Genomic DNA, 286,323 nt, shown 5'->3' with positions numbered 1-286,323 from the left:
GCGGATGATGAAATTTACATCTTCCAGCGAAGCAGGCATGGAAAGCAGAATTTACTGCTTTACTGCTTACTTTGCAGTCTGACATTTCACAAATAAGACACAAGTTAAAAATATCTCAAAGTGGACTGCATTTGTAAACCACACTTAGCCAAAGCACTTCATAATGTGCCTCTCATTCACACACACTCATGTTAACTCAGGACTGCTGCTCCAGTACACTTCAGCACGTGGAGGAACTGGGAATCAAACCATCAGTCCTGTCATTAATGGACAGTTTGCCCTTCCTCCTGGACCACTGACACCCTAATTCTCTCTGTCTTTTGTCTTTCTGTAAATCACTACACTTTCCTTATTCCAATCCCACAAAGTCTCAGAGAGCAGTGCTTCTCAAATGAGTGCTCGTCTTTAAAACGTCCTTTTTCCTTTGGCTTTACCTTCATTTTACAACTTTATATTTTTCAGTGGCACCGAAATCTATTCTGCTACTCTACTTTCATTTCTTCATGGAAAACGCTCCTGGAGTTTATTATTTCTTTTTAGTGGAATTTTGAAAGTTAGATTTTTCTTGTAGGAGGTTTTTCTTTCTGCTTCTACTGATCCACCACCTGAATGCAGGACACCTGACGTCCAGTTTAAGGATGACACACGGAAAAAGAGAGAGAGGCTGATGTGGCGCATATCCACCTGTTGCCCCTCGCAGCGCCTTTGCAGCATCTCACATTTTGTGTGCCAACAGGAGAGGTGGCTGAAATAGCAGCAACGGTGACCTCCCTGTGGGAGGAAGGAGCAGGACAGATGGAGGGAGAGTGAGAGGAAGCAGCCGAGCATGTCGGCACAAATCATCCTCAGGCCAGAGGCTACCTGACAGGTGACTGCAGCACATTTCTCAGGCCTTGGGGTCCGCCGGAGGATAAACGGCCGGTGAGAAGGTGCAGCAGGGAGCGTCAATGTGACAGGCAGACTGGAAGGGGTTCGAGTTCAAGTGTCACTTGGGAGAATCTGAGTTACCAAAGGAAAACTATGCTGCCAAAGATGACTTAAGAAAGGCACCTAATCACTGGAGGATATGGACTCTGCTCTAGTCAAACGATTTGTACCTGTGGGATGTTGCTTCCATGTACTCAAATATTGGCAGCGTGGAATTAAGTCTTGTCATGGTCTCCACATCTTTGCTACGCAGGACTTAAACTACAGCTGGCCTCAAAATAACAAAAAAAAAACTGTGAAATTGTTTAAGTCTTGATTTCAAAAATCAGAAATAGTACATTTTAACAGTTTTTTGTAGTGAAGCAACAGAGATTCAGCCAGGAAATATGTTCCCTGAAGGTTCCGCTTAAAACGTGAGTCAGAAAATCCAAACAGAACATTTTTTATATTTTTATAGAATCTATAAAAAAAAAAATCTAGGATGAACCAATAATTCTGGCAACCATTAATCGTTAGTCGTGCCTGTGAACATGTCAACGTGTTCATTACTGAATGTGATCAGCTGCAAAGTTGTCAGGTATCCAACGCCCTGTTTGTTTTTGGGTCTGAACCCAAAATCCTGGCATGCTGAGGGAAGCTGGGTTTTCAATGTACCCACTTTTTCCCCCCTTTTCTAACAAAGTCACTTAATCTTTTGCTCCACGTGTCAGAAGATGTGAAATTCAGCTCGACTACAGCTACAGCTGCTCATTTTTTTGTTTTGCATCACTTGCCAGGAAATACAAACAGTGCTGTAAGTTGTAGTCGTGAAGTCGCTTTACTTACAGAAATACCAACTACAGTTGAATTCACAGCCCTGTCTTTCTTTCTTGCCATACATTATTTCCAATAAGCATCAATATGGGACAAAGTGTCTTGATATGTGACAACCTGCCAGGTCTGCTTTGGTCTGCACCAGGACACCTCTGAATGTATTAAACCACAGCCACTTTCCAAAGTGAAACATAATATATAATCAAATCAAAGTAACCTTCTCATTTCAATCTTGACCTTGGAAATATTTTGACAAAGGAATCTTTTGACAAAGGAAAGCAAATGTGCTTTGATCAAGAATAATGGCTTTACTGTTACCAGGTCTTGTACAGTTTTAACAGACATCTGCCAGCCAATCAGAAACAAGAATATTCCATGCCAGTGGCATAAAAAGCACTTACGACTCCTCAGCCCTGAAGCAGATCAGTCTCCAGGATGAACTAACAGGCCAAACAGCCTCAGGCTTTTTTGTCTATTCTTATCCACATTGATGCACTCACTGTTGTCCCTCGAGGAAATGCCTCCCACCACTCCAGATGGCCAGGAGGCCCCTGGCTGCCAGATATGACTGTCTCTAACTGACTTTAAGTGTCAGTGTGAAGCAGAGCTTATGTGTTCTGCAAATCTGTGAAACAAAGGTTAAAAATCTTCTCCATCTGGCACCACTCAGGACAAACTCAGGGCATCCCTGCCAAGCACCCAGCTGCTGCAGCCCTCAACTCATCCACATCAGTGAAGGGCAAAACTTCACTGGAAGTTAACCTGTCGATTGAGGAAACAGCTGCACTTCTAGCACTTTTGGGAAGTGATTAAATGCTGAGGAGAAGCCCATTAGCTGTGCAGAAGGTGAGCACTCAAAGAACATATTCGACTACGTAAGGGGCTTGCATGGTCTTGATTTTGGCCAAACACATTAGCCCACAGTGAAATACAAAAACAACCAGGATGTGTTAGACATGTCTGTTTGGACCACAGCCAGACTGATCTGTCTGATGCTACAGGAAGAAAAAAGTAAAGGAAAAAGGCAGAAAGAAAATCCGAAGTTGAATTAGGCTCCTTTGCTCTCGTTGAAGTGTACTTGGATAAGAAATGAAATGTACAGTCAGTGCAGGAAATGCTGGCTCAAAATCACTGATCCTTCCAGACCTTGTGTTCCAAATAAGATCCACATTAGATGAAAAGAAAAACTGTGCTCACAGTTATTATTAAAGTTGTGTGACTCATCTATAGACCTGAGCTAAAATATCTGGCAAGTGCCAGTGATACACTGAAGGTCACCAGATTGAACCCTAACAAGCATGTTTTCTTCACAGTATGAATTTAGTACACGATAACACGGCCTTCCAGTGGCAGCTATGCAGCTTGAAAGTTTACTATCTTAGATATAATCATGTGACCAAAAAAGCTGCATTAGTTGTTTTCTTTTTTTTCTGCTGACAGACACATAACTCTGACATGTAATCAACTTAAAACGTCCTACGGTGAACGTTAGCAAACTGTTGCCAATCTGCACATCATCGTGTTTTGTTTGTGTCCAGCTGATGAATGTAAGTGCAATAATTCCTCCTTTTTTAACTCTGCTTTGGTCTCCACCAACTCCTGAGACAAACATCTGGCTGTGTAGCTGTTAGATGTTCCACTTTCTTCACCAGCTGGTCAGTAAATGGGCAAAAGCTACTTAACAACTCTGTCTGAGGCTCTGTCACTGCGAGCGACCTCTTTCACATTGTGCAAAATCATTTGCTTCATGGGTCATTTAGAAACATCCTTGAAATGAAATCAAAACTATTTACTGACAAGTGCTTAATCATTTAACTCATTTGCAAGCTAATGTGACAAATATTGTCTGGTACCAGCTTGTAAAATGTCCAAATTTGGTGCTTTTCTTTGTTTCATGTATGTTTCATATATAATAAATTAATATATTTGAGATTTGAGCGTCGGTCAAAGAAAACAAGCAGTTTACAAACTCTGTGAAATTATGCATTTCCAGTTTGTTTTGTTTTTTGATAATTTATAAACAGAACAATGAGTCTACTAATTCCATTAATATTGGTCAGTACAGTTTGAAGTGGAAATTTGTCTGCTGAAACACTGAGGAACACATTTTGTATAACAGCACCTTTCCAAAATTCACATTACCCATTTTAGATAAAAGCTTTTCTATCTTAAATACAAACACCATCTGAACAAAACCTAATTAACTGAGTGCCGGACTGCAATTCTGCCAATAATTATATAACAACTCCACGCTGTAATTACTGCTTGATTTCAGTTTCCATTCTGCTTCCTCTGACATACTGACTCGGTGACGAGCTCTGCATCATTGAGCGTCAGCAGCAGCACATCTCTGGTTTTACGTAAAGAACCAAAATCAAAGCTTGGTCACTGATATGAGCTCAGACAGGACCGTGTTTGCACAAATCCCCCCCCCCCCTGCTTTCTCCCTCTGCTCCAATCCTCCCCTCTCTGCGCTGGAGGGAGAGAAGGATGGTGGTGGTGGTGGTGGTGGTGAATGAACTCCAAAGACGAGGCTGTGTTGTGGGTGTAAACAACAAAGTGAATTCCTTCTGTCGATCAGTGCAAGTTCAAAGCCTCCTCACAAAGCCGGAGCCTTGCGGATCAGCCACCCTTGAATTTCATTATACAGCTGTGCGTGTGTGCAGGCAGGGAGGGAAGGTGTGTGGAGGTGTTGTTGGAGCTGATGTAGGCACTGCATCCCCCTTAAAGAAGCTGCAGGTTGGCTCTGACTTCCAGGAGCAGGCCGACACTGTAAACCTCTTACAGGGACAGCGGAGTTACTCTAAAGCCAAAAGGGGAACAAATGAGGCTGGACAAAAGCGTGTTTTTGGAGGCAGTCTGGTCGCTTTGGAAGCACTGGGAGGACTCAGGGAGGACAAAGGCCTCATTCATGGCCTCTGCTCTTCGCCAGCCAGGTTTTTGGTCTGAGCTCATCCGCGAACATCCCTTTGTCCTCCCAAGTGTGCAATGAATACAAGGTGAAATGAAAGCGCGTTTTCTTCGATCTTGTCTTCTCTGATGTTGCTAATTCTTCAGACAGAAGAGAGGCTGGTGCTTGGATCAGAGCCGAGGCTGCGTGACTGTCATCTTGAGGAAAATAAGTGTTAACGACACACAAGGCTCTTTGGACAGAGCTGTTTATTTCCCCGGTGAAAGTGACAGTCAGCTAGGCATACTGCGAGACTGTAACACAGCGGAGGAGGAAGGAGAAGTCCGAATAATACACTATCAAGATATTCCATTCAAAATTCCAATTTTACTGACATGCAAGCAAATATCAGCAATACAGTGTATGTAAGTATCCAAACTGGAACGAAAGAATGAGGAACAAAAAATGGAAGATTGAATGAAGAACAGAAGGTTCAAGGAGAAACGAGAAGACAGAACTGAACAAAAGTAGGCAGAAAAGAAAAGAAAAGCAGAGGAATGAAAGAACACAAAAGCTCAGAAAAGAAGGGGAGGAAAAGGAAAAAATACGAAAGACAGGAAAGAAAGATTATTTTTCAAGACAGAACATAGAAAATGAAAGGAGGGAGAAAAGAAATGAGGAAAAGGAGGAGGAAAAGACAACAAGTTAAGGAAAAAACGCAAATAAGGAAATAAATGCGAAGTAAAGAAGAAAAATGAAAGAAAAAAAGGAAAATGTGAAGGAAAGAATGTGAAAAGAGGGTAAGAGGAAATATGTAATATAAAAAGGAAAAGAATGAAAAGGAAAGAGGAGAACAGAGGGGAAGGAAAAAGGAAGGACAGAAACACGCCAAAAGATCCGAAAAAAGAAAAATTAAATTTGAAATTTTGAAGTAATGAAGGAAAGAACATAAAAGGAGAAAAAACTGAATGAAGAAAGGAAATATTTTTGCTGTATGTGAGGATCTTATCTCATGTTGAACAAGCCCAGTCTCAGCCCGCCAATCCACGGGAGGAGAGTGTGTCAGGGTGACCGTCTGCCTCAGCAATGCGTGAAAAAGCGTGTGTATGAAGGTGAAGGACCAGCAGGGGGCCATAATGACGAGGGTGACAAGGTCCTCTTGGGGTTGAAGGTCAGCTTCGAGGATCACACGCACGACTTTCACACAGGAGCACCAGGCGTTGATTCCTGTATGAAACCAGTCGTCTATGCTGACTGTTTTGAGGAAGTACCTATTTTAATCCAAACGTGATCTTTTCCCAAACCTAGCCAAGGAGTTTAGAGCTTAAACCTCAACAAACTCTGACCGTCAGCTGAAAAGTGTCCATCGCTCAAAGTGGAACCAAACGTGGTATATTTATTACTGATGACGTGACCACAGAGTAGGAAGGTGTACTTTCCACGCGTAGGTGAGGTAAAACACGGCACTGGCACGCTGGACTGGCAGGTCTATGACAGGGCTCGGCTTGGTTTGGACACTGGGTTGGCTGGACATGAAGTCCACAGCTTGAGATTTAAGGCTTCGGTGAACGATGACTTTGACTTCTACTATATTTAGTTCACTATCTGTACCCTTCATCTGAAGTTGTCACAGAGTTATTTTGGGTCATATTTCCGCAGGCTGTTTTTGACTTCTGTCCTCAGAAAGCTGCATCCTTGGTGCTGCAGTCGATCCATCTGGCCCTCAACACAGACAAACTGTAGATTTCTGTCCGCTGACTTTCACCATCCTCCCCCGCCTCCTGCTCCTCTCTGACACTCTGTTGATGTACAGCACTGATGGAGCTCCATTGTTTCAAACTGACGTGGTTTGTGAAGGTCACTATGGAGTTATTCAAGAGCTCTGACAGTTATAGCTGCGAGTCGTCGTCAGACAGAGCTCAGCCTGCGGAGAGACGGTGGCATTGAGACAAAAAGACAAAAAAAAAAAGCTCTGCAGGGTTGTGCTCTGCAGTCCTTATGGTAGAAACTACTCCTGAACAGTTTCAAAGACTGTCAGCAAAAACATTTTCTGTTCATTGTACTACAGTCCAACCACAGAGCCGAGGCTTCATATCCGTCCTCTGCTACAAGTCACTGGGACACGTCTTTATCGGAACAGTACAGGCACTTTATTTGTCTCTGTCTTTCCATGCTACTTCCTTCCTCATTTCCTTCTGTTCCTGTCAATTTCTTCTTTCCTTATTTCTTTTTTCCTCCATCTCTTCCCATCCTTTCCATTTTTCTCTTTCTTCTTTACTAAATTTCCTTCTCCCCTTTTCCCTTTCTTCTGTCCGTCTGTCTCCCCTTTACTTCCTTCTTCCCTTCCTTCTTCTTTCCTTGTATCTCCTCTTTTCTCTCTTCCTCTCATTTCCTTACTTACCAGTTTCTCTCCTCTTTCTTTTCCTTATCTAATTTCTTCTTTTTCAATGTCCTCTCTTTTATTTTTGCATTCTTTCTTTCTCTTTCCTTCTTTCTTCCTGTTCTATTTCGGCTTCTCTCCCTCCTATTTTCCTTCTTTCATTCTTCCTTATTTTATTGTTATTTCTTCTCTTTCTCCCTCTGCTATTCTTCTTGACTTCTTTTGCTCCTGATTTCATTCCTATTTTTCTCTTTTCTTCTATTCATTACCAGTAATTTGGGGGGAAAAATACTTGAATCTATTTCATTAGAGCAACATTGTGAATGCAGGACATTTACTTCATCTCACACACTGTCACAACACAAACTACACGACAACCCTCTGCCTTTATGTTTTTTAAAGCAACAACCTCCCATTGACAAGAAAAAGAGCGGCATTAGAAAAAGGCAACCTCAGGTAATACACGGAGGGGAAGCAGAATCTTGTCTGACACGGACAAAAGGACGCAGTCTTTCGTTCGGCAGCATCTTCCCTCTCAGCTCCTGTTGTCACACACAACTCGAGCACAGAGAGAAAAGGGTCTCCTGCCTCATTCACTTGACTTTCGACACACAGAAAGTAGTGCTGAAGGCCCGAGCTGCAACAACCCCCTTTCCTCCTCCCAGCGTTCCTCTCCAGGTCTCCTGGTGGTGCTTTGGCCTGGTTGACTTCCCTAATCCTTCCCCTCTCTGCAGGGGCTTCAGAGGGAGGAGAGCCGATGAAGTGCTACCTTTAGTTTTAGATATGGTTGAAGTCAATGGCTCGCCTGCTTTCCTTCTTTCTTTCTTTCTTAGTTCCTTTTGTGTTTCTTTGCTTATTTCTTTCTTTCCTCCCTCACCTTCAGCTGACAGCATGAAATTTCCCAAATCTGAAGGATTGCACTCGTCACTTAATATTTGTACATTTTGCTGTACTATTACCGAGTTTCCTGTATCCTTCCATTACTGTTCACCTCTTATTTTTATAAATGATGTGAAAGCATGAAAATCACAAGAACTGGAGAAACTTTCTACACTGAAAGTGTAGCTATAACTACCACAGATAAACTATAAAATCAGGCTGCATGACTTTCACTTGTGAGTGAATATGTCACATTGTCCCATTTTCACTTTTTTAGATGTCAGTGCTTCTCACCAGTGCTGAGGAAAAAGGGAAGCCAATGATGTGCTACATTTATCTTTAGTCACAGTTCAGTGTTACAGAGATTAAGAGCCAAATGAAATCAAGGGGTTTTTTTGTCCTTCTTACTGTGGAGTCTTTCGGCTGAGGCCTCAGGCACCTGTGTGCTCATTAATGTCCCATTGTCATCAAGTGCTGTGGGGAAGGGACGCTCCGACTGCTCGGGCCTCTTAAGGCTAATTTACAAGAGAAGCGGCAGCCTCGGGGTCATGACTGACTCATCAGAGTCAGAGAGTGGTCTCTGCCTTCTGCTTGAAATCTTCCTGCCCTCCAGTGCTTTGATTCCCATCAGAGCGCAGGCCTGAGAGCGGGTACTGTGTAATTAAACAGCTGAAGAGAAAATACCCCATGAGGATCAGCCATCATAAAGTACACTTAACGTGCTGACTTCATCCTGGTCAAACACGTGAAAGCTAATTTAACAGACATTTACTGATCTTCAAGAGGGTCGATTGATCTTCACAAGAATCCTATAAAGAGAGTATAGGTTTTAAAGAGCTTTGTACAGTGAAATTAAAGACTGGCCAAATCTGAATCAAAGTGATATAATAAGACTAAAGGGGGGGGGGGGGGGACCATACACTTTGTCAGTTTTCCAAACTCAGTTTTGAGCGAAACATGAATAATTCATAAACACAGTCCTGCATTTCCATATACTGCAGCGCTACAAAGATGAAGCCTTTTCTTTTTAAATCTTTCACATTTACATTTGAAGCATTCAGCTGATAGATACTCATGCTCAGGGTGACTTGAAGCGTGTGAGCGAAGAGAGCTTCAGCTGAGCGTAAACATGTTTTTTCTACAATCGCCCATCTCCTCTTAAAGTTGACTTAAGACGATAAATCAAACAGAAATGCTCCTCGCATGCATCGGTGTTTAGTTTTGTCTGAACACAAACATACATACAAGAATGTTTGCGCTAATTTATCAAGAAAAAATAGAGTGAAATCAAGTTCAAGATAAAGAATCTGGCCAAAGCATTTGTTATACTGAAACTGTAAGAGAAGGGACGTTTCACTGCTTCAGTCCTTTCCCGTCACACACACTGACTCACTGACGTACAGCAACCTTTGTTCCTGCAAAAACAATCCATCTCCGTTGCCTCCTGTAACTAAGTCATAAAAGGCGACCCTTCCTTCTTCAGATGGGAAGTAAACACAGGTTGTGCACACTCGTGCCTGATGGCCGCCTGCAAACCGGCTCATCTGCTCTGCACAGCATTATGATGAGACTGCAGACCTTTATGATGCAAAAGCAGCCGTGAACACAAGTTTTAGCTTCTGTGTAAAATGTAAACTCTTCATATCTTTTACAAACTATTGATGAGATTTGAATTCAATTTCAAACATATATATTCTCTTGTGGAAAATCTATTTACCCACAGAATAATGCAAACGAAACAGGTTTATCCCCTTCAATATATCATAATAATAATGATATCTCCAGCTGATACCGGAGGAGCTCAACAATCAATATTTGGTGGAATAACAGTGATTCTTCATGACAGCCTTGATATGTCCTCCTGGCACGCTCCATCCTGATCAATACCTTATTAAGCTGAATCAGACGTGCTGCTGGCAGGCGTTAACAAACACAGACAGCTGCAGAGAGAACAGGTTTGGGGAGAACTTGCAAAGACAAATGCGACAAAACAACAGGTGATCTCGCAAATTTTTTCAAACGCTTTAGGTATTTTTTTCCAGGTGTACATCCAAAAGTCCTTGGAGAAGCTGCTCAGTGGATTAAGATTGGTCCAAACCACCCAAATACCTGATTCACAATGAAAGAAATTAGAGAACAGCAGCAAAATTCCTCACATTTGAGAACCTAAAACCAAAGAACATTTGGCATTATAGCTTCATACATTACTTAAATGATGAACTAATTATCTGCATCGCTGACTATTACTCTTCTTTTGGTAAAATAAGCAATTAATGTTCTAATTGTTTCACCACGGCATCAGACTGCACTTAACAAACAATTATTTTCATCATAGAAAGGGCGGAAAGATGTTCAACTAACCGATTCTAGATTTGGTCTAAAACAATGTCAGAAAATTGGCTTTTGAATTTTCCTAAAGCCCCAGATGTCATCACATTAAAGGAGAAAACATCACCACAGGAACCAGAAACTGTTTGCTTAAATGCTGAGTCTTTTCATATCAACATTTATGTTATTATCAACAAATTCCATGAGAAGACCAAAACAGCCATGTGTTAGTCTGTCTCTCAGTACTTTCTGACTTCCTGTCTGTGGCTCTAAGCTCCAAGCCCATTGGCTCCTACTGAAGACATAAGTCTATAGCCAACCATACTCAAACAGGAGGAAACAATGCATTTGTTATGGACTGTTTTCAGCGGTGGATTAATCCAGATTTGGTGCTCTAGTGAGTATTTGGGGCAGCAGGATGGTGTATGTGTGACTGAATTAAAATGAACTACAGTGTGTGCGTTCATGGTAATGGATGAACTCAGTGTAAGAGTGTGGCTCCTTGATGATGTTTTTAATAGATTTTGGACAACAATGGAGCTCTGTGGCACAGAGGAAGAAGAATTATCAGGCTTTGGATAAACACACAATCATTTTACTGGGTTTGGTCTTTTCATAGAATTTGTTCAAAATTAGCAAAATATAGAATATTACCAGACTGATCCAGTCGGCAGCATTTCTAAATGTGACTACAGAGTTCGCTCTAACGGATTAAACTGCAGCCTCTCTTTCTCTCTGCCCTTCACCCGCCCCAAATTACCATCGGTATGGCCGAATACGTGACAAACTGCAGCACTTCCCCTCTTAAGAGGCTTTGGGCCACAGGTTGGACATCCTAATCTGACAGTTAAAGCATTACTGCCATCTAACAAGACCACAGTCCCGTGAAAAGAAAACAACAAGTGGCCTCCTCCTCCTCCTCCTCCTCCTCCTCCTCCTCCCCCTCCTCCTGCCTGTCTCTGGCTGCACTCAATAAAACCCAAAGCTGCCCCATTTTCACCTGTTCCATTCAACCGGTCTTTTGTGTGAGCCGAACTGTGTCAACGCTGGCCTTTCCGGAGGTCACGGAGGGCACTTTCTTAATGCAGGGTGGACGTTTCAAAGCCCTGAGCTGAGAGCTTTGGAGCACAGCTGAAACGTGCCGCGAGAACAGAGCGAGAAATTGATTCTGCCAAACTTTCTGTGAGGAAATCTGTCGAGACAGGCATCTAAACTAATTCCTGTGTACAAATTTTATTAATGATGTGTGCCTCCTGCATTTCTTTTCTGCTTACTCTACAGTTAAAGACTAATCCCGGATCAGAATATCTGTGTTCATCAATGCCGCACGCAAGCACACTAATACTAATAAGGATAAACCTCATTTGTGGTGAACTTTGTAGGAGCAAAGCTTCGCAGGCAGTAAAACAAAAATGAGTAAAAACTCAAAAGATAAGCAATAAAATAAAAGTCAGGAATTGATTTTTATTGCTTATCTTGCAGGGATGTCAAGAAGTAAAACTGACAATCCAGCACTCAGAATAAAACAGGTAAAAACACATTAAATCCGTTCTAAAGATGAGTTTCACGGGGGTGATTCAAACGGTGAAACTGAAGGATGTATTACTTCACATCACCTCTTCTTATTCTCTTTTCTGTCATTTAGGACCATCACATGTGAATTCCTCTCCTCAGCTCCCTCAGAAGAAATGAAGACATCAACATAAGATTATATAACCGCATCTGCGGCGTTCAAAGTGTTCAATGCCACTGATATTTCTCCTGCAAATGGATACACTGGCAGACTGCGGATAGATTTCTGAGATGTTTCGCCTTAACGATCCAGTTGAGACTTATAAAAAGAATGAGTGCATATTAGGAAGGAAATAAAAAGCAAAGTAAGAAGCGTGATACACCAGAGAGAGAGACGATCTATGGGTTTGTTTCTCAGGGACAAATTTTCAGCAAAACTTTGCACAACTTCTGAAGACTTCAAGAAGTAAATGAGGAGCAGGTGGTATTTAATGCTTCTGTGCAGAGGTAAGTCCCACCATTTGACAGTCTCAACTGAAGCTCATACCACAGACTGCATGTGAGCACAATAGTCAAGATGTAGAAATCCAAGGTGGGAAAATCACAGCGCTCTGCTTTTCTGTTTTAACTTTTACAGAAGCGAATGTAACACCTTCCTTTAAGTTTCTATCAACTTAATGAGGAAATATCAATAAATGTATCTGCCAAGTCACAAAAACTTTGACACTAATGGCAAAAAAAAATCCTTTTTAAGCTTAGTTTAACCCTGAAAAGCAAACAGCCTGACGAAGACCTTGTAGGTGGAAACACTGCATTAATAAAACCTCTCAGGAGTTTGCACATTTCAGAGTGCAGACGACCTTTCCTCCTCCTTTGCGGCTGCTTTTCGGCTGGACAAGCACTCTTTCCATGTTTCTATGTTTAGGCACTCACAGCACTTGGTTCAGGTTATGGAAAGACTGTGGTTTCTTTACACTAGCAGCAGCACAAAAGTGTCAATAATCCGTGTCGATAAACATCATTTCTATGAGACGTGCTTGTTCCTAAAGAGCTGATGAGTCAATGCTGGGAAATAGGACAGTGACACATCCTGACAAGCTAACGCACGGGGTGTCAAAATGCCACCAGTGTGTGTGTGGTCTGGCATAGAAAACAGCAAGCAGCAGTGTGTGTGTGTGTGTGTGTGTGTGTAGCTTTTTTGGACAGCAAGTCTGTTATTTTATTTAGCCATTCAAATCTAAATGTGACTTCATATTTGGTCCAATATGGCTTAAACCGCACAAAACTGTTGTCAGTCGTGCCTGGTTTTGGAGTAATCATGACCTTCTGTGTTCTATTCCTGTCTGACAAAAGGCTTTCAGAAAGGTGAACTAAAAACTGTTTTAGAAGTACACATTTCATTCCCCTTATATGACGTGTTGCTACATGTGTTTCCATTAGCTGCCGTTTGAAATCAGCTGATCAAAGTCACACTGGGTTCCTGACCTCACAAAGGAGATGATGAAGTGACTCTGCAGCCCCAGTCTTGTCTCATCAGGAGTAAATAACATTTAATTGCATTTTAATTTCAGTGCGTGCATGCATATGAAAAATCTGGACTTGGTGTGCAAACTCCACGGCTCCACCTCTGTCTGCTCTTTCATGTGGCATATGGCATCACCTTCGAACCAACAGGGTCTTGAACAGACCTGTAAGACGTCTTCTTTCAACTTTCAAACGATGTCCTCTGCTTGGCTGTGCAGTGAAGACAGATACATTTGCGAAGGCTCAGAACGGGCCCCTGCTGACAGAACAGCAGCCATGTAAGTGGCTTTCTCCATCCACTGCATCATAATAATGATATCCATGAGAAGCTTTTATTTCTGCTCTTCATCGGCAGTCTCCAAAGTCAACATGAGGACACCCCTGCCACCATGGATGCTCTTCATTAAGACCTGAATCATCCTGTAAAAGGCCTCTCATACAGACTATTATGAGCAGGATCAATACCTCTCTGGCATTGATCGCAGCTCTTCCAACGATACATGTGAGAACATACGTACAGCAGAAAGCTGGCCTCTCAGGTCCCTGTGGCCTACTTGCCCTTGGTTTTCCACTCTTTTTTTGCGCTCCCACCTCCTCTATGCATAGGCTTAGCCCTTTCCCACCAGTGTTTCAGACATCTCCCAGGCTCTCCAGGATACTGCCGACCTGTATTTTTCACCCACACATGCCAGAGAGATGAATGGCTCGGCCGACTAATGACAGATAACGAAAAGCCCAACCTCTTGTGTTTTTCCAGGCCGTGCACCTCACCTTGTTTTTACTGCCGTTCCCTCACAAATTACAGTGGAGTCGACTTCAGCAGCGCACAGGTCCAGATGTTGCGCGGCAGCATCAGCAACGACTGCAGCTCCGCTGCGGCACTAATTGCAACATTGAGAGTCAAAGTACCTGTTTGCAGAGCAGCTCTCCCCTTGGTATGTGTCCAGTGCTTTTTAGGGCCCAGAGGGTTGTGTTGTGCTTTAAGCATTGTCACAGAGGAATATTTTACATTGTGAAATTAGTTGGAGTGAGGGCAGTACTTTACCAGACCCCTAAGACCCACAAAGGATGGAACAGATACTTTTAAATTTATTTCATTTACTTTAGTCTTGAGCTGAATCAGCTGATTAATGATCTGAATCATTGACTTGATAATCGATTCATCATTCATGTGCTAAAAGTTCTGAAGAGACACGGAGCAGCAGGAATGCAGGAGAAGGAGGAGGACAAGAAGGACACGGTGAGACGCTGCAGCTCCTGAACCGAACTTGCCGGTCGATGCTGTGGTGCTGTTTACGCTCTAGATTAATGATTGCTGGGCCTCTGTGTCCGGCAGGGTTGGTAGGTGGCAGAGATGAGGCGATGGGGAGCTGCGAGGCCGTGTTTACCTTTTCACACCCATCGCTGGCAGAGGCTGCAGGGTCTGCTGAGGCCGAACGGCGAGCAAGAGGCGCGGCGAGCACTGTGCTATTTCCAGTGGACAAGATAAAGGATGCCCACGTTGCTGTGCTCAGACGTGGGAGGCACGGGGTGCTGGGTAGCAGTAATTGCCTGCTATTATTGTCCCTCCGGGCTTATTGGTGGCATTTTAACCCTGTTGAGACGAGAATAGTGTCTCCCTCGATTTTTTCGCTCAGACTTCAGCATCCAACTTTTAACTCCAAAGGTCACCACAGCTTTTCCGTGCATAATGTACCATATAATCAGCACCAGAGCTCGTGTAAAGAGTGGACACTTAATTAATGGTTCAGTGGAAAGCAAAACTGTTGTTAAATGGTTTCTCCACTTTATGATGTTACAGAGGCAGAGCCAATAAAATTTACAAGATGCCTATTGACAAGGAAATATTTTTACAGTGCAGGTGATACAAGTGTGGAAGATTTAACTGTTCAGCTGTTATTGCTATCATGAGCTGACTACAAGTTAAGCCATGATTCATTATTGTAGAGACAGTTAATGCATTTCCCCCCTTGTGAGGCTTGTTTCAGGCTTTCTGTGTGGCTGCAGATGTGCCCTGATACCTATTCATATGGTGCCCATGCACCTGCAAACCACAGCACTTTATCGTCACTGTGGGAAAATTCAACCCTCCATATTCCTTCATAAAAAATAAAAAAAAACACATTAATTTCTGCATGAAGTAGCGACAAAGTGGGTCCCAAACTGAGCACCAAGGACCCTCAGGAGTCCTTGAGGCACTTCTAAAAAGTCTCAGTCAGAGGAAAAGTTTCATTTCACCACTATTCAGGCCTCATTATCTAATTCTTTTCTACCAAAAAATCCATGAGATTATCTGGTTTCTGCATATGAATGTCAGACCAAAAAACATTCATTCAAAGTTAACCATTTCCTGATATTCAAAGTTCAGTTTAACCCTTGGAAGCAGCAGTTGAAACAACCTAACCACATGGTGCATTTAGTAGCTGTTCTGGAGCTTTCTGATCATTACATTCGCTTCAACATTCATCTTCGTCCATTTTTGCAGGGCACTTTAAGGATTTCCCTGGGAGGAAAACTCCACCTGCTGATAAAATGCATGAAAAAATGTGAATGGATTTCCCAAACTCCCAAAAGTATGTAATGTTGCTGTTCTCTTGGCAATATTCAGTAGATGTCTTCATGAATGAATTACTTTTCTGATGTCTCCCTTTTAGGAAAAAAGAGTTAAAAAAGCTTCTCAAGCGAACCTCTATGAAACGACAATTATGTCAGCTGCCATTCTTAAACCATCTTCCTGGGGTGTCATGAAATTAATACCTTGATGCACCAGGTCACTGAATAAGCATTCACTAACTCTGAAGCCTAATTCCTGACCCCCTCCTCCAGTCAAGGCTTTGTTTGCATGTCTCTGTGCCACTAAAAATGACGGACACCCCACCGAGAAGCAGCATGGGGGGAGGTAGAAACCCTCAATAAAAGCCTAACATCCCACCAGAGACAGAGCTGTCAAACGCCCAGAGGGTGTCACCGAGCAGGACAGCTGACTCAGCCGAGGCAACAAAGCAGGAAAAATGGGACATGTAAATGTAATTTTCCCCTATTACATAAATGCTGCGATAAGAGCGGCGCAGATTCACGCCACGGTCTAATTGCAATGAAATCATTTGATGTTCCGTCCGCAAATCAGAGCAAACAAATTACAGCGTCCGCCTCGTGCAAAGCAGCTCATCAAAGATTCATCCCACGTTCTGCTCTGAGACAAATGCTCATGCCTCCCCTCCTGCTTCACAGAGTACACTGTCATCACATTTAAGCAAACACCTGTGAGACAGGCATTCCTATTGTTTTACACACTGTACTCAAGTGAAAGGGATGAACTACATGTTGACACCGCAGACTCCCCAAACGACGCTCAGAGAACTTCTCCGTTTGGAAGGAATTTAAAAAATGTCTTGTTTGTCGCAGTGGCCATCACACGAATCTCACGGTCTTTACAGCCCGAAATAATGCCCGAGACAAAAGAGGAACTTCGCCCGGACAAAGAGGCGACTGTTAAAATAAACATTTAACGTCCTCATTCAGTCCCACAGTTCGTTCTCTCACGCTGACAATGAAACGGGTGGTCGGGGTCAAACACAGTGTTAGCTTTTGTTCTCTCAGAAAATTGTAGATCATATTGTCACTAACTGTTGTCAGAAGTCACTATATTATGATGCATATGACACACAAAAAAGTTGGCACTGAACTTTAAATTCATCTTTAAACATCTTGTTTACCCGCCTTTGAACCAGCAGGTAATCAAAGCACTTTAAAAGGCTCAAGGCCTCAAATTATGTTAAATTCTGTCAACTCATTTCCTCTCACAGGCAAAACAAAGACACAGGAGCTTTTCGTCTTTACCTCACACCAGCCTGGAACAAAGCGAGTCGAGGCATGTTCCTTCTCTAACTGGAGGGCAAAGATCATTCAAACAGGGTGCAGAGACCAGCTAAGACACATCAAGTGTCTTTTTATGAACATGAGAAAAGGCCAATGGATTATAGGCTATCAACTGACAAACAGTGCTGCTTTGAAAAGATAAGGTCCAGTGAGGAAAAGTCCTGAAAAAGGTATTCTGAACGTCTGTGGTGTTCAAGCAGAGCTGATTTACAAACACCACCAACATGTCTAAAATTCATTCAAATAAAATAAGAGTACTCATCCCAGGTGTGAGTGGAAAATGGTTTTGACGACAAAGTCATTAAAATGGCTTTACATAACATGTACAAATGACACTTTTCAGACAAATTTCTTCCCAGTTTTTATCCAGACATCTTTTGGCCTGCAAATCCTTACAATCATGCTAACTGAGCTGGTTAGGCAGTTGGGCCTTTAGTCAACAGTAAGATACATCAACAACTACTGACCACATTTCTGTTCAATTCAGTGTTGAACCCCTGGCCGAACTTTCCTTCCTCTGATTCCCAGAAAATGAGAAAATTTAGACATCATGTATACTGCTCACAAAAAATCCCTCAATGATGTGAAAATGTCACGTCAACACATCTATGCACGCTACTTTTTGCTAACAATCTCGCAATGCTGTGAAATTAGAGCTGACACTGGAGCCGTCAGCGGTGTGAACTGATTTCTAAGTGCCAGACGTCTCCTGTTACAGCTGAGTATAGGGTGAACTATTACACAGGGAAGAGTGAATGAGTAAATGAGTGAGTGATTTCTGGTTGCACTACTCTGCGGAGATGAAAACAAGTCTCCATGCCAAGTCCATCTCTCTTGAACAAATAAAAGGTTTTTGTTTCAAAATCTCAACTCTTAAACAACTCTGACTGTGAGAGGAGGGGTGGGAAATGCAAATCCTGCCACTGTGACCTGTTAAAGTCAATACTCTCAGTCTATGAGAGGACGTCAACACAATGTCAGGCCAGGACACATGAAGTCACATTTACATTCCAATCATGAATAAACACACATCTCATCTACGCCTTCAAATAACAGCTAGGAAGCGAAAGCGATCAATCCCCTCCTTGACAATCCAGGAGTCTTTATTTTTCCTTCCTTTCTTATTAGTCAGGCAGGGAGCCAAGATTTGTGCGCTGGAGTAATCCCAGCATGCTGTGGGGTCGAGTGGGAGCGGGCTTTGTTTTCTGCTGAGGGAGGCAGCATCGTTCAGGTAAGGAGGGGAAATGAAGTCATCGACAGGTCGAGTCTGGCTTCCAACATGTTACCCCGAGGCAAACATCCACCTCAAACTGTCATCATCAGCTTTATCTTAGGGGCTGCGATTCCACCGGGCTCCTTTCAGTAAAAGGTTAACAGTGCAGAGACACAAAGATAATCATGCCGCACTCATAAAACGCTCTTTGACAGACTCAGGCGCAATTATACGGCTTAGCTTTAAATCTCACAGTTGTGGATTTGGATATTTGTGCCGATCAAAAGTGTATGAGATGAGAATTCAGGCATACATCTGATTATCTATTGACATTAGGAAGAGCAGGGGTGGTTTCCTTGTGAATGAGTGCCCATTTTTGTACTCACTTGCACTCGCACCAAAAACATCTGATTGACTGGTGGTCACTTCAAGTTGCTGTCCACAGGTTTAGAAAAAAGAGTCAGACTTCACTAGATATAGAAATACTGTAAACACCCAATGAAAGGGGGCTTAAACTCTCAGTTATACAGACTGCCACAGAGATGACTCACATAGGCTGAACGTCAATTAGCAGCTGTTGTCAGCTTTAGAACAGTTGCGGCAAGTATCACTTTGATGTTTGAGGTTATAAAGACAGCCACAGTAACAAAGGTTGATGTCTGGATGTCAAGAAAATCATTTCATGTGTGAAGAGGAGCAGTTTGAACAACCACAGCAAATGTGAGAAACAAAGAAAGGCCTCGACATGGAAGAGCAGGAGTCCAAAATTAGCAACCATCCTCATTGAATATTACATTTTAATCAATTAATCTGTTAGTTACTCAACAAAAATTCTGGGGACTGTTCTCCAACCCTACTGCCACACACAACACCTCCTCATACCTAAACAGCTGAACAGGTTGACTGCCAATGATTGCCAAAACGACTGTTGGGGAGTACCAGTGACAGGCGTATCAGACCTTTGTCGTCATGTGGTTAACTTTGAGAAACAGCCACTGTTTGTTTTGGCCGAGGTAACAAAACTACTTGGTTAGGAAAAGATCATGATTTGGGTTAAAATAACTACATTACAATCTTTTCCTATCTCTAACCAAGGTGGGTTTGTTGCCTAAGACCAACTTATTTCTAACCATGGCTATGAGCTTTCCCTAACTTTAACAAAGTAGTTCTGGCTGGCTTAACTTCACCAGACCTGAACCACAGAGGTGGCAGATAAGAAAACACTCACATGTCTGCCATTAACTGCCACATGGATTCAGAAGGGGCTGCCAAACCACCTATTCTGTCCTTCATGAGTACGTGCAATCAATCAACAGTTTGAGTCACTGTGAAGTGAGTATCTTTGGGTTCTTGACCGCTGCTCATCTTGGGTTTTAGGAAATTGTGACCGGCACTCTTTTGACATTCTAAAGATAAAACAATTAATCAATGAAAGGAAGCAAATCCATTATGAAAATAATCAGTAGCTGCAGCCCTAAACCTAAAATAAGACTGCCCTTCGCAGCTGTGACTTCGGTTTTGCTTCACCTGCTTCACCAATAAGACAGACACAGTGGAAAATGTGGTTGACCAAAGATTGACTTTGTAGGAGGAAAAAAAACTTCCTGTGGGAGGAGGGGGAGGAGGGGGAGGAGGAGGAGGAGGAGGGTAGGACTGATCATGAATCACTGCAATTGGTGGCAGATGATGACTCTCACCCAAAAGCAGAGGGTGGAGGAAGGACAGGGCAAACGTGATGAAGAGGGTATGTCCACCTCTTCCAGAACCACGTTCTCGATGTGAATCCTGCCAGCACTGTTAGCTGTTAATGAACCATGGGTGGTGTTTGAAGGGACATGGAGAACTTCACATGAAATCAAAGCACGATTAAGTCAGTGCTGGTTCTCACCCTGCAGCTCAGAGTTCCCAGGGGGCCACAAGGAAATGATTTTGGGGTAGGGAGGGGTTGGAGCATAATTGTGGAATTTAAAAAAGAGGCTGCTGACATGATTGTCAGACATTTTGCTGCATATTCTCGCTCTTTTAGTGCTCACTTCACTGAAGTAGACTGATTTACGGCCTTGCTAAAGACCACAATTCACTTCCACCAACTGCATTTTACAAATGCTTTTAAGGGAAAGCGTCTACGACTGTACTGCCATTTACTTTTTTAATCATGAATAGATTTTAGAAAATATATAATAGAACATGGTCTGTCTTGTATATTTTCGGCCTCTATTTGAGACTTTCTTCTTTCAACCTTTCTTTCAGAAATGTAAAAATTTGCAATTCTAAGCGTAATTTCTGTTGGAAATGTTTTAAAACCCAGACCTTGAAGCCAGCAGGCCAGATAACACAGTACAAAGTACAAAGTACACTGTAAGAACTTCAAAGTCTTTCTGGTATGAACATTGAGGGTTACTGTCAGGTTTTATGCCCATGTGCATGAAGACTAATTCACATGTTAGAGTGATGTTAATGTAGCTTTCAATTATTTTTTACTTTCATTTTGCAGAGGAGCTACAGGCCTGATTGGAATATCTCATCTTCCAGATGATGAGGAAACCTGGTAGAAACTTTGTGCATTCATTAATTTGTGAACTTTAAATTCTCATGGTGCTTCTTAACAAATACACAAGAGACTGATGTTGTGGCCTTGCAGAATGTTGGAGTCTTTGTAAGAAATAATTCAGTTACTCAAGAGAATCAGCAAATATCTCCAAAATATGAAAATCTCCCTTGTGTGCTCTCATTCTTCATAGCCATAGAATTCCTTCAGTCCCTTCTTACAGACAAAAGAATACATTTTTCAAGCAGTTGTCCCAGAAGATGTTCTCCTTCCTCCTCCTGTATTCAGGACAGAAAACAGGAGGGAAACCCAGGGACAAAGCTGAAAATATGAGCCCTGTGGGTAGCAGGTTTGTGATCTGCAGCGTGTGTGAACACGGCCGTCGGAGCCGATGGGGACAAAGACTTGGCTCAGTTTAAGGCTTCTCTGTATAAACACTTGTAGCTCCAAGAGCCTGCAGGCACAGACAGAGGGGAAAGTAGAGCAAGAAAGACAAACCAGGGCTCAGGGGCTGCATGCTGGTATTTACAGATAAGAGGCAAACTGGCTTGAATGGCGAGCTGGGAATCAAACACTCTGAATGAAGTGAGAAGACAAAAGGCCGACGACCTCCCAGACCTTCGGCGATGAAACTGTCAAAGCCACCACCGGATGGCCTGCAGGGCTGGGGGGGTCAGAGGTGGGGGGTGGTTGATGAGAAAGGGGAGCAGCTAGCTTGTTTGTTTGCCCATTAGCCCAGCAACTGGGTGTTTGCCAAAGGTTGCAACACTTCACTCCAGTCCTCCACAGCTCTGCATGTCTGCAGAGAGCTGGTGGGGGAAAAAAGGCTTAGTTCCAGTCGAGGGAGCATGGCGAGCACTCATTTAGCCCTGGCAGCACTGCTGAGGCGTGGGACAGTAGTGTCAAATTGAGGGCCTCTGTGGGGTCGTTACATGAAAGATGGAAAAAAAAAAATATACAAACTCCTGATTAATGTTTTTAATCATATAAAGCCTCCTTGCATCTCATAAACCCATCCTTTTTCTTTTTTCTTTCGTCTTAGCTTTCCCTTTTTATCTCTACATATATCCGTCTTTATCCAAGGCAACATGAGCACCGTCCTAGTAAAATAGCCTCCTCAATCATTTCAGTGTGCCACAGCAGGGGTCCAAACAAAGAGGGCTCTGGTAAAAAAACAAAACTGAACCTGGCTCAACTTTTGCTGCAACGCAACTCAACCCTCCCCTCAACACACTGCAATGGCCTAACAAAGACATGTGAGTGTACACATTTCTGCTAGATTACTCTGAAGCATGAACTACAGTAAGTCTTTACAGACTGGTAAATGAGGTGTGAAATCCTGCCTCATAGTACTACACACCCCTGTGCAGGGTTTTTGTATGTAATAAGCCTTCATACTAATGGATGCATTTCTCAAACTGGACTTCCTGGATCATATTTTATCTTCTCACCTCTACCTGTAGCAACACGTCCACACCAACAAAGCCTGTTGGATTTTTTTACCATTCAGGCTTCAGTTTTGTGCAGCTCTGCCATCTCTCCACCCTTCTCCAGGTACCAGCTTCTCACAAGCTCAGATGACACAACACCATCTTCCTGGCCTCATTACCCATAAACCCAATCCAGTGACCTGCTCACCAGATTACAGCGTCTACAATCACTCACACACAGGTCTGATCAAGGCTTTGTTTTTCATTTCGCTCCGAACCGAGCAAATGTTGCTTTAGAGTGCATGGAAGGCTGAAGAGAACAGGTAGTGGTGTTCATGTTTATCTACAGTAGAAGTGCCATTTGCATGTCCAGATTGTAATGCTTTCATAGTAAGCCATCAGGTTTTAAGATGTTTAGAATTTTAACTTGTTGCGCCTAACTGAGTACGTCTCAAGGTGTCTTGAAACTTCAATGCTTCTACGCAATCTAAACTAACCTCAGTGATGGACATGAAAATAAAACAACACTGTTTCTATACTGCACTTCATGCGTTTCTCCCTTGAGCAAAACAAATGGGAAACTGCTGCTCTGGCCCAAAAGTACAGAGGAATTCAAGATGCAGTTTAGCTTTAAAAGCATCTTGAAGAGAGCAGCCAGTGTAGGCACTTCACAGCCTCGGGCCACTTAATAATTCAGATGTGGTAGAGCCACAAATGGCAAGTCCTCAAACGATCTATTTCTGTGTGTCCTGGTCCACCGTGCTTCTGAACAGCCCCTATTCTCCTGATAGCAGCGCGGCCTGCGCTCACTTCATTATGTAGGGAGCTTCACACATCACAGCAGCAGGGAAAACCTCTCAAAGGGATAAACAGGGAGGAACAGGGTGTGCTGGGTTTGGAGCAGGAGTTAATTTGGAGAAATCAGGATTTGGAATCTAACAAATAAAACTACTCAATAAGCCTGACTGAGTTAAAAAAAAAAAAAAAAAAAGTCTGCAGCTCAAAACAAGCCTTTATCTGTGACCTGACTTGAACAGTGGCAGCGGTTGAAGATGCAGCACCGCATGTTCAACGCTGAACTTCATTGTGTGTTTGAAGTTGTTTTTTGATGTCATGTTAATGCTGAGCACCAAACACAACCAACCAACAGCCTCCAACTGAGTCAAAAGGTTAAAGTGAGACCACAGTATCTGAGGCGCTGATAGATAACATGTGGGACGCGTCAACATCATCAACACTTTTCACCAAATACAAGTCTCTCTTGCACTGAACACACATAGTATAGATCATTTTAACTCAATCCCACATGGCCTGCTGTCCCATATACACAGAGCAACAAATGTGGATTAATCCACTGCTGAAAATAGTCCCCCAAAAAATGACAGTGGGCTTGGAGCTGAGAGCCACAGGCAGGAAGTAAGAAAGCGCTGAGAGACGGAATAACACATTGTTGGTTTTGGTCTTCTCATGAGTTTTGTTGACAGTCAGAAAAATTCAGAATAACACCACCAGCTTTAGGCTGTTAAACAAGATAAAATTCTATCACTCATCAGTATTAAGAAAATGGCCATTGATACTCTGAACTTCACCCTTAACCCTCATCACACTTGAAGCTTGTAAGTAAATAAGGATTCAGTAGAAGCGTGGCCTGAACAGGTAAATAGTCACATTTTGAAGTCGAAGTTCATCGTTAAAAACCTCCTCGTTTTAATGCAGTGAGTCAGAAGTACTGCACTCTTCATACAGCTTAGTTTGTGGCTGACGTTCTCCCCTCCTCTCCTGTCAGGTGACCCTACCTGTCCGGAATTTCTTATCAGGCTGAAAGAAGAAAATGCTGACACAGCCTTTATGTCTCATACGACTGAGGTGAAGTCGGGTCCCTGCTGTCAGACATAATCCCTCCTGCCTTTATTGTGTCCCAGGCTGTCATGCCTCACATGATGTTTTTCCTTAACCCCCCCTTTCTGTTTTGCCTCCTTTGCCCTTCAGTGTTTTCTTGCAGTTTCTATATTTTGCTGTTTATTTCCTCCTGTCTCCCTCCTGCAGCCTTGAAGTGTGCCTGCAGTGCATGTCTCAACCCTCAGGGGGGACATGAGGTCCAATATGGTTTTCCCCAGATCACATGAGTGGTTTCGAGCCCTGCGGGGGGGGGGGGGGCAGCAGCAGGAACACCAGTCAGCGGCGACCCGGTCGTCACAGAGGAATTATCACTACAGCTTGAGCGTTAATCCACTAACGGGCCTTGAAAAAGGCAGTTTCCACTAATATACATATTCTGTCCAACAGCAGTCAGATCCTATTAGTGCTTTTAATATCATACTTCACTGCCTAACCCCAATGGGCACAATGTCGATGGATATGAATACCCGTGCTGAGGATATTACCCCTCGGCACACTGAAGTCACAGATAGTCTCTTTTGAAAGAGCTCACTGTATTTGCCTTCACTGTACTTTTAATTTGAGTTTGAGCTTTTTTTTTTCCAGTAAGCATCATCAGACTCATGTTGTGAAGCGTGTCAGGCAGCAGCAGCAATCAGATGCCGCTGAGATTGTTTTTCTGACGGTGGCTAGAAGTGTTCTGCAAAACTGCTTTCCTGAGAGTTCAAGTTGCTGCACTGCAACCACACTGAGGCTAGGCTCAGGCACAGAAAATTGTACATAGAGGTTTATTCAAGAATGGGGCTACTATGATAAAAGTGATCAAGGCTGCGCTAATTAATAAGAAGAACATTAATAATAAAGATATCAATATCAGATATGAAAATGAACCATCAACTGCTTTGCTGAATTTCTTCTCTGTCAAAAGTGTCAAAAGTGAAAAGTAAAAGAACATGGTCGTTTCTGATTGGCTGATAGGTTAAACTGTTTATCAGGACACCTCATGCAGGGGGTCAGTCAATTACTTTCCCACTGTTCTACATCAGCGCTCCAGGTATGCTAATGCTGTTATAGCAACAGTGCTGAGGCTTCACACTACGTTAACAGTTAACTCTCACTAATGAAACTAAACTAATCATGCGTTAAACTGACTACAAACACACTGGGGTGTAATGGTCATGGTTTAAGGGGTCGAGTTACGCTTGAACAGAACATGCTGTCGGACCACGTCAGGGCATTAAAAGTGTTTATAGTTGATTCGAGCAGCCACAATCAAAGGTGGAGTGAAAAGCCAGCCATCATGGCAAGCATTTTTGGGCAGTTTATCCTTGATTGATTGATTGATTGATAGGAGGATATGAGAAATGGGGGATGCATGGCCAGGGCCTTAAACTCAGAGGTCACCATGACTGCCCTTGGCCATTACTTTTATGAACAGCACCTCTTCATATACTATCATTTACATTTCCAACACTTGAGTGCGCCATGATTTTTTGGGATGGAGGTGATCTTATTTTGTGTCGTCTACTTCAGACTGTTAAAGTGCACAGTAACTGGGAGGAATATGCATGTTTGCATGAATTTAGAGAAAATCATCAACGGCAAATGTGAATGAGCGTTAGCTTCCAGCCACTACCGTTATGTAATCACTAGCAGTTGGTTCTTGGAGATGAGCAGCAGGTGGCTGCAATTCTCCAGTTGGAAAACCATCACAGAAGAGGGCGCAACAAGATGATGTAATTCAAAAAGATCGCCAGTCAAATCTCAAACGGTGCAGAAAACATGATATTTCTTTTTGTTGTGTGTATTAATGTGAGGAAGGTTCCATCTCCCAGTACGCTCCCTCACTCTTTTTTCAAATTTTGCCTTTTCTAATGCGATACATCAAAATGCGCATAAATAAACAAAAAAAAAGCTACTGAGTGGAATCCAAAATCATTTCTCTAAAAAATGCTATTTCTTCTGTGTTTAGAGACAATTCAGAACTGGTAAAAGGCATTTCTTTGGGCTTGAGCTTGTCAGTGCTCATCGTGGGAGAAAAATAAATCATTACTGAAACTGAATGAGGAGTAAAACAGGCAGGATTGGGAGGAGTAATAAACTAGGACTAGTCAGAACAGGAAGAAACTTAAACCTCTCCAACTATGTAGCCTGTACTTCTAACCACCCTGAATGACACACTTGGCATCAACAAATTAGCTCATATTGTAATGAGTGAACTCCAGAGAGCCGGTGTGATCGAGGGGTTTGGTCTGGTGCCCACGCATAAAACTACAAACCCTTCAGAGTTTGTAGCGTTCCAGCCCTGTTCAGGATCATGCTTTGTTAAATCCCAGCTCTGCCTCGGAGTTCCTGTCTGGAACTCCGTCCTGGTGGTGCTATTCTTGAGGTGCCCTATATTTTGATTCCTACAGAAATGGCAACTTGCAATGCCAGGAATTCAAGCCTTGAGGGGCAGGTGATATATTTGGACATGGTGCTGCATGTTGCCAAGCCCTGCTGTCCTTCACTGCGGGCTATATGCTGCATTTCAGCAGCATGTCAGGCCTGGTGGCACACTGCACCTCTGCAATAAGCCTTGAGCCGTCTGAATCTGTCAGTATGCATCTAGAACGCGTTACCCACAATCCCCTCAGCTTCATGATGTGCATCAGTGGGTAAAAACAATGGGCAGTACTTCAGTACATGTTTGAGGTATTGGTACTTTGTACTTTTCTATCACTTCATTCTGGAGAGAGCTTTTGCACTTTCTATTCTTTTTATCTGATGACTGATTACTAAACAGGTTAAGATTTGACAAAAACATGACATGGAAAGTACTGCCGACTTTTCCTCCACATTTTAGTTTGATGACAACTGTTAGACCTCATCCAGAGAGGTTTACAGCCCTCACACAGGTGACCATCAGCCAGTGGATGTGCCACTTTCTAAAAATTCCAAGATGAGACCATTCCTATTTGTCCAACACCTGCTCTCTAAGTGAAGAACCTGAGCGCTTCCTTCTCCACTGGCAGCCATGTTTTCGTACATGATGCAAGCATCCTCGCTGACGAGGTTGGGATGTTTGGGATAGCCTGAGGGTGATGTCACTTAAGACTTCTGTTTATACCCAGAAGACACACGCTCCTCTGCGCACAACCATCTGAGGGTTTGATCTGGTCCATCGGGTTGCAGGGCTGGAGCTGGTAGCTGACTGGTGAATGATTTAGAGTGCATGTGTAAGAGCAGTCAAGCACCGTCTCCCCTTGCCTCTGCTAGTTGTCAGTAGGAACAGAACTGGTGAGAAGGTCTGATCAATCCAAACCACTTCAGCCGTGGGAACTAGTCTCTTCTCTGGGAAAATGTGCTCTTCAGTGTTTGTATCTCACTCCTTTTAATCCATCTCGCACATTGTACCACATGTAAAAACTGCTTTGATCAATATGGACCTTTGAACACCAGAACAAGAGGTTTTTTGTTTCATAAATTCCAAAAACTGACAAGCATAACCCTCTCGCTGATGCAGAAACAAACATCCATTAAAACCCACATTGATGAAAATCATGGGTGATTAGCAGCTTTTTAAAAGAATACAAACCTTTGATTGAGTTTTTTCTTTTTATCTCCATGCAGTCATGCTCAGGGCCTCCATCAGTACAGTATAAAAAGCGAACACTGTATGAATATTAAGAAATTCCACCAAACTGGCTGAAGTGTTGTTCTGTTTTAGGATACCACAACACCGGATTAATTGCCTGAACATTTAAAGACCTGGCTGTTGGACGATCAGATTTTTTGGCATATCTGAATTTTTTTTTTTTTTTTTGGGGGGATTTTGATTGGCTGCCTCAGAGTTTGAGCAGTTCCCTGATCAGACTTCCCATATGGCTGCTGTCAAAAGATCTATTATCAACTTCCTTGCCTTAGCATCATTCAAGTACAAAGCTATGTTTGTGTATGCACCTGCAGTCTTGACAGAGACTGTGCTCTGATATAAACAAACCTCAACTTTGCTGCAAAACAGACAGACCATACTGTCCACATCTTTCCAGCCATATGTGAGTCCATATTTTCTTTTCTTGTCAATCACTGTAACCAGCTTACTCAGAGAAACAAGGTTACACATGTAATCGGAGAATGTGTTTACAGGCACTGGAGTGACCTGGTTCCTGTAAATCTGCATATACATACAGCAGGTCAGTAATCAGCTTTTGTTTTGAGAGCATGGCTTAGTGATTTTAGCTGTGTTACAGATGGAAGACCTGTGTCGGTCTTGACCAAACCAGCTCCAGAGTCACTCTCTGTGCCTGAAGTCTTTGTCATGGACATGTGTAATGTAAAAAGCCAATTAGATAACTGTTTACCAGTACACATGGCCAAGAAATCAGCGTTCTCCAGGAGAAATCTATCCGGGGATATTAAGTTTCTCTAATCCTACATAAACCAGGATTCTCTTTTATATGATGTTTAAGAATACAGCTTACTGGAAAACTGTGACCTGGTTGATGAAGTGCATGTACATTCACTGTCTGAGCAAAATGGATCAGAGTCTCCTTGTCTGCATTCAGTGCACAGGGTTCCTGCACACTACAGAAAAGTGTGCAGATGCATGAAAGAGCAATTTGGTTGTTTTCAGGTCTGGAACCGTTTGAAAAGTATGGGCATATTAGGGCAGTGAAACAGTAATCATCTCACATATATAATTGTGCCTTTATGTCTTTTTCAATTTAGCTCTGTAAAATGATCAGAATGATCTTTGTTGGTGGATTGACAGAGTTATTAGTCACATAAATCAAGCTGAACACCAAGTCTAATTAAATAAAGAAATGAAAGTCTGGAAAAAGAAGAAGGAGGAAACTGATCATGTGCGAGAAGGCTGTTTTGCTCTTATGGTTATTTTCAGCGCAGACCTAAACCTCACGGAGAGGCCTGGGGGCTTCTGCAGAGGCCTGCACTTTAATCTGCCTGGTTCTTTATTTTCCATTTGTTCCTATCTGCCCTCCACTCCAGGTGTTGGGGGGGGGGGGGGGAGTTCTTCACTTTGAACTACAGCAGGGCCTTTTCCTGACTGTGTTCAAACATGCTGGGACGTCCCACCTGTCTCCTTGCCCTCTCCTTTTTCCCACAATCCCCCTCCTTTCCCTTCTTCTCCAGCACCACTCCTCCTCCTCCTCTTCCCTCCTGAAACACCAACTTAACCATTTCTGTCTTTACATCCTTGCTCCAACAATTATCCCACTTCAAAGCCGGGGGAAAAGTAACACGGAGAGGCAGGATGTGTTCTTGTGCATTTACAGGATTGAAGGTAGTCAAGGTATGTTACTGCTCACTCGTTTTAAGCCTTACTATAATTACAGCAGGAACGAAGCAGGAGATTGTCATTATTCAGCCTGGGAACCACAACTCTACCACGGAGAACCATGTTTAAGGCTTTTTAGGAGAGATTACCAGTTGTTGCGAGACACAAGTGGTGTTTTTCTAAAGTGCACAGCAGAAAATGTCATTCCTTCTCACTTGGGTTGGAGCTGATAAAAGGAGACAGGAGATACCTTACAGCTGAATCACCTTAAAGTACAACCTGTGCTGGTGTTCAATGTCTCAAACTGCTCTGTGCTTCATCTTTTATTCTCCTTAGGGTGCAAAATCTTCTGAAACAGCATCTGGAAACATCACAGGATACAAAGACCCTCCACTTACTGCAAGCAATATGTAAACTGTGGCAGTGAGATGGGAAACGTCACAGGTTCTTTGAGTCTGTCCACGCTCTGCATATGTTCTCTGTAAGAAAGTTATCTTAAATACTCACTGGAATAATATATTGACTACCATCTGTGTCTCAAACTTTTTACAGCTTAAACCTATAGTTAAAGTGCTGGAAGGTGTGATGGTGGTTCAGCCTTGGCCTCCCGCACAGAGGAACAAGGCGACTTCTCATCTGTGATGCCTAAAGCCAAACATGATAACTTTAAACATTAAAATAAGTTGCAAGCCAGGATATGAGGATCCTGCAGCAGGGTTTAAAGGAGTATGAAACAAAAGCACATCTCACAGCAAAGCCCTGAATGATCGCGAATACACAGCAGAACTGCTGGAATAAAGCTCATCACAAACTTCCATCTAACTTTGAAAAGAGCCTAACCTTCAATCGGCGGAACAGCGGGAGTCGGCTGCTCTTCTTTTAGCAGCCGGGCCCGCCACCGAGCTGCATCATGCTCTCTCGTCGCCATTATCATCCACAAAGTCAGGATGAGGCATGCATTATAGATGAGACACATCTTCTCGGCTACATCGCAGACAACAGAGGATGTGCAGCAGTCCCTTCTGATATACACCTTTTACCACCTATCTCTGCATGTACACACTTAACAGCTTCAGCCGTCAGTCATGCTAACCTGGTAATGTCCCCTGTGAATAATACATGAGCAAATACACATTAGACTTTGCAAACGGACACAAGATCCTAGTTCTGTGAGCAAACCAGTGATACTAGAGAGATAAAATAGGATAAGAGTGGGTGCACCTACCGCATGCAGAGATCCCTCGTAGATACAAGCTCCTACGATGACAGACAGATAAAGGTCAGGGGAAAGACAGAAAGATATCATTAGCATTAGATTCCAGTCATGATCACACCTTTAGTATTGATATATCATGAAGCTGTTTTTTGTCAAGGATTATGTAAATCTGTGATTAGAATTCCGACAGACGCTCTGGTCAAACAAAAGATCAGCTTCATGAAAACGAGGAATCAATTCCCTTCAAACTCTGGGATGTGAGTTCCTGTAAGCCCTTTATGTCAAGTGTGTCACTGTGCACTGTCAAACTCTGAAAGTGGTCAATACATCTCCGCAAAACAGAAACATGTGGGGTGAATAAACAGATTCTGAATCCCAGTGGGAGACTAATCCAGGAGCAAATATCTAAAATCTCCCTGACTTGAAGCTAAGCCATGAAATTACAGCACTTTAAAAGGTCTCACGTTCCTGGAATTCAGATGTCACTATTACAGTGAGCCATATATGTACAGCACAATGCTCAGTGAAAGTGTTGTTAACATTTGATTTAGTTGGACAGTTCAGTTTGAATGCACTTTCAATGTGTCAATCAATTTGGGATCCCATTTGCTATTTTGTTCTTAAACGGATGACATAATATAACACATGCATGAGTTAACATAGTTTACAGAGCATGCAAGGATGCTCATAATAACAATATCTGAAGCTTTAAAATACCAAAATCACCTACATGATAAGGTAGATATAGTTATATGTGCCTAATTTTGGGTATGAGCCTTCCAGGACATCTCACACTCAGCTTGTCAAGCTCAGCTGCACATTACCATATTTAGTTAGTTTAAGTTAAGCCATACTGTGCTACCCTTAGCTCAACATGCATTAACATCAGCTGAGTCCACATACAGCTGAAGCGAAGACTGACAATGTGTAACAGAAGAGTCTAAGATGGACTAAAATGGCCACCACAGTCTTGACTTTTCATCTAGCTGAGAAGCAGGTATAGTATTGCGGGTATCAGGCTCTAACAAGAAAAGACATTAGGCCCTTTCATGCAGTCTGTTCAAAGCGGAAATGTTGTGCTGTTATCTGCCTTGCCGTTCAGTATAAAACACACAATCACGGAGTTGTTCCGCCGTTAAGAAGATGTAACAGAGCCAAATTGACTTTGTATGGGGCAGTCATACATTGGGGCAGTATTATTATTATTAGCATTACTAACAGTATTGTTTGGTTCTGCATATAAAAGCAAAGCCGGCATAATGCAATCTCTGTTTAAAAAGGGCTCATGTCAATCCCTACATTAACCCACCTTTGAACTTCTACACGTGCACACTTTGTCTGAATTCTACATCCATTCAGACACTCGGCTGATTGATCGGGTCACATCCACATTGTAACTGCTCAGGCTGAGCTAAGTTCTGCTATCTCAACTAGCCTGACTGGCATTTTCAGTTGAATGCCAGGGCCTGCTCAGGATGCCCTGCCAACTTCAACGTTTCGCATAAATCCATCCATAACATCAGGGAGACTTCACATGTAGCCCAAAACACTCCCCATACGCTGAGACTGAAGACAGAAGAATCAGCTCCTTACACGTAATGTAAGCCAGGAAGTTGAGTGTACATGTGTGCAGGTAAATCTTAGGGGTTATCAGATCAGGTTCAACAGTGTGTTTAATTTACCAGAACTAATTGCCTCTTTAGTTAGACAAACACAGTCAACACCGCCACCTAAAGCTAAAGCTACACAGCAGTGTCTGGCTAACACAAGTCTCAGAGGCCTTTGCTGGTTGCTTATGACGGCCAACTCTACCACCCAACAAGACAAAAGCAGGCACATTCAAAGAAAGCAGCATGCTAATCACGACTGCGCTAACAATGCTAAGTAGCAGTTGGCACAACTATGCAAGGCAGATGTTACCACGAAATTAATCTAAACCCACTAAGATTAGAGATCACAATAAGGACACACACGCAAACACACACACTAGAGTCAATCCTACCTACACAGACACACACACACACACACACACTCAACACTGCCCGCTAAAGCTCAAACTAGCGAGCACTGTTTGGATAACTAAAGCCTCTGAAAGTAGGTGAGTGAGTCACTTGGAAAAAAGGGGGCTTTGCTAAAGCAAAGCCCTCAAGTCTCACGCATTTCAACCTGTTCACATGCTCACATGCCACACCTTGTATTTCTCACGCAGAGAAATTACCAGGATAACGCCCACCAAGCTACACCGCTATTTTTTATAACAGTGGAACAGGTAGAGGAATTAGTGATGTGTCCGTCGCGAACGAAACGGCTCTTAGAACAATCAGAGCCGGCTCCTGCCTGGGAACCGGAGCGGGAGCCACTTTGTTTTATGTTTTTTTGGTTTTTTTTCTCCCCCTTTTTTCTGTTCAAGCCACAAATGATCGGTCAACTACATGATCTGTGGTGGGCTCTGTGTGTACGCACTCAGCAGGAGGGGGAGGGGTTACAGACACAGCGCACACACACACACCTGCACTAAGAAATGCTGAATTGAAGAAATATTTTTATTTGTATGAATGTATGTGCCATTTATCAGATCAGACCCCATCCCAACCCCCACCCCCGCCGCATCCACCTAAATCTCACTCTGAACTCAGTTCAAAACTTGAGACCCCTGCTAAAGGTAACCCAACTTTACCATGAAAGGACAAGAGAACATGTTCAAAGAAACCAATCTCCACCAGGCTGTTCACCTATCAATGCTAACTAGCATTCTGTTAATGCTAGCACACATCTGAGGCAAATGAGCTCACAAAACAACCAACAGGCCTAATTTATCAACAAGCGCTAACATTAACTAATGCCTTTCATAATGAAGACACGTGAACTGTATCCTTAACCTAAAGCTGTCTTAAGGGAATAAAAAAAAAACACCTGTGTTTCTTTCACTTCTGGTACTTCAGTAAACTGAGCATTTAGCCACGTGTACACTCAGTACATATGAGCAGTTACCTCTGGAGCTTCTTGAAATTTAAAAGTCGGGGACTATGCAACCTTCAGTCTGAAATGGCAGGGTGCTGATGATTATCTCTGCTCAACTTGAAGGCTAAATGTTAAGAAAACACAGACAGAAGCACAGACGGACGGGTGGACATGAGGCTCATCCTAGCCTGAGGTCTGAGCCTCACGAAACCAGACTGGAGAAATCTGAGAGCCCTCAGGGGAAAGTTCAGCCAGAGGTAAACATTTACCATAATGATCTACGTCCACAAAACAAGAGCGGGGCCTACAGTTAAGTCTGTTCATGTTGCTGCTTCATGCCGTTGACTCTTTATGTCTCTGTATGGGAGAAAGAGTGCACTGCAAAATAGAATGTGGCATTTTAATCAGTTTGTGGCAGATATACAGACGTGGCTTCACTCTGCAGATCTGCTGCTCAAGATAACGGTTGCCAAAAAACAATTAAACAGGCATCATGTCTAACACTCTGTGTGGTGTTAGTCAACACATCAAAGGTGAGTGAGCCTGTCATTTTATCTATTTTAAGAGAATGAATTCAGTGGGACCCACGCCGCAGATTTTAAGGTAATCATTTTGAGGTCATTTTCTGTACATAAACTACCGTAGTTAAAGAGAACAAATCTTAATTCCACACACATATTTTGAACAGTTACTATGGAGCGACTCTGAAGGAGGCCAGAGGCACTGTTGCAGTTTCAAACTTTCAGTGTTACTTTAAAACCACCGTCAGTGAGTAATACCGCAAGCCTGAAACTGCAACAATGCCTGTCCCATTTTTAAAATAAGTCTTCTCTTATTCCTTCATGTTTTGGATATGACACAGTTTAAGGGAGGAAAGGACTTCCAGAAGACTCAAGACATGTAGAAACTCTGAATGGAGGTTTGGTATATGGTGGAGGATCACAGAGGATGACTGAAACCTGAGATAAGACATGCTGCTCGTATCGAAATTTTAAAACCCATTTTCACAAGGCGACTCCTAATTTAAAGAATTTGGAGATATCAAACGCTGTTTTCGTGTGATTAAGCCTTAAATGACTCATCAGCTTGGGACGATCATGGTCTAAATGAGTTTCATCACAGAGTTGTTCCTCTCATCCTTGAAAGAAAGAGGCATCAAAGGACATCATAAAAAATGAGAAAATACACAGGCCTATCTAGTTTACCACTATTTCTATTTCAAGAAATCAGATAATGAAGTTGTGATGACAGTATCTCAAGACTGCACGATTTTAAGATGACGTGCCACATGAAATTATGAGCAACCATGTCAACACTCAGCTTCTGTAGAGAGACAGAACAGAACACTTGCACTTTTGGCAAACCTGAACCTTTTCTCTACAATCGCTCCTGAATGCTGCCTTAAGATCACACAAACATTCATTTCATAGAGGTTTTAAATGACTGCCCTCCACCACAGAGGATTTTTGCTTCAATTATATATCATCAAGCATTTAACTGCTTATGATGCTGGGAAAGCAGCACCTGTCCTCAAAATAACCACACTCATCCTCTTCTTGTGTTTGTAACCCAGCAAGCACTGATTTGGTGATTTACAGGTGAAAGCACATCCAAACCTAAAGCTGAGCTAAATTTTGTCGAAGAGTGAACCTTTTTTTTTTTTTATGGTTGTTTCAGCCATTATATTTGAACTCAGAGGGAGGACATGTTTTACATTGAAATATAATCATTTAAATGTTGTTGTAAAAACAGTTTTATGTGTGCTAGACATTTAAATTGCTTATTTAATCCATATTTAACTGGAAGTCTTGACATCTTTGGACCTGCAAATCGCAAAAATCAATGCTGCATGGAATAGAAGTGCAGTCTAACTTTAAAGTGGACCCATGCTGGAATAAATTCAGTTACTTCCCTCAAATATACAGTATCTGGGCTGTCATCATCAACCAAACCCAATCTCCTACGTGAGTGAGACTATAATCTGGTTTGGTTAGGAATAATAATTCTGACAGATGCTCACAGCCAAGTTCAACAATCTAAAGAAATCTGAATTGAAAAGCAGCATGTGAGCTAAACCCGCTTTGACTCCAAAGTTTTGTCCAGAGAGTCCTCTCTTCATCAAATCATCCACCCAATCCACCGGGCAGAGCTTAATGTCGATAACATTTCAACTTTTATAACGATCCCGCTCCGCTTGCCGGTGCCAACGCGCTCTCTTCTCAGTGGATGGGGGCGAAGGAGTATCTTGCTTTATAAAAGTTTGAATCTTATTGAAGCAAGTGCTGCCAAGCAGATTGGATGCATGCCGAGACAAGGAGAGGATGCTAATGATTTGGTAGAAAAAAGAAAGTCTGGAGCCAAATTCTGCTGCTGCATGCAAGTGGAGAAACTTTCCCCCTCCAGATTTCAACATGCAGCCTGCTCCTTCCCAGCAGGTAGCGGGGCTGTGATATTAACAAGCCCGAGTTTGATATGAGGGATGATGTGAAACCTTGAATGGGTCAGTTCAGTATAACAGCTGCACAGACCTGCTTTACATTCTGCTCCTGCCAGTCTTCTGCATTATAACTCATCTGATGGGAATACTGGAGCTGTGCATGTGCAAATCTTTTAGATGTGATGCGGAGTTATGAATATTTAAATGGCACAGAGATCACGAGCAGGATCAGATTCAGAGACATGCGTGAGGATAATAAAGAAAGTGAAAATGCACAACAACTCAGGCAACAGGTTTTACTTCAGCTTCCTCAACTTATTCCAGCCTGGATGTTCTTTGAGTTAGACTTTCTCCAACTGACAACTTTAAAGTTTGTCGTCACTGCTGTCTCACTAAGAAATGTTTTGGTGATTTGCAGATCATGAGATGTGAAGACTTCTTTGGGCTAAATAAGGTATTTAATACATCAAGGATATATGCTTCTGCTGTTTCAATGTATCAATATCAAGCAGGTTTTAACTATGTTGAAATATAGCCTCTGAAATGCTGTTTAAACAACATGTGGAAACTTAAACCAGATGCAGTTTCAACACGTTTAGATGTCTTTTCACCTGCAAATGGCCAAATCTGGGTTTTCAGGGGATGGAAACACAATTAAGGGACAAATTTGCCTGATCTGACTATGGGTGCTGCTTGCTCAGCATCATAAATAGTTAAATCTCCACTTAATGATCCGGGGTCCAGGGTGCTCATTAAGAAATCCTATCAAATGATGTCTGTGTGATATGAAAGAGCTTACTTTAAATTCATTACTTTTGAATTGGGCAAATCCTGAAGTTACAATCAATGTCACTGGGAAACAACAACCTGTTCAAGGTCGTGGTCCCTTCCAGGACTTGAGGGGTCAGTTACATTCAGTGTTGTCTGGATTAATGGAGAAGGAAAAATGACAATTCTGGCCAGAACTTTCAGTCCATTGTAAGGTGCAGCCTGGATGGACTAAAAGCAAAAGCAGCCTATCAGGAACTAAATCTGATCAAATTTGGGGTCTGTGGCTCGAACGTGAGTGTGCCTGGTGGTCCCTGATAACCCCTGACCCACATAATAACATGAACAACTGCTCTGGTGAAAAGAGACCAAGAATACCAACCATGTATCCCACGGGGGACGGTGAGGATTCCAGCCAGAGCGCCAACAAACATCCACCATCCACCCATGGTCGCAGCCAAAAAGGGCATTAAATCCAAGTCCAGTCGGAGGAGACGCGCGATGTGTTTGTGTTTCTGTCTCTAGCTCAAATGACGGCAGTTCTCACTGTGCATTATTGATGGCCCGATGTACACTGAAACAACCAGGAGAGCTCCAGGAATCTTTAAGAGGAGCGGGAGCGGCGCGGAGAGACGGCGCGCACCGGGTCCGACTCCTGAGCGCTGCGCTCCGGGCTGGAATGCAGCGCAGTCCCGAAACCTGGACAAGTATCCACCTCCTCCTCCTTCTCCGCCTGCTCACTGCTCTGCCGGTCGGACGGGCACAAAACTCTGCCAAAAAAAAAAGATCACCAGATGCAAGGTGATTTGTCCTCTCCCCAGCAGCAGAAGCAGCAGCCGGGACGCTTTTAAAAGCCGAGGCGCATGACGACGAGAGACGGAGAAGCGGTCAGACTTTCAGCGCTCCTGCAGCGAATGTTGCGCGGTGTTTGAAGTCACTTCTTGCGGTGCAGCGTTCTTCTTGTGCTCCCCGAGCCCCCCCTCTCCACTCCCTCTTCTTCTTCTTCTTCTCTTTCTTGTTCGTCCTCCCCTCCTCTCTCCAGGAGGACGTCCCACCTCTCCTCTGCTGCTGCCCCCCCTCCACCTCCACCACCCACCTCGCTCATAATCTCACATTAAGGGGACTCTGCTCCTTGGGGATTAAAGCATGAGGGGACAATTCGTTTATTAGAGGAGAATGTTGGTGATGAATGAATGAATGAAAGATCATCAGAGGGATTCATCATTGAAATCATTTTACAGCTGAAAATCTGAGGTTTTCCCAAAATAAATAACGCCACAGTACTGTTTCACTTCAGCACACTTGAATACAATTTCGTCACCTGTGGCATCTAATATTCCCTTTTACGACGTGGAAAGCTTTACGGACCTCTAGTCTTCTAACTTTTCCAGGTTTTTATGGTAAGTTTATAGGGACCTTAAGTTACTTGTGTGTTTTTATCTCCTGTTAAATCATTATTAGTCTCCTCCTGTAGGGAACTTCTGGTGACTTTATCTCACCTAATGGCATTTTAGCCGCAATAATGTGCTTTATTCTACTCTTGTTTTATTCCTACATATGTTTCTAAATGACGAATGAGTTTGGGATAATGGTATTGCACTCTATGGCACTTTAGGTGTCATATATTATTCAAAATTATTCAAATTATAAGGTAGTGGTTCCAAATCAGGGGTCGGGACCCTTCCAGGTGAAAGTAAAGGCTTCCAGGATAATTTAAAGGGTTGAAAAACAGAATTGTTCACACTTTGCAGTCATTTCTTCTTTCTCATGAAACACTGGACAGTTTCATTTCTCTGGGCCTCTGAAATGTTGCCAGCTCTTCAGCTCATAGACATGTGCAGCTTGCAGGTTTTTTGAGTGGTATTTTTATTTCATGAAGTGTGTTTAAGCTTCTCTGAAGAATTCATTTTCTGGATGTGTAAAAGTTAAAGCTGAGAAGAAAGTGAACTGAGAAACTGGTGAAAAATGAAGCTTTAACAGTGACTTTCTTATACATAAGCCTATTTTTGTTATGTATTTTGTCATTAAAACATTATATTTTGTGTCATTTGAACTTTTAGATGTGGCTGATGTGCTCCATTTTTCACTTTCTTCTTCTCTCTATATTATTTATTATTATTATTATTATTATTATTTTTAACTTTAACGCTTTTATTCCCTTTGCATCACTATCGCACCTCCTGTGGCAGCTGAAGGTTACTTTTTCTTACTTCTCAATATTTCTTTTATCAATCATGGTTACCATTGGCAACATGTTTTCATGAAACATTGTGTTTTTACAACTATAATAACCCCTGCAGCTCTTCGTGGAGCTTCTCCAGTGAACTTGTTGTATATTAATAGCTCATTGCCTTCATAAAGTATTACAGATTAATTTCTGGCAGACTTATTTGTCATCCATTGTAGCTGCAAGGTGTTCACTTCAGCTGATATCTGCATAATGTCTCTCTAAAGTGTAGAGTAGGACGTCTGCAGCTCTCTGTCTGTGAGTGTAATGTTTAATCAGAGGGAGTGTAACACTGAGATTCCTCAGTGTCACATGGCAGTAACCTGATCTCCACTCAGCCCTTTTGTCCTCTGCCAAAAAGGGATCAGAATCAGTTTTGCCTTTGAACAAGCTTTCTTTCTTCTGCTTTAATGCTGCTGCTGCTGCTGTCTGCACCCTGCAGCTATTTATAACGAGGACCCTGTGACGCAGTGGAAGATTTAAAAATTTGGGTAAACCTTGACCTGACAACATGACCTGAAATTAGTCTGAATAATTAATGTTTTCCATATTAGGAGCTCTTTAACCGTCATCATTTTGACACTTCATGTGGAGTCTGCTCTTCCTTGAACTCACACATACTTTATTCTCACTTTGAGGTCAGATTTAATAAGCAGGGCAAACTGAGGTAAGGTGGGTTCACCCTCATGTAGCTCTGGTTAGGACCACAGAGACATTTTCATGCTAATAAGAAAAAGATAAATAACATAAAGTAGATATTGTTATTAAGGTATTCATGGTTGGTTCAAGGGCTCATCAACCAGAGAGAGGACACTTCATCTGCACTGTTTTCCTTTTTTATCATTCACTGGGCTTTTTAATTAGTGTGATTGAAAGCTGTGCTGACTGAGATTATTACTCTGAAACGTGTGTTGCTCAGACGCTGCTAACTTTGGGAAAGATTGTGCAAAGAAGGGAAGGGAACATTTGTAAATAAGGTGGAAAAAAATCAGCAAAATAATCTATTGATGTATTGCAACTAACAAATCACTTTCAGTATTGACTGATCAAACTATAATTTGATTATCGTTTGATTGACATCTTTAAATGTCTTGTTTTGTCAGACCAACAGTCCAAAACCCAAAAGCATTCAATTTCCACTGATTTAAAACAGAGAAAATTGTCATGCTGGAGAAGCTGAAACAAGCAAATGTTTTGGCATTTTGGTTTGAAAAACGGCTCAAATGATTAATTGATTATCAAAAGGTTGCCGGCTAATTTTGTGTCGCTCATCTTATCAATTAATCAACCAAATGTTTTCAGAGACAGAGACCAGAAAGCATCGATTAAAACTCGGTGACTGAACATAATGTGACATTTCTTTGGGGGTCAAAGTTCAAATGCATCAGCTACATTTCAACAACATTACCTCCCAGCTGTGTCCGAATGAACCATGGCACCACCGTGAACATTACATGAGCGTCTGTACAGCGTCTACCTTCAGAGCAACAGAAGAGGTCAACATCTTCCAGGACAGATCAAAACAACAAGAATCAGAACGAGAGCTTCATAGATAGACTGCAAACATATATGAGGAATACAGGCTCATAAGAGTCCAAATAGCAACACAACAAACAACTTTTATGAAGCTCCTGCTTGTTAACAAGACACTCGCTGAAGGCAATTTCATCATTTTTACTATTTTCTCCACTGCCAAATCCTATCACATTAGCTGCTGCAACAGCCTGATTTCCCCACAGGGACCAATAAAGTTGCAACTTATCTCAGTCTTACACTGAATATCAACCTGCACAGCATCAGAGGATGTGTGGGTAATTGGCTGCACTAATTCAACGCACACACACAGTTTGAGACAAACTCTTGCTGTTGGGACATCAAATGTGGTGTGTTACCTTCCCAAAGACATGCTGCATGTTGTCAGCAGCTCATGCCAACATCTGAGGCTGCGTTGGAACCGCAGTGAGTGCAGAGATAATGTGTCTGGGGGGTTTTGTTAGAGCAAATCTTAAGATAACAAGTTGGGCAGACAGCGACAAGAATATGAAGGTGATAAAAGCTAAAAGTAAGGTTTGATTCACTGGTTTAACGTCAATCTTAAACATGAATTCATAAAGATTTCATTCAGTTCAGCTGCAGGAGTTTTAACTGAAGGACTAAAACCGACCTAAACTTAGCATTTTCTGCTGTTAAGACATCACACAGGTGTGAGATTCATTCCTAAAGAAATTGCCCAGTGAAATCCCTTCAGACCTGCTGCTATATCAACATTAATCTCCATCACTGCGTTTCTCCTTCAAGATATGAATGTTGACTCAGAGTGCCGGCAGACTGATGAACAGATGAGAACTTTTCAAGGCCATTAAGCCATCTTCAGCAACTTTTAAGGCCTCAGAAAAGCCTTTAAGATTTCTTTTTTTTAATCAGCCTCCCAGCAGGAGCCACTGAGCACACACATATACTGCAATGAAGGTCACAAGATGGTTTATATATTATGAATGAGTACATCAAGTGTTGGTGTCCCCTCATGCCTTTATGAATTATTGAGTGAAATATTCTGAGAGAGAAAAAATCTAAGTACTCCTCTGGTGACAATGTTCATATTTCCGATTAATTCAGCAGCAACAGGTTACAGGAGGCCCTCAATGTACTTCTATGAGGGGTCAGCAGCAGCAGCACAGGCTATATCAACACTGCCTCCTGGTGTTTAGATGCAGTACTACACCAGGGTTATCCTGATAGCTGTAGTCATTACCAAACCAAGGCCAATTAACCTGCTACTGCAACAGCCTCCACTCTTCTGGTTTCAGGTTTTCCACCACATTTTATGACCTGGCTGCAGGGATTTGCTCCCATTCAACCAGGAGGGCGTCAGAGAGGTCCAGCACTGATGTGGGGTGATAAGGTCTAGCCCAGTCACTGTTACAGATCATCCCAAAGGTGTTGGATGAACACTTTGCAGACCAGTCAAGTTCTTACACACCAAACTGAGGAGAACATCTCTTTATGGAGCTGGTTTTGCGCACAGAGGCAGAGACACAGAGACAAACACAAACCACTGACACAAAGCTAGAAGCAGATTATTGTCTAAAACATAATTTCATGGTGTTGCAACACTTCCCTTCGTTGGAACTTACGAGCTCAAACCAGTAAAACAGTACCAGGCCTTTTCTTATTAGATCAGGTTTTAGCGAGCAAAATTAAAGACCGGCCAAGATGAAGATATATCAGGCTTAATGTGGAGGAACGGATTTAAAAACCATGAGGTCAAACTGTGCTTAGTAAATAAAAACATGCCCAAACTTGCTCTGTATGAGGATAAAGAGCTGGATTTGAAATCCTTCTGTAAGTATTAACTCAGATAACACACTGAAACCTTTCTCTGTTATCCAGATGTCCTGTAAAACAACAACCGTACCACTGATTTATGGGCTGTCGAGGGTGATTACGAACACAGGTCCCTTTTCTTTCCTGCTCACCTCGTATGTTTTGTCCTCTTTTTACTCTCCAGGGATTTTTTAAACAATAGGTAACGGCACTCAGGAGCCAAAGTCAGAACAAAACAAATACTTTATTTAATACAGAGTCTATACACAATGTGAAAGCGGTCATTCCTCCGCATCCTCCTCTGCTGGTTTTGGTAAAACGTCTTCGCTCTTGAACCACAGAGCCTCACTGGTCTGACTGGCGATGATGGCCCGCTCGATGAAGGGTCCTGAGAGGAGGAAGAGGACAAGAAAAAATGTCATCATTAAGAGACTGTTTTAATGTGATGAGACAAGAATAACAAAATGGAAGACATGATGCATCAGACCGAAAATGAAATGTAAAATAAATAAATAAATAAATAAAAATAATAGTTTAAAGTCAGTTTAAATTCTCACATCTGAAAAGCTGAAATCAGTGAAATTTTGTGGTTTTTGCCACTAAAATCATCCTTTGTTCGATACCTTGATGAGCAATTGAAACTTATGCAACTTACACAAGTGTGACATGGAAACTTGAAGCCTCCACTGCACACACAGAGCGCACGCAGAGCACACACAGAGCATGGACATGCAGCTTGTCCAGCAGTTAAATGTTCAAACCGAACACGGTTTGCATATTGTGGATTTCTGAATGAGGGAGATCATTTTAAGATTTTTGAAATAAATAATTGATTATTTTTGGTTGAAAAGGGATATCAGAGAAATTATTATTTAAAGATGTATCTCCAAACATATCTGGAAGGGATCTTTAAACATTTAAAATCAAAAAAATCAGATCTGAAGTGAACAAATCCAGGCCACTGTAATGCTGGTGAACCGGTCTACACCCTGCATGGAGCTGTTCCTCAGATAAAAACAGTTCGAGTCTCACTGGATGACAAAGCTAAAAAAAGGCAAATCAATCAGGAGCTTGAAAACTACATACGAGGCTGAGCATCAGGTTGCATGAGATCATGTTATCAGCTGCTTTCAGTCCCTCTCACCAGCTCATCCTCTGTCTCTTTTATTTGAAAACATGCACCAGTTCCCCACAGTCTTTTCTTCCTCTCACAGATTTACTTAGGAATAGTTATTTCAGCATTATTTTCCCTGTTGTCTCCTATTTCCTGCATTCAGGTCTATATTTAGCAGCATGAGCTTGTGCCCTTTGGGATTTTTCTTTCCCTCACCCACATGTTGCATTTCTGCGCTCTTTTCTGAGTTTGAAGCATTTATGTGTGAAGTTTCTTGTTTCTGCCCACACTGCAGCCCCTGGCTTCTGTCCAAATGACTCCTAAAGACATTATGGAAAATAAAGCTGTTCACACTGCTAATTCTGCTCAACAGTATGCATTCTGTGTGTTCACATCTTCTGGTCCTTGATTTCTGGGTGCGGAGGTAATTAAATTCTGCCCCGGGTCCTTGTGCGCCTCTTGTCAGGACGTTGAACTGCTGCATAATGTCTGCTGGCACAAACTCAAAGAGGGCTCTCCGCTGACAGAGTTCAGAAAGGCCCGGACGGCTCGGCTCCTCGTACCGCCTTCATCGCCAAATGTCGCTCTGAGTTGAAAATTGCAGAGCCGGGACGAGGCGCTGAGTGAGACGTCTCACTCGGCTGTTGTGGCGCAGGGCGTGCTTTCTGCAGCCGGGCGGGTGCAGCAGAGCGTTAACGCTTCCCGGGTGAGCGGTGAAGAGTCCCACAGGGATCGTCCCGGAGAAAACTGCACAAATCCATGATTACTGTGAGCGAAGCATCTGCTGTGAGCGCAGACACACACACACACACACACACACACACACACACACACACACACACACACACACACACACACCTGCTGCTCGTTCTCTTTGGTGTGAAGCAGAGTGAAAAAGTTTAATGGCTTCTGCAAAGGAAGTTTTCTTTCTGCTCCCGACTGATTTGTTTGTTTGATAATTAGCACGTCGTCCCATCGGCCGTGAGCCAGGAAGCAAGCAGTCTCTTTTTTTGGATTGACTCCAGGAAATCCTGAGGGTTTTCTTAATATTGGGACATTTCTTCTTTTCAGCATTTTACTTTTTTTCTCTTCAACTGCTGCCCTGACTTGACTAAGGCTCGTGTATCTGGATCCAGATTAAACATCCTATTATCAAAATAAGGATTTGAGAATGATCAGCCTTGGTGGAGAAAGGCTCTGAGTGCTCTACAGCTTCAGTTCTTGTAATTTTGTTTATATTTAGGGTCTTAAAATCCAATTAAAAGTGATTCAGGGCCTGTTGACAAAAATTACAATGTGCAAGCAGCTCTTTTAATGGGCAGAGGAGAACATAAGGAGGAGGCTGTCGCTATGGATTTGTCTACTGTTTGTCCACGCTGCATGATTTTACATTCAAAAGCCCAACTATCACTTCTCCCCAAAGCCTTTTCCACAGTTTGTGCTTCTTTAAGTGCAGAAGAGACAATCATGAAAACCAGAACTGTTGTAGTCACACGGGCCAGTCGGAGGTAAGGCAGCACATATCAACATGCTTTCACACACAAGGTTTCATCTAAATTTGGGGGCAGTTTGACTAAAAATGTGATGATTTGAAGGTGTTTCCAAATATGATCGAAGCAACTGTACTCGAGTCAACCTGAACTAATTTCCTACAAACTGGGCCATTCAGAGAGAGATGAGAGCAGTACAATCCTCGAGCCCTGATGAACAGCCACTAGCTTTAGCTTCTTGGCTGCCTTTAACAGATGGTCCTGCTCCCCTCAGCCATGACTCAGTCCCTCTGGCCACCCAAACACTGGACCGCACAATTTTCCTGCATATACATCAAAATGGAGGCCAAGTGTATTTCCTGGAAGCAAATGTAAACAGAAAGGACTAAAGAACAAAACATCACTAACTACAATAGTGGCAGCATGGTCCTCAAGAGAGAGCTCCAAGAAAAACTGACATGGAGCTTCAGGTCACACGGGGCCTCCCATTTAAGCGCGTCTTCACTCAGCATTTGTGAAGGCTCTGCAGCGTACTGCAGTTGGGACACTGTTAATGATGTTTTATTTAGCAAGCTCAAAATCAATTATACTGTAGATCATTTAAGCCTCTCCCTCTAACGACAGCCCATTAGCTGATGATTACACTCTGCATCTTATTATCGAACGGAGAGTGAAGTAAATGTACAGAAGATCGGAAATGAATGAACTCCAACAGGCTGAATTTCTAATTCCGCTCTGCTCGGTTTATACTGTGAGGGCGGCCTCCACAGGGCTATCTGGTCATCTGCTTTCAGTGTTTCAAAGCTTTCTTCAAGTTTTAGTTTTCACGTCTTCCTGGACTACCCATCATGTGCATTTCACATTTTGGCTAACCATCCTCAACAGATTCAGATTCTTCCTCTTATTCGTCCATTAGTTTCCATCCATTGCTGCACACAGAGGAAATCAATTAGAAACAGGTTGATGGGAAACCTCATAATACTTTCACGAGAATGAATGCAGACTTTATGTTGATTTTTGTTTTTCATAGTGTTCAGAAATGAATGGAAACGTATCCCTTCTTTCCAGCAAAATCTGGATTAAAAACACGAGTTGTTTTCCAATAAGTCGAGTGAAGAACAGTTCACCTCTGGATCCACAGGACGCCCGGCTGGCTGTGGGTGCTTCCGACAGTTTCGCTGATGTGTTTTTGCCTCAATACAGTCGAACTACAGGGAACGTGAATCAACTACTCGCTTTCATTTTTGAGGTGAAAAAGTTGAAATCACAGTGAAGCCTGGATCACTCACGCAGAGCACCTGGCTGACATGTCGCTGACCTCCTCCCTGTTGTCTGCATCAGTCTGGCTACAGCACAGAAACTGAACCGAGCAGGGAAATCAAAACCAGCCAGCAGATAAGAGCTGGCACTTTTTAAAAGCTTTTTCTCTCCAACAACCATTTTAGCAAATAAAAATCAATCAGCAAGGTGTCATTCTGTCTATAGGGGCTGTCAGAACGAGTACATCTGCCGCCGCTGACAGAAGAGGAGCAGCCCTGAGGGAACGTTACGTCAGCGGTTGAACTCGTGTGTTGTGACGATCGCTCAGTGTTGGTGGTCATACCCATACTGGCTGGTCGGTGGGAGCAAACATCAATCAGGATCGCTTGCAGGTTGGCAAAGATGTGTTCTCTGGGCATGTCGAGCTGTGCAGAGGAGAGAAATGAAAGTGTTAAATGAAACACTCTTTGAGTAAATGCAAGCACAGTCATGACATTCTGCCTTCAAGAGGTGCTTTTAGGCTGTATTTTCAACATGGCATCTCAACTGGGATCAGTCCTGGGAGCTCCATAGGCAACCTACAACAAATACAGACGTGCTCAATTTTGTGTTTTCTGCATTTCAAGGCCACACAGATGGTCCAGAACATAAGACTGAGATCAGAAAAAGACTGAAGCGCTCACACAGGAACAAAAGACGACGCTAAAGCTGATTTAGTATTTCATGCCCAGTACACCCCGACATTCCCCACACTGCTCCTCAGGGTGCACAGATTTTCTGCTCCAGTTTCCTGTGAGGAATACAAACTTATACTTATTTCATCAGAATTTCTGTCTTAACTTTGACCACTTTAACTTGCAAGATTCAAAATGTAAAAATGCCTCCTCCCTCGACGTTGAAAGCCTCCACTTTTCTGTTGTCCTTGACAGAAATGCGTGCATCCTCACATATCTTTACTTAAATACAGTGAAAACGTACGGTGGCTATCTGGGTCCTGACGTAGCAGTCGTCCTCCACCATGTAGTCATGACCTGTTCTAAACAACTCCAACATCTTGGGAATGTGGATGCTGACGGTGCCTGAGAGAGAGAGAGAGAGAGAGAGAGAGAGAGAGAGAGAGAGAGAGAGAGAGAGAGAGAGAGAGAGGATTGATCAGTCCTGATGTCCTCCATAGTCATGAATAGATTTACACTTTCGACAATTAGTTGTCTTTGTTATCTTGAAAGGCTGTGAGTGCTACTGCAGTAAAACCATCAGCTGCTGAATGAGCCGTAATAAGATCAACGAATGTCAATGAAGCCGCGGCAACGCTGCGGTCCAACAAAGAGAGAAACTGTCCTTGTTTTCACATACTGATAAAAAAACCGATTTTACTTTAGTGAATACGAGCAGGTTTTTAATCCCAATACTTCTTCACATTAGGGCTGGTAAAACTGGCCAAAGATGACGCTCAAATGTTCCCTCTAAATAAATAAATAAATAAATAGAGAAATTTTAGCATCATAAAACACACTTCATTCACACTCAACAACCTGATGAACCACCAGCTCTGGATAGCCCTACGTCACATGAGTTCAACAGTCCAGCACATTTAGCCCTGACCTCACCTCTCTTGCTCTTTGGAAACTTCTTCCTCAGTTTGTTTTTCAGTGGTAGAATCTTGGGCAGGATATCTGGCACGGCCACGTAGAAGTCTGCTGAAATCTGGTCGTCTAAGATCTGGAAGTGAATAAAATCAGGTTAGATTTCAGTTAAAAGGCTCCTGCAGGGAGTCTAAGTGACATTTAGATACAACTGCAGACAGAGTCTGAACGGCACACGATGAACGATGATTTCGAGTTTGAAGCGGACGTGTAAGGTGCACAGCCTGTGTCACAGTTTAATTTGTCCCCCCCGTTTGATTTTCTGACAAAAGCTAAGATCAGGTGAATGACTTTAGCAGCCAATAAATAACAGAACATGGCAGCTTTCTGGCTTCTTCGTACCTATTTTAGTTTCCCACACATAAAAAACTTAAAGATGATACCTACAAGTAAGACATCGATTAAATAAAATAATGACAGAGGAACTAAGAAGTGACAACCTGAAGGTTTTTGTTTCAACTTAGAAATCTGGGAGTGGATGTAAAATAATATCTAGATTATACAAAAGTTTCCAAGATTCTTTAAACTCACACACCCTGCATATTAAATGCAAATGGGAAAGGGAGGGAGATCCGGTTATACCTGAGGATGAATGGGAAAGCATCTGTAAATTACAATGGAAAACCACAGCTTCACACAGTTGGCGTGAGTTCGGTTGGAAAAACATTATCAGATTGTTTATTCGCCTGCCCAGAAGAGACATCAAGGTGGTGGAACAAACTGTTGGAGGATGTGCGGCTCAGATTTAGCTAATCATTATCATGTATTTCGGGATTGTCCGAAACTTTTGTCCTACTGGTCTGATATTCATGATTGTCTGGAACACATGTTTCAAATTACTGTTCCATTGGATATCTGCTCAATGTATTTTGGTACCATGGCACTGCATACCCAATCAATAGCAGACAATTATTTAACGAAGATATTATTGATTGGAGGGAAGAAAGCTGTGACAAGGAAGTGGCTACAACCCAACGCACCAACACTGGAAGACTGGCAAAGAACTGCTCATGAATTCTATATTATGGAGAGAATGACATTCGCTTTAAAACAACAATCGGAGAAATGTAAGAAATGGGGGTCGAAATGGATTAGATGTATAAGACCAAGGAGACCTGGACTACTTTGAGTATGTTTGTTACAAGGTTTGAAGTACCAGACTGCTAAATATTGGGATGACTGAAAATCGCTTTGAGTAGATTTTCATGGAAGAATGAGGAAGTGTGACACGCGTTGTTCAGATGTTCTTATTTTGCACATTGTAAAATGAAAGGGAGAGTAATAGATGGGAGGATGTATTTTGGTGTAGTTGTGGTGTGTGTGCCACATGTTATTGTACATGTTTTTTTGTGTGTGTAAATATACTGAAAGGATTTTGTATGTTCCTCCCTGATAAAAATAAAATTAAAAAAAATAAAAACAACTTAAAGATGATACAGGCTGCCAGTGTTGTAGCTGTATGTGCTAACACGCCTTCTACCTTCTTAAATATAATTCACAGCAGATGCAGGTGAACCATTAGCTGAAGGTGACTCAAAGACAACGTTAACGAGACATTTACTCATCAAGAAAACAAACGACAGCCTATTACATGTTATCAGCTTCACCAAATTAGTTAATTGCAGCTACTGTGATGTAAGACGATCCAACTATTTTGTGTGCCTTCTGTTCAATCCACAGCCAACAGCGCTATTTATAAGCTCTGACCAGGACAATAAAGCAAAATCTCTACCAGTAAAAATCTTTTATATTGTTTATGAATTGTTTTCACTTGTGAAGTCTATATGATGTGTTCACGTGCTTGTGATTTACTGCTGTGTAACCAACTGCCCTTTGAGAATAAATGAAGTGACTGATTGATTGGTTCATTTGAGTGCTCTCTGAAACAAACACAGGGAAGAAAATGGAACAAGACACTTTCTCCTCTGCCTCAGAAGCTCCCAGGACGATGCCGTCCCCCTTGTGTACAGCGACCCTGTACTGAAAGCAGCGTGTCAGCAGAACAACAGCAGCAGCTGCAGTCCTCTGTCACTGTCAACAATGGCTCTATCCAGCCACAGTCTGGTGAGGACATGACTTAGATCAAGGCATTACAACCTCCTCTGCCCTGGTGACCGCTAGTTTTACTGCACAGCTCAGGGGTCACGTGTGTTTAACTGCGTCCATTTGAAAAAGAGTGTTAACTCTTCAAAAATGTAGTAACAAGGGCAACACAACCAGATGATGTGGCTGAAATCAATATCACAATATTCATATGTTTCTAATGTACATGGTTCCTTTATCTATAAATCTGCCATACAGGCAGGTTGTACAATGACATGCAAGTTGAAGTCCCTTTATGGTGCTAACAAAACAAAAATTATATAATTAGCAATTATATTGTATTGATATTTATCACAACAAAGCAGCTGCGGTAACTAGTCCTAACCCTAAGGACAGAAATGTCATTGTTATCAATGCTTCAGACAAAAGTCTTAAAATGTCATGTCAATCATGCTGTTACCAAAAATCCAGAGGAAGATGACCGTTTCCTCTTGAAGAAAAAACGATCTGAACTTCCAGCATGTGATGTTCAACCAACTCACCGGCTGAATGAGCTCTGTTCCTCCAACACGCACAGCTCCGTTCTCCTGCGCCACTTTAGCTTGATTAGCATCCTGCAGAGAAAAATAGAGACAACATTAGCCACTTCAATCTGATTCGGGTGTGTCAGAGTGTGGCAGACCCCACCGGTGTCATTCATTACGGTCGTTAACATGCGCATCCAAGTTACAACCCACAACCTGCGCGGCTCGACAGGAATATTAATCAGCTCCTGCTTGTAGGTTTCTGTGATCTAACTGGCCTCTACACAAGCCCATTCATTACAGACAAACGAGGTGACAAATGAAAGGTGCTGCTGCTGCGCATCTGAATCATGTTCAAACAATATTAAAGCAATTCATCAGCAGCAGGCGATCAATTGGCTATGAAATTAAGATTTAGTGAGGCTAAAGGGGGAGAAAAAATAAATAAATACAAGTTTTTACCTCGGTAAAAACTAAAACTTTGTTGAGCTCAGTCTTGAAGCGGTGCGGTAACTGAACCGTGCTGACAAAGGGGTCCACTTTTCTCTGTGAGGGAGGAAAAGAAGATCCAACTGTTACAGTTTTCAACACTCGGCATGCTCAAGCAAATAACAGATTTGGGGGAAAACATAAGAAAAAAGGCCATAGACCAAGCTTCGATAATCAAGTATTAAATCTTTTCTGCCACCACTTGAATTTTTCATTTCTCTGGAGTGTTCCTAATTCATTATGTATAGGAACACTGGTTGTGCATAGTTCTGCGGAGACAGACCAATGAGAGTGAGGCTTTAAGCAGTGAATACGTCTGTGTCATGTGGACATCAAAGCAGCTCTGCAGTCCTGTGATGTGGAAACAAGCTCGTGAGGTTTTTATTCCTCTGTGTCACGCTGTTGCTGATGCTGATTAACCAAAACTGCTCATGTTGCAAAGGCTGATGCAGGAAATATCACTCAGATCCGTGTAAGTGAGGCATAACAGTAACAGGCAGCGTGGGAAAGCACCAGAAATAAAATAAATAAAAAGACAGTTGAGGCTGCCAAGTCTGAGCGCTAAAACTGGTCTCAGACATTTTGGCATGTGATCAGCTGATGAAAAAGAATCAGCAGCGACTAAAAACTGAAGCCTGTATCCAAATGTCCACACTTCCCCACGGATTCATCGAAAGAGCAGTACAGTTCAAGAGCACCACAAACTGACAAGGCTTCATGAAGGACTACTGCATGACCGTTTTACTAGATTGCATTAATTTTAGCTAGGTGTACCTGATATACTGGCAAAGGAGTGTACATCAGCATGGCCAATTTATCGGTCAAAATCTGTAGTTAGGCAGGCAAATGTTTACAAAATGCATCCTAACAAGAATAAAATCTGACCACCTACAAATGTGATGATTTGATGTGAGAATGATGCAATAATGTGTGAATCCTGAAAAAAATGACCTATGTTGGAGGATTGGAGGAGCTGTTTCTGACAACTTCCTGAACTTCTAGATTATTCTAGAATTCTGTTCAGCAAGCATGTATAAAGAACAGTGCAGTGTTGTTGCCATTACCTTTTTTTCCAGTTTCATGATGAGCCTCAGATCGATGTAAACGGGCTGCTTGTGGGGAGTGAAGTCCAACGCTTGAAAGTTCTTCAGCATGTCGATGGCATCTGCTGCGCCATAGACCGTCCTGGGGTAGTACCTCATAATGTACACGTCATCCATCGGCACCCAGGCCGTCTTGCTGAAGGGCTTATGCCTGTCTTTGTCATCAATTACCCTCTTTTCCTTCACCTTTGTGTCCTCGTTCTTGTCTTTCTTTTGTGCCCTGACAAACAACAGAGAAGATGTTAAACAGAGAAATATTTGGGTCATCAGGCCTAACTATATCTTCTCTCAATTTTATGGTTCACATGAAGAAAGTGGTTCTAGTGGACAGCTCCATCGGCTAAATGTGCCAAAGTGCTGGTGGCTAAAGCAGAATGATGTTGAAAAATGGCTCCAAAATTAAACAATCCTCTCTGGAAGAAGATCTTCAAAGCTGGTTTTAGAAAACACAAGGTTTGTAAACTCACCTGACAGCAGCAAAAGTCCTGACAGGTAGATTCCTCGGTGCAGTCAGTGAGGCGCCTGTGTAGGCGGGACCCCCGGCTCTCAGCAGCTGCCTCTGACATCCTGCTAAAACTGAGAACGACAAAAAAGCTGCGTAAGAAATGAAAGCAGACACAGGGCACAGATGATGACCTCCAGTTCCACACACACACACATGCTGCTCTCTGTCTGTGTGACACTACACTGAACTGCATACCAGAGTTTGAGATGTTTCCTGTGACATTACAAAACACACTTTAATCTCACATAAACCAAGTGCACCGAGAAGCATCTGTTTATTTCTATCAGAGGCCGCCATGCAAGCAGATGGCAAGCATAACAAAGTCAAACAAACTCAGCTTGGTGTATTGGATATGGCTCAAATTATGCAGAGAAATACTTTAAAAAAAAAATCTTAAACAAATTTCTATTTTAAGAAATGATAGAAAAACTTAAAAATAAACATTACAACATTTGACGTGAGTGTATGTCCTATGCAAAGCATATGCATCAGGGCTGATCTCTACCAAACCGAAGCAGACCAATGTAAGTGTTATTTGCATGAAACTGGAATTATTTGCTAATATTTGCATGTGAAAAATCTGCCTGGGACAATGTTGTTTTATCAAGGTGACAGCAAGCTCGGTGATGTGCAGAACAAATTAAAGCTTGTGTGGACAATGGGCACTAGTTAACATGGCCCCAGTGGTACCTCTACGCTCACCTTCGTCAATGGGAAAATTTTAATCTTTCTGTCAATTATAAGTGATAAATCTCGGGGTGCCTGCAGGGATGCGTGCTCGGAAAAGCTGTCTCTGGTGTGGTTGTACATCTGTTTCTGTTACAGCTTCGCTGACTGTGTGCAGGATGCAAAACAAATGAAGTAAGTCACGTTTTAACTTGAAAATAGAAGTTCTGCGGTTTGCCCTGGGGAGGCAGAGACAGATGATATGTGTGCAAAGTTTGAATGTAACCAATGCGAAGACAGTTTTCTTCATTACTTCTCTTTGGTTCGTTAAATTTTACTAACACTGAACCTGCGTCCAGAAACCTGATGGTTAAATAGGCCCTTTCTTAAGTAAAGACTCGTAACCAAAATAACATTATTTAAAATCTTGATTGAATCACTTATGCAAACTCTTACATTCGGCATACATATGATTCACCAAGAAACAAATTAATTGAACAAATGTCGACTTTAAGAACTCGTTGGCGCTCCCCGTCAACGCCCACCAGGACGTATATTAGTTCAAGGACTCAAGAGCGAACACCGATGAATCCACCGAAGAAAACGTTCAATTCATTTTACTAAAAGCTGCCTTGTAAATTAGATTCATGCCGAATTAAATGGAAACTCTCCGTAATTCGGATATAATCTTCCATAATATTGTGCGATGTGTTAAATTCTTCAAAACACAGAAGGGCAGAGAAATGGCACATATTTGGGAGGTGTTTTGCAGTCTGTACTCGAAATGTTTAGGAGCGAGCAGGACTGCACGCTAGCTAGCTAACTATAATGACTGGTTTGCTGTTTCAACGAGAATCCGCGGAGGAAAGTCTAGAAGAAATGGCACTTCTCTTAATGAATACAAGACCTGTTATTTTACTGACAGTTAGACTAAAGTAAATTACACAAAATCAACTGACCTTTCCACATAGTCCGCGTGCAAGTTGCCATGTTTGTGAATGCGGCTGGTCCGTGTGAAAACAACGATACGAGTAGAACAGTTCCACCTGGGAAGTAAAACCGTATCTCACATACAGTAAATCTAAAATCAGCTTACCGATTGGAAAATACATCAAAACCTACACAAAATACTAAGTAATTATATAGACTTATTTGGATCCTCTTCCAAATTCGGCATCCAAATCTTTAGCGACTTTAGTACATCTTTGATGTATAGGAACATTTAGTCATTTTCAGAATCCACATAGAAATTGGTAATACAAGAATTTGATTCAACAAGAAAATGTTCTTGCTCCATGAACTACATGCCGAATTTTCCAGTGGCTCCTTGATATTCTAAAAAATATGATTCGATCCTCTGCAATCTTTGTATCTACATAATATTAAAGTGAGAAATTGAATTTAGTGACACCTGAAACTAATACCTACTGGTGAAAATGCTATATTCACATGAGGATTCCCTCTAAGTCAGGACAGTAACCTGCAGCTCTCTCATACCGTCCTGTGTTTTATTCTACTCTAAAAGTTAAATCTCAGCTTAGAAACACGTTTCGATGACTTTAAGATGAACGAGAGAGAAATGACGGCGACGCATGCTGTGTGCGGACGGGTACGAGCGGAAGTCGCGTTTGTTGTTCTTCCTTCTGTTTCCGAGACGTTCAGGGTCTAAACGGGTTCAACATCGGTCTGCATGTCTCTACCAATTCCTTCTATAAATCGTCTTCTACCGCCCCCGAATGAAGGTAATGTCAATTCTGACTTTGTTCTTATGCTGCAGACACTTTGACCAGACTGTCCCGGGTTAAATTTCACACTTAAATCCTCTTCCATTTGTACTAAGTCCGTCTCCCCCGCAGTTTACTCGGTGAGCCCGGGCGGCGTGCGCCCTGCAGCCGCCAGCCAAACAAATCCAGCGCCGTGCTTTAAGCTCGCTGGTCGGTTAATCTGTTCACACTCTGTTTCGACGACATATTACTAGTTTTAACACTTTGAAATGTAGAAGTGGACGTGAGCAGAGGACGTGTTTACCTCGTTGTCAGGTGTGACAGCTGGTGAGCGCTGGGCCGAACTTCTCCTGAACGGGCCCGTCCATGTAGCGCTAACTTGCGTGTTTGTCACTTTTGACATTAGAGCTATGTTTGGACACTCGCCTCTCAGCTGTTGGCGCAGTTGCCTTCGCCACATTTTTTCCGTTTACAAACGACTCTCGCCTTGTTAAAATAATAAATCCCCAGTCTCCAAAGCAACAGATTCGGGGCTTGCCATAATATTTAGGCTGTGTGTGACAGCCCAACGGGTCTTATATGTTGATGTCATCTCAGGCATGCATGTGATGGAAAAAGTCGCCCTTGCAACTTCAGTTTCGTGCCTGTCCCCGTATGGCTGTGAGATGATCCAAGGCCAGCAGGCCATATATCTGTCCGCAACCGCTGTTGCCGCTTGCTTGTGACCCAGTCGTGTGTAAACAGGTTATGTAAGTCTTCTCCAAACTTGTGCGCCTCAGCCAACCTCACGGCGGCAGGGTGCATAATGTCACTCACCCTCTTATCCCTTTGCATACTTCGTCTGCTGATATGCGTGGTTTCAGAAGACAATGGCCAGTAACAAAATCATGCATTATTACGCGTTTCTTACACGTGCCCCTGAGCCATGCGCGAGCAGCAGGCTGTCAGCAGGGGACTTTGAATAACCTGCAAGCTCCTGCTGCAAGCTGGCGGCTCTGCAGCCTCCAAACGAAAAGACTGCATGGTTTGTTAATACAGCACATGTGATATTCAAGACATTAGGATTCTTTATGTCTTTGATCGAGTACCTGTGGTATTTGCACGTGAACAGTGCTTTCAAGCAGTAGTCATGGTGTCTTAGAAAGAGCCGGTAAAGTTGATGAGCGGTCAGAAAGAGACGTATTTTCATCAGGAGGAGCATTCAGAGCAGAACACTTTGTCACTTACACTACACTGTAACTTTTATCCTTGTAAGTTATGGCATTAATCAGACTCCGAGGTGGTGTCTTGTCTCAAACCATGACATAGGTATTATACAAATAGATCTCATTTTAGTCGCATATTCTTATGTTTTAATGCGTCCTTTATCTTCTCAATGTACACATTCTGGACAAACAGTGTTTATAACAGCAATATATATTGTTATAATGACATAAGCATTGAGTAGTAAGACAAGAATGTGAATGTACTAACATACATACAAGACTGTGGACAAGTTCACATCTGTTGAGTCCAATTTAGATTAAAGACCAGTTAAGTCAAAGTTGAGGCTAAAATAAAAGCCAGTCAGGTTCTGCTGTACATGCTTTGGTGGTGCTGATTTATTTCTGCGCTCTGCCCTTCAAAGTCTACCATCTGTGACACACAGCCTGAAGTCTTTAAATGGGTTTTGTGTCTGGTGGAGCTGGACCATATTGTTTAAACCTGCGTCACAAAACTAATAATAATGTGTCTCTTGTTTTGATGGATATCACGATTTGGCAAAGTCACATTTAAAATGATCAAACTGATGTTCAATGCAATGAACTGTGTCCCACTGTTATACATCATATGAGCCTGTACTCCTCACACATGGAAAAGAAAAAGAGTAATACATAATTTTGTTAGTTGATATTTGTTAATTTAGTTTATTGTTACAGTGTGTTGCCACACTGCATTTCCCTCTGATTAACTGAGTATCCATCTGTCTGCTTGAAGTCATTAGTTTACACAAGAGAATTTTGCAAAACGATAACATCATTCAGTCATCATCATGTAATTTCACTCAAAGTCCGAATAAAGATAACATTGACTTTTCCCAGCCTTACATTCTGGGAGACGGATCAACCGTGCATGAGTAAAATAACCACTGTTTGAATGTTGACGTAACCAAGAAAAAGTCTGAAAAGTCAACTGAAAGTCTGAGAAGTGGAGTGATCCATAGATTGTAGCACTTCTCACTTCAAGGTCTCCTTTTTTGTCCGATGATCACTGCGAAGATGCTTTCAGAAAGGAGTCCTTTAAAAGAACCCTTCATAACCTTTATTTCAAAAATACTTTGCTCATGAGTCAGTGTAGAGGTGAGATCGCACGAGGGCAGGACTGATGTCAAACTGTGTTGGCTGTCGAGTGTGACTCTTATTTGCGACTGTGGTGGGTGAGCTGCTGTTGGGGTGGAGGTCTGTAATCTGCACTAAAGTTCCAGCTGTTTGGTTCTATTGAAAATGTTGGCATCTTTTTTTATTTTGCCGATCTCACAGAATTTGTTCTCCATCACGATTTATCTTGGACAGTCAAAATGAACTCCTTAAATCATGCGCCGAACAGCGTCACACTGATAATCAAATGATCTACAACTATGACATCAGCGTCTCAGCTCTTTATGTGGATGCCAGTTTTTGTTCCAGCGTGTCGTAACTGTCCTCCAGGTGCTTCCTCTGTGGTTTCTGGGTTTGGCTCAGGTTTGGTGGAGGCTTTGAGGTGGAAAATCACCTCCATCCATCCAGCAGCCGTGTGCTGGTAATGGCTGTCCAGGGTTGCTGAGGTCGCTGACTCCACCAGCCGCTTCAAAAGGCAGACAGTCATTGATTTGGTTTTCTGATGTGTTTAAATATCTGAATTGGTGGGAAATACTTTGCAAGTGGCTGCAGAATTCAGGGAGCTTGCCATTTACTGAGCATTGGAGGAAAACATGGACATCTTTGTCACAACCGAACTGAGTCTTCAAGGTGCTTCAAGTTTTGCTGTTGAGCAAAGCACAGATTTGTCTGCAGTGAGGACGGGAAGCTTTGAGTGTGTTTGTTGTCGAGTTGAAAATGAGATGATTGCTCATTTAGTTAGCGGACAGACAATTAATCAGCAACAATTCGTTAATTAATTTAGAATTAAAGCCATTTATCAGGCAAAAACTCCAAACAGTCTCTGGTTGGCATCTCCAGTGAGAGGAGCTGCTTTTCTGCTTTGTCTGTTTTTGACTGTTGGCCGGCCAAAACAGTCATTTTAAGATGTTACTTCGCATTGTGGGCAACTATGATGGGAATTTTTATTACAACTGTATGACATGTTACAGAAAAAATCATTTATCAGCACAATAACTAAGAAATAATTGGAAAATTCAATCAATTATTAGTTGCAGCCCTAGTTTGTTGAAAATATGGCTGCCACTTTTAATATGTGAACAACAAAATACATATATATAAAAATATTGTAATACAGAACCAGAAAGTATTTTTTATTCTTGCCAAAATGAAAAAAAAAGTGTTTTTTTATCACTGTTCTCAGTCTAAAGGTCCACAGGGAACCTTTGACTGTAAGAACTGTCAAGCTTTTCATCACAAAAATGTTCTTGTTATTATTATTATCAGTGTTGGTGATAGTCGCAGGAGGAAAAGCTGCCACCTCAGTGCCAGCGAATGAGTGTTTCCTGATCTCAGAACTGAACCTCTGTCTGTGCTCTTGCTTTGTTTTTCAGATTAACAGGTATGCCAAAGGAAAAATATGATCCTCCAGATCCCCGTAGATGTTACACCATCATGTCTGCCGAGGAGGCGGCCAATGGGAAGAAGTCTTACTGGGCCGAGCTCGAGATATCTGGTCAGTCTAACTCGCCCCCTCTGGGTCCGCCTCCATGAAAACGTCCAAACCGAGGCCTCGAAGCTCAGGTGTAAATCTGTACCTCAACAGATAGAAGTGAAAACCAGCAGAGCCCTGAATATCACTACCATACATTTTTTGCAATGTGAAAAGCAGGAAGGCGTCCTCCTCACACTGCTCTCCTGCCTGTCCAGTCTCCTAAGAGTCCATTGGTCCCCGTGCTTAAAGAGCAAACACTGAAAAATGTCTGAAAGTCAGATGAAGCACGATATCAAGCAAGTTTCATCATTTCATCAAGTTTCCAGTGTTTTTTTCTCCGTATGTGCTTTTTTTTCATTTCCTGAGTCTCTAATTTCTGGTGTTGCTGAATCGAGCACCAGAAAGTGGAGCTGAGACGTTATTTGACAGAAAATGCCAATTTTGATAATCGATTTCTAAGCAAAATACTTTGGGTTTTGGGACACAAAGGTGGGCATTTTTCAATATTGCTAGACATTTTATAAACTAAACAGCTAATTGATCAAACAAGAAAATATTCAGCACATGGATCAATAATGAAAAAAAATCTTAAACTTCAGCCAAGAGAGAAAAAGAGGCCAAGTTGAAAAATCTGGAAAGCACATACCTGAAACTCCTTTGACCCCAAAGCCCCGAGTAAAAGTGAAAAAAGAGCCAACAAACTGTCCCTGCGTGGTTAGAAGTTGATAAGAAACTGACTGATAATAAATCACTGAGCTCTGAAATGAAGGAGGTTTCTTCCTGACTGAATCTACAGAGGAACAATTCAGAAATTCATTAATCTTTTTCCTTCCATCAGGTTTAATTCCTTTATTAAAGTGCAGTCATTTTCCCCACAGTTCTCTACCACTGATGGCTCATCCAGTCTGGTTTTAGTGTCACATGACGGTCTAAATGCTGTTTTGTGTGGTTTTCCTCCCTCAGAAGAATTGTGTACTGTCTGAAACACTGAATATAGCTCTTGTTTTGGCATGAAAAGGATTAAAGCGGTTTGAAAGGAAACGGACGTTTGCCTCAAAACAAAAACATTAATATTGATATCAGTTTTCAGTAGAAGTCTTGTTCCCCGGTTCAACTGATTCCAAGGCTCAAATATAGATCTGTGTTTTTCTCACGAGAAATCCCATGACGACCGATGTTTATGTTGACGCAGGACGAGTGAGGAGTCTGAGCAGCTCACTATGGACGCTCACCCACCTGACGGCGCTGCACATCAACGACAACAACCTGACCCGCATCCCGCCGGACATCGCCAAGCTGCCCAACCTGGTCTACCTGAACCTGTCGTCCAATAAGCTCCGCAGCCTGCCCGCCGAACTGGGCAACATGGTCTCTCTCAGGTAGGCCGTCGGCGTGCTTGGTCCTGTTCAGGAGAGCTCGGGGACATGATTGACATCAGTGCACAGTGCAGGGAAAACATGACACGGCTCAGTTCACAGCAGCAGCCTGTATTAAAACCCAGTGTCATCGTCCTGTCGCTGTGTCTCACTGTGTACCGTCATGCTTTGTCACAGAGCCTCAGATGAGAGGCTTGGATAAAAGTATACAGCATCTCAAGTGGATATCTTCTAAAGTTAGTCTTTTTTAGTGCAATTTAAAGTGTAATTACTGACTTTTGGAGCAGATGTGAACTTCAGATGCAATGAATAATAATGAATGAGGGGCACCGTCTCTGCTTTGGTGTTTAGGGTACTTGTTGATTTCAACATGGACGCACACACACGCTGCTCCTGGTTTGCTGTCCACTTGTTAGAAGCTCGAACAAGGATTGAGTCTTGTGCATTTCTTCATCCTTCGTCTTCATTCATTTCCTCAGTGTGTATTTTGTTCTGAAAAAGAAAAGAGTGTTTGGATTCATTCACGTGGTTCCATGCCAAACGGTCCCGAAGCAGAGAAGAAAAGTGATCAAAAACACGATGATTAAGAGGCACTGATCACACACTGGGGAGAAAGAGGAGGATTATGAAATGTGTGGGTGAGAACAGATATCCTGCGGGGCTCAGACAAACACACAAAAGCGAAGATGACAAGCAAAGACACATTTTGACTGGAAGACACAATTGAAGTGACAACAAAGGACCACGTGATAAACGATGTTTTGACACCAGTCAGAGTTTACATTGTTAGAGAAAGTTTGTGAAAGAAAGAAAAGACAGAGACAAAACGCTGATGTGTTTGTGCCGTTCGTTGCAGGGAATTGCTTTTAAACAACAATCTTTTACGAGTTCTGCCTTATGAACTTGGGAGGCTTTTCCAGTTACAAACCCTCGGGCTGAAAGGTGAGTCTTTTCTTAAATTATCACCATTATTTTCATATATTCATTCATATATATTTTTTAATTTTTGTTATCTGCCAAATGCAAGTGAATTCTGGCTGCACCCAGTCATCATTTCTGAATACCTTCCAAGAAACTAATGGTGAAAGTGAGTTAATACAAAGTGTTCCCTGCTTTGCATTATAGATAGTTTATATTTGTGACATGGTCGCTTTGCAGGAAACCCTTTGTCCCAGGACATCCTCAATCTGTACCAGGAGCCGGACGGAACCAGAAAGCTTTTGAACTACATGCTCGACAATCTAGCAGGTAAATGGCTCGCTCGCTTCAGCTTACCACACGACCGTTTAGTGGAACTCATGCATATTTAACAGGCAGCAGCGGCGGTATATCATAGCAGGTATACTATTGTGTTTGTCACAGACAAGTGAGCGCTTAACCCTAATTTCCCCCTGCCCTACTCTGTTTCCAGTGCACCCAGAACAGCTCCCCCAAAGACCTTGGATCACTCTGAAAGAGCGAGACCAAATGATTCCCACAGGTGAGTTCGACGGGGTCAAAGTTATCGCATGTTAAACCCTCAACTTCCTGTTGGAGTAGCGATCATTCATAATACTCTATGTCTGTCTCATTTTATACATGAAAAAACATTTTTATCATCTTAAGTTACCAACTATGGCTCATGACTCATATCACCACCTACTGAGACTGTGGTCACCGATTTGTTCACTGACATGAAATTTCATTGTGAATTTTCGGCTAAAGATGAGATGAGATAAAGCGTAACTGATCCCACGCCTGGGAAATGTACTTGTTCCAGAGTATAAAAAGCATTGAAAAGAAAAGCAGTGGTTCTCATCCTTACATCCTGGCGGACAGGGGGTCAAGGGGTCTGAAGATGAGCCTGAGGCATCTTGAGACAAGGGATAAAAGAAGATGTTTACAGCTCTTATCAAATACCCGTCTGTCAGATGGATCGTCCATAGCAATATTAAAAAGACCGCTAAACTAATAATGTCACCGTTCAGTTGAGTGGAGGACAGCACAGGATCGTCCTGTCTTAAGGTCACTGCCATCACCTTCCTGGATTTTTTTGCTTTGGAAATCTTTGTGTCAAAACAGAACAATAGCACTTACAGGCTTGGTGGAGCAGTGAGGTAAGAGGGTGTAGAGTTTCATTTAGCTGCCAATTAGGATGTAACTCACTCATAACCTCATTCCTTATTTATAGAGCACATTTAAAGTCCAAAATATAAATATGGCTCCTGTGTGTGAGGAATACAATTAAAACTACATGCATCTCAGCAATAATGGTTCAGTATTTTTCACACTCTGTTTATGTATTTCACGTCTCCTCTCCGTCCTCTCCTGCAGCCGTGTTCACGGTCATGTGCTACAATGTGCTGTGTGACAAGTACGCCACGCGACAGCTGTACGGCTACTGTCCGTCCTGGGCCCTCAACTGGGAGTACCGGAAGAAAGGCATCATGGAGGAAATCACCAACTGTGACGCCGACATCATCAGCCTGCAGGTTAGTGAGGGGCCCCTCAGCCTTTATGTTTCACTTGGTACATTTCTGACTGGAGGCTGACTTTTTCCAGGGAAAAGGAAACAAGTCACCCTGCGTCATGTCGTTTCATGTTCTGAATTTACTCAGGTAGACAGCTACAGTGTAAACCAGTCTATGAGTCTCCAGTCAACAGTGCTTTGAACTAAATGCTAATGTCAGCATGCTAACATGCTCACAAACACAATGCTGAAATGCTGATGTTAAGCAAGTGTAATGTCTGCCAAGTTCACCATCTTAGTTTTGAATGTTAGCATGCTAACATTAGCTAATGAGCACTAAACACAAAGTGCAGATGGGGCTGATGGGAATGTCCCTAATTTTACAGTTATTTCATCAAAAACCAAAGTATTGGGCCAATGGCACAAGAGGAAAAGTCAGGAGATCTAAACTGATTCATGCAGATTTTTCAGTCTGGACTAAAGTGGTGGGTGGGCCAACTAACCAGGATCTGAAATAAAGAGTAACTTTAATAAGCACCGCTGAGATGCACCTGCTTTTCACTGGCTGTGAGCGTAGCAGTTCACTGTCTTGCGTGAGCTCACTTGTGACCATTAATACAGAGTCTCCACCCACCATCTGTCCATCCGCTGACTTTGACTGACAGAGGGAGGAGGCTTCACTCAGCACAGTGTCAGTTTTAGTAGAGCATTAAACTGATTTATTGCGTCTCTCAGTCTCTGTGCAGCTGCACACCTGATTTCAGCTCCTCAGATCAATCCACACTGTCCGACCGAATGCACCAGTCGCTTGTCTTAAGAGCTACCCGCACAGTCAAGGACATCTGGGAAGATTTTTGAATTTGACTGTGAAGGTCAGAAAATCAGGAATGAGACATTTACAAAGAATGATTTTAACTTGATTTTCAGTATGATGTAATAATGAGGTATTTCTGGGCCTGGTGCATTGGAAATCCCATTAAAAACAATATCAAAATGCAAAGTTCTTCACAGCTAAATCTGACTTGGTAGGCAGAGAGGCAACAAAACCCCAAATCTAACTTTGAAATGGAAAGTAATTTTGGATTATTCCATCAAAATGAATGACGGGAACCTGCTTTTTAATGTGGAATGCTCAAAAGAGAAAGATGGAGTTGATAGACCTGACAAGTGGAAATGAAACGTTCAGCCAGTCCTGGACTGTGATTAATGTGTGAAAAATCTCTGTTGGTGCTGGTTAGTTTTTCCTATCACATTTTTTTTTTAATAACTTTTATGGAAAGGCATCTTCTGACAGAGCAACCTCATCTGGATCATAGAAATTGGGGAAATTATATTTGCCATTTAAAAAGAAAGAAGAGAAAAGAAAGGAAAGTTATTTTAATGTAAAAAAGTTGATGACACTTGTTGCCGTGTGTGTCTGCAGGAGGTGGAGACAGAGCAGTACTACGCTTTGTTTCTGGAAACGCTAAAGGAGCGCGGCTACGACGGCTACTTCTGTCCAAAGTCTCGTGCCAAACTGGTCTCTGAACAGGAGAGGAAACACGTGGACGGCTGTGCTGTGTTCTTCAAGACTGAGAAGTGAGTGTAATGCTGCCTCAGACTACACAAACCCAGGCATTGTCCAGCGGCAATCAGGCGTCTGTACCTTGTAGCTTGACATGCTAAACGATCTGCCGTGCAGTAGTGTCAGACAGCTGTGTCTTGACACGTCCAGTGTAACACGGTGTGTCCCTTAGTGTTGACCAATCACATGCACTCTCCATAGCGCAGTCAGATACAAGCATTGTACAGAGGAGGAGGAGTTTGTTGCCCATTCCGTCCCCTCCGCTCCACCCAGGAGCGCAACCACAGCTGCTTTTTCTGTCTTTGAACTTTCTTTGACACAAGACCGCCAGCATCACACACAACGCTTCTGCATCACATACAGCTGCTTCCCCCGCCTCCCTGATGACCTCTGAACTCGCACGTGCTCGTGAAATAAGACGTGATTGATTGGGGTCAGACGTGTTGGTTTGCCAGTCACCCAACCAAGACACAGCAAGACTTCATGGCACTGTGATCGTTAGATCTGATAGACTGGTGACCACAGTCAAAGATAAAAATATCACGTAGTCTGATCCCGGCATAAGAGCGTAACTTTTTATACTTTACAGAACATGACGTGTTGAATACATTAGTGTATATGTGGGCTTGTAGGCTTATGGTTGGGGTTTCTGTTCATATTTAGAGAGGTAGAGCTTTACGGAAGTTGATCTGAAACCGACTCTGACCACATTGTGATCGTGACTGATTGTGCTGCAGGCAGGGTCACCGCAAGTCATGTGTGTAGTAAAGCAGAGACATTTTTATGCCTGAAATTTAAGCATTCGTTTTCAAAGTGCTTACGCTGCTCTGTGAATGTTTCTGCAGGTTTACTCTGGTCCAGAAACACACTGTGGAGTTCAACCAGGTGGCCATGGCCAACTCTGAGGGCTCAGAGGTCATGCTGAACAGAGTGATGACCAAAGACAACATCGGAGTGGCTGTTCTGCTCGAGGTCAACAAGGACATGTTCTCCGGTGGTAAGAACAGACAGAGTCAGCCTGTGATCCGTCTGCAGACCTTCACCCAAAACAGAGGATGTCATGTTACCATCTCTTGTCTTTTTGTGCTGTTATAAGTGACACTTTTCAGGCTTCCAAGTATTCCAGCTTCCCTGAAACATACCCAGTTTTGCACAGTCCAACAATGTGGTCCGGTGTTGTAAAAAACAATATAACAGACTGTGGGAGCAACTCAGTAAGCTTTTCATTTGGCAATTAACCTGTCAATTAATTAATTAGTCTATAACATGTGAGAAACGAGTGGAAAAGGTCTGTCGCAAGTTCACAGAGCTCAAAGTGATGTCTTCATCGCTTGTTTTGACCGATCAGCAGTCCACTACCCAAAGACGTTCAATTTACAATGATGTAACAGAGACAAAAAAGCAGCCAATCCTCACATTCATCATAGTTTCCGTTGAACAATTAAGCAACAGATCCAGCACGAGAATATTTACTGTCCATGAGAACTGACACCCACACTTCTGTAACTTAAACAGTCAGAGAGACCACATGTCGTGCTGTTATTAATATATAACATATACATGGATCCAAGATTGTAGCTGAATTATGGCAAACAATAGTCAATAATGTAGCAGACAGCTTGCAAGCCAAAAACTGGTCCGTTTGCCAAGAAGTTAAAAGTCAGACAGGAAAAATCTGTAGTAACATCTCGGTGCTACAAGGTGTCACTAGTGACTTTGAGTAGAAATCAACAGAATCCACATCCTGCATCGTCAGAGTGATACGGGGTCAAAGAGAGGTCTGTTATAGTTAAAGGATGGCATCCAATTCCTAAATCTGTCCAGCTGTGAACAAATCGTATAATCAGTGTTTATCAGTTCATTCATTAAAGTTTGCAGTGAGTGATGGAGGAGTTGAGCTCCATGTAATGTTACGGTGATGTGTACGTACAATATAACTTCCCTGTTTGTGGTTGATTTATTTATGTTCACTCGTGTTCTGTAAATCCCTCTCTTCCTTTTAATGATTTTATTTTTCTGTCTCAGCATTTCTTTATTTCCTGAAGTTGCACCAGAGCTCTGTGCTTTTCTCGGCAGAGTTTATTTGGCAGGTTTTGGGGGATTTATTAAGTGTTTTTTTTACTCTCCTGAAAACATTTTTTCTTTTTAGAATTTTCTAACATTTGTATGATCCCGTTTAGATTTCTTTCAGTTTGTGTTGTTTTTGGGGCCTTAAACATTTGAACCTCTTCTTTCAGTGTGCAGTTATAATGGATCTGATTTAAGTTGTCACTCCTTCGCTGTCTACGTATCTGTGGCATAATCCAGTTTTTCTTCTTCTCTGTTTTCAGGCATGAAGCCACCACAGGAGAGGCAGCTGATCCTGGTGGCCAACGCTCACATGCACTGGGACCCCGAGTACTCTGACGTCAAGTTGATCCAAACCATGATGTTCCTGTCGGAGCTGAAGAGCATTGCTGAGAGGGCCTCGGGCTCCGTGGCGACCGGTTCGCCGACCTCCGACCCGTCCTCCATCCCCATCGTCCTGTGTGCTGACCTCAATTCCCTGCCCGACTCCGGTAGGACTGTCTCACTTTTCAGTGAGCTCAGTTAGCGTTTGAGTCTCACACTCATGTTGATGCACTTCTATCAAATGATGTTATTTGCGCACTGTGACTGCCCTACATTAATACACTGTTTAGTCTCTGCATTACACTTATTGATTTCAGTTTCCCTCTCAGCCAATAGATGATGCAGTGGGACACGACATCTCCTAGATAAACACACAATAGATTTTGGGGCCATTCCTAGGACTTTGTAAAAATAAGAGGGATGTTATGTGGTGCAGCTTTACAATCATATTTTACTTGTGTGTGTGATCCAGGTGTGGTGGAATACCTGAGCAACGGAGGAGTGGCCGAGAACCACAAGGACTTCAAGGAGCTACGCTATAATGAATGTCTGACCAACTTCAGCTGCAACGGCAAGAACGGCAACTCAGACGGAAGCATCACACACAGCTTCCAGCTGAAGAGCGCCTACGACAGCAATCTGATGCCTTACACCAACTACACATATGACTTCAAGGTAGACACCTCCTCTGTGTGTGTCAGTGTCTGTTTGTTTCCAAGGTAACATGGTTAACTTTAGACTTTTGGATGTATTTGATCTCCCGTTGCAGGCTGCCACTGGTCTTCATTCATTTCTGCAAGGCAGCAAGTCAACCAGCAAACTCTTGAAACTTGTATGACTTAATTAAATTACACAACTCAAGCCGGTTTCAGAAGCCTGCTCGTAGATTTTCAGGTTGCACAAAAATGAACAGAAACCAATGGATGCCTGGAACAACTGAAGAAATGCCTTCAAATTGGTAAAGCAGCGTGAATTCCAGAATGGTTTAGCAACAATGAAAAGAATGTGCTTTGCAGTAATTGAGCCAAAACATGGAAAACCACTGGTACAGTTATTTAAGGCCTTGAAGTCAAGTTTGGTGAACAGGCAAACGTTGACTGTGCCTGTTAGCTCCTGACCATTACTTTTGTTCGAGATGTAGGATAATGTAGGTGGAGGTTCCGAAAACAGAAAAACTGAATTTGCTTATTGAAAAATGGACTCAGGTACACAGCATATAGAAATAAATACACTGCAACTCCTGTTCTGTGAGCATGCCGAGCATCAGCTGCATTTCTCAACCAAAGTCTTAAATAAAAGGAAAAGATAATGCTTTGCCACAAAATCAAATTATCTTTCAGTCTGTCTGAATCAGGCTGATGCAGTGTCTATTCTAGTATGCAGTTGGCAAAAGTTGGTACTGTTCAACTTCACATTTGACTGGAATATAGATATATTTGGCTGCTTTTGCTGTCAGAGATCCCATTGGGAATGGAAAACCTGATTAACCCTTTACAGTGCTACAAAATACCATCACACAACCTGTCTGTGAGTGCACTTGCCCTTAGATTGTCTTGCGGTTTCTTTGTTTCAGGTCCTAATGAGTCATTCAGGCATTTGTCACACAGATATGGTTTTCTCTTCTTCTGGTTACATCAGCATGAATGGACTTCCCGTTAGTGGGTTTGTGCTTCAGTCAGCAATAATATCAGTGGGCGTAGATTAAAATTACGCAGCCAGCAGCAAGGGGATGAGGTTTAGGTTTCAGAAGTTTCTTCCTTCATGCAAGCATCAACATGAAGCGTTCCTGTACCGGATGGACAAACACAAACATTCATTTTTCATTTTGCCTCCATTACACTGGTTGTTGTTGTTCACAAAAAATGTTGTCAGACTTGTCAAACTGTCCATTTTGGATAAATATGCAGCTGCTGAAAATAGATTGGTGTGAGATTGACAGCTCCAAATCTAAATTATTTCCTTATTTGACTAAAAAGTCCAGCATCCAGCTGCTGCAAACCACAGCATTTTATCAAAGGTGTCCTTCCTCAGGTCTGTCTACATTTCATTTTTGGAACACAAACCTTTCCTCACTATTTGTCCTATGGTGGATTTTCTGACATGCCTGTCAAGAATTTTCCAAGAGTACAAAAACACATCTTTATACAGTGTGTTTTTCTCTGGTAATCTGCTAATACAAACATAGCACGGGGCAGAACTGAAGCTTCTGTGCCCACTGCAATCTCAGATTTTGGAATAGCTCTTCGGCCACTAGGAAATACCTGATCTGATGATGAACGTGACAAAGTATTCAGCGCCAGTTGTCAACACTCACTGATTCGAACACATTTCCGTCACGGCTCAGAGGGCGTTAAGGTCTGACGCCCAGCCCTGAGTTAATGTCACATGATGTCTTTGTGTCCGCAGGGTGTGATCGACTACATCTTCTTCTCCAAGACCCACATGAGTGTCCTGGGCCTGCTGGGACCGCTGGACAGCCAGTGGCTCATCGACAACAACATCACCGGCTGCCCCCACCCCCACATCCCCTCGGACCACTTCTCCCTGCTGGCCCAGCTGGAGCTGCAGCCTCCCCTGCCCCACCCACTGAACCCCCTCAACGGGCTGCACCTGCCAGTCCACAGGTAGTGCAGCCCGAGAGAGCCCCGCCCGCCCTTCTCACTCCACATTCAAACACTGTCCCCCCCCCTCCAGCTTTATACAGGACCCTGTACAGTTCACTGTTCATGTTAAAACTCAGACACCATCCGCCCCTTCCAACCGTAAGACACACCCACCCAAAAGGAGTGAAGTATTCGCCCGTTTGTTGCTCCTTTTTGTGTTTTTGCACACTGTAAATGTTTTACTTTTTCTGTCTCCCCTTGAAAAGGCTTGATACCAAATGTTGGGTGTGGGATGAAGTTGCTTTGGTAACCCCCCAATTTCAATTTTTATTTTAAACTTTTTCTTTTTTTTTTTTTTTTTGCCTTAGATACGATGATGACTGCTTGTAGATCCTGCTCCTACAACAACAAACCTTAACCAATACTATCGAGGTTTTAAAGATAAATCTACCACACAGATGTCAGCAGAGGAGCTGAATTTTGTTTGCGTTTTTCTTATTTCACACAGCTGTGAAATAATCCTTTTTAGAGCAAAAACATGACATGATATTAATGCTGCAGCACAACGTGTATGTCGTGTTAATGTCAGTCTGTAGAACTGGTACCTGCTGTCACTCTCAAATTAGGTATTTTAACAAAAGGAGTAACAGGTCAAACAACTGAAGTTGGGATTGTTGTACGAGGATGTGAAAGGTTTGCTTACTTCAGTCCGTTTTGTAAACACAGGTCCATAATTTCAATTCTAATCAGCAGAGAAACACCAAATATTTATTAGGTACTTGTGAATAAAGACCTGCAGTTTTTAAGGTTAAAAAGTACTGATTGGGTGTTTTTAAAAGTTAAGTAATGCCAGTGTAACACTAAGTGGTGTATTTCATTTCATGGGAAGTATAGTGTGAAATCATGTCACAGCTGCAGGTCTTGCGAGTCTTAAAAAAAGCACTAATAATATTGATGACAGCCTGTTTTCGGAGGCTTTCAGGTTGAGATTTGTCTTGTGGAAATAATGGATAGTATCCTCTCTACTTGTCTGTCAGTTCACATTTCCACATCGTCTGGGACTACGTTGCTTGGCCCAGTTTTAAAAGCCTGAAAAGGATGCCACCTGACTCACCTCTGTAGCAAATCTTAAACTGAAAGCTGCCTCACGGTGCTGCGCAGATGTTAACGAGCTGCTGCATTCACCTCTGTGAATATCTTCTTCTTCAGTATGGGCTTGTACCTTTCTTTGACCAGTGCAGAGGTGTCGTGTTCATGTCGACAGATTCATGCTCAGTGGAGTTCAAAAGATGCAACTCGTGAGATTTCTGCAGCACAATGAAGTCATAAAACAATCAGTTCAGGTCAAATGAGCACTCAAATCATCCCACATTTTTGGAAGCGTCGACACTAAATAAGTCCCCTACTCTTTGATTTGCTTTTGACACCTGATTTGAAGACATGAAATATAATTGTAACACAATCCCGACATTGACTGACAATGTGCTTTAGACTTTCAGCTTTTCAAGTCTTGCTTTGAACACCTACAGTCTTAAAAGAGAATCGTCTGTGTCCAATCACCTGACCGGCTATAGAGTCTCCCCAGGATCAATGACTTATGCTCTGTCGATAATTAGATAATATTTATTTATTTATTGTTGCCAGAGGAAAAAAAAACTTCCTGAGAAGAATCTGCTAATGATTCATGACCAGGAGCCGAATGTATTTACCAAAGGCTCATTATGAAATTGGTTGCTGGAGTCTCTTAATACCGGATTCCTGTGGACTCTAAACTGTATATTTGTGTCAGATGATTAGAACTAATAGCCCTTTATGTAAGTTGTAACTCAGGGCTATGCTATGCATCCAGCAGTACCTCTCAAACGAAAGACGCAGAGTCGCATCGTATGAGCAAAACCAAACAGGAAGCTACTGTTCTGAGAATCCTTTATAAGCACAGGTAATGTATGTACTTACATACATATATGTTATTGTAGACGTCCCATGTCTTTGTGCATTAAAACTGCTGCTGCACTTTTGCTCCACTCACAAAAAGAGTAACTCGGGAAGTTCAAAGTTATCTAACGTTTGAGCCGCCAGAGGTGCAAAAATCGTTCAGATAAATTTGGTTTAGAGACACAGAGTTTTACAACATCGTCATTTGGTTTTGTTTTATGGCTTTTATCGATGTGGGATCGACAGAATAAATAAATGCAGGGGTTGGACTGGGTTTCAATACTTGCGCCAGTACGCCAATATGATACAATACCTGAGTTTCAGTACCAATACAAACCAATACAAAAATTCTATCATAATTTTATTTTTAAAAATTCTGAACAAAATTGAAAAAATAAACATATTTCTCTAATGCCCCCCCTTCCATGTACAAAATGGCCCAGACCTCTGAGATGTTTAATGTTGTCTGAAGCAGTGGCTCCAAACCTTGAGGTTGAGATACACATAAGGGGTGATACGAGATCAATAACAGGACAGTGAACAAGAAAAATCTGAACTACATTGATTCTGGGGTCTTTTGTCCAGGTTCAGACGTACAGCGGCCACACAGGGACATGGCCTGATACGGGGGTATTGAGGGGTGACAAGCAGAAGAGGTTGGGAACCACTGGTCTAACCACAATCAATCCAAAATCCGTCTAAAATTGCGAATAGTTTGATTTAAATCAGGAACAATCTGATTAGAAGAAGAATGAATTAAAAAGATTGTCTTCAGCTTTCAGTACATTTTTCGATAACTTGGCACAACAGACCGATGCAAAAAAAAAAACATTGCGGTGTGACACCCAGCGCTCTGTCTCTGCAGGAGGGCTCTAGAACAGCTGCCTGCACGTGCACTCACAGTGTTTAACACATCAGGCACTTCTCCCACTGCAGTGTCTGGTACAACCTGATTTTTATATATATATATTGAATTAGTTAAATTAGTCAAAGCATTTGCTCTTTTCGCTATTTGAAAAAGAAAAGCCATAATTTTGGGATAAACGGTGTCAGCACAACCGGCACCCTGTAACCTCAGCTTTAAGCCGCAGTCAGATCAGTTTTACCAGCCTGGACGGGCAGTACCGGCTTTACGTCATTTGCACATGATTTGACACTAACACGAATGGGTCCAGCTCCAGTTTTGGTGGAGTTGAGGAAGTCTGTCTTTGTGAGCATATTGAGGCCTATACTTCACTCCTAAACTCACCTCACTGAGTTTTGTGATTCTGTACAACAGCTGTACATAAAGTAAGTTATGACAGGGCGTCCGTCACATCTTTGAGGGGAATGTACCATTCTCCGATAAAGGGGAGAATATTTTTTCTCACAAATCGAAGATGTACTTGTACTTTTTTCTTTGCCCGGTGCACTAAGATCTCATGTGAATACAACCTCCACCTGTCTCTGATACTCATGTGGAGACAAGAAGTCTCTGTCCAACATTGTTTTTGAACTACGGGCATTTTCTGTCTCTAACCACCATGCAGTCTTTCAATTGGTACTTTGTACAATTCAGTATTTCCAAGTTTTTGAGAAAAAAAGATAAATGTTCTAGGTTTAAAAGCAGTTTGTCTTGATGGCTTTTATTTCTCCAGTGCTCCTCTAAGTGTCCACTCAAAGCTTTTCACGCTCTGAGGTGACGCTTAAGCAAAATGATTTTGGTTTCTTCCTCTTTCTACTTGATAGTCCCCCTCTGAGTTTTCCCAAATACGGTTTTCCAGAGCCCTTTCACATCCCCCTCACACTCCTCATCCAACATCCACAGCCACTTTTTTCACAATGATATCCAGCTGTCATTACCTATAAGCATTTAACCTGTTAATTTTGTCTCTGTAGAGCGCACCTCACATACTTTTTCTACAAACAACGTGCCTAGTTTGTACAATTTCTCCGACAGCAGCACTGCCCATGAGACCAAGACGCTCAGAGATTAATCCAGCGCCATCATCCAGCCATCTGTCCATCCATGCTTTCATCCCTCCAGTCCTTCCTGAACCAACTTTTGGGGATGAGATCATGAAGAATTGAAACTGAGGAATCATCGCTCGCCTCAGACTGGTTTCTGTTTTTTTTAAATCAGACAGCTTTTTTGTATACATAACATCAAGGACAAATCACTCATTTTGACCAGATACCTGAAACGCACACTCACATGTTAGCGGTTTCCCTGGTGAGCTGTATCTTACACAGGATTATCATGACCATCATCATATGCAATTTCTGAATGTAAAAATCATGTTGTTCAATCTCTGGCCCAGTTTGTTTTTGTTTGTTTGTTTGTTTGTTTTCTTCCATTGTTATCTTTATTCAGGCTGATTTTACGACAGTGCAGTCAAGGTTACTAGTCTTGAGCGGCCAATAAAATGTCCAGCCATGTTCACTGGGGAAAAGTAGGATTATCTGACACAGCATTTAGCATTTGGATGAAGGGTTTGTTGTCGTTAGTTTGCTTTTACATGTTGAATTTGACGGCCTCCAACTAGGCTACGCATCCAAACCAGGAAAGGTGAAGTAAAAGGATGCTGCATGAATGTTTTCTTCCCAGTGTATTAACCTGATAATAATAACAATAATAATAATATGGAAAAAGAATTCAAAAACACAGCGACACCAAAAATGTGTTCATTTACAATACTGACCAAAGTTTAATGCACCGGGATGAGGCCATTATAAAATAAACGCAAACCATATGATTTGGACCACAAAGAGGAAAGGCAGCAGCTTCAGTGTCAAAGTCTTACACGAGTTGGTTTGACAGTTGAAAAACAACTCTGAGCTCCTCGTCTTTCTTTCAAAATTGTAATTCAGAGTGACAAGAACAAGGAATCCCAGGCTGTTATTCCTGGAAACGAAGAACTTCCATGGAGCATTTCTACAAAGAGTCTTTTAAAGTCACTGCCTTTGAGTGACTTTCAGCAGTTTTGTTTTATTCATGTGTAGTAAGTGAAGTCAAACTGGGTGAGGATGATCAGCCACCAGCAGTCACCAACAAAGGTGCTACATTATTTCTCAAGAGGATTTTAAAGGACTGCACTTAAAACTGTTATATGTAACGACTGGTGTTCAGTTTCTGTTATCATATTCCAGACGAGCAGCTCTTCACCACATCGGTTTTTCAAACCAACCACAGACAGAAGGAAGCAGCCGCTGAGCGTTTGGTTGGAAGCAAAACTGTGGTGGAGTGCTGCTAAAATTACACAAAGCAGGTTTTGTATTGTGGGAGCCGAAGTGTGCATCATGTCTGGCAATTAAATGTCAACAAGGTGCAGAACTGCAGCTACACAAGTTACTGTTCGCCTGCGAGTACGCGTGGAAGTTTGTCTAACGTAGGTGGCATTGCTGACTTTGTTTTTTTCCTCTCACAGAAAAAAATACAGATCTATCCTTTGTAGATATCCTGTTTACTTGTCTTATGAAAACTGAGTGACAGCTGCTCATGACAGACATCATCAGGGCCTGCCCAAGCACATATGAATGAACAGACTAATGAAAAGTCAGTGAAAGGCACCGAGTTACCTCGTTAGTTTCTCTTCAAACTTTACAAAAAACTGGGTGGCATAGATACAGAACTTCTACACTACAGGACTTTTCTTCAGTGTTGGATGATGACCACCTGCTCAAAATGTGGGAATGTTCATGCTTTCATATAAGTTGAAAGATTGCATACTCCTCTGTGAATTTCGAAAGCTTTCATAATAAGTCAGTTTTTACACATCAGGTTCAGTTCACTCGTCAGGATACGACTCAGCCTGTACACACAGCTGTATAATGTCGTCTTTGGCTCTGGATGGAGCTTTCTAAAGTTTCAAACAATAACCCTGATTATGCAATAGTTATCTCAGCTTGTGCTTAGAAACTTAAAAATGTTAACAGGAGGCCTGCATGACAAACTGTTGGGAACAAGCAGGCATTTCAAAGCAGGGGGTCAAATGAAAGATGCTACTGAGCTGCATTATGGGAATTGTGGGACTTTTTGCAGCTTGACCCCTTCTAGGGACTGAAGGTTAGAGTAACTCAGCCTCTCCTGCTGAGATTTTGACCTGTTTGTAATCTGTCTCTTGTGAGTCCCCAAACTTTAGAGAAGTCAGTTACTAAATCAGTGGAGAACACGTTTAATAAAGTTGTATACAAGGAAAAGGAAAACAAAAAATAAAATTGAAGGCAAATGGAAATAAAAATAGACACTTTTAGGGGATAAATAAAATCCCCCTGGCCAATATTTGGGGTTGGAGGTTTTCATCCAAAGAAGTGATTTGGTTGAACTCTTGGGAGCCTCAGTGGTTCCAGGAGGCCCTGAGAAGCTGCTCATGTGCCTGATGCCTTGGGCCGGCTCTGGCACAAACACCACTCTTGTATGTACTGAGAGAATTTCTTGTTGTATTGAAGCAGTGCTATTTACACAACTGAATGGAGGACTTCTACAAAGGCTACAGCTGTATTTAATATGTGAGCAGTTACACCTCAGTTGAAACCAAACATGCTGAACAGCACTTGTATCATCTCTCCACACAAAGCCCCGACTCTCTCCACCTCCTGTAGGCAATAAACGTCATTTTTTGAAGTCTTTTTGTCTCTACTTTTATTCTTAATGACAAGTCATTGATACAACACAAGCATGTCAAAGGTTACAGCACCATCCAAAAGATTTTATTCACATTCACAGGAAAGCCTTCTCTATTTTGTGCGCTGTGTGGTTGGTACCTTAATGAAAACAATCACCGATTTTAGTCCACAGAGCAGATCTGTGGTTTATGACAATAAAATGTCAACATACACATTTAAAATGTTTCAATAATATAATATGCCCTTTTTTCTTTTTTTCTTCTTCAATATCACATTACACACTTAAAACAACACAGTATAAATGTTTAAATGTCAGTACCTCAAGCATATCAGGAAGCGCTACGAGTATAATTGTGTACTTACAAGCATTTCCAAAAGCATTGCACCAGAAAGGCCAATCGATAAGAGAAAACTGTCGATTGAAGGTGTTAAACAGTATAGAGGTTTTTAAAGCTGGACAGCAGCTCAGCCCTCCTACACTAAAGTCAGAGCTTAATAAACTAAAATGAAGCCATTGTTGAGTCAAATGTCACGAAATGTGATCAGTAGTTGACTGTGGAAGCAGTGGAGGGAACTGTGGTTGAGCTGGAGGTCGCATTGATTCTGTAATGAAAACAGAAAAAGATGGGAAAAATTATTAAAAGACTGGGGTGAATAACAATGATTCAGAAAGATTTAGTGTGGTAGGTTATCAGGGATGACATGATAACCTGATTAGAAATATATAATACAGTTCTAGGAAAGGTTTTATTACCATTATTGCAAAAAATGTTGACCAACACAAGAGGAGACCCTTCCTCTGATACAGCCCGTCCTTCAGACACAACAGAATACCAGTAAATACACTTTGCTGTGGCACTGGTAATGGTTGCTTTTGCCTCTCATTTTTTCTGTTTGTAAAACAAACTTTTCCATGACAAATAAGACCTGGTCAAATTCAAAAAACTAAAAAATAACAAGGCCTCCAAAGTACAAACTTTCTCTGTTGGCATTTTAAAGTTTAACACAAGTCATACTGTGGTTTGTAAAACATGGAATTTAGGTATTTTAAGGTTGTGCATAGCTGCTCCAACCTGCAACCTAATCGAACATCTGAAAAAAGTGCAGACAAAAAAACTGAAAAAAAACTGGAAAAAAAAAAAAAAAAAAACTTCATGAAGTTTCTCCATGACCACCATTTTTCATGTAGGGCAGCAAGTAACAATTATTTTTATTATGGATTATTCTGTCTATTATTATTATTATTATTATTATTATTATTATTATTATTATTACTATTGTTGTTGTTGTTGTTATTTATTTTTATTTATTTATTTTTTGCCTAATCGTTTAGTCTATATAATGTCAGATAAAAGTCCATTTCAATTTAAAAAGAGTCAAATGTTACTGCTTCAAATTGCTTTTGTCCGACCAACAGTCCAAAAGATGTTCAGTTTACAGTGATATGAAATCCTCACATCTGAGACGTTGGAACCACAAGATCTTCGTCACACATCAGTGACATAAATAACCTTTTAGCCAACTGTCTGAAAGAAGAATACACTCAATGTTAAATATTAGAACGAGTCGTTACCTTTGCAAATTGCTGAGCAGTTCCTTGACCCACACTGCCTTCGGGTTGACACAAATTTTGGAGCCGTTCTTTCTGGTGATTCTGTGGAGACAGAGAGGGATTACATTTATCATATAACACTGGAGAAAGTCTCACAGTGGACTCAACATTGGAGTGAAGCTGTGTGACAGATGAGAGACAGCAATGTGCAGACATTCACAGTTAGCATTCAGATGCTGCTCCCATTTAAAGGCACTGACAGCAAGAGTTACAGTCAAAGGCATTTCAGTTTAGCAGAGGACATTTGAGATAATAGTTAATAACTTGTGTTTCGCCATTTTGTGCATAGTTGTTGTTTAGCACTACTGCTTTCACTTTTACTCTGTGAGTAGAAGTACATTTGGTTTATGAAGATCTGCCTGTGTGCTAATGGGACACTTCCAAGTTTACTGAAATACTGTTCTACATTTTAGGAACTAAGTTTCTTTGCTTTCTTTCCAAGAGTGAGATGATCAGTTTGATATCATCTTTGCCTGCAGAGCTAGAGCCAGGTCATGATTAGATTAGCTTAGCATGAGCTAGCCTGACTCTCTCCAAAGTTAAGAAATACTAATTGAGATACAACATGCTAATTAATGAGCTGTAGAGGTGCTAGTAGGTGTATTTGTGAACTGTGGAGGGAGTAAGGTTAGCTTTCCCCCTGCTTTCAGTCCTAATGCTAAGTTAGCTCCACAGCTAGTGCACAGACATGAGGAGATATGGATGACACGACAGCAAATTAAGCACAATTTTCTGGCATGTGTAGTTCCATTTGCCATTTTGTAGCTTCATTTTTTTTCTACATTGTACTTAACTACATTTCACAGGGAAATGGTGTACTTTTTACTCTACTAGGAAAATATCTGAGCTGAAAAAATAAGATGCATTTCATAGATAAAACAGTGACAGTAGGTAAAACTGTTCCACCTCAAGCAGCTACCTAATATAGCACACTAACAGGGGCATGCTGCTATATGTTCACTTAAATGATACGTTGAGTACTGTATGTTTTGCTGATGATACTTACTTGAGGTACTTATACTTAGGTCAAATTTTTAACAAAACAGTCCAGGAATCTTTGAATTAATCATAATGACTCACATGATTTCAGTGCGGCGACAGCGTCCTGAAATGGGACGGACCTCAATTTTCTCAATGACCCGAAGAGCGACGGGATTTGAGGTCGTCCGTATGCAGAGACAGCCCGCCATGGGAACAGCTGTGAAAATTTGACATTTAAAAAGCAGTTGAATTATTATCCCAGTCTGTGGTGATGTTACTTGTACTGAATAAAGTCTCAGAAGAATAAAACCCCTGAGAAGCCCCTGAAAGTCAAAGTAAACTTTGACAAAAAAAAAAAAAACTTTACTCAAGGTCCTGTCAGTAGCTGGTTCTGAGGCTTTTAACCACATCTCATGGTCTTCCGGAGTGGACAGAGTTTGTTAGGTTATCACAGAAAAAGCATATATGAGGCAAGTATGGAACTTGGCTCATGTAGTAACAGGTGGTCTTACATGAGCAAACCCCATAGACTGAGAAAGACTGAAAGATGTAACTGAAAGCTCAGAAAAAGCAAGTAAGTGGACCTTGAGATCTGATTTTTGTTTCTTAGGTCAAGAAGACACTCAACAGATCATAACTGTTTACTTTCAACTGTAAAACTTTAAAAAGTTTTATATAAATCCATGCATACATGTAGCAGTGCTTTTAAATTAATCAATTCTGATGTGTTAATAGAACAACATTAAAGAATTCAACATAAAATAGCAGGAACAATAACTTTGAACACAATGACAGAGTACTGCAAGATATCAAAAGAGCAACATAAACGTAAAAAACTTAAAATAGTGGAAGACAACATGCCTAAAATATTTAAGCACTTTATGTTGTCCAGCAATAGCAAAATGTCTTTATATGCAGTTGACACCTTATTGTTTATTAACTTCAGTTCTACAAATTACAAAAATACTAAACTTTAAGGAAGCAAACTGACTAACTATATTACTGAGTTAAGAAAATGCGCTGATATTTAAAATAACTACCCAAGTATGCCATTAACTGTGAATATAACAGAAAAATGTCTCACCATGCAGAGTGGCAATGCAGCAGCAGAGAGTCAGAGCAACCAGGAGGAGCAGTGGTTTAGTCATCATCTTGGCGGTTTCTTTTGATCTTTCAGCACCAGTGAGGATGTGAGAGTGATGTGACAGTGAAAGGAGTCTGGGTTTATAAAGCATCAAATAAGGAAGTGTGTGTCGGAAACTTTTCCTGTCTTGACACATCAGAATGTAAAAAGTGTGGCTTGAATTTTGGGGGGTTTCTGATGAATGAGCAAAATGTGCGTTCCCTTCCGAGGGTCTATTTTTACACATCCATTCTGATCTAGCAGTCTGATCAATTCACCACTTGTCTGCTCACACTGACTGAATAGTTGTCTCGCACTGACTTATGGTAATATGAAAGACAATGATAGCACCTGAGGGTAAAAGAGAAATGTCTAGAATTGAGGCACCCAGATACAGTAGCTCACCTGGTAGAGCACAGTTCCCATGTGATAAACCTGTGTCCCAACCACAGTGGCCCAGTCCAACCCCTGTTGCATGCCATCCTGACATGGAGAGAAAATTTTTAACTTTTATATAATGCAAGCAACTTGTCCTCCAACTTAAATAACAAATTAAGTTGGTCATCATTCCGTTCCAAAACAACCCATTTGAGTGTTTTCTAATGTGAAGCTCCTCTCTGCAGGACAATGTTGTGTGTCTGTGCCTTAAAAAAGCATAGGACTGTTACAAAAATGATACTAACTGGTTAATATTAGCAAAAGGTCATGGCCATGGTTCAACGAAGCCAACACTGACTGCTGGTAGGAAATGAGATGCCAAGTATATGGATTTTATAGCAGTTCTGGCACAAAATTATCCTGATGACACAACACAGAAGATGCTAGATAGACCAAATATTCTCACTGTTCTGTTTGGCAAGAACACCACATCAATATAACAGCACATACACAGAGCAGAATGAGCAAGATGAGCAATTGCACCTGCTTTTATATTTTACTGAATAGATGACAGAAAGGGGATTTTTGGGTCTGATTGTGTTCAGTATATTAGTGTCCAACAATCTGCAAGTCTAATATTTATAATAACTGATTCCCCTGACTGAATGTGAGAATTACTTATAGATGCAGAAAGTTGAAGCTGCACATTTTGCTGGAGGGTTGCTAAACTGAACTGCTGCTACATTTTACCTCCAGCTGTTCAGCTAAGAGTTTCACAAACAGCTTGAGAAGCACTAATTCTACAGCATCATGTTTAAGAGAGAGAAAGAAAGTCTGACCATTTCATTTTGTCTAGACACAACATCAGCACATGGGAGGAGAACTCTAAAAACTGCAACTACAAGCAACAAGAACTATACGACTGTACTTCTGTATTTGCCTTGGAGGTCCCTGACCAATAACCACATCCTTTTCTGGTAATTAATCAATTGAGGCCTTTCTCATCTCCCCCAAAATTAGACTCTAGTTCCCGTTTATGAAAATAATATGTATATTCTCAGATTAAATTTAGATAAGCTCAGTCATGTACAGTAAACACTCAACTCTGCTGGGATCAGTTGGAGACCAAGGTCTAGTAGGTCAAAAGAGGACACCAAAGTTCAAGGTACATACATGCATACATTTATTAAGTAATTACAGTATATCTCCAGTTAATTAGGCGTAAGAACGGATGTGTCCATGTTCTAAATTTGAGACCTACCTGTGATATCTTTTAAGAATCTTTAAAGCTGTATTTTTGCAGATTTCTAGTAATTAATAATAATTGACACTAGATGCCAAAAAGAAATATGGGGACAGAGAGGAGACACGTGCAACAAAGGCAAAAAGGGCCTATGAAGGAAAAATGAACACACTCCGGCACAGACTGATACTGTAAGTGGTGCCCAAGGGGACATGTAAAGGCATGAAATGCATTTGATGCCAAACACTTTATTCCTCATGTCGCTTCAGTTATCCCTGACTTCATCCAAATGTGGCTCAAACAGGTTTGGTGGCAGGGGAAATGTATCATAGATCTTTCCCTTTAATCGTGCACAACATACTTATTTTGTCGCCTGCATTTAGTCAGTTTGGCCACTGAATTACTTAAATCATCCCCTAGAGTTGCCAAAGTTATTTTGAATTAATTTACGATCAATTACTTTCCCCCTGTGAGCCTCCTAGATTTCACAAAATTTGATTTTTTTTGTATTTTTAATTTTGGTCTCAGATACATGGATATATTTTGGGTTTTGGCTGTTCAGCACAACATTGTGTTATCTTGGAAATCCCTTGGTGAAAGTGTATTGCTGGCCCCCTCAAGACAGAAGGACAGGGGGAAGTTTGAAACAGCGACAGTGTGGCTGGGATTGTTTTCATGAGTCTGTGTGTCATCATGGCAAAATGTGGCCCAGGAGCCTGTACTGCATTGTCTGTGGACACTTGTAATGTAGTCAAGACTACTGAGTAGTCATCTAATAATGTAGTAATGACTACTTGCATAATAATGAGGAGCGATTTTTCAGCTGAACTTAAAGTTTTGCTGCTACTGAGGCAGCAGATATAACAACCACCACGTCACTCGACTCTAGAAACTAATGAAAACAGACAAAAGTATGGAGGCATGCAACCCCCTTGTTAGCGGTCGAGTCGAAATCGGTACCGAAGTGCTCTGGGATGATTGTTGTTTTGTTTTTTCATGTGTACGAAGCTTTTATTTTCCTGTGGATTAACTGAGCAACAAACTTTCAGCGCGGCGGTGATGAATGTTGACATTTACATTTCGGTTGTTTGCTACGCTAACCACTCGCAAAGGTTGCTAAACAAGGCAGGGTACGTTATTTACATTTACCTGTTTTCAGTGAAACTGTTAGGGCCTATTTAATGTGGAGTGACCTAGCAGCAAACTTTCAGCGCTGCGGTGCAGAATGATGTGGAAATGAAAAATATCTGGCTCAAAATTAAATTAGAGATTAAAATTGGCTTTAGGTTGCACTTGGATGAATAATAAAGACTGGGTTTTTTTTCTCATCACGTTTCCATCATGTCCTCATCAAGGTTGCGTCAACATTTTTATAAATTGCCAATGAAGAAGTCAAGGTTCAGTGGGCACTGTGACCTGACAGTAGCGGAAAGGAAAGACGTGGGTAAACTGTACTGTATTAATTGTTTCCTGAGTTATTCACACGTATAAGCATTTCCCAGAATCGATACATCACACCAACTCAGTACAAACAGGAAACCCTGCTTTAGTGCATAAAGTGTGTGAAACCTGATAAAGCCTTGATACTGTTCATCCTGAAACTGATGCAGGGTTACTGACATATCTAATAATCAGTGTGAGAAAGATTTCCTCTTCTGAAGGAAACGTACAGTACAGCTTCATAACAGAGCAGGTCAGAGGAACTGAATATGGAAGAGTGAATCTCTGAAAGAGATCTCCAAAACTCGGCCTGAATGGAGAAATTAAATCCCAGCAGTGAAACTAGTGGCTTATTTCACAAAGATAGATGTTGACTTTGGCTTAGACTCAGATTTCAGACAGATGTTTAAACTCATCACTTGCACAAAGCTGTCTGGTCCTTGACTATCCTCAGTAGAGCTACTTTGTCATGCTGAGTGAGTAAATCCAGACTTTCCATCTAAAAAACATGGTTGACTGAGCAAACGGCTGGGTTTACTGCATTCTCTAAAAACTATTTCCCTTCTCACCGCTCGCTCCAAAACACTGTTAGCGAACCACAAATTCTAAGCCGTGTTTTTTTGGTTGATTTTGTGCCACTGGTCAGCAGGTGTCAGCGATTGTTTTAAGTCCATCTATATTGTTGTGAATCAGTCTAACTTGTGTGGGATTCAAATGTGGGAGCAAAACTAAGATTGGGCCAATACTACCAATCAGTCTGACGAATCTTACAAAAAGAACATTTCTAAACAACTTTTCTAAAGAAATACAGAGCCAGGCATAGACTGTCTTTGCTTTGTTTCTCCTCATTTTGAAGAGCAGATGAAACTTAAAGGATTTCTGCAGCAAAAGCAAAAGTAAAGGATTGAGCTGAGGAGGAAAGAAATCAACCGCATCAGCACACGCTTCCTCATGACGGGCACTGCAGCCTTTATCAAATACACCGACTGCATTCTATAATTGGCATGCTGAGGCTACTATACTAACCACCTAAAGTGAAAACCCATCTGTGTACCAGCAAGGGAAACCACTGAATTTCAATTTCCCGACTTTCTTCATGAGAACAGAAAGGTCAGCCCTCCCACTGAGATAATGCTGAGTAAAGAGCGCATTCAAAACCTGCCTGCTCAGTTCCGCATCCTTTGAAGTCTGTTCAGAGGTTGGAATCAGTGTGCCGTTTAATAATCTGTTGCGACTTATGAACAGTCTGTTTCGTTTTGTTGTTCGTACATAATTCATTAGCAATCAAAATACTATGGATTAGACGGGGGTTAACGTAGACGATTTGATTGTTAGTACACTACTTTCTGCTGATGATATAATTTGACTCACAGAACAGACACAGATGTACAGAAAATGCTTAATAATGTGGCTAAATGATGATGGAAGTAGAGACTAAATATCATGACGCTCTGTGCAAATTGTTCGTAGTGTGTAAGGAATGATGGCCTGTTGATGTTTGGTGCAAACTTTAATTCTAAACATATTGTCTGCTGAACTGCAGCGTAGAGCCTGATATGAAGCAGAATTTAGCCAAAAGTCCAAAATGTCTTGATGAACACTAACATTCAGGTACATTACCATCAGCTATAGAAAAATTCAGGTTTACTTGTCTCCCTGTAGAGTCTTTATTTGTTATGTGATTTAGGTGAGACTGACGAATGATTTCATGTTTTATTTATCCATATAATGATGATAACTCTATTTAGTAAAATAAGTTATTGAATGAACGATTATAAGATGCTGTCTTTTAAGAGGGGGGCATTTCTGTGTGGCTGATTTTATTTGTAAAGTTTAGGACAGTTCCAAGTTCTTTGTTTGCAATATGATGTAAGATTTTATGTTCATGTCTGACAAATGCAGCTGTACTGTATCATGCACTGACGTACAGTATGTGCTTGGTACAACTAACTAACTACAGCGATGGTCTGTAAGCAACAAGCATTCTCAGCTAGATTTTCCAACAACTTCTTATTCCTAAATGACAGAATCTCTTGGGTGTGCTTTCCAAACTGGCACATAATTACAATTACAATTACAATTTGTCATTTGGCAGATGCTTGAATGCAAAGCGACGTACATATGAGATTTTCATACAACACAAGCCAGGTTCTAGATGGGAGAGAACAACAAGAATAAGTTCTGGTCCAACTGGACATAGGTGCTACAAGACATCTGATCCTAATCAGAAATGTTTGTTTATTCCAATGGTTTCACACTATCTGACTGAGCTACAGGTGGTGGTACTGCAGTATCAAACAGAGCGACGTGTCGAGAAAAAAACATGAATTTAAATTATACTAGTTTCAAACTTGTAAGAAAAATGGATTTGCAAATGTTTCATTAGGAGGAAATGCATTCAACACGTTGATAACCAAAAGTGTTTCAGTGAAGTACTCAATGTAAATATATCTCCACAAGACATCTTTAGGACTTACATATGACAAATGTCATGAGTTGTTAGATCGTGGAAGTGAATTTACTTCAGAATTGTTTCGGCCACACACCACAGAGGAACCCCTCCAATCACTGTACTGATACTGAAACTGCTCTCCACATGCCCACACGTCCCTGGTAACTCCATGACCTGCTTTTTCGTAGTTCATTCAATGCACTGGAATGTTGTGTATATTTAGGCTGACTGAAGGCCTCACTACATGACAAACATCCCATCTTGACAGTTAAATCTCGCACTTCTTTAGGTTCCACTAGGAAACAAATAAATCTCTTTCTTTGTTATTTCATGTGAGGAAACTTTCAACCACAAACTGTCGTGCTCCATAAAAGGGCGCCTGAGTGATTTCACTGTAACTGACAGTTACAGTTGCCTATAGATGGAACACGTAGGATTTTTGACTCATGAGATACAGGAAAGCTCCTATACTTTAACGCTGCATAGACCGGAGCTGTCACGAATGAGGTTATAAGGTGTCAACCACAAGTCTGTTATACAACAACAGCAAATGGCTGTCTGGACTGAAACAAAAGCAAAACTTTGAGGCCTTGTTTTGCTGACTGTTATGCCAGGCAGCCCACTACATTATTCCATGCGCCATGCTTTGGAGCCAGGCTAACTGTTTCCCCCTGCTTTCCGTCTTTATGCTAAGCTATGCTAACCATATCCTGACTTACATACTTAAAGCAATAGTTCAGGGGGGCCGACCAAGATGAGCAGTCCTCCAAATTAGTATAAATCTGCAACAATCACTATTTTTACACTAACAGTTAAAAATGACTGTGCTCTACATGGCATTTTGTGATCTTAGGTTTGGTTTCATGACACATTTACTGCTTTGTTCAGTCTCATCACTTTCATCAACCACATTTTCAGCAGATGTTTTCCACTAAACAGCTCTGATAAACCCGTAGTACACTACCTGCCCAGCACCCAGCAGCAGACAAAGGTAATGACTGGCTTATGAAGAAAATGGAACATCTAGCTGCTGATGAGCCAGATATTTACCCGAGGAGTTATTTATTGGACTTACGTGAATCATGACTTCAAATGAATGCTTATGTGGCTCTGCTGGATGTGTAACACAAACAGTTTGATGACGTTAGCCATATCAACTCTATCAGGAGATATAATGTCGGTGTTGTGTTTGCGGTTTGCTGCTCTACTTCAATTCATGCAGGATTCAATTTGAGATTTTCTCACCGCTGTCAAGCACTGTACCTCAAAGCGTTATTGCCTAATGAAGCACACACCGGATGGAGTCAGAATGAGACACGCATATCTTGCAATCTCCACAAAACAAATTACACCAAAACTGTATCTCCATCCCAGCAAACCTAAAAAGATGCAGCCTGAAACCAGCGGTTTCACAGTGTTGAGCGGTTGCAGACAAAGCATTGAATGTCAAATACTTAGAATTTGATAAGCTCCTTCAGCCAGCCTTTCTCAGACACTAGAGTTTTAAATGTCCCACTTCCTCTTCTCTTACCTCCTGCCTTCTGTCACAGATTCACCCTGAAGAGTCCAAACGCAGAGTGCCTCCATTCCCCATGGTTTGTTGCTCAATGTCAATTCCTGATTATCACAGCCTCCTTAATGGACAGACAAAACTATTATATATATGAAAAGGCAACCTTTGAAGACCTCTGCTCAGGTTAAAGTGGAGCAGAGCTATGGTGGTACCACTTTATGTACTAACAGGCAGACGTTTTCATTTGTTGTACTCTGAAACTATTAACATTATTGATGTGTCTGTTACAATTAAATTTCTCAGTATGTCAGAATCTCACTGTGCCTGCAAACACAATACCAGGGCCCAGGAACTGGATCAGCTACATCGAATGAAGCCATGATTAATTAGTCTGTTACACCTTTGCTTTTCCTGCCATGACTCTGGATAAATTCTGTTTGTAACCAATCTTTTTTTTTCTGTTTTCAGCTTAAATTAAATTGATAGCCTTTAATTTACCCCCTAAGAAAAGCCTTGTGTTCATCCCAAAGAATCGGTGGGGGCACGTCACCATTATCATTTTCCTCAAAATAACCTTTCACATCCATCCTTATCTGCTACCTCATTTGGTTTTGAATCCCTGTGTTTAGCCTCCCGATTGTGTTCTGCTCTTCAGAACCTAATATTAAATCCATAGAAATTGGGGAGTCATCAGAGAAGTCTATGGTCCCAATTTTGTAATTTATTACCCTATATAAATCTCTTTGAAACATAAAATAGTCAAGCCAAGAATCAACAGAATGAGCAACTGAGATTTATAATTTAAATATTATTATTTGCCATTAGAAGGAGCATAAACTAAAACATAACTAAAAACACCCTGCAGACATACCCCTGGACCAGGACAAACCTCTTCTCACGATCTTTTTTTAATATGTGCAGCCAAAGTTTCATTTAGTAGAAATTAAAGTCCCCTCTGAGATCCCTGATGACAGCAAGACAAATACTGATTAAATCTCTTCAGTTTTTCATGTTCAGTTACGGTAAATGAGTTTCTTCTTCTACTCGCTCCATCTTTAGCTTTCGGATTGGATTTCCCACACCATTTACAGTAGATGTAGTTACTTTAATTGACTTAGTACTTTGCATTGTGTGTCCTTGAGCAAAATTTAAGGCCCTGCAAGCCTATATAAATCATATCCTACACCTCGAGTGCTACAAGGAGCTGGAACACCAACATCATCATTAACCAGAATGTAGTGATGAAATAATGAACCCTATCACAAGAAGCACTGACTTAGTGTTAAGACCCCTAATGTCCCAAAGAAATGTCCTGACCCCAAATCTATCCTCCATTAGCCCTCAGATAGGCCTATCTTTGCCACTGAGGTCAGTGGATCGAGCTGAAAGTGCGACACTGACCTACTGGAAACTTAAAATCGATAGGTCATTGTGTTAGCAAACAGTTGCCTTTTGACACATTCAGCAGGCACAAACCAAAACTAGGATTTATTTAGAGTCATGCCTCTGGCCATCTGGCAAATGTAAGCCTAATATTCACATTTATTTTAGCTCTGGTTTGGTTTCCACTAAATCCTGTGGAAAAATATGTGTAGAGGCTAAATGCTCCACTGTGTCCACCAGCTAACCGCTAACCTCACCAATAAAACGCTAAACTAGTGGGCTTTAAAACCATAACAGTGAGCAGAAGAGAATAAAACACAAAATAACTGCTACTGCCCTGGACTATCAATAAAACCCAACAGTGTTTAGACAAACTTAGCTCGCTGGCTAAACACAGCCAAATGTTTGTAATTAACATTAAGCTAATGCTAAGTTTCACCACTGCTAGTGTTTATTAGCATGCATGCCATAAATTCAGTGAATATGGAGTTACATCCAGTTACCACCACCAGAAACCAGAAACAACTATAAATTATTAAGCCCTCTACTTTAAATACAGAAGACACAACTCACATATTCATAGACTTCTGTACAGCCGACTACCATCACAATGAATCAATTCAGGGACTAAAAGAAGAGCAAAATGACGGGAAGATTTTGATAGGACACATGGTCTAATCAGGCAGGTTAAGTCAAAACACCTGGGTGGGTGAACCATGGTTGGGCAGTACACCACTATCTAATCATCACAACGAAGGCAGGAGTCAATGAATGCTAAAAATCTCTTGCTTCTCTATCTACTAACCATATTAAATGTTTGGTTTTGAGGTTTAACTCAATGGCTGAGATCATTCCTGCATCTGAAGCAGTTTTGCCACAGAGAAATGTTTGTGGGATTAAGTCTAAAATATGAGAAACAAACGATCACAATGTGTGTTCCCTTATGGCCCTCATCTGCTCTTAGTGAAGTCTGAGGCAAGATGCCACCGTCGACGGAGCATCTCTGCATTGGTAATAAGGTTGTGCGCAGCGCCCTCTTCTGCTGGAGGAAGGGAATCACAAATATCAAGTTTGATCACGTGGGACACATTCATACAGCTTCTGAAACATTCACCCTCATACATTTGTTTTCTTTTCAGGCTGAGAGCTGAACTTCAATGTTAAATACAGTCCTGTAGGTTTACGGGATGTCTGTTTTTTAGAGTTTCTTGGTTGCTTTTTGTTTAAATGTGAACTACAGTGGCTCTCTGTACAGATCAAATGTAATTCCTTCATGGTTTCAACGATCCTGTGTTCGATTCCTTCCATGCAGTTCATTCTCACTTTTCACACAGACACGCATTTGTTCTTCTGGACTTGTGAGGACTCTTGTTGACATTAAACAGCACTTTGAAGAAATGAGGTCTGTCCTCACCTCTGGTCTCATGAACAGGACTGTACACTGCTCACAGTACATACTGGTGCATCGGTGTCAGTCACAGCATGAAAGAAATACTTATCCTCTAATATTTTAAGTACATTTAGCTGCTAATACTTCTGTACTTTCACTGGAATTTGTCATGCAGGACATTTACCTATAATAGACTCTTTTTCCATCGCTGCATATTGTGTATACACACACACACACACACACACACACACACACACACACACAGTGTCATGTCACAACAGCCACAATGACGCAGAGAGTTAGATTAGCTTTTTATTGTCATTTCTGCAGAAATACCACAAAAAAAAGTCGTAGTAACTACGTGGTAATCGGAAGAACCGTTCCAACAGGATTCTCTATAAATTTAGGTTATACTAGCTTTGTTACAATAGAATAATTTGTTAGAATTACTAATAGAAAAAAGCTCAACGAGGTGAGTTGTGTGCATAGCTTATAACCAACCTCCAGGCAAAAAAAAAAAAAAGAATTAAGAACAAAAATATATAAATAAATGCTTTAAAAGAATACTAAAGGCTGTGGTGATGTAAACCCAAATTCAGACTATAACAACAGTGGTTCATCCCCAAATGTGAGAATAATGTGATTAATAAACATACAGCTGCAAAATACAAACAGGGTGGGTAGTGTGAAGTCATTTGACTCGTATAATGAGCTGGACTCAACCAGCGTAGTGTGATGAAGATGTGAAGCCACGAGCCGCAAAACTGCAGCTTCACTGGAAAAATAAATGTTTACGGATAAAGAGTCTTAAAAGCAGATTCTTATTGTAAATGAGGGAAAATATTTTGCCAAAAGGATCATTTAATCTGTCTCTGTTGCAACTAATTAGGGTCGAAACGAGTACTTGATTAGTTGTTCAACAGAAAATCAATATCATTGATTAATCTGTTGCTTGTTAGGGGTCGTTTGCTGGTTCCAGATTGTCAGCTGTGAGGGTTTGCTGCTTTTCTCAGTTTAATTTTAAACTAAATTTAAACTGAATATGTTTTGATTTGGGGCAAAACAAGGTATTGAGACGTTTCTTTAACGTTTTACTGTGTAAACGATTAATCAAAAGAATGATTCATCAAGCAAATTAGCGCCAGATTAAATCGAAAAAGAACATCAGCATTAGTTGCAACCTTGGAACACAGCCTCCATGTTACTTATCTTAATTCAAGAGACCAATGAAACAAAAATGACCTGCATCTGAGAAAAGGAGCATTAATTCTCAGACTGACGACTTTTTTCACCATTTTTTTACAAACGAAAAACATGATTTTAAGACTCAGCACATGCTTCGATCTTCTTGTTCCGTCCTGAAGTGGAAAAGTTTGCAGAGTTTAAACTCCAAACAGAAAACTTACTTCTAAAATTTAAAAAAAAAAAAAAAGTGCCAACCAGCCAGCTGGTTGGCCACATTTCTTGTTCTGTATCTGTCAGAGCTTCAGAAACTCGTCCTTTTTTGTGCCTCTTTGGTGTTTGTTCACTCCAGTTATCATCCTTATAAGCGCCAAACGCTCATGCAAAAACCTGACAGCAGGCCGTTGCTCCACCAGGGGGCAACAAAGACTTTTACAGTCAGCCGCTGCAGGAATCCCTCTTCAATCCCCTTCAACTGGACACAGTGAAACCAGAACAGTTTGTACCACAGAACGAGTATTTTCAGCTGACCTCACATTTTGTTTTTAACGTCAGACGTCTGAGGAGAGAGGAGAACTAAAATTTCATACAATGAATCCTTCATGGCGATGGAGCAACAGGGCAGCAGTAGTATACAAGCAGTGAGTAACAGGGATTTCCAAAATGGCTTCACCTGCAAGTTACAACATGACTGACACAAAGAGAAAACAGAACAAAGAAACAAAAACAGGACACAACAGTTCTCTCCTCACCATCACTAGCACTCTGTTATCACAGATACCGCGGTGCTTTCGGGTCATTCAAGAGAAACTTCACAGGCACAAAGTGGTTCTACTGCGTTTCCCTGATCAACAGAGAGCGGCAACGACTTCAAACAACAGAAAACAACTGAGGCGCTTCAGAGTTCCTGCATCTTCACGGCTGCTCAGTGGTTTTCGAAACTCTTGGTCACATTCAGCGTTGGATGTGCTGCCTGTCAGCGGAAGTTAATGCACTTCAAATGTCGGGCTTTTTGTCATGTAGTGCAGGTGTAAACTGCACACAGCGTTATTGGCTGTTGGGCCTCAGTTTAGAAGTTTTAAAGGTGGAAAGTTTTCCCTCCTAATTCGCATCACATTTATCTCACCACATATGAGCCACTTACAGACTTTCAAGCAGTTTGTAGTAACAAAAATGTTTCAGATTAATTTTCAACAAGCAGTGAGGTGAAAAAAAAACATGTTACAGACATGTTAAAAAGTAATCAACAGAATCCAGTGAATGAATATCTGTGACGTCTCAACTTGTGGCCAAATTAAAGTTACTGTAACATCAGCTTAGAGAACGAGGCCTCAAGTACACAACAAAAGGACTGTTGGTACAGACGAACTGATCGTACTGCAGGAGGTGTGGGTAAATGGTATTAGAGGAATAAGTCGAGTTTATAATAAACTTGCCGGTTTGTAACCACGTACAGCTTTATCATCCATGCATCCCCAGTACACGATGAAGTAACTTCAGCCTGCAGCACAGCTGAGCCTCAGTAACTTCCCGTCTCTGACAGTGTTGATAGCCATTAGGAATTTCTCCCAGTCTCTAACTGGTTTTAATGTAGTGTCATTGCTCACACACAAGAAGTTCTCCACAGATGGTCTCTGAAATTCACTCGAAAATTCAGTCTCAGTCAGCAGAGATCACTCTTCTTGTTTCCTCTGAGGCGCTGATTCATTCATTCAGTTGGTGTATTTGATGTTCAATTTGAGAAGAAATATGAAGCAGATTTCTGAAGGTAGGATATAAAAATGTTCCTGAGAAGAAACAGATCTGGTGTAAAAATAATAAATGAAAATTGAACTGCACTGAAAATGAAATTGCTCACTTAAACATCTGGCTTAAATGTGCTTTATAGACTGAAGTTAGAGAACTCAGACCAGGTGGATTACACTGTAGTCTTTCCTGAGCAGTGAAAGTATATCAGACAGTCAGTGAAGCAACAATCAACTCCTATAGATATTCATTAAATCTGTCCCTAACAGGACCCTGCTGTGCTCCATGCTAACACTTGCTAGCACACACAGCTGTATTAAATACGTATTCTGAGCAGGTTTTAAGTGTGTGGTGAGTTTACGCTGCTACAAGGGAGGCGAGGGAAAGGAGGAGCTGCTCACAGCTGGAAAGAAGTTAAATAAGCTGGAGGTGGTAGTGAGACAGACAGAGAGATCTAAACAAAAAATACTACATTTAAATTGCCAGTGGCATTCAAGCACCGCAGATTCAATGATGTCTGGGTTGTTGTTGTTGTTGTTGTTGTTGTTGTTGTTGTTGTTGGTTTTTTTTTTGGTATTCTACCTGCAAACTGAGGACACATGGATGATTTTGGTGAACAGGTGAGGTTGTGAATCAGTGTGATCTCCTGAAATCTCTAGACTTCTTTAAATCCCCCTCCAAAATGTTGTTCCTGCAACACAGAGGCAGGTGAACACACCACAGGGCAGTGTCAGAAACGGATTGTGCTTTCACTCTGAGTCGCTCTCAGCATCACAAAACATCTGAACGGAGTGCAGACTGCCACAAACTTCACATAAAGTGCAAACGGACGAGGCCTTCCCCTCACAGCATCAGACCGGCTGAAGCTCCAGGAAAGCCAGTGAGACAGAAGAGGAGATGATGCACAGGTCAGCGCGTCGCCTCTCCTGCAGGTCTCGGTTTAATGGCTCTCTATCACCACAGGCTCGTACCCACCTGCAGACACCCTGCGAGGACCCAAACATACAGGGACAACACTCAGACTGTGCGTGTGAACAAGTTAAGATGAAATGAATTGTTCTTTAAGGCTTTTGGCAAATGGGTTTTATGTGGGTTGTGGATGATGGTGTGAGTTTTGTAAAGAGAAAACTGAAGTCTGTTGATGCGGATGATCACTGACAAATGATGTCATATAAGACATTTATAACTATAATTTATAGTAATATTTAACTAATTAAGCCAAATGTGTGTTTAATATTGTTTAAAGCAAAGCAACTGTATCCAGAACCTTCCTACCCAGAAATTATGACTTTAATCAGGATCTATCTAATCAAAGAATAAGTAAACAACTCGAAGTCTGATTTACTGTTTTAGAGGCACAAATGGGATTATTTCTGAATTCAGAGCAGAACTGTTTCTATAGCTAAAACTCCAATTCGTAGAAGGTTCAGTGGAAGTGACAAATGGAAAAGAGGAAGAGAGAGTGACACACAGACAGTAGAAATCAGTAGAGAAACACAGAGAAGGAAGTACCAGAGAGTCAGACTTCTCACCTGTTTCCAAGCCTGATGCCGCTGAGCGCAGTGGTTCCATCTCTGCTGACAAACAGACGCAGGTTGCTGTCTGAAAGCCACAAACACAGAAATCCAGTAAGCAGCCGCTGACGGGAACCAGAAGGCATCAACACACAGACAATAAAAGATGACAAAGCACAGAGCTGGAGGACTGCAGGACAGCTGAGTCCAAAGATGGTGCAGTACGTTACAGATGCTGTGTTGACCACATGCAGTCACGTTTACTGTAAAACCTCCACATGAAGAGATTCACTGTAAACACAGGAGACCGTGTTGAAGAGTGAAGCCTCCATCCCACACAGTGATATCATCACTGCTGGTGGTTCAAGGTTAAGACTACATTTCCCACCGTCTTTCTCTGACCATTTCTGTGACTTTCAAAAATGCCAATCTGACAGTCGCACTCGTTACAGATTCAAACCAATGCCGAATGTTGCACTGAGCTACTGAAGTTATGACAAGGTTTGACACCTCTTAAAGGGGCAATCTGCATTTTCCCACACATTTAAACTACAACAAAGCAGACAGAGCTTCTAGTGTGGCATTTGTGATGAAGGTCGAGTTTCAGGATATAATAATTTGTGCCTCTTTTCTTATACTTTTCTTATACTCTGTAAACTGTTATAAATACTGTTGTGGAGCTTTTTGGTCCTCTTTATAACTCACCAGAAAACTTGACAGAGACAGAAAATGCTGACCTGGAGCTGTACTACTGATGGCAGAGCGTTATGCAATCTTATTATTCTGCTGTGATCCACACTCCCACTGTACCTTCAGCGTTGTTGATATCTGCAAAGTTCTGGCTTTGGACAATTTTCTCCACAATGTCATCAGCATCCATGCGAGTGTCGTTTACCCACGAGGGGTGACTCTCCACCGAGTCCTGCTTCCTCCTGAAATACAATGAATAGAAGAAGAAGAAAACTGTTGTTATAATGTTGTGCTTTTATCTTATTATGCAAATCTCAACCAGGATGAGTGTAAACCTATGACCAAAGCACTGAGAAACACTGTACTCTGTAGTGATCTCTGTACCTGGGGGGCCTGTTAGGAGGTAACACAGGCCGCGGGGGTCGAGGGGGTCTTTCAGGACGTCCAGCGTCCTTGTCGCCCTCCGTAGGTGTGTCAGCAGTGAAGCCCAAGCCCCCAGAGGTGCTGCTTCCTGTGGAGGTGTTCCTGCGATGCGTGAGGTCTGACAGGCTGGAGGAGCAGGAGTGCTCAGTGCTGTAGCCTGCAGAACAGCAGGGACATGAGAGGGCATCAGAGGAGACATCTGAAGATATCAGAGGTTAGAAGAACAGCTGTGTGCCACTAATACTATGACACCAATATCTGAAATGCTACAAAAAGCATTCATCTGTTCAGGGGACAAAAGTTTTAAACAGTCTGAGAAATCTGTAGGAAGAATGATGCCGTTTGTAGAATCCAAGAAGCTCATGGTAAAACTGGTGACTTTACAGACTGTTGTACATACAGAAAAAAGATCTGTGTCATATAAATGTTAACCTGCCTCTGGGGTCAGTGTTAATGTCAGCACTAGCCTAAAGCCTAAAAAACAGAGGGGGGGGGGTTAAATGGGAGCTGATCTCCTCCATGAAACAGATGAGTGATTGTTTAAAACACTGCAGAAATGCCTCAGAAACGTTTGCCTCTTTTTTCTGGCCCCTGACCTGGAACCAGTTTGCCTTAGGAATCATGACCTGGTGCCCCCGACAACACAGCTCCCAGGGTTACAAGGGACACAAACCCCCCACCATAATAAGGTGGTGATTTTCAGAGGGGCTATTATAGTTTACAAATGCCTATTACTGGCTAATAATTAGCTCTATCTCCCCTATAATTGGTGCCAATTTAAAAAGTTCTTTCTAGGAAAATTCCGATAAAATTATTGTGAAATTACAGGACTCATAAAATAAAGCATTGAATTCAGAGCGACACTTCTCTGACGTTCAAAAAGTCATCACACTGAAGGCTGGGTGGAACAACTGTTGGTGAATGTTGTACCTGAGATTTTGCTGTGCTGGCTGGCGTAGCTGGAGTTACGAGAGTGTCCGGACTGGAAGACCTCCGCGGGACCGGGCAGGTTCACTTCTGATTCTTCAAGAAGACCTGAAGGCACCACAACTGTTAGTGCCACATATTTATTTATTTTGAGTCAAAATTCCTCTGCAGGATCAGAAGTCAAACAGTCTGTGTTGACTTCCACAGCAGAGATGCATGCTGTCATTGACAACCATGTGCTGTGTGTTCCTGTGAATTTAAAACGTCCAACCAATGAGTCCTAGTATCTGATTTTGTAAACTAACTTTTGCATGTAATGAAACCTTGAACACTCTTTGCCATTTACAGCTTGTGGCTGAGAATTAGCACTTTTCCCCAAGTGGAAACTTCCTGAGCCAGATGCTCGGCTGCTGTGATGAAGCCCCGCCTGTTTTCCATGTGGAACAAAATCACGTTTCATTTCTCATTTTAATTCAAACTGAACAAATTGTGAACACTGCCAGCTAGGTTTCCATGCAAGGAAAAACTTTTCACTAAGATTTTGTTCAGAACTTCATCCAGGAAGTTTTGGCCTGGAATGAAACACATCTGGGTTGAGGCAGGTTGGGCTAAGATAGAAAAAATGCTGGAGTCCAGTCTCAAGACCACCTTATCTGGTGTTTCACAATTATGTCTCATGTTTTGTTGACATAATTTCACGAGATTTATTTTTCATATCATTTCTAAAATCAGGTGAACTGTTTCATAGTTCTAAAATTTATTTTGTTGGATGCTGAAGAATGCAGTAGTTTACTTCATTAGTCAGGCAGAATTAACATGAATAAGGCAAATTGGACATTATCTGATGTGTCCTCAGTCTAAACTTTGTCTCAGATCTCTTTGGACCTCAAACTTCATTGTACTTGGAAAAAGGGCTGCGATTCAATACCATTTTATTGATTCTGAATCCAGACGCAAATCTGCTTCTAAAATTAAAATCCTTTCAAATCCCTCATCCTGTACATTCAGGTTGAGCTATAACTCAAAGACAGACATTCAGATACCCAGGATAAACTGGGTTTCCAGATACAGTACACTCCCCTTGGTTATTGTTGTTTATTGAAATTTTAACCCCCTGTTTCAGAGGTTTGTTCTGTGTCCAGTTGACACAATTGCATTGCTTTTGTATTATTTAAAGAGAAAATTTAACAAAAAGTAAACTAAAAAAAGAAAGACAAAATAAAATGTCTGAGATGACGGGAAGCCAAAAACAATTCATGCCCCCTGTGCAGAATCTGAACCAATAACAGTTTAATGCACAAATGAGAAGTGCAAGTTGAAACAGTTAGAAGTTGCACAACCCATCTGTCCCACAGTGCAGAGAGAACATGACATGATAAGAGTAATGAGTTCACTCAGTGAGCATCACCTGCTTTTCTTTCTGTCAAAATAAATCTTGCAAGCCTTGAAAGCCTAGCAAGCGTCAAAGACACTTGTTTGTTTTTTGTTCCTTCATGAAACACATTATTTCAACTTCACATGTGCTCCACATTTCCCCTCGTCATGCACACCTCCACGCGTTGGCTCTGCACAGCCCCGAGGGGGCACACCCCTCAGTTTGGGAGCCAGTGGCTTAACGTAATAATCTCCAAATTGTTCATTTAAATAAACATGTTCAGTCACTGTCTATTGCTGAATGAGGTAACGCAATGGTGACTGAGCCAACTGATGAAAGTACTGCAATATTTATATATTTGCAGTATTACTAACTGGGTGTCAGTGTTGACATTCCTGGGAAATGTACTAAGTTTCTGCTGCAGCTTCAAATTGAAAGCCTTTAACTGGTGAAACAGGAGTCGACTTTTATTACAAAGTAGTTACAGGGAATGTAAAGTGTTAGTCAGTGAACGTTGCACTGACCGTTCTCATTCATCAAAAATGCACCTACAAACTAAACAACGGTCACAACGGCATTTTTTGACAGCGGATCAGGGAGTAGTGGAACGAGAAGGAGCAGCCACAGTGAGCTGTTCGATGAAGAGCTGCAGGCTGCACACCTCCAGCTTCTCAGCAGGTAACAAACTCCTCTCACTGCGCCCTGCTGTCTGCGGATTCAAGCAGTGAGCAGCAGAAAATCATGGTTGCTCACAGGATGATGGAAAAGGCCAATTATTTATTACTCTTACCACCAGTAACTACAGGACTGAAATCTGTAAGATTGCATTGGCCAGCTCGGAGCCAGATCCAAAATGTGCCTCCTCACAGAGTACAACCCCAACTAAAAGAGCCCTTTTCAAGTCTTGACTTCAGTCCAAATCTCTCTGCCCAGACATGAGTCGTACCTGAGCTGATGATGGAGGGTCGAGGCTTGGCGGCTCGGCCCAGAGAAACCCCTCCAGCCGGCCCAGGCTCGGCCGTCCCCTCCCCCTTACAGTCCAGCTGCAGGGTGTGTTCTCGTCCTGGGATGGAGATGGACTTTGCTGTGCTGGGAGGCCTGCAGGAAAAAAAAACACCACTTATCAGTCTGGAACAGATTAAACGAGCACGGAGCTGCAGTTCTGCTTAGCTTGGCACGTTCAGACGAGATTCATTTTATTGACCACGGGGAAACTGAGTCACTGCAGCAACAGAGGACACGGAGCACAATTAGAAGTGTTTAAGAATCTGGTTAAAAGGTTAAAAATGTTCAAAAAATACTAAAGACGCCGGTAAATATCTGTGAGGTACACATAATACAGAAATCTCAACAAATGTGCCAGCTTGTTTTGACAAACCCTCAAATATTTAGGACACTGGTGAGATGTGTTGTTTTCTCCAAAGTTTTTTTTGTCCATATAGAAGGTCAACCCGGTTTTAAGGCCAGAAATTCACTGTTTATGCCTTTAACGTTGCTAAAAAACAAAATACCATAACATTACAGGAAAAAGTGAAGTCAGGTTTAACAAGGTGAGACAAAAACCCCCGTAAGGGTATAAAAACATGTGTGATTTAGAAATTACTGTCTAAAACTTGCACTCTGACTCGCAAACAACACATCAGTTTAAACAGACAGTAAGTCCGAGTTGAATCTTCGTCAGGTCAAAATGTTTAAAAATGGTCTCAGCATTTATTCAGAAATCAGCTAAATGTCACAACTTGAACGACTCACGTTTTAAAACACGGATCTCCAGACAGGAGGGTCATCCCGATGATCACCTTTAGAAGAAACAGAAAAACACATTTTATCACACAACATCTGTTTTTCTGCCCAGAAGTGCTCTGAAAAGAGGTTGACTCTCCTCCCTTTGTCACGCTTATCTCTGATCTAACATTAACAAAATGCTGAAATATTTTCCAGAGCTGTGACACTGTTGCCTTTTTCCTTTGTAGTACAACTTCTTTCCCTTTCCTGTACACCTGATTGCATCCCTGCACAGCACTTAATCGGCATACTGTGTATCACAGCACTATTTCTGTCTCCATCACAGGGGAATAATAACAGACTGTTGACTGCTGAAGCAACAATAAACATTAACTGAAGAAGCTGGGAGTGAATTCCCAGTAAGCTCACTGACGTACGGGTGGTATGAGTTACGCACAGCAACACAGCACGAAGCCTTTCAGGGGAACCAGATGACAAATCTACTCGTGACCATCTTGGCTTTGTGTCACAGAGTAGTTTGTGTTGATGATCTCTGGGTGGCGCAGCAGAGCTCCTCGGCTCCTCAGGCAATAACCCAGGACCTCCTCGACCCACAAAGACGTTTAACTGCCTCAGCCTTCAGCACTGATGAGTAAAGAGTGATTTTTGGGCCGCAATGAACAATTGTTTTCGTTATCACCCACTCTGTAGATTATTTTCTCAATCAATCAATAAATGCTTTGGTTTACAAAACTCACGTAGATTAATCTACACTGGAGAATCATTAGTTGCAGCTCTATTGAGATTTACAGTTTTTTTGTACCTGCTTTCATTGTAAACTGCGCCGGAAAACTCAATGTTTCATTACAGGATAACCCCAAAACATTCAGGTTATTATCACCTGAGACAGAGAAAATCACCAAATCCACACAATTAACAGAGTGGAACTCTACAATTACAAAAACAAAAAATCAATATCCATAGATTGACAGATTGGTTAATCGACAACTCGAAAAACCAAAGCAGTTAAGCAAAAGTCCTTCACCTTCCCAATCTGGACGCTTCTGACAAAATTTGTTGAGTGGAAGCAATCAATGAAAAGGTCAAATGTCAAAGGTCCAAGAGTCAGAGTTAATGATCGAGCTTGCCTCCACCTCTAAGATTTATGACACATTCAAAGTCTTGTTTATACCATGAGGACACAGACTTCTCTGGTATTAACACTGGCCAAGATCAATTCTCCAAATGATCACATGATTGAGGAAACATGCACAAACAGCTCATTTCGTTTGTCCTTCAGACATCGATCGTCCTCCTTGCCTTCAGTATGGAGTTGTCCTGCCGCGTGTTCTTGGTGTCGTATCCCTCCAGCAGACAGCAGCGCACAGTGGAGCCAGAACCCGCAAACTCCGCCATGTTGAGGTCTGTGAAGCCCAGCTGAGGGCGAAGAAGAGAGCACGAGTTAATTCTAGATTCACTAATGGATGGGTTCGCTGGCCTTTATTTCTGGCATGTGTTTAGAACAGCGCGATTCCTGCAACACCCACCATTTAGCACACCGAGCAATTTCACGTCGTTAACGTCACGAGCGTCAGAAGTTTTCAACGTACGGCAGGGTGCAAAAACCACATGCCACACATCAGACCAGTTTAAAGTGGATGAAGGCAAAAAGCTTATGCAGGCAGAGCTTAACTTTGACATTTCACATTTGAAAGAGTTAGCAGATAACAATGTCAGGAGCTACAGAGTGAGCAGGTGTACAGTTAGCATATGGTGGTGTGGTGAGAGCCAGACTAATGTTGGTCTCCCATTCAGGAGTGACTCTCTGGCACACCTAACAGGTGAAATTATCCTTCTCACACCCCCTCAGTGCTGGACAGGGAGTAAGACAGGGGGTCTCCATTGAAGGGAGGTCACGTCTCTGTGCACTATTCAGCACGCTTCCATTCAGCGGCCATCTCTCCATCTATCTTCCCAAGCAGGGCCGTGCGATATGCCCATAAAATATTGTGTGACGATAGAAAAACGTCTATTGTTTCATATTAGACTCTTTTGTTTATTTTGTCCTGTCGCAAATCACACTCCTGAGAGCAATATTTTTCAGCGCTCGGACGAGGCTTCGCGTTCTTCTGCACGACACGGATGCAGGCAGGAAATTTGCATGAAGGCAACACAAGCGGACACGGAGGACAGTGAAGGTGACACAGAATGAGGTCACTCCAAACAGGAGAAGGACTTCAAGCAGCCAAGGCAAAACAAAAGGGGCTCGTATCTAAAAAGGGGCTCGTATCTAAAAGAGCGGCTAATTCTGTGGCACTGGACGTGGTTTAGTTATGAGGAGTCTGACACGGACCTAATCCAAAGCCTCACCACCTCACTGGGACATGAGCAAGAGAAGATAATGACTGAGGGGGAGAGAGAGAGAGAGCTTGGCCAGAAAAAAGGCAAAAAATGCAAAACTAAGTGGAAACAAACAACTTTAATTGGTCTGTATTGCATTGCAGATACTTATTAAACAATAAAGAAAGCAGAGTGGGAGGGAGGGAGAGAACATAGATGGGAGCATGAATACAAAACTAAACGGCAAACTAAAAACATTACTTCACCTGGATTTCACTGTGACTAATGACTGAAAAATCTGACCACATAATCAACAGCAACACTCAGGTGGAGGCACAGAGCAGAATGGTGCTCTGCTGGTGCTGAAATGACTCCTGGGGATTATTCTCTCACGCCATGAACGCACCCTTCTGCATCTAAAATATGACCTACACCTACACTGTGGAGGCCGCCTTTGTCTGAACCGCATCGGTGATGTTTTTTTAAATAAACTCTGCAGCTCTCTCAAGCTAAAGGTTCCCATTCTTCATTCTCCAGGTTTCCCTTTCTTTAGGAGCTTCTGTTTTCATAGGTGTGTATTTAAGGAAGCCAGCTTCTAAGGAGGGAAGCGAGGTATATTTAACCAAAGGAAATCTAAATGGAGAGTGGGTAAAAACACAGGAAGCAGTTCCTGTCAGGCAACAACGACCGCGGATCAAGAAAAGTTTATCGCCATGAGGGGTTTGACCTTGTAATTTCATTCACGAGACATGACTCATTTGTCAGGAGCTCTCACGGTTACGGTTAGAGAGGTGTCGGCAGGATGTTTTGCAGATTCCGGAGACACGCGACCGTAAAGTTTTTGATTTCTACTCACGCCCTGCTAGTGGCATGTTGGTCCAAGTGCTGTGAGAAATGCTAATATTTACATGATACGGCATTAAGGTTTACAGAGGCCGACAGAGGCTCATATGTAACTGTCTGAGGAGACAGGGACACAGGTTCTTACCTTCGTATATGCTTTTCCTCCTTTGAGTTCCTGCAGGGAAAACAGGAAGACAGTAATGAACCCAGTGATCAGACTGATCCAACTTTATATTACAGAGGCCTCCAATTACAGGGATGCAGCGGGACAGTTGAAATTACAGGCTGAGACCACACTCGTGGCTCCTCGGAGCATGGCACTGAGGCGGCGTTCACATGGGAGATCCAGCGTGAAGTCTGCACTCAAATATCCAGGATACACTGTTGTGAGAACCTCCTGATACAGTCTGTACATTTTTGGGGTTTGTTGTTTCATGCATTATGGCTTATTTATTGCCCAAGTGCTAAAATCCTCAAATATGGCCAACAGAGGGTCTGACAACTGGCAGTCAGGAGTGTAGTTTGTACTTTTTAAGCAGACATGGCATTGACATAGCTGAACTCCTGGCTTGAGGGGGACACTTTGAGACTCGTACCTTCCTGACTGACACCCTGCAGACAGAAGGATCCAGGACTCCGGTGTGGGGGTTGGCACTCATTTTAGACACAAAGGTAAACCTCTTCCTCCAGCGAACACAGTTCTCTTGAACCTCCTCTCTGTACGGAGAAAAGAAAAGCAGGAGCACATGCTGTAAATCTCTGGGATGAACACTTTGGTATTTGGCATTCTGAAGGACATTGAGTTAAGTGGGCTTCAACATAAAGAACATATTGATACAAACAACAGGACTAAACAGGAACTTTCCCCAAACTTACCCTGACATTCAGGTCAAACCCAAATGTTCCCAAGACTTGGCAACTTATAAGTTTGATATTATCTGTATTCTGAGAATATGACTCAGAACAGCACAGTTTTTCCAGTTATGTCATCCCTCTCTCACAGCCTCATGACCAGTGGATCCACTGAGGATCACATTTATCCGAGCAATACTGACAAATCATGTTGTGAGCAAGTTTTTCCAAAAGTAAGTGAATTACAGAGCTGATTCCCATGGCTTCTGACACTGACTGCACTTTAAGTTCAATTTAGCTGATCGTTCTTAATGCTTTTCTAAGTAGATGCTGGTGACATTCAGTCAACAAGAGAGAATCCGACCTCACAGCCATTGATGGAACGACGTTACCGACACATGAATGGGTTTGTCCCTCCAGCTTTAGAAGACAGCCTGTCAAGGAAACAGCGTACAATGGCCACCAGACCTCTGTAAAAACAGTTTGCCTTGTCAGAAATGCCAATGGAAAACCTTTAAGTGTCCATACATCCTGGCTGACGAGAGGGGAACACAGCGGTAGGTGTACAAACGGACGGGGTCACTGATGTGTTTGCTTCTGAAAACAAAAGCTGATGTGAGTGAGCGCGATTTGTTGACGTGACTTCAACAAATTCCAGAGAAATGCCCCAGAAACAGTTCAGCGTGCAGAGAAAGAACGTGGGTTTGTCTTGAATGTGCTGAAAGAGACTTGTTTGTTTAATATGGCATTTGTGACACGTATTGTGTTGCCAAAACAAGATTCCAATGAAGATGTGATTTTCTGCAGCCCTTCCTGTCCTCTGTGGAATAAGGAAACACTGAAACTCTTCTGATCACTGTTAAATCTTTTGAATTTATTTTTCCAGAAAAACCGCCAAACATTACCCAACTCCAGCTTCCCAACTGGGGGACATCAATGTGTTCACCAAATGTTCATCCAATAGCTATCCCAGCATCTCACCCAGAATCACAGATGTCAAACGTCACAGGAACAGCCAGCAGATCAACAAAGGCATTGGAAATAATCTTCTGGGAACCAGTGATGTCTGTGCCAAATTTAATGGCAACTGATTGAGTACTTCTTGAAATACTTCAGTCCCGACCGAAGTGGTGAGCACTGAGCCACACCGCTAACGTGGCTAAAAATGCATGTTCTACTGTGAGCAGAAGTAATTCTGCTGTGTTATTTATAGTTAATTATGAATGTCTCTGGTGCTAAAACAGGGAGACGTCCAAAAAAACAAAGTCAGGATGTTTGAAGTTGTACGTGCCCATTATGTGGGGAAAAAATGTCTACAAAGTCCTTACAGGTCTGTAGTGCTAACTGATGAGAGTCTACACTGTACTGTGAATGCCCATTGCTTTATCAACACAACTTTATCAACTCCATCCTGTTAAAGAGCATTATATGAGTAAATGCTCTGTCAGCCAGCAGAGACAGCAAAACAGTCCTGTTTCTCGCTGCTTAAATGGCAAACAGCTCATTTAGGAACTTTCACTGGATTCTGTCCAACAGCACGCTGAGGAGCAGTACATTAACTGAGCAGCCAAGTGTTTCTGCAGTCACTTTAACTGCATGACGCCTCCTTAATACCACCACATATAAATCACAGACACGGTGCTTCATGGTGGGACTCCATTTCAAATTGAAAGTGGAAGAAAAAAATGCAAGTGCTAATCTGTTTTTATTGAAGCAACTCTGGAACATCAAGTACAAGCACAGCCTCGATGCTCCCTGACCGTCTCACTCAGTACGCTCTGAACGTGTCAGGAGATGCACATTTTGAATATTTGATCAACTTGGTGTTTCCACTGGACAATAAGGCGGGTGAGACACATGAAAAAGGTCCTCTAATACAGTAACAGTGGCAGCAGACGCCAAGGAAACATGGAAAGGAACGACTTTACAGACCTATAACAATGCAGATGGCTTTGAAGCTAACTTCAAACAGTTGCAGAAAATATTAATGAAGAATTTTCCACAATCAACGTCGTCTTTCACTTGGCAGTGAACGAGGACACTGTGTACAAATAGTAATTTCAGCCTGACGGCAGTGCCGGAGGCCAGTGCATCCTCTGGAGAACACGAACAGACAGAGACTTTAATGGTAAAGCTGTTGAGATGTCAACAAGAAGAGATCAATCATCTGACCGAGCGATCCTTGAGTCTATTGGTGGGTCAACAGAAAAAAATTGAGCTGACACAAGAGGTGATTAGTAATGAGCCAGCTGGTGAGTTTGAATCAGTTATTTTCATGTCTTTCATTTCAATAAGTTTCATTTCACTTGCTTTATATTCATCAGTGTACACGAGGTAGTTTGAGTCTCATGAGACAGAAGGTGCAAATGCACATGTACAACACACACACACTCTCTCTCTCTCTCTCTCTCTCTCACACACACACACACACACACACACACACACACAATAGTAAAAACTCGTAGCAGCTGCTCCTCACACTTCCCCTCCCCCATCATCTTATTCACGATTCACATTGTGAAGAGTTGGCGTGTGATTTTTACCACTTCAGTCATTCTCTCTGCATCTTTAACCTCTTTTAATGGTTTCATGCAGCGTTCAGAGCAAACACCTTTAATAAGGAATATTAGCCAAAGCTGAGCTACTCCCAGTTTTCCGTTTCTTTGGTTATGCAGGGACAAAGCTGAGCAGCCTCAGTAAAACTAAGAGGTTTTACAATCAAAATCTTGCATACTTATGATTTTCACATACAATGAAACATCTTTTATTGAGGACACGTTGGTTATTTATTATCAGGTTTTGTATTAAATGTAATTTCAGCCTGTTGAAGACGATGAATGCAGAATACTGATGGAGCACAGTGTTGTTTTAGGTGTTTTCCTAAAGACTTAATTAACTGATTGATGGCAATTCCTAAACATTTGCTGGGTACGACCTCCCAAATGAACATATACTGCTTTTCTCCATTTAATATCATAACAAACAGAATATTTGGGTTTTTTGATTTTGACTAAGATGAAAGCAACCTGAAAAATTCACTTTGAGCCTTGTGAACTTATGACATGTAAATGTTATGATTTTTGATATTTAAAAACTAAATGACCAATCGAATACTTGAAAAAAGAGCTGACATCGCCGACAAAGCCGAAGAAGAAGAAAACTGCAGGCGAGTAAACGTGGATATAAACAATCCCGATTTAAATACTTTGACCAAAAATTGGCCTTGCAAATTCTTTATGAGGGAGTAAACACACTCAACATGTTTGTTAGGATACACACAGAATATTTTGGTGAGCAACACTGAATGTAAACATGAGCTTTATTTGTTTACAAGAAAACTCCACAGGGCCCCTTTAAGACTGAAAGTCTACGAATATTAAGTCATCAAAACAACATGGGGTGATGGGCTGGGCTTGCTAAACCATAAATGGTGACACATGCAAGAAAAGTACTGGAGATTCACAGCAAAGTGATTAAAACCACTAAAAACAAACAACAAAACAAAACAAGGCGTGTTGGAAATCTTCTTTAACCCAAAACCTAAAATCTAATCCTAAACTAATCCTCAGAAGAAGTGAAGAGAGGTGAAAATGTCCTCACTCAGAGGATTCTCCCTCATCCGTCGATCCCAGGAAACAAGCGAGGTTCTCAGAAGAGAGGGAACAGGCGCACACACACACACACACACACACACACACACACACACACACACACACACAGCTCTTATCAGGACCCCCACGCTATTGGTCCTCCAGTGTGTAATGGGGAGCGTTCCCAAACCACATTCCTCACTCCAGATGGCTTTGTTCAGACTCCATGGAAACCTCACACTCCTCAAATCCACCACGCTCTGCCAGCAGCTCAGAGGAGGAGGAGACGCTCGCAGCAACACTCTCTCTTTGGCCTCAAGCGTTTTTAAAAGCCCTCCACCATTTGTTTTCAATCTCACCTGCAACCTTTCGGTCTCTTCTGCTTGCTCTTTTTATTCCCCTGTGTTGTACTTTTGGAGCAGACGGAGGCTTTGGTGTAACATTGAACAGAAACCTGTTCCTCTGGATCCTTCAGATGTTTGATCTGTAGCGTGCAAGAACCTTTTGCTACAACAAGCAGCCTTAGTAGAAGTACACTTTTTCGAGCTGCATAACTTGGATGTTTTGGACATCCTTTGAGAATTTAACCCCGTGTAAAGACACATCCGAAAATAAAAGGCGAGCTACGAGCAGCACCTCAGCGCGGTGCTGTGAACGCAGCCCAGCAGCGGCCACTCAGTTAAAGCAGGCCACTGTGACAGCAGACAGACCGGGGCTGCTCTCCAGCTCTCCAGCTGAGCGCAGCTCACATAAACAGAGGACAGAAGGCCGACATGATAACGGACGCAAAGAAAAAGTTACACACAGGCCGCCATTGTGCGTGTCCTCCTCCACGCATCCATCCTGCAGGCAATATTTTCATCATGTTCTACGACTGAATCAAATTACTGTATTTCCAACAGAAAACTGCTGTGTGCCTCGACTAAATATAATTTCCCACAGCTGAAAATAGAGGAAAACCCGATGTTTCCTCACACGCGTCACCCTGAAGATGGAGAAGCAGCAGCTGAGGAAAAAGAGCGTCTACATTTAAGTCACTGTCACCACCGTTACATGTTCACTAAAAAAAAAGAATCAGGAGGGACGCTCATTTTAAAAAACAATCCTCAAAAGAGACGGCATCCAAAAATGAGCTCAGAGCCTCAAACCAAACCAAAAACGCAGATCATAAAAAGGCAGACAGACGAGCAGAAGTCTGCAGATCCACTCCAGCTTGAAGAGTAATGCAATCTATTTACATTTACAGACTCTCAGGGAAGGCAAAAGCAGAACAGGCTCAACTTCCTACATTACCGACAGCTACACACAAATTAAAGTCAGGAGGCCGAGAGTCAAAGGCAACAAGATGGAACAAAATATTCCTGTGACTGTGTGCTATCCAGACTAGATTAGGAAGCGGGGGGAAAGCAAATAAGAGCTGGGAAGCTGAGGAAGAGAGGATTTATGACTTCAAAGTACCTCAGAGAGGCAAACACACGCCGAGGGGGAAGAGCTGGAAGACGAGGATTTGACTGGGATGAGGAGGAAAGGATATGAAGCACTTCTTCAGATTAGCTTTTGTGGTGATACAGACAGGAAGAGAAAGAGGGGTCTGACATACAACAGCGGTACCCACAAGGAATCAAAACAGGGACTCTGAGGTTTTATGGTGTGCAACGCAACCACAAGGCCACCAGGGCTCCCCGGGCATGTGGTACTCGGCAAAGAAACAAGTTCTCATAAACTCTGTGTGCTTTCTCCTCTGGCTGCTGGGATGTCATTACATTACTGGTCTACAGTTTTACTTTCCTTAAGCTGCCTTTTAAGGTTATTTCCAAGTTGCTATCTGTAAGTAATTCTTATTTTACTCCTGGCTTCACAATCCCATTTTGTTTAAATATGATGTTGTGAGATATTTCCTGTCATTTGTTACATGTTGCATCTGTAACTCCTTCGCATCTGTTCGCATATAGACTCAGACTGACATCTACTAATCAGCTGTTCCTGCTGCTCGGAAAAACCTTACATAATGAAGTCAAGGAAATCTATCATGCTGAGCTGAAGTTACAGGAACTGGAATCAGATTTGTTTTGACCTTCTCCCTGCTGCCAAAAATCTGCAATCTGGCAAGATGACAGGTTATTAAAACTCTGTCCAGTCATCCAGCGCTTTCCATGTTACTTCTGTTTATAAGTCTTGGTTGGCTCGTTGAAAACGGGCCCTAAATGATGCAAAAACGACAAATGCAACAATGAGGAAAGCTTCTCCAGCATGCTGAGGACCGAAGAAGTGATCGCAGCCTTAAAGACATCACAAAGCTTCAATGTAAACATGACGTCCCTGATTGGAGTTGCCCCCAACAGGACCCCAGCATGTGATGACTGAACACGTCAGCAATGCAGCAGCATGGGATCCTTATCTCCTACACAGGCTGCGTGGCTCCTGGGGGCCCCGGTCACTGTTTGTGTTTCTGCTGTGGCCGGGGGTCGCATCGAGGGCTCAGATAAACAGGCCCAGAGCAGAGTGCTGAGGAAGCAGACAGATCCTGCTGTGGGGGGGGGGGGCACAGTGACGTAAGGACGGACCAGCAGGCAGCAGGAGGGGACAAGGAGTCACAGAGGATGTTCCTGTACCCAAAAGGTCACAGGGTCGATGCTCGCTGACGCTCACAACCTTTAAACAACCACGTGTTCAATGGAAGAGCCCCCGACCCGTCCACTCAGTATTTGATTTATTTCGTTGATCACGTCCCAGTCACAGTGCCAGTGTTGGCCAAGAGGCTTGTTTCCAACAGCTGTCCCTTGGCCAGATGTTAAATTAGCCATTAAAACAGCAATAAAACCAGCAACATGTTGGACCTTCACCTTTAGATTTGTGACTTCTATGGAATAAACTGCAGAAATATTTAAAGGGGAAGTCCACCACAGGAAGGACAGTTTACTGGTGGGGGGGCAGCAAAGGTCTATTGCCAGAACCAAACGCTGGATGCTGCCGTTATATGGTTTGTGGTATATTATCTTATCTTATCCTGTCTTATCTTATCTTACGCTGTGCTCCAACAGACTGCCATAATTTACTGAGTTTCCAAAAACAGACAGTCATCATGGCCCTGCTGACAGCGGCCATTATATCTGACAAAGACACAGTTTGACTTGCACATAGACATTAAATGTTGTTGGTCATTGTTGCCTTTTATACATACTGTACACATATATTCCACCTACTTGTAGCAAACATGCTCAAGACTATTGTACTAGCTCACCATTTCTCTCGATTTTGGAGGAATGAATTACATAAAGTAAACCGTGAAGGTGCTTACAACTTCAGCTTGCACTGGTTCGTTTCATTCATTTCAGTTAATGCAATTCAATTATGTCACAGGACAGCATTTTCTTCACTTTGAGGCAAATCAGAACTTCATAAGAACGTCAAGATACAAAGGTCGACCTTAGAAAGAGAAGCTCCGGCAATCAATTTCACGGGAATTCCCCTGAATGGAGGAGAAATTTTGATTACCTGGCCAGATACCAGAGGAATAATGTCCAAAACACCCCCGCATACACACACACACACACACACACACACACACACACACACACCTCCCCTCACACCCCACCAAAACGCTAACGGCTGGAAAAGTGAGATGAAAACAGGAAACAGCTTGTGAAGCGGCTCGTCCCAGTCAATTCCCAACTCTCCTCACACGCTCCTCTCTGGACTTCTTCCTTCCTTTTCTCTTCACTTCTCTCACACGCCAAATGTCCGATCTCGCTGAAGAGTTTCGCCCGGGTGAAAAAAGTCACACTTTCTCTCACAGGAACACAAACGCACTGCAGGTATATTAGCTTGATAAGAAGCAACCTCCAGGAGAGAAAAAGAAGCCATGGAGGAAGTGCCAAAAACTGCAAATCCTCAAATGGCCACTGGAGGCTGACTCCAAAAGCGAGTCATTCCCCATAGACCCCCATATTAAAATGCAGAACTCTGCACTGTCAACACAGGTAATTTGTAAAAAGTGGAAGTTGAGCAATGCGTCCGTGTTCTTAAAAGATTGTTTTCAACAGACTTGTTTGTCAGGCTGGTTCAGAGCTGATCCCATGAGAACACGGCACTTAAAAACAAAGCAGGGCAGAGCCGAGAGATTAGCGCCAGCCGCCCACACGGTTGCATAGACCTGAGGAAGCAGGTAAACAGGCGGGTGCTTTGTGTCATCACCGCATGGGATCCAAAACTACAACTCACGCCGCTCCACACACAGCCCCTGCAGGGAAACAGACGACACACATGAGCGGCACGTGACGCACATCAGTGCTCCTGCCTGCTGTTTTTTACAGCAGGTGAGCTCTAATGCTGCGTCAGTGCAGACCGCTGAGCTGTAACACACTATCTGCTGTCCTATTAGAGACTGACACACCTGGACGACTGCACCTAGACCACCGCTTCTGTCTGTATGGTGCATCTGGTGTTTCCTCTGGGGGTTGAATCACCGCTGCATGTCATCACCCCTTCTCTACTCATGCTGTCTACTGTCTCTCCTGCCATACTATGAAAAGAGTCAAATGTAATGAATAAAAGATGAGATGAGAGGAGAGCAACACAGAAGAGGAATCCTTAAAAAAAACTTCCACGAGGCCGTTTACAACAATTCAAACCAGTCAAGTGCTGGTGACGCCGGGCGGCACACACACAGTCAGGAAGCTCTGCCAACTCCACCCAAAAGTTCCTGGTAGTTTTGAGGGTCCTAGGAACTGCATCCTGGACATTCCTGCTGGGAAACGCACCCTGTGAACACAGTCTGACAACACGTCACGATGTTGGACAGCGCCGGAATCAGTGTCGGATCTCAGTTACGTACAAAGACGTCCAAATTCAGGACTGAATTTACCAAATAAAGACGCTCTCCATGAAGTAGTCCTGAGTACTTTTAGCCATGTTAAAGGGACATCCCACTGTTTTACAACCTGGCATGTAATTATCTGTGGCTTAAAAGACAAGTTTATGAAGGTCAGGAGGAAGACTGTGATTGATCGGAGGAGAGGATCTTGTGGTGAGACCATTTTGACGAGTAGTGTTTTCAGTGGAAATTATTAATTTGAGGCATTAAAATTGATAGGAAAAATGCATATTAGGACAGTTTGGAGTGTCACGAGTACCTGCCTCAAGAGCTAAAGTCTGTATCCATACAAAACATGTTCTTCATGAAGAATCACCTGCAGAGTTTTTTAGTTGTGGAAAAAAAATGACAAAAAACAGAACAGATTTCAGTCAACTTTGGACTTCACTGTAACACCCACACTGTGTGTGTGTACACGTGTGACAGTGTGTGTTTGAAGCCTCGCACTGAACTGTGTGTTCCTGCATCTGAACAGGAAATGAACACAATCTGTCCACGTTGCCACATCAGAAACACTCGCTGCAGCCTCTCAGAGCTCGACGTTTCACTCAGACTTCACCTCTTCTTCTCTGCCTTCACCTGAACACTGTGAGGAAAGCTGAACAGCCACATCCATGTACTCAATCACACCTTCTACTCTGGTGTCTTTAGCCCGCACCCGCTCCAACATTCCTGTTTTTTCTTGACCTTTAAATACAAAAATCCGCTCTATCTTCGCCCCACTTAGCTCTTCTTTCCGCTCCTGGCACTCTTCTATCGGACGTGATTACCACAGTGTCGGTGAAGTGTTTCATCACACCTTGTGTCAGGCGTGTTTCTTATCACGGTTTAGCTCTGGAGCTCTGGAAATGTCAGGAACAGCGGGGAGAAAACCATCAGCTAAATGTCCAAAGTGTAAACTTGAAAGGAAAAATGAGACACAGCTGATAAAGCCCGAGCTGATGCACCACTGACGCTTTCCTGCCAAATCAGGATGGAGACCATATGGTGTCTAAAGCTGCACCAAGTGAAAAAAACAGCATCTGACTGGCTGCACACACTGTAAAGCTGGCTGGATTTAGTGGACCGCTCCTGGAACTTGAAATTCAAAACCCAATGATGTTTCCCAGTGATGCTTTTCTGCTTATCTTGACTTGTTGAGTGAAACCTCTCGTCTGTTTTCTGGGTGCAAAGCGCCACAAACAAGGGAAGGACGCTTACAATCATCCCGAAGCCTGAAGAAAGTCACAACTGACAGCAAAAAACTGATGTAGTTTCAGTGAGATTTTGCATGTTTCAGTACATTTGCAGCTGTTTTGAAGGGTGGGGAGATGATGAGGGTCTGGCAATTACAGGTTTCTAGAGACTGACGGCACTTTGCTGTTTGGGATTGTTACATGAGAGCAGGATGGGCGCTGACTGAGGGAAAGGTTGCACTTAAACGACCTTCAAGCTTTTCCATTTAAAATGAGATGTAGGTCGAATCTTAAGCACTGAGCATTTGTTGAAAATAAAAAGGGTTTTGCAATTTAAAAAACGCCTTATTAAGATCAAAGTACACACAGAGATATTAAGACAGCAAGAAAAACCTGTTTGCTCTCAAATGTTCTAAAAAACGATCCTATTTTTGTTCCAACTCAGTCATTTTTGTTCTCCTTTCATCCAAATTCAGAGAAGAAAGCCGAACCTGTGTGAGGGCTCTTATGTGAGGCGTGCTTTGCCGTCGGCTACTCTTTGTGTTTGCCGAGTGCTCTGCATGCACAGCACTGTTTTACAGTACGCTCTATCACTAAAACTGTAAAACCACAGGTTGAAACAAGGGGACAAAACACAAAAAGCCTTCTGTCTGCTGGGACACACATATCTGTACATGCATGCTGATTATACGTGCCCTTTCCTCTGGTTTAAATTCTGACAAGGATTCATTGTTTGAGTCGTTTACTGAGGAAAACATTTGGTTATCTGCTTCCCAAATTTGAGGATTTGCCACTTTTCAGGATCACAGAGCAGATCGGACAAAACAAGACATTAAAAACCATCTTCACTGACAGAAGCTGGTCTGCTACTGACCTCACGTCACATCCTCATACATATCATGTCCCCTCTGTGCTTGACTGCGTCTTGCGTTCTTGTACGTGTGAGGCTGCTGTCGTGCACAACAATTTAAAGTTTAACGCGAGCACATCAGCCGCCGATACGAGCAGCAGCCCTGTGAGGTCATGACCCACAACATCCATATGATGAGAGGAACACTGGAGAGCGTGACAGACAGTGAGCACCACAACCGACGAGACAAAAAACCCTTAATGTGTTTTCAGTGTTTTTCTGCAGCAGCTGAACCTCCGCTCACATCACAGGTGGATGACAGATATCAGACAGAAACCGAATCGGTCAGAGCTGGACGCTCACATTCGCAGCATGTGGCCCTCTGGGCTTCCAGTCGGCCTTGGAGCCAACAGGGACTCAGGGAGGGGTTTCATGTGGTGCATCGCGCTCCACTGGGTGAGCTCGCCGTTAATTCCCCCACTGTTCCTGACCCACAACAAGGCGAGGCCCTGTACAAAGACCGGGTTTGTCAGATCTGTGACATAACGCTAATCTTTGGCCACTGCAGAGGGAGCCTCCCTGTGCCGTCGCCTCCTCCTCTGAGAGGGCCTTGTTTTCAGTCACAGAGATGATAAGTGAGATGGGAGGGAGGGAGGGAATCTGGGCTGTTATATAACCTCCAGAGAGGAGAATGACCTCTGAGGCCTCGGACATCGCAGTCCTCGCTGCTGAGGACGGGAGCGGAGAGGGACGGAGGGAGGTTTCAGTTTGACAAACAAGCATTTTTATGCAGCACAACATTTCTTGGAATTACTGCTCGTCTGCGTGGTCCGTCGTCAGACTGCCTTTCATCTGAACACGAAGACGAGAGCAGAGATTAAACAGCCATGCTAGCTGCTCTGGACGGCTGTGCTAATCAAATGAAAGCTAATACCAGCATGGCAATGTGCTTATGATAACAACGCTAGCATGCAATAACAGTAAGATTCATCCTCTGGGGACCCTGAGCATCTGTGCCAAATTTCATGGCAATCCATCCAATGGTTGTGGCACCTAATCTATAGACCTGAACACATGTTGCTCTGCCCACTGGGCTCTCACTCAACCAGTGAGATTATCTCTGCCTCCCACAAGTGTTTGTGCGACTCAATCTCCCAATCTGCTCTTTGGTCACTGATGAAAGGAAAGAAGATGGAAACATCCGCGGATGAGAAACCCGATCAAGACGCTCGCAATCTGTGAGTGTGTTTACGCTGCCTTCTCAAAAGACCCTCAACACACACTCGCACTCTGCTCCAGGACGATGCTACGTGACGGCGGGGGGGGTCGAGCGTATACAGAGAGAAAACGCTCTCCCATCAGTCAGCTCGGCGCTTTGAACAGGCCTGTTTGAACACGAGATACAAACAAGGAAAAGTCTCAATAAAAGGGAGAAAAAAGGCGTCCGCTGAGGCACTGACGCCAACCACAAACTGCTTCTCCCTCCTGTTTTAGCACAGACCCTGAGTCCGCTGAATGTGGGGCATCCTTTACTTTACAAGCACAGACCAGAAACCGGTCCTGGCAAATCGGGTCCAAAATGGGGGGAACAGCAGTTCAGAGGCTGCCAATAAAACACTTAGCCGGCTAACAGCATAACGCCTCATGTCGTTTTACAAGCTGAGGTTAGTTTGATTGGTCAGAGCGCAGCGACGATGGAGAGCAGCGAGGCAGTCTTTGTGCTTCAGGTTGGGCTTGAAACAAAGGAGGGTGAAAAAATGTACAAGAGTTTAAAAAAAAAAAAAGTTATCTGAGATGTTTGTTCACTTCTTTTGCTCATGTAGGACACAGTGAGCACCGGAGTCTCTCTGACACGTGTACACCTGACATGGAAAGAGAAAGATCCACCCAAACAAGCTCCACTGTCAGCCTCCATCAAAGAGGGTGAAACATGACACATTAACATGTAACACAAACTGTCTGGAACATTTGGGAAACTGTCACAGCTCGTCAAGCCGACAACTCATGAGGTAACGATGGTCAGACGGCCTCCACGCGCTCGCCGTGTCCGTCTTTAACCAGAGGGAAACGCTGCAACAGACCTCTGACTGCACTATCGTCGCACCCAGGGCATCAAAGACGGGTTTAGAGACAGCAGACGGGATGATTTGAGCAGTGTGAACTGGTCTGAAAGATTCTGTTGTGTTTAGTCTGGGAGTCCGGTTGAGGTGCCAGTGCAGATACACAGAGAGGCCACTTCACATGGCAACACCCTGTGTTTAAATGTGACTCAGAGAAAAGTAGTGTTTCATTAACCAGCCTGAGCTGAGCTGCAAAAACTGCTGCAGGCACAGCAGCAACGGCTTTAAAAACCCCAAAGAAATAACTTTCAAAGGCAGATTTTAGAGGAAATCCTACAAAGATGCAACAGCAAAGCATTTGGTTTGAATTATGTTACTGATGAATGGGGGAAAGCAAACCCAAAGCAATCACCTAAAACATACTAAATCATCCCCAGTCACTGCAAAATCAATATATTTAATGAAGCAAACTCAACACAAACGAGCTTGGAAACATATATTACAGGCATCCTATTAAGGTGAAAAACCCCATTGAGTATAAAACAAAGTCAAAACATTCACCGCATCGATCCATAAACGCACCACGAGCTTCTATAAGTGCATTTAAGTGACTTTGACAAAGGAAGAACGTGTTCCATATTGCATTAAATGACTTTAAAACGCCTCTCATAGAGGTTTAGCCTGTATGAAGTGATATTTGAAGGTGTTCTCGTGTGATTTTCGGTGTTTTCACCTGGAAGAAGTGGCGACAAAGTCTCCATCCAGCAGCCGCAGCTTGCAGAACAACACTCCGTTGACAAAAGGCACCGCGGTCAGCTCCTCCAGGGTCAGGTGGGTCTGAAACTTGAATTTCTTCTTTTTCACGAAGAAAGCCATTGCTTAAGTGTCTCCGCTCGCATAAAACGGAGCTGAAGCTGACGAAATAACAACAAAAAATACTATTAAAACTAGCTACGCTAAGTGAAATGTTCCTACTACTGTTGGTGTTTCAGTCTGTTTTCATGCGAACTCCGTTTCTTCAGAGATGATTCAGCACAGAAATCTGAAAACAAATCAAGAACTCCTGTTAATAACGCGTTTAAACGTGAAGAAAACGCTGACATTTGTAATGTAACAGCAGAAAAACACTTACCTGGACACATTTCGGATACCGAGAGCTTCGTCAGCGGTGGTCCGACAACATAAAATGACAGAAAAGGACGTTTCTCTTCTTGCTCCTCTCGGTACCGACAGGAGGAACTTTTGGCGTCAAGACACTCGAGAATACAGCATGTCACTTCCGGTTGGCACCTTTCGGAATAAAAGCTGTATAAAGTCACAAATCTACATACGTTCAAATGTGTCAACAAATAGACAATGGTGAACACAAACTACCGGAAATACATTTACTCAAATACTTAAGTACACTTTTAAGTACTTGTACTTTACTTGGGTATTTCTATTTCATGTTACTTATACTGCACTTCAGCACTACTTTTTAGTCTGCTACATTTGCTTTGTCACTTCACACATCTATATTGTCTTAGTGTTATCAATAGATGAAATGTGACATATTTTATAGATGAAGCTCCCCAGCAGTATGTTAAGTAATTAAAATTAGCTCCACCTTAACCAGCCGCTATATTAATGTGATACATGCTTTAACCAATCTACGATTATAGTACAATTATATAATATGCATTATTCTGCAATTGAGAATACTCTATAATGAGTACTTTTACTATTGGTACTTTAAGTATATTTTGATGGTAATACTTTTAAACTTTTTATTCATTCAAATTTTAAATGCAGAACCTATTAGATTTGGTTTTTTTACACTGTGGTATTACTACTTTTAGATCTGAGTACTGCTTCCACTGCTGAAAATAGTCTAAATCTGACTTTTCATATGAAAAAAACCAATGAAGCAGTTTGTGTTGAATATGTTGTTTATTTGCTGGAAGCTACAGCTACTGATGCAGAAAGAGAAAGAAAATGCAAAGTTTAAAATTTAAAAAGCTGTCATTTATTTAAACTCTGTGACATTAAACCTATAGAGTAAGTATATTTACAAGTGTTTTGGTAATACTTGGTCTAGATGACAAAATCATTTAAACTTTTTACAATAAATAAATGAAGTCAATGAATGTAGGTGACTAAAAGATACCAGTAATTTTTACTCTATAATAATGAATATGAAACATGTATAATGTTTTAATATGTTATCAAAAAAGATGAAGAATTTGTCATTCTTCTCCTTGTTATCAAAATGTGTTTTCTCTGGTGATGACTGTCTCTTATTAGACATTCAGACTGCAGTATTTCCTTCAAATTCCCCTTTTGTGTACTTGACTGCGGACTTTATTTTAAAAGGTAAATCACCAGACTTCCGGTGTCCTATTAGCTCATCCTTGGTAACTTGACAGAGGTCTTTGAACCTCCTTTCACTGCCAGTCACAGTACAGGATGAGTGGTAAAACAGCGCCACCGTGTGTCGATTCTCTGCGCTGCTGCTGTGTGTTCATTGATGTTACCTTCAGGGACTCCGTGTAAGTTCCCCTTAAAGAAAATGTACTTTTCATGAAAGGCTCATATGAACATCAAAATTAGTTTTCTGGAAACAAAAATAAACAAAATGTTTGTTGGCTCTCATAAAAGTCGCTCTAAGTTATGATTTATTTTGGTGGACACACACTCTGACGTACGTGATACAACTTTAACTGTTATAGTTTCAAGTGAAGTTCAGGCTCAAGTTCAGCCAACAGAGAGCAGCAGAGTAGCAAAGAAGAGCCAGAAAAGATTTTTCTGTCTATCTGAAGTCTGTAGTAACTCCGGTGCAGCACCTTCTTGTGAAAACAGTGATATAATTTACTGTGTGACAGGATTCAGAGATCTATTTTGTGGCATGCACAGCTGTACACAGTACAGTGTGAAGTAAAAGGCAAAGGTACCGTCTCAGTGGACTGTGTACAGTGTAATACCAGTGATAATAGAGAAAAATAATAGTTTAGAGAAAAATAAAAGCACATTTGTTTTTGTTTGGTACTGGTAGAAGCAAAATAAAATGCTGGAAAAGTGAGAGCAAACATGAGTATAGTCAAATAATTAGCTCAGTTTTTACTGGAGTTTCTACTGTTTTTGTTGATTTGTTGGTGGATTTCTGCTGCATTTTCATATCCCATCACATGGCTGTGGAGTACTTTTCTGATGCTAATGCTGATGTCTAACTGATTGTTTCTTAAATGTATCACAAGAAGCAAAAAAAAAATAATAATAAATCAGACTTATCAACAGCGGTGGCTTTACTTAAGTAAAAGTACTACTACTACACTGTGAAAATACTCCACAACAAGTAAAAGCCCTGCATTCAAAACCTTACTTAAGTAAAACTGTCTAAGTACTATCAGCTAAATGTTACCTCAAGTAAGTAAAAACATTCATTCTGCAGTAAAATTTGAAGTTTTGGATTAATATTACTGCTGTGGATGTTTATGGTTGAGCTCATTTAATTGCTGTCAGGTAGTTGAATGTCCAGCAATGCATCAGATTCTATAAGATCATCATATGTTTGTAGCATGGCTAGCTATAAAAGTCACCTTTTATGAGCTCTGACTTGTGATGATGCAATTTCCAGCTATTCCAGGAGGGTTTTAAATATGAGGAAGGAGAATTTTCTCAGCTCACAAAGGGACACTTCAGTTTATCAGAGAAAAAATAAAAATTACCAAATCTGTCTGTCTGTCTGTCTGTCTGCCTGTCTGTCTGTCTGTCTATTGGTTGACAGGCTTCTGCATCACTCATGAGGGACAGCATGTCCACCCTGTCTTTGGACATGAGCTGACCCACTGTCGTAAATGTTGTGATTCAGTGATTACGTGTACCTTTGGTGATAAGCAACATCCTGTTACCTCTGTTTCCCGAACAACAACCCATTAACAGCCTTCACACACCATAACCCGACCGTAACACTACACATCAGTGCTCTTATCCGATGGTTGTGCTGGAGCGCTCTGAGATATCCCTGTTACAGATGAGACTGTGCCCGCTCACCTCTCACCTGCATTAGTCTGGTCCTGCAGGTTAAAGTGCTGCTGAATCCTGTTTGTGACAAACAGACGTGTCTCTGTCGTAACGGTTATCGTTTACCCTCAGCTGGGTGACGCAGAGGATGAACAGCAGCAGCTAAACCAACATGTTTTCATTCGCTCTGGACTTTAACTGCTGCTGACTGGGAACATTTCTAGATCTTTGAGCAGTTTAATATTAGCCCAAAGAGCCAACACCAACATCTTAAGACTGAAGTCTGAGGACAAAACTGACCTACAGAGACCAACAGGGGAAAGTGACTAAATACATTTATTCAAATACTGCACTTCAGTACAGTTTGAGGTATTAGGTCCTCTCTAAAACATGCTCCCTTTCTGCTATTTCAGAATTCTACTCTACTGCTACTTCAGAGGTAAATGTTCAGAGGTGGAAGAACTCCTGAACTCCAAATGTGTCTTCAGTAAAAGTACAGAAGTATTATCAGCTAAATGTACCAAAAGTAAACTGCTTTCAAAGTATTACATGAATATAGAATACTCTATTATTCTGTTTTATCACTGCCATGTTAGAGTCAATTTGAAGTACTTTGATTACTGCTGGGTACATTAGTAGTACAGCACTGCAATAAATATCATATAAGCATGTATATTTTTGATGCTAAATAACTATAAACGTCAAAGACATGTAGTGAAGTTCAATATTATTTTATTAAATGGAATTCACATTCCATCACTGCAAATGTTTCCCTTTAACTGCACTACATTTATTTGACCGTATTTACTTTTCAGATTAAGCTTTTACAATGAAAGGCATATGATAAGGTGATAAAACACAACACTTTGTTAGAGACTGAAGCCGTACTTCATGACCTTTTGGCTTTTGACCCCTTACAAAACAAAAACAAAAACAAATCAAAAGCAAAAAACACTGTAAAGACTTTTGGCCCCTTGTCACAAGATGCTGTGAGAGACACTTCATCCCTAAACTTCTCAGCTGGCTTCATTTAAACAGTTGTTTAAGCTTGAAAGAGGTCAACTCATCCAAATGTTTGAAGATTGCACAAAGGTCCAGAAGATGAATACACAAGCTGTCACATAATCAATACTGTTTGATTTTCAACTCTGACAAGATTCAAATTCCAACAGCAAGACTGAACTCTGAAGACATCTCATAATGCTGAAATACACACTGAAAAATACACCGCATGGCCAAAAATATGTGGACACCAAACAAATTACAGACATATGTGATGATTTTACATCCTGGCTGAAGGGATTTGCTCCCATCCAGACACAAAAGCACCAGTAAGGTCCAGCACTGACGTTGGGTGATATGTCGGGCTCACAGTCGGCCCCTCAGTTCATCCCAGAGGTGTTGGATGGGGTTGAGGTCAGGGCTCTGCAGACCAGTCAAGTTCTTCCACTGGGAAATCTATTTTTAGTTTTGCAGCAACATAAAACCAGATAACAGAAACAACAATGAAGACACAAAATTGTAAAAGTGACGAAAAGAAAGAATTAGCCATCATGCATTTAATGCGACGACAACTTCTTTTGAAACTTTTCTAAAGATAATGAGCTCTTGATTTTGTGTGCTTTGTGCTCCCAGACCTGCACGCTGTGGTTTCTGAGGGACGGCTGCAAAAATGAAGCTGAAGGTTGTCGACAATGAATTTGAGAATACCTGATGATGAATATGGACTTCGCTCTGGCTGACAGTTAATCCACATGCAGAGGAGTGTGTGTGTGTGTGTGTGTGTGTGTGTGTGTGTGTGTGTGTGTGTGTGTGTGTGTGTGTGTGTGTGTGTGTGTGTGTGTTGAATGTAAACCCAGACGGGATCAGCTGACGGCCTCGGGGGTTCAGCTTGGAGCTCTTGGCGTTCCTTCAGTGCCTTTTTTGGCTCTTGGCGCTCATCCTTTGTTCTGTCTATTTCTCCAGCCTTCATCCCTCCTGCCTGTCTGCCTCAGGGTGGCTTTCACAGGGAGAACAGAATTAGATGTAACGACAGCAGTCAGTGGTCCAGCAAAATTATGCAATACTGTTGGCAGCAGAGAAAATAGCAAACAAGGACGAAAACAAAGTAGAAGAGTGTTGCAGACACAGAGCAGGAGAGTTTTAGCGTCTCCAAAGCACACAGAGAAAGACCTGAACGTTAAAACATGGCGTGCAGATGGTGTTTAGCATAAGGCAGAAATAAGGTCAGGGTGCAAATGGGGAGTTTCTAAAAGTCAGTCACGATTGTGTTTTACTGCTGGATGAGTCAGTTTTGATGTGTCTGTTTGTGCCGTGCAGGACAAAGGAGACTGACTCTTAAAGCACTTGTTCTAAAAGTTGGTTGTCATCGGTGCATTTTTATTTGTTTGACACCTGACTGCAAACAAATCTGATGAAGTTGAAGTTGAAGCTGACACAAATTGTTCAAACTTTCTTTCATGCAAAAATCACAAATAAATGTCGATTTCCCTTCAAATTTGACTTTATCTGAAAGTAGTAGTTCAAATACGCCTGTTTTAATTTTGCCTGTGCTTATTTAGACAGAAAGAAAAAAATAAAAATAATTAGAAACTCAGTCACTTATACAGGTGCTGTTCAATGAATTAGAATAATTTGAAATGGTGCACTCATTACATTTTTGGAATGCATTTTTGTGCAGAAAGCAAATCAGGTGTTCACCGCACCTGTCCTACTCGTTAGAGTAATCACAGAACTCTTCACCTGTAAAAAATTAGCTCAGCTGAGCTTTCCAAAAGGCCCATTTAGGCTGTTTGACTGCGACACTGTTGTTTCATTGAATTAGAATAATGGAGAAACCATGTCATTGAATTAGAATAATTTTTATTATAATTACTGTACAATTATCACTTTCTCAGTATTTTGTGGCTGCCCCCTTGGCTTGTATGACTGCCTGAAGTCTCCGCGGCATCGATGTGACCAGCTTGTTGCAAGTTTCTGCACTCACAGCTTCCCAGGCAGTGGCGATGTTCTGCTTCAGTTGGTCCAGCGTAGTCGGCTTTCTGTCGCGAATTTTCCGCTTGACGATGGCCCAAACGTTCTCAATGACATTGAGGTCAGGCGAATTGGCTGGCCATGCCAAAACTTGAAGCTGTTTTTTAGCGAACCAATCTTTGGTCGACTTTGCCGCATGAGCTGGTGCAAGATCCTGTTGAAATATGAAGTCTTCTTCGCCAAACTGTTCCTCAACAGTCGGAATCAGGAACGTTTCCAGAACATCTTGATATACGGCAGCATTGACAGTCTTCTTGAGGAAGCAGAGTTTCCCTACACCCCGAGCGGACATGCATCCCCAGACCATAACGCTCTGGGGAAACTTGACGGATCTTTTTAGGCACTCGTGGTTGTAGGTTTCGCCACCACGACGCCAGACACGAGGACCTTGGTCACCGAAGGAGATGCAGAAGCGTGACTCGTCACTGAAGACCACTTTCTGCCAGTCTTCAGCAGTCCACTCGCGGTGTTCTTTGGCCCACTTCAGCCGTTTCTCCATTTGTTTCTTGTTCAGCATCGGTTTTACTGCTGGAACGCGAGATTTGAAGCCGAGTTCGCGCAGACGACGGTAAGTGGTTGATCTGGAGACGTCAGCACCGGTCTGCTTGTTCCACAAGTTGGTGAGCTCGGAAGTGGACTTGAACCGGTTGCTGACTGCGATCTTTCTCAGCTGCTTGTTGTCGCGCGCAGATGTTTTTCGGACGGCGGAACAGTTGGTGCGCTTGCTGCAGTTTTTCTTGAGAGCTTTGCAGACAGAAGACTGGCTGATGCCGAGCTGCTTAGCAATTTTAGTTTGGGTCAGGCCTTGTTGGCGAAGGGCTTGAATTTGAGCCACTATTCCGGTTGAGAGGTCGCGCTGCTTACCCATGATTGATTTTACAACTTAGAAATTCTACTTAACCCTGACTTTATACTGCACAGTGAACACTTTTCACAGAAAACAAAAATTTGAGCATTTATTCTAATTCAATGAAACAGTTTCTCCATTATTCTAATTCAATGAAACAACAGTGTCGCAGTCAAACAGCCTAAATGGGCCTTTTGGAAAGCTCAGCTGAGCTAATTTTTTTACAGGTGACGAGTTCTGTGATTACTCTAACGAGTAGGACAGGTGCGGTGAACACCTGATTTGCTTTCTGCACAAAAATGCATTCCAAAAATGTAATGAGTGCACCATTTCAAATTATTCTAATTCATTGAACAGCACCTGTATACCTTTGAAACGACCTTCTACCTTGATGTTTTACTTCTTTGTTAGGTCCTATACAAATAAAGACTTGTTGTTCTTTGTCTTATCATTGCTAATACAAATTGTAGTTTAACTTTAATCCATGTTGAACTGAATTTGTCCCTTCTCTCGTGGTTGTCTTGCTCTGTTTTTTCTTGTTTTAATGTTATTTCTAAGTTATTTTATGACCGAATGAAATTAAGTCCATCATTATTAAAATCAGTAGTTATTTCGGCAGATGTGATTCAACCTTATTACATTAATATAATGATATTAGTGTGCCCAGTTTCTCATTTGATGTTTGAAAATCTGTTTTTCTGTCACTGGTGTCATAATTCATATTTTGGCGCACACACACGGCCAAGCTGCACCTGTGTCCGCTTCTGCCCATGTTTGAATGAAAGAAACGACGGCATTGGTCAATCTTTCAAACGCTGGTTGGAAGGAGGAACAGGATTGGTTGGCTGTTCTACGTTTCCTTACGCAAGAAGAAAGCGGGACTATCCTTCAATGGGCAAGCTCAGTGATTGGTCAGTAGTAAATTTACGTTCACTTGCCGGTGGGACATCTTGAACAGCCAATGACATCGAGCTATTCCGGGAAGGGGCGTGACCTCTTGTCATTCTTTAGAAGCCGGCGTTTCCTTACCGGCATTTCAGTATTACACCGCGAAGGAGAGATATACTGGTGTGCTATTTATTTATTTATTGTAGTTTATTTTAAATTGTCCGCAGCCAAACATGCTCGGCCTGTGCCTTTACGTTCCTGTGTCTAACTCAGACCCGATTGAAGTGGAATATTTTGAGTCTAACGGACTGCCGTCAGAGCTGAAGTCTCTCTTTAACAAATTGAGCGTGTTCCTGCCGTCCCAGGAGTTTTCAACCTACCAGAGGTGGCGAAAGGTAAGAGAAAATCACTAAATGGTAACTTTTTATTGCTTTATATGTCAAAGCACAATACGTTTAGCATTAACAGTTACCTACTTCTCTAAACCCATTGAGTTTTACCGTCACTAAATCCTTTCTTTCCGGGCGCCGGAAGAATTAGCGTGTGGTCGTAAGAAGCCTTACGACTAGGCCACAGAGCCGACCGGCTTCCAGAAAAGTCGCCACGGAAGCGCTTAGGATTTTTGTTAGAAACTTTTGTATAATTATTGATTCATTGTTGGTGGAAGCATAGTTTTTTAAAATGTAGTTCATTTTGTCCATCTGAACTGTTTTCCATAATTACTATTATTATTATTTTTTTTTTTTAAATGAAGTTTGGGCGCGGGCTGTGCTGCAGACAGTCATTCATTAACAGGGAAAATCCACCCTAAAGAGGAATTTATGCTGCGCTGTTCCAGAGAATTTAGGGAGTCGCTGATCTCAGTATGCGCTGGCAAAGTCAACTGTCCCCTTAATGTGAAAGGAGACAGCTCATATAGGATTATAATCAATTTCTGAAATACAACTTGTAAAATAGCGTCACCTGCACAAATTGGTGTATTCGTTTTAAAAAGTTGAGAAATGGACATGACTGGACCTGTTCAGGCTTTTCATTACCAGACTCATTGCTTTGCACATACAGACACCATGTATATTTGCAAAATGCACATTTGGCTATCTCTGTCTCTCTCGGTCCATAGATGTCACTTTAATTTCTTGTATTTGTTTCATTGAAGTTATATCTGTTCTCTGTACATTTTCCTCTGGGGGTTAATGGAGTCTAATCTTGTAACTAGCACATGCACCTTGCTGAAACTAGGACACAAACTAGGACTGCAATCACTTGGACACTGACTTATCAGAACTTGAATCTTCAGTTCTTGCACTAGACTGAGGTTCATGTTTTTGTTCATGAACTGATTGAAATGCAAGAATATTCAGTCTGTGACATTAACATCTTGTGCCTCCAACAAAGTCAGCTGCCCCTTGTGTTGTCAGTGCAGCAGCTGCAACAGTTTCTGGCTTCCTCTCTGTGAGATGTCAGATTCTTCAGAAAAGGGCAGTACAAGTGTAAAACTCGTGACATTGCATTCCCCTTTTAGCCATGCTACAAGTCACATTTATGCACTTGTGCAAGTAGTTTGGTGTGAGCTGCAGGGGAGAGCAGACTATCTGCAGAGTATCATTACTGGGTGACAGTCATATGCCGGCTCTGGCTGTGGCAGGGGGTCAGGTATCAGCGCTGGACAGCAGGTTGGAGGGCTGCCAGTGTCCTCATCTTGTTTTAGCTCAGGAGGTTTGAGCTTAGACTGGATTAAAGCAGTTGGCGGGTCGACCTGGAGCTGAGGTCAAAAATAGACCAAAGTGTTACAACCTAATTCCCCTGCTCTAGGATATACTGACGTCATACCATCATTCAAGAAAGCCAAGAGCCCTCTGGTTTAGCACACAGGCCGTAATGTTGTCCTGTGGGGTCATGATGAAACACAAGCCGGAGCATCACTGAACCCTCTGGCCATTTTCACAACTGCCAGACTGGCATTCAGACAGAACATTTCAGAACTTGCTGTACCCTCTCAGACCTTGTTGTACTTTTCAGAACTTGCTGTACCTGTTTCATAAGCGGCTGTCAAGTTGTTTTAATGTGTCAGGGCGTTTGACTACTCTGCATACTACTGCAAGATGTCATCTCCTGTTGACAGTGTATTTTGTTCTTGAAACTATGTGAGCACCCTTATACCACACTGGATTTGCATCTTTGTATCAATAAAATATAAATCTTAGTCCTCCAACAATCCTCTTATGCATGTTTTTTTTTTTTGTTCTTTTTCAGAAAACCTTAAAAAGGGAAGAAAATGACTCAGATGGACAGCTGGATTTTGAGGAGTTTGTTCACTATCTGCAAGATTATGAAAAGGACCTGAAGCTTGTGGTGAAAAGCATTGACAGGAAGAATGCAGGTAGGAGACCCCGGATGAGCTGAGGTTTTCGCTTTGTTGCAGATGTCGACGCTTGTTTGGTTTCATCTCTCACTTTGTCTGTAGTTCACCCACAGTCTGAGAAACTTTGTCTTACAACGTGTCTTTGTTTCCTTTTAAGGCCACGTTGATCCAAAGGAGTTCATGCAGTCTCTTTGGGATCTTGGTGTACATATTTCCCCACGGCATGCGGAAAAAGCCCTTAAGAGGTAATTTCATTAATCCATTTCACCCACTGCAGTCTTGCATTGTTTGATGAAGGGACTCAATGTCTTACTTTTGTTTCTGTCTGTTCTAAAGCATGGATAAGAATGGAATGATAACTATCAGCAGTAAAGACTGGAGCAACTACCCCGTGGTGGAGAAGACGGAGAGCATTCCTGAGATCATCCTCTACTGGAAACACTCCACGGTTAGTTCAGTCTGCACCAACCACACAAACAGCTGTTCTGTAACAATTAGAAAGAACCAAACAGGAACAATTTGAATCATAGTTTGGCGACTTTAAATTAATGTTGACAGAACCACAACATTCCACTGTTTTTATCAGAGGTTAGTGTACCGTAAAGTTTCAGATGCCCTGTTTTCACCCAGTCTTGAATCTGATAATGGTATCAGGGCATCTGATAATGGTTTAACTCAGACTGAAGCTATTCAAAGTGCACAGGGTGTTTCATCTTTGTCTTGTCTGGAAAAAACAGGTCAGTTGAAAAGCAAATTACCTGAAAGGCTCCTCTAGCACAAGTTGTGCGTCAGCAATTAAGCTCTATTAAGCTATGAAAGGAATTGGTCCCATTCTGGGGGGATTATGTCGGAAGGATTTATCGATTTGTCTAGCTGTTATGTAAAAGGCAGCAGCAGTCAGCAGGTGAAGACTGAAGTAATCTCGTGCAGCTTCTGCTGGAGGTCAGCGCAGTCTTGGTTGCTATACAAATTATTTTAACACTGTGCCAGCTAATGTGTAACAGCCCCGACATTGTACAGAGGAGACACCGACAGGCCGATCCAGGGCCAAGAATAGAGCTGGAGTTACCCCCCCGGGAGTTATGCCCCCCGGGAGGCCAAGCAAAACACAGCCAAATTACTGATGAAACACGACCTGCTGGACCATTTGAGTTTTCAAAGAATCTAATGTTTAATGGTCTGTGTGGTCACATGTTTGATCCACACAGCTGAACCACAGTGTACCTGGGTGGCACTAAAATGTTCTCGTTGACGCGGTGTAATTAGGGTAGGGCAATAAATGGGCTGTTTTTATCATCTCAATCAAATGATACAGCAGCGGTGAATCAAAAACAAAGTTAAGACTTCATGAAGTGACTTACAAAACAAACTGAAAAATATTATTCAGACAGGACATTGTCATTCAGCTCAGTGAGACAAACCTGTATTGCCTTTTTCATGGCATCAAATGTCGATTTCTTCTTGTAAAATTGCTTCTTAAGAAGTATTTAAATTCAGGCTCCTGTTCTCGGGGGGCCAGAGTTGGCCGGGATCCATAGCTGCAGGTTTAGACGGATCCAGTGGTAACCCGTGTCCTCATTTCAAAACAGGCCTCCTATGTGCTCGCCCGCGTTGCCCTTTTGAAATTTGAGCCATACTTTTAATGAGGCTGCACAGGCAGAGCAGTGCAGTGTGCCCATGATTAACTACTGAAATCAGTTAAATCTTGACCTGGACTGCTGCGTCTGTGAAAGCAGACCTGGTGCTCAATGGTCTGACCGTTGGTCCCTGTGGCAGCAGCGCCTGGTGATGCATATTCAGCTATCGCACAAGACCGCTGCCATGTGCTGCTAACAAGAATAATGTTCAGAACATGTGCAGAGCTGCACTTTCTGTTCCTCTGGGAAAACTTCAAATTTATAATAATAACACGAGTTGTCCACATGACATTGACCTCCTCCACTTTGTCTTTGTGTCTTCCTTAAGTAAAAAGTTTTGGGGATTTTTTCTGAGCCAAGTTCTACTCTGTACCTAACAATTTCATGTCTCTCCCTGGCAGATTTTCGATGTGGGTGAGAACCTGATGGTGCCCGATGAGTTCACCATAGAGGAGAAGCAGACTGGGATGTGGTGGAGGCACCTGGTTGCAGGTGGAGGAGCTGGAGCTGTTTCAAGGACCTGCACTGCACCCCTGGACAGACTCAAAGTCATGATGCAGGTAAGATCAAATCAAGCTTGAACAAATCACATTTTAAACCTCAAAGTCTTAAACTGAAAAGTGGCACTGAAGTGTGGGGACTATGGGAAACTGGGTTCCCAGATCTTGGGGAGTTTGAGAAAAGGGCAAATGTGTGGAGGAAGTTATGGAAACGTATCTTACTGTTTGCAAGGGAAGTGGGTGATCCAGTTGTCAGCCTTTTTTTGCTGAGCCACCAGGTCATCATGTTCATCATGTTAAGACCTACGCAAGTCTTCAATGGAAACACAAGATTTAAGCTCTAAAAGGGAGGCCACAATGTTCATAAAAGCAGGCGACACAATCAGTCAAGAAGGAACTTGGAAGAAATTGCTCAAGATCGAGTTACCTAAGAGTCATAAACAAGTTAATGTTTGATGGACAGCGTGTCAGAGTGAGAGGTCAGAGTCCAGGGGCTGACTGTGTGTCATAGCTGGGCTGCGCCGCCGACCAATGATGGCTCACATGCGATCGTCACACCCGCGTCTGCGTAATCATCACCATCAGCAGTGGGATGAAGGTCTAACTGTGCAGGTTCAGAATCTGTGTCAGTGGCCTTAATTTGCGTCAGTTGCCAGGTGGAGAGTCAACTTTGACCTCTATTGAGGAGGAATTGCATGCTTTTGGTTATTTTCCCATCAATTAATTAAACAAACCTAGTTGGACCCATTTTTGGGTCAAAAGAAGTCCTGACCTCCATGGCAGGTGTCCATCCCAGAATACAACCTCCACACAGTAGTTTGTTCCCTGCCAATGCAGACAAAGGTTTATAGCTGTTTTTGGTCAAAGATCTCATTGATTAAATCTTTACTGACTCCTTCTTCCCTGTCAGGTTTACGGATCCCGAACCAACAACATGTGCATCATGACGGGCCTGATGCAGATGATCAAAGAGGGCGGTATGAGGTCATTGTGGCGAGGCAATGGTGTGAACATCATCAAAATTGCCCCCGAGTCGGCCCTCAAGTTCATGGCATATGAGCAGGTATGACCCGTGGCTCTGAGCTGTGCCTCAGATGTGTAATTTGTGAAGCTCTGTGTTCTTGGTGTCCATTCACTAACGTCTGCTCTTTCTCAATGGGCCTCTCCAGATTAAACGTTTAATTGGCAGCGATAAAGAGACTCTGTGCGTCTTGGAGCGATTTGTTGCCGGATCTCTAGCTGGAGTGATCGCCCAGAGCACCATCTACCCCATGGAGGTGATAATCAGCTTCATTACACCCTCTTTGAAAACAAACAGGCCTCGGGAAGCCATATTTAGGACTTCTTAAGACTTAACAGTTGAATTAAACATGTTTAAATCTGTCCTCAGGTCCTAAAGACTCGTCTTGCTCTGAGGACGACCGGCCAGTACTCTGGGATCTCAGACTGTGCCAAGCAGATTTTCAGGAGAGAGGGACTTGGAGCGTTTTATAAAGGTTACGTCCCCAACATGTTGGGCATCATCCCCTACGCGGGCATCGATCTGGCAGTGTACGAGGTGAGCGGTCACTGCAACACAGGCTGTCACCCTGTGAAACCACAGTGGGCTTATTTTTACTTTTCTCAGCCTTACTAGTATCCAGAGTTTTTACTTTATCACCCTTCCAATAAACTCAGCACACACCTTTCGTCATACCCCAACCCCTCAGCAGGGCAAGAATCTTTTCAGCTGTAAATTCACCACATTTACAGTTTCACTTGCCTTTGAGCTTCGCACACTGATAAGATACAAGCGTGAAAGCAAACATGGTTTTATATTTGGAAAGAAAAAGCAGTATATTTAAAGGTTGTGTTACAACATCGCACCTCAGCTCCTTGAAAGGACACTTAACACACAGATGGTTGCATAACAGAATCTGAATGACCAAGTGACATAATACTGAGAAAAAGAGTGTAAAAAGACAAACATAGCTGAGGGAACATTTCTCATCTCGTGCGTTTCCCTCCTCAGACACTGAAGAACAGCTACCTGCAGCAGTATGGCACCAACAGCACTGACCCCGGTGTGGTTGTCCTGCTGGCCTGTGGCACCGTGTCCAGCACCTGTGGTCAACTTGCCAGTTATCCTCTGGCTCTGGTCCGCACCCGCATGCAAGCACAAGGTGAGGAGGCCTCTGCTCCTGTAATACTACACCTCTCTGATCCTTCTGCCAGCAGGAATCTGACTACTGTACAATATGGACTTCAGCTAAACTCAGGAATATTTGAACACAGACTCTGCAGACACCAAAATATATTGAGTAGATATTCAGTGTCTTAATACTTTAACGTCTTAGCTGGAAAACATTGCAATTTTGAGGTTTTCCCAGAAAATTGCACATTGTTGCAGTGGAAAAATATTAAATGTGTTTAAAGACCAACGTGGTTCACATTCATTTGAAATGAGGAGCTAAAGTGTCTTGAAGTTGTAGCAGCTCCTTCAAGGACCACACCTGTCTCAGTGTAGCTGTGGGGTTACTAACGTTCGTATCGCAGGTGGATCACACGAATAATAAAAAAGCAGATGTTGATCTGATACGTTTAACAAGGCCGTTGTAAAATTGTAGTTAACAAGTAGAACGTTGGGGCTGTAACTATTTTTTATTCATAATTATTTACTGTAAGCTCACCCTAAGAAAAAAAACACATTCATTTTGTCACAGTAATATTTCTCACGTCATCAAAGTGTAACTGGTCGTTGTTTTTCCTCTTTCCAGCTGCGACAGGGGGCTGCCAGCAGGTCACAATGACTGGTCTCTTCAGGCAGATCTTGCAGACCGAGGGCCCAACGGGGCTCTACAGGGGCCTGGCCCCCAACTTCCTCAAAGTCATCCCCGCCGTCAGCATTAGCTACGTGGTGTACGAGCACCTGAAGACACAGCTGGGAGTGACGTCCCGCTGAAGCTCGCCCCCTCATTGTCACACGACTTTTAAGCTTGAACGTGACAAGCGACCTTCACCGGATTCCACCCAAACACCCCACCACTGCCACCACCCCCCTCTCCCTCTTGCTCTCCTAGGGTTAATGCTAGTGAATCCCAGGGACCTTATGGCCCCTCTGTGGGTTCGTAGTCATCTCATTCTGTGAATGTCAGCTGACGAAAGTTGAGAAAGGACACCGAAAGTTGGAAAGGCCAAGTTGGAGGATATGGACTCTGTGAGCTCAGGTTGTCAGGATTATGACTGCTGCTATTTATGTTTTAAAGAAGTTATGTTGAGAGCTGAAACAAGAGGAATGTGAGTGAATGTAAGTCAAGGACCAATTGCTCTTGCTGTTCATGCCATCTTATGTTTTGGTGCCTGAGCAAATGTCCGTTTTTTGGGGGTTTTTTCATGTCGGTGTGACATTACAAACTTTGCAAGTGAGGAAAATGTGCATGACCAGCACCCTCGTTCAGTTACCCTACTGAAACAACACAGACATAGCATTAATAAGCTCTTAAAGAAGTTTGATTCTGTCAGACTTCTGCCCGTAGGAAGACATGACGGCGTCCGTTAATGAGAAGGTTTTGCACATGTAGGGTTGATCTCTCGCCACCCGTGTCCTGAATGAGTGAATGACTATGGAGTATTTATTTCCATCCAACCTGTATTTATTGTTTTTATTTTCTAGAAGAGAGTGAAGAGCTGATGCCAGACAACAGCCTTAACACGTGGCTGTCAGACACTAAACGTAGTTGTCTGGTGAAATGAGAGGAAAGAGTTGAAGAGAGCTGGAGTTTGTACTCATGAGTCAGTGCGGTTGGTGTTTGAGCAACTGAAAAATGTTTTTGTTGTTTGTGCAAACCACTTCAGATTATGTCTGTTAATGTGTGTTCTTTTTGCCCTTTTAAAGGTATAAATGTCTTAATGTCTCACCTCAGGTTTAAGGGCAGGTTATTGCTTAATTCACAGAGGAGCACACATGGTTGGTTTTTGGTTGTTTTTTTTTGTTTTTTTTTGTTTGACAACATTTATACTTGTTAAAAAACAAGGGCTTGAAAAAGATGAGCAACATAATGCACTTTAATTAATGCTGGGAGGGGCATCTGATGAATGTCATATCGATCCAGGTATTAAGATTTAATTATTCTGTAAAGAATGGCTTTTAGTATTGTTTTAATGGACCTTTTTGATGCAAATAAATGCAAATTCTTGTAACGCTGAGTCTTGCATTTCTTTTTGTACACAAGAAAGTAGTTACATGAGAGGTGTGTGGGGTTTTTGTCCAATTGGAGTGGATCATCGTCACAATGTCCACGAGCAGACAAGTCAGCTGCTGCTGGTTAGTAATTAATGAAGGCTGATTTTCTCATGTCAGTGAAGTCCTGCTGCAGGCTGGAGGGTCATGTTTTGAATTAACAGCATCTTGATGATGCTTGTCTGATGATGTTTGTCCACCAGAGAACAGACAAGTTTATTTTTGAACTGTAAAATGTCCTCTGAGAACATAACCGTCACAATAAAAATCAAATCTAAGAGCATATTTAAGATGGTTTGTTCATATTTTGTGTTTATATTAAAGACAAATTACTGCAGTCAGATTACAATAACTACAGCTGGGAAACTGATTTCTCTTAAAGCTCCAGTATGAAAGTGCCTGAAAACCAAGCAAACATGGATGACTCACATTAGCTAAACAACGTTGTTCAATTGATTTGAATCCACTTTCAATGAACATGTGACTTTGTCAGTGCACAGCATTTTAATCCTCACAGAGCTGCCTTAAAGATGGGAATGTTCACCAGTTGTTACCACAGACATCATCTCCATTTCTACCACCCATCTATTATGACATGAACACAGCATAAACTAACTTGTAATTAAAGTTTAGAATTGGAGCTGCATCACTTCAAAAAGACCTCCATTAAACTGGGGTGGAGTCAGAAATCACAGAGGCAGACATCTGAAAACCCTCCGTAAATAAAACTCAATCTCTCTGCGTGGATAGATGCCATCAGAAGTAAAAGAGAAAATGTGTTTGCTTTGTCTAATTTTAGTGAACTGATCTTTTAACGGTGACCTAACATTCACATGCATACATTGAGGGGGAGGATTCCGGAGTTATATAAGAGATTTACAATAGTTCTACTATAACTTAAGCTGTTTCACAGTAATATTAGTGTCCGCACTGGATCACATGGAGTAAGTGTTACATAAATACAAATGGGGTTAAAGGAGCTGGGGGGGGGGGTGAAATATACATTTTTTCACAGTATTATCTCTTTCCCCTGATCAACAGTTCTGTTCCTCCGCTGGACAGAGAGAATGACAAAAGACAACCCAGCTCCCTTCTGTTCAGTACTTTTACAAGAATGTTTTGCGACCTTGAGAAGTGCGACATTATGGAGATTATTTGTAAAGCAAAAGAGAAAACAGCAGATATTTTAACAGGGTGTGATTACACAATGAACGATAAAAATCAGATTTGTAATGTCACTTAGCTGACGTGGGGTTACTATTATAAATATTCGTTTGACTTTATCGGACAGTGTTCATTCGTGTAGTTTGTCCTACGCGGCTGCCCGTATCAAAACAAGGAAGCGGCAACAGCAGGATGGACAGAATGTTACTAGACAAAAATGATATTAAAAAGCTCACATTTACGACTGTAAACTAGCTGTTAACTAGCTGCATTACTTTACTGCATACATTCCACTTTCATGTCGTGGCATAGTTAAAATGTTTCAGTATGTTTTTTTTGTTTTTATTTCGTAATTTTAACCTCCTTAGCTATGTTGTTAAAAACTACAAACGAAGCTAAACAGTTTGCTAGTTAGCTGCGGTGCTAATGAAACACATTAAAATGGTGCAGAGCATGTTTCGGAGCGGGTTTCTGGTTCGAGCCACACACACCCTGCTGACCTGGGCTGTGACCCTCATACTGTTTCTGCACAACACTGGTAAGTTCAATCTAAGTGGGGAAACATTATACATGTGTGGTGCTGCCGGGGACATGGACCTCCACTGGTGTTGCTAAATTTAAACAGTATTTTAGCTGTTTAAGGATTGTCCTTAACATTCAAAACACCACTATATGCACCTGAACTGAATATTATTTATGCTCTATGCTTCATGTTGTTTCTCAGTAAATAAAGGAACAGAAAGAAAGAAAACTTTGGGCATGAAAGGCATCACTAAGGCTATGGGTGTGCTTATGCCATGGAGGTGCAGCTAATATTTATTAAAGGGATACTCCAGTGATTTAGTATTGCACAAATGGGCTTAAATGAACTGGAAAAGGTCATTGACTTAAAGCAGACAGATCTAACAGCAGAGGCCAAGGCATCCTGATTTTTACTGTCTGGTATCAGTCAAGCTGCAGAAACACTTGATCTTACATTTTCCATAATGTAGTAGTGTCTTTCATTAGATGCCATCAGGGATATTTTTCAGACTTTTGAAAACTCCCTTCAAAGGTACAGAGGACATATACGACTGAGACGTAAATTTATTACTAAGAGGTAATATTGTTATATAGTTTAACACAATTTTCTGAACTTATTTGGCTGTTCCAGACCACATTATGCAGCCGTACATTAGACTTAATATTGGATGGAAGCACCAATAATTAAATTCCAAATATTATTGCCTCAGTTTCTAGAGCCTGAGAAAACAACATATTTGACTGGACTAGTTAAACTCTATTGTTGTATCGTGTGTGTGTGTGTGCGCGCGCAGATTTGCGGAAGTGTGAGGAGCGAGGGGAGCTGCTGCTGCCGGCTCTGTTCTTCCTCCTGGTTGTGCTGTCGGTGCTGTTATACTTTGCTGTTTCTCTGATGGACCCTGGCTTCGTCCTCACTGACACTGTCAAGGTGAGATTAACTAACAAAACCCAGACCACCAAAAACAAGCAGACACAGATGTCATTGAAGGCGAAAGTGTATTTCTGATCATTAATTGTACTACGGTGTTGAGCAGCTCACTCCCGAGCCTCAAAAGCTGGAGTTTCCACCAGCATATAAAATCACTTGTTTGCTTTCAAGTATGTGATGTGGCAATGATGAGGCAACTAGTGCAATAATGGTGTTATTTTGACAAAAACAGTTTGAAAGTCTGTGGAAGTTGATTTTCATAGAGTCGCGAAACTGTTAAACACTGCCTGCCTGGTGTGGAGGAACTGATCGATGAACCTACAGTCTCCTATAGAAAATGGTCAGCACAGACGTGAGCGTATGTCATCATTAGTAAACAGACTAAAACATGCAATGTAAGTCAAGGTCGCAGTGGATGGCGTGTGCGTAGGTATATGTGTACATGTGTGATCACGTGAATCTGTGTTGTGCAGGGCGTTCAGGGGTCAAACGAAGAAATGGAGTCCATGATTCCTCAGTCTCCGACCCCTCGGCTGCGGCGCTGCGGATACTGTCTGCTGCAGGTAACCAGCTGCTTCCTGCTGCCAACAGTCTTTACTGTTTTACTTTGTTTTCCTTTTCAACTCAAAGCCTTACAACAATTATGTTGTGACCCTGATGCATGATGATTCAGATCAGTGTAATCGCACTGAAACACACCAGACCTCAGAGGCAACAAGATTACAATTACAATTAGTTTATCCAAAGCAATGTACATATGAATCAACACCCCGATGGCACACTGGGGGCAGTTTTGGGGTTCAGTATCTTGCCCATGTGAACTGCTGAGGCCGGGGATCGAACCACCAACCTCCTGATTAGCAGACGACCGCTCTACCTCCTGAGCCACAGCTGCCCTGGATGCATTAATAGAGATATTTTCGGATCAAGTGTCATGAGATGCCAGGAGTTTCACTTGAGGTGTAAGTCACACTTGTGAGAAATCAGAATGCAGTCATGCAGACAATTTTAAGAAAACTGTATGAATTTGTGCATGTGTTACTAGCAAATAAGCAGCAGCATCAGGAAGCTCATTCTCTCATAATGGGCCAGTGCATGACTCTAAAACTATCCAACTTTAGCAACCTTGGTACAATCAAAATAAGATGAATAGTCTGAAAGAGTTATTAAACTTTTCCTTCGTTAAAACCACACCTCTCTCTCTCTTGCTCTCCTCAACTCTCTTTCAAGCAGCAGCCAATGAGAGCGAAACACTGTCAGACATGCAAACGCTGCGTTCGCCGCTTCGACCACCACTGTCCCTGGATCGAGAACTGTGTGGGAGAGAGAAACCACCGCTGGTTCATCGTCTACCTGCTGGTGCAGCTGCTTGCTCTGCTGTGGGCTCTTCACATCGCTCTGTATGTCTGCTAAGCTTGTACTCTTTCAGATAAATGGCCTTATCTGGTCCAATACTGCTGTCTAATAATGAGTCAGTGAAAAATAGTCACATGGTGACAGTGTACTCTGTTCTGAGGGTTTATCTCTACGACGTTAGGAAACGCTGGAGGTTTTCAGAATAGACTAGTCTCTGTTTACATTTGGCATGTAAACAGGAGCTTTAATGTGTTGCTCGTGTGCAGTTTGGAAGTGCAAGTGACCCTCATTTTAGAATTGATCTTGCAAGCTTTAAGTTGAAGGACTTGAACTGCTGTGAAGCTTGTTGTAGATTGTAGGTTTAGTGACACACACGTCTCTTAGAGGCAGAAATTCATTTTCGTCTTTGCCGCCCTCCCAGTCTTATGTTTAGGACCTTCACAAATGCTGGCCAGACCCCAAATCTCTTTCTCACCACACAACTGACGGCAGGGCCTTGGCTCCTGTGAAAGATACCAGCAGTTATGAACTGGGCCAGATGGCAGTTGTGGAGCCATCTATTGGGTCTCTCACTGTGTCAGCTGATGAGGTCTAGAGACCTGATTGCTGTCCATGGATACAGTGTGGCATAACTTACAGTGGCAAGGCATTGTTCAGGGCAGGGAACAGCCCTCAAAATAAACATAACCAGTAGTTGTATTTCTCTTTAATTCAAGTGTTTATCTTTCAGGTCTGGCATCTCACCCAGCGTCACATGGGAGCTGTGGTTTAGAGTGAACGGCTTCCTGCTGGCAGCACTGGGCGTTGTTGGTGTTTTCTCTTTTGTGGTGGTGCTGCTGCTGGGCTGCCACCTCTACCTGGTCTCCATCAACTGCACCACCTGGGAGTTCATGTCACGTCACAGGATCTCGTACCTGAAGAACTGTGGAAACGAGGAAAACCCTTTCGACCGTGGTGTCTTCTGCAACCTGTGGGATTTCTTCTGCATCTGCAGGACAGTGGTGTGGGAGCAAATGTACAACACAAACACTCCAAATTCTGTCTGACCTCCAACCAGGCGGTACATCACCATCCAGACCTGCTAGCATGCTAACATACTAACCTAACATACTAAGGTGAGGAACAAGGTAAATGTTCCTACTCAACATCAGCATGTTAGCATTATCTTTTTGAGCATGCTAACTTTAGCATTTATCTTACAGCACCACAGTGCTCTTGCACAGCCATGCAGAACCGCTAGCATGGCTGCAGTCTTATTTTAATTTAAAGAAGTAATCCAGACTTCTCCGTGTGGGTGTTTTGATGCACATCACACTCTCCCAATTCTCCTTCACAGTTAGAAAAGAACAGAATTCTAATCAATTACCGGGTTGTTGAAAGACAGAAAAAAAGTCAGTTTGTTTGATTGAAACCCTTTTTTTCTCAGGTTTGGTCACCACTTTCTCGTCTGTAAATGTTTCTGTTGTTGCCTCATGAGAGCGGTGACCCCTCCACTACAACACTAAATTGCCTTTATGTCCAATTAATGTTTTGTGCCTTTGGTTTAACGTAACTTGTTTGTAAGTACTTATTTTTACTCTTAAAATTGAATTTAACTGTGAGATAACCTGCACACAGAGAGCCAAATACAACAATTCTTTTACTGTTTGTTTTGTTTGTATTTATTGACAACAAGAGGACATTAAAACATTGATGATATGCATTTTGTTTATAGAGTACATCTGTACAGACTGACATTCCTCGTCAGGATGCTTCACATACATACATATAATACAGTACTGACACATAAGTAATATGTAATATTCAGCAGCATGAACTTAAAGTGCTACAGCAGCTAAATCAACACCGGCCGCTTGTCCTGTTTTAATAATCCAGCTGACAATCTTTTCCAAAGCAGGCTGAGGGTTCAGTATCATACTCAGGGACACTCAGGAGATCCAAACTTGGAACTTTTCAGTTTCAGGACAGTGGTGCAATTTCTTTAAAGAGCATCTTAACACCCTGCTACAGCTTGAACGTGGCTCCCTCACATAATCAAAAATACTCTCAAATAAAGAGCTCCCACCCTACCCTTCAACGCTCTGACAAATATATTTCTATTTTAGAAAGGTGATCTACAGGGAAAATATTTTTGGGCTGTGGGGGTATTTTTTGTTGCAGTACCATGAGTGACCACTGGGACAAATTAGCAGCAAGGCTGAGTGTCTGCTGCATCCAGCTGTCTTAACACAGCCATGATCTGAAGGTCCTGAGTGCAAAGTGTGAAGCTTAAGTTTATCAGTGAAAAATGGTTGTGATCTCAGAACCTGCCAAAACATCTGGAAAAAAAATTGAGAGAGCAGGCACACATCTGTCTTACTTTTAATCAATGTGGAGGCCAAACGCTGGAGTTTGGCACAAGATGACGTGACAGATTGTTTTGGGTTGAGATGATGGATTTACTCAGTATTTCTCTGCTGTTGCCTTGATTACTGAAAGCTGTGACCGGATCAATTAAATGACTGTACATATAATTCACTCATAAAAGTGCATTTCGTGTTAAGTTACTCTTTAAAGTGTCCTGTTTAATTTCAGTATATCAGCTGCAAGCTTGAAAATATGCATCTTCAGCTTTGTCCCTGCCGCCGCTCTTCTTCCTCTTCATTTATTGGACTGACATCATTAGAGCTCCGTATAACAGAATATGATTTGCTAAATTCAAAATACATACATTTTCTTAATATTATGGCTATATTAGAATCTCTATGGCTTCTTTTATACCACTAGCAATTACATGATTTCTAGTGCACAAGTTCACCACGGTGCCATGCACTTCTACCATTGTAACAGAAAACAGTTGGTCAGGAGGAGACTGATATGTGGGTGCGCATGTCTTTGCTACGAGGGAATGACTTGACAAATACATGACATGTTTCCATGTTGGATTCAACATCTTAAAAAAAGCTTGTTAACCAGAAATTGGGTTAGCTTGTTTCATTTGTTTGGTCAAGGCAGTGGGCGAAGCCTGTCACAGTGATGCATAGAAAGGGCAGCACATACTGTACGTCTGAGGGACAAATATCGGAAATAAATTTAATAAGCAAAGGCCACAAAGCAAGCTGACTCTGCCCTCGACACACAGGATGCAGGAAGAGGCTACAACAGCTCATCAGTGGCAGCTTGTCAGTTTGGAAGAATGAGATTTTATTTTACTGCAACGTCTTGATTTTTTTTTTTTTTTATTCCAGCTACATTTTGACACTGTTGGAATAACAAACTTGAGTTTGATTAGCAGGAAACTAGTTAGCGTCAGCATATTAACATCAACAGTGACTTTGCTAAAGGAGCTAGCCTAGCCAGGTAGCTAGATTAGCTAGCTTGAACAGTTGGTTAGCGAAGCTGAAACTGGAAGGTTTTGCAGAGTAGAGACTACTATAGCAGGACTGGATTTTTGAGACTGAGATAAATATTTGATTAAAAAATACAATAATGTTCTTTTCTCTTTTTTTTTTCATTTAGCAGATGAATGTGCTGATACTGATATATCTGCTTATCTGAACTCTTGCAATTAAAGACAACGCTACAATAAAAACAAATTTGTTGAAGCTAATACTGGAAGTAATTCTTTGGTTTGTCAGAGATGTTGATTTAACTCTGGTCGTTTGTTGAGCCTACTGATTTGAACCCTTTGTCATGTTGTTAAAATTTTCCATCAAGTGTCTCAGTCAGTGTTGATGCAACTCTATGTTCCTCTTTGTGCCAATGTAGTTTTCCTTTGTCATCATGTTGTCATGATTTGTGAAACATTTCCTCTTATCACATCACATAATTATGCCCAGTTTGTGACTGACGCACCAGCAACTGAGTCAGCACTATGTGTTAACTTTTTTGAGGCAGCATAAGGCAGCTTACAGACATGCAGAGCTGACGACTGGTGTATCAGGTGCAAATTTAGCAAAATTATGGAATCTAGCAAGAGGAAAAGCGGTCGAAATTATGACATCAAATAGACGAACACTGGATTGGCATTGAACAATGGTCGCTAATACTGACTGAAAGCCAAGATATTTCTTAACAACCTCAAATCAAATCAGATTATCAGTGTTGACAAAGTGTTCTACTGTAATTTAAGATTTTGTTTACACTATTTTTTAAACCCCTGTATTGGACCGGTACATAGCAAATTGTCCTGTATTGGAGTACTGAGATAAAACTATAAAATTATAATAAAGAATGTTATAAACTCTTCAAGCATCCTCTTTCACATTTGTTTTATCCGTTTGTACATTTCACCTGACCAAAGCTCATAACTCTAATATAACAGGTGAGGGTAGAGTTGTATTACTGCAGGAACGGTCAGAAAAAAGCTTGACTGTCCACAGAGAATATAAAGGGCTACAATCGCTTTCTTTGCTCTGGTAAAACAAAAGAAGATGCTGCCTGGTCACTCAATCGATGATCGGCTGAGGATTGGATGATGGTGAGAACAGTCAGCAGAATCAGCCATGGGGTCGTACGTCGTGTCCTGTCTGAAAACAACTAAGCCGCAGAAATCCACGGTGTTCATTTGGTGGTGCTTTTAAGACCAAGGTGGGAAACTTTCTGTAAGGGGTAAGTAAGTGAGACATTTACTGCTCCAGACGATGAAGTGACAATACATACAGGGACTTGAAGGGTTGATCGATACAAATAATGAAAGGATTATTGGGCCAGGATTTCGGATTTCTGGATTTCAAAAATTAACTTTCTATCTTATAATCTCTTTGCAAACAATTTAGGGCTCCAACTAACCAATCATCTCATCCCTTTTTCACGGAATAGTTTGACATTTTGTGAAATTTGCTTATTTGCGTTCTTGTTGAGAGTTAGATGAAATATTGATACCACTCTCATGTCTGCACGGTAAATATGAAGCTACTGGCAGCAAAACAGAAAAAAAAATCATCATTCCTCTCATCTAATTCTCAGTAAGCAAATAAGACTATTTCCAAAAATGTTACACTGTTCCTTTAATTCTTTTCTTTTTTTTTTTTGCTTATTCAATTAAGTCTATAAACTGTCAAAGTTATGTCACCAATGGCCATTCCACGTCACCACAGATCAGAGTGAGGTCGTAAAAAAGTGCTTATTGGCAATTTTGAAAAGTATTCATGTAAATGACAAGGAACAGCAAAAGGAAGCAAATCCTCATATTTCTAGCTGTAATTAGTGAACATTTAGAATTTGTACTTGATCAAAAATGTTAATCAGTTACAAAATTGGTCAATGATTAATTTTATGACAATAGATTCATTAATCAACTAATACAACACCAGACTAAAGCTTTAAGTTTTATCTAAATAATCCTAAATAAAGCAGCTGGTTTCTGGAATTATTTGCCTGTATGGGAGCTGATTATGATTAATGATGATGGTTGGTTACCTGCCAAGTTAAAACAAATGTATGGGTCTGGTGGTAGTTTCCCACCCTGGTCTTTCAGCTCGTCTTTCATCCATGCAATGCGCAGAAGTCGAAGTCTGCGAAGGCTTCCTGCTGCTCGGCAGAGAGGCTGAAGGGCTTGGAGGGAGGCGACAGGATGGGCTGAAGTCGAGTGAACTCGCTGTCAAAGTTGCTGACATCCATGGACTCTTTGATTGACGGCAGGAACGGCGGTTTTACTTTCTTGGCCAGCAGGCCTTCCCAGTCGATGGTCTGAGAGACAAGTTCCACCAGGAGCACAATGAAGTTACCCTTCATACTCAAAGTATGTTGTAGTCATGCATTTATAAGAGAATATGTGATGTTACAGAAGGTGGAGGGAGACTGACTTACCTCAAAGAATTTCTCTCCTTTGACCTCGTTTGCGTCCCTCTCTCCGGCTCCGAGCCTCTTCAGAGGATTCTTCTTCAGCAGCTGTAGACGGATGATCCAGCTTTGTTAATGTTGTGTTTTTCAGAAAACTTCCTGGCAGTGCTTCTTCCTGATATTTGCAGACTTCACCAAAGACTTTGTCAAAGTTTATCGCCGTTCGTTCTCCATTTAAAATAACTTCCTCTGACTGAATATTCAAAGGTGTTGCAGAAATTCCATGAGCAGCCAGATCCTGTTTGACTGTTTCTCTGTTGCAGTGATTATGGTCATATCTTAGCACCGGAAAATCACAAGGTAACTAATAGTTCAGCGAGGCTGGGAGAGCAACAGATGAGAGACTTTTACCTTCTGGATGATGGAGACAGCACCAGGAGGAAGAGACCCTGGATACTGCACATCATCATTGACAATGCTGTCAAACACCTCCTCCTCATCCTCACCAGGGAACGGAGACTGGGAGCAGGACAGAGAGATGCTGAGTTAGTGATTTAAGTCTTTCATTCAAAGCTTTGAAAGTGACAGAAGGAAAGGCCTGTATGACAACAGCGTAGAGAATTGACTACGTGTTTAACAACCTCTCCCACGAGCATCTCATAGATGAGGACGCCCATCCCCCACCAGTCCACTGCTCGGGTGTAGTTATCATCTGTCAGGACCTCAGGAGCCAGAAACTCAGGAGTCCCACAGAATGTGGAGGTCCGATCTCCATGACCCATCCCTGCCGAGATAATGACAAAGGAATCATCACAGGCTGACTTCAGAAGAGTAAACTTTAAGTTAAGACTCATAAGTTTGAGTGATTGAAATGTCTACGTGTAGGATTTGACCATTTCTGACTTAGTAGTAGTATAAAAAAAATCTGTTAAGTTATAGTGAATAAACTGGTCAAAAACAAGTCCTAGCATGTGCATTTGCTGGAGGAGCCAGTCGATGTATAGACGGTGTGTTAAATCAATTCACCTTCTTTACAAAGACCAAAGTCTGTTATTTTCACAAATCCATCTGCATCCATTAACAGGTTGTCCAGCTTCAGATCTCTGTAAGAACACACAGTACATGTCACCACAGCTGAAGCTACCATAGCTGTACAGTGACTCAGCCAGTGTGACTCACCGGTAGATGATTTTATTCAGATGCAGGAACTCTAAGCCCAGCAGGACACATGCTGAATAAAACCTGCACACATCAATACATTTCAGATAATCGATTACAAGAGAAGCAATACAGCTGATAGTTTTTAGTGTCTGATGCTCTGTCAGTGTAAACATGCTAAAATATAAATGACAAACACATACTGAGTCTTTAAACAACAGGAGGACATATGAACCTGGTCTGGGCCTCAGTGAAGACGTTGTTGTGGATGTGGATCATGAGGTCGCCGCCTGGTAAATACTCCATGACAAAGCAGACGTGGTCGCTGGTCTGGAAGCAGCCGTGGAGGTTCACCAGAAAGGGATGTCTAGACGCGTTGATCATCTCAAAGATCCTCTTCTCACTCATGAGGCTGCAGATTGACAGGAGTTACTCCTATATTATATTTCCTAGGTCTGTATAACAGATTGCCATCTTTAGACTTTGACTGAATGTCTTGAATGTTGGATTACTGTTTCTTGTAAAGCTTTAGCTCATACTGAGGAACCTTTACTCAGTTTTTCAGTACAGTCTTGGGGTCTGCAGGTAAAATGATACACATTGTTTCAAAGTGCTTTTTAAAATACAGATACCTAAGAAATACAGTACTCTAGCTCTGTTTTTCCTCTGTTTAAACCCACTGATCATTTCATTTGTCCTTATTTTGCTGTAATGGCTTTGCTGGTTTGTTAATGGAGAAATCAATGAAAGTTCTATATTCTGTTAAACAGGCTTTAATGAAGTGAAATGGATGAACAGAATCAGTACAAAGCCTTACTCCAGGTGGATCATTGGCATTTGATTCTTTTCTTTTGAAGCACTGTCATTTTGTAGAAAATTCCCAAAACCTGTAAGTTTTCTGTTATTTCGATCAACTGACTCTTTAAAATCCTTCCCAGTCCTTTCACACACACACACACACACACACACACACACACACACACACACACACACACACACACACCTGTCCACTTCATCACGAGTCACGATGTCTTTTTTCTTCAAGGCTTTGATGGCGTACAGTTTTCCTGTCTTCTTAAACTCTGCCAGCAGGACCTGCACACAAACCAACCAACTGAGCTCAAACACGACAAGAACTTTTGATCAAACAGGTGAAAAGCTGTTACCTTCCCAAAGTGTCCTCTGCCCAGAACTGAAATATACTTGTAATCTTCCATCTGCATCCTTGTGAAAAAGACAAAAACGGGTAATAAAGGTCACGCTTCACCCTTAACCTTTACAGTTTATAAGATAAGAAGTGAATGTTGTGTGTGTGTGTGTGTGTGTGTGTGTGTGTGTGTGTGTGTGTGTGTGTACGTACTTCAGAGCAGATACAGGCTGATCTTCACTTTCTTCTCTGTTGTTTATGGATGACTGCAACCAGAGACAAGTTCAAAACATTTCACCATTCAATCTGAACAGACATTAATCACATCCCATCATCAGGATGTCTGCAGATGTTTCTCCTCTTGTCTGTCATCCACTGCAAGTATTTCATGTATTTCTGTCATCCTCAAAGAGAGCTTTGCTTGACTGGATTCTTCCAGTGGAGTTTTGAAAAAAACTACAGTTTCACTCTTTCATTTTTGATAAAAGTGTAAAAGTAAAGAGAAAACACCCAGACATTCAAACTGTAGTGACATGTCCCGAATGGCAGCTTTATCAGTAATCACTTACCAGGTTTTCTTGCAATGCAGGCACAGATGATGCTTTGTGTGCCGCAGTGATGATGGTGGAGGTGTTGTCTCCCTGGTCCTGGCTGGTGGGGGAGGGCTGATCCTCAGTTATACTCAGTCTGATTACTGGAGCTTCGCTGCACAAAACAACAGAAACATGGCAGTTGTTAAGTTTCAGCCTCAGCGGTCATTGGTCCTCAACTTGATTCCAACTGGATCCACCCACACTAAAATGTGATGGCTCACGGTACTAAAGTGTTGGTCTGAAGGTCCAACATGTGGGATGTTCAACTTGCTTTGTCACAGAATAAACCCCCAAAGCCAAACAGTAAACAAACATACCGTTGCAGAGGATGCTGTAAAGCAAGTTGGGAATTAACAGCTTCGGTGGAGGTTTACACACCTACGCACATTTACTCTACTTAGTACTGCTAAGTACTGTATTTTCAAAGTACTTGTACTTTACTTGAGTATTTCCATTTTACGCATCCTTATACTTTTGTTCCTCTACATCTCGGAGACAAATATAATACTTTTTCTCTGCTACCTTTGTCTGTCAGCTTTAGTTACTAGTTACTTTTCAGATTACACTTTTTCATACCCTGCCACAATACAGTCACATGATGTATAGAAGATGATGCATTGCTGCCGATTAAACTACCCAACAGTATTTAAATGAGCTCCACCTTAAACATCTACAACAGTAAAATGCAACACACACATTAATGCAGCAGTAATACTAATTGAAACATCATTATGTAATAAAACACTGACAGGGAGTCAGTTTACTTTTACTGATGATACTGACAGTTTTGAATGCAGGGTTTTTACTTGCAGTGCAGTATATTCTCACTGTGATTTTAGTGTTAGTACCTGAACACTTCTCCTACTGCTGCTCTCTATTAAATACCATCGAGCACAATGTCAGCTTAAGTTATGATGCTGAGATTATTTCCGACCTTGGCAGTGGAGTGGTGGTTTGAGGCTCCTTCTCAGTTGGACGTGGGGTGTTGTTGGCCACGAGGTCGGGGGTCGTAGAGAGGGACGAGCTGAATGTGGTGAAGGAGCTGTAGCGAGGGAGGATGCTCATCATCAGATGACCCCATGTGGCAAAATTCATGTTCATCTGGGCTGCTCGGAGGAAGTTCTTCCCTGAGGAAGAAAGAAATTGCTCACAGAATCATTTCAATACTGAGATGCTTCATAGCACCAAGGTACACTGCAGAAACAGAAACAACAAAAGAAATGTTTGAAATCCGTGCATCGGCCGTTCATCTGTACCTCTCTCCTTAGTGAAGATACATCTCTGACGTCTCAGTTTCGGCTGCCGCTCAACAACAGCGTCAATGAATTGAAGCTGTAAAATCCATGAGATTTTGTTTTGGGACATTCGCTTGAGTTTATGCCTGGATTAAGAGTTCATGAACATTTTACATATATTTTAAGTTGTTAAATAACAAAATTGATACCATGTGTAAATTAACATACTTAGAAACCTAAAAAATGATATGTCACATTAATTTAATCATTTTCCCATCAGAGTTACTCTTGCCCAGAAATATGGACCTTTGCTGTCCTGCAGCGGGCAGGTCGCTGTGTGTACCTTGGCATGGAGGAGGCCCTGTGGCTCCAGACTTAACTGGTTGTGGTTCGGATTGTCCAGCATCTCCTCCAGTCGCAGGAACTTGATTGCACACATCGCCCTCCGGTCCCCCCAGAAGACACTGACCTCCAGCTCTCGAGACTATCAGCAATTTGACAGCAAACATAACAAGCACACGATCAATGAACACAAACAACAACTGACAGATGTGAATTTAACCAAAACAGAATTCGACTGAGGGTCTGACTGGAGTGATGTAATTCATTAATTAAATGGATGATGAATTTGGGCCTTGATTGTTTGATATTCAAAAGACAGATTTACTTTTGACTTTTGTCTTTTTGATAATAATATTCCAGTAATATCTATTATTAATTGCCAGGATTGTATTATTCTGTAGGTTTCCAAAATTAAAATTGAGCATGAAACACAAACAAACAAAGCTTTGAAATGTTTCTCTTCAATCGGAGGGAATAATAAAGCAGGATCTGAAACTGGATCACTGGATTTCTTTCTCTGATTTCAAAGTTTAAGCTGAGTTTAAATTAAATGAAACCCCAAGCTAGCACTTACCTCCATTTCAATTCTTGAGTACATTTTCTGTGTAATAAATGACTGAGATTGTGAGATGAATGAATATCTAGAGGTATTAGGGAGACACCTGCTGGCCACAGACAGAACTACAACAATAAGAAACCAGTGCAGTGCAGCTGCTGCAAGTAAGGGAAACATGCTGCACAACAGCTTCTCCTGCTGTTAGGAGGATTGACCTCCTACCGCTGAGACACAGCTTCAATGTTGAACGTATAGCAGGTATATGAACAGTGGTGGAACAGTATTTGGATGTTTTCCTTCAGTAAAACTAGCAGCAAAAATATAGTATCAAAGATTGGAGTGCATATTATGCAGAATGGCCCCAAGTACCTCAAAATAGGTCAATGCTTGAGTAAATCAATTTATCATTTTCATCACTGAAGAACCTTTTAACACCCTATCTGTCCATACATCTTACTTTTGTTTCATATGTCAGGTGCCTGTGTACATTTCCCATGTAGTGTCTGTCCTGCATGGTGCCCTTGTACAGTCTGTTAGGTCGTGTGGTTTGCATATCACATATGTCAGCACATACAGTGTTACGACAGCCTGTGAGCTGCTGGTGCTTTTTGTACCTGCACCTGTATCACAGAGGCCAAGTCCTGCACATTCATCAACAAGGAGAACTTTCAATGGTGTCTTGTGCCTGCAATTCAACTTCTGTCAGGCTGAAACAGGATGATCAAGAGGGAAGTAAATACACAGGAAAGTCTGCTTGAGCGTGGGTGGTGCGGATCAGAATGAACATGAAAAATGACTCACAGCTAATGGGAGCTCGCTTACAGTAAAGGGGGTTTAAATGATGGGAAATCTGTGGTGGAGCTATTGTTTGAGTTTCTATTACACTTTCTGCATCACAAACATTCCCAAAAATGATCAAACATACTGACTGAATTTGTTTTGTATTTCTTGTTAATGACTGTCATTTAGCTTTCAGGGTAAAAGATGAATTTCAAACAATATCCCAGATGATGTTAGATTTTTGCAGTAACTCTAAACTAACACTTTAACAGGGTTCGACTCGTGTCACGTCATGTTAGCTGATCCACTCACCAGCATCGTGACTGACTTGTAAAAACTGAGTCAGTTCATAACCAGCTACCCAGGATCCCCAGGTAATCCAAAGAGAACCACATTAAGCTGCATTTGATTTGTAACACAGGCCGCTGGATAAGCTTGAATCCTCGTTTGAGAACCAGGAATGTGCTAGCTGGAGTATTACAACAGAAACCAGGATACTGTGGCACGTAAACACCTGATCCATGTTTCTGATGATCATGTCTGCAGGTACATCGTCCACTCGAGTTTCATCAAAGTCATTCAGCAAAACTGAAGATATAATGAGTAACAAGGTAATCTAAACTCAAAAGGTCCAGTGAAGCTTGCTCAAGTGTCATTCTGCTCAGGGAAGGGAAGAAGGTTTCTCCATGTTTCACGTGGATGTCAAACGTCAATATGATCAACATCAGGGCAAAGGCATATCAAAGAGGACATTCTAATGTTCTACTAGTGTAAACACACTCACTAGCCGACAGACTAACTGCACATCTGTGACTGCACTCACCCGCTCCAGCTGGATGCAGAACGTCTGATCCCAGCTCAGCCTGCTGACGGCTGCCCAGCTTGTCCGGCCGACCACTCTGGTGTCCAGCCTGAGCACCGCGCTGATCTCTGCTGAGGGAGAGGAAACATCTCCACTGAAATCAAATATTCACAGGCTCGATCCAAACATCTTTGACCAGTTGAGCAAGTTAAAATCTGCGCGTGGATGAACTTAGTTTACAGCAGCATATGCACCTTAGTCTTGTGTATTTAGTGTTTTTTCCACATCACCATCAGTGAGGAAGTTCAAGTACATTTTTTACGTCAACTGTGAACAACTTTAACAGTTCAAACTAAATGTTTTCTGGAATAGAGTATAAAACCAACAAAAATCATCAGACAAAACATAACAGCATTTATACAAAAACATAAAGCATCTTAAGCCTGTGGCTGCACGAAAACCCAAATATTAATAAAGTGCTGTGGCAGGGACACTTAATTTATATGAACTCATTCACTGTTTTTTTTTTTTTTACTACTCTGATATAGAATACCTTCCCAGCAAGTCGGCAGACTCACAGCTCTGACATATGTTCCAATAAAACTCCAGCTTCCACATCCAGCAGACACACAGCAACATTATCATCCCATTCAAAGTCATGTTTGTGTCCACCTGATGAATTATTCAATCTCATTTTAGCTCATGTTTGGTCTCCACCAATTCCTGAGAAAAATGTCTGACTCTTCAGCTGCTGGATGTTCCTGTCTTCACCAGCTCATCTGTCCCTGTGTCTCTCTGCTGTTTTCTGCTCTGCAAATGTGCACTGTGGGTTTATCAGAGCTCGTCGGTTGAAAACAGCTGCTGGAAACAGCTCTGATGTGCGTAAAAATAAAACAAGGAGCTAAAAAAGGCTAGAAATGTCACAACTAGAGTCCTCTGATTGAGTCCAGAGGAGGACTCAAATGCAGACAAACACACATGATAGGAAACAGGTTTACAAGTAGGCAAAGGGAAGGCAGTGTGACAAGTTAAACAAGAGGGTACGACAGGTGAGCAGGGAGCAGGTGAAAACACAGGAAGCGGAGGGAAGAAAGCAGGAACACGGATATATAAACACAAGTGACCAAGAGGGGAAATGAGGGGCAGATGTGCCGAAGATGAAGGAACAGCAGCAGAACAGACAGGTGAAGGAGCGATGAACCGGAGAACAGGCCATTCATCAGCTGACACAGGTACAACTGTGACAAAAAGCTCTGCAGGTGAGCAGAGCTGCTGGGAATTTTCAGTGGGTTCCTCACGAGTGACAAATGATTAAATCTCATAATGAATGTAGTCATTTGATTCATTGTTGATATAGAAAAAATACTGATTAAATTCATCACTGCGAAGGAAACAATGAACAGCAGTGACGTCCCTTCAGTTCCCTTATAAAGAAGATGCTACCAAAGGGTTTCTGTTCATGTTCATTTCCTGACTGTCGGCACTACAACTAAGAGCAGCAGCTAAATATAAAGTTAGTGTGGGTCACCCCAGCGGGAATAAAACCCAAAACTTTAATCCTTTTAATGGCATGCTATTCCCACTGAGCCAAACAGGAAAACTCAACAGTGAATGAGTAATAACTCTCCTACTTCCAAAGCTGAAAACTTATAATCACTTCATACTTGTTTGTCATTTGTCTTTTCTGCTCTGAAAAGTTAATATGAGACCATTTAGCAAATGAGTTTTTGAGAGGGCATCCTTCCAACATCCTCGGCAGAGGACATAATGTGATAAAATACAAAAAGCACACTGGCTGTCATATTAGATTAACCTCTATACAAGTAGTTCATACTTTACAACAAGCGTGTTCCAATTTGAAGAAAAAGCTTTTAATATCTGTAACAACTGTAAATCCATGCAAACAAAACAACAAACTAACTCAACTCACACTCAGACTCACAGACAGCTGTGAATACACTTAAACTTCATGACCTGAGGCTGTTTGCATTTTAGTGTTTATCATTTTATCAGTTCTCATTTCTTTTGGGACACTTTATTCTATGTGTTTCCACATATTTTCCTAATAATTTCCAAGTTTTTTTTTTTTTTAATAATTATGTAATTTGGCACTAATTAAAGGACTAATTAATACTTCTTCTCATTTGCCTCTGAGTTGTAGGGGAATGCACTAATCATTTTTTTCTAATGAATAGCTCAATTTAAATCCAAGTAAATATTTATTCATTATTCATTTGTCATTAGAAAATAGCTCCATAGTCCATAGTAGTATTGTATTCCAGCTCAGGCCAGCTGTGCACTGACTACAAGACACTCTAGGTTATGCTGGTATAGTTCTATCTAGAACATACTGGGAACTGTAAAATAAAGCGGAACCTTTTCCTTTACATATATATTTTTTACTGTTGCTGTTATTATTTTGTTACCTTTTGTAAGAATTCAACTGTTCTTGAGCGATCAGTGATATTTTATCCTCCTGTCCAGTATCTTCAACAGGAGACAGTAAAGTGTAAAATGTCCTCTTACCAGAGGGTTCGTCGGTCCTGTGAGCAGCTGGTGAACTGTCCTCAGTGGGATTCAGATGGTTTTCCTGCTCTGGGTTTGTCAGAGGTCGTAGTAAATCCTCACATCCAAGAAGCCTGACTTCAAGTTTCCCTGAAAAAATAATGAAGAAAATTTAATTTGGACTTGGACAACAGAACATTTGACTCTCAGTTTACAATGAGAGCATCTACTAAATGGAATGAGTTTTACTATTAAGTGTGAAGGTAACTCCACACAAGCTGTTGGTTTTGAGCACTGGAGCATGTTTCTAGTGCCTGGTAATGAATCTCAGTTAAGACAGCTGACTAAAATGAACACAGCGTTTCAAAATAACACCTTTCATTTGCCAGCATGAATAAATCTCTCGGACTGTAGCCTTTAATCAGTGCTGTCTGGAGCTGCACACTGAGCATTCACATCCTCATTTTCTTCATTTCACTGTAGTGCTTACAGCTGTGGCGCAGAAAATCACCCCGAGTGTTTTCACCACTCTGAGGCTCGCTCTCATTATTCGCTGCCAACAGAGCAACTCCAGGATTTGTCTCCTTGTTACATCATCAAACGGCCTTTTTTTGCCTTGTGCAAGAAGAGACTGGCTTACAACTGAACTGTCCAAAACCAGCAGATTACATGTCCTGATTATCCACTGCCAGAGGTCAGCGTATGGTAAACCCTGTTCAAACACTGGGTGTCCATGATACTACAGAGAACAGCTGCGTACTTGAGTGAAAAAACACAAAAAAAATCTCTTAGAAGTAAATCTGGTATAAAAATGTGCATTTTAAACATTTGGATGTGCAAAATCAACAAATCAGGCCGGATATGAGGGAAAATGCTTGACTTTATTCAAACCATTCAAAAAATCTGTTTGATCTATTTTGTCAGTATTGCTCAGAAACAGCATAATTTGCAGTTATACGTACCAGTTAAGGAGGCAGGTCTGATAGAGAAGTTGGATGGGGAGGTGGACAGGGGACATCCAGGTCTGGCGCTACAGGGAGACGGGGGTCCGTCTGAAGGGCTGACCCCCGCTGCAGGCTGCTTGAGAGGCTCCTGGTTGTTTTCCTTTAGGCATTTCTCCAGGGACAGCCGCAGAAGATCCAGCTTCTGGGAGGACTCCTGCACCCGGGACTGAGCCTGACGGGAAGATAAACATTGTGTTGTTATGTTTGGTCGTTTTTAACATAGTGCTGTTTGGTATTTTGGGATATAGTCAGTGCTGCTCCACTTTGAACATGAACATGTTTTCCAGACTTTAGACTTTAACTAGAATTGATTTTCTTTCTTTTCTTTTGTATTTCTTATTGAATATCAGGTTTGATCCAATCAGTGTCCGTTTTATATATATATAGAGAGAGAAAACAGAAAATTCTACAGGACGCACCGGAGAATGGTCAGCAGTAATGTGCTCTGGTGTGGTCCTCAAAGGTTCTTAACAAACATACTTTTTATGAATCCCAAATTTTGTCTGCTGACTATCAGTCTGGTTTCAGTGGAGAGTGTCAGTGATGTGAAGGCTGTTTCAGAGGCATTTCCACCCTGACATTAATGAAATTATTTGGAAACTTGTACTCGTTTTTGACAAGAGAATGGGCCAGACAATTATTCTACAATGCAGTTAATCGGTAAGAGATGGGGTGTGCAGTTACATGAAATGTGTCGTTGAAAGCCAATATCCATGAATTCTTGTTTTGCCCCATTTTCCAAACTTGGTAACAATCATTGACCATAATTAAAATCAGCATTCTGTCTCGCCTGAACTTGAGCTTCCTCAGAGTGAAACTGATTTAGAGTCCTACCTCGGCCAGCGCCTTCTGGTCCAGCGAAGAGATTCCCTCCAGCTGCTTAACCACATCTTTGGCCAGCACCAACGCATCTGTCTCTCTCTGCATGTAGTGCTGCAGCTCTGCCAAACGAGCGTCCGCAGCACTGACAGTGACTGGAGACATCCCTGTGAGGAAGGTACAAAGAGGGAGAGAGAGTATTTCAGGATGAAGGAATTCATTTAAGACGAGCAATGCATTCTCAAAGACCGCCACTGAAACCTCTCATTCTCGCAATCAATATTTATGAAGATGAAGTGAGACATTTTCTCTGAAATGTCACTGTGCTCCAGGCAAAGGTCTTAACATTACTTTTTTTTATGTTTCTGGCATTTAGCTGACACTTATCTGAAATGTAGGTAAGCTCTAAAAGGAGAGATAAAAACCAACTGGGAGGAAAACCCTGCTGCTAAGTTAAAATAAGGAGACAAGCACTGGAGCAAAAACAGTTAGATAAAAGTGGCACTTAAGACTGAGAGAATCCTCTTTTTTCGCTCTTGCTGCTCTTTTGTAAAATTGACTTACAAATGTCTAGTTTTAACATGTTGATCCAGTCATCATTATTTTCCTGAAGAGCTTGAATGATTCTCTGATAAACAAATAGTGTACTGGGGGAGTATCTGCACCGATTAACATCCTATGAGCCATAAACATGGATAAATGGCCTCTGTATGTTGTATTGTTGTATGGGGTATAAGGAAAAGCAGCAATTCTATTCCAAATATCTCAACATTTTCTCATTTTTTTCTGCTCTCTGTTGGCAGTGACAGAAGTTATTTCATCTGTATTTTCATTATATGTGTTGCTTTCCCACGTAAAGACGCTGAAAATCAACGTATCAGCATTTGTCTTGGATACACAGTGAATTTAACTTCCTGCAATAGCAGAGAGGACTTCAATTCCTGGCAGATCACAACATTATAAGGAATCAATGAGAGGAAAGGAGGTCAGAGGTCTGGGAAAGAGAATATGAACCAAGGAAACAAGGTACAGAGTTACTTGTCTTGTATTTCATACTCTTTTACTCTCACGCCAGGAATCATTCTGCAAGTGTTAATTTTAGAGTTTTCTAATGCCGAACATCTCCTGTTAAGAATTAAATGTCACATTTACTCTCTGTCTCTATTAATGGCGTTAGAGCGGTTTCACTTTCGGGATTATACAAGTAACACCCACAAAGATGACAGTTGGCAGGAAGCACGGTTCAACCAATATGGGCTTTTGATACATGTGCTGATATTTCTGAACAGAAGTTTCTAACAGGCTGAACTGAACTGTTTAAAACCAAAAAGATGCACTTTCTGACTGGAAACACTTTGAAAACATCTAGATTGCTTCTGGGGCCATGAAAACTTTACTCGAAGTATTACATTTTTTGCAGCTTGTTGCAGCATGTCAGCCCAAACCTCTTCACTGAAAAGGAAGCTCTGGCATACATTACCACCTTTAATTGAACTGAATCGTGAATTAAAGTGTAACATTTCCAAACCACAAATCTAGAAGAAACAATGCCTGCAAAAGTGACCATGCTTGCAAAAGTGCTGAGATACATCAAAGAGAAAAGTTTGAAAATTGTTATTTTGACATCTAACAGCTACAATTTCACAGAGTATTCATACCCATAACCTCCTCTTTTACCTCTGCCAAACAGTTCTCAACCAGTTTACCTTTACACTCCCTAAACAAAAGTCTTTGTAAGTTGTGATCCCTTGAAACAGAGGGACGACGCTGACCTCTGACACCACATGGTCATTGTCTTAAGAGACACGGACACGTAACCATGACATATAGTATCTTCAGGGAGTGACTGAATTGATTATCAATACCGATGACTAAGTGATTTCTTTAGCAGATGCTGAGGCTTCTACTTTTCACTTCTCAATTTCCAGCCTGAGCCCCTATCACACTTGTAATAGTTCAATTACAGATTTGAGATTTGGAGGTTAAGAGGCCTTCAAGGTTTTTGAGCCAAAAAATGGCATCACTGTTCCAATAGGTCGTTATCCTTTATGTTTGTTATGCTTGTTTCTGATTTCTGGTTTGACAGCTAACTCCTCTACATTTAGAAAATCTGACTGTAACAAACAAGCCATACACTGTTACAGATGTGTTGGTGTTGTTGCAGTTGCTATGGTGGCTGGTAATAGCTCTAATTTTACATAAACAATGCATGCCTCTAAAATTAAACAAATCCTGACAATTTGTCTGTGTAAAAAATGCTCTTCCTGACATCCAGTGACCCTGAAAGGGGGTCACGGCCCAGGACTCTGACCTCCATGTGTAGAGCTCTCCTGGTCGCCACCACCATCGCCTCCAACACCCCCGCCGCCACTGCTGCTGCCAGCCTGGGTGACTTTGATAATCTGCAGTCGGATCAGCTCGATCTTGGAGCGGCTATCCTGCAGCATCTGCTGTGCTGTGGACAACATCTGATCCTGGATAACGACATCACATCAACAGTCAACAAGCCCCACTTCATCACCACGCTTTTTCCCTGACAGGTCAGCTGGGATGGGAGCACATTCGTAAACAACACCCAGACTCAATACAGGCGTGATTTATCATAACAAGTGGCAGAACGTGAGGAAATCACCAGCAGCAGTGCTGCACATGTAACTCATTTCCATACTGGACAATAACAAATGCCAAAGAAGAGATGGAATAAGTGAGAACAACGTGTTCAGATCAGGAGGAAACAGTATGACTTTGCACTTCACTAACCTCAGGGTGATGCTCTCGCTCCTTGCTGAATAAGGACTAATTTGTCATCCTCTGTGGAGGTGGAGGGGGGACTTCTTGTGTTGCGCCTCTCCACCTTCACTATCCTTGAAACACAAGTCCCCTGATGTTATGGTGCGTTCACAGACACACACTGTGAGTGAGGGCTCTTCTGATGCAGCTTCTACATCTTGAAACCAGGATCACACAGCCTGTCCTCCTGTTTGTTTTTCCCTCCTTGCAGACTCCTCTGCAGCATCTCCTTCCCACTGCATCCTCATCCTCTGCTCTGTAACCAAATCCCCTTCTCTCTCTCTCTCTCTCTCTCTCTCTCTCTCTTTTATGGGGGTTTCTCTCTGCAGGAGGACGACAGAGTTCCTCTCCTGTGCCAGCTCTGCTGCTGCCGCTGCTGCTGGTCTGACAGTGCTGATCGCTTTCTCTGGGCTCGGCATTGGCCGCTGCATAACCACATGTTCCTGTGCTGTCACCAACCAAAAGACAAACACAGAGCTGCTGCTGCTCTCCTCGGGACAAGGCAGCGATCAGCCTGCAGTGTTGAGGAGATTTGTTTAACCTGCTCTGACAAGAAGGGCTGTGAGAGACATTAATAACCGTACTGATCATCGCCAACATACATCCAGAGGGTGGGAAATCAAAGAGCTATGGTGTGCCGAACATGAACCCGGACATGCAGCTTACTATAGACAGTATCGTGAAATCCCACTGTGAATGTTTCCAAGACCTGCATACATGACAGCTCTGTGGTTGTCTTCTTCCTAGCTGTCTGTTGCCCAGTCAAACCATAGCTGACCGACTGAAAGCGATTAATATATGAATAACATGTAGACATGAGAGGACACACTGTCATTCCTCACGGTACAGTTGGCAATTATACGTCGAGTATCTTAAAGGTTTTCCTCGATAAAAGGAAATGTTAAGCTTTTATTTAGACGTGGCTTTGTTTATAAAGACTACGAAAAAGTACGTAAGCTAAGTATCCTTGTTTATTCGGCCTTTTCTTAGCAAACACAAACAATTAGCTCTGGACAAACTGTGACGGACGAGCTAATTAGCACTGACCACCAGAAAGAGGCTCCTGCTCCACTGATATTCAGCATCTTTATAAAGTGCGCAAGTGCGAGTCGGTCCAACTGAAGGTTTGGCCTGGCCTGAATAAACGTAATTTTTGGCCGCAAATAATCTTCAAATGGCTTCTGAGAAAAAATATAAGTAATAATTTGACGTTCAGTTCATTCTGAGTGTAATTTTAAGAGAAGAGACTATAGTAAATCAGCAAATTGGAGTCGAGTATTGAGACCTATTTTGAGAGGCGGAGCTCGTCGCTTCTCCATTCGGTGAGGCGCGTTCGTAATGAAAGGAGCGCGTGAGCAGCGCTTGCTGTGACTTCCTCGCTCATCGGCAGCTACATTGTGTGGAAAGCAGCACGTTGTTGGCTTTGCACGCTGAACTTTACGCCGAATTAACGGTCTCCTGTTCAAGGAGAAACCAGATTCAAAGCTACCAGCTATTTTCTCAGACGTCTGTAAGTTACCCGAGCTTGCGAAAACATGTCGGCCTCGGCGGCAAAAGTGAGTAAAAAGGAGCTGAACTCGAACCATGACGGAGCGGACGAAACCTCCGGTAAGGGGAATGGCGGCCTCCTGTTCACCGCCATTTTCACTTTCTTCTCTAACATAATTTGCATTGCCAAAGGGTTCAATATTGTTAGTAATTATTGTGTGAATTGCTTTGATTTTGCTTAACGCCCCGGCTCCAACTCTGCGGTTGACCACAGCGGTTGCTGCATATGTTCACATTTCAAGAACAGCAGTTAGCTCATCAGCTAACGCGTTTATTAGCATGCCGCTACTTCTGGCTGCTGTTGTTCAGTTCAGACCGGTGCTGAGAGGCCATGTTAGCTAGTTGATTTAGCATCATCAGCGTGGCCAGTTGTGTCGTTGGCTACTGACTGAGTGGTCATACGCGATGCTGGAGGATCATTGTTCTGTGAGCTGTTGTAAAATTACTTCGAAGTGACTAATCCGTGTTTAAATTGCCATTATGGTGTATAGTAACCGAAAAAGTTGGCCATTTCATTTGGGCATTAGCAGTTAGCCAGCTAGTGTTGTTATTGTAATGTTATTTAACGCTAGCTGACGACGTTATGTTTTGTTACTGGTCAAAATACATTTAAATCCATCGGTCCCGCAATCAGTAAAACTAGATAATTACTGCATCTAGACAACAGGATACAGGACTCCGCTGTATGTGCAACTGTTTGATACGGGGTCTACTCTGGCATCTGTCCTAGCTCGGTTCCTCACGTTATCGCGGCGCTGTGTGTGCAGTCAGATGCCCCACATTTAAACCACGCGGCCTTGTTGGTAGCAGCCGGCAGGAAACTGAGTGTCTGAGCCGCTAGAGCTGCAGCCATTGGCCGTTCATATTACCCTGACCTCCGGGGGAGCCCGGCTTTCTCTCTGAATGATAACCTGACAACGACCGCTACCTACCGCGTGCTAACGATGCATTTGCAACTGTAAACACCAACTATTGCGGTAGTAAAATATCCCTCGAACAGTTTTCGGAAATACTGTAAAAGTTAGTTGTAGGTTAAAAAACTAACTCCTTAATAGCAAATTGACATCCATATACGCCCAGTTTCGTATGTGAGCAGCGAATACACGTTTTGTCGACAAAAGCTTCTATTTTTATTTCTGTATGAATGTCCCATTTCGGACTTTTGATGTGCTTAAACTTGAGTGTAATGAATTTGGTTTCGTAACACATTTATTTCTTTTTCCACAGAGAAAGAGCAGCAAGAAGCTATTGAACACATTGACGAAGTTCAAAATGAAATTGACAGGTAATAAGATCTTTTTCAACTTATTATAAATTAGGGATGTTACACGTTGTCCTTGTTAGGCTTGAGGTTTTCATTCCAACAGTTAAGTCTAGGTGGTGATTAGCACATCTCTTAAAGAAAGAGGAACTTACTGGTGAAATCAGATGCTTTAAGCTGTGGTTGACATGAAAACCTGCAGAATCTCAGCCAGCCATGATGCATTGTTAAACACCCCTGAGCCCAAGTAAAAATGATAATTGACCACATTACAGAACTGAAATTGATAACAAATTTTTAGGGTTTTTTTTTGTACACTCAATCAGCATGAACAGTCAAAACTGATTTTTAAGTTTGTCCCCCCCCCCCCCCCCCCCAAGGTTGAATGAGCAAGCCAGTGAGGAGATCCTCAAAGTAGAACAGAAATACAACAAACTCCGTCAGCCATTCTTTCAGAAGAGGTCAGAACTGATCGCCAAAATCCCCAACTTCTGGGTCACCACGTTTGTCAACCATCCACAAGGTGAGCTGTCAGGCTTTTATTGCCACACTCTGTCTGTAATGAAATCACAATGACAAAAGTTTGTAAGATTTGGACAGTGACTCAAGTTAACATCTGGTCTATATAATTGGTTTCCCCCACAGTATCTGCCCTACTGGGGGAGGAGGATGAAGAAGCACTTCATTACCTGAGCCGAGTGGAGGTGACTGAGTTTGAAGACATCAAGTCAGGCTACAGAATAGATTTTGTAAGTATTGTAGCGTATCATGCACGCGTAGCATTGAGGAGCAAGTTTGTTTTTTTTTTCTTGTTTCTCTTTCTTGTTCTTACCGGGGTGCATTATGTCTTTCAGTATTTCGACGAAAATCCGTACTTCGAAAACAAAGTACTTTCCAAAGAGTTCCATTTGAATGAGAGCGGAGACCCATCTTCAAAGTCAACAGAAATCAAATGGAAATCAGGAAAGGTATGTGTGTCTCCGAGGGTTTTTTTATTTTTTGAGTGGTAACACTTCAGACTTCATTTTGCTTGCGACCAATCGTGTTCTTAAGATCTTCATTCAGAATGTCTTTATTTTTGTAATTGACATAGTAACTATTTTTCTTTTTTTATATACACTCAGTTACAACTGCCTTGAGATTTCTGTTTTCTAAGCTGTTAGGCAAGCTTCGAGTTGTTAACTAATGAAGAGCAAATATTAAACCAGTATGACCTGACCTACTGGAGTGCTTGCATATTGGAAATTTTCAGTCAGGCATTTTATTTTTCTCTATGTGTTTGTAGGATCTGACCAAGCGCTCCAGTCAGACACAGAACAAAGCAGGAAGGAAGAGGCAACATGAAGAGCCAGAGAGCTTCTTCACTTGGTTCACTGATCACGCTGATGCCGGTGCTGATGAGCTTGGGGAGGTCATCAAGGACGACATCTGGCCAAACCCTCTGCAGTACTACCTGGTAAGTTTACGACCAGGTTAATGTGTCCTTGCTGGTGGCATAAATTTCCCATGCTGCCACTTTCCACAATAAGCACACGTGTTAGGTGTCTGTTTGTTCACTTAAATTTTATCTCCGTGCGGATATTCCAGGCACTGTGTCATGCTGATAACATGTATTCCACCCACCAGGGCAGGAGACTTTCTCTGAAGTTTGGTTATAGCTGAAAGACAAACAGGTGCTGAAAGTGATTCTTATCCCTAGGTTCCAGACATGGATGACGAGGAGGGTGAAGGTGAGGATGACGAAGAGGACGAGGAGGGTCTGGAGGACATAGATGAGGAGGGAGATGAAGATGGAGAAGAGGATGAAGAGGATGATGGAGAAGACGGAGAGGTAAAGCGGTAAAGTCAAATGGCGGTCGTTAGCAGTAGTGTGTTTTCAGTGCTTACTAACGCTGACATCTTATGCTTTCAGGATGATGAGGGAGAAGACGACTAAAAAGCATCATCATCGACCCAGACCCTCAACCTTCTATTCCCTGTTTGGTTTTTCCACTCACATTCGGGAGCAAAGGTGTTTTTTGTTTTGTTTTTTTATTTTTATTTTTTTTTCTTTATTTTTTATTTTTTTTTATTTTTTAAATATGTGTGCTTCATTTTCCATTCTGAGGCCTCTTCACCTGTTGGTGCCATGTTCTCCTTTGACTCATCTTAGGCCAATGGCACTTTGCCCTGAATTGTGAGTACCATCCCCAAAGTCATCTCAAAAATAATAATAAAAAGTATAAAAATAGAATCAGCACGGCATCCTGAGTAGAATTTGAAGACAATTCACACGGAATTTCTCCTGTTAAAGGTTGTGTGGTAAATTGACTAAAGCCATGGTGTAGTGACCCAGCGCTAGTTTACCTCTCAATATTTTTTTTCCCCATATACTTTTTTCCAGGTGGGGTGTTGATCCCTTGAGAAAACTGTTTTTTTCCCCATGTGGTTAACGAGTACCAGCTCATTCCTTTGACTTGTAATGTTTAGGGGGAGGGGGGTAGGGTATGCTGGGGAGGGGGAGGGTGGGGGCAGGAGTATGTTGGTTATTGGGGAGAGTGGTTATTTTGACACCATTTCTATGGGACTTTTTTTTTCATTGTATTGTTTTACAGATATCCATGAGATTTGAAATGACATTTTTAATAAAGAACAAAATGAAAAAAAAAAGCTTGTAAATTTTGGCCCCCACTGCTTCATGGGTAAAACAAACCTACAAACATGTTGGCATAGAATTTACATTTAATCACACTTCGCTTTTCCGCTGGGGGGAAAAGAAACTGTTTTAAATTTGAGGTGTACAACTTGCTTTGTTATAATAATAAAACTTACTGTGTTTACACGTGTGGGAGTTTTCAAGTGGGTGCATAGAAACTTATTTTGAAAGTAGATCTAGGTAGCAGCAAAGGCACCTGGGTGAAGTGTACAAAGTCCATCAGCTCCTGAAGGATTTTGGAGTCATTAGCAGACTCGAAGCAAAGTCTTCTCTTAAAAGACGATGGGTGATCAAAGCCAAGAAGGTGTGCTCCGACTCCTCAAAGTTGGTTTTTGTGATTGTGTCTGGCCAATCACTGGGCTGGAAGGCCCAACCTGGAGTGAGCAACAACAGAAATAGGTCATCTAAAACGCAAATTGAGATATCACACTGTATATCATAAAATATAATAAAACATGGACTCAAACAAGTGGGCACTTTGCCAGTGTAAGATCAGCCTTTCCCACTGCTTGCTCAGTGTGCAAGATAAAGAGATCTGAACTTAAGATCACTTGCTCCCAAATGAAATGTCAAACCCTGATCAACACAAACGGCATATGTATTTCACAAGAATATATTACCTGCCGTGTATTACTAGAGATATATGACTTAAGCTCTGAGATAAAATTTAATACTCCACAATTAAGATGTACTGTCCTAACCCTGACTAACAGTGTGGCAGAGATACAATAAGAACATTTCCCCAACGTTACCTGAGTATGCATAACTTCTTTTGTTTGTTTGTTTTTTGGACGTACTGTTCAATGTTGTTTGCACGGGCATGAAGTCTTTATCATCTCGAAGATCTGAGTATAACAAAATACGAAACTAATACAGGTATTTCATGTTAGCGTTCATGTAACACTACATAATTTTAGCGTTGATTTAATAAAGGTATTGCTAGTATCATCATTCAGACTCGCTATATGATTACGACACATGGCATAAATGCAAGGGTTTAATGAGAATACTAGATTAAAAGTGAATACTTTGAATTTTTTTTGGCTTAATTTAAGGAAGTGATATAATATACGGTCGTATTTGTGATATACCAATTTTAATGACAAAAGAATGTGGCGTGGATGTTTTCAATAGTTCAACTATCACGTGCTCTGTCGTTGGGAGTGTGTAATGACAAAAGTGATCAGACCTCCAACATTTTACAGAACAAACTTTAATTCTTTGAGGGAGAAGTGATGTCTGTCTCATCGCACTTAACTCAGACCTCATTCAAAACTTCTTGAGACTGTTGTATGTATACTGCTTTTTTTTTTTTTCTTTCACCATTACTGGCTCGTACCCACCTAAATGAGCGTTACACCGAGGACAGGTGGCCACCGTCCACGAGAACCCCGGGAACCAGGAGAAGTGTCTATCAGCCGGCCAGTGCTGGGTAACATCAGCTTTCCTGAATGTAATCACCTCAAACTGGTGTCCGTGGGGGTTTTCGAAAAGCTGGATGTTAACCCTTCGGCCTCCGACTGACGTGTCGTTGCGGCTGTAGAGCGCGAGTCGACTGGGAACGAAGTGGATGTCCGTCCCGGATGCCAGCTCGTGTCCGCACGCCCTGCACAGTATCAATGTGGCCGCGCTGGTTCCCGCCACATCGGCACACGCCTCACCGGGCTGGTATGCAGCCGGATAAAACAAGAGTACAAAAGAAATATACCGCATTATTATCCTCTCCAATTGCTTTCCTGGCAACCACAGGCTCCGTTTGCACGCCATTGCAGCCTTGCGCGCACATGGAAGGCTAATACACACTAGCTAGCCTAAACTCTTAGCATCTTTGTTTTTAGCTGTGGTGCAATCGAACGGACATCGATGAGGGTCGCCTGGTTCTCAAATACAAATCGAAAGAATACCAGATTCATCACTTAGTTATGTTCACTCGGTCAATAAGTACTGACTTGCAGTGTCAATGTACTACTCTGTGGTGATTCGTGAACTTAGGAGGCAACTATCTCGAAGAGTAAGCCTTAGCTTTCGGTCTTCCGGCTAACTGAGCTTCGGAAGTGCCATGGAAAGAAACAGGAAATACAGTCATCTCAACCATTTCCTACTGTAGCTGCGCACATTTCAGTTACACTACAATAGTCAGACAGTAGGCCTGTTCAATTGTTCATCACTTTAGCTCTAATGGAAAAACAATTTCACTCATACATCAGCTACATTTGAACGGCACAAAAACATTTTTTGTACCTCGCGGCCACCACCATTTTGGATTCCATAGCGCTTTTTGTGATTGTTTTGTTTTTATTTTTTTTAAGTGAGAGGGATAACCAGAGTCAAAATATTTCATCCAATAAAACCTTACTTAGTACCCTGTAAGGCGACGGCCCTATAAGAGCGTTCTAACAGTTGATTTAAACACCATTACTTCCGATGGTTACCACGGGCAACGCATATGGAGAACTCGCCTCCACCAATCAGAGAGCGAAATATTGCAAACGAGCCAATCGGGAGGACGTTGTTCCTCGAGCCCGAGAACCGTCCGCTCCTTAGACAAAAGTCGAGATTTATCTCGGAAGACATGTACTCTGCACGGGAATAATGAAGTCCCGCTTTCAGCATCTGTACGGTTTTGTCTTTGTTGCTCCCAGACACCGTCTGAATGTTGTTGTAACTTCTCGAAAGAATGAAAACCCGAGAGTCGTCGCCGCCGCCAGTTCATGTCCATCTACCGGAGACCACACCGGTAACGTTACATGTTCACATGAGGAGGAGTCCCAGCAGCACCCCACAGGTTGGTGAGCGACCACTTACACCACAATACTGGAAATACGCTGTTGACGATTTCAGAGGTGACCTTTTAAATGCTGACGTATGCATGGCGATCAAAGTTTAACACTTCCAAATGCATTGTCCATTATTTTGTAGCTAATGTGAAAATAATCACCTCCACCGATTTTTAATTGTTCCCACTTTCCCATACCTTTTTATATAGAGTTTACATTATATGGTTTACCGTAATTTTTATTAAAGACATTACTGAATTAGGAGGATGAGGATGCTACAATTAGTCGTATGTGTTAAATCCCAACATTTTTCTGCAGAATAGGACAAACGAAGCCCAGGTGAAGGGAAGTGGAGGGCGGCCAAAGGTGCGGACGCCGTGGATTCCTCCAGGAAGACTGTCCTGCCGAAGAGATGTGGGCTCCTACAAGTGTCAGGTCTCTTTACCTTATCTCTCACGATGATGCGTTCAACCAGAGCTGATAAATGCTTCTGCAAATGAATACAACTGGGACGAGGAAGGCTTATTCTGGCAGGGATGTGCTTCCCTCACAGGACAGACAGGTTTGCTCCAAGTCCTGAATGTAGTCAGACAAAGATTACAAACAAAACTGAATTGAGGCAGGGTAGAGAAAGAAGGAATAGTCTTATTTCATGCCTTTTTTTGATGGATTGAATGAAATGGAAAATGTTTGTTCGGGAGCACTGAAAACTTAAAATACTTCAGATACTTCAATATCTTTTCCTTTAAGAAAAGACCTCAATTTCTGTTGGACTGCTGAATTCCACAGAGATATTTGTTGTTTACTGTACAGCCCTGTTGTACAAGTTCAAGCTTTTTGTGTGTGTGTTCACTGAACATGTGTCTTGTTTATTTGCATCTTATGATCAGACAAGCAGAGTGCAGCATCAGTCAGAAGGTGGAGGCGGACATCAGCATGATGCAGAGGAGCTGGCGGCGGTATCGAAAAACATCAGCGTCCTGCTCGGAGAGCAAGAAAGCACTCGTCGTTTAATGAAGTAAGAGACTCGCCAGCAGCTGGAAAATTACAAAGCTTCGTACTAATGAACTGAACGGAAACAAACAAATAAGCAGAAAAGAGGCAGGCCTGTGGCAAATACTTGTGTGATGACAGCTGTACACACTGGTGTTTCAGTCACATCATTTTTTCTCCCTCTTGCTTACAGGTCAGACTCTCGGGGTCAACACAGAGAGACAGACGTGCTCCTGAGGGCGCTCGTAGAAGCAGAAATTGACGGCGTAGCAGTAGCGAATCAGCTGACAGCCCTGAAGGAAACTGTCGACAGCCTTGCTAAGGTAAGCTTGGCACCAAATGATGAGTGGAGGGGTACTTATTGTGCCGTACATAACATGTTTTTATTCTATCCTTTCTTTTTTAGGACAAGCGGCTTTCAAAACTGCACACAGCTTCACTGGGACGGCAGCAAGAGTTGTTGTTCGAGAAGATAGAGATGTTTTACCACACAAATCACAGCCTTCGAGAGCTCATCAGAGAGTGGAGTGAATATGAGGTACAGGAGGTAGAAGAAAACATGCAATGATTCTCCTCTGACTGTTATTTGAACGCTGTGTTGCTGTATCCACAGAGAGAATCGCTGATGTGGTCAGAGCAGAAACATGCCTTGAAGAAGCGAATGGCTGACAGTGAAGCAGAGAACATTGTGAGTAATTATCACTTGGTCACATGCAGTGCTCGATCATTATCAGCCTCCACGGTTCTGAAGAGATTTTCCTCGCTTTTCTTCTTCTCTTGCAGAGACTTTTGGCCAAACTCACCAACAAGGAGAAGGAGGCATCTAAGCTCGCTGAGCATTTGGATTTTGAAAAGGTTTGAACAACTACACTGGTTTACTTAAGTCATAACAAAAGATTGTTCAATTTGTATTCTGTCATAGCTTGTTAGAAAAAGGTTGGTGTCTCTCACTCAGCCACACCTCTCACCCTCTGCCTCCCTCGGTTATGGCAGGACAACGCAAAGACGACGGCGGAGCTTTCGAGAATCCTGCAGTCAACCCGCGACCATTTGGAATCTGAGCTGAACAGAACAGAAGCTGAGAAGGCCCACCTTGCCGCTCAGATTCAGGTCTGAAACATGAAATACACCAAAACACACAGACTTGTACTGTCAGATGTGGAACAGTTGTTTTCACCTGACACACACTGACAGCAAACAGTTGACCGGTCAGTGTTGCGGATTGCCTCTTTCATTCTCTGTGGTCTTGATGTATGAACGTCTCTTTCCTTTCACTGTGTGTGGTGCAGAGGATGCAGCTGAGCCACAGTGAGCAGCAGGAGGAGCTGCAGGCTCTGCAGGAGGAGCTGCAGGCTCTCAGGCAGCGCAGAGAGGAGGAGAAGGAGGAACTAGGGCGGCAGGACCAGGAGACGCTGACCCTGCTGACCCAGCAGGCCGAGCAGACCGAAGAGTCCACCAGACAGCTCGCAGTAAAGCTGAAGGAGATGGTCAGTATTCAGAGGTCCCACAGGACCACAGCACAATGTCTGAAAATCACAAAGCATCAGAGTTGTGGGCAGAGACGGATCCTGTTACTTGGTGATACATGAAGCATGAAAAATGTGCCTTTCTACAAAGTCCCAGTTTAAGATAATCCGCAGACGTCTCAGTGGCTTTTCTACATGCAAAGGAGTTTCCTGGTGGCAGTGTCTTGTCTGATTGCACGGTTTTATGCAAATCAAGTTCAAAGGAAGTTCAGCCAGCCTCTTGATTCAGTCGCTATATTCCAGTGAAACACACAAACACCAGATTCTGAGGCGAGGACGGGCTAATGTAAACTCTTTTCACTTTGAAAGCAAACAACACAGCAGACTGCAGTACACACATGTTGTTATAATGGACATTTTCTCACTTGAGTGTGTGTGACTTCACTTTTGTTAGGAGTCTCAGCGAAATTTTCCTAAAACACAAACATATTCCAGGTGTGAGATAACATGAAAGGCTGAAATATAATCAATAATGATCAGAAAATGTGTATTTTGTTTCAGGAATCCCAGCTGGCTCAAGCTCTGTCCACCTCCAGTGACTGGTGCCTGCGCCACTCTAAAGAGGCAGCTGCTAGAAGACAGCTGGAGGAGGAGATCTCTGCTCTCAAATTGTGAGTGCACATTTTCAGTTCAAATGAGACACACATTTAGTTTGTTGCCAGAGAACGTCACGATGTGCACAGCAGTAAGGCCCCAAAAAATTTCGTGATGCAGATGGTCCATTAAGTGACACTCCTGTAGCAACAAAATAGAACTGGTCTATAATAATATCACAAATTATTACTTCAGCCTTTAAATAATCAAAATAATAATGTAAAAAGTTGTAAGTCAAAATAAAGTTCTAAAAAAGTTGGATTACACGCTGAAGGTACATCAGTTCTCATTTCACATACCATGATATTTGTTGTTGTGGACACTTCAGTCGTAGTTTTACTGTGATTAAATTGGACATTCTTAAAATGTCTGAAATATCATACGATTTTTTTGTGCTGCATTGAAGACGGAGAGAGTTACCCCTAAATTCCAGTGGCCGCTGAGCTGATTGCAGCCATTCTAGACAATGATTACGACTCCACCAGAAGTGCTGCAGCTCTCCGTTCTGCTCTTTAGAGAACATGCAACTCGTCTACCTTTGAGGGAAGCTGCAACAAGCAGCACAGAGCAGATTGAGACACAGGAATGGTTTAGAGAATCTGGTAAATTTTTCCAACCATGTAAATCAGTTAGTGATAAAAACAACAAAACATTCTAAAGAAGAGTGAAATGTGAAACAAATGTGTGTAATTTTCAGTGTCATCACATGGGAAAAGTTTACATTTCATTGCAGTTTAAGAGTCGCGAAACTGACATGAAGATATTTTAGTATAAATATGGAAAGTAATAGAAAATATTTAATTGCGGGCACTGTGGCGACAATATAACATGAGCTTTACGTGGCTGCTTCCATCACAGTCAGGTGACCGAGCTGAACTCTCAGCTTCATTCAGCAGAGGAGAGGAGTCACACAGAGAGGGAGGAGCTCAGGGATCAGCTTCATTCACTCAGCGCTGAAAACGCCTCCGCCAAGCTGGACAACCAAAGACTCAAGGTACCCTCAGACGAACAGACAGACAGCCTCTCCTTCACATCAGTTTCAAAAATCTGTATTTGCTTCTGCATATTTTGCAGCTCTTGTCAGTAATTTTCTTGACAACAGAAAACATCCCTCCCCTGAACTCATGCTTAACAGCGTCTTCTTCTACTGTTTCGTCATTTTCTGTGGACTGGTGGAAATGTATTTCACTTTGTTATAAACACACATCGTATTTAGGGTCAGCTGACGTCATCTGAGGAGAAGCTCAGAGGTCTGCAGTCTGAGGCTCGTCAGCTGAAATCCTCCATCAAAAAGCACGAAAACCTGGTGGAGAAATACAAGAAGAAGGTACAGACACACTCAAACCTGCTAACAAATGAGGAGTAACTGACAGCACATGGCCACATTTCTGCACAGTGACTTGCTTTTGGAAACACTGATTGCAAAGTGGATGCTGAGACAAACCCATTTCACCCAAATCACAAAAAACACATAGGGTCTCTTTTACCTGTCCAGATGTTGAGCCATGCATGGCTTTCTGATGGAAGAGATAAATGAGGAAATATATTTCCTACAATGAGGTTGAACTCTTGACTTCCTCATGGAAACACGTTCATGTTTACTGGTTGTAGTGACATCATTTGTCTCTGTGCAGGTCCAGCAGGCTCGCCTGGAGTCGGAGGACTACTGCCTGAAGCTGGAGATGACACAGAAGGAGGCACGGGAGGTGAAGGTGAGCCTGGAGAGGGAGAAGGAGCAGGTGAGGAGGGAGCTTCTGGGCCGGCTCAGAGAGCTCGAGACGCTGCCCGACAGACTGAGGAGGACCGAGCAGCAGCTCAGGGACGTACAACAGGAGGCCGACGTTCACGAGAGGAGGAACGCGGAGCACAACTCGGCTCTCTCTGAAGTCAGACACAAGGTACCTAACTGAAACTACATAGTAATCACACGAAAAAGGAGAAATGTCTCTCGTGCAGTTTAAACTAAAACATTGCAGTGACGGCTACAGGTATAGTTTTAATTTGAAAGCAGACAGTGTCGACACAAAGACATGGGGGATGACTCAAACCGGGGTCGTTGCTGCAGTACAGCCGGTGATTTAGACCACGAGGACGCCTCGTGGAGGTGGATTTCTATCATGGCTATCTGTCATGACACTGTGTTCCTCTGCAGGTGGAACAGCAGGGCACTCAGCTGGAGACGTTTCAGCAGAGGAACCTGCTGCTACAGGAGGAGAACAACGCTCTCAAAGAGAAAGTTCACAACTTGGAGAAGTACAGACACTTGAGGAACTATCTTGTTGACAAACAGAAATATTTTTAAGATAAAAGCATCGCATGTACACATTTTTTGCAGAAATCACAAAACACCCAATTTTCCAGACTGCAACTGTTGCTTGTTGTTTGTTGTAGGAGGCTGGAGGACGTGAAGGTAGAAAACAGAGGGATGTCTCAGGCTCTCTCCTCAACGGAGGCCACTGTGCAGTGTATTCAACAGCAGCTGGAGGAGAAGACCCGCGAGTGCAGCGTTCTGTCCAGACAGCTACAACAAGCGTTGGACGACGCTCAGAGACAGGTATGAAACAACATACAGCGGTCACCTCTTTTACCTGTCCGTCAGTGTCCACAGACACTCCTTCTGCTTTACTTCCAAGCTTCGTGTATTCTTTTCAGTTCAATCAAAATGCACATGAACATTTTGTTATTTTTTACGTTAATACTGGAATAGCTCAGCGTTTTTTTTTTTTCCTTTCATGCCTGCAGGTGGACAGCAGCATGCAGAGGGTTTTGACCAAAGAGAGAGCGTCTCAGTCCAAAGTCTTGGACTTGCAGAGTCAGCTGAGTAGAGCCAAAACAGAGCAGAGTCAGCTACAGCGAAGCAAGGAGGAGGTACGTCACTGTGTCCCTCCTCAGAACCTTTCTACTCAACAGCGGTGGAATGTTACTAAGGACATTTACTCAACTACTGTATTTAAATGCACTTCTGAGGTACTTTATACTTCTAGTCCACTACATTAAAGGGGGAAATGTTTCACTTTTTTAACTTCACTGCATTTATCTGAGAGCTGTATTTACTTTTCAGGTCAAGGATTTTACATGTAAAACATAAGATGACTTTAAAAAATATGGTCAAACTACAAAACATCACCTCAAAGAGTCTTTGAGAAATGATGAGTAAATTAATGTCTATGGATTTTCATGGTGGACATAGGACTGGAGGTTCACATGCTTGAATTGCTGTGCACTGTAACAAAAAGTGAAAATCAAAGTTTAAAAGTTCTTCTGTGTGTTTTCCTTCAGATGCAGCGTCGTTTCCAGAGTCAGCTGCAGAACATGAAGGACAGACTGGAGCAGTCAGACTCTACAAACCGCAGTCTGCAGAACTATGTTCATTTTCTCAAAACCTCCTATGGAAATGTGTTTGGTGACTCTTTGCTTGCAAGCTGACTGCAAAATTCTCCAGCCTGACCAGCATTCATCCATTCCTAAAGCATTGTAGTACACCTAAATGACACTGACTATGACTGTTGACTTGAGTGTTTTATACACTATCAATTAAATTTATAGAACTTTTTTTGAATGAAGTGCTCATTTTGTAGTTGCTTGAAATGTATTTATATACTTTTGATTAAACTGCTTCCTGCACAATTCTTAATTCTACTGGAATTCCTTTGGAAAATCTTCTGAATTTGAAACTTTTTCACTTTTAAGCAAATGTATGCATTTTGACCAGACAGAAACACAATTTTAATCCCCCCAAAATAATATTAAACAGAAAGCTTCTATACAGACAAACCGCAATCCCATAATTTCATTCTGTTTAAATTACAAATACCACATATCTGTCAACTCCTATAAAGAGATGACATAAACATAATATTTTCATCTTGTGCCAAACCCCAATGACAACTTTGGTAATTCAAGATGTTCTTGCCGATTTGCAAACTAAAAACCATATTTGGCAAACAATATGACAATATATACATTACTCCGGTCTGTTCTTTAATTCGACATATGTTTGGTGCAACAAAATCTTACTTAATTTAAATTTAGATATTTTTAATTGGGCTGTCAGGAAAAGTGTGGAGCAACGCAACAGCATCGAACATGGGAACCATTATATGAAATGCATGCTGCCGAATGGCTTTTATTTTTTGTGAAATATATGTATAATGTGTAATATTAATGGTAATATTAACACTGTGCAATACGAGTGAGTTAATTATTTGAAAGAGTACGGCAAAAAAAAAAAAAAAAAAATTGACTGGCAGAATTGAAAAAGGAGGGAGGGACTGATAATGTGATGTTCCCCGTCGAGCCACCGGGTCAGAAATACTCTCAATGGTTAAATAGATTGTGTTAATATATAATTTGGATTTTACCGTGAGCGATACTATTTATTCGAGAGAACTAAACCAAAGACAAAATACAGGGCATGGCCGATCCGGAAACAAAGAGTGTCTCAGCAGTAGACGGGTTGTTTCTCGTCGGATTGTAATTTGTGTAACCTCATCCGGCGGCTCAAAACTTAGACCACTAACGTATCGTTAGTCAGTAGTTTGTATTTTGGGCTGTGCGTACCTTTCTGTCATCATGCCTTCTGAAAACATACGGTGGGAAACTTTACAGGCCTTAAAAAATTCACCAAAGGCGAATATAACATACGACCCATACTGGTCTGAGAGGGGAGAGGTGAGTGAACGCTAGCTAACACAGACATTAGCTGATTAATGGTTAGTTAGTTAGCTCGTCGTCGTTAGCCGCTTGTTTATCTGGATAACCTGACGATAGCATTTCTTAAAGTGGCCTTCTAGTCGTTTAGTTCTACCAAGCTAACCACCACCACAGTCTGTTCAATCAGCAATATAGACCAAGAACAAGCAGCACACACAGGTGGAAGCACTGTCTTTGAATATTTAACCTTATTAAATTATGGCTGACTCTGTTAACCGTAAAGTATTGAGCTCAGTCAGACGAAGAGCCTGCTCATCACTTTTTAACTAGTGTAGGGACCTTGTCTCTTGGCTGTCGGGAGAACAGGCATCAAAAATCCACAGCAGTGGCACGTTTTGAGAGTACACTAAGCTGCAGATATTTGGGCCTTACTGTGCTGTCTGTGTCCTTGCAGGATATTTTGGCAGGTTGTAAAGAGGCCCTCAGCTTGTCCTCGCACTCTGGGCTCATATTGGACCGTCTCAGCTCCGTGCCACAGCAGAAGTCCTGCTTTCTAGGTTCCAGCTCCGGAGACTCCAGCCCTGGTCTCTCTGAGGAGATCTTGACCTCGGCCTCCTCCTCAGGATCCGTCCCTGACATCAACGTCAAGCACACCACACCGTCTGCAGACCCACCTCTAAGGACTGAGAGCGAGCAGGCAAGTGTCTCATCCTGAACACCTCTGTGATATTATATGTGAGAGAGAAGTTTGTCAGGCTGTTGTCTGATCTTAAAGGAAGAGCCCACATAATAACTTTTGTGTGATTTGCCAAGGTTTTAGGGAGCTTAATGGTATTTGCTTGCTGGCATTCAGAGAGCACAATGTGCAGTATATTTATATATTTGAAACAACCCAACAGCAGAGTGTTTTTTTTTTTTCACTACGTATTTGGTTTCAGACAGTCATAGTACATGGCCATGACGTGTAAACTAAAGTCATTCATTCACTGTAAAGTTAAAAGAAAAAAAAAGTTTAAAAGAGTTGTACATGTTTGAATTGTGGTTAAAATGTTCTTGAATTGAGTTCCACTGAAAAGCATGTAAACGTTTCAGTATTGACTCTCAAAACCTGCAGATTTTTTCAAGGGGATAATGAACTTTTCTGTGGAGCTGGATGTTTCTTCTCTGTTAAACGAGAACAGACTTTGTATTACTTTCTAGAGCTCAGTTTTTTTGTGTGTTAATGTGCTGCAGGCTCTTAGTGATGAGGCGAAGGATGAAGATCCAGTGGCAGATGTCAGCGAAGTTTCCAGTCCTACATCACTACCCGCCATTTCTCTGCTGTCGCCCAAAGCCATGGATATGGAACGCCACATTCTCAAATTTGAGAAGGACCGCCGAGCAAAGGCCAAGGTCAGACACAAAAATTAGGTATCCTAGAAGGTCAACAGAAGGCCTGTGTGAGGTGCACACATGTTTAAGTTTGTGTACAGTGATTCCAAAAAAAGTTGGGATGCTGCGTAAAATATGAATAAAACATACAGTGCTCAACATTTGACATTTACTCTGAAAACAGTACAAAGACGATATATTTAATGTTTAACCTTGTCAACTTCATTGATTTTTGTAAATATCTGCTTATACTGAATTTGATGTCAGCAACACATTTCAAACAGGTTGGGACAGGAGCAGTGAAATACCTCTTCAATCCTACTTTTTGCTAAGAATTTCTTGACCCATAAGTCAAAGTGAGAGACCACTTCCCAGGTGTTGTCTACATACCAGCCCTGATTTATACATACGTCTTTACTGTCTATCAGTAAGGCGTAATAACTCTGCCATTTAGACAGGAAGCTCTGTAGTCTCACCTGGTTGATGTCTTATATCTGTCGGCTCAGATGGCGCTAACACAGCGGCAGGAGATGCACGAGAAGCAGATGGAGGCAGTGGTGAGCTCCGAGTCCGAACAGCTGAAACGCTTCGAGGAGTTAACGGAGCTGAAGCAGAGGCAGGAGTACCAGAGCATGAGGGACATGATGAACAGAGAGTAAGAGCCACCGGCGAGGATACCAGTCTTTTATTGTTTCTGAAATGTTATGTGTGAACAAAACTGTCTGTTTTTTCCACTTTCACTGCACTTTAGAACGAAAGAGAGCATCGGGCGTCAAGAGAAGCTGAAAGAAGAGCAGCGACACAGAATGAAGGTATGATCATCACACTAAATGTAGAAAGGATACTGATATGAGTGATGCCCTAAAAAATGGTTGCTTTAAAGGTCTGGAAGCACTATCAAGTCTGGCGTCTGGCACAGCGAGTACAACATTGCACAATAAAAGATGCAGCAATATTATTATTAATACTAGGATACGTCACAAAGCTGAATGAAATGATTTGTCCTCTTAGATGTTGATATTGAGCTGTTGATGTTTTTGTACAGTATAAATACATTTTCTTCATCGTCCTCTGTATCAGATCATCAATCTGCGGCTGAGGGAGGCGGAGCAGCAGCGCATGCGGGAGGCGGAGCTCGAGCGACAGCGGCAGGTGGAGGGCCAGGAGAGACTGAGGAACCTTAACACCATCCAGGAGGAGATCCTGCAGCTCAACCAGCTGCTGGATCTGTCCACCCAGACAAAAACTGATCTCCCGACGGCCAGCCTCAGCTCCCTTAGCACCCGCGGGAACCAGCTGTGCTCCCAGGTGTCCGAGGTGGTGCGAAAGACAGCAGAGGTTGGTTTAACTGCTGATTTGTAAAGTTCAGATTTGGGTGAAGGCTCCTTCCTACTGGGATGGGTAGAAAATCATGGTGGTTGTGTTAAAGTTTAGTTCAGTATTGGTAAAATGTGGCTCTCAGGTTTCTCAGTCCAGGATGAATCAGATCTCTGATGTGGATCATCCCACTCATCAGACTCTCTGTGACCTTTTCAACTGTGTCTTTCCAGGGAGAGTTTCCCAGCGTGGAGGACATGACTGTGGCCGAGCGAGCCCTCCACGAGATGAGAGCACTGATCCGGCTGATGCAGGAAGAGGTCACCAAGGCTCAAGAGAAGAAGAAGAAGGAGCAGGAGCAGGAGGAGGAGCGCAGGAAGCAGGTGGAGCTGCAGGCACAGCAGGAAGCGCAGAAGGCAGCGGCACAGTCAGCCAAAGAGAAGGCACGGAGGAAAGGTGAGGTCCAGGACCGTATACTGTGTGTCACTGCATGGATATCATCTGCAGCTCCAACGTTTCACACATCTGTTCATAAAGTTAATAATATTATTGTTGCTGCTGCAGCATTAGTTTGTTTTGATTGTACAGTGCAACAGCACTGCCACTATGGACCTTTTATGCTCAGATATCACAGAGTATTGCCAAATCTCTACCGGGGGACACATTTCTACCGTCGCATGCTACATACGTCACACTGCCCAGCCCGAATGGCTATAATGATTTTTTTTTCCTTTTTTTCCTTTGGCTGTTTGCCACTGAGTTGATGGGAACTGCAGTGTTGGGTGATTATTTCCTGTACATTTAAAGGACTGCATTCACCAGAATGATCACTAGTTACAGACACACAGCACAAAATAGAGCAAGTGCTTGAAAACATTTGACGGTTATTGTCTTCCACCAGGCCTGCAGAACAGCGCTGAAGACAGCACGCTGAAATGGTACAGGGAGCTGCAGGAGGTGGCTGCTCAGTGTGCTCAGTCCTTCGAACAGCTCAACTCCCCAAAAGATGCCCAGGTGAGTAATGTGTTGAGGTTCAACAACCAGCCATAATGTTAAATGTTGATGTGTCAAGAATGAAGTGCAGTAATGGTGATTCTTCAATGTCTGAAGTATTTACTTATGAGCAGAACTCTGTACTGACGTCTTCACGTCTCCTCTCTGGACTCAGACAAAGAAGCTGAAGCTGGAACTCCAGAAAGCAGCCAGCATCCCAGTTAGTCAAATCTCAAGCAACTCGGGATCGCAGCTCCGAGAAATCTTTGACAAGATAGACAGGCTGCTGTCAGGACGGGCGGTGGTGTCGGGGGGGAGGTCTGTCTCCACCTCCCAGCATCCGCAGGGTCTGGACTTCGTTTGCTACAAACTAGCTGAGAAGTTTGTGGTGAGTCCAGTTGGTGCTGTTTGAGTAAAAAACAAAAGGAGGGAAACGCAACACCAAAAAATGCTAATATATATTAAGGTTTATATATTGAGGTTTTTGACTGTTTGTGTGAAAAAAATGACTGATTTAAAAATCTCCCCCCCCCCCCCCCCCCCCCCCACTTCTGGTGAATCTTTTCCTCCTGTAGAAACAAGGAGAAGAAGAGGTGGCGTCTCACCATGAAGCTGCTTTCCCCATCGCCGTAGTGGCCTCTGGCGTCTGGGAGCTGCACCCTCGAGTGGGAGAGTTCATCCTCGCCCACCTGCACAAGAAATGTCCGTACGCAGTCCCACACTATCCTCCAATGAAGGACGGCACACCTGTGGAGGAATATCAGAGGTCAGCAGACAGAAACGTGTCGCTGCACTCGCCTTTTACTCAGTTATTATGTTTGATTAATCACAACAGTCGAAATGTGTTTTGTCTGCACTTCATCAGGGTTCTTGGTTACCGTGTGGAAGACTCCGGGGTTGAAGGTCAGGACAGTTTCCTGAAGAGGATGTCCGGCATGATTCGTCTGTACGCCGCCGTCATCCAGCTGAGGTGGCCCTACGGCTCCAAACAGGGGGTAAAAACTGTCTCATTTCCTGTGAGGTTTCCTGTTTGTTCGTTCACTGCATCAACAGACCGACTGCACGATTCCACAATTTAAAGATAACATGAAGCTCCTGTGTGTTTAAACCTTTGATTGTGTTGAATTCTAACACACTTTGTACTTCATGTGCTTCAGTCGGCTCCTCACGGCCTGAACCACGGCTGGCGCTGGTTGGCTCAGATGCTCAACATGGAGCCTCTGGCGGACATCACGGCTACGCTGCTGTTCGACTTCCTTGAGGTGAGCTTTAGCTTTTTTGAAATCGCTCTCAAAACATCATCATCGCAGTTTCTGCACATGTGCGTTTGAATATGCAGATGAGAGTAAGGGAAGCATCATGTCATCCGATATCATCAACTCTAAACATTTTGAGCTCAGTTTGCTCTTGAACTACAGCGATCCAGCTTATTTCCTTTCCAGTTCGACCCAGCAAAGCATCTTGAATAAAATCCAGCGTGTAAAGTCTTCAGTTTTCCCTTTATTCATTTTTGAAAATTTCTTTTTGTTTGGTTGATCTGTGCGTCTGTGTTGTATTTTCATCATCTTGTACTTGCTACAAGATCAAGAGTGAGGACATTTTGGCTGGTCCTCACAACTTCAACAGGCTGTTTGAAGTTTGATGCTGAGTTTTAAGGGTTAGGTTAGAATCAGGTTTAGGTTAGGACGAGGGAAGGCGTTATGTTAATGAGTGTCCTCATGAGGATAGAAGTACAAGTATGTCTGTGTGTTTATGGTTGTAACAGTGTGGTGGTGAAGTTGTAAAGTTTCACATATGTCAGTCTGTCTTGAGTGTGTTTTCCAACTGCTGCTTCACCCACTGAGAGTGCATCATCGTCATGTCACTGTGCTGATGTCTGACTCTTCAGGCCTTATTGGTGACTGTTTGAAAGGCCGGTGATGCAGTTTGTCATTACTGTGGTCAGTGAAAGCAGCTGCGGGTCCAAGTGTGGGCTAAACATGTAAACTTCAGTGCTGACAGATGTTTGTGTGTGTGTGTGTGTGTGTGTGTGTGTGTGTGTGTGTGTGTGTGTCTCTCTCTCTCTCTTTCAGGTTTGTGGTCATGCCTTGATGAAGCAGTATCAGGGCCAATTCTGGAAACTCATCCTGCTCCTTAAAGAGGAATACTTCCAGAGGTACACGCTCACTTTACATTGAAAGCATGTGCAGTCTTTCAGCAGCAGGTCCGATATGTTACCAGCAGCTGTCGTCACAAGTTTAGCTTCTGTGTCTCTCTGTTGTGTCCAGAATCGAAGCGGTGACCAGCACCGGACAGATGGGCTCAGTCATCAGACTCAAACAGTTTCTGGAGGTATGTTAACCCACTGTGAATGTTAGCGCTGAGCCGGCAGACAGTGTGCTCTCATTGAACGTGTGCATGGCATTAACTCAAACTGCACTCTTTAATTAGCCTTTCTCCACTTCTGTGCTCACACTGTGAGGTCCAGCAAGATGGACACGTCCTCACAAGGGTTGGCAAAGGAAAGAGAAAGGGAATGTTAGTCTCTGCATTTCTAAGGAAAACGTGTAGGCAGTCTGTTCTTGCAGCCAGGTTCAGTTTTATTTATATCACAGTGGTTTTAGCCAGGACGCGTAAAATGCTCCTTCAGTCGTGACGGCTGATGAAGCTTTGGAGCTTTCTGTCTATTCGTGCTGAAAAAAGATTCAAAGCTTCAGGGCTTCAAACAAAGCAGCACAGTGACATCTGGTGACTTTGGAAATGTCTTACAGCAGCTCTTCAAGCACCGCAGCACCTATCTGATCATGAGAGTTTTAGACAGTCAGTCAGAGAAGCCTGCGTGTGGTTACATGTGTAAGAAGCATTAAATCTGAATGCTGTTGCTCAATATGTTACAGTAGAATAAGAACAAAGCGGAAAAAGGAAAATACATATTTACAAAGTACATTAAGTTTTTGTGATGTGAATCTTTGCGTCACTGTGAAAAAGCTCACCTGAAGTTTGTCGCCCACATGCAGACGTCACTGCAGAGCCGACAGATCAGTCCTCCCAAAGGCCAGCTCAGCTCCACGTTCTGGAGGTCGTGATGGAGGAGGAGCCGCGTTGGATGTTGCTGCGTGATGTTGCCGAGGACTGAATAAAGCAGAGGGGGATGTGGTGTGATGCTGGGAAACCGTGCTCAGTGGCTAGTGCTTGCTCTAAGTCAGTCACTGGTGAGAAAAGGTCAAAGCTGCTCCTGAGCCAAGACGCAAAGCAGCTTCTGTGGGTCATGAACTTTGAGTCGGGTTCATTTACCGGACGATCATGAGGAACTTGATGGACGATGACACCCTCTAACTACGTTTTCTGAATACAATGTATCCTCAGAAAAGAATTAATTCAACAGTTTTCAACTACAAGATATTTATCTCAGATTCCTCCAAACCTCGCCAACACGTCCGTCCTCGCCACGGCGGTTCACATGTTTTTCTGGACGTCGTTGTTCAAACGTGTCTGTAGTGCGCTGATGGTTTTCTGCTTCTCACAGCTTCAGACTAAGCTTCATTATTTATGTGTGCATGAAAAGTCCAGCAGAAAGAGCCCGATCCTTCAGCGAGGACACGCGGTGGTGAGGCATTGTGCTTAAATGGAAATGTTCACGTGGCCTCGGGGTTCAGCGCTGCTGCGTTCAAAGATCAGAACGTGGAGCTGTTTTCCTGTTTTACCTTTGTTTGTTCACTACATGGTCACTGCCGTTCCTGCTTTTATTGAGTCTCGACAGTCGCCGTTCAAATCGAAATAGTGTTGAATGATTTGAACTTTTTTTATTTATATTTTTATGAATCCACCATGTGGAGGAAAGATTCTGATTAACTGTCGGTTTAATCATTGTGAACGATGTTATCGCAAGGTTAGAAATATAAAGGGTTTTATCTGTAAAACTGCTCAAGGTCGTTCGTCACTATTTTCAACAGCACAAAGATTTGATCCTCATGTTGAGACAGAAATCTGACTCGGTGCTTTGTTTGGTTCCTGCAGGTGTGTTCTGGATGTAATGTAGATTATACAGGTGTGTTAACATCATGATTGTTTTCTTCATCTTTAAGTCAAATGTCTGAAATAAAACCTCATCAGCACTGACCGTTTGGTTTGTTTGACTTTTTTTTTTTTTTTTTTTGCCTTCTATGAAAAGTAAAATTGTCTATTTTCAAACAGAGAAAAAGGAAATCTGATCCTTCAAATCTTTATAGAAATCGATCGACACGTTATCAAGTAAACATGTCAGATAATTACTGGTTCAAGCTTGTGAAATGTGAGATCTGCTGCTTTTCTCTGTTTGTGTCGTTTTAAATTGTCTGTGGGTGGGGGGGTCCTCAGATCTTCACTTAAAGGAGCAACACCACAGTGTAGAAATACTGTTACAAGTAATGTCATGAAATCAAAATTAGTGTGAAAATATACTTGAAATACTCATTATGGCCCATTTTACAATCATATAATTACTGATGCATTATTATTTACGTGTTCATCACTTAAGTGTCGCAGCTGTTGATGGTGGAGCTCATTTTAATTCATTTATATGCTGCAGGGTTGCTTGTGAATGTACTCAGAGATCTTATTTTCACTTAGGAAAACACATCGTTTATTTGTTGATTACATTTTATAGTGGTCTGAAACACTGTGATGGTGCCATCTTGGCCAGAGCTCCTAAAATTGATCTAGTATTCAAATAAAACACACAACTCACACAACCAGGTCTCCTTTTTATTTGACCTCTTTACAACTATGCACATTGACTTGGTTTTAATAGTTAATTCATAAATTGATCTGCAGTTTGCATATTAAGTACATTCAAACTGGCAGCTCACCAGTTCTTACCATTTTATTTTACCCCAAAGAGAACAGCAACCGAGAGCATATTGATTCCTCGCTGCCAGACTGACCCTGCATCAGTTACACAGAGAAACAAACTACCACAGAGATAACCTGATCTCATGATATCTGTGACGAGTTAACACAGAAACTACTGAACCAAGAAGAAAAAAGAAGCTGTAATATCCAGGGCAAAAACGTGTCTGCCTTTGAAATTAAATTAAATGATAAATTAGCTGAGCAACCTGAGAGTTAACAAGACCAAACCCTCCACATGTCCATCACTTTAAGCTCAGTGATGTGCACTTGAGCTCCGACTACAGTGAATCATTTCTTTTGCTCTCTCTCTCTGTTCCCTTCGTCACAGTCAGAAGAGCTTGAAAGCTAAAACTTCAATATTTCTGAGATAAAATGGGCAACAAATTTGCAAAATCTGGAGAAAACAATCAACGATCACAATCTTTGGTTGAGATCTGCTGAAGTAGACCGTGTTAATGTAGAAACATTATACAGTACAGTATGTGAAATATAAGCAGCTCCCAAATTAATTTTTTTTTGGTTATGACTTTTTGTGACACCAATTCAAGTCCTAAAAATGTTTTCAGATGGAAACCCTTCAGGCTGACTCTTAAAGAGACCATAAGTGATATTTCACCTCTTCAAACGTGAAAATGTGACTTTACTGCGTTGGTCTAGTGTCTTTTAATATCAATATAACAGTATGTTTGATGTAGTTACCACAGTTCACCAGTAGAGGTCAGTAAAACACACTGAAATGAACAGCAGACTTGAAGGTCGCTCCTCAAAGCAGCTGTTATTTAACGGTAAAATTACATTTGTGTCAACAGTATTTTCATGAGTGTGATCTTTTCTCTCCATAAATGTCTGCAGTTCACTCACTTGAACAGCTCAACAGGTTTCCATTCATGTGTGTCTGGCAGGAAATCAATCAGGGCCATAGTAAACGTTCTCAAACCGAACTATCCACAATCAAAGCAGAACTTCTTGCTTCCAGGTGCAGGTCACTGTATCTGGCGGTTCACTGTTCAGTCTTTCTGAGGCTGGATGCGCTCTGTGTTCTGCGGTCTCCTCCAGCTGTTTGACTCAGCTTGACTTCAGACGCGGCCCTCGTGGTTGAGTGACGCTCTCTCCATGCGTCTGTACCAGAATTTGACCTTGGTGTTCTCCATCATGTCGTCAAACGCCTGCAGGCCCTCCATCACTCTGAGGACGCCAAACACTGCCTGCAGACAGAGGAAAACGATACAAAGGCTGACAACAAAAAACAACCTGGAGCCATGAACATCATGCTGTAAAGGTGGCAATGTTTACCACACCTGGTAAACAATAATGGTTTTAGATGGATGAAATATAGCTTGCTCTCAAATTCTGACCACTAGCCAGGTAAAAAAATGTGAGGTTTCTCCTCTGTACAAATGATCAGTTTGAAGATGTCAGCTTCTATTCTGCCACTGTATAAACCAACAATGAATTCATACATTAACACTACCAAAACGTGATATTGTTAGCATGCTAACATGCCAAAAGTCTGCCTGTTAACAAACACGTATGATATTGGACATGATTATTATGCTAACACTGAGTGTGCTGACTTTTTAGCCTGTTAGCATGTCACTGAGTCACAAATATCAAAACCTGCAGAGAGAGACAGGTGTGTTCCCTCACCAGGTCGGCCAGGTTGGGTTCATCTCCGCCCATGAACTTCCTCTTCTTGCCGATGGCCGCCACCCAGCTGTTGACTGCTTTGTAGAGATCCTGCCTAACGTCGTCCTGCAGGTTGTGTCTGTTAAAAAAGGAAAGGAATTCCCACTTTGACATCCAATCACTGACTCCAAAGTAAAGAAACTACAAGCGCTAACTCCATAAGCAACAACCAGACACATCTCCATAACACACAGAGGCAGTTCCTCCTGCTTGGAAAATCAAGAAGCACTAAACTCAGCCTGGACTGAGGATCACTAACATACTTCTTCATGTGTAACTCACCGACTCTTCAGCCTTTTTGCGATGAAAAACATGGCTGCAGCACCGACATATTTGGCAAAGAACCCTTCGTAAGTCCCAAACTTGCCCTCGCGTACGATGTAGTCGAAGGAGGCCAGGGCCTCACCGGTGGTTCGGTACACGTTGGGAGATATGAGATGCACGAGCCAATCATCGGCCCACTGACGCCACTTCATCTCCTCTCTGAAAACGGGAACAATTTGCATCAGAGCAGCAAAGAGGCTTTCGTGTCGTTTATGTGATGAAAGTGTTCTGTTCACTGCTGCCAGCAGGGCGACCAGACGTGGCCCAAAGAGGATCATTTTATCAGACACTGACTGTAGAGTTAGTGGTTTGTGTGTGAGCAGCAGGTCTGGACTTACTTCTGCATTCCCTTCTCGGGGTAAACCTCCAACGTCTCGGCCTCACTCAGCATCAGCCAGTACCTGTTGGAGTACTCCGTCACCTCCTTCCCACTGTCATTCACAGACTTCAGCTCTGGGTAGCAGCGAAGGATCTCGGACACACTTTTATCCCTGGATGACAAAGGTTTAAATTTACAGTATGCTGTCTCTCTCCTGCCTCTCATCTATCCATCACATAGGTTCGATTCTATTTGCCGGAGCTGGAAACGGTGACGCTAATGATTGCGTACTGGTCATGCAGGTTAATTTCTAATAATTATCAAGCGAAAACACATTTCAGAATCACATGAGACAACCTCCAACTTACTTGTTGATTAAATATGTCTTGAGAGAGCTGATGATGACAGACGAGTCATTCAGTTGCTGCAGATGAGCGACAAAAGAGAGAAAAGACAAAAAACTGTGGAGGTTTCTTTGACAATGACTGCACATTTATGGGGAAAATCAAGAAAAATAAGCAGTTTCATTTCTGAATTACAACAGGACAACATGTCATGATCAGACTGGAAAGACTTGAATCAGCTCTCTGCTGTTGTTTCACAAATTTAATGTCTGAATTAAAGTGGTTGAGAAAAGGTTTCTCCTCCAGGTCTGACATGGGAAACACTGGCTTTCAGGTAGAAGGTGTGTTACTTCCTGTGAGGGTGAGATGACTTTAAAGGAGATAAGATAAGACTGTTTGGGTGTAACTTGCTGAGTTCTGGAGATAAGTAAAGATGACGGTGCTCAGCAGCGATACGGCCGGTGGGTGTAGTTCAATAGAAAGAAAATAGTTCGGACATGAAACTGCTCATAACAAGGTCTGTGGATTATCTTGAGTAACAGGGTCATGATGTCTGCAGAGAGACATTACTGTTGGCGCCAACAGTAATGTCTCTCTGATAATCTCTCAAGATAATCCACAGACCTTGTTATGAGCAGTTTCATGTCCGAACTATTTTCTTTCTATTGAACTACACCCACCGGCCGTATCGCTGCTCAGAAGGAAGTGTGCATCATCTCGTGGAGGAGAGTCTGGAGCTCGTGACGGCGCGGGATGGAAACATGAATTGTGTCCTCCTTGGCTGAGCTGTAACGTTCAAAAATAGTTCGTACATGAAACCGCTCACAACAAGGTCTGTGGATTATTTTAAATAACTGGGTTGTGATTCTGGAGAGAGAAAGAGTTTTTCAAATGTCTTTTTTTTTGGCACTTTGAGCAACACAGACCATCGAGTTCCATTATATTCAAGAGAAGACAGACATGTCTACAGCCGACGCCTGCAGAACTCAGCTGGACTGATCGTAGTGTGGGAAACATTTTGGCACTCATCAAGTGTTTTCGATTTGACCATCTTACCAGTTCGCCATCCACCATCAGGATGGGAACTTTTCTGTAGGCCGACCACTTGATCTCCTGCCTCATCACCGGGTTCACCTCCACGATCTCATACGGCAGCCCGTGGTAGTCCAGAAAGGCCCGCACCTTGCTGCAGAAGGGGCAGGTCTTGTACTGGTACAGGGTCAACTTCAGGCCTCCTCCTGAAACCTGGAACGCGGCAGCAGAGGAAAGAGGATCCACCATTAAGGCTCGCGTTATAAAGGCTGCTTCTGATGGACATTATTATTATCTTGCAGGTTTTTTTTTTGTTTTTTTTTTGTTTTTACAGATTAATCCAGTTACCACAAACCATCTAAAACACAATGTTCTCTGGGATTGGTAAACCAGCACTTAAGACAATATCAAACATATATTATAATTAATCATAATTATATATAAAAACACTCTTGATGTTTTATTATGCACAGCTGGAACCTGACACATTTATCAAGTAACCTAGGAAAACATGGGAGCTCAAATATAGTTATGTGGGTCTGAACAATGCTGGTCCTGACAATGAGAGCATGTGATGGACAATCAAGTAAAGGTGACTCGTTATGGGCTGATCACAGTTCACTGAACTAGTCCTGCAGTTTAATTTCTTCACAAGACTTGAAGTTGAAAAGTGTTTGCAGTAAAATGTACTTGAAGTACAAAAAGTGGAAAGTGGAAGTATTCATTGCAGAGTTCAGAGTTCAGAATAACATCTATCATTTAACTCAACTATAATTAATGATGTATTCATGTGTAAGCATTAGCTTGTAAAAGTGGAGCTAATTTGAATTTCTTTATAAAATGCCCATGTAGCTTAATCTATAATAATACACCACAATGTATTCATTATATTTTGCATCAATGATGTGAATCTGCAAAGTACCTAAAACTATTAAATAAATGTAGTTGAGTGAAGAGGACAATATTTAATCCCTCTTAAATGTGAAATATAGAGTAGCATAAAGTGGATATAGTCAGATAAATGTGAACTTAAGTACAGTATCTGAGTATGTACTTATGTACTTCCATCACTGTATTCGGATGACTGTCTGCAGCCAAGTGAACGAAGACTTTCAAATGGAAAACTGTCACCAGACACCACCGGGACACCGTTTACCGGCTGACTGTGTCACCGACGTACCGACCCCGGTGGACGGACACTCACCTTGGTCTCCTCCTCGGCCAGGTGCTGCTGGGCAGTGAACTTCACAGTGTGATATAAACCCAAACCTCCACCGAGCAGGAAGGCACAGCCCAGCACCCTGCCTCGTCCTGCTCGCAGAGAGGAGAGCAGCTTGGAGCGGACTTCGGGCCCGCCGGTGCCGTACGTCCTCCGAGACCCGTGTGCAGTCACATTCCCCACCAGGTAGGAAACGGTACCGGGCCGACGGGCGGCTGGAGATGCCGAAATATTCCAGCCGACCTTACAAAGCGCTCTGGCACAGGCGGCCGCCATGTTGGTTTTACATAAAGTCCCAAAATGCACCGCGAGGAGGGTGAGTGCCGGGCTTTGTTCCCCTGAGCGATGCCTGTCAGGCTGCGCGCTTTCCTGTGGCTGCGCAAACATAAACTGCTACCACACCGAGAAAAACTGTTTGCCCTCACGAACACTGTGATCATCTGCTGCTGGTTTATTGGAGGTTTCCAGCAAAAGTTAAAAGAAAATCAGGGTTGTAGACAATCATGCTCTGTAACACACCACGTACAGACATCAGGGAAGCCAGCTCACTTAAGATTTTTAGCTTAAAACTTGTCTCTTCACTTTGTGCTTTGCCTCCTGCTTATGCACTGCTGTACCTCTTTTAAATTGTTGTATTTCACTTGTTTTTTTTAAACTTTATTCTATTACTTATTTTTCTATCTTATGGTATGCATTGTCTTTATTTCCATTCATTTTTCTACATCATTATCAAGTGGGTTTTATTCTCCATCTTATTCTACATTCATTTTCTATCCCTGCTTTCATGTTCATTCTGTCTTTTCTTGTAAAGCACTTTGAACTGCATTTCTTATGTGAAAGGTGTTATGCAAATAAAGTGTATTAGTATTATACTTGAGACAGTACTGCAGCTTTAGTTAAACACTGTTCGTGGGTACTGTATGTAAACACACACAAACCAATGTGTAGCCTGCAATTTAATGCAATCCAACCCCAAACTGTAGCAGGTTGAAATGTGGAGTTGCAGACTGCAGGAGGTGTATGGAATATTTTGTCTGCCTCAAGCAGCAACTAGCAGTTGTTTAAGAGTTTGGTCTATAAAGTTTCAGAAAAGAGTGAATATGGTAAATATGTCCAAGTGTCTTGTATTGCCCAACCAACTCTCAAAAACTTAAACATATCCAACTTACAACGACAGAAAACAGAAAAAAGCCACAAAGTGTCCCATTAGAGAAGCTGGAACCAGATAATAAGTGGCCTCTTTGCTTGATGAGTCACCAAAACTATTCATTAATGATCAAAATTGTTAACTACTTGAGTAATTGACTCATCATTTCAGTACCTCCAGCCCCTCCGCACAGACCAACATATTAGCTACACCTGGTGATAAAAATAGGCAGAGTTTACAGTATTACTAAAGTTACCATATACAGTTGCCATCAAAATTATTCAATCCCCATTGCATATCAGGCTTATTGGCAAAATATACAATTTCTCAGCTGTTTGCAATAAACAAATTACACAAGAACTGTTTAAGTAGTGCAATCAAACTAATATTACAAGGGTTTTGGTCCAAATTCAACACAAAATGCTACTTTTAATGACTACTGCAGTCTCAAAATTATTCAACCCCTTCATGACAAGCATCTTCAATACTTAGTAGAGCACCCTCTTGCTGTTATGACCTGCTGCAAACATGATGCATAGCCAGACACCAGTTTCTGACAGCGTTCCTGAGGAATCTTAGCCCATTCTTCATGGGCAATGGCCTCCTGTTCAGTAATATTCTTGGGTGTGCGTTTTGCAACCGCCTTCTTCAAATCCCACTGAGATTTTCTATGGGGTTCAAGTCAGGCGACTGTGATGGCCGCTCTAGAATCTTCCATTTCTTCTTCTGAAACCAAGCCTTGGTGGACTTTGAGGTATGCTTGGGATCATTGTCCTGTTGGAAGGTCCAGTGATGCCCGAGCTTCAGCTTCGTCACAGATGGCATGACGGTTTTTCTTAAGATTTCCTGATACTTGATTGAATCCATCGTGCTCTCCACACGCTGCAGGTTTCCAGTGCCAGAGTGATTAAAAGTAGCATTTTGTGTCGAATTTGGATAAAAACCACGGTAATATTAGTTTTATTAAACTATTTTAACTGTTCTTGTCTATACTTTGTTTATTGCAAACAGCTGAAAATGTGTACATTTTGCCAGTAAGCCTAATATGCAATGGGGGTGAATAATTTTGATTGCAACTGTAATGTAGCTGAAATAAAAAAACCCTGACACAGTCTTAAAGAAAACAGCATTACATAATTAAGAGCTGTTTATTCTGTTTTTTTTTTTTTTTTTTGAAATCCTTTCATTGATTGTACAGGTTTCACGTTGTCCACCCCATGTCAAGTTAACCTGGCTCAAAGTGGGTTTTGTTTTTATATTTAATACTCATACTGTTAATATTTCAATATTCTTTATATTTACATATTTTATCCATGAATCTATTTTCTGCTATTAATCAGGGTGCAGATGGTGGTGCTACAGCTGAGTTAGAACAGACGCTCCTCTCCTCGGTGAAGTCTTCCAGTTCTTCCTGTTGGATCCTGAGGTATTTGGGCAGATGGGATGTACAAACCCTCCAGTTTGTCCTGGTTCTAATATTTCATTTGAAGAACATCAAAGTTACAAATAGTACCGTGTCACATTTGAGAACATTTAGAATAAATTATTTAGTCTTTAGTCTGATGGTCTTCATCACCAAGTCATCTCCATCATCATTGAGATGACTCAGCAGTGGCAAAAACGTTGTAAGTGCACCTTAAAATAGGATTTTTTTTTTTTTTTTTGGGGGGGGGGATTTTCAAGGTCAAGAATTATAATTACAATACAGTCTTGTCATTGTTCTTTAGAGGGATAATTATGAATTAGTTACAGCCGTTTTAAAAATAAAAAAAACTAAATAAATTATAAAAATTCTAGTGAAAAAAGGTTTTAAAAAGTTGTAAGAATTAATAGCATGTATTAAAATTGATGAGGAGTCTGTTCAAGAGCGTCTCTGTCGCCTCTGCGTCGTTCTACGCGTGGCGCGTTCAAGAGCGTCGTTGTTCTGAGTTGCTCGTATTCCTCCTTCCGCAGCAGCGGCAGCAGCAGCGTCTTGACTCAGTGAAAGCGGAGATTCCCCCTCCAGCAGCAGCATCCATTTAAGCATCAGTGTAACAGTGGTCGAATCACCACATCTTCCCCGGACTGACCACTCCTCGCTGGGATGCCATCGTCGAGCCACGGCGGGGATCTGAGAACTCGTGCCAGAGAAGATCTCTCCGCGCTATTTTCTCGAGCGTGACTGGAAGGGAGCGGGGCGGCGATGGATGAAGGCACGAGGAGACAAATCAAATTTTGATCATCGCTGGGTTTAGCTGGCTAGCGCTAGCACGCTAACGTTAGCTAGCCCTCAGTGGGTTGTTTTTTTCCCTCCCCCGTTCACTGACCGATGTGATGTTTTCCTCCATGAATAAACACTCCCTAATGGCTTTTTACATTGATGTCGAGACATGCTGGAGTCAGTGAGGACATTTCTCTCAAGGATAAAGCACCGTAGCTGTCTACTAGCCTTCCAACGTTAACGCTTGTTAGCTAACCCTTTTTCTTTTTCTTTTTTTAAATTCCTTAATTTTTTTTTCTCGCTCGTCCGTGAAGAACAAGATGCAGGCTGAAGCGGAGTGTGCCTGACGGTGAACCTGAACTCGCATGGATACACACTCCATGAAGGTCATGATACTGAGAGAATGATCATGCTGGAAAAACAGGTAAGAAATCAGCCGAGTGCGTGAAGTCAGTGGGTTCATATTCAGATGCACACCTGGGCTCATTTGCATATTTGTAATTAAACGCTAATTAGACCCCTTTCACAGCTTGTGTTTGATAAAACGGACGTGCTTCAAGGTGGATTCGTGCAATAATACCTCAGGTGATCAATACCTTTTCTATTGATGACCCTGCTGCACATATTTCCTCTCATTATAACATTCCTCCCAGCTCTCTCTCTCTCTCTCTCTCTCTCTCTCTCTCCCGCTTTAAGCCAACCTCTCTCTCCCACTGTCTGTCCAGCTGCTGTTTGTTTTAGAAAAGCACCAAAGTGAAGGCGTTTAAACTGCACAGTTTGGCATTGGAGTCTTTTTTTTTTTTTTTGGCTCAGGCAACACATGCCCAAAGTAGGAACAGATTAAACAGCATCGTGGATGTGTTTTTGGTTGTCTGACAATAACCTGCAATATTAATTTTAATCTTTGATCAAACTCCCAAGCATTTGTCTGATTTATTGTTTAACTGTTTAGTCTACAGTCACTGCAAGTTCCCATTGCCCAAAGTGACGTTTGGTGTCTTAGGTTTCTTTGAGCAACACTTTGAAAACCAGAGATATTCGATTTACAATCATTTAAAACAGAGAGAAGCAGCAGATCATCACTTTTGAGTTTAACCAATAGAAGATAATTTTAATTATTGTCTTTATAAATTTAATAAACAGTTTTCTTTTTTTCTCTTAATTTTCTGTGTTTCATCACTAGTCTTAATTGTATTCAGATACTGTTGCCTGTGCTGTAATGATATCTAAATTATTGATCACTATGAAAATCATGAGTTCCTTCAGTCAGGTGGTGGCCCCAAATTTCTTTTTCTTTTTCTTTTTTTTTCCAAAATGATATAGAACAGAGGAAACCAGCAAATCTTCACACTTGAGAACCAGGAATAAAGGATGTTGGCATTTGTTCTCCACATTCATCTGTTAAAAATTGTTGTTGTTTAATTTTCTGTCGGTTGATTAAGTGACTAATCAACTAATCCCTACAGAACTAAAGTGATTAAGCACTTTGGTCATTTATCAAATAAAAAAACTGTTTTTGGCCTCTCCATTGTGAGGATCTGCTGCTTTACTGTGTTTTACATCATTTGTTAATTGTATGTTTGTTTTTTTAAGCAGTCGTGGGGACAAATCCAGACATCTGATGACGTGATAACATCACTTTTGGATCTTGTGAGCATGATTGTCATCATTTGGGTGGGCTACGTGACTTATTGGAAGTATTTGGTGAAGGGTTAAGGGGGGCTACTTCCTCTTGTGCAGCAGCATCAGTGACCATAAACAACAGCTGACACATCAATAATACATCACAGCTCCAGAGATGTGAGGTGTGTCTGCCTTGAACAAGGACCAGAGGAGATCCTGGTGGAGATTTAGGAAGATGATTGTTGCGTTGATGCTGTCCCCCGGGAAATGCATAGTCAATGAAACCATTAGGTCCTCAGCAGGAAATCAATCAATTTCTATTAATTGTTGATTACTGATTGATTGTTTCTATGTGGAATTTCTTACCCTGCAGTCGAAAGACATGTAGATGAAGTGAACTGGAAAATCTGAAGGTGAGTGTAGACAATGGATGGATGAATTGTGACCAAGTCAGGAAAAAGACCAATGAAGTGCAGTTTTTCAGGCTTAGCTGGATACGTTTTAGTTTTTTGGTTACATGTGAGATTGAAATTTTACAACACTGAAGATTTCCTTAATACTACATGTTTGTCCTCTATTTAACTAATCTTGTCATTCTGTCCTTTTCTGGTTTGAGGACACAGTTAAAAAATCATAAACAGCCTGGAAAGCACCTTTGAGGCTTTGGTGGTGTGGTTGGCTGCGTTGGAATCATTACGGCAATATTACACCCTCGGTGCAAAGCCTTTGTCTCCCCCTTCTGGCAGCGAGAGTAATTACACAAACACTTTTAAAGTGCTTATGACGCCATAGGCTCCACCGTACTCTAGTCTACTCCTTCGTTATGGTTGCGCCACATTACGTTCATTTATTTGTAAAAGTCCCGCACTGGCTTTTTTCTGTTATATCACAGTATGACAAATACACGTGAAATCACATCTAAGCAGTGACTTTCATTCTAAGTAAAGAGTAACACGAGTCCATTTTCTGAGTGCCAGAGAAAACTTTCATTTTTAAATACAGCTTAAACAAGGTCACGTCATCACAGTGTGGTTTTGCTGAAATTTGAATTATTATCTCATAATTCACAGAAAAATAGCAAAGATGTGAGAAAAGTTGAAAAAAATTCAATGATTTCTGTTCTTGAGAACTGTATTTTCTCCTCTCTCTTATCCCTTTCATCACCTGGGAACCACTGCAATTTGTCTTGTGACCCCTTCAGTGAGTCACTGGCAGGCTGAAAACCACTGCTGTAGATGGTTATACAGAAATTGTGTAGATGATTTATGGCCTGTAGGGAATGGGACATATTTTTAACGCTCTAAACTGCATATTTTTGTCAATATATGCCTTATGATGAGCTAAAACAACAAAGTGAGGGTTGAACTGAGTTGATGTGGACACTGAGGGTTCACTGGTGTCGTCACTTCACATCAGCAGGAAATAACAAATCAATCCGAGAGAGTGAAGTACAAACAGTTTATGTGGACGTGTGCTCCGTCCACAGATAGCCGGACTCACCCTTCGTATTTATTTTCCTCTCTTGTCTGTCTGGTGTAAAACATCAAAACTAATAATGTTCTTCCAGTTTTAATAGAAAACGTTAATATTTTGCTCATAACTCAACATTTATCAACTCTGCCAGGTTTATTCCAGCACAGCTCATGGAGTAAACATGATGAATCGGTGTCAAAGGTCGTCTCTGAGCTTTCTCTGAGAGGCGAGCAGGATGAGAGTGGCTGCTTCAGGATGTGAGGCTTCCCGCTGCCTCTGTTTAAAGGGTCTATTTAACCCTCGACAGACGCACGCACACACACACGCAGCAGCTCTCACACACATTGCCTGGATTTCACTGTAAACAACCATTTCTTATTCTTCTTTTCTCCCCTCTACGTCAATCCCGTTTCCTCTCCCTGGTATTATTGATGTTTATCCTCTGTTGAAACATTTATTTTCCTTTCTTTCACTGTAGTAGGAATCGTAGCTTTTCTGCCGCTGCCACGGCGCTCCATTTTCTGCACGGCGCTCCAGAAACCACTCTGTTCTTGAAGCTTGACTTCACTCCAAGCATATCTGACTTCTTTGTCTGATGGAATGTGACAAGAATCAGACATTTTTTCTCCACTTTTTTAGTCCCGAGGGTTTTTCTTTTTCTGTTTTTTTTTTCTCCAGAAGCATTAGTTATGTGTGTGTGTGTGTGTGTGTGTGTGTGTGTGTGTGTGTGTGTGGAGGAAGGGCCTGTCCTTGAAGTCTCTTGTCAGAAGCATTTTTTGTACTGTGGAGAAGTGTATGAACAGTGTTGCAATATGCAGACGCTGTGCAACATTTGGACTTGTTGCTGAGCAGTTCTGAGTATTTCACTGTCAGCCTGGTCTGCTCTGCTTTTTCCTTTCCCGTCAGCCGTTTGTTCAGTCAGAAAACAGCTCTAATTTGTTTTTCAAATCTGCTCTTTAAAGCCGACCGTCCACGTTTGTAATTTCCAAGTGACCGGATCGGATTTGTGTGTGTAGACACTGTAATCATTTGCAGGCGTGTTCGTGCTGACTGGAGGCAAGTTTTCCGTCCAGACTCAGTCTCTGCAGGCCAGAAACATGAAGTCTGGCTGCTGCTCATTCGCACTTTTTATTGATTTTTTCAGTTTTTGAGGTGTTTTTTTTTTCTGTTCAGGATACAAAACAGGCTGTCAGTGAGAGGGAGGGATGAAATCTCTTCATCTGTCTGTTCTCTCTGCTCTGACACATGAGGTGTGATTAAAAAGTCTGAGGTAACGCTGCAGAAGAATTACATTTCATTTTCAAGATCTGGTTGAAACCATAGGATCCCATGTGATTTTTTTGAAGAAAACATCTCCTGCTGTTGTATTGTGTTATGATTTGTGCAGCAAAATGGATTAAAGCAGCCTGCCCGCAGATTATGTAACATTTTAGGTGGTTCGGTACAGTATGCCAGCCATCCTATTAGGCTTGGACAGATATATGGGCTATTGGTGACTGATTGAGTGCGTCACCGATTTCTCTTTTTTGGGTGTTTTTTGTGTCATTTTATTTCACTAATGATCTGCCTTCAAAGAGCACAGGAGAGACTCTTGTTCAGGGAACAGCATGTACTCAATAAGATTCGACCAAAACAGGGTTGGGGATTGTTTGACTCTTTGTGAGTTTTCTTTGTTTGTTTATTTGACTAATAAACAAACGTAGTGAACTCACAGCTCGCACATGTCTCCCGACATATTGCCCAACCCTACATCCTATCAGTATTAGGCAATAATGGCTTGAAAATGAAATGTTGGTATAGGGACTGATGTCAACAGCATACTCTGTGTGTGTGTGTGTGTGTGTGTGTGTGTGTGTGTGTGTATGGCAACGTTATCATTCATGTTGGGATTAAACATGAATGTATTCATAAATTTGTCAGCAGGATGTTCTGGCCTTGATCCTTTACGTCCTTACTAAAGGTGTAATGACACAATGAGTACTTGCTGGTTTTCTTATATTTCTTTGATATCAAATTGAAAGCCTTTGAGTTTTTGAGTATTGTTTGGTCAGAACAAACAATTTTAACACATCTTTGACTGCAGGATTTTTTTTTTTTTTGACGTCACCAAACGATTAATAGAGACAACAATAACATGTTTTTAATGTATCATAAGATCATAACATTATACTTCTGACCGTGGTGCATTTGGGAGGTTTCCTCACCAAAGCAGCTTTACGAGAACAAAAGCAAGCAGCTGTGCTGATAAACACAAGATAAAATCTGAACTGAGCAAACGCCGAGCTGGGCGGAGTGTACGATAAGTTTCATGTCCCCACATCTTCTCACAGTCAGCGGTGATGTTGTTGACCTGATCCTCCTGTTGCATGTTCTCCTAAGACAACAGCGCCTCATCATCGTCTTGAAGCGGCATTTAACCGGACAAGATCACACTGTGCGCTCAGAGCAGGGACGACAGGTGACCGTCACGTGTCGCAGATGAACTGACCTCTTGTGTACCTGCACCGCCCGTCCTGCCTTTGTCTCAGGCCACAGGAAGCCGACCTGCAGGTTACAGTCAGGCTTCCTGTCCTGGCTCGGTATCTGTAGAGGAGGAAGAGAGGAGTGGAGGGGGGAGGGGGTTGGTCTTATATAGCCCTATGAAGAGCCGGCTTTGCCTCCCTGTTTCCATGACAACGGCTCTCCTACAGTATTCAGCTGTGGGACGGCCTCTGCATCTGAAAGCAGTTCCCAGTGGTGTCTCAGGCGCTTTTCCTTCAGCTGCACTCTCTTCTCTGTCTTCTTCTACTGTCTCTGTCTTCTTGAAAGCAGCAGCACTCCATCTTCACACACTGTCGTACTTTTAATTCTCGACTTCAAACACCATTTGCATCTGAATCAGGGTTGAAGTCTTTGCCTTTGTTCGCTGTGTACATTCCCGAAGACTACGAGCTTGGACTTATAGCCAGACCCCACAGAAAATATTTGGACTGACTGTCCTGTAAATATGCAAATATTAGCCGAGTGAAAGCTTTAAAATGAGGAATGAGTGAGTGCAATGCTTTTGCTTATTTTGCAGGATCATCAGGTTTTATTGCGCAATGTGCAGCATTTCCCCAAAGTTAATAATTACCCAGCATGTTTATTGACACTCAGTTTAGTTCAGCATGTTTGCACAATGATGAAACACAGAAGCAAAGTGGTCAAAGTAGCATGAGCACTGACAGTGCGACTTGTGTGATAGTGAGATAAAATAAAACCACAGAGGCTTTCACAAGCAAAATACAGACACGTTACAGCTCTGAGGCAGATTGTTTTTCAGGTCAAAGCAAACTGACTACCTTTCTATCACCATTTCAGCCATTTGAGGTGAAAGCTGTGTGACCTACATACGAAGAGGTTGACCAGAAATATATTTGAGAGTTTGCCAGGAGGCTGTTCGAGCCTTCAGGTGCAGGCTGCAATGGCGATAAAAAAGATATCGAAAATGTCAATATTTTTGAGGAAATTAGTCCTGCAGCTGTGGGGAACTCCTCACCCACACGTCGCAGAAAAACGTCTAATGCAGCGTGAGAACAGTCAGTGAATGGCCAAGGTGAATGTTCTGCAAAGGTTGTGTTTCTCTTCAGAAGCTGCCAGACGCCTCAGTTCAGCAGCCCTTTGTTACCTTCCTGATAGCAGGAGTGTGATGGAAGTGTTGCTGTGTGTGTTTGCTGATGAGCAAAGAAAGCTCGTAGCTATGAAATGTAGTCCGTGTGTTGCACTTGGAGGATAAAACTAGAATCAAACTGATGTACTTGCTTTTTACAAATGGGTAAAGTGGCTGCAAAACACGCAGCATCTCACGCTCGCCTGCATGCTTTAAATGTAGCTGAAGGACTTTAGAAAATGAATAATACTTGCACTCTCTAAAAGGTTAAGTTGTGTCAAGGGCTGCAGCTAATCATTATTTTCATTGTCTAATTGACTAATTTATATAAATTGAGAAATGCTAGAGGCCATCTTCATCTGGCATCACACCAGCTGCGAAGCCCGTCAGCATGCTGACTCTGAGAACGTTCTCAATAGTCATCACTACATGAGCACTCATGGTTCCGACCACACCCATCATTCATTCGTCTTGCACGGTTGTGGATCTATCGCGTTGACAAAATCTGTCCACAAACTGACATAGAAACACTTGGCTGAGTACTCAAAAACCATTTCTGTGGTAGTTCCCTTTATGACAGGTGTATTCAGGGCCCCATTTTGCCATGATGACACACACACAGACAGCGTTAGCCATGGCTGGTAAAAATCAACCATCTCATCTATAAAATGTCAGACCATAGTGAGAAATGCCGCGCGGTGACATCCTCAAAAATCTTATTTTGCTCGACTAATTGTGAAGAAGATACTCAGTTTGCTGTCATGTGTGACATAAGATCATCACATGTGAGGAGCTGGGAGCAGTCAACTGTTGGACATTTCGTTTTAAAGAGTTCTACAATGATGATTTGATTACCAGAGGAGTTGGTAATTCAAGGCAGCACAGCTGAGAGATCAACATAGATAAGCAGACACTTTCACACAAACACCACTTGCACTCAGACGTGTGACTTCTGCACATTTAAAGTGATAATCGGTGACATTTCCATATTCATCAACAGTGCTTAGTGATTCATCTTGAAAGCTTTAGCATTTACTGCTGAAGGAACACCTGGTGGGTCAGTCGCTCCTCCATGGGAAAAAGTCTCTGACAGCAGTGGGTTGTTTTGACCCAGAAGATGTACTTTAAAACACACAAAGGTGTTGATGGTGACACAGATCAATGTGCACGTGATATTCAAAACCTGAAAGGAAACACACATTATTGATTAACAGTAACAGCACATGTAGCACAGGGTCAAAACAGCCTCTTTTGGTGGTTTTCTCGGTGCTGGCACTGGGTTAAGTTCACCCAGTATGATATTGGTGATATATTGACCCAGTGAGTGTTATGTGTATCACCTTAAACCTGAAGTGAGTGGAAGACATTGTGTTCCTTCAGGAAGCTTGAGTACATTAGTGTGTATATAAGCTTAGTATTTTATTACTTTGGATTGCCGACTTCAGAGGATTTGCTGTTACCTTTGTGTCACATGAAACACTTCCAAAGTATTTTCTGAAATATTTAAAACCTAATTCTTCACGTCCATCTTTGTCGACTACCACTTTTCTTCTTCTGTCTTTTACTGGCAGATTGCTTTGCTTCCTGGCACATAACCACCAACAATCGGTGGAATAGTGTGAAACCATCAAGCATCCATGGGAAAAGGTAGCACAGACAGCCCACACTCATCGACTGACAGGTGGTCTCTGAGTGTGAGGCAGGTGCTGTACAGCCATGACTTTCCAAACACCATCACAGATTCAGTAGCTCTCAATAGAAAGGCAGGAGTCAGCAGGAGGGCGACTGGAGGATTTTCAGACTTCACTGGCCACTTTTACTGTCCCAGCAGATATTCACAAAAGAAAACAATTTTCAGATGAGGGCTGGAAACTTGCCAGAATGTCTGGGTTTACCAGCAACATTAATGAGCGGGGAGGCTGATTCATACATCAGCCTCAGAGGCAGTCACCCTGCTTCATCTTTAATGGGCTCACACAGACAGTCTGGCACTACAGGAGCAAAACAGAGCTGGTCCCTCTCTCTTGATTAAATCGCTGCAGCATAATGAAGCAAAAGAGAGTCAGACGGCAACTCAGAGCCGCTCTCTGTACCTGCTGCATTTCATTTGGCGAGGGTTTTTTTTTTTTTTTTATTTTGTCATCTGGCAGAGCCACTGTGGCAAGTCACCTCAGCCTGAATGTTACAGAAAAGAGAAGAGAGAAAGCAAACACACTGCGGTCGTGGCACAACAGCTGAGTGTTGGGCAATACCTCCAGAAGACGGAAAGACGAGAGAGCAGCTGCTGACAGTTAAGACGTTCCCTGGTGAGGGAGGAAGGAGTGGGGGGAGGAAAGAGCAGAGGAGGGAGGGAAACGAGGGGAGTGCAGGGTTGTTGGTAGCTGGGAAGAAGAGGAGGAAGGAGGTGGAGGTGGAGGGGTTCCTCTTTTTTCTCTGAGACGGATTCCTTGCAGTCTTTGGCGAGAGGCAGAGCGAGCGAGCAGCCAGCTTGGGGAGTTCCTTCTTGATTGTTTTCCTTATTTTATTTTAATTTTTTATTTTTGGTGGTGTACGTTTGTTGTGCGAGCGGCGGCTCTGCGGTGCAAGCGGCATGGAAACCAAGTCCCTGTTCAACCTGCACAGAGCCCTCGCTCAGCCCGTCAAGATGTGTATGTTCGATTTCCCCGTCACCATCCTGGACGACCTGGTGAGCTCCACCACCACACTGCAGGGAGCTGTCTGCGTGTGTGTGCACGCGTGTGTGTGTGTGTGTCTACATGTTCATGCAGTATGTGACTGTGTGAGACCATGAGTGCAGTCACATAGGTTTATGTATGCATGTGTGCATGTGCTGCATTATGTATGTTTGTGTATGAAAGTGTGTGTTAGTGGTACATTTTGATGGTACGATAAGAGTCCGAGAAAAAATTCTGAATTCACGAATATAATGCTTTAAACTATTTCACAACAGTCTGTATAAAGTCACATGCGCGTTTCTGATTAGAGTTTTTATCATATATTTCTCCCCTCAATGTTCCTTTGTTGGCTTCTTGTTTAACAGTTGCTGCCTTTCGAAACAGAAATAAGACAGTAGTTAGATTATACAGCACAAAATAATGAATAGAAATATACAAAAAGTCTGTGTATCTCTTTTGAATAAATATAAGCTACCTCTATAAAAGCTACCTCCACGTCAGTATATCCCTTTTGAACTAAACAAATGCAGGCAAAGCCAGCAGGACCTCTGTCTGCATCAGACACATCAACTATGTTACAAAACATTCTGTATTTTCTCTACGTTTCATTCAGAGCTGAGGAGAGACCTCGTGAAACATGGTTGAAAAAACATGATCTAGTTGGCTTTTGTTTGTAGTATTTCCCCTCTGAACATAATATAGAGTCAAAGGCTGCAGGGCCACGGTCTGCATCAACACGCTCAACAAATGACACAATTATTTACCGTCCTTTCAGTTGATATTACAGCACAGACTTCACCGAACACTTGTTCTGAAGGCTTGCTTGTAGCTGAGGACCACATTGGGATTTGGATCCTGCAAGTTCAGCGGGACCCAATGCAAATCTCGCTGGAGTGTGTGCTTTAAACTTCACCGTGAGCAGGAGCAAGTGGCCAAAACATGAAAATTTTAGAAATGAGTTCCTTTATGTGCGAGTCAATGATCACACTGCGTTGAAATTACTGCTAGTTTATTGAGGATAAACACCATGTGAGCAATCGGACATTAAGCAAGTCCTCTAGACTGAACCCAGGCACGTTCATTGGTGTTGCCATGGATACACATACAAGATATAATGATGAAGGACAATCATTTAGCCGAGCGATTTCAAATCAAAGTGTTGTCCTGCGGGACCCAACGCTAATCTCGCAGGAGCGGGTGGTTTAAACTTCGCTGCAGGCAGGAGTGGGCGGTCTGGAACACACACTGCCAGAGTGGGCGGTAATGGTCAGACATCTAGCAGGAGTGGGCAAGAGTGGGATTAAGAAAACAGTCCCCTGCAGAGCTGAAATACAGAGGTACATGGTCGCTTTGGAAAGCCATGGGTATTTCTTCCACATGTGCCTTCCACCAAGCCAGGGGGTCAGTGTCCAGCTGTGTGTGGAGGGTCTGATGCTTCATCACTGCTGGCCTTGACTGTGCCATCCAGATTCTGAGCAAAGCTCCCTTAAACCTCAGATACACAAAACTGGATACGTTCTTTTTTAAGATGGCATTTCTGCTTTAGGGCCCAGGCTGTAATCAAACCTGGGCTGCTCTGAGGCTGGCTTTAGGGAGGAAAGTGTGACCTGTCTCTCTGAGGCCAGGACATCAGTGAAATCATGGACAGGGGGACGGAGCTGGCTTACTTCCTCCAGGGCAGTGATGTCACTGTCTTTAGGCCTGAGAGGCCATGTGCACCTGTCTCCTGCTAGATGGCCCTGGAACCTGGAAGAACCTGGAAAACATTTCAAATCTGGATCCCCACCTGGTGACCTCATTGTGAATCAGTGCATGCTCAGGGATGTTCAGTTCTGCCTCGTTCTTTTGAAGCCCTCATTTCCATTTCAAGCTTCAAGAGAATCCTTGCATCGAATGTCGACATGCTGTGGTCGTGGATTCCACCCTTGGCATCTTGAGGACTTTGGAAATTGCCAGATTGGCTTAAGAATCTTCTGGAAAATACATTGTCTCAAGTCGGCGAGACTTCAGTTGTGAGTCTCAGAAGAGATAGTGAACTGTAAAGCTCACGAAGAGTTCTCCTCCACCACCAGTGCTGGTCCACAGGTCCATACCCTCTGTCAGCTCGTCCCCCACACTCGTACCTCCTTTGACATGCTTGGGATTTGGGAAAAATTGGATTGGACATTGCAGTCATGACTAATATTTAAAAGTACAGTTTTTGTAATTATTATTAATATAAAATTAAGATTGACCTTTTATACTAATGTAGGTAATAGACTGAAGTGTTAATGTATTCTAACTGTCATCCATGCCTAATTTTTAAAATTTGCTTTTAAAAATATGTCTTAAATAATTTATCTATTGACTGGAGAAAATCCTTTCTGTTATCGTTTTTTGTTTGTTCTTTTTTCAAATTTTTTTTTAGTTTAGTTATCACTCAGTGTATTACGGAGTGTATTAAGCATGTTTAGTTAGATGTTGAGCTTGAACATGTTGCCGTAGATTGCAAATGTTGGACCCATTCCGACGATTTAAGGCGTTTTTTGGGTGGGAACAAAGCGTCAGTGTCCCTCGGCCGTGAATTGTTTTTCCAGCCCACATCATATAGAACCACATCAACCTCCATGTGAAGACAGCCTTACTGCGTGCCCGTGGAAACTGCATTCACATAGGTCCTGTGAAATATGGCAGCTGCATAACCTTGGAAAATAATCATGTGGGCCACTGAATTTGATGAATTTACCGTTTATTAGACCACCAATGAGACAAGATTTAGCTAGCTAGAGTTGGCATGACAGCAACTGAGTGGCTTAACGGGAACGCAGCCGTCGAGGCGTTCGTCATTTTGAAGTGGGTGCGGTTTCATCTGCAGCGTTCGGTAAAAGGATATACGCAGCCCCTCGGCCACTGTTTAGCTAATGTAGCCCCCCTCAAACGAGGGATGAGGGGAGTCCCTTGTGACAGCACGTTTAACTTTGCTTACTTGAACTTGTTGCTGCAGCATTCCTTTCATGCCACCTGTAGTCTGTCTGTTGTGCTGGCCATTGTCCATATTTGCCTAATTTTCTTCACTGCATGACTGTTTTTCATAGAAAAATAATGTACCATAATGTCCCTTTTTTGAGAGTGAGAACACTTGGTGTAACTGAGTCTTTACTGTTCCACAACCTTTACATTTTGTTTGCTCAGTCCTGAAGTGTGTGTTTATTTGTGCTCTATAAATCCAAATGAATACTGTATGAGTGCTGGTGAGCTTTGTGCTTTTGTGTTCTGGTCTGATCCAGAGCAGAGATGTTGATTTTGCTGCATTTTTGTACCTGGTTTGTTTTGTTTCACACCTCAGACCAATTAACAGCCAATTAAGGCTTGTGAACAAAAGTCACATGACTCAGTAGTAGTTTAATGAGCAGTTTTGGAAACCGACAGCAGGTTATAGATTGAATTTGAGCTAAAAATGAAGCATTTTTTTGATGTCATTTTCCTTCTCACCTCATCATGACTCTCACTTTGCCCTCAGGTAATTATGTTTGCCTGGATTTGCTTCTGACTATCAGATTTCAGAATCTGTCTTCTCATGACGGTGTGATGTGTGGCTGTTTCACAGGGGAACAGACGGTTGTTGTTTTTTGATATCGGCCAAGTTTGCCTGACATTGTCCTTGCTAGGAAGAATTATTAAGAAAAAAGAGATCAGATGTTTATATTTGTCTGTGTGCGTGCGCACGTGTGTGTGTGTTGGACTGCTGCTGCCACCACCGCAGAGGAGGATGTGTCCTTTGATATTTTGACATGTTTGGTCGTGTCTGTAATAATCCCACGGTGCCTAATGAACGTGTTCCTGTGTCAGCTTGTTAATAAATGCTGAGGCTGAAAACAACAGATCTTCTGCTGTTGTCGGGCACAGCCTGATATTAAACCTGCAGGGCCATTTCAGATCATTACTTCGTCTGTTCTTGTGTCCCCTCTGAGCAGTTTTGCTTTTATCGGCTGCTAAAGGACAATGGTTTATAGATTTGTGATGAAAATGGAGCTCCAGAGATGCAGGTGTCAGACTGTACCCTCTTATTTTCCACGTCCCTGGGGCTTTTGATTTGTATTACTCGTTATTTGGTGTTTAAAGGCAGAACCATGGTGTTTCCCTTGAAAAGATGTTGTTTAGCAGCCAAATAAAAAAAGTTTTTCATGTTTTGGAGGCCCCTTAGTTCCATTTAAGGATTATCTTAATGCCATAGCATACAATATGTCGTAGGCATGATAATGAGTGTTTTTCTCTTTCCTGTTTCAACATGATAACACCTGTGTGCATGAAGCCAGACCCACAAAGAAATGGTTTCGGTGTGGATGAACTTCACTGACCTTCAGCCCTTGTTTCTCAATGGGAGCAAATCCCTGCTGCCAGCGTAGAACCTCTCGTGGAAAGCCTGAAACCAGAAGAGTGGAGGCTCTCGCAGCAGCAGATAGATGTAGTCTATTATACTTTATTTCTGTTTTTAGTAATTCTTCCTTTCAAAGGTTTCACATTCAAGTACAGACTGCTTGACTTTGGGCAAAATGGTGCATTCACGCGCACTCATACAGTTTGCAAAGATGACGCCCTGCCGTCACAAATAAGCTTGTGAATAGAGCTGCAATGATTAATTGATTACCCAGTTTTAGTTTTCAGCTGTTTAATTAATCACCAACCGTTTTGTTCTCTGATTCCAGCTTCGTAAATGTAAAGATGTTCTGGTTTGTTTACTCTTCTATGACAGTAACCTGAATATCTTTGGGCTGTGGACAAAACAAAACTTTACTAATGAGCTTGGACCTGCTGCAGAGCCAAGAAAACCCTGATACAAGAGCCGAAATCACTTCCTGTTGTTGCTGGTTTGTGTATGAATTTGATTAGCTTGTTGTTCATGACCCTTTTCATCACATCTGCAGACCACCTGAGCTCGTATTGTTGTATGAAATGTGCTCTAACAATAATATTTAATTAGATTTGATACTCTGCTGTGTTGTCAGCCGCTTGCTGTGGCTTTTCTCGCTCTTTCTCACACCCTCTCAGCGTCTCTCAGCTGCAACACCTGATTGTGTTTCATGTGGCCTGAAGTGTTCTCCGAGGTCAAACCAGGTCCCTCGCTCTCCCCGCTGTCAGTCTGCTGTTGTATCGTGATCAGCTTGAGAGATGTTGTTGGAGTCCAGGCATGCACTCATGAAGAGCTGTTTTATATGAGGAGGAAACCACCAGGCTGTGATGACACTTCTCTGAAGGGCTCTGTGGCTGTGGAGGAGCTTTGTCAAGTCTGACATAATAACAGCTGCTGAAATCATCGTGATGTCATCGGGGTTATCTCAGCTCGGGGTTGGAGACAACAAATTTAGGACAGACAGCCTTTGTTACGAACCAGGACTGTGTGTTCACCGGCGGTGTGTGTTTCGCTGCATAAACTTGACCACACACGTGAACCACAGCCTGCGTATGACTTCAGATCTTTACATGAAGGTTATTCACTTGAAAAATCATTGCCTGTCAGAATAATACAGCCAGCTATCACGCGCAACCAATCTGTTAATTAAGCAGGATTTGGACCCACACGGCCCTGAGAGGAGGTCTGATCACACAAAATGATTAAGATCAGCTGTGTGTGTGTTTAGCAGAGTGTGCAGGGCCTTTAATAAGTCAAATAAAGCAAACAGAGCTTACACATTTTCAAATAATATTCGTTAAAGTATTTCCTGCCACACTGACTTTTAAAATAGAATATTAGAATGTTGAACATGGATCTTATACACACTATTTATATCAAAATGATTGATCATGAATTCTCATTTAAATTATGGTTGTTGTTCTTGTTTTGCCTATCAGAGCTATTATTGTTTGTTGAGTTTTGTTAATTTCCTTTCATAATGTTGCATGGGTCTGAACTAGTTCACATCATGAGATCTTTCATAAGATTAAGATCTTTAAAAATAAATTTTTTAAGTTCCTAATTGCCCACAGTGCAGTTTAAGCAGCTGTTCAGTCTTCAAAGACTGGGAGCTTTTGATTGGCTGCGATCAGTCGTCTCTCCAGTTAGCCAGGCAGAAAGGTCGCGCATGAAGCACATCAGAAAGCAAGAAGGTGCAGAAATCTGATTACTTTGACAGCCAATGATGGTGAAAAGTTTAACTGCGGCCAACTGTTGTGAGCTGCCAAGTGATCGAGCTGTCAAACTGTCGCCGGCTCCAAAGGAAATGAATGGATGTCTGCAGGCTTGTTGATAATGTTGCCTGTGAACGCTCACTGAGTGTTCATTCTGTGTGGAAGGATTTTATTCTGGGCACTTAAATAAATGATGAGCATCATCATAAATGGAGTTTTTACTGTAGAAACAAATCATAAACAATTAAACCTGGATGAAAGGAGCGGTTATATTTTAATGTCTTATTTGTTGCCAAGTCACGCTCCTGCCCAGTGTTTAGATGTGTTATTATTTTCATGGACAACAGTATGCAGATTCTCTTCCTCAGGCAATTAGCGTTCTGACTCTGAGCTCCCACTTGGTCCCTAAAGCCCCCACAAATGATCTGAGGCTGATCTGGGTCGTTAAACAGGGAAAAAAAAAAAAAGGATCAGCAACAGACAGGCAGTCACAACAGGCAACCAAGTCCAAAGGGGCTTAAGCAGGCAGGCCAGAGTCAAAGAGAGGTGGGCAGGATAATAGCTGCTGCTTGGACAGCACAATAGACTGTTCTGCTGGGAGTAACGGCTCAAGGGCAGGTGGGAAGACACCAGGGACAGCTACTGGACAGGGAGGGACAGGATATTAACAACTGGCAGACTGTCAACAGAGCAGAAAGTGTACTTGATGATTAGCTTCAGTACGTTTCTTCTTGTTTTCCTCTGTTGTTGTTGTTTCTTTGACTCCCAGCTCACAGCCGGCAGAGCTCACAGGACGCTGCTTTATGCTCTCAAATTGCTCAAGTTTACTCCAACAGCAAACATCAGAGAAAAGTCCAAAGACTGAATACAAATGTCTCACATCATCTCACAACCCCTCACATTTACCTGGTCACCCTTTGGAGGGGCCCAACCCCCCCCACCCCAGGTTGGGTACTACACTCAATCAGTGAAAGAATATTTTTTTGACAGCCATTTTCTTAACAAACACAGAGAGGCTGCTTTGTTTTTCCTGCCATGGCGGCGGTTGTCAGGCTGCGTCAGAGCAGAGCAGCTTTCCCAGTGATCTCCCAGTTGGCTTCAGTTGGCATGAGAAAGCACTTTTAAATGCCAGGACCTCGGAGGAGCACCTGAATGGCTCTCCTGGCTGAAATAATGGCGGGGAATGAATCCAGAGGCTGTCAGAGGCAGCTCGGCCCGGAGCTGCTCCGCCGAGTGTGAATGGGAAGCTTCTTCTCCTCTCTGTTACTAGGAAACCCTCTCATGGGGTTCATTTCCCAGTGCAGCAGAAAAGGGCCGTCTGTTGGTCTGTAGATGCAAAAATCAAATCTCTCCTCGTGTGCTTGAAAGTCTGATTATTAAATGTATTTTAAGAGCTCAGATGATTCGGTAATGAATTGATTAGTCGATAGACGTAAAATTGATCAGCAACAATTCTGATAATCATGTTGTTTCAGTTATTTTTTCAACAATGTCAGCTTCTCCATTATGACAGTTTGCTGCTTCTCTCTGTCACGTCTGACAGTGAGCTGAATAGCTTCATAATTCATAATGGCTGTATCCAGTCTTAAAAAAACAGACCTAAATACAGACAAAAACCTTTTTTTTTTTTTTTATTGTGAATGATTGATTGCGTAACTCTCATGTCAGTGTCGTTTTCCTGCCAGCTGAATGCAACAGGACTCTCTGACTTGGCGAAGGCGTGGAGCAGGTTTACTGAACCAGCCACTGAGAGTGCGCCTGAGCCTCGGGGCTGCGGTTGGTGGTAATTCCCTCCTTTACTTAATGAAGGAAGTTCCTTTAAACTCATCTTCAGCTTTCATTTTCTGTTCGCCACCTCTGAAGTGTCTGAGCACCACGCTGCTGCAGTGTTGTTGTTGGAGGTTTTGGCAGCGTTTCTAGAAGGGTTTCACTTCACCTTTCACAGACATGGATGGACCTGCTGAGCTTCTGGAAACCCATTTTCCCTTTTCCCAGCAGAAGTTAATTTTTTTCTAGTGTTGTTCCTCTCGTTTGTTGACACAGCTGGTAAAGTAAATATGTATGAGCAGAGCGTCGACAGGGGTTCAGTCAATCTGTGACATGAAGAGTGGGAGCCTTCCAGGGTCCTCGATGGGTTTTTGCTGCAGGAACATTTGGATCTTGAGGCTTGTGGTCTGGTTCTGAGCAACGTCGCGATGTGGTGCTGGAGCCCGTGGACCTGTGGACTGCTGGTCAAGACAGGTGTCTTCTGGGATGGCGAGGACTATTACCGGACAGTCAGGAGAACAGGCAGACAGGTTGGATTTAAGGATGTTTTATTGTCAGGCATGTAGCTGGATCTCTTGCCCCAGACGTCTCTGTCAGGACACATTGTGAAGGATTGAACTTGTGACTTTTTTGTACAGTGTCTATAAACTGAGAGGTCATCCTGCTGATTCAGGCCACACTCAGAGTTTCTTGTATTGCTTGGCAAACCAAGTTAGACACTATTTACAGGGCTTTTAATGATACCATTTATCTGCTGATGAATTTGCAATTCTAAAGGTTAATTTCATGTTAAGTACAAATCACAGGTGCCTTTAATTTGACTGGTTGATGAGACGCAGTTTCCTTTCTCCTTAAAATTACTGACATCTCAGCTTTTGCTTTCAGAATGACTGCTGCCTGATTCTGTGTAAACATTTTCTCACGCCTTAAATATGATTTCTTTCTTTGATGATTCATATTCATTTCAAACAGTATCTGTCCGACTACAGTCTTGGACTCCAGTTGGATTTCAGTCACAAAAATGTCAACTTTACCTCATTTTGACTGCTTGAGACTTGACTTAAACTTGTGAATTCACAGTAATATCGTACATGTCTTGTGAATAAATCTCGTAACAACTGGAAATAGATAAGACAGCAACAGGCAGGCCCCCCATGGCCATGCAGGTTTTATGCATATTTATTGTTTAATCGGCCCATGTAGTGAACACACTCAGTTTGGGCTGCACCAATCAGACTTTTTCTGTCTGACTACTGATTCTGGTATCTAAAGTCATCCCTATTACCACAGCTATCACTTCCTGAATTTAAAATCTGAGTAACAGCTACTTCACTGTGTCGAAGTCATTGGAATAAATAAGATATTATGCACCAGGAGTGCAGTCGTCCTAACTGAGTCTGCTGGCTGCAATGACCCAATCGCTGTTTACGGCTGGAAGAAACTGTGAATTTTATAATAACATGGATTAAGAGGCTGTGTTTAAGAAGCTGTGTTTCATGTGGTGGTCATGCGCGGTCGATCCATTCATTGAGGTCAGCATCAGCTCTGATATTAGGTCAAGACTTACTGTTTGGTCTTTGATTTGCTGGTGAAATTTTTCCAAAAGCAGCAGCACAACGTTCAGTCAGTAATCAGACTCCTGTATCACAGTACGACACGTCTGCAATGGGAAGAGATTGCTGCATTTGAGAAGACATAATAGATGCCTCCCTGACTATAATCTGATCCCATTAAGCGTCATTACAGTGTTCTGTCTTCACAGCGACATGAAACAGTGCAGAGGCTTGACCTCATCTGTCTGCTCTTGTTAAGAGCTGTCAAAGTGAGACAATAGGAAGAGCAGGAGGACGGCCTTTTCTCTGCCCACATCAGCCTCACTCTGGCCATTTGATTCTGAAAATCAGGAGCCGCATGACATAATTTACAAGTCTAATTGGTCTTAAAAATAGAAGTCAGCCCCCAGGTGAATTTTCTGGCTTTGTCTGATTTGCTGTCTGCATCTCAGATCTGTGAATCTCCTGTGAGCTGCTGTCCAATCAGAGATCCTCAGATGGGAGGGGATCTAGTCAACCTGGGGTCTCAGTTAAAGGAATTTGTGATTTGGGGCTATGTAGAAAAACATAGACTGAATAATTGACATCAATTCTGGGTTTAGAAAGCGACCGTATGCCAGATTTTGTGAGATCCATGAAACGTGTTGTTTGTACCTCTGTCGTCCCACTCAGCCGGTCAGGTTCTGTCACCCCAACACCTGTCTATCATCTCGATGTGCTGTCTTTTGGCTGAGCGGCTTTCACAGGTGTAGAAGGAGCAGACAGAAAATGTAGGATGTTCTCTGAATGTTCAGCATTGCAGTTCATTTGTTTTCTTCTAGCTTTTTTTTCCATGATTACTTGGTAGCGCTTTACTGTAACACCCTTCGTTTACATTTATAGAACTTCTCATGTCCCAAATATTTGTGTCAGCCTGATGAATGTAAGTCCTTTTAGCTCTAGTTTGCTCTCCACCAGCTCCTGAGAAGAATATCGGGCTCTTTAGCTGCTGAATGCTCAGTTCTGTTCAGCAGCTAGTTGCTAACAGTTTCTGTCTGTCATCCGGTGCAGGGCAGGTGCTGTACAGAGGGTTTGTCTGAGCTGCTTTTTGACTGAGTCGTACAGTAAATGTCATGTAAAAAACAAAGCTAAAAGAAGCTAAAAGGCTCAGAAGAGCTGTGGAGTTGGTTTTGGTTCTCTGCGGAAAGGAAAATATCATACCTTCCCTTCACATCTTCAGGTTTACACCCCAAATATGTCGAAAAAGTAAAACACATACATTTTGGCCACACAGAGGATCTCAGTCAAACCAATGTATGTCAAAAAATCCTGCTCATTAGTTATTTCCCTGTCGCTTCTTCCAAATGATGTTCATGTTCAGGCTTCTGCATGTGCAACTATAGATTTATAATGAGTTTATTCTCATTTTATTAACCTGCTCTTTTCCTCTTATGTAACTCTGTCCATGTCTGGTGCTGCCATTGGCTTTTATTTGTTACATATTTATTGTTTGTGAAGAACTGGGGAACACTGTGTGCCTGGCAGCAGCCCAGTATAACCACAGGCCTCCATGGCTGCCCAGTCAGCCTCCACTGGGGGTGAAGTGCCTTGCTGAAAGGCATTCTGTCAGAAGTAAAACTTCTCAATAACTTTCTGCATTGTTTGGCATCACCTGGACTAAAACATCTTACTGAGGTCACTGCTCTGATTGAAATTTTGAACCTCATCATCATGAAAGAGATCTTTTGTCGGTCTGGTCGACCGTGTTAAATGCGGCCTCCTCGTCTTCATGCACTTTTGTCAGGCTCTTGCTGGGTGTGGTCGACTTCTTTAATTATGCTGCTTCGTATCTATTTGTGTATGCATCTGAGTAAAAGCTTGTGGTTTGTGTTTGTGTGTGTGTGTGTGTGTGTGTGTGTGTGTGAGAGAGAGAGAGAGAGAGAGAGAGAGTAAGGGAGGCTGTTAGCGTCACTCTCCTCAGGGAGCAGTAGAACATGTCGGAGCATCAGCCAGAGCCACAGCAGCAGCACAACATGCTCTGGTATTGATTTCCAGCAGATGGACGCAGAGCCTTAGTTAAATCACAGCAGACTGAAAGTTGGCTGTCCCTTTGAGCTCTTAGAAATGTCCGGGATTCAGCCCATACCGGTGTCTTTGGAAGACAGATCTGATGTTTTTACACCGAAGCTTCTGCTAATGGCAGATATGTTCTGTGACTTCCTATTTTGATCCAGAGGTTGACGCTAGCAGCTCATTTGTAGCTCGTCTTTTCCTCTCCTCGTCGTCGTATGGAGCATGCTGTTCTGCATGCATGTCTCTGCGGGTTGTATATCTGAAAGACAGCAGCTTTTTCCTTGAAGATGTGACAGGAAGCAGTCACATAAGACACCACTAAAACATCGGTTGCACCCCTTCATGGAAACTGTCTTCACTCCTTTCTTTTAGGTTGAGACATTGTGGTGTTCGATGCACTGCAGTATATCAGGTTGCAGTTGGACTTGTCCTCAGTGTCGGTGTTTACAAGCTGTTGTCAGCTGTTCACTGTTTGCTGAATGTTAAAGTAGAAAGGCTGACAACAATTTCCTTAATCCCACATACTGCCCCATATACTCGTTAGAGCACCAAACTTGAATTAATCCACCTCTGAAAATAGTTCCAGACAAATGCGGTATTTTGAGAGCACTTTGATAAAAAACCACAGTGACCAGTTGGTTTGGAAATTACTGAGCCCTTTTGAAATATGTAATTAAAAAACAAAGTCAGAAAGTATTGAGAGACAGACTAACACGTTGTTAGTTTTGGTCTTGTCATGGGATTTGTTGACAGTAAGAAAAATTTAGATTAGTATCAGCCTCATCTTTTAAATGTGAATACGTTGTTTGCAGTCACTTGATGACAACAAGCCATTTTTCTGTCTTTTTTCCGTCAATTTCTTGCATTTGTCACCCTTATGAACAACAGCTTTTGGCACTTGATAAAAGCCCCTCCTGGTTTCTCAGTTTGTTCGATCTGAGCAGCCGTAAACGACACAAAACAAACAGCATTATGCAGACTTCAGCTGGTCATTTTTTCCACCCACAGTTGAAATACATGTTTAAATGAACAACTTTTTGTCTAATTATGGGTTTTTGCATGAAAGATCTGCTGGTGAGCCTCTTCACAGGGCAATATTTTGATTTCATTCTCTATTTGTTCTTTTTTCTGCCTCTCCTGTTTATTCTTGCTGTTGTTTCCCCGGTGTGATCAACAAAGTCTTATCTTTCTGATTCTTTTTGTTTCTGTCTTCTAGAGACAGAATTTTGCGGGGAAACATTGTATGCTTCTTTTGCATAAAATATCAGCTGTTGGTAACTTAAGTACAAAAGAATCAGTGTCAGTATTGATCTTAAAAAGTGCTATCGGTCCTTCACCATTCTCTCTCTCTCTCTCTCTCTCTCTCTCTCTCTCTCTCTCTCTCTCTCTCTCTCTCACACACACACACACACACACACATTCGGGTTTTTTCTCCTCCAGCAGCTGCAGATTTGCGAGCTATGAGGCGCAGCAGTGATTATGAAGCCTGGTGATGAGAAAGGCCAGAGAGGTCAGACATGTTTGCGGTTGGATTCAGCCTCAGCTGGTGCAGCAGATGTTTTTGTTAAATTTGCTCAATCGCTTTCACACCTGTTCTTCCTGTTGGTGCGTCACTGTGAAAAGCCGGCGTGGATTACATTTCGTTCTCTTCCCAAAGCATTTTTGAAATAGATAAATGTTAATTAAAGTTCAACATTAATGAATTACCTGTAAAATACGGGGCCGCCAGTGCGCTGTGTTCATTTGATTTGTTGATGTTGTTGATGATCTGCTTCTCATTTAAAACAGGCTGAATTCATTTGAGTCTGTAATCATTTTAAAGGCTTGGCAGGCATCTTATTAAGATGATAGATGTCTTCGTGTGGCATGAGACGTTTGGTCCTGACATTGGCCAGCAGGAGGCAGTGTTAGAAGTCAAATTGGCAGGCTCCTGCTGTGATGAGGCTCCTCCAACGCTGGACAGTAGATTCCAGTAGAAAACATGCATGGGCTTGAATTGTCGTGGTGAGTCAGTTCAGCAGGTTTACTGCAGTGCAAAACAGAGAGTTAATGTTATTTCAGGTCTGTGAAGAGTTGTGCTTTCTTGCATTTAAGATAATGGATAGGATCATAGTTTTCCAAACAATTTCTTTATGTAGGGGACTGCAGATCTTTGTGTTTAGGTGTTGTTTCTTGTTCACAGAGAGAGATTTGCAGCATTTGTCAGTTTTTGCTGGTTTGTCTCAGACTTGGATCTGTCTTTCACATGCATTTTGTTCACAGTGTTGAAAATAGTATTTTTATTGCAGCTGTTCAGTAATGAGGTTTTCATGCTTTGCTCTGTTAGATATCATTGTGTGTTAAGTACAAGTAAAGTCTGTCATTAAAAATTTAACAAGTGAGATTAATTAGTTATTAAAGCATCGAAAGTAAAAATACACATTATGCAGAATTGCCCCTTTCACACTGTTACATACATTATTTCCTCTTGATATTTGTTATTTATGCATTGAACATGCAAGCAGTGTTGTAAAATTGTAGCTACTCAGACTAACTTTGGCTGCTTCATGTACTGCTGCTGTAACTTAATATTTAATCATATGTTTTGCTGAATCTGAATCTGAAAAATCTGAATCTGCAAAAAATGTGAGTCATTGCTACAGCTTTTTCATAAATGTGAGGAAAATGAAGTAAAATATGTAATATTTTCCTCTAAACTGTTGTGAAGTAGTATATGGAAACATAAAATAAAAATGTTCAAATCAAGTATAAGTACATTTTAAATCGTGGCCAGTACTACTTGTGGTTAGTGCTACTGTACTGAGCTATTTTCTAATGTTCGCAGTGTAAATGTGTGTTTCCGTCAGACAGCAGGGACAGTAAACTGTACATCAGTGTGTTTTCTTTTCCCATACCAGCCTGCTGCCATAGTGAGAGCAGAAACAACACACCGCCATCATTTCCCAAAGGCATGACATAAGAGTGGGGGAGTTCAAGGCTACCTTCAGGAACACCTCGTAAACTTGTATGTCATAATAAACGCATTGTAAAGATGAACTTAACGCTCAGAAGAGTCCTTGTTAGAAAGCAACGAAAGGGCTTTGTGACAAAATAGTGCTTTTATTGGTGGTTACTTGATGGAAATTGTATGTTGATGAAAGCCTACTTGGCAGAAATGCAATATTTTGATATTGTTTGAATGATCGGATAAAGTTCTTAATGCTTTTCACACAGGTGTATATCTAGAATTTTAATAATACAAAAACTAGTTGGTATATGAGGTAAATCCAGATAATTGAGAGAATGTACAAATACATAAATTAAAACTCAAAACTTTTTTTTTTTCGTAAATAATAACCTTAATTAAAATAAGAATTATTTGCTCTGTAGAGGGGAAAATTACATGCTTGAGCAATATACGAAAAACACAAAATTATAAATGCAAGAAAGATACAAATGACCATACTGTAGAAACTGGTGCAAATATACATGTGTGTATATAGCGTACACAACACATTACAGATAAAAAAAAAATTATGCTGTCATTTATCACATGATTATTTATTGTTTTGTTTTCCAGCATTTTATAATTTTAGGTTTAGTTAACATCAGCTGCTCATTGTTGAGTGCTTGTATTTAGGTGAAACATGGACTTGTTCTAGAGATTAGAAAGATCAGATCAAACTTGCATGAAGTCATATGGTAACAGGTTATAGCCCTGTTTTCTCAGAATGAATATAACCAGTATTTCAAGAACATTAATCCTCCGTCACATGCTTAGTGTTGATATTTCCGATCGCCATGAAGGCAGCATACGCTGGGGGCGGGGTTAGGAAAAGCCCCCGTCTGAGTCATGATTCCCTTAACGCTACAGGCAGCAGCGATGATCCAACACAACCGCAGCACTACAGACAGCAGCAGTGACGCTCCGGTTTAAAATCGCATCTAAAAACGGTCAAAATGTCGCTACTTTTGCCGTGACTGAGCACTCGGCTCCGCGGGCATCCATGGTCTATTTTCTGGGGATGCAAACCGAGGCGCACAGCGTCAAGCCGGGACAGCTGGTCGAGATGTTTGACTCGTCGTGGAGGGTGCGGAACATTTGGGACGGGGTGAGGCTGGAGGTGGTCGAGGACCGCAGCCCGGTGGTCCTGCACAGCTTCACACACCTGGACCCGGACCTGCCGCTGCTGGAGGTGAGGAGGAGGCCGGGGGAAGTGGCGGGGCCGGGGCTGCAGGAGGGATGAGAGGCGGCTGAGGTCCGTTAGATGATGCGGTTTGTTGTGTTGTGATCAGGAGCGCGTGCAGGCGGATACATTACCCAAATTGCTTTTGAGGGTCTAGGTTGGGGTTCCTGGCTTGATCGTTATCTAATTGGCACCAAGTATCATTTATTAAAAGTCATTCCTACAGAAAAACTACGGATATCCACAGAGACAGATTCACTGTAGTCTGCTGGAGCTCTGGTTCTTAATTGGTTGTGTCAAACCCACTTTCAAGAAAACAGTTCATTAAATATTTAAACAACTTATGAACAGCTGTATCCAAAATATGCAGTAAACAAATTCATACGTACAAGATGATGCTTTTTCTTGTCATCAGATAGCCTAATGTAATCTAACGTGAAGACATCAACTAATCCTATATTTTTAATCCGTATTATAATAATGTACATGCTATTTAAACATCTTATCAATGGCAAATGCTGAGTCATGAGAAAATATGGGCCAGGACTCTGTATGAAGTCATTGACTAGACAAGCCCGTGAAGTAGACAAACTAATACAAGAACATTAACAGTGAAAAATACTGAGACTGTTGAGACACTCCTTAGACATTGGCAGGCGAAGACTGTAACAGGATGACTTGCTTTTTTCACTGGTTTCACCCCTGTGGTTATCACTCCCCCCTCTGCACGCACACTTATTCACTTCAATGCTGAAGAGACGCCTAATGAAACCCTCCAGTGCAGATGTCACTCAGTCACCAAACTGTAGTGAAACACTGATACTACTGATACTGAGAATAGATGGTATGTGTGTCATGTCACAAGTTGGTATTTCCTGCTATGATCCAGAGTTGTAAGTAATGACAGGGTCTATTAGAGATCAGCAGTCTGTGAAGCTGCATTAAGACACAGCTGTGATTTCATTTACAGTGACACAGGAAATGAGCAATTCTCAAATTGAAAAAGCTGGAACTTGGGGATGTTTGGTGACTTTTGCCTGAAAAGACTCAGACGATTAATTGATTGTTAAAATAAAAGCTGCTTATTTTTGTGCTGAGCAGCTTATTGATTAATGGTTTAAGTTCTACCAAACGCTAAAGGCAAAGTCAGGGGTTCACTACATTAATCAGGATTCACTCTCTGAGGTACAGCAATGTCTCTACTGTATTTCGCAGTAATCCATCCAGTAGTTGCAGATATTTTAGTCTGGACCAGCCGACTGACATTGCCATCCCCAGAGCCACGCCACTAGCACGGCTAAATATATTACGCTAATGCTTTCCTGGCAGTGTATTTTTTATCCTCATCATCAAATTCACCTCATTTCATATCCATAACCCCACTTCTTTATTTCCCATTGTGTAACTTTCCTTTTCAACCCGCTGCGCAAAGATACAGTTTCACTGTTATCTTTGAAAACTGTCCTTTCTTAATGGATTGAGCGGAACGTTCTCCATCACTGCGCTCCTTACATCTTGTGCATTCGATCAGATAAGGAGGGAGGATGAGTAATCATATTTATCGGTCTTATATAAGGCCTGGGATTGGACGAGGACGGCGTCACATGGAGACCATCTGTTCTCTGCTGTCTGTCCACATGTTCTCTCTCTGATTCTCTGCTCTGTTGGTCATCAGCGAGGCCTGGACTGATATCACAAGCTCATTATTAAAAACTGTACATGTGTCTTTGCGTTTCCTGAGCTCAGCTCTCGTCTTCAGCTAACCTGCTCTGCTTCGACTCTCTGCTCTAATCTAATCCTCTCCTCTAACACAATTACCTAATGCTTAATCCCCGTCGTACAACGGCCGAGGGGTTTCCTCCACAATTGGCGCCTTTCTTCCCTCAGATCAGAGGCTGAGGTGAATGTTATTCGACGTTGTGCTTCTGTTACAGTATGAAGGGTCACTGGGGATGATGTGGAGGAGGGGGTGAGTTGGAGTCAGTCATTTGTTGATCCCTCCAGCTCATTGTAACCAGCGTCAGAGTGCAGTTTGCACGTATTGTGTCATATAGCTGGGGGGATCAAATGAGGTTTGCTAACAGATCAACTTACCGCCGTGTTTTCGGCCTCTGATGGCGTCGCCCCAGTTAATGCAGATTTTTCTTCCTTTTATTGTTTAGCATGATAAAAGGTGTGAAATGCTGCTGAAATCTGACTTTGGCAGATAAAGAAGTAATGTTGGCTTCATGCTGGCTGATCAGTTTGGATTTTTTATTTGGTTACACACAATCTGAAGTTTAAGCTTCAGTGCACGAGTTGCTGCTCATGTTTGTTTTATATAATATTTTTTTTTTATTAAACTGTAGCCAGACTGAACCATTGTGACTGAACCAAGGAGACGCAGACACCTCCCGCATAAGAAAAGAGCTGGGTAATCGTTCATTCTGGTGTTGATACTGTGCCTGCTGATTAGGGCTGCAACCAACAACTGTTATTGTTATTGATTAATCTACCGATCATTTGTTTCAGTGAATCATTTGGCTTATGAAATGTCAGAAGGCTGTGAAAGCTGCCTGTTGACATATCGTAAGTCCAAGCGTGGTGGCTTCAGAAAGCTTGTTTTGTCCAAAAACCATCCATAACTCCAAAAGTGTTCAGGTAACGATCATGTGGGACAAAGGAAAGCATCAAATTCTTAAAGTTGAGATGCTGACACCATGAAAAACTGAACATTTTTCTTTGGAAAATTACTCAGAAAGTAATTGATTATTGAAATAATTGCAATTGATCAGCAACTCAATTAATACAGTTTTCAGCGTATGAGTACGAGTTCACAACAAAGAAGCCAAATGTTAAAGCATCTGTACAGGAACTCAGTCTAAATGCATTTGTTTAAAATGATTGACCACGGGAAGATTGTCATAGCTGTACACAATACATTCTTTGGGAGAATCTGTTTAGTGTTCAGGCAAGCAGTGTCTCACAGTGTGTCACTCAGCTGTGTGAATATCACGTGTTTAAGCCTTTTTTTGATATGTTTTGTTTGAAATTTATGTAACTGTGTGGTCCCACTGTAATCGTATTTTCATGGCAGCCAAGTAAACGACACTGACACAGATGTAAGAAGCTGCAGTATACAACTGTGCATTCAGGCTAAAAATAGCCATCATTAAGAGTGGAGTTGTGAGAGCTTTAGTCCAGAAGCAAAGCAGCAGGATTAGAGGCCAAGCTGACATAAAACACTGCTCAACAAAGAAAGGACTGCTGCTCATTGAGACTGTCTCAAGAGGCCTTAAACACTATGTCCTTCAAACCGTCGCCTCATTCAGTTAATAATCACTTTGTGCTGGTGGCAGAGGACATCAGAGAGCGAGGCCTGCAGCTCCTGGACTCCCAGGACGGTTCAGACCAGTTCAGGACTGTTGGACAAACGAGCCTGAACTACAGAGCTGCTATTGTCTCCGTGGCTCCGTTCACCTTCATGCCTCACAGCGACTCAGCTTGGAAGTCTTCAGCTCAGTTTTTGTAGGTCATCAATGCTCAGTTATGAACTGATGGTGAAATAAGAGACACAGAGCTTTTGTAACTGATCTGAAAACATGGTCTGATTGTCCTCAGTGCTAACAGTGACTCAGCCAAGCTTACGAACAGTGCCAGATGAATGATATAATAACACAGTAAACTCTAGTTAACCCACATGGAAGAAGTAATCTCACAGGCAATCAGAAACAAACAGAATATCTCAGTGCAGACACAGGAGATTAAACAATAGTGGTTTAGAGATTCCTCGTTGTCATGTTAGCTGCAGGTATTTTTATCCATTTGACCCAGATCTGCAGTGAGGAAATGTGACTTCAGCGAGCCGTCGGCTGTTGAGACTGAATAGAAAACGCAGGATCTGAGGCACGTGGAGGAGATGTCTTGTGCGAACACTCTGGGCTGCAGTGTGAAGGAGTGGAGATGAGCTGCGCGGTCCTCTAATTTAAGATTCACGCATTGATCGATGCGCAGGCGGAAGTTTTTGGCGTCGCGGTGAGAAACGGGAGCCGAAACGTCCGAGTCGGTACAGAGGCGCTTTTGTTTCCGCGGTTCATTTTGAAGAGAGTCGAGTAGCTGAGTGCTGGATCTCAGCGGCAGACGGAACGACAGAAACAGACAGCGGCTGGAATGTGAAGGCCCGATTCCTGGAAAAATACTTAAATCGTCTGATTCTGCACTCGCTGTCTGTCTGGTGTAGTCTAATTACCTGGTTTTACATAAGGCCGCTTTGAAAAACATATTAACTGATGTAACTGATAGAGACACTTTTAATCAAAGAGTTTTTGCCCCCTCATGTGACTGGAGTGAATCAGAGGGGTTCTGATCACCCTGAACAGCAACAAGCTGCATGAAGATGCCCTTTTGAATTTCCCATCTGGACTGAGTTAAAATATGGGACAAAATCAGACTCTGAGATATGCAGCAAGCAGGAACCTCAAATCTGAATCTGTCAGAGTGTATAAATCTTACACTTTAAAAGGAATATTTCTGCGTTTTTCAATGAGATGAGAAGATTGATGTCAGCCTCATCTCTGTGAGTGTGAACTACAGAGCTAGAGCCAAGACGGGATTAGCCTATCCTAGCATCAAGGTTCACAGCAGGGAGATCTCACTGTATCTCATTAGTTCAATCCATACAGAAACTAATTTACATTATTTTAGGGGGAGTCATGCACTGAAACTATTTCTTGACAAACATCCATCCACCCTGTGCTCGTGTGCAGTCTTCACTGGCTGTCAGTACCTGTGAACACAGATTTTGGTTTTGATCTTTCTACATGCATGATGGTGCCCCACCTGGCCACCTCACTGTGACAGCTAAGGAGAGAATAGATTTTTGGGCAGACTTAGTTTGAAACTTTCAGTCTGTCAGATGTGACTTCCTCTGTAATTCATACTAGGGTTGGGCAAATATATCAGCTGTCGTCGATTGAGTCCATCTGCGGTTGTTTTTCTTTTGGAGGCGCAATTTTTTTTGTCATTTTATTTTGCTGAATTAATGGTCTGCCTCCAACGACCGAGTGAGAGGCGCTGCTCAGTGACAGACCCAGCAACAGCAGAGAGACGCAGCGGGAAAAGCCTGCAGAGCCAGAATATTTTCACTTCTAACTCTGAGAATTAAGGGTTTATTTTGACCAAACCAGAGCTGGTGATGGAACAGTGGAAAGACTAAAAAAGACCGTTTTGGTGAGTTTTGTTTTGTTTCTGCCGAGTTTGAATGAACGTGTTTTCTAATGAGTTAAGGACAATAAAACTAGTTTGAGGTCAGTGAAGGAGAGAAACTTGAATTCAGATAGTGTACAGTTTTTTCTGTATAATAGGGAAAATAGTTGTAAGAATGTTTTCTTTTTCTTCTTTTTTTTTCTTTTCTTTGACAGTTTGTGAGTTTAGTTTGTATCTTCTTTTGACTAAAAAAGCTAAGAAACGTCGCAAACTTGCTGCTTGTAGTGGCCATTGGAACACTGTGACATGTCCCCCAACCCAGTGCAGTATGTCTAGAAAACAAGAAGTTTTGGAGCAAAATTTGACAATTAGTTACCTGTTGAGGACACATAAATGGATTTAAACCTTTGATCACACAAACAAGAGATAGAGAAAGAACATCACAAAGTGAGTTTGCCTTATAATTTGTTCAAAACAAGACTTCAAAGTATTCGTTAATGAGTCAGGTAGTGGAAGCAGGGACAGAGCAGGACAGAAGGTTCTGGAAGGCTTTGATTTGATTCAGCAGGATTATCTGGTCCCTCCATGCGGGGCATGGATGTCTTCTCTACGCTGTCTCTGGGCACAGCAGTTTTTGTGTTTTAAAAAGGTTCATTTTCTGGAGCTTTCGACCATATTAAACAGTCCTCATCAGCAATTTGAGTTTACTCTGTGGAAATGCAGACGTTGACTCTCCACGAACCCGAACATCTGCACAGATATGGTCAAAAGCTCCTGAACAAGCGACTAAATTGACCTTGAGTTGATATAGTTTTGTCAATGTCTTATTTTGTCTGGCAAACAGGGAAGAAAAAACTCCAAGTATTTGATTTACAATGAAATAAAACGATGGAAAACAAGTAAATACTCATATTCCAGAAGCTGCAGCTTCAGAAAAAAAAAAACAGGTCTGTGTCTGTGAAGCAGGTCATCCGAAGCCCAGCAGCAACATACAATAGTAAAGGAAAGAAAAGGTGAAAATAAAAGAAACTGGGACAAGGTCACTGCCAGAATCCCCACCAGACTCTATTGAAAGATAAGAGGTTTATTTTCCTAATGAAACTGTGTGCATGCATGTTGGTGATTGATAATGGCTGACAAAGCCAGTTTAGCGGCTGGCATGTGTTGCTAATACCTGTCACAGCAGCTCTGTCAGCCAGTTTCAGGCAACACACGGACAGCAGTGCACTTAGCCACGGGTTAAATCCAACTTTCGCTTTACAATTAAGCAAAGAGTACGAATAACTTGAAGGCACTCAAAAACAAACCAGTCATTCCCGTCACTTTGAATTTACATCCATTTCTTGATGCTGTAAACAAGCCCTGAAGATTTGGAGTATGTCTGAAGTCAAAGCTTCAGAAAATAAGAATCTGATGGCAGGAAATGTGAATTGAGGTCTTCTATAAAATCGAATCAGTTGTTCTTTGGCCCACGGCTCATCTGTCAACTTAATTTCACAGAAAAACTTTGTTCATGTTCATATCGATTTTTTGCTGAAAGAGAAACAAACAAAGGCAAAAAAAAAAGCCTTTGAAAATGAAGGTGTCCAGGACTGACAGAAAGTACTGCGTCCCCTGCGTCTGGGCAGGGACGGGTGGCAGCAGAAGGCACGCTGTCTTACGTATGTTTGTTCAAAGAGGAGAAGAAAGGAGTTTTTGTTTCGTAGGATCGAGACTCGATATTTTCGGCTCCGTCACACTGACATTTGTTTCAGTACTGGTGATCGCTATGCTTCTCACCAGCCTCTACGCTAATATAAATAGAACATTTCCTTCACACGGCCGCTGGTTAATTGGCGTCTTTGTCCTTTTATCATTGTCATCTTTTAACTATAGTCTTTTATTTGGCTTATTTTACATTTCAGCTACTTTGGAGTTTATATCATTTTCCTGATAAATCTGAACTAGATTGTAGCCATGCTGGATGCTATTGGATGGATTCCTATGGAATTATGTGAAGTTATGTGTTGATTCTTTTTAGTTTGATTTTAGCTGCAATAACGTGTTTTATCATGTATCCACAACTCATTACACTTCAAGACATGATATTCAGCTCTCTGTTGTATACTCGCTCAATCAATCAATTTGAAGTAGCAGGATAACATTTAGCCATTTCACTGACTCTCGTAAAGCGAGGATTACAGTGAGTAAATGAGGTTTTGCCTGCCGATGCCCCGCTGCCTCAGTATTTAGACCCCTGAAGAGTTTTCTGAACACTTGGTTCCACCCACTCTCCCACTGTGTCTCTTGCCCCACATCCAAATGATTTCACCGGCTCTCCGCTGCCATTGTTAGCAAGAGGAAGTCGCTGGCTTGTGCTACAGGCTTGTAATGGGCGCATGCTATTGTTGGCTTTGTTTAGGTGTTGACTGTTTTGGGGGCAGGTTTTCTCTTTCCACTGGGAGTTTCCCTGATGGTCCACTTAGAGAGCAAAGTTCTGAGGGGCTTTCTAAGGGTCATCTGCAGTGTTTCCCCTCGGGTTACTGCTTTGTGGGGTCGGATGGGCCTCGTGGCCTATGTGACTGAACATTAGGACCTGAACAAACAAATCTGAATAACTAACAGTTAAAGGAGTCTTATTGTACAAGTCTTACTATGTTTTATTTTATTTCCCAATGATCCACACTGCACCCCCAAGGCAGTAGTAAGGGAAACTCTGAAATGGGACCATTTCTACTGAGGCAGGTGTGTTTTCTGCTGATGAGTGTCAGAGTTTGGCAGACGCCTCCCAACACACTCTCAGAGCTCTGTTTGGCCTTGAGGGGATTTGGCTCAGAATGAGGGTTTACTTTTGTCCCTGTGTGTTTGTTTGAATCTGTCCCGGTGCCAGGTGGCTGTGTTTATGCAGACTGTACACCATCAGATATCAAGATGGGAGGTTTTTGTTAAGCGAGATAAACAATTCTGGATTTCTGGATGAAGAATCATGATTGTGTTTCTGAGCTTGGGAGCGGGTCAGCCAACAGTTTAGCCTGCTGTTAACACTGAGGGTGAGGCTGGAGTTTGTGAGGTGCTGACATCTGTATGTTGCTCCCTTAAATGTTCAGTATCATTCCCATCTACTACTTCCTGGGTCTTATTTCTGTAGTTTTAGCTATCATTCATCAAGTTCATGTCAATTAAATGGCAAACAACAACACAAAAACAATAAATCCATTCATTCAACAGTAGAACAAATCATCAGGCTCATGTGACTTGATTTTCCCTTTCCCCCCTTGTGGAAACTTATTTCCTTTTCTCTGCGTCATCACTCTTTGCTGACACTTTTATTTGCCTCACATTCCTCCAGCCCACATGCACATTCATGGTCATTCATAGTCAGGATGGTGTAGGTGAAATGTACATCTGATAAGTGTTGGAGCGAGTGTGGAGGAGGCCGGCTCTGGATGCCAGACATTTCTGTGGATCCTGCTGGAGTTTTCCCATTTTCTGACTTTATTCAAACTCACACGAGGAGCCAAGAAACACTTAACAGAATGATGATATGATTAAGATACAGAATAACAGCACTATCCAGTTCATGTATTTGAATTTATATTTCATACATTTAGCAGATGTGTGGAGAGATCGGGGGCTCTCCTGTCAAATAGTACACCGTGATGGTTAACTCGTGCTAACTAGCACTGACGCAAAGAACTAATGCTAAAGTGTAGGTAAAACAAATGTGAGCACAAAAGATGAAAGAAAAGCGAGGTGAAAGTCTTTCACAGTTACATATCGTCAGATGTCAGGCCTCTTAAAAAGAGATCATGGGTTGGCGGTGGGTGTTGAAACAGGTTCCTGGCTATCTTTAGGAGCCACTTCCAGTCTGTAACCAGGATGGTGCCAATCTGGTTGACTAAGCAGTGAGTCAGGCTGAGGGAATGTGAGAGACCTACTTTTGAAAAAAGAAACAAGTGGGATAGCTTCCTGTCCGCAGTTGAGAGGAAATCCCTCTTATTTACACTTTTTCTTTTTTGTTTGTCAGAAAATTCGGCTGCACTGGGATCCAGCTGAGACGCTGTGGCATGTTCAGAGTCTGACGCTCGCTGTCTGCTGAAAGACTGCGACTCTCATTCAGTTGCAAAGATCTTTCCACATTTTTTAGCTTTGTTATTTGAGTGCCCACAGAGGTTTCATCTTGTAAGAAATGCAATGCAAATCAATGGGTGGTCTGGATAAAAAGGGTCCCTCATCACCGGCTGCAAGTGTAAATTGCTTTCTTCAGATTGAGCACAACCTGCCACCTGCAGCCAGAGCCCTTCGTTAATTCAAGTGGTCTCGCCCACTCCTGCTTCCTGACTTTCTGCTGATGGTTAACAGGTAAACTTCTGGTCTTTATGTCTTAATTTTCAATATTTTGTCATTTTAGCATTCAAAAGCCTCACCTTAGCTCAGCTTTTATCAGTTCTGCTCATTGTATTAAAACGTTTCAGCCCTTGAAGTGACACCGAACCCTTCTATTTAAAGTATTGATCGTTCACGGCTTTGTTCAAGTTGTAGGCTGTAGGAGTTTGGTTATCATGGCAACGCTCGTCCTTACTGGAGCAGGCATGAATAGGAGTATTATGGTGGGAATTGACTCGGCGGATGGAGCGAGGCGCTGCCCTTGAGTGCTGCATTTTTCCGAGTTTGAAGTGATAGCAGCGTGGCCTCTGTGGTTTGGCTGATAAGCACCTCTCCTGCTGTCAAGGCCTCAGCTGCAGCTGTGCCTCAGCCATTATACTGTACAGTTCAGGGGTTTGTCCTCTCTCCCCTCATTTATCTGTCAAACACACCCTCCCTCTATAACAAACTCTGTAGGGACTGAAGTTCAGGTCCTGTGTTCACTTGGGTCCTCTCTCTTCTGATCAGAGTGGAAAAGTTTTTTTTAGTTTTTGTTGAAACAGAAGTCACAGGACTCACCGGTGTCTTGTTTAGTGGACAGATGTTTGGTGATCCAGTTAGAGCCAGTTTCTGTGCCATTTATTGCACTTGACCCAGTTGTCTTTTGTGTGTATAAGAACACATTGGTGCTGTTGGAGCATGTGGAACAGCATCAGTCTTCTTCTGTTGGAGGTTGTTGAGCTGATGATCTCACTCTCTTGTTGGAGGACTGACGCTGATCTTTTTCTTGACTCAGCTGTGCCATCTGATCTCGTTGTTACCTGAATAATGTAGGGCTGCTACTACCAAGTATTTTCATTGTCATTTTATTTCCTCTAGATTAGTCAAATTCATTGTCTGTCAATCTGCCATTGACCTCAGTGCATCCTGAAATTCCATTATTCTCCAAAAACATGTTTTTTCAGGAGAAATGTAATGACCTGGCTACAAATCTAGTTCATCATTTAAATCCCTCTGGCTTATATTTCCCAACTAATCGACGGATTACACATAAAGAAAACCAGGAACAACGTCAGGTGTGTCTGTGTGAGGCAAGTTCGTCAAACGAATCGGGAGTAAAGCATGTTAGAGTAGAGAGTTCAGCTTTTTCAAACACGCGTGCTTGGATTTTCTTCTGCCATTTGATAACATTTTGTTGACTTTGTCCAGTTTACTTACATCTTTAACTTCTTTATCATGTCCAAAACATGACATAAGAACAGTAGAAGCAGTGGTTGAAGATGCTGCATCGCTCACTGCTCTGGTTATACAAGTTCACAGCCATCCTCATATGAGCTTATCTCCATGGTAACAAAAACACAACAGAGGGACTTAGCGTTGATTGAGATGTAACCAAATACATGCTGACCAAAAAGGCAGGCAGTCAAGCAGAGACTCGCACTGAGCTCTGGGAATGGACTGCGATGACTAATGCTCCCAGGATGCACTACAACAGGCCGTAACCGATGACTGTAGCACGCCAGATTACATGCCTTTCCTCCATCGAGGCCTCGGCTTCAATGATTCACGCCACTCTAGCTCTGCTATTTAGGGTAGATGTGTTCAACAGCCTCAGCGCTCTGACTGTCAAGGTTTATCTTTCAGCAATGATATGAGCTGCTGATTGGACGCCCCTGCTGTGATAAACTGCTCTCTGTGTCGTATGTAGTTATGAGACTGAAGTTGTATGAAATGTTTGCGTGAAACTGGAATGAGATTTTGTAGCTCTGTTAGTGATAGCAGGCGGCATAAGTCCTTAAGAGTGGTAACTGTGAGGCTTTCAGCTGTTCTTATTAGGTTTTAGAGTATTAACACTGAGCAGTGCAGATTCCAGTGAAAAGAAGAGAAATTCAGTCAAAAACTTCAATGAAGTCAGTTACATTTTATATAAGACTTAAACAAATTCAAACTTTCTGGTATCTTTCATGCCTTACGAGTACAGAAAACAGTGCTGTGGTGCTTTTAAAATCAATGACAGTATGGATGACTTTGACATCCTCCCAGTCGATACTGTTACTGGTTTCAGTCTGCTGTTCACAGACCGCTGATGTTGTCAGTTTTCAGTGTTCATTCAGTACTTGGTGCAGAGTTTTACCTTCACTGCCCTTTCATGCCTTCATGTTGATACTGATACCAAGCATAGCATGACAGCGTTGAAGAGAATATTTGATCAAGTCCGATGTTCAGCACAGTGAACTGTGTTCCACTGCATCACAACAGACAAACGTGCTAAATAAACAAACACTTTAAATGCACTTACATTTCTTAGAAAATACGTCTTATATGTTGTGTTAATACTGCACGTCTCTGTGTGCTAATGTTAGTTTCTTTGGTTGATGAAATCTCATAGCATGTTGTATGCAGCAATGCGTAGTCTTCACAGACTGCACTGCGGTGTTTGTGGTATAATCATGTGTCATGTAGTCTCATGTGGGATGAACTAATTCGATGGCGTGACACAGACACAAGAGTTTTGTAAATGGTTTATAAAGCTCTCTCTAATCTGTGGTGAAATGTCCTGAACTCAAGGTGCACTTCCTAGAATTTTTTCCAAGCTTGACTGGATCTCATGGGCTTCTTCAGTCAGTGGAACATGCTCAGTACTCCTTTTCACAGAAGAAGCTGTGAGATATGGTGAACCTTGACTTTCATCACACATATGTGGTCCTAAGTTAAGAATAAGCCTCCACACTTAGCATGATGTGATCACACTGTTACTACACTGAGCGGCTTTGATTGATGATACTGTTTGCAGGGCTGCAGCTAACAATATAATTTTGATTAATCTGCCTTATTATTGCTTGGTTTATAAGATGTCATGACATTGTGGAAAACCTGCAGAAAATGTGTTAACTCAGTACTTCTACTTGGTGAAATATGTCCAACACAATTTTAAGAAGATTCAGTTTATTTTCACACCCAGAAAAGCAACAAATTCTCACAGCTGTGAAGGCAAAACCAGCAAGCACAGACGTTTTTGCTTGAAAGATGACGAAATAATTGCAGCTCAATTTTCTGTTGATTGGCTGATCAATTAATCAGCTATTACCGAGCCATTTTACACACCTAAAAATTTTGTTTTTACACTTGAAAACTCAATCTCCATAAAGAACCCTGAGCCTTCTTACAGCTGTAGATGTCATCGGGTAATGTAACAGAGCCCATGTGGGTCACATGCATAAGTGTTGTTGTTGACAGCTGTGATGATGAATGAAACTCCCTCCTCTCTGTCAACTTCACTTTCCTGTTTTATGGTTTGTTGCGTTTTTGTTTTTTGGGTTTTAGAGAAAACAACAGCAAAATGCCGCGATGGTGACATGCGACAGCCTACAGAGCCCTCATTCATGCCTGTTTGGTATATACAGGCTGCAGCTTGTATTGTAGTGCCAGTTATCCAGTAAGCTCTGTTTAGTAACAAGCTATTGTTTGTTTGTGCACGGCCACGCACATGATTCAGAGAGTATGACTCACAGAGAGACAGGCCAAAAAAGAAGAGAGCCAGGTCACACAGATGGTCATAATTAAAGGGTTTCATCCCAGAATGAGATGTCGGCCATTTTTAACTCGACGTTCCGCATGGTAACCGTGGCATCTTTCCTCTGCCTTCAACTCCCTCTAATCTGCCCCAAGCAAATACTTGAAAAGCTTGTTCCGACGTGAAAAGTCGAACTTGTATTGTAGCACGAAATTTAAGGATTTAGCAGCTGTTGTTAGTTGGAGTCTAGCGTCTCATTTGCAGTCTTCTCTGTCTCGCAGAGCTCGACGCAGGAGATCGGCGAGGAGGCCGAGGAGGACGCCATCTTCACCATCACGCTGAGGAAGGTGCAGCTTCATCAGTCTGCCAGCAAGGGGCAGCGATGGCTTGGCGTGGAGACGGACTCGGCCCTGAGCCTCTACGAGACCTGCAAGGTGCGGACCATCAAGGCCGGCACGCTGGAGAGGCTGGTGGAGTACATGGTGTCGGCGTTCAGGGGCAAAGACTCCACCTATGTAACCATCTTCCTCTGCACCTACCGCTCCTTCGCCACCACCAAGCAGGTGCTGGATCTCCTGCTCAACAGGTACAGTGATGGCAGACGACGCTACTTTCACGTCTTCATTACAGCATCATGTTCATGGACCCATTTAGAGTTAAACAGACGATCAACAGGGTACGCGTTAGGGTGTGGCTTCCTTGTGATTGGCATGTCCTTACCATGTTGTGTCCTCACGTTTTCAGTCAGATCCAATCAGGATAGAGTACTTCTTCTTCAGCTCCACCCTCTTGTCCAAATATGGTGACTTCTGGCTCCAAAAAACCCCAAAAAACCAAATTGGTGACAGCCATAATGCCAAACTTGAGGCTTCCAAACAGTAGTCCACAAATCACTGGGTTTGTCTGCTTTACTTTATCATATCTAGCTTCTTTTTTTTCTGGATGCTTCTTGCTATTACACCATCTCCTTTGCTGCTGTAACACTGGAAATAATAAGGCTGTCATTCTCTTGACTGTAAGGGAGCACAAGCCACAAAAGGTTGGCAACCGCTGCTCCACACGATGAGCACTTTTTCTGTTCAGCAGCTAGAAAGTTTTAAACAGAAAAAATAAAAAAGTTTCTGCTGCCTCGTCTGTGCCGTTCAAATATTCGGTTGTTCCCGTACGTAAACATAGATGGGTAGCTTGTGCCAGCTTAGTAATGTGAACAGAAAATGCGTTTATTATGACAAACTTGCTGAATATGTGGTTCGTTTAGCACCGTTTCCTTAAACGTTTATTCCTGCTTCTATAAATTTACAACATTTAAAGAGAAGTGAAGTTTTGAATGGCTTTCATTTTATTATCGAAAGGTGGAACTGTTCCTAAACTTTTACAGAGACAGCTGATGAGTTGCTGATAGCTGATGTCGCCTGTAGTTAACTATTCACAGCAGACAAGCTTACTACCTCCTGCGTTTCTTTTCTTACATTTGTAATTTTATTACTCATCTTAGGTCGGATTTTATCATTTTGTACAAAAATAATCACAATTTAAAGACATGCCTGTTTAAGACCTAGCTTAGCTTTGATTTCATGTCAATTTTTTAACATATTTATTATTATAGCTGACATGTTAAATGGAAATATGCTTAAAAAAAAACAAGCATATTGACATCAGCTGTTGACCAAATCTACATGGTAGATTTTAGGTATTGGCCAGAAAGGAGGATACTCAGCTATAATAACAATATGAAGATTAAATATTCATCATCATCATCTTATGTATGTATTTATTTATTTATTGTCATTTCTAAACATTTAGTTTGCTGGGTAATGGTTACATTTTCTGCCATGCATGGAAAATAAGCGCAAATACAAACCATTCCTAAATGAGATGGTTGACATTTATAGAAAGTAATGCTGTTTCTTACAAGATAAGTTAAAGCAAAAAATCAGGAAGACCACAGTCGGTGTGTTTTTACACACTGTGCACTCAGGGTCAATCTTTTTTTTTTACTCTTATCAGAAAGTAAATGCTGCTTTTTTCATCATCCTGGTTAAAGAAGACTGAACAGAGTGTTTCTTTTTCAGGTATGCCAAACTCCAAAATGTCCCTGCAGCCACGGCACACAGAGTCTCCCATGACGACTGCACGGAGCTGAGAAAGTGAGTCTGCTGCGACCTTCAGTGTCGAGCTGCCAACATCAATCACTGAGCGCATTCACAGCACCGAGCCTCGTCCCACTCCTCCCCACTTTAAAGGGATATCAACACACTTTGAAACTGTAGTGGGTTATTTTTCTTTGTTGGACATCTGTCTCTGAATGAGGGGCTGACTTTGATCAAATGCAGTTCATGAACTGATAAGAATGTGATAAATCAATCAGGAAAAAAAACACTTAAGCTTTTACTGCCAATCATGGAAATCTGATGAATTATGCTTTATTTTGACCCATTGACAGAGTCAGACCAGCTGTTTCTCCTTTAAATAAAGCTAGGTTCACCGTGTCCGGACTCCAGCTTCAGACTTACAACACAGACGTGACGCTGATGTAGAGTCTCATCTGACTGAATGGTTGTCCGTCTCTTTATGTCAACCTTGTGATTGGCTGGCGACCTGTCCAGTGTGTACCCTGCCTCTTGCCCAGTGCCAGCCGGGATTGGCTCCCTCAGGATAAATGGGAATAGCTAATAGATGGACTTATATTTAGCCAATCAGCTTGCAGTGACTGAAACACTAAAAGCAGCTGAAAAATTGACTCTCAGATGCAAAATTTATATTCATTTTAGAATTTGTGTCATCACATCCTTTGTTTTTTTGTGTGTTACAGCACTGTTTCATCTATTCTGGGCGCGTGGCTGGACCAGTACTCTGAGGACTTCTGGAGCCCTCCAAATTACGACTGTCTGCACCAGCTTCTGGCCTACCTTCACCGCCACTTCCCCGGCTCGGACCTGGAGCGCCGCGCCCGCAACCTGCTGGCCCACTTCCACCGCCGACAGCAGTGTGAGCCTGATCCTGATGGTATGAAGGCAGGACAGGAGAGGGACAACAGGGCAGGGACTCCAGAATGAGGGGTCCCAGTAGAAACTAAAGCTGTGGTCGAGGAGAGAAATGCTGGATTTACCTTTCATGTTGAGACTTTGACTATGAATAAGTCTTCAGTCTCTTTTTGACAAATGCAAACAATTTGTCCTCATGTACAGCTGCACATTTCATGCAGCTGCAGAAACAGTACCAGTTGTAATACTTGCTGTTGTAGAGAACAGTTTGGTTGTACAAGTGATAAGAACTAGTTGACAGTCACTATCAGCACGTGGGATGAGAGACACGTGAGAAAAGTGTTTGAGTACTGAGTGAAATTTTCAAGTCCTGTTGGAAACAAACACCAAGGTCAAAGAGAGGATGAGGAGTGCAGGAACTGTGTGCAGGCTGAGTTCAGGTCGAGGCGGTGTTGTGAAAAAGATGTTTTTTCATCTCTTCAGGGGAACACATCGGCTGCCCCTTTGCCACGCAGGAAGAGAGCGGCTTTGAGGACGAGCTTCCTGCTTTTAGTTTCCTATCGTTTGACCCCATCATGGTGGCAGAGCAATTCACACTCATGGACGCGGTGAGCATGTCTCCCTTCTCCTCATCCACAGTAGCAGTCTTTCATCCTCCATTCAGTTTCTCTTCATCAGTTATGAAACGTCAGAAAACAGTGATTAGTACTCCCAATAACTACCCTTTAACGGCCCTGAGCTTGATGCTGTGTGATCAGAAAGTCTAACTTGCAGGTTTGGTCCTTAAAATAACGTATTTAAACACTCCGACTGTTCGTGCTGTTTTATTCATATTTCAATCTCTTTGTTTATCTCTGTCCAGGATCTGTTTAAGAAGGTCGTGCCCTACCACTGCCTGGGTGGGATTTGGTCTCAGCGGGATAAGAAGGGGAAGGAGCACCTGGCTCCAACCATTAGAGCCACTGTGGCCCAGTTCAACTCCGTCACCAACTGTGTCATCACCACCTGTCTGAGCAACCCAACGCTGAAGCCCAACCAGAGAGCCAGGCTGCTGGAGAGGTGGATCGACGTGGCCCGGGTGAGCAAACACCGTCAGGTTTACCTTTTTGCACTCAGTCATTATTTTAAGGGATATTTTACATTTTGAACATCTCCTAACAGCTGTCAGCTTATCAGACAGGAAGTAAAAAAAAGAAAATTATGAAGCCATTTGAAGTTCTGTATCTGTTTTTGACTGGATAATTGTTCCCGTTGCGTTCAGGAGTGTCGGATCCTGAAGAACTTCTCCTCATTACGAGCCATCCTCTCCGCCCTGCAGTGCAACGCCATCCACCGCCTCAAAAGGACCTGGGAGGAAGTGTCGCGGTAGGTTTCCAGAATTGACGTTGCAGCAATGGACTCCAAAAACGTTGTTGAATATGTGCATAGATTCAATTATTAGATGCTTTATTATTGAAGAGAGAGGAGCTGTCGGGGCTCTGTGTTTGTTTTTCATGCGCTGACCTCTGCGTCTGTTCTCAGGGAGAGTTTCCGAACCTTCCGCGAGCTGTCTGAGATCTTCTCAGACGACAACAACTACTCCTTGAGCCGAGAGCTGCTGGTGAAGGTGGGTCACAGCTCCTCAACAGCACACACAGAAATGCTCAACCCCAAGATACGTAACACATGGCCTATGTAGTGACTTTACATACAAAACCTGTCAAACACGTGTTGTAGCTTGTTAAAAATAGTTAATAGTTTAATGTTAAAATAGGAAATCAGAAATAGCTTCAGAAAAGAAATAACAGCGTAGCAGACAGAAGGTAAAAAGTTACAGTGTTACAGTGTTCCTGTAATCAGCCCTTATTAATCGGACAAATCAGTCCACCAGTCTGCGTAGGTTATATAACGTTTGTTCATGGCAGCCGAGCAGAGGGCAGCAGGATGTACAGCTTAGTGACCCGTCCCATCTGTGGAGTTTCTCACGTCTGTCTCATAGCAGCTGCAGAGGAACATCCACAGAAACATCCTGCAGGACAGAACACCTTGTGCCATGTTGGTGGATCACAGTATCTATATATCACTCACGATGTCCTGGGTGGGCTCCGTACAGCTGGCAGGCTGCTGTCATCATCAGTCTGATTCATGGAGTTTAATGCAGAGAGTGGTTGACACTTCTGAGGTGTTTTGCAGCTCTTACTGACGCACTGGGTTCAAGGACAGGAGGAGCTGACACTCAGAGAAACGTGACTGACCAGGAAATGAGTTGGCAAATGTCTATGTTCATATACTGCTCCTGCTATTATAGTCTATATTATATACATATTATATAGTGAGTATTTGGGGCAGCAGTCAAAACAGCACAGTATGAATGTATGAATGTTAATGGTAATGAAGAAACATGTCATTCAGTGCAACAGTGTGACTTCTTAGACAATAATTGAGCTGTATGGCACAGAGGAATAAGAGGCTTTGGATGAAGAGCAGTGCTTGATAGATTCATCGATTAGTCATTTCTGGTTTTGTTCTTTTAATGGGATTTGTTGAAAAATACACAATAGATACAGACTTATCCTTTAAAAGGAACCTGAGTGAGGTGTAAATCAAACTGTATGTAAGGATTATTGTTTGTAGTCTCTGCTTATTTTTTAACACTGGAAACAAACAACAAATACCTTGCCAATGACTCATAATAAAGGCTGGGTACAGTGAGTGTGTTGTCACCTATGTATAAACATGAGCACTTTACTGATGTAAGAGTGAGCGAACACCCCGGGCTTCCTCTGAGGGAATCCCGGTTGACGTCAAAGGGAGGAGGAAACCTTTGGTAGGTGTAGATAACAGCTCTGATCTGATGAGCGAGTAAGAGATCACCTCGAGGCGTCGCCTCGGTCTCGCTCTATCTGCTCAGGCCAGGCTGCGTTCACTTGACTCGGTCAGCTCGAGTTACACGGGCTGCAGAAAGCCTCTGAGCATTACATCACTCTGAGGAATGTGACTGGGGACCCCAGGAGGTGGATTTTCTCCTGCTTTTCCCTCTGAGGTTACCCTGACAGCTTTTCGCCTCCGAAATGAACAAGGAAAAGAGTTTTAAGGATCAGTGAAATGAAAGTATGGTCACATTAATAAGCTAATCCTTCGTATGTCTACTTTAATGCACTTTAAGGGCTAAATATATTCACATTCAGTACTTCAGCAGGTTATTAAAAGTCTTGAAGCTTTTGGAAGTAATTCAGACTGAGCTCAACAAAATATCCATGAAGGGAGGTTCCCACTTGGTCACCCCCCAGGGCCTTCAACATCCAGACCAGCTGCATGCATTAGCTGCTCAAACAGCACAAACAGTAATTACATTTTGTTGGTTTTCACACAATAGTTGTCCTTTAAGTTATAGATCCATTGCTATAGTTTCAGAATTAAAGACGCATCAATTTTGCCCAGTAAGATAAGTTTACTCGTCATGCTCCGCGTTGATGTCGACTATTCCGTTATCTGTCTCAGCTTTGGGGAAGTGCAGCACTAAATTGCTGCTGTAAGCTTCCTCTTGATATATGCTGTTTAAAGTAACACTGTCACTTCACATGTTTTGTTTTGTTTTCTCTGAGTTTGCCAGATGATGTCACTGTATGTATGCAGCAGAGGAAAGGGAGCAGAATCTGTTTTTATGGGAAAGTTGGATGTTTTAATTTAGGTTTATTTATTTGTAGTTTGGTTTACACAACAGACCTGATGCAGTGACCATGCGCAGGGGTTTTCCTCACGTGTCACACATTGACATATTGGATATTCTTGTTTCAGTGCGTTCAGGTTGCTTTTATGTGGGTGGGGAAGTCTTACACAGGGTTTGGAGAGGTCCAGTTTATTTTTTCGTGTTTATAACAGACATCCTTTTTGTTATTGTTCTGCAGGAAGGAACCTCCAAGTTTGCCACTTTGGAAATCAACCCCAAACGAGCTCAAAGGAGACACCAGCAGCAGAGAGACCTGGTGAGTCCACAAACTAAAACTAGACAGGATTTACATTTTTTAAAATTTTTCTTATTCACCTGTGAAAGACTTGTTTCATCACAGTGCTTCTGCTTTACGCCGTTAAACCCACACATTCGGCCATGGCTGCTGCCTTGTGTCAATTCTGTGCTGACAGCCCCACCTAGTGGAAAGTGAGGACGCTGCAGTCTGTCCAGTCTGAGGAGACTTCTGTCTGATGCATATCTGTACCTCTCTAACTTGATTAGTCCTGCCCTGAACAGACTGTTTTGTTTTTTAGTTCCTCTGCAATCAGAAAGTGCTTCTAAAGAGTTGTTTTTCTGAGAAATGTTCTGAAAATGTTTTCACACTCAGCCTCCATGTTTACTCCCACTGATGGTCCCTCTGTCCTTCTGTGAACAGGGAGTGATGCAGGGGACGATTCCTTACCTGGGGACCTTCCTGACGGACCTGGTGATGATGGACACTGCCATGAAGGATTACACAGAGGTCAGACCCCTGACATGTATTTATTTCTGTCTTAAGCTTCTTTTATTTATCCTCTTTGGCAGGTTTCTATGTTTTGTTTGCTTTTGTTTTTACCGTCACTTTCTCATGTTTTATATCTCCTTTTCCAGGGTGGTCTGATAAACTTCGAGAAGAGAAGAAAGGTGAATTCAATTTTCTTGCTTTTTTGTAACGATATGAAAAATCTAATAGAAAAACAGATTTAAAAATGTCTCTGCAGGTGTGATTAAAAAAAGTAAAGTGACTGATAGAAATCATCTTTCAGCTCAGAACAGATCAAAATAAATCTGTCGAATCAAAAATTGAATCTTTTTCTTTTATCATATCCTGTTCTGCTCCTACCTGCAGGAGTTCGAGGTGATCGCTCAGATCAAACTGCTCCAGTTGGCCTCCAACAACTACAGTTTCACTCAGGACAGCCACTTCAGAGAGTGGTTCGCAGGCGTGGAGAAACTCAGCGAGGCAGAGAGGTTTGTTGGTCCGCTCATGCTGGTTTTCTCCCTCTGTCTCAACAACAATGTCACTTTATGCTTCTGCTCCACTGAGGGACATATTGGACTTTTAGCTCCACTGCATTTGTTTAAAAGCTTTACTTACTTTCCAGATTCAGATTATTCATACAAAACATAATCGATAAAAGACGATGATATTTTATTTAAGTCTGTTTCACATTTTAAAAATAGTTAATTAGTTAGAATTAGCCCCATCTGTACTCGCTACAACACTAAATTGATAAGTACATTAATACATCAGTATAATTATAATACAAATATATAATATATGTGACTCTGAAATGGACCATTCTGCATGATGTGTACTTCTAATTTCCTGGTAGATTTGGCCACACCTGTGGTTCATGGTGGTATCAGCAAATGTGGTTTAACACGACTACAAAGCTCTTGGGAAGCAGAACAAACTGTTGTCATATTAATAAACAAATCAGGCAATAATTGGCCTTTTTCCATCATTCTGAGAGCAACTGTGATCTGATTTCACGTTCACTGTTACCTTGTTTGTCACCTTGCTGAGAAATTGAAGTTGGTTTGCAGCCTTTGCAGCCTAAGATGTGTTAAATAGATGAATTTTTCCATGGGCATCAATAAAGAATGACTTAACAGTCGGGGTTCTGTTGTGTTTACTGACACATCAGGGCAGGATGTCTGGCTACTGAAGTGGCAGGATAGCTGTGAGCAACAGGTCGCCCTGTCTTATCCTTGAGATGAGTTCAGATTAACATTGTCATCCGTCCTGACTTCCTGTTCCTGCAGCTACAATCTGTCCTGTGAGATCGAGCCTCTGTCAGAGTCGGCCAGCAACACGCTCAGAGCCAAGAAGAACGGAGGCATCATGAAACGCTGGAGCGAGTAAGTGACAGAGTTGATCAAGAAGAGACAACCATTTTCTTACACATAGACTACATAATCCAACTGACATTATCATCATAACACTGAGCAGAGTAGTTTTTCTCTTGTGTCATGACTGTTTAAAAGTCTTCCCCTGTTACTATCTTGTGTCCAGCCGGCAGTTGACGGAGGCCGGCTGCAGCGGCGGCGCAGGCTCTCATTCCAAGTCCTTCGACCACTCACACTACAGGCCGTACCAAGGAGGCGGCGGGGACAGCGGCGACGCCCTCAGCGTCACCTCCGTCAGCTCCAGTGGTTCAGACCTGGAGGACGTGAACGCCAGCTTCCTGTCAGATTCTCCAGAGGGACATGAGAGGAAGGTGAGGCAGAGAGGCAGGGGACAGAGAAGTCAGTCCAGTGACACATGTTCTCCAGTGTGGTGACATCTGTTTGCTTCACTCTCTCCGTCTGTCTCTCCAGACGTCGACTCCTTCAGTGAAACTTACCGTCTCTGCTTTGGGGAGAGAAGCTCCAGCAGCAGATACAACGTCAACGGTAAGTTTTCCTTTTTTCGATTTGCATTTTTATCCTGAAAACATGATCAGGCATGTTTGTGGATGGCAGTTGAATGTTTAAGTGTGATTATATAAGCTCCTGAGTGCCTCTCAGTCTTCCATTAACATTTGTATAGACAAATATACAGAATTTCCAATTATCCCACCACTTGAATGTATAGAGTAGATCTTTCATATTAGCAAGCTAGCAGTGTTCAGTGGTACACAGTGAAGTAAAGCTTGTTTCTGTGGTTTGAGTATTGGTGCTGCTAAAATGATAAATCGCTTAAACAATTAGTTGACTTTCAGAAAATTGACTGGCACTAAACATTATTTGGTTCCAGTTTGTGAATACTGATGATTTTCTTCCTGTTTTGTAACATTGGAAATTGAAGACCTTTGAGATTTGGACATCAGTTTTGGGCTCTGTGAAATTTTGATGATAATTCTTCACTATTTTCTTCCATTCATACATACAGTTAAATGTTCGCTCTGTCAGAACTTTTTCCATCTCTCGTTAAGCATGTTAACTTTTTTTCAAAAAACAAAAGTGAAAACTATGTTGAATTTGTGTTTTTGAATTTTGCCTTTTCAATCTTCATTTTCTAATGGGAAACCTTAAAATACATTGATGGAAACACAGCTACTGTGACTACAGCAGGTTAATCTTCAGTCTTCACATGCTGAGTAGCACAGATATTGATGTTGATCCAAAAGGTAACTGACAGGTTCATTGATTGTTTTATTCTCGCCGCCTCCTCTGCTCTCATGTCCCGTTCAGTTCTGGGAGTGTACGTCTCTGTCCTCTCTGGACACCTCCGGCACAGGCTCCAGCTCCGGTTCAGCCTCCGGCTCCAGCAGCGCCTCCTCCTCCTCCGTCTCCTGCTCCACACCGATGTCTGCCTCCCGCTCACACAAACGCTCGGTGTCGGCGGTGTCGAACTACTCGACTCTGTCGCTGCCGCTGTACAACCAGCAGGTCGACGACTGCTGCATCATCAGGGTCAGCCTGGATGTGGAGAACGGCAACATGTACAAGAGCATCCTGGTGAGGTCGTTTCCTAAATCTTCTTGTTTCAGGAAATGAGTCTTCCAACCAATGAGCATAAAATATCACAATTTCTGTGTCATCGGTTTCAACAATGTGCTAAATATTGTGTGAGTGAAGCTTCAGAGCATGAATGATAATGAGTGAATGGTGGGATGATATGTGCTCAGCAAAGAACAAGGTGTCCTATCCAAGTAGGACAGCTTCACAGGTTTTTGATCACATAATAGGTTGTAAAATTCTCTGAGGAATTCATACAACCAACATATTAGCAGATATTAGAATGAAAACACCCAAAGCACAATGTAATAAACCCAATGGTAGTTCATTTGCAAAGATCCAGATTTCCAAAGCTCCAAAGTCTTCTGTACGCTGCTGCAGCACAACTTTCTCTCAGCCTATCTGGCTGCAGTGAAGGTGTTTCCACTTTACAACATCTCTGATTTAGGAAAACGATAGAAAAACAGCAAGAAAGAAGTATAAGAAATAAAGATTTGTCCTTTGATTCAGGTGACGAGTCAAGATAAGACTCCAGCCGTCATCAGGAAGGCCATGATCAAACACAACCTGGAGCGGGAGAAGGCCGAGGATTACGAGCTGATGCAGAAAATCTCTGAGGACAAAGGTGAAAAATAAAAACAGACATTCTGACTGTAGAACTCGGAAAGGGGGTTAAATGCCATCTGTTCAAGTCATTTTTGTCCATTCTGTAAATTGAACAGAACAATCTTTTGGTTCTCTGGGGTCTGTGTACAGATCGCTGTATTGATGCTGAAGAATAAGTTGTAATGTTCACGTTCTTTTGACTGATGGGTAAGATTCTTACAAGATTTTGACTGACTGCGTTTTGTTTCTTCTCTCTCTCGTCTCGCTCTGCAGAGCTTCGGATCCCAGACAATGCCAACGTTTTCTACGCCATGAACTCCACTGCCAACTATGACTTTGTGCTGAAGAAGCGCGGCCTGGCCCGGCCGGTGCGGGCCAAGAACGTGGCCAGTTCGACGCTGCCTCGCATGAAACAGAAGGGACTGAAAATCGCTAAAGGGATTTTCTGAAGACAGACGCACCACTTCCTGCCTCCTCTCCACCCCCTTAACCCTCTCTGGTCTCCACTCCTCAGAAGTAACATTTCTGTTCGGCTCTGCTGGAGGCAAACTAACCTGAAGTATCTGAGTTTTGGTTTGGGCAAAGACTGAGATGCCAAAGGAGAGGTGATAACTGATCAAGCACCCTTTCTGTGGATTCGCAGAAAGCAGAGGAGCACCTTAGCACTTGATAACAGCTGTTGTGTCATCAGGACCTTCAGAGGACGTTAAAAGGCTGATCTTGTCACAGGAAGCGTCCAGATAGAGGCTGTTTGCACAAGGCAGACAACAAAAGGACGCTTTTGTCAGAAAATAAACGGCTGCGTTGGCGTCGGGCAGACTCCACTCGGTCTGAACTTTCACGCGGTTTGTGGAAAAGCAGATCCCTTTCATATTCTAGTCCATTACTTTTTATTTCCAACTGTTTACATCTGAACATTCACTCGGTCTTAAAAGTTTTTGTTCCGGTATCTCGTCCATGGGAGGAGTTTTTGCACCTGTGATATAACAACTTTCAAACCCCCCGACTCAGTCAGCAGCCTCCATCCCCTCTTCATGCACGCGCCCTCCTGGCACGGAGTGTACATAAACGAACAACACGAAGCCGCAGCGAGTAAACACAGATGTGTGTAACCGCTGGGTGTTCGAATGTGTTTCTATTTTTTCAGGGAACTTTTGTTGTGAGTGTACCGCCGCCTTTACCGCCTCGCCCCGGGGTTCCTGATGTCGACAGTGTTTCTGGGACTGCAGCACTGAACGTTTCGCTCCCCCTCTCGGACGCTGGGACTCATTTCAGCATTTTACCACCAGCGACGCTGACGTGGAGGGACCTGAACTCTTTTAACTTCTGAACGCTGCCATGTTACAAAAAAAAAACCAAGAAGGTCAAGGAGTCTGAAATGGTGACATGGTGTCAAAACCCAGTGGGCACAGCCATGAATCACATGCCACTGTTTCCTTTTTTTAATGAATGAATTGTAACCACTACACCGTGAAGGATGTGGCAGTCCTTTGATCGCACTTGACAGGGCTGGAAAACTGAGAGAAGAAGAAGAGAGCTGAGAACAAAAAAACTGAGTGTATATATCAGTTCACACCAACTGTGCAGTATATTCTTTTGAAACGGACCATGAGATTTTGTTAATAGACTCGTCACAATATCGAAACTTTTTTCATTTCGCTTTGTACATTTTTTTTGCATCTCTCTGCTCTGATATGGTGCTGCTAATTATCTTTCTGAGGAGGTTGTACGAGCTGCACTTTCTCTGCTTCCTGACCACTGGCCGCCATGTTGGAATGCAACAGGAACAACTCAGCTGAGTGAGATGCTTTCATGGGCTTCTCGACACCAGAGTGAATCAGAAATATATAATAATATACTTAAATTCAATCATGACAATTGCAAAACTGTTAAAGTATTCAGTGCTCATTAAGCACTCTGAAACATCATTTTGACCCTCTAAGACACTAAAGCTGACTTTAAGTGGTGTTATTGTTAGCAGCTCTTCGGTGAAAGCTGGATTGCTGCACCCATTCAGCAATATGTATTCAAATGTATTATTTTCTATCAGGATAATCCCCTTTGAGATGAGATGTACCATCTTCGTGTGGTCCCAAAATACTGCAGTAGAAAAATTCTGAGATACAATTAATGAAAGAAAACTGCATAAAAGTGGCAACAAACCAAGATATTCTGTGAGATTTCCCTCTGGCTAAAGAACGATATGCCAAATTTCCTGTAACAGCAAACATATTTTGGTATAACCCATGGCATCGCACGGGAAGAAGCGATAGACTGTGGTTTCTTCCAACATGGCGGATCATCCTTCATATCCATGAATAACCACTTTCCAAATGTGCCATGACAGGCTTGTGAGGCGGCCGACGGGTCCTGCTGATTTATCCTGCAGGACGTTTTCTTGTGGTGTTGGCTGTGGCTTCATGTGCTGGTGATGAAAGCAGAGTCTTTCCTCTCTGGGCTCCCTGACAGAAAGTGTGGAAAAAATGGACTTTGATTGTTCCAGATCTGGAAAGCTAGTAAAAGAAAAAAAACATGTCTAAAGAAAAGGTCCTTAAATCAGGCTGTAAAACATGTAGTCTGGAGTAAAGTTTGGCATGTGGCCGTGCGTAGGAGCCCAGATGAATGACAGTGATCTGTCCATGATCTGTTCCTTGACAGGAAAAATCCAACCTTGTGACTGTTTTTAAAAAGTGGTTTTTGGGGATGTGCTTTCCATTTTTGAGTTCCATATTTCTTTTATTCGCATGGATACAGTGATGTCACATCGTTGCGATATTTTTCATTTTCAAAGGGCTTCTTTTGTGGATTCTGCACAGTTTCTGTCTGTTTGCACACAACCTCACTGCTAAATGACCTGTTTTTGCTCACCGTTAGCCCTTTTATTCACTCTTGCTTCCCCTTCTTATGAGGCACATATGCAGTTTACTATAACAGTGGTATTTTTGCATCTTTTTGCTCTAAAGATGAGTCCTAACCAACGTGTCTGACAAACATAATGCTGTCTTGGTGACCTTCTATCAGGGGTTGCTGACAGAGCCGCTAACATTAGCCTGAACTCTGACTGCATACAGGACACACTGTGAGTTAAAGTAGTGGGTGTGCTCGTCGTGAGCGGGACCTTTTTTAATGTAACCTGTAATCCCACAAGCTAATGTAGTTTGGTAATGACGTGCTCCTTGGCCCTGAAAGTAAGACGCTCTTACTGCTGTAGGTTATTAGCTAGTCAGCCGGACATGCTAATGTTTGCAGCTTGTGGTAGAGCAAACAAACGCACTGTTGAATGCATTTCTAACACCTTAGCTCTTGTGTTTTTGGTTTGGGAAAGGCTAGAAAAGGTGCCACAATTGAAATACTTTGAATGCAGAGTATCACTGTCACTACAGCACCATGCTAACCGCCTCGATGTAGGGAAATCCAAAGCTTGAACGGTTGTGCTGAACTAAGGTTGTTAGTAAGCAGTGATGGGACAGTTGCTGTTTGGGGGGAAGTGATGAGCGAACAGTTTGATCAACAGCAAAACACTCACACCCTGTTTCTGAGTCCTGTTGAATGTAGGAATGTAGGAAATTTGCTGATAAAGGGAAAGTGGGTTCACCAAAAACACTTTATGACCGAATATCTGAGGTTGGATTTTTTCTGAGTCGTTCATATCACCGCAACAAAACACTAGATTTGCTTGGATTGCACTGCGACCATGTATTGCCTTTTTTGTTATTTTCACCTGCATGAAGTTTCTTAATTCTCTTAGAGATCAAATGAATGAAGCGCGCCCCCCCCCCCAGAAAAAAAAAAAACCTGCGTAAGCAATATTGTGACGAGTGGCAGGAGGCACGTCGTCCGGCTGTTGTGGATGTTGTTCGTGCCACTGTGGCGTGAAATCCTTCGCTGTTGAACACTGTGACCTTTGACCCTTTCACTCTGCCCCCTCTGCCTGTTGATCGGCGCGTCATGTCGAGCACTGTGAACAAAAAAAATAGAACATCCCCTTAATGGTGTCGTAGTGAACATCCGCCCTTCGCTCATCTTGTTGGCGAGCAGCGATGGCAACAGTCTTGACTCTACATGTGCCAAAAATAACAAGCAAAGAGAGAAAAAGACGAGTCCTCTGCCTTTCACAGTGAAAAAAAAAATCAAGTTTGTGTGTTTACTGTTGTCGCATTTTTTCTGGAAAACTAAAAAAAGGGTGAGAACACTATGATGTCTGGACCCATTTCCCTGTGGAGAATTAGACTGTCGTCCAAGAAACTTGAAGCTCAGATGTTTGTCAGGAGCTGCAGATGAAGCTGTTGTAGAAATCCCATTTTCATGAATCTGTCCTCCTATTTTGCATGTTTTAATGGCTTCTTGAATGTCTTTCAGAGTCAAACAGCTGCCAAATTTGCAATTATTCCAAACTGGAGCATCTCTGCCATCAAAGCCAGCACAATAAACCAGGTTTTTATTCCAACCAAACGCCACATCTGAGGTGCGTTCGCTAAAAAGAAAAAAAAAAAATAATAATGGAACAGTAAACGTAGTTAAATTAAATCAAGGAAACAAAGAATCTCCCTTACTTTATTAAGAGTGTTTTGGGACGAAAACATTGTTGATAAAATGAGCACAGGAGTTTTGGATCCTGTACACCTCATCAAGGACACTTTACGACGTGTAAGAACATTGTAAAAATTGATAACCGATCGAATATCACCGTGTAGATTTCCTTCTAATTTGTGCTCGACGTTTTACACTGGACCCTGAGATATTTCTGCTTTCTTTTAGGACAAAGTTTCAGGGATGATCTGGATCTGTGGTGAAAACCCAACAGAGCAGTGTTACAAACATTCATCAATGCAGCGCAGAGCCTTCTTTTCCTCTGTTAGAAGTCTTAATGACATGATATAGTTTCATTTAAAAAAAAAGGTTCATTAATTTCCTAAAATAGTTGTACACATTTCCAAACATACCTTGACCGCAGCATCAGTTCCCTCTCTGTAGTGTTTGGTTGGAACAAAAAAAGTTCATATTATCGGGCCTTTAATTAAAAATGGTGTCTGTACCCTGATCCGGTGATTCTGCAGCAGCTCCATCTTTAGGTGTGCTCGTGTTCTCTGAGAGCGTGAACATTGCGCACTGGACTGGAACTTCAGCCGAGTTTCCTGTCCCGCCAAGCGTTTTACGTGCTGTTCAGGTTGATGTTGGACTGGTCTGTGTGTCGTCGTAGCCCGTGTTGACAATGACGTTCCTTTTGTGATTTGACCTGATTCTGTGCGAGTTTGAACAAAATGGCTGCGTTTACAAGAAAAAAAACCCTAAAAACTGGAAACCAGCTGGCGTGGTGTGTGTTTGTTTTATTTTTATTTGACTTTTTGTTTAGTTTTGTTCCCCTGAACTGTGCTTGGGTGCCATTTTCCATTTTAACAAAAGGATTTCAAAACTTTTTCTAACTGCAGTCTCTTCTTTGTTTTACTTTTCCTACTTTTCCCAAGAACACAAAACCCATGTAGAATATAAAACTGTCCTTGATTATGTCTTTGTTTATTTATTGATTTGTATATAGAGATTTTGTTTTGCATTGTACATTCTCTCCTTTCTTGGTTATAGATTAATATATTCATGTATATACGAATAAACATTAAGTTTATAAAAGTAAAAAGACTCTTTTCTCTTTATTATTACCTCCTGTGTTCAAAGATTAAGGAGCTGAGATGGGATTCTGCTTCTGCAGAATTTTTGCATAACATGACACACACTAAGGCATTTTACCTTTAAAAGTTCAGATAGGGTAGAACTTTTTTCATGCCCAAGATGTTCAGTGTACACTGTGACACAAATGCACAAATCTTACAAATATGTTACATATACATAGATAGTAAAATTAAAATCTCCACACATAGTAAAATAAAATAAAGGTGAGGTACAGGGCATGAGTATGTTCCCTGGTGTCAGGCAACTTTGTTGCACATCATCCCCCATCTGGCTCTCTCCTTTACAATCAAAGTAGTAAAATGACCCCAAAATACAACAATAAACATAGTAATAAATGATTGGAAGTGCAAGAAATGACCAAGCTTTGTATTATTGAACATACATTCAGTCCATACTTAGTTAAAAAGAAACCAGTGAAATTATTGTTTTATTGTTTTACAAGATGATTTTAAAACTTTGAGGTATTTGATTTGAATTAAGAGGAGCAAAGTAGTGTTAGTTTGATTGATTGGTTTATTATTTGTAACTGATTATTTTGATTGACACAGTAGCGACTGATGACTTGATACGTTATTGAAACGTCATCTCTCAGCGACCGGACGTTCCTGTCCTTTGCGCCTGCGCAGTCGGACGGAGCTTTGTTATTTCATTTCAGTATGGCGCTTAGCAAGACATTTGGACAAAAACCGGTCAAATTTCAGCTCGAGGAGGATGGAGACTTTTATATGATCGGATCGGAGGTAAGCGTTTCACCTCTTTGCCAAATCATTACTTTGATTATTTACTTATTTGGTATATAGGTGTATCGTTTATCCCGGCAGCCGGTCCGCTAGCAGCTAGCTAACTAGGTAGCCTTGCTAGCAGCCAGAGAGAACAGCGCACGAAGACTCATTCATTTATGTTGGGTTTATTTTTAATGTAACCGAGAGTTGCCACGATGGTAAAACACATTAATCCATATGTGAATGTAACGGAATCGAGACTGACCTGAAATCGTGTGTCCTTCTCCACAGACTCACCCGTGTTTCGTCATTGAGCTAGCTAACGTTTAACAGTTAGTGCTAGCTAGCTAACTGTTTATCCAGCGCCAACGTCAAACAAAACAACACTGTTTTGTTCGGCGTTATGCAGCGTTTGGTTCACTTGGCACACGGCAATGTAAAATCCTAATACTCATAACTACCTAATGGTATCTATATTTGAAAAAGCAAATAGTTGTCTAGTACATAGCAAACTACGTAATTAAAGCGCCCCTCCTTCAATAATTGTACACTTTGTCTGGAGCTGTTATGCCAGATTCTTGACCCTAAATTTATTATACAGGGTCACAAAATTTCGATAGCTGTGATGACAGTCGCTGTAGTGTGTAGGTGCTCAAAAGTCACAGCTCTGAGAACGTGTGACCTATTTTAAATACTACAGATGTTTAACAAAGTGAGTATGACTTTTAAATGTTAAAATTTAAAAGCTGATTGGTAATATATAATAATATAATATATCTCGTAATTTACATGCTGTGTACGAGGATTGGGATATAAATCTACAGTGACTCTCTCACTGACGTACATATATTGCAGTTGGCAGGATTCAATATTTAATGAAGCGTGACTCCCATATAATAAAAAATAGTTTTAGCAACAATAAAGCCAATCCACAGCTCAAATATGATTGATCATACTGGAGTTAAATAATCCAGAGAACTAGATTATGACACAGCACAATGAAAGAAATGTCATCCAGGTAAATGTACGTAAACGTGAGAATTTATTGTGATACAGATTTTAGATGATGTAAAGATATATATTGTTGTATATGTTTTTTGTTGTATTGTTGTATATTTTGTACTGTCAACAATCCAAACTCCAATTATATTCAGTTTACTATCAAATGTAGACACATCTGTGAAACTGGAACCAGCAAAGAAGTGACTGCAGTGATTTACTGATTATCATCAAGAATTTATGTTTAGTAATCTGCCTTCATGATTCTTGATTCGCTTCTTGCATCTGTGTGTGTGTGTGTGTGTGTGTGTGTGTGTGTGTCCAGGTGGGAAACTACCTCCGTATGTTCAGAGGCTCCCTGTATAAAAGATATCCGTCGCTATGGAGAAAACTGGCATCAGTAGAAGAACGGAAGAAAATAGTGGAGTCATCTCACGGTCAGTAGAGTGCAGTCTTAGCACATCTACAGCTGGGTGGGGCTGTGCCAGGCTTTGAATTCCCATCATTATCTCTTTCCTCTCATGTGTGACGCTGTTCTATTTTTAAAAATCCAGTCTATAGAATTGAGAAACATCTGTCAGTTAAATAATATTGAAATTAAGAGTTATTGTTTTATCATTTAACTGACTGGCCAGCTCAGTTGTTGTTTCTGTGTTGATCTGACTTGTTCTTGTCATTTAGACCACGGCTACACTCAGCTGGCCACCAGTGTGACCCTGCTGAAGGCTTCAGAGGTCGAGGAGATCCTTGAAGGAAATGATGAGAAGTACAAAGCTGTCTCCATCAGCACTGAGCCCCCCGCCTACCTCAGGTACCTCCACCACAGCCACCTCTGAAAACATTGTTCACACAGCACTGAGTCTGTAAAGTGTTTATAATGTTAATGAAGATGATTAACAGTAAGAAACTAATAATAAAACTGGGAGTGTGCATAGAGTTTGCAGTCTGCAAAACATTTTTGACCAGGCTAATTTGGAAATCAGAGAGTACTCCAGCAGCATTACTCCCCCTCCTTAACCTAGCTGAGGAGAATCATACATTTTTCACACTGAAAACATTTGAAAATGTTGTGTCCTTGCTGAGGGAATTTGAGACGGAATAAACATAAGAGCAAGTTATTTTGCATGGCTGTTGCATATCCATATGATTTGGTCTGTCACCAGGGAACAGAAGGCGAAGAGGAACAGTCAGTGGGTTCCCACGCTGCCCAACAGCTCTCACCACCTGGACGCAGTGCCCTGTTCCACCACCATCAACCGCAGCCGGCTGGGCCGCGACAAGAAGAGGACCTTCCCACTGTGGTAAGCAACAGGAACCTGCTAGGGTTGGACAATATGTTTATGTTTTCCAACTGGTGACCATCAGCCCAGCGATTGTTTGTATACATTTATCCAATCAACCGACCGTAGAACCTGCACGGGGGCCGTGTCTGAAATCACTCCCTCATTCACTTTCCCCTCTGTTACAAACACTCAAAAGTTTACTCTGTAGTAAGCTGTACACTGAGATCAGGGACACTTCTGAAACAACATTATATTCTGTTAATAGTGTGTCATGACTGAGTGCTGTATGCAGTGTTAAATGCCATCGCTAAGCTTTGGCCTCTGTGTATTTGTCTTGCTCAGCTTTGATGACCACGATCCAGCTGTGATCCATGAGAACGCCACTCAGTCTGAAGTGCTGGTTCCAATCCGTCTGGACATGGAGATCGAGGGACAGAAGCTCAGAGATGCTTTCACCTGGAATATGAATGGTAACGTCCCATCATCACCTTCTCTCAGCTCTGTTAAGTACGCTGTCAAAGCAAAGACTTCAGGGCATCGGGGGCCAATATCAAAATGTAAAACTTTGTCCTCTTTCTGAAATTTTCAGAGAAGCTGATGACGCCCGAGATGTTTGCTGAGATCCTTTGTGATGACCTGGACCTCAACCCGCTGGCCTTCGTCCCCGCCATCGCCTCCGCCATCCGACAGCAGATCGAGTCCTATCCAACAGACAGCATTCTGGAGGACCAAGCGGACCAGAGGGTCATCATCAAGGTGACTGTGTACACTGCCTGTCGCTCATACTGAGTATCTTTTTAATGTTTTCATGCCATATATTCTCCAAAATAACACAAGTCATTTATGAGCCATTGTTTCTCGCATGCTTGTGTTCTAGTTGAACATCCATGTTGGGAACATCTCTCTGGTGGACCAGTTCGAGTGGGATATGTCTGAGAGGGAGAACTCTCCAGAGAAGTTCGCCCTGAAGCTTTGCTCTGAGCTCGGCCTGGGCGGCGAATTTGTCACCACCATCGCCTACAGCATCCGCGGTCAGCTGAGCTGGCACCAGAGGACGTACGCCTTCAGGTACGGTCTCGCCAACACAGTGAAATGTGTGATAGAAAGTATGTTTGGTAATGTTTTGTATGCTGGCTGTCTGTATGGATGGTGTCAGTGCCAGATGGAGTCTCACCCACCAAGCTGCTATGTTAACGGGCTGTGATGCCATGATGATTTGTATTATACTCTGTTGTCATTTTTAGACATGCCGTCTATCACGTTGTGAGAAGTTACCTGTGAGTTTCACAAAGGTTTTGTAGTTTGATGTTGCTGTACAATGAGACACATTTCCTCCTCCAGTCTGAAATAGATGTTTGAGGTTTTGAAATTTTTAGAGTTGCGAAAAAACGCTGTGGAAATGTCCGTCCTCGTGTTACTCCTCTGTTGTTGTGTATGTTGTTGCCATGGTGATGTGGCTGTGACCTTTGACCCTATCTTCTGCAGGCTTTGCTCTTCTGTCAGGGTGCTGCTCCAGCACCTGACGCATGTTGTTGCATTCCAGTTTCTCATTTTAAAGCAGCAAACGTCTCTATCTGAAGGTGTTTTTATAGAACGTCCAGGCTGAGGCTGAACGGGGTCGACCTCTGATGTTCTTCTCTGGGTGAAATGTAGCCGACAGTCGGCTGTCTGAGTTTCCCAGGATGTGAAGTAATGAAATATTTCAAAACCCAGACAGCAGCCCTGATCTCTATCACAGTTAGACATCTGGTGTGGAAGAAATGTTTTATTTTCCTGCTTTTATTTTCTTACTTCATGATGATTAATGAAAGGGCAGCGCATGCACGAAGCTACAAAAACACGAGCTCAGATCCGTTATTTTACCTCGGCTTCTCACGCGTTTTCTCATGTTTCGTTTGTTTCCGTTGAGTTTCCTAAAATATCACCGAAGGCAGGAATGTGGTTTTCTTTCATGATGCTAATTGTTTTACTTGCACGTCATAATATTTAGTTATTGGTACAGGAATGATGCCATGTGTTCGTCTTTGAACCTTCAAGCACAATTTGCATGTTTCGGGATCTGCGTCAGCTTCGGGGGAAAATGTGACTCCATCTTTCACAACTGATTAGAGAGCGTCCGTTCTGAGTCATATGAAACCTTGATGGAGTACTGCGGTAACGTAAACCCAGTCCGACTGAACTGTATTTGTTCTTGTTTTTGGCGTTTTGCAGCGAGAACCCTCTGCCCACAGTGGAGATAGCCATTAGAAACACAGGGGACGCCGACCAGTGGTGCCCCCTGCTGGAGACCTTGACAGACGCGGAGATGGAGAAGAAGATCAGGGATCAGGACAGAAACACAAGGTGAGCATCTGCTGGATATTTGGTAGACCTCCATGATGGAACCGGCTGCTTTTGGAAGTCAGCGATTCACTAACTGAAGTCAAATAAATGAAAGTTAATCGAATAAAGTAAATATACGGGACAGCTGCTAAGCGTGGACTGGATCGGTACGTGATCAGCGTCATGGACAGGAGGGTTGCAACACTTTTAGACTGGTGATCTGAAAAAAAGTCAACAGATTTATCAATACTGTTCCTGTTTGCTTCGCAGGCGAATGAGGCGACTGGCGAACACAGCACCTGCATGGTAGATGACGCAGCATCGGCGCCCCCCCACAGAGCGGTGCTCGCCTGGCTGAGGTATGACGTCACGGTTTGCAGCATCAGCAATGAAGATGTCCCGATGTCCCTCCATCAAGCGCTGGATGTCTTTTCTGCTCCGCCGGGTTCTCAGTCAGCTGTTCACCTTCTTTTTTTTTTTTTTTTTGTTTTGTTTTATTATTATTATTAATGTTAATATTGTGTTCTGTTTGGCAAAGCCAGAGGTAGAAAATGTCCCTCCTTCATGTTTCCCTGATGACCCTCAGCGTGGAGAAGCTGCTCTCTCACTTTGACCACTGACTCTCTTTACCTGACCACAGAGGGAGAAGAAACCACACAACCAGTCTCAGATAATATATTGTTATGTTGTATTTGTTGTCTTTTTGTACATTTTAATAATTCTTACAAAATAAAAAAAAAAAATGAAAGAGCTCGTTTTCCAATCTGGTGATATTGTGCATCGTGCCACTGCTCGGGTCAGACGGAGGAATCACTTTGATATTATTGTTTTGAGCAGATTTTTGACTCTTTTGACACTGTACTCAGTATTCAGTCTCACCGGTTAGTCATTTGGATTTCAAAATTGTGATTTGAAAGAGTGTGTTTTGAAATCCCAGGATCTCATTTGTAATCACAGCTTGCAAAATGAACAGTGTCAAAACAAGCTGCAGCAGGTGATCCTTTAAGTTGTCAGATTTCCTCATCTGAAGCTAAAGAACATTTCTCTGACAGGACAGAACAACAGTGCATCTTGTCTGTAGCCTGGTTAATGAGCTCTGTGTGGGCAGACGGTGGTTTGGTTGAACATGAAGCACCACTTGTGTAGACTATGTATGTAGTTTTTTAGCGATCTGTGTGGTGTGGTGGTCCACCACTTTTGTCCAGATTAAAATATCTCAACCATTCCTAAATGCTCTGAAAGTTTGCCCAGACATTCATGGTTCCCAGAGGATGAAGGCATCCGAGACCCCTGACTTTTTCCTCTAATGTGTTTCACATTTGTGTCCAATGTCTCAATGGCTGTTGGATGGATTGTAGTGAAATTTGGCGTAGACATTTATGTTCCCCTCAGGATGAATTTTGATTACTTTGCTGGTCATCTGACTTTTCCTCTTGTACCAACATCAGATCAAAACTTTATTTTGTGCAATACGTTGGTGCAGCATTCCCATCAGCCTCCGCTGCAGTTTAAGTTGAGTTAATTAGCAAATGTTAGCATGCCGACAGGCTGTACTACTATGTTCACCATCGAAGTACTGCTATGGTGAACATGGTAAACATTGCACGTGCTTAGCATCAGCATGCTAATGTTGGCATATGGATAAAACAGTGTTGTGTTTAAGTGCAGCCTCACCAGCATGGCTGTGTGTATGTTAATAATCTATGATCGCTCAAGTCAGTGTCAGACAGTTCACTCTCTGGTTGTATAAATGACAGCTGCTGAACCTGAACTTGTGAACTTTGTGAGTTGCCAAATATGCAGTGGAATAATAATTGGAGCTAAACTGGTTGATGTTTCTGTAGAAAAAGAAGTTTAATTAGAAGTCAGGCTTTATCTGACAGTTTCATTTTCCCCACAAACTTGGAAGAATCTCAAAAATAAGCACCGGCATCATTCTGTCAGATGAAGGAAGTAGAAATGTTGCAAAACTCCAGTTAGATATTCGCCTTAAATCATTGAGCCCTATATTTAAGCTTTTGTAAATGAATTCTTCATTTAAAGACTAATTTGCTGCATTGCATTTTCTGTCCCATAATAATCTTACTGTACATGCTCCTTTTCCACCCTGACAAATGAAAAAGTTGGACTGAAACGCAGAATTAATTCCTTAATGTTGACCAACATCAGCAGTGACTAATGTTTGTGAGCGGGGCTGCCTTATAAGGGACGATGAAGGCTGGGTTTTGTTGTTGGGGTCCCGCAGAGACTTGTTTGCGTGTTGTTGTGCTAAGCAGTTTCCATTTTGTCCCCGGTGTTTGACCTACAAAGGCAGCGGGTGAAAGTGCAGAGTGTGCAGACGGGCCTGATGGGATTTCAGGCAGTCGGCAGTTCTGTGAACAACAGCCGGGAAGGGAGTTATGGGTCAGACCTGCTCCTCTCAGCTCACCCTAAGTAATGTACAAACACCAAGTTTACATATCTGGACATTTTAACACGTCGTTGTTTGTTTAAATTGTACTTTTTGTCCTGAACAAACTGAAGCACAGTGTTCTTAGTAGATCATTAAGACTTGCTTTTTCGCCCACTTCTGTTCTGCTGTGTTCTCATTAATGCACATGAATGCTGGATAGTGAACACGCTTACTGTGAACATGCTATAAAAAAAGTCCTTATACATCTTAATTGTCTTCTGCATGGACTCCACATCCTCTGACTGTCCCGTGTCATGTTTCTGTCAGCTGGTTTCTCCTAACGTTCGAGGTCTCTGTGCTGTTAGTCATCCTGCAGCAGGTCTCCACCCTGCTGCTCTGTGTGGAGGGGACGGTAGTCTGGGTCCTCCGGCCGGTCAAACATGGCCCTCCTGTAAGGAGAGAATGGGGCCGTGTGATCTTTAGTACGAGTGGAAAATCAGCTTCATCAGGACACACATCTGTTCTGATTGAACCTGCAGCTTCTGGTCTCTGCTTAATTTCTGATTTTTGTTCATGCTTCTTGTATGAAGTTACATCAAAGGTGGACCTTTCCATCAACAGAACACTTACAGAAGTTCTGGTGTCATCAGCAGCTTCCGTCCTCCCGGCTGGTTTGGAAACACGTCTTCCAGGAAGTAGTACATGTGACCGACGCTGATACCTGAAGAGGGAAGAACTCATCTTACATCTGACAGCTGGAGGAGTTTGTTAGGTCATTTCAGTGTGTATGTCGTTTGTGTTTCAAATAACGGCGTCAGTCGTGTTAAAGGAAAACTCAAGTCACATCATAGATTTGTTGTCTTATCAACAAATCCCGTGCAGATCCAAACCAACACTGAATGTAACCTGACATATTCCTCTGTGCCTTCCCCTGAGCTCCACTGCTGTCCAAACACCTACAAACACATCAGTGAGCCGCACTGTTGCACTGGCTGACATGGTCCTTCGTTAACATGAACACACACACACACACACACACACACACACACTGTAGTTTATTTTGATCCAATCCCACACACACTGCCCCAAATACTCACACCAAATGTGATTCATCTGCTGCTGAAAATAGTCCCTAACAAATGCACTGTTTCCTCTCGTTCCTCCAGGTCTACTGTGCTTCATGAACTGTTCTATCAGCCATACATGTGAGCGGATGCTCGCCCCAGGTTAACAGAACAAGGTCTGGTTACATCAGATGTTTTCGGTGAAATGTTTTTATACCCAGGAGGTCGACCACGATGGAGTTTCCGAGCAGCAGCGAAAATCCCATCAGCACCCAGGGGAGAAACGGGGCCTGGAAGTTTAGGAGGCCGAAGAAGTTCATTCGTATGAGCGGGTGTCTTCTACTCCACACGTACACCAGCATGATGATGAAGGCCTGACCCAGGAAGAAGACGTTGACGAACAGACCGAACAGCTGCAGGCTTTCAGGTTAAATACAACCAATCACTTTGTTTGGGGTCCATTATGACAGAAGAGGGTCTGTTTCTCAAAGGTAAAACCAGCTCTGGTGGCAGAATATAATCGTACTGTTTGAATCAAACCCGACTTGTTGGAGTGGCAGTTAGCTAGAGATCAATTTTATAGAAGGATGAACAGGCCAATAAAATGTCTTCTCTCTTATTTGAGCCTGTTTCTGCCAGGAAAAGAAAGCAAAGTGGGTTAAAAGAAAGAGAACTCTTTATTGAAGATATAACGCTTCCATCATCTGACCTGGCAAAGGTCTGAGGACCGAAATGTTGTATCTTTAATGAAGGTTTTTTTTTTTTTTTTTTTGCAAGTAAAAGGACATTGTGCAGGAGTTCTCTGTCTCTTGTCTGTGGATATTTCCTCCTGTTTGGAGGAGGAAATATCAACAAGACCCTGGAGGAGTGCATGAGTTTTTACAGTTACGATCGCTCATAAACTGTAATCTTTATTTTTCTTTGTCTGGCACAAATGGGCTTCTTTACATGTTGTAAGCCAGAAAAAAAAAAAAAACTGGTATGGCACATTTCTGCCTCCAGAAAAGCTGAATAACAAAACATGAATATGTAAAGTACCGGACATTCATCACTCAGTACCTGATGACATGATGCCCTTCCCTAAAATGTGAGTGTTGGTAAGACTAAAGTCCTAAAACTACGACAGTTTTCTCAGCACTGATGTTATTGTTTACTGAATCCTGAATCCTTCACAATAAAAGCCCACCGATGACATTCCTTTCATTTCAGTGAAGCGTGTTACCGTCGTCCTGATAACACGCTCAACACTGTAGTATCCTGATATTACAGTCGAATTAGTCCTCATGACCAGCATTTACAACTGCCCATGAAACATAACGCGACTCCAGGAAAAGCCATAAACCTGCACACTGACTGTTGTGGAACAGCCCAGAGGGACGTCTGGTAAACAAACCCAGGACTGTATCATTAACCTGGAATGTGAACAAGAGCTTCTGGCTGCAAACTGCTGATCATCAGAAGAGACAGGCTGCATGTACAGTAGCTGGCTTTCAGTGGTACATTAACTCCAGTACTGGACTTAGTAAGTGCAAATTCGAGGTACTTGTACTTCACTTGAGTATTTCCATCTCATGCAGCTTTATACTTCCACTCCACTACATCTCAGAGGGTAATATTATACTATTTAGTCCTCTACGTGTGTCTGGCAGCTTCAGTTACTAGTTACTACTGGCAATTTTTCATACCCTCCCTCTCCAGTGAAAACCATGTATCTCCATTTTTCTGAATGTGAATGTTTCTGATAAACTGAAGGATGAAGTTTCCTTTTATGAGTTCTCCTTCTTCTTAAGTTAACTAAACTACTTCAAAACCTCTCAGATTAACTATATATATAACTATATATACTAAAGGCATCATCACAAAGCTGAAAACAGGCTGTTTCTCTGAAAAAAGTTGACTTTTCAGGTTCTCAAAGGCCATCGACACTACAAACATGATGATCTCATACGGCGTGACGCATTGCTGTGGATTAAAGTAAAGTATACTGATCCAAAAACATCAGATAGAGTAAAACACTGACAGGGAGCAGTTTACTACACAACGAGTACTCTTACTTTTCATACTTTGAGTACATTTAGCTGATAATACCTATGTATCATATACTTAAGTATGGTTTAGAACTGTTACTTAAGGACGTCATGGCAGCGTTAGCTTAAGCATCGTCGCTGTCAAACTTTGGATTTTTGAATCTGTTGTTTTGCTAAATGTGTAAAAGGATACAGTCATCACGATTCCACCAAACAGAAACATGAAAACAAAATCTGCCGTCCTTCCCCGGAAACAGCCTTCCTCCAGCATCCGACAGTATCGATACCTTCGTTCAGTTAAGGACTGCTGCAGACTTCCTCCTGTGAAAACGCTCATGCTGCCTTTGAAATCTATAGTAATGTTTTTATAGATAGAGATATTCATTCTGAGGAAACGCTGTGATGAAAGATACAGAAAGATGATGTTGAACACGAAACTGAATCCAAGAGAACCAAAGAAGAGGAAGCTGGTTATCAGGCGCCATATCTGAGAGAAAGAGAGAAACGAAGAGTGTAAATATAAGAATGTACCATATAGTCACGTTTTAAATGTATTAAATATCATTAAATGTTACCTGGTATCTTCTGATGATGAGGTCTGGATTAAAGTAGAGCTGAAAGGGGGTGATGACCTCCAGTTGCTAAAAAAAAACCACAGTTTGAGATTCAATGCCAAGTTAGACATCAAGACATGCATGGCTACGAAAAGATATTTGATCCGCTGCATTGATAAAACCTTTTCTCCTTACATCCTGATAGCAATCAATAAATCAAATGCTCACAGAAAATATGGTATGTGTAGCTGTTTTGCAGGCCTGTAATAAGCCTGTCCAATCAGGTGAAATGATTGGATGGTCTACCTGCTTGTGTACCCTCCTGCGCTCAGTCACTCACTGTGCCTGACTGGAGGTTTCACAAGGCGAGCCAGATCTGTTGCTACAGCGAGCTAGTTGCATAAGAAGGGCAGAGACATACTAACGTGGCAGCTTGACAGCTGTGAGTACTAACAGCAGCCATGTTCAGCCATGTTTTATACTCATTCTGATAACGTTCAGTGTCGTCTCAAGTGTGAATGAGATACAGTTAAAAATAATTAGTTCAACTGCTTTCATCTCTTCTTAAATGAGTTCAGCTGAATTCCTGAACTGTTTACACTTCATCGAACAGCTCAACTGTTTTCAACATTTTCACTTCAATGGAAACTTCAGCTCGATTATTAACCTTCACCTGATACAAAAGCTACAACCCTGATTCCAGAAAAGTTGGGACACTGTGTGAAACATAAATAAATAAAAACAGAATTCAGTCATTTCCAAACAAACTGTTTACTGACAGCAGTTTTATGAAGTCTTCCTGAGTCCATGCAGTAATCTCCTTTATACGTTCATGTGTTCACAAAGTGGTTGTGAACGACTGAACCTTTCCAGGATGCCCCTTTCATACCCAATCATGATACTATCACCTGTTACTAATGAACCTGTTTACCTGTTTTCAGGTGTTTTTGGAGCATTCCACTACTTTCCCAGTCTTTAGTTGCTCCTGTCCCTTGTTTTAAATGCATCACTGACATCAAATTCAGGATCAACAGATATTTACAACAATCAGTGATGATGTCAAACATTAAATATATTGTCTTTGTACTGTTTGCATTAGAGTATTTGTTAAATAAAGTTAGGAAATTATCCCATTCTGTGTCATTTATGTTTTACTTTTTTGGAATTGGGGTTGTACTTTACATCTCACACTGCTGATTATTTTTGCTTCTGTTACTTCATTGACTTTCAGTGCTCACTCTTAAACTGACAATGAAGAGCTTTAGTGCTTTTTAAACCTCGAGCATCTCAAAGAGTTAACATTTTCTAACTGTTTAGCTCGAAAGATTCATCATGTTAAGACACTGAAACTGTTTCAAATGCAAATTTTCAGGAAATTTGGCCTTTTGTAGTTGAAAGACATTTATTTTCTCAGTAAATGTGGAAAAAGTGACACCTAACGGAGTGTGCATGCTGCTCAGTATTCATCAATTGATTTGACATTTAAAAAGCATCAGAAAATTCTTAATGTTAACACGAGCGCTGTGTCAGAATAAGTAGCTTGATTGTGAATTTGAAGAGAAACATTTGAAATCAATGGTTTCTTACAGTATGTAAACAGTCTAAATAGCTGTTTCTTGTCTGATCAGAGCTTGGAGGTGAGAGTTTAAAGTCTGCTGTTCTGCTCATTGTCTGAGTTGTTGTTTCTTACCACGGCAGCGGTGGTGAGGACGCAGGCGGTCGTGTACGCTCGGGTCACCACGGGGATCTGAAAATACTCCTGAGTGAAGCTGTGAGCCATTGCTGCTGCTGTTGCCTCACTGTCAACCATGATTTACTCACCCAGTGAACAACACAGGACCCGCCCCCTCTCAATGCAGCAGCCAATCACATTCACTCATCAATTAACACCATCCACTCCACATGCAGTGTTAACACATTATAGCAACAGATGAGAACACTTTAAAGCTCAGAGTTAATAAATACATAATCATCTACATTACTGTCTATATATTTGTTTAATCATTGGTGATTCAGTCTATAAACAGTGTTTCAACAGCAAAGCATTTTGCAAAGACAGCAAAGATCTTTTTTTTCTGCACATGTATTCAATGAAAAAAAAGCTGATATTTTATTAGTATGATAAGAAAATGATTCAGATTTGGCTGGAAAGTGAAATTGTTAAATACAAACAACATGCTTGCTGGCTGTTTTTTTCATTTTTAACATTCTGCACAAAGATTGAAGTGCAGTAATTTGGTAAAAAAAACACATTTAGTTTAAAAAGAATATTTATTTTGGAAATTGTTTGATTTAACATTTGATGACATATTGATAGAGATTTGCCTTTGTGTGTGGTGTATCAGCTTTAACGTCTCCAGAGGCAGCAGAGTTTGGTAAAAAGGTTATGGTTTTATTAGAAAGTAAACAATACGCAGTTCATACATTTCAATGTACAGGTACAAGCTACATATGAGTAAAAAACATCATAATAAAAACATGTATGTACAACAAACTTTTGCTAAGTTGGTTGTGTATAAATAGTTTTCTCAAAGCAGTCAGAGTTCACTGATTAACACTTGAAATGAGTTGGAGATATGATTCAAACAACAACAACAACAGACTGTAAAGAAACAACAAAGTGTGAATGATGAAAACTGTAATGACTCGTCAGTGTCCTGCACTGAAAACCTAACATGATGAACCTGATGAACACGACAGTTTGCATTGAGCCTTCACATTTCAAGTGCTGCAACCAGGGACAAAGCAGAGGAACTGTCACATTAGCTCAATCGGCGGGTTTCAACCTGGGTGTCCTGACCCACAAAGAGGCCGTAACGTGAGGTTTTGAGTCCATGAGATCCTTTCACTGTCCACCACTGGTGGAAGAAGTATTTAAATCCTTTACTTAAGCAGAAGTAGCAGTACAACAGTGTGAAAGTATTCCATTACTAGTTAAAGGTCTGAATTAAAAATGCTACTTAAGTAAAAGGACAGAAGTATTATCAGTAAAATGTGCTAATGTTAAATACTGCAGTAAAATGTCCCCTTTGGCTGACAGATTATCACACATGACATTATTAGATTGTTAATACTGATGCATTGATGTGTGAGCAGCATTTTGCTGTTGTAGCTGTTTGAGGTGGAGCTACTTTTAACTACTTTATATACAGTCAGGAAGTTTAAGGGCTGAGCCCCTCCAAAAGGTCAGAGGAGATGATTCGTGGGAGAGGAAAAACAAAGCTCTGATACACAAATGTTCATTAGTTTTATGGATTTTTTATTGGGAAGTAGTGGATAATTTGACCTCTTTGAGCCTCAAACAGATATTTAAATGAAATCATGTGAGGCGTTTAGAGGGGAAATGTCTCTAGACATCTGAGACATGACTAGGGGCCCCAGCCAGACTGATTTTTGTAAGAAGTCAAAAAGCACTGCTTCAAAGTGCGTGCCACTACTACTAAACTACTGCTGAGCAGGTTTTGAGCCTGCAGTGTGTTCACACTGGAAAAGTGACAAAATGAAGTATACTCAGACCAGACAGAACGCACACTAAATACAGTCAAATCTTTGAAGTGTGCTGCTGATGCAAATTATTCTCCTGGGAAGGAGGAGCTGCTCACAGCTGGGAAGCATTACAGTAAATTGTGGATGGTGGTGAAACAGCTCCAGAAAGATCTTAGAAAAAAAAAAAGTACTAAATCTTAGGAAAAACATTTTGAGGTTTCAAAACGGTCCAATGTTGCACATATTGTATAATTTCCCTTTAAGAATGTTGTTTTTTTGAATACTAACAGGAACAGCAGATGATGATGATGATGATGATGATGATGATGATGATGATTGGTATGTGGTAAATATAGATAAGCCTTAGTATGCGATGTAGTATGTTGTATGGATTTAGGACAACTTTGACCTTAATGTGTTGCATTTGATGATCTTATGTTTGTTTTGTTAATGTAAAAAGTGGATCTTAAAAGTAATTACTAACTACAAATGTCAAATAATGTAGTCAAGTAAAAGAAAAATTCTTGTCTCTGAAAGGTAGTGGAGTAGAAAGCAGTAAATACTCAAGCACAAGTACCTCAAATTGTACTTGATTAACTGTACTGAGTTACATTTGAGTTTACTTTTCACCACTGCCATGCAGCTAAAAATCTGTATGATAAACACTTGTGAGACACCAGCTTGGTGTTGAAATTCAGCAAAACCGCCTGAGAAGCAACAATAGGGTCAAAGTTAAAGCCATGAGCTTGTTTTTGGAGTAACTAACTGACCAGGCTGAGAACCGCTGATCCATGCAGCAGCTGCTGTCCCTGAATGTGTCACACTGATTCACCTGAACAGAGCACCAAGTTATAATGTAGATAAGCAATGACTTCATCACAAAACATGGGGACATCCTCGCAGGAAGCGTCACTCCTCTCCTGCAGCGTGACAGCGGCGCACTCCAGATGGCGCCCTGGAGCTTTTTACTGCCACAGAGGCCTGCAGACAGACGAGTGAGTACCAACCACAGTGCTTCACTCCATCATGTTTGAAGAGTGACATCAAAACATGTCAGAGTGATGTATGAACGCCTAATTTCTTCAAACGCACACATTTTTTTGCTTTGCCTAAATCACGATAACAGAGAGAAGCGTCACATCCCTACTTGCTCAAAACTTGCATATTGGCTCAATTTGCCTTAACATGAAAAATAAACACAAAACTCTCTCAAACAGCGACGAACTAACACTTGAAATATTGAAATCACCAATAATGCCAGGACGTCCTCACCAATCACTAACTCCTTTACATAAAGTGAGATTACAAACAAACAAACTGTGGAAGAAACTAGATGAATGTCCTCCTTCTTGGGAGCCGATGAGGGATTTTATTGCCCTGAATTGAGTCTCCCAGGGAAACAGGTGGAAAGTTGATTTATCTCTAATAGCTAGATGTCAGGACTCGGCTTCATGTCAATGTTTATCTCCAGACTTCATATGTTTTCCCCTTCCCTGTGTGTCTTGTGTGTCTATGCTGAGCTGGCTGGTGTTACCTGTTTCCTCCTGCAGCCTATCCACCTGCACACCTGAGGCTCATCCAGCAATCACCACCACAGGATATAAACTCAGGCTCTTGACTTCAGTTTTCACCAGATTGTCTGTCTACCCTAGCGGTAGCATTCTCGCCTCTGACTCTCTAACGGTATTTCTTGAATTGCTTGAATAGTTTTTGCTCCGTGGATTCTCCTGTTCTTCCCTCTCTGCCTCGAGCCAAACTGCACCTGGACGCACTGCTGTAAGCCAGCCAAACTCACTGCTGCTCTGAGTGCACAATAAACTGTCTAGATACTGCATTTCCTGCTCCCCGTGTCCTGCTCCTGGGTTCAATTCAGTACCTTGACATGACACTAAATGCATTTAAGTCCAACGGGGAGAAGACTTAGTGAAGCAGGATGTATGTGAAGTTTGTGACTTGGATGTCACTCAGAACTGAAACGACAATAGTGTCAGATGAAAACACGAGATGGGTGTGGAGCGGAATGTCGCTCAAGTTAATACATGAAATAAACATAATCATGTTGATTATGTCATCATGTTTTCTGCACGGTTATGTGTTATTCTCTCTGGAGAATTGGTGCATCTGTTTGACATGACACAACCAACTCCAAATGGTAGTGGACTGGCAATTCGGTTAAGATTTGCTGTACATTTGGGTGAAAACTAGTCGTGACACCACAAAGCATTAGTGCAGAATTCAGTGCTGCCTGAGAGACTCTGTTCAGGGCATGAAACCCCAATGCTTTTAAGGCTAAGCAGACAAGACAAAGTTACAACTATGTCACAAACAATCTTATGCAGGTAATAGAGCAGGTTTCCAAACTTTGTATAGTAAAAGAGCAACTTAAAACAATGTGACTTGTTGTGATTCATGGTCAGTGTGAGTCAGGCTGGCGGGAAAATCAACAGCATGTGTGATCACATCCTTAAAGGAGCAAGTTGAGCTGAAAGTTTTGCTTATCGACATCATGCTGGCGGATTTCTGGGTTTAAAGCTGCGGCATTAAAACAAACGTTAACTTGGTGCCATCCACAGCAGATAACAAACACATCTACCTGCTGCAGCTTTAAGTTTGATGTCACTCTTCAAACACTTGAGGATCAACAAGTCTGTCCATGGTGAAAACACAGTTGAAATGGAAAACATCCGCTACTGGGAGTCAGACAGTCTGTACTGGTTCTGTCTGTGAACCAAAATCTGTCAGAATTCTCAACTTCAGGCTCAAAGACAGGAGAGAACGACGCAGTTCACATCGGCATCACACATCATGAATACAGGGCCCAGATCTCAGCCATATGGTGACAAATGTGCAAAATAAATATGAGTATAGCTGCACAGGAGGTGCCAAGTCTGAAGAAACATACCTTGGTTTTCCTGAGAAGAAGGTGTGATTGATCTGAGTATCAATAAATGGAGTAAAGCATAACCAGATTGAAAGGAGACCGTGTCATCCTCTTGAACACACAAACGTCTCTGTTCCAAAAACTCCTCTTCATCGTCAATAAAATCTGATAATCTGATTCTCCACCGGTGAAAGACTCACACGTTCCTACAGCCAAAAAAGTCCATGCCGATGTAGCGAGGGTAGCCCTCCAAAGAGTTCATGCCAACCGGATCGAATTTCCAGTACTGCCGCCCTCGGATAAAGTGAGCATAGCCTGAAAGACAGGAAACAACGTTTTTGACACACACCGATGCATCAGAATTTACATTCAGTCTATTCATGTCATATATAACAATGAATCTCTCCCAAGATTCATTTTACTGCAGATACACTAAGTTGGCCTACATGTAGCTGATAATGCCTCTTTACTTTTACGTAAGTGGGATAACTAACACACTAACTTTTTAAACCCCAAACAGGAGATCTTAACTTTGTTCACTTGTTAAATTTTCATTTTTGGATCGTACCATAGATGTCCCTGAAGGTGGCATCCACATCGTCGGGGATGCCGCTCCAGTCCTGCATGCTGCGCGGGTAGACGGACTCAACTCGGTTCTCGCGGGGGCTGAACCTCCAGTAGCTGCCTGACTTGAAGAAGTAGGTGTTGTAGTTGGGGTCGTGGCCCCAGCGCAGTGCCGCCTGGATCCCAGAAACTGACAGACCCAAACTCCTGATGGACTCCGGCCCTCTGATCTGCCTCTCAGCATCGAACACCCAGTAGTTCTCACCTGCCGAGAGAAGCGGTGAACAATGGACTCCGTTTATCTCCTGCTGGTAAGTGTCATATCCCTCATTCTTTTTTTCTTTGGCTAAATAGCTACAGCTGAATCCATTCTACACACTGACTTTGCAGCATTTTCTACAGTTGAGACTCTCTCTGCTTTGATAGATATGTGATTATATATGCAACTAAATGAGCTTGATGGCTTGTTGTGTCGCTTAAATTAAGATCCAATCAGTCATGCTCTCAGACAGAAATTTGTTTCCAAATAGTGGATATACAGGCTTGTCTTTAGCTACAGTCTGTTCTCCAAGTACTTCTCGGCTTTCCCTCAATAAAATGCAGGATTAAGAACGAGAACATCATCTTCCTTCGATGCTAGCTAGGTACTACGTCCCTGAAAAATAGTGGCAGAAAAATGGCATGTTGTGTGGACAAGTACACGTTGATGTAAGTCATTTTTTGGTCATTGTGAAAACTGCTCGTAGCAACCACAACTGTGGCTTCTGTGGCCACTAACACCCCACTTGCACCTGCTATAAGAATGTGATCTGTATCCAGATACATTATCCAGATAATAAACGATCCGATCCTTTGTGTTTCCGCATAGTGATTCTGACATGTTCTCATTATCCTCATTGAGATTTGATCTCTGTCCTCCAGGACAAATCCTGCACGTGAGGTGGTGGCAAGTCAGCCCCAGACTTTGGTGAGTTGTCGAGGGGAAACTTTATGAACTTTGTGAATCGCTGTCGACAACAAATTCTTCTCAGCAAATCTAAGACAGTAAAGTATCACTTTCTAAGAATATATTGTCAGTTTGTGCAGGTGTGTTGCAGCACAGATGTGTTGATGCGTAGAGTCGAGATGAGACGAGATGAGACAGACAGATCTGATCGCGTTCACACACATTTGCACCCTGTACTAACATGCGTTTTTCAGATCATGTGTCCGGATACAGGTGGCATCTTATCACCGTGTGTAAATGGGGGATATTGGTGGGATCGATCGGTGTGGGCAAATAAAACTAAATTAGCTCTGTGACTAGATACATTAGATGCTACAAGTTATGCTTCCTCGTGTGCTTTTCCAACGTGTCATCAGGAGACAGCACTAGTTAGCAAATCAGATACAGTGGTTAGCTAGCTTAAAAAAACACTCTTGCACATACTACCTTAACCGCATCTGATGGGAATGTTGACAGAAAGATTTCATTTTGTTAATTAACATTTTACACCTGTATAAACTTGCCTGAACGTGCAGGATACTTGATGATCCTGCACTCACAAGAAACCATCAACCACATAGCAGCTCAAACCTCACTGCCCACCTTGAAAGAACCAAATATTCCCTGACTTGTCTTCAAAGGCGGCGTCGATGTTATCGGGAATCCCCCTCCAGTGACGGGCCGCCAGTGCTGGGTAACCGCTCTGCAGATGCCCGTCCCTGATCCGCCAAACGTAGCCCGACTTAAAGAAGAACAGCTCCCCTCGGATCATAGACACAGCATCAAAGTCTGTCTGGCAGGCATCGGGCTGGAAATGAGACAGATCAATTGTTCATTTCCACACGCTAATGTTCAGTTCCTAACAAGAGACATTTTTATTGTAGGGGGATGAAGTGTTAAGTAGCCATTTTATTGCCTGAAAGGATCCCAAAATAAAGTCAAGAGGGTTTTTGTGCTTTTCAAAGTTTAGTTAAACCTTTCCCCAGCGCTCGCATGGGAGAAACTCTAATGGAACTAAAAGATCACTTTCGTCTTTAACCCTCATTTATCCTCTATGGTTCAAAAATACACTCGTATCATGTGGTGTAGTTTCAAAGACATTCACTCTTCTTAAGTTTTTTTTATAACCACAGAAACCAATGCCTCATAAAGGATAAGGCTGGTGGTACTCTATACTGTTCAAGAAATCCCATAAAACTGAACTGATCCTCCAAACAAGTATTCCCTGTGGATATCTTCTTCCTCTGAGCCATAGAGCGCCATTGTTGTCCAGAGACTATTAAAAACATACTGGGTGACATGATCCTTCATTACTATGAACACAGCCTGCAGTTTATTTTGACTACACCGTCCTGCTGGACCAAATACTCATGAGCGCACCAATTGTGGATTAATTCACAGCTGAAAATAGTCCCCAACAAAGGCACCATTTCCTCCTGTTAGAGACATTTCTTAAGACCTACAGTGACCAGCTGCTTTCTGAAGTCACCGGACCACTTAAAAAAAACAAAACTATATATTTGTGAGGTGCTTTAGGATTTACATCCTTGGTAGAAACCAATGGACTTGAACCTGAGAGCCACAGACGGGAAGTCTGAGAGTTTCAAGAGACAGACTACCGCATTGTTGGTTTTGATCTTTAATGGGATTTGTTGTCAATAAGAACAAGACAACATATCTACAGCCCTGCTGCGCCTAAGATCAGGAGGGGTTTGACCGACAGTAAGTGATTTTTTTTAGTGTCTTCTTTGTTCTTTTTCTGTCTGTCTTTATTATTGCTGTCTGTAACAATTTAATTTCCCTGGTGTGGGATCAATTAAGTTTTATCTTATCTTATCTTATCTAACATGAACATACTCACAATGACAATGCCAAGACACTGATGTTTATCAGGTTTACAATATTTACCATCTTAGATTAGCAAGTTAGCATGCTAACATGCTAATTGACACTATACACAAAGTACAGCTCAGACTGATGAGAATACCATTATTTTTCTGGTATTTGGTCATGAACCAAACTAATGGACAAAGTAAAATGTTGAAGAGATGATGACACTACAGGAGAAGTCAGACGATCACAGAAGGCATTGCAATCTGAATGTCTCCAACAAATTTTACGCATTTCATAACAAAACTAAAAAGAGTCTTGATCTGAGGCTTGAGGATTAAAACTGATCAAAATCAGTAGGTATCAGTACCTCGCATGTCTTTACAAAATATCACGACAATCCATCTAACAGTTGAGAGATTTCAGACTGAACCAAAGTGGAAGACCAACGGACAAAAGCGTCTCTGCACACTTGTGTCAAGACACCCTAAGACGGCGAGCCAGCACATACCTTTTAGTGCATTTTTATGATGTGTAAGGCAATATTTATGAAGAGCTTTTATTCTTAACCATCCACTTGCCTGGTATTGGAATTTTCATGCCACAGCCTTTTATCCTCTTCCAAATTACCTGTTATTTTGAGCTTATGTGCCAGTGTTCATTCAAACTGTCAAGATCATATCATCCTCTACAGTCACCCAATGATTGGTTCTTTAAATGTAGCGTCAGCTCACCACTCACATTAGTGACGATCTCATTGGTCTCTGGGTTTGATGGAGGTGGAGGAGGGGGTGGCGGTGAGGGCAGGACTTGTGGGTGAGCTCCATACAGGTACTGAATGCCTTGCTTGTCATCCTCGCTCAGCCTCAGCGGATAGGAGAAGGAATAGTATGCGGACATGATGGCTCCCGGCTCGCGGGAGTGCTGCAGGCCCAGGACGTGCCCGAACTCATGGGCAGCAACCTGGAGAAGGTCTGTGCCTGCAGGGGTGGTAGGCAAGCCTCAGAGGATGCAAAGCCACACCTGGTTCAAATGCTGCCTGAAAATAGTTTTAGGCGTTTGTTTTGACCTGCTTGCAGTGACAGATGGTGGGGATTTTTCTACCTGAGAGGATACAGTGTCGACAAAGAGTCATAAAAACGTAGCTCACTGCTTCCTCACTCTGCTGACTCATGTCGTGCCCTGATAAAGCCTCCTAGTGTTACAAATGTATCAGCTATATTTGACTTTTCATACCTGAGCTGACTCAACTGGAGAGATTATTTTTGTATCCAGGAAATGTAGAGTGAGCAGTACCAAGTAATATAATGTTGATAAAAATTAAGAAAAAACTTTTCCTAACATAGTTACACTGTGCTCATGACATGAGATACAGTAATAAAATTGCACGGTTTGAAGTAAAACTGGATAAATGCCAGTTTTAAAAGGTGTGTTTTCTGTTGACAAAATAGCCGTCATGGCCCTTTAAATTCATTCAACATTTTGTAAATGATTAATATAATTTTGAACTGCATTCTGAAAGTATTGGGAGTCAAATGAAGGGATGAAATTAGGGTGTAATTTAGCTGCATTTGCTGCATTTTGGACCAACTCCAGATGATTTGGTGCTTTTTTCATTGAGTGCAGATATACAGAGTCAGTTATCCTTAACATACAGTCAACCCATCTTTATCATGCATCAACCTATGCATTTCCCCTGATCATCAGGTCTGTTCTATTATCTTTTTCTGTTTATTTTGGAGAATTTATGATCACTAAAAGCAATAAGAATAAAGTCAAAAAGAAAGAAATGGTAAAAAAACACAACAACAAAAAAACCCTGTTAACTAAAAAGTGCTCTTTTTGTCTGCCCCCTCTCTGCCAAACACTCACCCATGTGGTTTCCAAGGGTCCACGACTCATCGTAGTCAAAGTGAATGTCGCCCTGTCGTTGTGTTTTGGGAAAGAAGGCGTGAGCCAGAATCCCACCCGGGCCGTCGAAGGGAAGGTTGTCTCCATGCCAGTACCTGCAGGTCCGTAAATCAAACACCCTGATCAACATTAAAGCCACTCTGAAGGCTTGAAGCATGATGAACATTACACATTGAGAGCTGCTCATTGCAATTTGAAGAACCCAAGTTGGGTGTGGGTGTGTGTGTTTAGTCAGTGTAAATTCTAAAAGTTCCCAACTGTAATGAGATGCAGAAATCCTTATTTTTGTCAAAATGCAACAATTTTCCGAGCTATGTTCGTGTCGCAGGGTAAACAAAGACTGCTGTGACGTGACGAACAATAAAGCTTGAATCATTCCAGGATGCAGAAGGAGAAAAACAAGAAATCGCTGCAGGAATAACAAAGCAGACTACATAAAAGAGAGAGATGAGTCATTTCAAAGATGACACAGATTCCCCTCATAAAACTCCAGTTTTGTATCTTGTTTGTATCTGCTTGTCCTTTCTTGCTCTACTATCTCTTGTTTCTATCTTGTGGCTCTCCGAGCTGGTCTGACTTTGCCAACTGCACTCATAAATAGATTGAAAATGTTTGACCCTGAGCCTCTGCTGACAGTTACTTTTGCTGAATACAGATAAGAGTTAAGCACAGAAAGAAAGAAGCACATCAGTTCATTTGGACATGACACCAAAGAAGAGCTGGTATAACAAAAAGAGCTCTTTAAGACTGAAGTGGTACAAAATCATAAATGCTGTCCTACATGCACGCTGCTGATTGGACATTGTGATGTAAGTAAACGTTGGATGGAGGCTGGTGAATTATGACCACAACATAAAGCTCTGGCATCAGATCTCAACCAGAGTGCAGATCTCTGCCAAATGTGTCTGGGATCATGTGGGTGGGGAGCAGGGAGTGCAGGGCAGGCTGTGGCTGCATGAGAGCAGAGGAATGAGACGAAATGTAGTTTCCAAAACACCAGGCATGTAAAACGTCAGTGTTAATGTAAAAATGGCAACAAAAGAGTCCACCAACACTGACGTGACAACCACAGATGTTGTCTGTAGTGGAAACTGACGCAGTTGTAGATTGATACCCGCTGGCTGAGAGAGTGAGGAGTCAGCAGGACATGACAGACATTAAAAATCTGTAGAAAATCCAAGACTGTGTCACGAAAAAATGGCAAATCAGCATTATACTTATGATTCGTAGAATTGTGACATACAATATTAAGGATTACTGTCTGTCTCTTCTATCTCTTTCTTTGACTTATACATTTGTTAATATCGTTAGGTTTTGAACAATTTGTGTGAAAAATCAATTTCAAAATGTTATATTGAGCTCTGAAATATGGTGATGGCCACTGACTTCTTTTCTGACATTTTAGAGACAAAATGATGAATTGGTTAATCCAGAAAAGAACTGGCAAATTAGCTGATGACGAACATGATCGGTAGTTGCAGCCCCAGTCCTGCATATGACTCGATTTCTTTCAGCCAATTAGAAGCCACAATATCTACATTATTTTTAGTCACCTAGCTTTGTGCATAGCAATAACGTGCTGAGACAGAGTCTGAGTACAGGAGTTGATCTGAAGAGCAAATGTGATCAGCTTGTACACTAAATCTAAATTTTTTGCGTGTATTCAGTCTGGATCAACTCCAATGGATAATTCCTTTTGCAATAATATCTGCTGATGTTTCAAAGATTTCTTCCACGTCTCAGTCCTCCCACCTTGTGAAGTCGATTCGGATGTCGGCCTTCCCACTGCGGACCTCTGTGAAGGTGAGCGGGGTGACGTCACTCCAGATTTTCAGCGCTTCCCGAAAGACACGTCGAACCTTTTCCTCGCCCATCTGCCAGGGGAACCGCACGATCCTGCGGGAGACCAGTGCAGGTGTCAAACACACATACACACAGGATGTATAGTAGCAGAGAGGGACCACCGGCCTCGCATGCCTCCCTCTAATCTGATATCTGCAGGCGTCTCATCAGCAGGGAGGTATGCTGTTACTGCCGCCCTCAGGGTTACTAACAAAACACTGTAACATGGTCTCCTCCCTTTCCTTTCTGATTAAACCACCCAGTATGATAAGTGGAAAAAGAAACCTCCTTATCTTAGCAATATGACACAGAACACCTGATAAATTACATTGAAAATCTGCCATTCTTTACACCTCAAATCAGACATTACTGCAGCAGTAAAATGAGAATAAATCTTCACATTTCAGTTTGGAATAAATCATCAACAACAAACATGAGCGTCCAATATAATCAGTTGTTAAATAGATGGACTTTGGTAACAGTTTATCTCAGTGTGTAGAGAGGCCACAGGTTCAATTCCAGCATTAGAAGACGAGCTTGACATTTCTTGGAAATACACTTTGTGGCTTTGTGGGAGAGTTAGACGAGAAGATTGTAACAACTCTCATGTCTGGACAGTCAATACAAAGCTGCAGGACGTGGCTGGTTAGCTTGAGCATGAAGATTGTTAACAAGTTGCTAATTGTTCCTTTTTTTAAAAAAATCTGTACAAAATATGTAAGTATAATTTGGCAATTTGTGATTTTATGGTGGGTTATTTGTAAGTTGGCAAAGAAATGACAAAAAAGTGAACCTATTCCTTTAACAAACCACATAGCATCACATTGATGTGAGCCAAAAGAGTTAAAGGAACAGTTCAACTGTATGTTTATCTGCATTCTGTCTACACGTGTTTATTCCATTCAGCGTTTCTGGCTGTAATGTGGGTCATTGCTGGTTAGTTCAGGCCTTGCTTTAGGCACAATGGTACCAAACCAGGAAACCTGACTGTTCAAAAAGAAATACTTTGAGCAAGTAACTGTCCCTAAAACTACCAGCTGTCGTTTTCACATTTCTGCTTGGGCACAGATTAAACACTATATATACAAAATGTTAATTTGTGAGACTTAGAGGTGTCGCTAGGCAGATTTTTGAACTTTGGACAGAACCAGGCTCACCGTTTCCCCTGTTATCAGTCTTCATGCTAAGCTAGGCTGAACACGCTCTAACTTTAGCTCTGTACTTAACGCCAATGACAATAATATTGATTTTCTCACTCTCTGTATAAAGTTAACAGGTATAAACAGTAGGTAGTTATTTTCAGCATCAATAAAGTAGAGTTGGAGATAACATATAACTACAATTACTGTGGACAAACAAAACCATCTCTAAGGAGGCTGCCGGCCTCTAGTAGCCTCTCTTCTGTATTGACTGGTTTGGATTTTGAGAAAAATCTGCTGCATTACTTTATGGCATGAAACAGGAAGAAGGGCTGTCAGCCTAGAGCATTTTAGTTTACCTGCAAGAATTTATTATCAGCACTTGTCTTTTTTTCATGTATGGAGGGTCAAGAGGGACAGGAAGTAGCAGGGTTTATTGGAAATGTGGTCTTAATTTAGAGAAACAGGAGCAATAAAAATACCACTGGCATTCATCTTGACCACTGTCTCTTTTGTTTACATAAAGTACACACTGTGAGGAGAGGTAGAGCCAAACAATGACATTATCTGAAAAATGATCATTATTTTGAAGCGGATTTGTGCAAACGTATGCAAAAAGACTGCATAGGTGCAAATATTTGTGCTGATTGCATTAAGTTTGCACAAAGGGACTTTCCTCAGTGCAAAGTTCACCTACTATAGGTTGAAATTCCTTGAGCTTAGCACTTTTTGCACAAACACCCTGTAGATTAAGTCAAGTCAAATGTATTTATATAGCCCAATATCACAAATTGACCTCAAGTGGCTTTACAATCCACACAGCATACAACACCCTCTATCTTTCGAGATAAGGAAAAACTCCCCCAAAAGCCCCTTTACTTGGGACAAATAGAAGAGACCTCAGGAAGACGAGCAGAGGCAGATCAAAGTAGATTAAAGATGAAATATTTTTCTGAATATGACTCACCAGACCCGCATAGCTGGAATTCAAACAGAGAATTACACCAGGGTTTTATTAAAGGATAATGCAGGCATTATCCTATATTCATCACACTGTACTTTTCTGACTTCCCAACCCCGTCTGTTTCTGTCAGCTCCGAGCCCACCGGTTCCTACTAAAGATGTAAACACCTCACAAATATATAGTTTCATTTATAAAAAGAAAAGGCCCAGTAATTACCTAAAACAGCTGATCACTGTAATTTGCAAACAAACAGGAGGAAATGGTGCATTTGTTGGGGACTGTTTTCAGTGGTGGGTTAATCCACATTTGGTGCTCTAAGTGAGTATTTGGGGCAGCAGGATGGTGCATAGTGTGGATGTGTTTCATTTTTCTTTTTTTATATTTTCTGGATAACAGTGGGGCTCTGTAGCACACAGGAATAAGATGCATCAGGCTTTGAATAAACACACAGTACTTGTCAGGATACTTTCATTGTTGGCTTTGAACATCACTACATTCATCCTTCAATTTTACAGCTACATATTCAAGTTCAACAAAGTTTTACAAAGTTCACATGAGTTAAAATGTGAAGAACGGAGTCTAAAATACGAAACAAAGTTGACAAAATACTACAGTCAGTCTCCCCTCCACCATAACAAACTCAACCCTTTCACGCTTTGCAGCCACTTGAAAGCGTCTTTTCATTTTCGTTAACAACCGTTAAAGCAGTTAAAACAGCTCTGCTCTCAGCTGACCGAGCATGACTCCACGTCTCATACCAGAGCTTTCTTCACAATCTCAAAATGCTGGCTGATTATAAATAAAAAGTAAACACAGAGACTCATTAGCGTGGCTCCACTCTTTCGACACTAATGTTTCAGTTATTTATGAAGGACGGTTGCCCTGCAGAGGTATAGTTTGGCGTTTTTGCAATGCTCCTGGTAAACCACATCACTTTGTCAGGTGTCACTGTGAGCGCTTTATTGGGCTGATCCAGCAGAATCTTATTAGTCTGTGGCCGGTGCTGCTGTTAAAAGAACTCTGCCCCCACCTCTTAATATAGTGTTGCGTTAAAGAATGACTACAATGAAAGGGACCCCAGGAGACACAGACAGAGAGGCAGCAGCCAGCAAAGGACTGCCAGACACTGGATGGTGCCGAGGCCTTAGATGAAAGAAAACCAGCACCCGGTTTTCAGAACATAATTTCAAGACTTAATTTTCTAAGTACTATAATAGGCCTTCCCATTTTACGTTTTCTTCCTTCAGTTCATCATTCAGTGTTTCTAAATCCTAAATCCAGCCTGCATTTTCTCTGCTGAACTTTAGTGACATGCTATTTCATAAAAACAAATGTATTCTTCAAATCTGGGGTTGGATGGTAACAAGTTGTGAACACAACAACCCTGACGTGTCAGCGTCAACTTACTTATGGAGCAACATGTTTGTGTCCACCTGACGAATGTGAGTCCAATATCCACTCTCTTTTAGCTCTGATTTTGGTCTCCACCAACTCCTGAGGGAAATATCTGGCTCTTTAGCTGCTAAGTTCACCAGCTAGTGTCTAACTGTGTCTGTCTGCTGTTTGCTGCTAAGCAAGTAGTGCGCAGTGGGTTTTTAGAGCTGCCTGCTGCGGCAAATGATGTCGCTATGAGAGCAGTGACAGTGAACAAAAACAGGCCAGTCTTTAAGCTGCGCTTTAAGGTCCACTTACACGCTTGTTCTGGAGCTTTTGAGCAAATCACAGTTTTCTGGCATATGAAGTTTACACAGCTGTCATGTACCTGTGCATCTTAAAAACTTCTACTTATTCTGAGCACTTCTCAGACTTCTCGTCCATGTTGGCTGAAAGGTTGAATCTGTTCACTCTTGACCTGGACAACGGCAGCTGTCAAAAACAAATCTCCACTCAAGGTCGCTCACTCGATTGTTCTGGCGCTGATTCATATAACAGCCGTTTATACAGACCTGTGCACCACTCTGTGGCACAATGTGTCTTCGCTGTATTGAAGAAGACTGTAATTACATAAGGAATTGGGGCACATTGTAAAATTAAATGAAACATAAAAATGTGTTCACTACTCTGAACTGAGTATGTTGGCATGCAGCTCTGCAGATTTGTACCTGTAGGTGAGGTCCGACTTCTCCAAACGTCCTCCATACAGGACAAAGCGTCTCTGGCGGTGTCGCCCCCGATAATGCACCTCCTTCTGGGCAGGGTAGTCTGGGACGCCACAGCGAGGTCGGTTCCACGTGTTAGAGGTGTTGGCTGGCAAACTCATCTCCTTTACTAAATCCTGACTGTGAGGAACCTTTCCCCTCTTCTTCAGGTCGGGGAACTTTTCAGAGACCTGGAACAAAGGAGTAAGTGCAGGTTGGCTTTTGACGAACACTCATATAACACATAGGTAAACAGTTCAATAACTGTAATACTGTGTCATCTCGTTGTCTTTGGTATAGTATTACTGTGAGTGGAATAAATAAGGAAATCATTTGTGTTTGAGGAGAGGATGAAAATGAAAGCAAAGGGAGAGACATGGAGGAGGAAAAAGGCAACATTTTAAAAAAGTAGAGGACACAGGAATAAAAGGCGGTCATGTTTGCAAGACTTGGAGAGCTAGCTTTACTCGCATGATTTGTGAACTACTGTTGCTGCTAGTCAGCCAGGAACATGCTAGCACTAATCACTAATAGCTCTGCTCTTTGTATTTTCTCTGAACTGGACCGTTTACTCCCCCTGACGTTCTGCTCTCAGGAGTGGATCATTTATTGTAATAAACAGTTGTTGAAGAATGGAAAAAAGCTCTTTGAGCTAAACAGGTATATATGTACCATTCACTCGTGTCTCATAACTGTCTGTAAACCACGAGCAGCAGCTCATGTGTGCTCCAGAGCAAAACTGCATTAGCCTTCTGCATTTTGGACTGTCTGGCTCTTCTTTCCCCCAGAGGTCAAAATGTTTTTCTGTAGGTGAATCCACTGAGCACCAGTCCCATTGAAATTAGTTGATTTCACCTCAGAATTTAGCAAATTCATACAAATGCTGCTGTGAGGCTGTTGAGGAGGTAAAGAAGAAAGGAATGAAGAGATGATGAATAATCGGAAAAGAGGAAAAGTCCAAAAACAGGATGAGTGAAATGACAAATGCGAGTCAGAATAAAGGCATGATGAAGGAGAGAAAAATTAGAAAGAGAAGAAGAAAAAGAGGTGAATGGGTCAGGAAAAAGATGGAGGAAACCAAGAGAACGGCGCGTCTCTCAGGGCTGGCTGGATATGAATCAGCATAACTCTGAATCCATTCTGAGCTGTGAGGTTAATGACAGCACACACTCATAATCAGGTCACTGAGCCACGTAGTTTGCCCCAGTTTAAGAGACAGTCAGTCCCAGGGTGTTCCATTATCCTTAATACCCCCCCACCCCCCCAGATCCAGAGGAAATGGCTCTGCTCATTTCCACAGAGCAAATTACAGAGGAGAGCCATCCCGTCCGCACCTCCTCATCTGACTCAGTCCTCCGCCTCTAAACCGAACCACATCTGTCGTGCTGCGCTTACAGGGAACTTTTGGGTGTTCTCCTCCTATCAACAAAATTATGTGCATTTCCTTTTCCGCTGCTGCTCAGAAAAACCTGTGGGAAAAGACGCTATCAATATATTGTGTTGAGATTAAACTAATTAACTCCATCATCATATCCTATGAACTCATCTCTTACATAATCCTTCATTCAGTGACTTGCAGGTATCTAAACTTCTATGTTAAAACCACACTTCGTTTTCTCAAGAAGTGAAAGCTGTATAACCGTCGTTTTATCAGCGTTTCAACTATATTTCTATGTGACGCAGGTCCTAACTACAAATTTAATGCACACCCCCTTTTAATGTCATCTTTCCACCTTTTTAGCTGTAATCTCTGCTGTCTCTGCTTGCCACACTGCTGACCTTTAACCTGCAATGGTATTTTGCATGGTCTCTCAGCACTTTTTACATTCTTTGTGCAACTATTTCTGCCACTTTTCTTGTAAACAACAAGTGCAACACCATGAATGTCTTGCAGGAGAGAAAATTGTGCTTTTAATTTCCAATGTAGTCAGAAAACACTTCACACAAACTTGCCACTAGAATAAACTTAATCTGATGTTTTTCCCCATTATGCTTCACATACTTTGTTGTCCAGTATCACTGCATTTCAGGCCAAACGATCGTACATTCAAATCAATAGAGAAGATATCTTCTACAACGTCACGTAACCTCATGTTTACAACTCGTTTATAATACGTCTGCATGAACATAAAACACACTAAAATTTGAATTACAAGGCAAAAATGCATCTTCAATCCAAACCATGATGGATTTAATGCTACAGAGGCTCTCTGTACTGACAAGAAGACTGTCCAGAGGGAAACAAAGTATTATATATCAGTACTAAATATCAACTGTAAGCATTTTTATTCTACATCAACCTTCCGAATCCTACATGGAAAGCATAATTCACACTAGATGCTTTATATATGAAATAGTAAAAGTAAAATAATTTAATGCATGCAGTTTGTCTGAGTGAAGTCACAATCATGTTTTTGTTGTGTTAAAGCGAGCCTGCCTCGCTCAGCTCTGCAGGACTGAAACCATGTCGTTGTAGGTTAAGGGGAACAAAACCCAGCAGGATTCGTGGAATGTGCTCCAGACTGCAGAAACACAGTGACTGATGGGTCTGGATCACAGAACAAACAGTACACACCTCCCTGAGCCCCCCCAACCCTCCACCTCCTGTGCTTCACTTTGTTTAAAGGAGATTTTAGATGCTTATTTTGTTGCACAGAGTATCACAGTAGGGGGGAGGTTTTTGTCCACATCCTATAGGCGTGCTAGTGTTCTTCTAAATGAGCTAAAAGAGATGTGGCTCCCAAACTGAAAAGTGCTTGTTGTTCAGCTTCTTTCCACTCTTTTTCTGGAGGTTTTGCTACATGAGTCTGATCAGAGGTTTGTCTCTCTGCACTCTTATCTGCCCTCCTGCAGAAGAGACTGACAGCAAAAACCTCAGATAAACAACAAAAGCCTTATCAAAGTGTAACACAGGCCTGAAACATATCAATGTAAAAGCTGCATGAAACTGCTGGAAAACAAAACTAGCATGGAATTCAGTCATCATTTGTTGGACTTTTTTTTTTTTACATTTGTTTACTCTGGAGAATGCTGAGTGAGCCTACACAAGCCCGTAACCACCAATGAGGACAGCAGGGTCATGTCCTCACTATCACTTATAGGAATTTGGGGATTTTAATGTCCTCAGGAGGAGTTCACATTACACAATCACAGATTAAATACACACAGTGGGTTTTTAAGGCTTATTCTGATATTCTTAAATGCAACCGTGACTTTTTTTTTTTGCCTTTGACATGTTGGGAAATCCTCCAAACTTAACAATAAAAAATGTTGTTTGTCAGTACCTTCCACAGCAGTTTTTTGTCATCTGCCCTGTGTGTGGTTAAGGTTTGGACAAGTTTAGCCTTAAAAACTACTCAGTTGAGGATAGCTGCGGTGTTTTCGTCAACTGGTAGTGCCATGAAGCTGTGTTTTGATGAGCGGGCCCCTGTTGTATTTGTATCTCATGCACACATGCACAAGTGAATATGTTGAAGGTTGCATGCTTTCCACTGTTGACAGTATGTGGTGCCAAAAAAACGTAGTAACGCAGCAGCCAAGTGAAGACAGAAGAAGACTGCCAGCTAGCATGGATGTAAACAGTGGTGATTTCAAAATATCAAACACTAAAATACAAAACTTATGAGGAAGGAAATGCATTAAACCTGTTTGTTAGACCTCCAAGATACACATAACATGTTTTGCGGAGAGCACTGGATGTAAATATAACTGTTAAAGGAACTCCACAGGGTGCCTTTAAGGCTACAATTACGGTCACAATTACAAAAAAAGTACTCTGACTTGAGGAAACATGACGTGAACTCTGCAATATTGTCAGTTTACTTCTTCCTTTTCTCCTGACAAACAAGTTATTATTCACACAGCAACAACAGACCCTTGTCCTGTCTGGATTGACCTGGTAGGTGGGCAAGAGGCAATTTCTCTGTAATGTTGCCTCAAAGTTACCATTAAGTCCAGTGTAACCAGTACTCTTATCTGGTAATATAATCATGACTTCATTAGGAATGTGCATATCATGTGATCACAATATAAACTACATTAATAAATCTCTTAAAACTAAATTTTCACACCAGATCTCAAAAGACATGGCCATAATTTTAGTGGTGAAAATTCCCTACTGATATGCATGCAGTGGATCCGGGGCTTTTGTTGCCCCTCTGGGTCTGGGTTCCTTGGGCAGTTACCACCTTTACCTGGCTAGTAACGTGACCATGGTCATTCTCAAGATAATGCAAACTCTGCTCATTTCAGGTATTTGAACAAATGACTAATGGGGTTGTTTTGCTGGTGAGGACAGTGTCCTGCCCACAGCTACGCCTTGTGTTCCACAGCCTCTGTGGCTTTTGTTAGGAACTGGGATTTGGACTGGAAATCACCTGGTCACAAGCCGACCTCTGTCCCCCAAAACGAGACAGTTTAGACTGAAGCTGCCCGCTGCCTGATCCCAATCAGTGAGGTGATGTGAAGGGAGTGTCGGCTTTCAGGCTCGTAAAACTTTGGCTAATTCTAAGTGGTGGGTGCACAGGGGGCCGCCTCTGTCATTTCAAAGAGGGAGACCAAAAAAACCTAAAACGCGCGGTTAAAGGACTTAAAACCTCCACCCCCTGCCTGTATGTCAAATGGATTGTTTGACCTGTCTGACCCCACAGTCTACTAAAACCCTAAATATGCCTGATTCCCAACAGGTTTCACATCAAAGTTCAAGGTCAAACACAAACAAGAGCATTAACTCAACTGCATGTATGTATAAAGTATAGTTATATGTAGAAACCCCTCTGTCCATTTGGGTTAACTTTGAGGTAAAATGTAGTTATTGCACTGTCAATAACTCTAACTGCTTCTCAAGGGGTTTAAATGGGAAAGCTCAAGGGTTTGTTTTGCAACCTGGGTGCTTTGCAGGTGATCCAATATCAGTGACTCAGCCATTGAGACAGACGTTTTGCAGCCTTGCTCTCATGTTCACGTGTAATTTCAGAGCAGACAAAGGATGTCCTGTTGTGACGACGTTTGAGAAAGAAAGAATTACCCCTGGGACAATTAGCCTGTCACTTTCTGCTGATTGTGCAAGAAGCCGATGATGAGACACAAAACTCCCAGAGAGCCTGAAGGCGTCATGGATGCTTCTTAATGCTGGGAACATGTAAAGCAGCTTGTGGTGGTGGTGGTGGAGGGGGAGCGGTCCGTCCATTACAAGTAAGGACATATCTAGCTTCTGTTACAGTGATGACAAAATCTGCGGTGCAGGGGAGCTGACAGTGGAATTTAGAGAGCACAGAGAAACATGCCTGTACATGGTGCATCTGAAGAGTCGTAACAACAAACCCACCACCATCACCCCCAACAGGTCACGCTGTGTTTGACATGACCAAGAACCTGCAAGGGGCCAGAAAGCAGCCCGTGCTGCTTTAACTGAGAACCCTTTGACTGAGTCCACCTGCAGGTCCTCTTTGAACCACACCACTTCAGGAGAGAGACCTTTAATTTAGTACCTTAAAAGCAAAGGTGGAAAGCAATTAGGTGCATCGACTCAAGTACCACACTCAAAAAATGTAGTAGTTAAGCAAATGAAAGTATTTCTGGTACTTCACTTACTTTACTTTCTACTTTCCCTCCATTACATTTGAGAGGATACATTTCAGGGTTTTTTACATTCTGTCCTTCCTTCCTTCTGTCAGTCCTCACATCTTTTCATGTGAAAGTACAATAATCCCTGACATGTTCCTTCATTACCATGAACACACTCACTGTAGTTTATTTTGAATGAATCAAAGGAAAGCGTCCCCAACAAATGCACTATTTCCTCCCTTTTGTTTGCTTAAAACTGCTGTTTCCAGTTGTTTCAGGAAATAACTGAGCCGTTTAAAGAAATTAAACAATATGTTTTCATCTATTTCTTCAGTCGGAACAAATGGACTGAGAGCCACAGATAGGACACAAGAATCAGAACGGCTTAGTTTTTGGTCTTTTTGGAGGATCTGTTGACGAGAAGCATTTTCCTTTAAAAGCCTTGAAGCATTATATAGATCTTGACATGTTTATTAGGGATACATACATACAAGTTTAGAGCCAAATTACTTTCAATCAACATACCCTCCTGAGTATTGGAGATTTGGCGCTGTGAGAAATTCTGGTTAAAGATTAGCAACACAAGATTAGTAAAACATTGTATGATTCATTCAGAAAACGTTTCAACAATGCACAAGCATATTCAGTCCACAAAAAAATCTGAGTGGAACAACCAACAAAAAGGCCAAGAGACCAATTTGTACACTGGAATTAGCATCAACGCACCACAATGCATTGCATCCACGCAGCATGTGTTTTGAATAAGGGTCGTAGGAAATGTATAACTGCAGCAGAAGTAGAAAAGAAAGGTTGAAAGAAAGTGGGCTGATGAAAAAGGAAATGGCAAAAGTGGATCATCTGAAATTCACTGATCATCACAGACTGGTGATGTAAAAGAAGATCTAAGGATGCTTTTACATTTAAAGTAAAATTCATACTAGTTTATTGATTGATTGAAAGGAGCTAAAGGTGACAAAAGTCTGTCCTGTAGCAGAAAAACAAGGAGCTCCGCTAAAGTCAGAAGCTCTTTCATCAACATGTTATCTAACTGTCCGAAAGAAACTGTCTAAACCTAATAACAGTGAATCCGGATGATAGGAAGTAAGTCATAAGTGAGTGTTTACATGAGGAGACAGATAAGGTTTCAATTTGAAGGGTGTGCTCTCATTGAAAAAACAGGGACAAAGGATTGCTTGCAGCGAGAGAGGATTTATAGTGGCAGATAAGGGGAGGGGGTATGATTTTTCATCAACAAATACCTCGTTATCATCCCTCTTACTCTCCTAATCCCATATATCGTCTGAAAATCAGAAACACCCGGCAGTGGAAGGCGATATGAACCATCTGGGCATCTGCTTAAGTCTCTTATCTTTGCTGGCACAAATAAAAGTCTTCCGCTGAGACGTCAGACTTGCAGATCTTCTGCCCGTCTGGACGACTTACTGATGATTTCATTGATGATTGTGATAATTAATGAGAGCAAATCCCCAGGAGAGTAATAGTTACCAGGCAAATCACGCTGTCTTTATTCTTTTCTTTAAGTCTTCTAATCTTTGCTGTTTTTGATTGCTTTTTTTTCGTTATTACGTCTCTACTTATCAGAGACAGGTGGAGATGAGAAGATTTGTATGAAATAAAAAGTTCCATCAGATTTGAAGTCAGGACATCACAGTTGCTTGGCTTCACATTCAGTCCAGTTAAGAAGATTTCACTTTCGTGGGAAAGTGGGGTGACTTTAAAACCACAGTATTGACTGCAGTGCCACATTTAAGTCCCATCTGGAGCAACACCTGGCATTTAAAAGTCTATCACTGATACATAAACACTTGTTAGCCGTGCTAGTGGCGTAGCTCGAGGGATGGCTCTGCTGGTCTGTCGGCCACCACTTTGATCCAAGCTGAAATGTCTCAACAACTGTTGGACATTCATGGTCCCAGAGGATGACTCCTATTGACTTTGGTGATGACTTCATTTCCCTCTTGTGGCATCAGCAGGCTGATATTTGTTTTTTAGTAAATGTCTCAACAGCTATTGATGGATGGGTTTCTATTAAGTCTGGTTCAGACATTCATGTTCCCCTCAAGATGAACTGTCACAACTTTGGTGATCTCTGGCTTTTAATTTACCACCATCGTCAGGTCAAACTTTTCGTTTGTGCAATACTTTGATTCATGACCAAATTCTTGCAAATCTAATGACTCTCCCATCAGCCTCAGCTGTACTTTGTGTTTAGCGCTTATTCACAAATGTTCACATGCTGTGAAGGTGGTAAACATTACGCCTGCCAAATATCAATATGTTTCCATTGTCCTGGTGAGCATGTTACAATGCTGATGATAAATACTGATGCAATGAGCGCAAAGCAACACAGGTACAGGTGTCAGAGCACAAACACCTTTTCCTAAATTATGATTTTAAAACATTTAACAAAATAAGCTAATTTAAGTTTAAGGATTGGTATATTGGAAGATGAGATCACCATTGTTGATCAGCTCAACCATCAACTCTGCCAGTTGTCTGATTTGCAGTGAAGGTGGATTTTGGCTCTCTTGGCACCTCTCCATTCTTTACCATGGACAATGATGAAAACTGGATTTTGTAGTGGCTAACTTCTCCAGTTCCCATCTTTTTTTTTGGATCAAGAGATGGAGATGCACCCTGTGCAATTTCTCAGCAATCTGGAGCTCTGTGCCATCCAGAAACTCAGTGATGTGAATGTTAATGAGTTCAAGTACCGACACCATCCTGCCAAACTCACCCAGTCCTGACAGGCATCGTTCAGAATCACCTGAGCTGCCTCCCCTCCCCCTTCCCTCCACCTTGTCAGTGAAGGATTCAGAATGAGGCTGAGCTGAGTGCTCTACTCGCTAAAAAACAAAAGCATCTGATTAACTTTATGAAGGAGGGGTGCATGTGCCTTTTAACTGCATCCCCCCCTCCCCCCGTTGTGTCTCATTGGCCACTCAAAGCCCGGCGCAGCTGTGACCTAGATCTATTCGATGGGAACTGAGGATGGCTCTGATGTCACCTTCGCTCTCACGGTTTCTCGACCAATCATTTTGCCCGAAGACATCTACATGATGGGACATAACAGAAAGGAAAACCCAAGAACTCAGGTTTTATTGACAAAAGCAATATCCAAACAGTTAGCTGTTAGCCCCTCCTCTTCACTCCAGAGAGAAAACAGGCACTTTGTGAATCCTGCTGCCCTGAATGCCACAGACCCCGAGGCCTGTCCAGGCCTGTGTAATCACTCACTCCTTTGTCAACAATGGGGTAACAAATTGACAAGACTACAGATTAGGCTTTGCAGTGAAATGACCAACAGACATAACAAAGTTGTCACCACAGGTGCAGCATAGTTGTGATAATGTGCTGCAACCTGGCTTTCAACTCAACACAAAATCACACTTGACAAAGACATGTCTTAACAGCACAATGTCCTGACCTCAGAGTACTGTGAATTAAGATGGAGAAATATAACAAGTATGCAAAAACACAGTTAGGATATTAATGAGTCAACACAAAGGAAGCAAAAAAACTCAAAGCACGTTAACTGATTGACATGACAAGATCAATATTGATGTTTTTGACCATTGAGCTCATTTTATCAATTTTTAGTCTTGAAGAAGAAAAACCATCCAGTCATTTACAAGACAAACTCAAAGGTTAGAGGACAGTCTGAAAAAATAACTGTGTGCAGCAGACATGATGTTTTTTTCTCCTTTTCTCTTGTTAATCATCTCATGACCCCTCAAATTTATCTTGGGACTCACAGGTTGGGACCCTGTGGATTATAACACGGTCATAAATTCTTGCCTTGGCTGAAAGAACGGATCGTGACAAATCAGCATTTTTCCCAGGTAATCAGAAAGGAGGGGCCACCTGACAGCACAAACAACATCATTGCTTTTCTCTTCTCCATGTTTACACTTGTATGTGGCAGCCGGGTGGTCATGTATGTTCTCTTGCAGGGTCTCTATGTCTTTACATGCAAAATGTCTACTGTTTTAAAAGGTTAAGATCTGGCATTTTAAGAGCATAAAAAGTGTTCAAACCTGGGAACAGCCACTTTTCCTGAAATTTTGCTGGAGACCATTGTTGCGAGATTACTCCTTTTCCCTTTTATTTCCTTTTTATGCAATACAATGGCAATGTATTACTGCGCTCAACTCCATGATTCTACCTCTATCGATCTATTATTTGGATAAATTAGACTATATCAGGGAACACATCGGTTCATCGGTACACACTCGCCTTTTTGCCGTGACGTTGCGTGGCACCATTATTTCATGTTGTTTGAGCAATTTTAAAGTTCTTCACTGGGGATAAGAACAACAGTCACCACTGCACTTCTTTCAGATTGGGGATTCTTCCTGGACTGACAGATGTACCAACATTCATTTCTCTGTAAAGCTTGCTAGAAAATTGCCATCTTATATCTATCAGTTTTGCTCCAAACTGCACTCACTGTGATTGGCTGATGCATCAGGAACATACCAAACATTGTTTACTGTACACATCAATCTCCCTAAAAATAAAACACTTAAACGCTTCTCTCGAAATCCAAGACTACTCTCTGTATTTACTCCATTCTTCCCTGTAATTGCTTATCTGAGCTGTTTGTTTTGATAAATTCTTTCTTTCTCTGTGTACCTACAAACAGGACATTCCAGGACAACAGGAAAAGGCATGCATGCTAAACCAGCCGACTTTGTGTAAATAAAGGTTAAAAAACGATGTAATAAAATGATACAGAAGAAGAGAGGATCTAAACAAGGGAAACACTTAAGGCTGCAGTCAATATGATGGCATCCCAAATTACAACACTAGAACACATAAAGAAGAAACATTAGAATGAAAAATATTAAACAATAATGAGTTGCAGCATGTGGTCACAGCAGTGAACCAAAGCCAGGCTAACAGATTAATGAAAATAAGGCAAAAAAGCCACCAAAACTCCTGACTGTGACAGTATTTGTACAAGTGCAACGCCTGCCACTGACGCCGTCAGGACGGGTCCATATGGAGGACCCCCTCTTTATGGTGTTGTTGACAAAATGCCTTTAAGACCTGTTATTACTGCTTCCTGCCCTGCAGACAGAGGAACTCAGCAACCTTAATTTTTTTTCTCTCTCCTTGTCAGAGATCAGACCTGGCTGCACTGAGGCAAAACCAAAACACTCTGCTGTCATCCTGCATGCATGGAGAGGAGAAGACGTCAGGATCTGGCTGCAAAGTCATGACTGCTTCAGTGCTGCTGAGCAGACAAAAAAATAAATAGTGATGATAGTAATTTTTTCAAAGTACGAGCAGCTCCCGGGCTAATTACAGTGACAGGTCAGCTCCTGCGCGCGCGTAAAATAGCCATTTTCGTAATTACTACATAAGTATCATTGGTACTGATGATTCCGAGGAAATGGCGTGCGTGTGCGCGCGTGCGTGTGAAAGTGTTAGGTTGCACTTGTAGATGCAGAAGAGTTAAGATTTACTTAAACCTCAACGTAATTTTTCATGCAATAAGGTGGATGCTGTTTATTCCGGAGCAAAGTGACTCGCTTCCCTCCAAAGTCTGCACGAGACAAGGGCTGCAAACTATTGTGCATAAGTGTGTGTGCATGTGTATGTGTGTGTTTAGGGCGTGGGGGAATCAGGAGAGGGAGTGAAGAAAGTCCACACTGCAGATTCCTTTAAAATGCAAAAGAAATCGTTTCCCATGCGTGCGACATGTAAACCAAAGTCGATTCATTCAGTATCAAAACAGTTTGCAAGTGCCTGCAGGAGAAAGTTTCCTCTCTTTTTTCTGCTTCGCCTTTGCAACAAGTAGCCGAAAAAGGGGGAAAAAACAAGCGTCCTCTAACTCACCGGTGCCACTTTGTACCTGCTGGAGCCCCGCACTGGAAGACAAAGCGTGCTCGGGAAGCATTGCAACGCAAAGACGCAGCAGCACACGATCAGAGAAGTCCGCATCCTCACAGGCGTCGGGAGCCGTGGTGGTGCACAGGCAGGCTGGGTTTGGCGCAGCTGTGTGCGGTGCGCAAAGCCGGGAGTCACACGGCTGCAGAGTCCGGGGCGACTTCTCTTTAAATAGACTCTGATTTCTTTGTTCTCCTTAGGTTTTTTTTTCTACACTCTTTTTTACAGCCCAAGGCTGATAATACCACCCGCTACCATGTGACTCTTAACCCTTTCTCTGCCATGTGCCCATCAACTCCAAACACATGATGATAGCTTTGCGCTTTCCTCCCACCTGTGGCTTCTCATTTGACCATGACCAAAAACCCAGTGTTAATTTTTAGGAGGAAAACATTATATACACACACAATATCCCATATTTGACGCCATGACACAGCGTGCACTGGCAGGCGTACTCGACTGTGGAACATTATAGGATTATGGTATGAGTATTACAAGGACACAAATGTCCTGACCAACATGCTACAGCTCTATTTAAATCCTTTTCATGAGAAACAAATTTAGTTAATGTTGAGAGCACCAATCCCAGTGCAGACCTGTGAATTAACAAACTTATTTTGTTTATTTTCCATGAAGTTTCATGATATAGACACAGTACATATCATGGATAGATAAAACCATGATTTTTGAAATACTGAGGTCGTGACTCCAAGTCCCTGCCTCCCTCCAAAAAATCTGCCAACACATTAAAAATGTAGTTAAAATTTTTATTTGTAATGTTTTACATTTTTACATTTCATTAATCTCTTAAGTAATGACTAAACATCTCCACACCCCCACAGTTTTTCATTTCCAAACTTGTAGTCTTCAGCACCAACCGGCGCTGACTCAAGTGACATCACTTGAGGACATTCATCAGACTTCACTCAGCCTCCTCTGGAGGTTTTATACAACTTTTTCACACATGCAGTCATTCTCCCCAACACTTGTAAACTGGCTTTGATGTGTGAAATCAGTGGTGTTCCCCTTTCAGTGCAGAGCCAGACTCAGAAGATTAGCTCAGTTCAGCATCAATGCTGGAAGCAGGGAGAAACAGCAAGCCTGGCCCAAAAACACATCCACCAATACGTAAAGCTCACTGATTAACACGTTGTATCTTGTTTGTTTCATCCTTACACAAAGAGAAATGTAAAAATGACAATTTGTGGTTTTAGGGGGGTGACCAGTTTCGAGTGTGCTACGACTGGCTAACCACAGCTTCATTATATCCCAGTACTTAACGCACAGGCTTGAGACTGATCAGTCTTCTCATCTAACAGAAAAAGAAAATGTCAAACTATTCCCTCAGATATGGATGAAGTAAAGAACAATGATGGTGATAATAACTGACATAAAAGTGTGTGTGAAGTGTAGTTTTTATGAGAATGGAACAAGTTTGTGCGTAAAGAACAAAAGGATAAAACTGAGGGACAGAATCTGTTGATTTACTTTTGCAGCTGTAACATCAAATGCACAACCTCCACAGTTGGACCCACTGGAGCTCTCTGACCCACCTCCATCCCTTTGTGCAGCGAAAACTCTCTGTGAGTCAGTTTGAGATCATTTCTATAATTACAACCACTAATAGCAGCAAAGAATTTAGCAGAGCCTTCCTGTGTAATGGCTGTCAGGTTTCTGAAGACTATTTGGACATAAAAAAGGGCTCTAATAAACTCTGATTGCCTGACAAGGAATTGCAA

The 286,323-nt window shown here is 42.2% G+C and overlaps 15 protein-coding genes across 23 annotated transcripts in view; 8 read left to right on the top strand and 7 right to left on the bottom strand.

Moving 5' to 3' along the window:
- The window catches only part of fras1 (Fraser extracellular matrix complex subunit 1), a 221,217-nt gene extending 183,350 nt beyond the window's left edge, over nt 1-37,867 (bottom strand). For both annotated transcript variants that reach the window (XM_076731113.1, XM_076731114.1), the window contains exons 1-2: nt 37,244-37,867; nt 30,705-30,736 (exon numbers count right to left, since the gene is read on the bottom strand). In XM_076731113.1, the coding sequence (XP_076587228.1) occupies nt 30,705-30,736; nt 37,244-37,331 (120 nt within the window). In that variant the 5' untranslated portion in view covers nt 37,332-37,867. The remainder of the gene's footprint in view (nt 1-30,704; nt 30,737-37,243) is intronic.
- Nucleotides 37,868-42,631: 4,764 nt separating this feature from the next.
- mrpl1 (mitochondrial ribosomal protein L1) lies at nt 42,632-54,862 on the bottom strand. 2 transcript variants are annotated; one of them, XM_076730571.1, is made up of 11 exons: nt 54,678-54,813; nt 54,209-54,295; nt 52,632-52,654; nt 52,546-52,592; nt 52,040-52,298; nt 50,949-51,032; nt 50,505-50,576; nt 47,884-47,995; nt 47,255-47,355; nt 46,620-46,701; nt 42,632-42,800 (listed from the first exon to the last, which is right to left on the bottom strand). In XM_076730571.1, the coding sequence occupies exons 2-11, from the start codon at nt 54,237-54,239 to the stop codon at nt 42,694-42,696; spliced, it is 918 nt and encodes a 305-aa protein (XP_076586686.1). In that variant the 5' UTR covers nt 54,240-54,295; nt 54,678-54,813; the 3' UTR covers nt 42,632-42,693. The 2 variants fall into 2 exon arrangements, with proteins under 2 accessions (XP_076586686.1, XP_076586685.1); XM_076730570.1 differs by having other exon boundaries at nt 52,546-52,654; nt 54,678-54,862.
- Nucleotides 54,863-54,889: 27 nt separating this feature from the next.
- On the top strand, nt 54,890-72,727 carry cnot6l (CCR4-NOT transcription complex, subunit 6-like). Its single transcript, XM_076730569.1, has 12 exons — nt 54,890-54,991; nt 58,704-58,825; nt 59,997-60,183; nt 61,037-61,122; nt 61,339-61,428; nt 61,592-61,660; nt 62,494-62,651; nt 64,053-64,207; nt 65,039-65,190; nt 66,524-66,751; nt 67,057-67,259; nt 68,991-72,727. The coding sequence occupies exons 2-12, from the start codon at nt 58,714-58,716 to the stop codon at nt 69,210-69,212; spliced, it is 1,662 nt and encodes a 553-aa protein (XP_076586684.1). The 5' UTR covers nt 54,890-54,991; nt 58,704-58,713; the 3' UTR covers nt 69,213-72,727.
- Nucleotides 72,728-75,733: 3,006 nt separating this feature from the next.
- Nucleotides 75,734-79,617, bottom strand: cxcl13 (chemokine (C-X-C motif) ligand 13). Its single transcript, XM_076730572.1, has 4 exons — nt 79,405-79,617; nt 78,420-78,537; nt 77,301-77,381; nt 75,734-76,330 (listed from the first exon to the last, which is right to left on the bottom strand). The coding sequence occupies exons 1-4, from the start codon at nt 79,598-79,600 to the stop codon at nt 76,270-76,272; spliced, it is 456 nt and encodes a 151-aa protein (XP_076586687.1). The 5' UTR covers nt 79,601-79,617; the 3' UTR covers nt 75,734-76,269.
- Nucleotides 79,618-92,742: 13,125 nt separating this feature from the next.
- eeig1a (estrogen-induced osteoclastogenesis regulator 1a) lies at nt 92,743-116,647 on the bottom strand. Its single transcript, XM_076731253.1, has 12 exons — nt 116,540-116,647; nt 116,141-116,449; nt 102,604-102,724; nt 102,153-102,182; nt 100,145-100,261; nt 98,852-98,898; nt 98,046-98,197; nt 95,728-95,832; nt 94,759-94,954; nt 94,495-94,616; nt 93,703-93,772; nt 92,743-93,156 (listed from the first exon to the last, which is right to left on the bottom strand). The coding sequence occupies exons 2-12, from the start codon at nt 116,281-116,283 to the stop codon at nt 93,111-93,113; spliced, it is 1,149 nt and encodes a 382-aa protein (XP_076587368.1). The 5' UTR covers nt 116,284-116,449; nt 116,540-116,647; the 3' UTR covers nt 92,743-93,110.
- A 7,692-nt stretch (nt 116,648-124,339) lies between these two features.
- On the top strand, nt 124,340-133,057 carry slc25a25a (solute carrier family 25 member 25a). The gene is made up of 10 exons (XM_076731774.1): nt 124,340-124,569; nt 126,428-126,554; nt 126,694-126,781; nt 126,873-126,984; nt 128,575-128,733; nt 129,584-129,736; nt 129,843-129,950; nt 130,064-130,231; nt 130,685-130,835; nt 131,430-133,057. The coding sequence occupies exons 1-10, from the start codon at nt 124,408-124,410 to the stop codon at nt 131,612-131,614; spliced, it is 1,413 nt and encodes a 470-aa protein (XP_076587889.1). The 5' UTR covers nt 124,340-124,407; the 3' UTR covers nt 131,615-133,057.
- A 1,161-nt stretch (nt 133,058-134,218) lies between these two features.
- Nucleotides 134,219-141,087, top strand: LOC143321112 (palmitoyltransferase ZDHHC12-B-like). The gene is made up of 5 exons (XM_076731255.1): nt 134,219-134,594; nt 135,373-135,506; nt 135,980-136,069; nt 136,740-136,906; nt 137,593-141,087. Exons 1-5 carry the CDS (start codon nt 134,483-134,485, stop codon nt 137,906-137,908), a joined length of 819 nt encoding a protein of 272 aa, XP_076587370.1. The 5' UTR covers nt 134,219-134,482; the 3' UTR covers nt 137,909-141,087.
- Nucleotides 140,363-157,696, bottom strand: LOC143321107 (serine/threonine-protein kinase N2-like). 3 transcript variants are annotated; one of them, XR_013077197.1, is made up of 21 exons: nt 156,327-157,432; nt 155,878-156,040; nt 153,582-153,733; nt 152,706-152,919; nt 151,765-151,893; nt 149,260-149,369; nt 147,102-147,242; nt 146,780-146,855; nt 146,458-146,650; nt 145,500-145,635; nt 145,144-145,196; nt 144,950-145,007; nt 144,787-144,878; nt 144,019-144,195; nt 143,805-143,867; nt 143,652-143,728; nt 143,267-143,409; nt 143,037-143,144; nt 142,653-142,733; nt 142,263-142,532; nt 140,363-141,443 (listed from the first exon to the last, which is right to left on the bottom strand). XR_013077197.1 is itself a non-coding variant. In XM_076731249.1 (20 exons), the coding sequence occupies exons 2-20, from the start codon at nt 156,032-156,034 to the stop codon at nt 142,329-142,331; spliced, it is 2,364 nt and encodes a 787-aa protein (XP_076587364.1). In that variant the 5' UTR covers nt 156,035-156,040; nt 156,327-157,696; the 3' UTR covers nt 141,066-142,328. The 3 variants fall into 3 exon arrangements, 2 of the variants coding, with proteins under 2 accessions (XP_076587364.1, XP_076587365.1); XM_076731249.1 differs by having other exon boundaries at nt 141,066-142,532; nt 156,327-157,696; XM_076731250.1 differs by having other exon boundaries at nt 141,066-142,532; nt 149,260-149,366; nt 156,327-156,742.
- On the top strand, nt 157,595-161,990 carry seta (SET nuclear proto-oncogene a). Its single transcript, XM_076731254.1, has 8 exons — nt 157,595-157,964; nt 159,132-159,189; nt 159,546-159,688; nt 159,811-159,914; nt 160,020-160,133; nt 160,451-160,621; nt 160,865-160,996; nt 161,078-161,990. The coding sequence occupies exons 1-8, from the start codon at nt 157,892-157,894 to the stop codon at nt 161,099-161,101; spliced, it is 819 nt and encodes a 272-aa protein (XP_076587369.1). The 5' UTR covers nt 157,595-157,891; the 3' UTR covers nt 161,102-161,990.
- A 2,366-nt stretch (nt 161,991-164,356) lies between these two features.
- LOC143321108 (outer dense fiber protein 2-like) lies at nt 164,357-171,383 on the top strand. Its single transcript, XM_076731252.1, has 17 exons — nt 164,357-164,645; nt 164,956-165,072; nt 165,528-165,655; nt 165,824-165,953; nt 166,037-166,168; nt 166,244-166,318; nt 166,414-166,485; nt 166,624-166,740; nt 166,920-167,117; nt 167,658-167,767; nt 168,609-168,744; nt 168,967-169,077; nt 169,385-169,648; nt 169,903-170,003; nt 170,142-170,304; nt 170,493-170,618; nt 171,030-171,383. The coding sequence occupies exons 1-17, from the start codon at nt 164,538-164,540 to the stop codon at nt 171,174-171,176; spliced, it is 2,235 nt and encodes a 744-aa protein (XP_076587367.1). The 5' UTR covers nt 164,357-164,537; the 3' UTR covers nt 171,177-171,383.
- Nucleotides 171,384-172,218: 835 nt separating this feature from the next.
- gle1 (GLE1 RNA export mediator) lies at nt 172,219-180,182 on the top strand. Its single transcript, XM_076731111.1, has 15 exons — nt 172,219-172,421; nt 172,858-173,100; nt 173,637-173,795; nt 174,281-174,429; nt 174,526-174,586; nt 174,855-175,112; nt 175,325-175,547; nt 175,993-176,105; nt 176,260-176,472; nt 176,660-176,850; nt 176,950-177,079; nt 177,242-177,346; nt 178,157-178,239; nt 178,352-178,415; nt 179,081-180,182. The coding sequence occupies exons 1-15, from the start codon at nt 172,323-172,325 to the stop codon at nt 179,147-179,149; spliced, it is 2,160 nt and encodes a 719-aa protein (XP_076587226.1). The 5' UTR covers nt 172,219-172,322; the 3' UTR covers nt 179,150-180,182.
- Nucleotides 180,183-180,785: 603 nt separating this feature from the next.
- On the bottom strand, nt 180,786-186,160 carry ptgesl (prostaglandin E synthase 2-like). The gene is made up of 7 exons (XM_076731112.1): nt 185,863-186,160; nt 184,683-184,871; nt 183,651-183,706; nt 183,302-183,454; nt 182,922-183,122; nt 182,601-182,718; nt 180,786-182,158 (listed from the first exon to the last, which is right to left on the bottom strand). The coding sequence occupies exons 1-7, from the start codon at nt 186,151-186,153 to the stop codon at nt 182,030-182,032; spliced, it is 1,137 nt and encodes a 378-aa protein (XP_076587227.1). The 5' UTR covers nt 186,154-186,160; the 3' UTR covers nt 180,786-182,029.
- A 2,843-nt stretch (nt 186,161-189,003) lies between these two features.
- On the top strand, nt 189,004-239,765 carry LOC143320412 (ral guanine nucleotide dissociation stimulator-like). Of its 5 annotated transcripts, none has more exons than XM_076730013.1 (18): nt 189,004-189,648; nt 227,590-227,894; nt 229,381-229,455; nt 230,121-230,314; nt 230,776-230,900; nt 231,155-231,370; nt 231,554-231,657; nt 231,814-231,898; nt 234,180-234,257; nt 234,660-234,746; nt 234,875-234,907; nt 235,113-235,234; nt 236,033-236,128; nt 236,283-236,487; nt 236,588-236,662; nt 237,443-237,709; nt 238,220-238,334; nt 238,589-239,765. In XM_076730013.1, exons 1-18 carry the CDS (start codon nt 189,628-189,630, stop codon nt 238,762-238,764), a joined length of 2,379 nt encoding a protein of 792 aa, XP_076586128.1. In that variant the 5' UTR covers nt 189,004-189,627; the 3' UTR covers nt 238,765-239,765. The 5 variants fall into 5 exon arrangements, with proteins under 5 accessions (XP_076586128.1, XP_076586126.1, XP_076586125.1 ...); XM_076730011.1 differs by lacking the exon at nt 189,004-189,648 and adding an exon at nt 198,406-198,634; XM_076730010.1 differs by lacking the exon at nt 189,004-189,648 and adding an exon at nt 206,788-207,025.
- Nucleotides 239,766-244,613: 4,848 nt separating this feature from the next.
- Nucleotides 244,614-250,052, top strand: smarcb1a (SWI/SNF related BAF chromatin remodeling complex subunit B1a). Its single transcript, XM_076731886.1, has 9 exons — nt 244,614-244,740; nt 246,047-246,158; nt 246,403-246,532; nt 246,885-247,022; nt 247,347-247,474; nt 247,594-247,760; nt 247,882-248,072; nt 249,216-249,347; nt 249,597-250,052. The coding sequence occupies exons 1-9, from the start codon at nt 244,657-244,659 to the stop codon at nt 249,634-249,636; spliced, it is 1,122 nt and encodes a 373-aa protein (XP_076588001.1). The 5' UTR covers nt 244,614-244,656; the 3' UTR covers nt 249,637-250,052.
- Nucleotides 250,053-252,037: 1,985 nt separating this feature from the next.
- On the bottom strand, nt 252,038-284,820 carry LOC143321470 (stromelysin-3-like). The gene is given in 17 exon segments (XM_076731845.1): nt 252,038-252,167; nt 252,349-252,439; nt 253,000-253,195; nt 255,003-255,096; nt 255,223-255,296; nt 255,385-255,450; nt 257,054-257,162; nt 261,752-261,810; nt 261,812-261,872; nt 261,931-262,045; nt 262,299-262,559; nt 263,883-264,087; nt 265,851-266,089; nt 266,982-267,115; nt 268,773-268,916; nt 273,068-273,294; nt 284,534-284,820. Coding segments are annotated over 17 exon segments (2,268 nt in total). The 5' UTR covers nt 284,639-284,820; the 3' UTR covers nt 252,038-252,079.
- Between the last annotated feature and the right edge of the window lie 1,503 nt (nt 284,821-286,323).

The sequence above is a fragment of the Chaetodon auriga genome, chromosome 5 (assembly GCF_051107435.1).
Source record: "Chaetodon auriga isolate fChaAug3 chromosome 5, fChaAug3.hap1, whole genome shotgun sequence".
Classification (NCBI taxonomy): domain Eukaryota; kingdom Metazoa; phylum Chordata; class Actinopteri; order Chaetodontiformes; family Chaetodontidae; genus Chaetodon; species Chaetodon auriga.
This window is presented reverse-complemented; position numbering and strand designations above follow the sequence as displayed.

Bases quoted from the DNA above. Each gene is read 5' to 3' on its own strand.
- mrpl1 (XM_076730570.1), bottom strand. From the start codon at position 54,239: ATGGCAACTTGCACGCGGACTATGTGGAAAG. The intron at 52,299-52,545 runs GTGAGTTTACAA...GTTGTTTGTCAG, and splicing joins AGGACTTTTGCTGCTGTCAG to GGCACAAAAGAAAGACAAGA. The intron at 46,702-47,254 runs GTACGTTTTCAC...TCCTCTGCACAG, and splicing joins TCAGGACCCAGATAGCCACC to CTCGACATGCCCAGAGAACA.
- cnot6l (XM_076730569.1), top strand. From the start codon at position 58,714: ATGCCAAAGGAAAAATATGATCCTCCAGATCCCCGTAGATGTTACACC. The intron at 58,826-59,996 runs GTCAGTCTAACT...ATGTTGACGCAG, and splicing joins GGCCGAGCTCGAGATATCTG to GACGAGTGAGGAGTCTGAGC. The intron at 66,752-67,056 runs GTAGGACTGTCT...TGTGTGATCCAG, and splicing joins CAATTCCCTGCCCGACTCCG to GTGTGGTGGAATACCTGAGC.
- cxcl13 (XM_076730572.1), bottom strand. From the start codon at position 79,600: ATGTGTCAAGACAGGAAAAGTTTCCGACACACACTTCCTTATTTGATG. The intron at 78,538-79,404 runs GTGAGACATTTT...AAATTTTCACAG, and splicing joins CTGCATTGCCACTCTGCATG to CTGTTCCCATGGCGGGCTGT. The intron at 76,331-77,300 runs GTAACGACTCGT...TTTTCATTACAG, and splicing joins CTGCTCAGCAATTTGCAAAG to AATCAATGCGACCTCCAGCT.
- eeig1a (XM_076731253.1), bottom strand. From the start codon at position 116,283: ATGGCTTTCTTCGTGAAAAAGAAGAAATTCAAGTTTCAGACCCACCTG. The intron at 95,833-98,045 runs GTACGACTCATG...TGGTGCCTTCAG, and splicing joins ACCCTCCATCATCAGCTCAG to GTCTTCTTGAAGAATCAGAA. The intron at 94,617-94,758 runs GTACAGAGATCA...ATTGTATTTCAG, and splicing joins CCTCCTAACAGGCCCCCCAG to GAGGAAGCAGGACTCGGTGG.
- slc25a25a (XM_076731774.1), top strand. From the start codon at position 124,408: ATGCTCGGCCTGTGCCTTTACGTTCCTGTGTCTAACTCAGACCCGATT. The intron at 124,570-126,427 runs GTAAGAGAAAAT...GTTCTTTTTCAG, and splicing joins CCTACCAGAGGTGGCGAAAG to AAAACCTTAAAAAGGGAAGA. The intron at 129,951-130,063 runs GTGATAATCAGC...ATCTGTCCTCAG, and splicing joins GCACCATCTACCCCATGGAG to GTCCTAAAGACTCGTCTTGC.
- LOC143321112 (XM_076731255.1), top strand. From the start codon at position 134,483: ATGAAACACATTAAAATGGTGCAGAGCATGTTTCGGAGCGGGTTTCTG. The intron at 135,507-135,979 runs GTGAGATTAACT...TGTGTTGTGCAG, and splicing joins TCCTCACTGACACTGTCAAG to GGCGTTCAGGGGTCAAACGA. The intron at 136,907-137,592 runs GTATGTCTGCTA...TTTATCTTTCAG, and splicing joins TGGGCTCTTCACATCGCTCT to GTCTGGCATCTCACCCAGCG.
- LOC143321107 (XM_076731249.1), bottom strand. From the start codon at position 156,034: ATGTTGTCCACAGCACAGCAGATGCTGCAGGATAGCCGCTCCAAGATC. The intron at 152,920-153,581 runs GTAGGACTCTAA...TCTTCCCGTCAG, and splicing joins ACCAGAAGGCGCTGGCCGAG to GCTCAGTCCCGGGTGCAGGA. The intron at 151,894-152,705 runs GTACGTATAACT...TTATTTTTTCAG, and splicing joins CAGACCTGCCTCCTTAACTG to GGAAACTTGAAGTCAGGCTT.
- seta (XM_076731254.1), top strand. From the start codon at position 157,892: ATGTCGGCCTCGGCGGCAAAAGTGAGTAAAAAGGAGCTGAACTCGAAC. The intron at 157,965-159,131 runs GTAAGGGGAATG...CTTTTTCCACAG, and splicing joins CGGAGCGGACGAAACCTCCG to AGAAAGAGCAGCAAGAAGCT. The intron at 159,190-159,545 runs GTAATAAGATCT...CCCCCCCCCAAG, and splicing joins GTTCAAAATGAAATTGACAG to GTTGAATGAGCAAGCCAGTG.
- LOC143321108 (XM_076731252.1), top strand. From the start codon at position 164,538: ATGAAAACCCGAGAGTCGTCGCCGCCGCCAGTTCATGTCCATCTACCG. The intron at 165,073-165,527 runs GTCTCTTTACCT...TCTTATGATCAG, and splicing joins TGGGCTCCTACAAGTGTCAG to ACAAGCAGAGTGCAGCATCA. The intron at 165,656-165,823 runs GTAAGAGACTCG...TCTTGCTTACAG, and splicing joins AGCACTCGTCGTTTAATGAA to GTCAGACTCTCGGGGTCAAC.
- gle1 (XM_076731111.1), top strand. From the start codon at position 172,323: ATGCCTTCTGAAAACATACGGTGGGAAACTTTACAGGCCTTAAAAAAT. The intron at 173,101-173,636 runs GCAAGTGTCTCA...AATGTGCTGCAG, and splicing joins TAAGGACTGAGAGCGAGCAG to GCTCTTAGTGATGAGGCGAA. The intron at 174,587-174,854 runs GTATGATCATCA...CCTCTGTATCAG, and splicing joins AGCAGCGACACAGAATGAAG to ATCATCAATCTGCGGCTGAG.
- ptgesl (XM_076731112.1), bottom strand. From the start codon at position 186,153: ATGGCGGCCGCCTGTGCCAGAGCGCTTTGTAAGGTCGGCTGGAATATT. The intron at 182,719-182,921 runs GTGAGTTACACA...CTTTTTTAACAG, and splicing joins GCAAAAAGGCTGAAGAGTCG to ACACAACCTGCAGGACGACG. The intron at 182,159-182,600 runs GTGAGGGAACAC...CTCTGTCTGCAG, and splicing joins AACCCAACCTGGCCGACCTG to GCAGTGTTTGGCGTCCTCAG.
- LOC143320412 (XM_076730008.1), top strand. From the start codon at position 214,087: ATGGTCTATTTTCTGGGGATGCAAACCGAGGCGCACAGCGTCAAGCCG. The intron at 230,315-230,775 runs GTATGAAGGCAG...TCATCTCTTCAG, and splicing joins GTGTGAGCCTGATCCTGATG to GGGAACACATCGGCTGCCCC. The intron at 231,371-231,553 runs GTGAGCAAACAC...CGTTGCGTTCAG, and splicing joins GGTGGATCGACGTGGCCCGG to GAGTGTCGGATCCTGAAGAA.
- smarcb1a (XM_076731886.1), top strand. From the start codon at position 244,657: ATGGCGCTTAGCAAGACATTTGGACAAAAACCGGTCAAATTTCAGCTC. The intron at 244,741-246,046 runs GTAAGCGTTTCA...GTGTGTGTCCAG, and splicing joins TTTATATGATCGGATCGGAG to GTGGGAAACTACCTCCGTAT. The intron at 247,761-247,881 runs GTGACTGTGTAC...CTTGTGTTCTAG, and splicing joins ACCAGAGGGTCATCATCAAG to TTGAACATCCATGTTGGGAA.